The sequence below is a fragment of the Capra hircus genome, chromosome 10 (genome assembly GCF_001704415.2).
Source record: "Capra hircus breed San Clemente chromosome 10, ASM170441v1, whole genome shotgun sequence".
NCBI classification, from domain to species: Eukaryota; Metazoa; Chordata; class Mammalia; order Artiodactyla; family Bovidae; genus Capra; species Capra hircus.
The window spans coordinates 46,411,814-46,700,171 of NC_030817.1; the positions used below are offsets into that span (position 1 = coordinate 46,411,814).

Below are 288,358 nucleotides of genomic sequence, written 5' to 3' on the forward strand. Positions count from 1 at the left end.
CTTAAGGAATAGAGTCGAAGACTAGAAGACAGCAAAAAATCCAGTAATCAAGATAAATGTATTTCAATAGAATATTTATAAAAATCAAAATAATGCAAAAAGCTTGACACTGAACTCTTCAATAAAGTTGGGGTCTGCAAAGGTCTGATGAGGGTGAGAGAAGTGAAAGAGGGGTGCCAGGACAGAGCTCACTATAGTCCCTGCCCTGCCAATGACATGAAATGACACATGCTGTCTTCAAGGGTCACAGCTGAATAAGAGTTTCCAGTGGCATGCTCTTACTGGAATATCTGTTAATTTCCAGTTTACAGTTTTACCATACATGCTATCTGTAGGGTCTTTGTTGATGAAATCAGTGTGAAGTGTTCTGGGGACCACTGAACATGAAGCCATGTAATTTCATCAGAAATATATCCACTTAACAAAGTTTTAACTTGGCAATTTTTTCTAATTAATTCAAATTAATTTTGAATTAATTTTCACAATTAATTTTGAAAGTATTTTACATTGTTAACTAGGTACATGTTTACAAAGCAATGACTTCCATGTGAGATTAGATGCAACTGAGCATTTTACATGTAAAAGGGCATTTTGTAGAGAACCAAAGGATATATAGTATTACATTTAAATAACTGTGTAATAAAAATGTATGCAATATAAAAATTTTAAAATTACATGAATGAGTCCAGTCTATGAAAATAAGACTTTAAAGTCGATTGGAATTAATATATTCTGAGCCTTCATTTAAAACATCTGGTATAAAACTTAAATTTTAAAAGTTCAGTTATTATAATGTGCCCTCTAAAGATTGAAGAGAAAGTATATCTTTTCTAAAATGTTCATATGAATAATTATAAAAGGCTTTTAAATACATAACACTGGAAGAAAATGTACAAGGAAGGAAGTAAAAAATACCTCAAATACTATCTTGAGATAGGATGTTAATACTTAGTAAAATATTCCCTAGCATTTTTCTAATAGTGAGATGTTCAAAGTAGTCTTAACTTAGTTTCTAAAATAGCAACAGAATATTTCAGGCCTGAGGCCACCATTCTATGTTTATAATGCTATAAATTTTACCATATATTTGAGCTGTTTTACAGTGTTCAGATTGCTTTCCATAAACCACCTCATAGAGGGCCTCTGGACGAGCCCTGTGAGGGAGTTCTCCACATGAATGGGGAAGCGAGGCTCTGAGATGCAGAGCAGGGACACACTGCCTGGACACATGGCAGTGAAATCATGACTCTTAAACCTAGATTCTTCCCTTATGCAGTATAGCCAGTGTGTAACTGCACAATGAATAACAGAACCCGGCTTGCAAATGTAAAAATATGAATTCCATGGAGGAAAATATATAATCATAAGCATCATCAACATTCTTACCAGAAAAGAAACTCAATGTAATTTTCAAATGATTTATTTATTACAGTAACAAGGAAGACTCTGAATACAAACAGGTTCTTTTGCTAATATAATAACTGCATTGTTACCTAAGATTGGACATACTAAAGGATAAACACCTAGATAAGAGGCAGTCAGTTTTGAGTTTCTAGCTGTGGTACTCTAAGAGTGTTCTATTTAATTGTGTGTCAATTTACTATTTCAAATTCTCTTTGCAACAGAAATTCCTGAAACATGTTGAACATGAGTCAATATCATTATTTTTAAACAGACTAGTGGATCTGTATCATAGATACACTTGCACATGGATATTAGGGAATGTTATTTAAGTGTCTATCTCTAAAATTCTCATTTTTAGGAATTAAAAGTTTTTATATTTAATGGTGGTGTTTTCCAGAATTCATATTAATAAAAGGAAATTTTAATGAGTCATTTGATAGGAATTTTTAAATTGTAGCAACTATAAAATGTGATACCAACAAAATCTTAAAAATCTCTTTAGTGATGCCAGGGTTATGCTACTTTTAATTTCCTATAGCTAGTGACATAATAAAACATTCATCAAGGATTCAATATTGATTTCTTTGGACCTGAAAAAATGCTTAATATGGCAACTATTTAAACTTATTTTTATTCTTCTTTGAAAAAATAATAATAGAACATAGCTATAAAAACAAAGAAGTTTATTTTTAATCAACATATTTAATGGTTACAACTATTAAAATTGCCCTTTTGAGAAGATATATCTTTATTTGACATTAATATCATTAAAAATATTTTGAGAAGTACTCCTTGTAATGGCTTTCAGCACCAGTATACAGCATGCAAGAAACTGTGTTCTATTGCTTAGCTTACTACCTTCCTTTTATTTTGAAATTTGATCTAAGTGGCTTTTGACAATCCTCAGAGGGTAAGGAAAGTACATACATATATATAATTTTTTCAAAGGATGATAGTTTTCCATCATTATTCATTTAACAATATGTTGCTGAAATAAAACTCAAAAGTAAATCCAAGTAATATCATCTTTTAGGGCAAAAAAACCACACAACACATATTTTTATCTATTTTTTAAAAGTCACAGTCACCTGATGTCTACTTATGGTATATTCACTTAGGTCAATAATTGTAAGGTCCTTAAGGGCAGAGACCACACTATTTCAATTTTATAGTTCTATTCTTTAATCTCCCCCTATACCTTGCCCTTTGCATCCTCCCTTGCACAGAATCTGATGCTGGTGCCCCAAAAAATGTTTGTTGAAGTGACTAGAATTTTCCTATTAGATGGATATATAAAGATATGTATCATATATTTAACATATTAATTCTATTTTTCTATGGATTAGTCAATATTTGTACTCATGTGCACACTAATAGTCTTCTTTGTGATTTTCTATAAATTCAGGAATTATACAGTATAAATCACAGCAGATAAATCAGATCACTGAAGGCCTAAATAGATCAGCACTTTATGTCTGTTCCTGTTTATATTGCTTCACATATTTTAGTTTGAGAATTCCTGCTTCTTTCTGGGAATAGAAAGTCAAGCTTCTTTCTGGGAATAGAACTACAAGAGTTTATACTTAATAAGGATCAATTGTGATGTGCTATCAGTAGTTTCCTCTTCCCTGGTTCACATCCATATGGCCAACAAAATCAGCCTTTAGCTAAAGACATTAGCCTCTATGTCATTAGAAGTCTAAATTAACTTGACTGCACAAGATTGGTCTCTGTTATACTGTGTATCACTTATTTGGGCTAATTGATGACTAAATGGAATTGGCTACTTTGTTGACAACATTTCATGCTTAAAGATGAGATTTACTGTAGGATGATTGATTCAAATTAAAGCATCTACTAAAACATAAATGCCCTCACCTAACAAATCAAACAAATTTGGTAAAGTTTTAGAGTAAGTACATTTAAGCAACATTAAATTTAAAAGAATTGTTTGTTATATTGTTTAAAAGCAAACGGGGTTATATAATTCAGGAACTGTAAACTGGAAGAAAAATCTAAAATGGTATTAAATTTGTGTCTGTGGGCTGCTCTACTTGTTGGAATCACAAAATGATTTAGACAATGATTTCCTAAAACTAGAGGAATTTGACTATTTTTGATCAGTGAGGACTCTGAACAAAGTACTGGCAAATCTATCACAAATTAATAATTAGACTAGTAATAACATAGCTTATACATACAATGATAAACAAATGGCATGTTTGAGTTTTCTTAATTTGTCCAAGTCCAGTTCCTACGGTTGAGGTTACAATTAGCACAGCTTGCAGGAGCACACCTTTTCTATCCATAAATGATGCTTTCGTTTACCTGGAAAGAAAACAGATTATCTTGGGTTATATGGTGAAATGAAGAAAGGGAAGGAGGAAAGACGGGTAAGAGGAAGGGTGGAAGAGAGAGGAGGATGAAAGGAGGGAGGAAATGAAGAAAAATAAAAGGCAAGAAAGGGAAGAAGGAAAGAAGAAAGCAGTTACTCATAATTTCTACATTTCTTTCTCTATACAAAATAAAATGTTAATATAATAAAGAAATTCTTATAAGCCAAGCCTCAGGTAACTGTATTTTAATTGCACATATTATTAATATGGTTTTTTTTAAATCACTGAGAAAGATCAGAAGTTGTCAACAAGATTAATTGAGTTTGAAATAAATAAATTTCCATAAATTTCAAGCAGTTGAATTGTTCTGGGAGAAGCTCACCATGGCAGTGTTAGGACAAAATAGTATAAATATCAGTTGAAATATGGTTTGAGCTATAGAATTCTTTCTGAGAATGTATTTCTCAGACTGCAGGCTTAAAAAAAAATCACTTGATTAAATTAATTTGATTAATTAGAGCATTGTGCCTCAGTTAACTACTTCTAAACACACTTATATTAATAATGTGACCAATCATAGTAACTCCCGTTCCTACTGGCAAAAACTCAAAAAGCTGATTATTTATGTTAGCTAAAGCAATATTCAATATTGTATTATATATGTATTAGTTATATATGCCCAGAATTTTATATCTTTTAAAAATTATTAGATTAATGCTTTTTCCCTTTTGGTAAATTATTTAAAATATTGAAGTTGTTAAACACAACTAGAAGATAGAGCTTGCATTTTTTTACTACTGGAATTGTTCTTACTTCTTCTAGAACATTTTTTTTTAGCACTAGTCATAAGAAGTGTGTTCTTGATGGCTATGACTGATGGGCTGCTCACACATGCTACATTTTTTCTGCTTCATGCATCATCATCAGCCATCTCCAACACTCCACTCCTGAATCTGTCCTACTTTCTGTTACCTGATTTTTGCTGGTGATTCATGAGCCAGAATAGTATAAAGAAAAAAAAAAAAAAGCTTCGCTTTTCACAATGCAGTATCTTCTACGAAACAGTAAGAAACCTAGTTTTATTCATCAGATTTGTGCAAATATAATATTGATTAACAGTGATGTATGTAGATCTACACACATAATGTGCCATATAAAAACCACTAAAATGTTCTGTTAATGGCAGAATGCATGCTGATTATAAACTACTTCAGAATGACATAAAAATGCTTATCTGAAAATGCATTTTTTTGTGTGTACTTCCAAACCCTCTTTTGTCACTATTATTTTCAGCTGAAGCCGTATTTAAGTGCACTATCCCTGGTGCACTAGTAACTAAAATTCTTAGTTTTCCAAGCCAATAAGGTGATAAAAGCTCAAGGTTTCTCATTAACACTTGGATAAAATTTGTGAACGTCACACTAAATTTTTATCATCATGAGTACAAAAATAAGGGGCCAAGAACATTTTTTTTAATATTCTGGAGATCAGGGATTGGGCTATATACAATCACTGTGCATTAAACAGTTAATAAGAAGTTAGCCAACAAAATACTAAACTGAACTATTTTTGTGATAACATCTTTCAGATTCAGAAGTGACCAGGCCTTAAAGAGCCAAAGAAAGAAAGCCTAATGGCCCTAAAAACACAAAAAAGGGAGCTGTAAGTTCACATGTTGTCTCAGTGCTTCTATTACTAGACATCAAAGTTATTCCCACAGGTTCCATGAATGTATATATGCTGGTGAAGAAGCCAGTAGACTTCACAGAGTCTAAGCCAGAAACTTCAATCTGGGATTCACCTGTGAGTCAAAAGTCTTTGCTAATGAATTATTCCAAAGAAAAGACACTGCTGAGGGAGACTTTAACCTATCAGACAAGACCTCCAGGTTCACTGGCAGGGTCAGAGTAACAAGAATGCTGTGGTCTAAAGCTGCTTTGCCCAACCTTAATGGACTGCAGGCACTCACCTGGGTATTCAACTTGAACCAATAAAGAGATCACAATGGCATGATGAATAAGGTAGAGCCCTCTAGAAGAGGTGAATGACCACTCCATCAGGCATCTAAACTGTGAACTATATGCAAGCTCCAGCCCATTTACAAATGGCTCATCCCAGCTGGTGAAGCAGTGATGTCAACGAAAAAATAATCTACATACTGAGTTAAAACCCATTTTGTTCAAAGATAATTCACAAAGTCAATCTTACTGTTTTATATACATTCTAAAAATTTGATTTTATTACTGGCATTTTTAAATGCTCCATCAACAGTTTACAAATTTCAACTTCATTAAAAAAAAAATTAGTTTCTCTGCACTGGAAGTTTCTTACTCCCTGCAGATGCAAACTAGTTGATAGGAGCAATATAAAGCTATGTAAGTTTCAGTAAAATGATGTTTTAGAGGATTTGCCAAGAAAAGACTTTACCTGGAGAGAACAATATATAATGCAATACTCTTGAACTGTGCTTGAGTAGAAAAATGATTTTGTTTTCACTTTCTGGGTGCTGTTTGAACAACTGACATATTCATTAAAAATGATCTAATAAATATATTTGTTATTTAGAACTGCATAAATAAAGCCATGTAAGGTCAATATCCATTAAAGGCAAAAGACTGATCACATCCACCTTTGTAACTAGGGGATTTGCATATATATGAAAGCACTAAAAATAATTTAAAGTGAAATATTCCAGGTGAAAATGGTAAGATTAGCTCATTCAGATTTAAATATGCTTCTTTCCATACAAGAAATAATGAATATAATAATGCATTTATAAGCTTAGCTACTGAAGCACTTTTACTGTTTTGAGGACATCTTCTCAAACCTTACCACTTAAAGATCCCAAATTTTATTTTTTTCTTCTAACAAAGGTGGTTTAACATGCTTTCCAGAGCAACACCACCTATACATGGTAAATAGAGGTCACTAGACCACCAAAGTAATGTTTATACTTTTGGAGCTCTACATTTGAATGACTTGATATTTTGAAGTTGATTTTTGGACGTTGAGAAGCGGCCAGTCATATTTTCATGGTTCAAGGGAAGTCCTACCCTGCCACCAATTTCACAAATCTTCCTTCATGTTCAGTTTTAAGAATTTTGTTTCTCAAATGCTCATACTTCAAGGAAATGCACTCTATCATCAAAATCTTTCTTACTAAACAAGCATCTCTGTCAGAAGTGTCTTAATTTCTTATCACAGAATTTTATCCACACAAGGAGCAATAAATAATTCATGCCACTGCCTCTTTGTTGTGTGTCCCTGAACTGCACAGAGCTGCAAGGCTGACAGCTGTGTCAGGACAAGCACCAAGGATCTGACATGACAAGTGACTAACAAGTTTCTTTCAGTTCATAGAGAAGGAAGACAATGGCCCAAAGTGCAGAAAGAAACCTTGAAACAAAATAAAACTGCTTCTTTCTTTTTACCTAAGTGTTTGCTATGAGCTTATTTCCACCCCACAAGCCCTGGTCATTTTATAGGACTGCCCAGCCCCCTTTATTCCTCACACTCGCTTGGCCATTTACGCCCGGCCACGGATCAATATGAGCAATTCTTGGAGAAATACGATGTCTCCATGACAACCAAGCCACAAATTCTCAGTGGAAGGCAGTGAGACCAGTAGTGAACTCTCCAGAGGTTTCTAGGCCTATAAGGCTAGATGTCTTAAAATGCAGGAATGGACAGAAGAAAAAGCCAGAGTAATTCATTCTTTATTACCAGTTTAATGATGTCCAATGTATAGAATGGTACTCACTTTTTAAGTTAAGATTCTTTATCAACACTTCTGTTTTCTAATTGATCTTTCTTTTTTGATATATCTTTTTGTTTATGCCAATCAGATAGACTGTGCTATATTTTAATGTCACCACAATTACATTCATACTGAGGGATGACCAAAATTTATTCTAGTTTTAAAACAGCATAAAGCTGATCTATTCTTGCAAAAACAACAACAACAACAACAACAATGAACACTTCAGTAAAAACTTCACTCATGGATTTAACTGCCTGCTAAGGTGATTGATAGAAAACTGTTGATTATCACAGTTTAAAAACCTAGTCAAAATCAGACAATTGTAGTCAGAACTAAATTTAAAAATGCTACCACTACTCTCTCCCTTTTCATGTGGGACACATCTGTAAGGCAGCGGGTGGGGCTGTTGTGCTGATGAAAATTTTCTGTCATTGCTAAAGACGCCGTTTCTCAGCCCCATGGATGCTGAGGCAGAAGTGTGGCTGAGAACAGACACACAGCAGCAGTTCGTCTTTTGAGGAATCTTGGTGTAGTGGAGGGGACTGAAATACAAGCCATTGCCACTGGGCCAACTGGGGTTCCAAGATGACTTAGGGGACCTGACATAGATTGCAGGCTGCACCTTTCACTGAAAATTAAATCTCAGTAGCTCTCCTCGGGGAAGGATCAGGGGACTGTTTGCAGCTGCCCCCTGTCAGCGAAGGCTACAAGATTTGGAAATCTCTTAACTAAGCTGACAGACCACAGAGAGGATGAATCAAAAATCTGATACATGGATCAGCACACAAAGATGCGAGAGGGTAGAGGGTACACAGCAGCCAGAGAAAACAGCAAAGAAAAACGTTCAAGGAGGGAAGATAGTTAACTCACTCATACTAATAAGGCATCTTCTAGCATTTAATGGTTTTGTAGTGAGCCAGGAATTGTCTTTCAACTCTTGTAACTTTTTTTTTCCCCCCTCTTAATTAGTTCATTGTTAAGACCAGGCAGGCTTCAAAACAAAACAGGAAGAACAACTCATGCTTAAGTTTTCTTGGACATATCCTTCCAGTACATTTCTGTCTATTCTTTCTACAAAGAAAATACAAGCATCAGTAACCTGGACAGAGGGTAAATTTTATTGAATGCTTTCTCTTTTCTCCCTAATTCTCCACTTCCTCTTGATTCCATCTTTTGAAATATTTTAAAATGTTGCTATTTCTCAAGTTTCCAACCTCTGCCTCTATTAACCAGTTTAGCCTAAAATTGATGATAATGAACTAATAGTGTCAGCTTCCCTTCTCAGTCATAAAGCCTTTGTACTTCCTCCAACTGAATTCTTGATGAAAGAGGAAAAGATAACAGCTCCACACTGTGACCCCTGGAGGTGACCATTAATTTGACAGTGCAGCTGCTAAAAGAAAACAGCATTACAATGTCCTCTCCCCCCACCCCCTTCCAAGGACCCCAAAGCTGTGTCAAATTTATCATTTATACTTGACTATTTTTAAATGGCTTTCACCTGGACTCTCAGACTCTTCCAAGACACATCTGTCAGGCATGTCCTCGGTGTCTTGGAAGTTTGCCGAGTTTGAGTTGCTGTCATGCTTGACCGAACTGACTGGAGCTATTAAAAAAGAGAGTGAGCAAAGAAAGAGAAAAGGGTGATGAGAAAGTAGTAATAAACACCATTAAACATTTCCTTTCATTTCCACAGATATTTCCAGGGACACACTACATAAACACAAATAATAAATTGAAATAAAATGTATCCTCTAAGTATGTATTGGCAGACATGTAATTAGTTGAAAAATCTATAGATGAGACTTTATCTAGAAGAAAAATAAGTGTGTAGCATCAGCTTAAAAGCTACAAAGTAACCAAGCGATCCCTTCGAAACAGAAAGCATATTTTTAATGCATAAATCTAAAAGAGTATGGTCAATTAACAGCAACGGGACCAGCTCTGTCCTGATGCAGCGGTTCTTTTTGTCACACAGATCACAGTGGATGAACACTTTTCATGCATTTTGGTTTTCTTTCATCAAATTAAAACTGATGGTTCCAAACACAAATAAAAAAATCCCTATAAAAATAAATTTTAAAAGATAGGATAAATACATTGCAAATGATAATAAGGATAGGTGATCTTTTGAATGGCAGGTCTTCACACAACTACAGTGAGATATTTTCTGAGTAGGAATTATGCACAGAAATGAAAGCAAAAATAGGAATATAAAATGTCCTATAAACACATTACAACTACTAGCTCTGTTAGAGAAGCACAGGCTTAAGTTTCTAATTTTTCTACAAGTAACATATTTCCCTATTATATTTGTTCAAGGAATCACTTAATCAGGAAAAGCAGATGTGGTCTTCATCTGCTGAATAACACTCTGAATAACAAATGACACTCTGAATAACAAAACAAAGCAAGCCTTAAATAATATAAATTATGTCATACTCATCTAAAGCCAAGCAGTACGGACGTTTGTCTATCACAGATTTCTTTGGTGAAAATTACCACTGTCTCCTCAGGTCCTGATAACACACACAACATATTATTTATAAGCCATAAATGCAATAGAGGAAATATATATTTATGTCATAATATGTTTATATATATATTTAGCATAGATATTTAATAAGAAATAATCTGTTGGCCCAGGGCAGTGGGCTGGCTGCTGTTTGTAAGCCTCCCTTAGGAGATGAGGGAGCAAATGCAGAGGCTAGAGCTTGTGTTACTTCACACATTCAATAAGTGATGCAGAGGGCTGCCTGAGGGACAAAGTAGCCTTAGGAGAGCTCACACCTCCCAGACTGCTGTCTTGCTTTCATGGACTGTGCACAGCAGTGGTGCCCATAACCTGAAACCCATATACACACATTTAAAGGAGACCAGTGACATGTTTCTGTTCTAAATATCCTCTCTAGTTTCACCCACCCTTTCAGAATACCAATAATGCTGCTTTGTTGTGTGGAAGGGCAAGCACAGAATTAGAATTCACTTTTTATTTGGGAATAAAATACGAGAAAAACTATTCAAAATTCTGCTTTTGAATAAATAAGCACAACTTTTCATTTTGAGTTCTCTGAAAACAAACATGGAAGTAGGTACCATGTCTGTTTTATTCACCTGTGTATACCCTAGGCTATGGAAAGTATTCTTAAGGATTTGTGTGATGAGTAAATAGATAAACAAATGAATGAAGCAGAGGTACCATACTGGATGTCCTTCTGATTCAAGAGTATTTATGCTTTATCTTCAGCTTGACCTGTTCAGCTTCTTGTTTAGGCCCACTTGAGATGAAAGATGTATATTTACAAAGTGGTGGTGTTCCATGACTTGGAAGGAGAGCTAAGTAGTATGTATGGCCTATTTTCCTCAGTTTACATCATACTTAATTTTACTTTTGAATCCATAGATTTTTTTGAAATGTTTAAGTGGAATAATTAAATGCATCAAAGTTGCAGAATACTATTACATTGGTCAAAATTTTCTGGCCTACTTTCTTGATTTTCATTCCTCCAAAACGCTCTTCTAGATACAGGGGCCTCAAGGAGCTGGAGAGAGCATGGTATTAGAACAACAAAGTCCATGTCTACCACCAGATTTAGTGGCAATAAAGTAGTTCCAGAATGAACTGACATTCCAGATCTTTCAAGAAAACAGGAAAGTAAGATGTATCAATAGTTTTAGCTGCATGAGCTTTATTAAACTCACACTATAAGGTACCTTTGCAGGTATTTTTGTCTCCAGAAAGATTTTGGAGGGTGTTGTTTGTGGTGGGGGGAGTAGACTAGAGTAGTAGAATACAGTAGTAAAGTAGAAAGGGTTGTTCATTAGATCTTTGGCTTAATTTCACTTTTGCTTCCAAATTTGAGAGATGGTACAAGATTTGCCTTTTAGTTTTTACTGGGTAGCTTATAGACTATCCGATTAAATTCACTGTGGAAGGAGTTCTTACATTCTGTCAATTGGGAACAATAGACATTGAAGAGGTTAATTACTGCCATTCCACTTATTTTTTTTGATAGGCCAGTGTTTGCAATTATTCTTTTGGGTATTTCTTGTGATGTGTGACGTTTCATCATTTAACTCTGACATGATGTGCGGCCGAGGCTTCTCTAATGAATAATTTCAAAAATGATGAAATAAAAAAAAAATTGATCAGGTGATTATCAAGCCCAGGGTAGAGCTCTGTGCTAGAACATGTGAGGGGATTAAAAAAATGAGGCATTTCTAAGGTGCCCACATACAACTTGTGATATAGTTGAGTTATAATAGAAACTAATAGGAGCATTAGAGAGAATATTCCAAGAGTAACATGGTTTTTAAGGAATGCAGAGGTAATTCTCCTGCAATAGGGTGTGTTAGGAAGTAAAATTTGAATTAAATCTCGTTGAGAAGTAATATGAATAGCCCAAAAGGAGCTTGTTCTCTGCAAAAGGAAAAAATGTGAACTCAAGCCTGGCCAAAGAAATACAGTAGCCTGGTGTCACAGATTTATTTAACAGAGTATTGCTGCCTATTTTTATATGTATTTTTAATGAATTCTCCTTACATGTTGCTTTGAGCGTTCCCTGAATTGCTGTTGTGGCGAATTCCTCTCACCTGTAGAAGTTAGCTATAGACAGGTTTTCCCTTGCCGTAGATAGTCGATAATTTGATCTTTACAATGGTGGGCCCATTTATCACAGTAAGTTGTCCTTTCACTATACATATTGACTTTTGTTTATCAATACTAAAGTCCATTTGTAGCTCATCACTAAAGTTCTTGGATATTTTCAGTAGTTTTTGAAGATGCATTTTAGAGCTTGGCAGAGAGGTACTTTTGACATCAATATAGTGCAAATGGTTGCTAGGCTCATCCTTAACTTAAAATCAACTGTTTATTTCCTCTGTAATGCATTCTGAAATAGTCTACATTTGGGGGGTGAGAGACAAAAAAGATAAACACTCCTTGACAGTTCTACCACTGAAAGATGTAAGGTGTTCCATTTACTCATCACACACCTCAAAATATTGCAACGACAAGACTGGTGTTCTAAATATCTTTGTAGTACCTTTGGAAGCTAGATAGAGGAGAAAGTCCATGTACTTGGTAAAGATGCCTTTGACTATGGTGTGCTTAATTATTAGTGTTACAGAAATTCCCAAAGAAATAAATGGTTCAATTGTAGACAATACAAAATAAGTAGTTTTTAAATTACACTTAAGAACATATACTCAACATTTAGAAAATGAAGATCATGGCATCTGGTCCCATCACTTCATGGGAAATAGATGGGGAAACAGTGGAAACAGTGTCAGACTTTATTTGGGGGGGCTCCAAAATCACTGCAGATGGTGACTGCAGCCATGAAATTTAAAAAGACACTTACTCCTTGGAAGAAAAGTTATGACCAATCTAGACAGCATATTGAAAAGCAGAGACATTACTTTGCCAACAAAGGTCTGTCTAGTCAAGGCTATGGTTTTTCCTGTGGTCACGTATGGATGTGAGAGTTGGACTGTGAAGAAAGCTGAGCGCCGAAGAATTGATGCTTTTGAACTGTGGTGTTGGAGAAGACTCTTGAGAGTCCCTTGGATTGCAAGGAGATCCAACCAGTCCATTCTGAAGGAGATCAGCCCTGGGTGTTCCTTGGAAGGAATGATGCTAAAGCTGAAACTCCAGTACTTTGGCCACCTCATGTGAAGAGTTGACTCATTGGAAAAGACTCTGATGCTGGGAGGGATTGGGGGCAGGAGGAGAAGGGGACGACAGAGGATGAGATGGCTGGATGGCATTACTGACTCGATGGACATTCTGAGTGAGCTCCGGGAGTTGGTGATGGACAGGGAGGCCTGACGTGCTGCGATTCAAGGGGTCGCAAAGAGTCGGACATGACTGAGCGACTGAACTGAACTGAACTGAAGAACATATAATGAAAAAGCATGGAAAATTTTGTGACGAAGACTCTATAGAAGAATTTACTGAAACAAATATGGTGACAGGGTAGTCACTCAGTCATATACAACTCTTTTTGACTCCATAGACTGTAACTCCACTGTCCATGGATTCTTCCGGCAAGAATACTAGAGTGGGTTGCCATTTCCTTCTCCAGGGTATCTTTCCAACCCAGGAATCGAACCTAGGGATCAAACCCAGTTCTCCTGCATTGCAGGCAAATTCTTCACTGTCTGAGCCACTATGGTATGCTCCTTTACCTCTCTCTATTCTCTATTGTGGTTTCGGTTAATGTGTTAAAATTCCTTCCTGCCTTTTCTCATCATTTGCAGAAATGCAAATATTCATTAAAATTTGAAGATGGCTAGGTCAAGGCAACAAACAACTTCAAGAAAAATCCTCCCCATTCATAGTGAGAGAATGACCACTGGGAAAAATCTCCATCATCTCAACAAACAGTAGTTGATTCTTGCATGCTGGGCCAGGACTGTAGTATATACAGAGCCTTTGTTAAAAATCCATATCAATCACAGTGTGAATAAAATTTGTAATGCAAATAATGTTTTCAATATGATGACTTATAAGTGATTGAAAAATAAATCCCATCTGGCATATGTATGGAGTTTGGGGAAGTACTGGAGATAGTGATAGGAAATCATTAACAAAAAGATATACCAGTTTGAAATGCTAGTCAATGGAGTAGAATAAACCATCGTAGTAGCAGATAAAACTTAGACAAAAATCTTATTTGCATCTTATTCAAAGGCATAAAAATAATGCGCAAGTTGCAGAAGTCACAAAAGACTAAAACTCTGCTCAATTATGAATGAGTAGTGGAGAAGAAGTCAAAGACCTGAGTTACAGTCTACCAGCTAAATGTGGTGGCCAAGAATTCGTCACTTCCTTTGCTGATAATTTAGATCTCTTCCCAATAATAAGGAATCAGTGTGAATAAATTTTAAAAATCTTTCTGTAGGCTTAGAAGAAAGAAAAACTACAATAAGTTCAACAAGAATTAAACACTAGTGCAACCCTGACTGATCACAAGAAAACTGCAATATGTTTTAAATTAAATAATCAGTGAAAAGACTTTAAGTGATAACACTAAAGTTGGAAACAAAGAATATCATTTGAACAGACCACAGATTCAGTTCACAGAGTGATTCTCTCTGGACAGATGTCTTATCAGAAGAGCATATGTAGCTAAAGAGCTGTGTACATATTACCCCTACTTAAAGAGTATCTACTGAGATAAACAAGTGATAGGACCTCCTGATTATATTTAAATAGCAATAGCTACATCCTGCATCAGACTTTAGGCTTACTTTGTGTTCAGTGTAGACTGGAGACTGGAAAAATATATATATATACGAATGCCTAGAAATAAATAAAATATCTAGTGCTGCTTTATAACTAAGCAATAACTGTTTTATGGACAAGTTCAGCAAAATGAGTTAAGATTAGATTTATGTGTTTTATTATCTTTCTGCAAGTATAATCTGACACAGAATATTATTTTCTGGGTGATATTTTCTAGTGTGAATTGCTTTAAGCATGAGATATTTTGGGATACATATAATATATAAACACAGAAGATCAAATTATTTACTATCTAAGGGGAAAATTTTTTCTCTATAGCTAGGCTCTACAGTGAGGTGTACAACTAGATGTCTAATTTGAGGGACGATAAATGGGAATGAGAAAGTAGTATTAATTGGTTACTTCATCTTTTAAAATAATGTTTATTCCTCTAAGATATAAAAGTTTTCCTGTTATCCAGGAAGTTTGAGCAATAGGCTGCTTTGGTAAGGCTGATAAATAAGAAAGTACATTTAGCCTAATGCCAGATACAAGGCAGATACTTGAACTATTTATGAAATTACTGAGTAAAACTGCTAACAGGAATTTCTAAGAATTAAAAAAGCAATAACTAATTTCACCTGTAGTTGAAGGGAAAACTCTTAAGATCAGGCATTGGGTAAAATAAAATTCCTCATTTCTTTATTACCCAAATATAAGAAATTGGTGATGGACAGGGAAGCCTGGTGTGCTGCAGTCCATGGGGTCACAAAGAGCTGGACACGACTAAGCCACTGAACTGAACTAAAATATATGTCTTAATTGAAGCAAAGATGAATACCAATGACTTCCTAACAGAGATGAACTTCTTAGTTCCCCAGGGTGGGGGTGGGGGAGGATGTTGTACTGGCAAAAAGCTTAATTAAAAAGAAAATATATTTTTCATTCCACTCTATTCCTAATAGTATGACCTTGATCTTGTCATTTCACTTACCTGGACTCTGGTGCTTTCACTAAGAAAGTGAGAGAATTGGACTGGACAACTTCCTTGACATCTTCATGTCCTGAGACCTGAATATTTTGCCAGTTAAGACTCCAAGACCAGCTGACCACTGAGTATATCACTGAACAGGATACAAAGAGTATAAGTGACTACTAGAGTAATCTTAGAAATAATGAAGGCTTTTGAGGCCCTTTCTGAGTTAAAATTGCTATTTTCCTATAAGTAATTTCATCTGACTGAGGGACAGAGGAAATCAGGGCAACTTCAGAGAGATGCTTGGATGACTGTAATGCCAGGGTGAGAGGGCCCTAATTGAAAGATGACGAAGCCAGAACTGAGCCTGGTGGTGGTAGTGGTTTAGTTGCTAAGTCATGTCCAACTCTTGCAACTCCATGGACTATAGCCTGCCAGGTTCTTCCGTCCATGTGATTCTCCAGGCAAGAATACTGGAATGGGTTGTCATTTCCTTCTCCAAGAACTGAGGCTGCAGTATGGCTATTCCTGAGAACAAGCAAGGTGACACCTTGGCATAGAAGCATCCATCAGATGTTTGCCAATGGTGTAAAACAAATCTTTAAAACCAAACTTTAAAACAATAAGTTATATCTCTCAAACAATTTGGCAAATATGAACTTCAGTACAAGATGAATCATCCTAGACTAAATTAATTGGATCCATCAAATAATTGCAAGAAGCAAAACTGCAGTGGAAAAACCCTGGTCTGGAAGTTAGGTCTGGACTGGGTTAGGCTGCAAGGGCATTAGATTCCTCTGAAGACTTCGATTCAGGACCCCAAACATGAAGAGGTTCTCATTAGTTGTTTGAATGGATATGGTTATAGAGATGTGATGCTCCTGTGGAAATCTTCTCTTCCTGTCAAATCTCTCACAGGGAGAATCAAGAGAACCTAATTTTTTTAAATTATTTTTTTATGTAAAACTGAAGCCCATGAAGTTATTTGTCTTAGTCCAGCCTAGCATGAAAACTAACTCTAATCAAATTATTTAAACTCTCAGCTGAAACAGACTGTAGAGACATTTGGATGCAGGATAGGGGAAGTACGAAGAAGGAAATGTGTAATTTGGGAAATAGAAAAGGAAAGAACCAGGAACAATGCAAACTTCTCTCCTATTTATGTTGCATTTCCTCACCCTCTAAGGCAGTTCCCAGAGCTACCTATGAGAAGTTTGCCTGGAGTTCTTTATCTGTCCTTTAGGGTACATTCTCCTTGGCAAGGAGTGTTCCAGGGAGAAAAGTGGTGAGTAGATGAGTAAGCACTTTTTTCTTTTTTATCATCGAATCAAGATAATTTCTACAGCTTTTTTCCCTGGTCAAATTCAGAGTGGAAATAATAAAGGGAAATATTCAGTTCAGTTCAGTTCACTCGCTCAGTCGTGTCCAACTCTCTGCAACCTCATGAATTGCAGCACATCAGGCCTCCCTGTCCATCACCAACTCCCAGAGTTCACCAAGACTCACATCCATCAAGTCAGTGATGCCATCCAGCCATCTCATCCTCGGTCGTCCCCTTCTCCTCCTGCCCCCAATCCCTCCCAGCATCAGAGTCTTTTCCAATGAGTCAACTCTTCGCATGAGGTGGCCAAAGTACTGGAGTTTCAGCTTTAGCATCATTCCTTCCAAAGAAATCCCAGGGCTGATCTCCTTCAGAATGGACTGGTTGGATCTCCTTGCAGTCCAAGGGACTCTCAAGAGTCTTCTCCAACACCACAGTTCAAAAGCATCAATTCTTCAGTGCTCAGCTTTCTTCACAGTCCAACTCTCACATCCATACATGACACTGGAAAAACCATAGCCTTGACTAGATGGAATTTTGTTGGCAAAGTAATGTCTCTGCTTTTCAATATGCTGCCTAGATTGGTCATAACTTTTCTTCCAAGGAGTAAGTGTCTTTTAATTTCATGGCTGCAGTCACCATCTGCAGTGATTTTGGAGCCCCCCAAAATAAAGTGTGACACTGTTTCCCCATCTATTTCCCATGAAGTGATGGGACCAGATGCCATGATCTTAGTTTTCTGAATGTTGAGCTTTAAGCCAGCTTTTTCACTCTCCACTTTCACTTTCATCAAGAGGCTTTTTAGTTCCTCTTCACTTTCTGCCATAAGGGTGGTATCATCTGCATATCTGAGGTTATTGATATTTCTCCCGGCAATCTTGATTCTAGCTTGTGTTTCTTCCAGCCCAGTGTTTCTCATGATGTACTCTGCATAGAAGTTAAATAAGCAGGGGCGGTGGTGGTGGCTGGGGGGAGGGAAATATTACTTATTATTATTTCTGTATTTATCTAAAATTTGGTAAGGATAATTTCTTAATACAGGAAATAAACTGTATAAACTTTATACATTAAACCATAGAGATAATTATTTAAGACAAAGGGACTCAGCAACATTTTATTTGAAAGGACCCCTTCATCACTGAAAGGATGTAGAGGTAATGGAATAGCTCTAAGAAAGTCTAGAAATTAACTCTTGCACTATTCATGCAGTTTAGATTTTGTAAAAGTCATTTGACCTTTCTTATAAGGACAAAACCCTGTGCATTTTTACTGTTCAGAAATTTTACTGTTCAGAATTTCAAGAAATTGAAAGCAGGAATAGATTCCAAAGAAGAAAACAAATGGATTCCCTCCCCTATATTGATAAATTGAAGAACAGTCAGTAAAGGGAGAATTCTAAGAGGAATTTGTAGTATACTTCCTAGCTTGCATTTGAAAATTTGGAAGTTCAGGAAAACAAAAGAGACTCTTCAATCAAAAGAGCTTCATGCTAGCATTTGAGACTAGAGATAAACATGATTTATATATGAACTTCAGATAAGGATTCACAGCGTAGGGCAATTTAAACCAGAACAAAGTCTACAGTTATCCATAAGGAAAAATACCAAAATATTTTTCTCTAGAATCAGTGGGAGAAGAAACTGTCAAACGGCACTACCACTGGAATTTGTAAGAGCAGCAACCTTTCTATAGGCTGAACCTAAAAAGACACCATCAGCATGGAGAAAACGATTGGCAAGCAGTCTCAAATTCCCAGCTGATAGCTGTCTCTGTCTCAAGGGAAAATGCTTGTCTCAGATGGTTAGTCAAGTGTCAGAGCTCTTTCATCTCCTAGGTAGGAAATGGAAAATAAGGAAATCAAATTATCTAGACTATGCCTTCATTTTCTGATTCTTTGTCAACATTAAGAAGGATGCAAGGAAGAAAAGGTCTGAGTTACCATATTTTGTATCATTAGGCTTGGGTACTCTGAATGTGATTTATTTTTATTTGAATGACATCAAAATGGCATGTTAGTGTATGTACTAGAGAATTTATTGAAATTGAATTGAAGTCATGTATGGATGATAATAATGTGCTTTACCACTGTATTATAATAATCAGTAGCAACCATTACTCTTCTCTCACATCTACTCACACCAGACATAGAAAATATAGGGATCCATTGGCACTGACTGCCTCTTATATCAGGCATATAAACTGGAGCCATGCATTTAAAAATATTAATTTTGCTGGGGGATAAATAATGGAAAGTTGCCTTTTCAAATCCTCAGGCTGTGTCACTGCATAACACTCAGTATTTGTACTAGTATCTCTAAAAGATGGTTATAATACAATAGAATACAAATATAGCCTTGGTAAGTAGTAGAGTTTGGAGAAGGCAATGGCATCCCACTCAAGTACTGTTGCCTGGAAAATCCCATGGACGGAGGAGCCTGGTATGCTGCAGTCCATGGGGTCGCTAAGAGTCAGACAGGACTTCACTTTCACTTTTCACTTTCATTTGAGAAGGAAATGGCAACCCACTCCAGTGTTCTTGCCTGGAGAATCCCAGGGACAGGGGAGCCTGATGGGCTGCCGTCTATGGGGTTGCACAGAGTTGGACACGACTGAAGCGACTTAGCAGCAGCAGCAGCAGCAAGTAGTAGAGAGTCTCATTTTGATACTAGACAGGCTATTGCCATCTATAAATAAAGGATAAAGGAAACACACCTAAAGAAGCAAAGTTTTAAATAGCAAACATGCAGTGGATAAAGGGAAATCAGCAAATATAATCTAATGAGACTTTTGGAAAACTAGGTTCGATATAAAAGAGATGCTAAAATTACAGAACTAGGAAATACGAAACAAAAGCTTAGAGACAAGCAGATATTTCTAGATAAGAAAGTATAAAAGAGTGTCCTGATTAGTGTAAAACACTTCTCTTAACAGGTTGTTACAAATTATTTTGAAGAATATGTGGTAAAACCTCCAGAACTACAGGTAAAACTAAAGATTCCTGAATTGTAAAATGTTAGGTTGATTAGATTAATTATAGATAACAATGGTAAGGCTGAATCAGTGGTAATACATGCTATATACACATTTCAGTATAAAATTCTGGAAAACATTCAAAATAAAAACATGGTCCAAAATATATGGAACAAGAACATGACTGAGCTATCATATTTTATGACTAAGGACATTGTTGTTGTTATTCAGTTGCTCAGTTGCTCAGTCGTGTCCAACTCTTTGGGACCCTATGGACTGTAGCCAGCCAGGCTCCTCTGTCCATGGGATTTCCCAGGCAAGAATACTGGAGTGGGTTGCCATTTCCTCCTCTAGGGGATCTTCCTGATCCAGGGATCAAACCTGTGTCTTCTGCATTGGCAGGTGGATTCTTTGACACTGAGCCACCAGGGAAACCCCTAAGGACATTAGGTCAAAATAAAAATGTAAACAAATAGCTAACGTAAGCCTGACATTTTAGGAAGGGAATGATCAACATGATAAACTAACCACAAGAAAACCAACAAACCCAGGGGGCTTCTGCACCTGGAACCCTGTGCGTATCTCTAGTGACTATAGCCACTATAGGACACAGTGGAATTTAAGAGGCCAACCAAAGGTCCAGGAGCAAGTTGAGGGCAGGAGAATGTATGTCCTATCAAAATATCTCAAGAAGAAATTAGGAAGACTGAGACTCCAAGAGGAGAAGGGAGTGATGTAGGATGAGATGGTTTGATGGCATCACCAACTCAAGGAACATGAGTTTGAGCAAACTCCAGGAGATAGTGAAGGATAGGGAAGCCTGGCATGCTGCAGTCCATGGGGGTCAAAAAAAATCAGATGTGACTTAGCAACTGAACAACAACAAAGACTCCAGAAAGGACATAAATCTGAAGAAGAAAGTGACCAATATTTGTAAAATTGCCAAGAAACTCTATATATCGACCACCACTGTTACTCACCTCTAGTTCCTCCAACTCTTCAAGAAGCTTATACTCCCCACCCTATTCTCCATCACGCCTGTATTTTTATAGCCTGATAAGAAGTGTCTCTCCCTGCAGTAAATCTTTAAACTGAAACAAGTCATGTCCCTAAAGCCATGGTCTGGTCATGTAGCTTCTATGTAAAAACTCTGTAATCGCCTCTATTCAGTCAGCAATGAGAAATTCTGGAGCCATGGATTGCAAGGCCTTTTAGGACACAGTCTCAACTCATGTTTAGAGGCTTCTCACTAGATTCTGCCCCCACCTTAGACTTTGATATTATACACTACAGCTGGACAGGGCTCATTGTCTCCTGGATGTGCTAATGATTTTCTACACTGGTGCTTTGTTTAGGTTCCCACCTTGAGATAGCCTCTCTCACACCAAGCTCTAGTTCTCTGCTTGCCCAAAACTCCCCCTTATTAAAAACTCAGCTCAAATTCTGTCTCTCATTTAGTCTTCAACAACCTAAAATTAACATCCATTTTTCTCCCATCTTCTGTGTTTCCTAGCATTTTATTGGCCTGTGTTAGTCTTCTTGTCCCATTCTTTTGTTCTCTCATCTGACTACCTCACTGGTCTACATTAATAGTGAAGCCAGCTATTTCAGACACATCCTGATATTTTGAGGCTGTTCCCAGGGATGGGGGAGCCTGGTGGGCTGCCATCTATGGGGTCACACAGAGTCGGACACGACTGAAGCGACTTAGCAGCAGCAGCAGCAGCCATCAGAGCAACTTTGCTTCTCCACAACAGAACCTCTGGTGCTGTAATTGGAAGACTGGGCTAGAAGAACCATAGGGCCGACCTAGTGCATCCACTTCTGTAATTCTTAGCTTATCTCAGGCTGTTGGAAATTTATAGTTAGTATGCTTCCCAGGTGGCTCTAGTGGTAAAGAACCCACCTGCCAATGCAGGAGGCATAAAGAGATGTAAGTTCAATCCCTAGGTTGGGAAGATCCCCTGGAAAAGGGAATGGCAACACACTCAAGGTACTCTTGCCTGGAGAATCACATGGACAGAGGAGCCTGGCGGGTTACAGTCCACAGAGTCGCAAAGAATCGGACATGACTGAAGCAACTTAGCACACATGCACATGCTTGCTTCACAGACATGATGATCATGGGACAGCTTACTTATGGACAGCAATGGCTATGAAGTCTACTTTCTCAGCAGTGATGAGGTTATGTAGACAATGGTGGGCCATGGTAAGCAAGATCTCTAGGCCATAGCATCATTTATACAACACTCACTTTCATTCCCTTCAAGGAACTTCATAAAATAAGAATCATACATTGCAAAATACTATACCTACCCGACAACAGAAAATGCACTGATTTCCACTTTCTTTTCCTTACCCTCATAAATCATAAAGTTAAATTTCCCCTAGGGACTTCATTCCTCTGAACTCAATGTACAGGCATAAAACAAATTTTGTTCTCACAGGACATCCCATTTTTGTTTCATTAGTTCAAGGAAAGGGTCACTCAATTTTTAAAGCATTTGGTTTGATCTTTACTATGATTCATGCCATCTAACATCCACAGACACACTCTATATACTGAAATGTTTCTTATATATAAAATGTGTCTCCACGGACACCATAATGGTGGTGCCTTCACATAAAATACGCAAAAACTGCCTTTCAAGTGCATTAGTTCAGAAAAGGTGATCAGAAATAGAAAATAAACTTATTATTGAATAGTTAAACAATTATTATTTTGCCCAAGTTCCTATTCCAGGGTAGATTTTTTTTTTCTTTTTACCACCTGCTTTCCTGGAGATGAGGGTAGAAATACTCTTAACCACTTCCCCCAAATATGAGATCTAAAATTATTTTCATTCTATTTTACACATTTTTATTCCATGTTTAACCATCTCATTGATATTTCATTCTACAGAGAGGGAAGTGATAAAAATTTTTATTAATGTAATAAAGGACAAAAGAAATAAAGATGATTTGTCATAATTTAACTAGATAAAATGAATTCTTATGATCTTAATGTAAGAACAGACTATGATCTCTAAAGAAATACTGAATTATGGAAACATGATTTTTACATAATAGAACCGTTTACACTTACCATTAAATCATATTACATAATTCTTACTGTTCTATTGCTTCACATGCTTTTTCATCTCTAAATTATTTCCATGGAATGTTTAAGTATTTTAAATGGCTTTCTCATTCTATTGCTATTGAGGGGCTTCCCCTACCTCCCCTGATGGCCAAAATTTGATTTTCCACACTGGGTATCTACAGGGAACCACAGTCATCAGGCTTTGCATAGAATTTCCCCTTCTTCATGAATTAAAGATCACACAGATTTATTCTTCAAAAAACAAAAAGGGAGAGATTTGTATTAAAAACATTGCCAAATGATGGTTATTACTTTGTTTTAAAACCCTAAAGATTTTAGGAGGCTCAGACCAACCGTAGCATGGTTGGGTGAAAATGGCAGCTTAAGCAAGGAGGAAGCGGTTCTTTCCAGGGCATTTCTCTCATATTTCCTACAGGAAAGGAGTTGTCCAACTTGGAGATATTCAATACAGCCAGAGTAGGGAGCTGAACAAAAATACTTTACAAGTCCTTTTCATTGACAAATCTAAAACACTGATCAAGCTGACCTTCTTCCAAGAATAAGCAGTCCCCCAATGTCCCCACATCCTGTGGAACAGAGTCTTAGAGATCCCAACCTACTTATGGCAGAAGACCCTGGACTGCAGTCAGCCAGCTAGTTATCCATGGAAGTGGCTCAAGGCTGACACTCAGATTGACTGGTTCACACTAATTTACTTCACACAGATTCCATTTATCTCTTAGAAGATCCCCTGGCAGCAGCTTATAATGGCATATCCTAGGATGCCTGCCTGCATGCGTTTTTAAAGCAGCAGCGCTTGATGAATCTGAGTCCAGAAAACAGTTCACAGATTGAGGAGTAGGTGCAATCAGAAAACATCAAGAGGCACAGCTGGGACTTGGTAGTTTGCTTGACTGGTCTGAGCAGCTGAGCATTAACTGTATCTGCTTTTCTGCTAGCTGCTCACTGCCACTGGGACACATCAGAGAGCCACTCCCTCTTTGCTTTACAACTCATCCTCCAAAGGAAAAGAGAAAAGAACGTGCATCACCATCCAAATAGCCTGTAGCTGTAGGGAAAGCTAATTTGACCATTTAACCTTTACTCTTTAAATACTGTGATATTGCTGATCTAGGTAAAACTACAGCTGATAGTCCTAAGGTTAAAGATGCTGGATATTTGGACTAGGCAAAATTCAGCTAGAGAAAAAAAAGTAAAAAAGAGTCTCTAAATTATTTTAGTTACTTCCAACAATGAGGTCCAAAGATCTGGCTGAGATGTTATGATTGTGAAACTAGTTAGTTACCATCTTGATGCTTGCTCCCATATCTACTGTAGAACTTGGGGAAAGACATGAAAGGGCTTGATATTTGTCAAATTAATAAATGACTGGATAAATGTACAAAGGAACAAGTCAATATTCTCTATTATATGTATTTGTGTGTATTTTTTTTACAAGCAGAATGTAAAGTGACTAATGGTATGGGTTATCTCAGAATTCACACTGCCATTTTTCTTTTAATGAATCAAAACAAAGGTTTTTTTTTTAAAGCATATATATAAATATATCTATGTTTATATATATAATTCAATATAATTCAAGGTTTTTATGTTTGTTTTACATCCACGGCATTTACATCAACTGCATACTGAGACTTCTAATGATAACATGGTCAATATCCAAAGGCAGAGGGAAATGAGAAGATCTTTTAATGGCAGGCAAGCTAACATCATTAAACAATAACAATTCAGTGACAAATCTACCAAAGCAGTGACAAAGCATATTTAATACTTAAAAGGTTAAACACTGGGCTGCAGTAGCTAGTTGATGAAAAAAAAGTAGGATTAAGGCTTTTGCATGAGCCTTGACATGATCATGTTGTCCGCCTGCTGCCTTAAGCTTTGAAAAACAGCTGGGATCATCTTCTTATAAGCTCCAATTCAAAGATGTTTAAGCAGCCCCCAATCCAATTAAACAGAAGTAAATAGAAGGAAGAATTTTATAGAACACCATTATCACATTTTTTCTTAATGAAAAGCAGCATAATTGTGGTTTACACAGCTCCTTAATCTCACATTAAACTAACAGATTGCTGACTTATACAGAGCATGGCAGTCCAAGCTTTCTATATTGCTGTGCTTAATTTTAGGTCATTATCCTTTATTATGTGACTTGTAATCCTTAAAGCCCATGATTGTGTCTGGATATTTGGCAAGGATTGTACTTGGCAATACAGGGATTCTACTTCTAAGAGTGATGATTTAATTGAAAAATATAGTATGATTAGATGTCGACAGAATTATATATATTGCTTTTATTTGTAATTGGCTACAAAGACAATTGTAATTTCTTATCAGTGTTTTCTTCAACCTTTAAGATCACTATTTAGTTTTAGGATTTTGCTTTAAAAAAGAAAAAGCTTTCACAACTGAAATACAAGTAGTTTATTATTACAGGAATTTATCCATATGCTATTAAAGTAGACAATTTAAATAAAATTCTGGCTCGTTCACAAACTGGATAACTGAAGTCAAGTTACTTAATCTTTCTGTGTCTCAGTTTCCTCATCTACAAAATAGTAATAATAGTAATAATGATTAATAGTGATAATTCTACCAAATGCATGGAATTGTTGTTAAAATTAAATGAGCTAAATCTTGCAGTGTAGACTATAGACTAATGGCTAGAAAGCAAAGGTAAATAAATCCAGTATTATTACTATTATTATATATGTCCTTGCCTAGAACTGTGTATAAATGGCAATAAGATGCTTAGCCTTCAATTCAAGGTACTTTATTTTACTATCTATATGGGCTTCCCTGGTGGCTCAGATTGTAAAGAATCTACCTGCAGTGCAGAAGAACCAGATTTGATTCCTGGATAGGGAGATCCCCTGGAAAAGGGAATGGCTACCCACTCCAGTATTCTTACCTGGAGAATCCCATGGACAAAGGAGCCTGTCAGGCTACAGTCCATGGGGTTGCAAAGAGTTGGACATGACTGAGCGACTAACACACATACATATCTAGTAATACCTAAGATTTCTCAGATCTAATAAAAGAAATATTTTAAATAGCTATATAATCTTGCACTTCACTTAAAATTTCAGAACTCTAGAAGACAATATTAGTGGCCCATCTAAAAATATAGTGTAAGTGAACACGTGGGTTTGGTACCCATTTGATGTTGTCTATAACCAAATAAAACTCCACACAAAGTCATCTGTGATTCTAAGGAAAGAAGTAAAATTGGTTTCTCATAACTCAGGGAAACCATTCACAGATCTTTCAGTATTACTTATCCATAATCCTTGATTGCCAGGTTTCTTACTGGTTCCCACTTATATATGTTTTATTAAAAATGCCAGTATTGAAATTAAAAGTCTAATCTAGCTTAGTTCCATCTAAGGCAAAAACATTACTGGAGGATGGTCACGATGGAGTACAAAACTAAAACATAGAAACAGTGACTTACTTGCTACAATCCTCCTCTTCTCTCTCATTTCTAGGATGGATAGCACCATAAAATATCATATCAAATAATAAAAATAAAATGACTCTTTCCCTTGAAAATTAGGTTAAACCATTAAAAAGAGCATGCACCTATCCATCTTAATCACAAGAGAATTTAGTAAAGTAGTATGAAAGTTACTCAGTTGTGTCCGACTCTTTGTGACCCCATGGACTACACAGTCCTTGGAACTGTCCAGGCTAGAATACTGGAGGGGGTAGCCGTTCCCTTCTCCAGGGGATCTTCCCAACCCAGGGATTGAACCCAGGTCTCTCACACTGCAGGTGGATTCTTTACCAGCTGAGCTACAGATACATATATAAATTGTTTTACAATATACAAATAAAAACCAGTTAGAAGATATAATTAAAAAGAAAGTTTTGTTTACAATAATTTTTTTTTAAAATCTTCAAAATTTATATGGGGGAAAACTCTAAAGCACTCTTAAAAGATACAAAGGCAGATTTGGACAAACAGCAAGATGTATTTTATTCTTATAAAGAAAAAGTTTAAATAATCGAATGATTTAATTCTCTGAATCTAGTCCTATCATATAATGATATTTTTTTAAACAATTCTGGATATTAAGTCATAGAGATTCTTTTTTAGAGGGAGAACATGGCCTGAGATCTGCTCTTAGGAGTTAACATTCAGTATAGCCTCAGCCTCTTGAGGATTATAATATTCATCATATGAGTAACTAAACAATTATATATATATATATATATATATATATATATATATATATATACACAGCTTTTAAACATAAAATTGAAACAGAGTGGGTATTTTCATTAAAATGTCTACAAATGATTTCTGCTAGAATGGAGTTGCATGAATAGATCATGCTCTAATATTGCAGAATAACTGAAGCATTACTATTATCATACTATTCATTCCATATAGAATGGGTGCCAAGTCCTGTATGAGGTGTTGGGTACATAGTGGTGATTAGTCTCTGCATTTCAATGGTAATCTCTGTACTCAGGTTTCAGTGGTCTAAGCACTAAACATTGATTATTTCCTAGGATACTAACCATAGGGTAAAGGGGTAGGCTGGAAACCCAGACCCAGAGCAGACAGAACAAAGACTGTCCAAAATTTCTTTGCAGCAAGAACTGCATTGGTCTCTATTGAATTCTGCTCTTAGAATGAATGGATTTAGCCCACTTCTTCTGCCTGTGCCCCACTCAGCTTATAGTTCTGAGACTCAGAAGATTAATTGATTGGTTGAGTTAATGGCACTTGCCCACCTCTTGGCCACTCTGTGGGAATGATAGAGGAATTGATCTAGTGGTAGGTGCTCCAGGCATACCTATGGCATCTGAAATGGGAGGACAAATGAATTTATTGTCTTTGCAAAAATGCACAAAAGAAAATGGGGTCCTTTCATGGCAACAGTGAATGTTGGGCTGCAAAAAAAGACAATGTCACTGATTTCACAAGGTTGACATGGTAAACTGTATGACTTTTTGTAATTGACCATTTGGATTTGTCTGCTATATGAATCTATACTTAATCTGAGGCCACCTTACCCAGTGAAAACTGACAAGTATAAAACTGATCACAGGGTATTCATCAACTCATTCATTAATGTCTTGCTTTTTCTTTTTGGTGACTAACTCTCTCTCCTCAAAAATCACTTTCCTTGAAGTCAGCTGAAATTCTGCACATGGTCCAGATGCACATCAGGAATTCTAAGCCTGGTGTGTGATGGAAACTAAGGACCCGGCACCGTAGAGCTCAAGTCCTCACATAAGGCTTTCTCTGCTTATCCCATGGGAAGAAGGTGGCGTTGGCCATTTCTCTTCTATTTGGGAAGCCTAACATAAGAGAAATACCTTATCATATGACATTTGGAAGAAAGCTCAGGAATATGATGGTGGTTTAATTGCAAGTGTTGGACACGACTTAGAAGAGAAATGGCCAGTGCCACCTTCTTGCCGTGGGATAAGCAGAGAAGGCTTTATGTGAGGACTTGAGCTCTACCGTGCCGTGTGCTTTGTTTCCATCACACACCAGGCTTAGAATTCCTGATGTGCATCCGGACCATGTGCAGAATTTCAGCTGACTTCAAGGAAAGCGATTTTGAGGAGAGAGAGTCACCAAAAAGAGAAAGCAAGACATTAAACTTTGATAAGCTCCGTTTACTAATTTATAAAGGCAATGGGAATTGGGGTGAGGTAAAAAAGTACACACTGAGGGAACTATCTGTACCGAAAGCTAATCATCTTATGACCATGTCACACACTGTGCTTTTTTGGGGGGAAATGTATAGTTTGATTGTAAAATGTTACATACTGTTCAGTAGTTTATAACTGGTTCTAAGATTTTTTTTTAAAAGCCAGTTCTGGATACTTAAAAATGGAAGAGCCATTTGGTAGAAGGGATTTGTAAGTCATAGGTAATTACTGAAGACATTTTTAGAATTCAAAATCAACACAGAGAGATTAGCATATGGAGAGCAACGCAAATAGTGCTTACATTTGTGTGTTCATCTTCTTACTACCAACACAGGGAAGGTTCAGAATGACAGGCAAGAAGCTCTAAAAAGAATCTGCGTAAACTTAGGGAAGAAAGAGAACCAACAGCTGTGCCTTGAGTATATAGAACACACACATCTAGGGACAAGCTGTTTATGTGGAAGTTAGGTATGGGCAATATTATTTTTAGGAATTTTATTTCACTTAACATTTTATTTACTCAATATATTATTCATTGAACAGTTGATACATTTGTGGGACCTTAGTAAATCAGATACTATTCAAGGTTCTGGGCGGAGAAAACAGTAAAAAGATAGGCATGGTTGATGTCCTCATAGATCTACAGTTTAACAGGGAAGAGAGTGAACAAGGAATTATCACTGCATGGGATAAACATCATGTTGGGTGACTACAGACTGCTTTTGGAAAATGTGGCAAGGGGAATGGCAAGACCGTTTTGTTTCTTGATTGAACTAGAATGCAGTAGATAGATTCTGCTGAAAAATTAAGATGTCAAAAATTATTAAGTCAATTCTCAGAAGGTTTGCTTTTGCCATATATATATATATATATATATATATATATATATATATATATATGTAGTCGTTGTTTAGCTGTGTCCAAATCTTTGTGACCCCATGGACTGTAGCCTGCCAGGCTCCTCTGTCCGTGGAATTTCCCCTGCAAGAATACTGAATTGGGTTGCCATTTCCTTCTTATTTGAAGGGATTTTTAAAAAGATGGAGCACACAGACTGAAAAAGGAAGGAGAGGTCGTTTTTGACAAGAGCACATTCCTGGTGATGTGTAAAGCTAAGAATCTTACTAGCAGACACACAATAGCTATATAAACATAAAAACATAGTTACTAATTACATGTGAAAGTAATTACTAGTTACACATGAAAATAAGTGATTGGAAAGAAAATCACAGGTTGCTATGAGAATGGAAATGAAGTGTACATAAAGAAGGTTGGAGCCAGAGAAAAACTGTTTAAGGAGGCAAACTATAAAGTAAGATCTGAATAAGTGCAGAATTTAGGTGAAGACTGGGTGATGGAAAACAGTGTAGGTTAAATGAGCATCTTGCAAAAGTTTCTGAAGGTCCTGAGGCAGGAAGCAGCTCAGCCCAGTCTGGGGACTGGCAGAAGTCCAGCATGCTTGAAACACAGAAAATGGGAAAGTAACTGGCAAGGACTGAAACTGGAGAGACAGAGGGAGCAAACCATAAGCCTAATAGAACTCATTAAGGATTTTGTGTCATATTCTAAATGCAATGAGAAGACATCAAAATAATTTATGCAGGGAGTGGTAGGATTAGATTTACCTTTGAAAGATCATTTTGACTGCTGTGTTAGAAAAATAGCTTAGAAGGGAGATCAGATCAAAACCACTCTCCCTCTTCCTCTTTCCAGCATCTTCTCTGGGGAAAGTAAGTGCCTTTAAGCAACTATGTACAAAGTACAGAGACAAGTATAGGCAGAAAGTCCTATCTATCCCTTCCAAGGGTATAACTGGACATCAATTTACCATAAATTTTGTTTCCTTGTACAAATGCACAATTATGATGCTATATACAAATCAAACCAAGAAATCAGAATCCCATTTATGAGTCATAGAGTTATCATATAAAACCATTACTTTAAGATTCAAACAGTAGATATCTGGTCAGAGAAAGGAAACCAGAGGTGGCAACTCCCTTGAAGAGGATTCTGCTAATGAAAGGCACCAGTGAACAGAGTGGTAAAAAAATAAATAAGGGGTGTTAATTCAGATATGGAAGAAGACAGACTAGAAACACACACACAGACATACACACACATACAATCTGCTGGGCAGGAAGCTTCTGACCTGTCAGTTACTCTCCATTTAATGTCACAGTCTTGTGAGGTCAGGGTGGGGAAGGGAGGAAGTGAAGTGACCTCTTGGCCATCTGCTGCTGAGTATATTGAGAGAAAGGACAGAGTGTGGTTGCTTGGAATGCCCCATAGCTGTCACCTGACATTTTTAGACTATCCCCAAATGAATTGTTCCACATCTATCTCTATGTTTGTGTGTATGCACACTATGTGTAAATACACAAAGGCAGAGTCATAGCAAGTAATTTCATAATGATGCCAAAGTTAGAGTTGTAACTTTATCTGTATAGTATATTACATGAGCCCTCACTGGGCTCATGAATGCCACGCATTCTCCAATATTTGTTTACTAGCTTGTCAGCGTTATTCATCATACACTGTGTCACAAAGCACATGGTCACATCTCATATGTCTGCTCCAAGGGCAGCACCAATGTGACCTTTGGCTTTTTGTTTTACAAAAGATAAAATCACTCTTTAGGAACATTGTCTATCTGCACAACTAAACAATCTATTAAAGGAGTCTCAGTTTTCTGCAAAATTGCTTGCTAAATGTTTAATTTTATAGTATAGAACTAGATGTTCAAATATTTTCAAATCTATTCTCTGAGTGGGTTTTAAGCTGCTTCTCTTTCCTGTGCATTATGAAACATAGAAAGTAATGAACTGGTTTAGAAAACTCTTCTTGTTGAATGTTAAAGAACCAGTGCAATATAAAATGCTCCCAAACATCCTCTGAGTTGGAAGACATGCTGCACATCTGTCTGCCACTTATTTCTCTTCCCGAAACAAATGTTAACCAGTAAAAATCTAATGACATTTGATTTCACCCTCTTTTGTTTTGGAAATATATAGTATGATTACTCAAACTCAGGGAGGGTCAGCATGGTGCATATTACTGTCTGGAGTACAGGAGCGCCACAGGAAGTGGTGGAATTCCAAACGCAGAATGAGAGGTTCAAATCACACCCAAGAAAATGACTACAACCACTGTCAACAGTCAATATCATTAAAATCTCTAGATATCTTATAAAAAAAAGAAAAATAGAAACTAATGACTTCCTTTTGAGGATATTTCCACAGCCAATGATTCAGAATATTACATTTTCAGATAGGTGAAGAGAATATCATAACCCCATAGAAGGGAGAAATAATTTTATTATCTGGCAGGATAGTGGCTTCATCATTAAAAAATTCAACCAACTAGAATACAACATCCTTTGACCTAGTAGATAAAAGGTCAGAAAGCAATTTTGAATAATAAATGAGACCTGTTGACCTCATGACCCAAATCTGGCAGGGTCAGTGTTTCCCCTTTCACCAGATGCTGATGGCAGACAGACACACACAGACAGCTCAGCTAATGAGCTGCCTCAGCCCAGGCTGTCGGTGCTGCAGTATTTTCATATTATGTAGCATGAGAGAGAGAACAGGTTTTTAAAGCTGTTGTGTTATGGAAAGAGATATTTATAGAAATATTTCTATTGTCTTTCTTGGTTTTTATGGCTTTTATGTAGGTGTAAAATTTAGTAGAAACCTAAGCAATGGCTAATTTTTTTCTCCTAATTCTGATTTTCTTTATTATTTTAGTACTAGAAAAAAAAAAGTTGCTTTTGCTCTATTTATTTGTATTATCAGTAAGGTGATTTCAGAAGAAGTTTCTGAATATGAGTGAGCCTACTCATCTCTAAGGATGTGACTTTTGTCCTTCATTTTACTGCAAATAGTCCTCATTTTTGGATAAAGAATTGAGATGTACACAGTATTAAGCTATATAGATATTTCTGATATAGTAATTAGTTAAAATGTTTAAGCTTTCTTGAATGACAGTGATCTAATCTAGAAAGTTTAAAGTTTCAACAAAAATAAAAACAGAAATATGGTTTTAAACTAAACTATCTGTCCTATGACTTTAATGTTTAAATTGTTTCAGCACTGCTTTTGGGAAAAATCAGTTCTTATAAAGTCAGCTTTGTAAATACTTGCATTATTCTAATAAATATCCTTTAATATGTCCTTGTTTTGACTTCTTTAAGGATATTCATAGTGCATTTAATTTGTGTTTACTTCATATTCTTTTAAATAAAAAAATGTCAGGGGTCTGGTCAGGTTCCAGTTTAGCTAATTACATTTCTCTTACTAGCTCCCCTTTCAGCTTTCAACTGAAAATGATATTCTTCTTCACTCTTCATATTAAACTCTTGCCAATTTGTGAATTGCAGAAGGGCCACTTAGTAAAATAACATTATCTCCCCTCACAGTAACACAACACCAGTGAGTAGGAAGTGTTTAAGCCATTTTTTGTTATTTACTATAAATTAGGGAGAAATAAATTATTATTGGAGGATTTGAAGAAGATCTTACTATAAATTCATCACAATTCCCAATATGTGCTGAAAATTAAAAGACAAATGGTAGCCAAAGCTAGTTATTATTCAATTGATATCAAGCTTATTCAACTTGATTCAATTGAATAAATACATATTGAACACTTTTGGTATGCAAGGTCTTCACAGGCATCCTTGTTATGTGAAAATATTTTCTTGTGCATATTGAACTTTTCTACAAAGCTGCAAATTTTCTAAAGTAGAAGCACATGATCTAGATTTATGGTGAGGACATATTCTGTTTAATAATATGAAACACTGCTTCTATGTAGGCATATACCAGCTGGATTGTTATACAGAAAGGAAAGGAAACGAGTTGATAGGCTTGAGAAGAGTAAAATGACACCTGGTGAATATTGGGAAGCACTTCTTTGTCTCATTAAAGCACTTCACATTTCTTTTCATTTTAGCCTCACTACACCCTCATGTGAAATATTTGCAGTTTTGTGCTGATAAATGGTTAACAATCTGGTCTTGAAAACAAATAAACAAAACACCAATTTGAACCATTTGCTCATTTTCATGGTGTGATACTCCCACCATAACCAACTTCAAGGTTCCAAGTGATGTCTTCATGGAATCAAGAAGAGATGTACATAGTTGACTCTCATGACCTGGTGGTAGCTCTTTCCATCATACCACTGGATATAGGGCAGATATTAGATTTTTGTTTGGGAGTTTAGAAAACTGATGTGAAGATACTAAGGGACTGGTTTGAGACGAAGTTATAAAGAATAGCAGGGTTAATACTAGATGACTTTTACTACCAAGTCCTGAGGTTTTCTCCTTTTTCCATACTGTGAAGCCAATTATGACAGAAAAGAAAAATGCCAGAAAAGTAAGGAAACTGCATATTGACACAGAGGTCTGAGTGCAGACACAGACAGAGGGGAAAGCAATGTGTGAGAGAAAGATAGAGACACAGAGGAGAGAACAGTAGAGAGGGCTGGGGAAAGATGGGAAAGGTCGGTGGGGGTGGGGCAGAAACAGAAAAATAGGTATCTGAGGTTATACACCAAAGGAACCATTAGGGGTAGGGGTGCAGGGTGAGAAGGAGGCAAATGGTCCAATCCACCTACTCAAAAACAAAGCAAAGTAAAGCCAGGTTAACAAGATGATAATTAAATTTGTTTTCATCTGGCAAAACTGTAAAACAAATCTGGTCCAAAATGGGTTCGTTAGTAGATTTTGAACTACTAAACAGAGCTTAGTAGTTTCTTTTCACTGGTGAAAGTGAAAAGAATTCCATGTTAAATGTCAAAAGCAGGGGTGAGGAACCTCTGGCCATAGACTTAATTTTACTTGGGCAATGGTGGTGGTTTAGTCACTAAGTCATGTCCGACTCTTGCAACCCCATGGACTATAGCCTGCCAGGCTCCTCTGTCCATGGGATTTCCCAGGCAAGAATACTGGAGTGGACTGCCATTTCCTTCTCCAGGGGATCTTCCCTACCCAGGGGATCTTCCCTACCTTCCCTTCCCTTCCAAACCCACGTCTCCAGCACCGCAGGTGTATTCTTTACCACTGGGCCACCAGGGATTCCTATCAGGGCAATAAAGCAAATTAAAGATAATATCCTGATTTATTCCTGTAATTAATAAAAGGCAAGATATAGTTGGAGGTTTTAGCTCTAATACATTAAAATATCACAAGTAGAGGCTATGATTCTATTACATTTTAATCACTGTCTTTTTGGATGTGTATTTGTTCTTTCATTTTTGGCTCATTTACTACTTTCCACTTTTATTCTCTCTCTAATTCACAGTTCAGTAAATACATTTCTCATTTGTGGTATTCTGTGTAGTTTCTAATCCATGTTAATGTAAGTAAAAACCATCTAATATTTCATATTCTTCTCAACCTTCTCACACTCCCACCCTATCACCCACAAAGAAATAAGTTAAAACGAGGCTTAGTTTATTTGTTTTACATTCAGACCACTTATTTGATAATTTTGCTGGATCCATAGTTTGCAATTTAAAAAACTGTTTTCCATCCCTTTGTGATAGTATTACTTTGCAAAAAATACAAAGGGTTTTACATCCATTACCTAAAAGTCTTGCAGTACTCCTTCAGAAAAAGGGCGATTATTTTAAGCTTACAAAAAAAGGAAGACAAAATGAATGAGGTAATTATCTTTAACAAATAGAGAAAAGAACTGAAGCTTCAATCGGTTTCTCTATTGTTACTCTGATATCTTTCACTATAATACACATTTTGATTTCAAAATAAAAATGTACCCTACATTTTTAAACACTTTTTCCTTACAGATAAATGGATCAGAATATATTCTAGCATCTCTCTATGGAGGAAACAAATAATAATGCTTTCCTTTACTTGCCAGTGTAGATGTTTAACAAAGGCATAATGAAGAGGCAGTGTATAAGTGAGGCTCATACAATATCCATCTCTTGAAAAAAACATTTTACTAGTAGTTAATTAATAACAGTGACTAGACTAACATTTGTATGAGAATATGGGTTATGCTGATAAAACCGTTTAAACTTTTCAGCATAGGAAAAAACTATAAGATAGAAAACTGCTTTAGAACTAAGGATTCAGACTCCTATTGCATTTTTTGTTATTCATTATTTTTATACAAAGAAGTCACTTTTTTTCCTAATCCGTTGCTTCATAGAATTCACATGTGTTTCTAGAAGCATTAGGGTCTGGAAATCAGCAAGGGTGACATTCAGCAGTGTTCCTGTACATGGATGGATGGAACTGACTTATCAACTGTCACCTATATCACCCAAATCACCCATGTGAAGAAGCCTGTCTTGGCACCTAGCTGGCAATTATCTGATGAACCCAGTCCAGTAAACTGTCTATCCTGATAAAAGTTCAAAGAATAAGTATAATTGCTTTGGGAAATCATAGAGAATATTTCCTGATGATTCAAAATGCAATATCTTGACTGGATTTGATTCACAATAGCAGGCCAAACAAGTCATCTAAAATAAGACAAAAAAGATAGATTGTTATTATCGATATTCTACAACATGGTTCAAAACATACATAAATCAGGTCTTTGGAAAAAATAAGTTATTGGTGTGAAATATACTAGGCACATGTAGAAAAGTTACTAATGTCGTATAATATATGACAATACAATATATATAATAAAAACATACATGTATACTAAACCCACACAATAACCTGAAGAAATTGAGGTTATTAGAGCAACAAGGAAAAGAAGTTTCACTCTCGACAGGTCAAAAAGAAAACAGGAACAAAAGATTTATTAACAGTAGAAATCCAACTCCAACAGTTAACCAATGGATAATGCCAAGGCTGCCTCAGCCAGAATAAAAAACTACCGTTTAAAAGGTAATTTGCTTCTTTAACTTTTAGATTATCAGGCTATGCAGAGAGCTTAGATGCCACGAGGGACTGCCACGCATGAGTCAGAGCAAGATGAACACTTACAGTGCAGTAGACTTGGTTTGCTAACCGGTTTACCCTGGTTCCATGGAAGAAGCCACATTGTTTCATCATTCACTGAATTTTTCTGACCTATCAGATAATCTTGGAGAAACAAGTTGACTGATGCCTTTAATAAGAGTGTCTCAAGTAGGAAGCACTATATGTAAACTTATTTTGCATGAACTTCAAAGTCTTTGGTGAGACTGACTTAAACAAAATAGACATCCCTGGTATATAAACCTGAAGAAAGAAAATGCTTCCAGAATCATCCCTATTGTATCTGGATTATATAGAATCGTGAGTAAAACTGACATCTTCCCTTAATGATGATGAAATAGTAGCAGTGGTGGAACTATGAAGAAGCGGATAGAGCTCAGGCCAAGAGCCCAATCCATTATCTTTCCAGAGATACTGATTGACACTGCTCCACTTCTACCATAGATGTGTTCTGAAATCTACCCCTCAGTCTATATTAGCAATTTATCACAGACATCAATTTTAATTTTAATGTTTTACCAACTATTAATAGCAAACAATTATCCTATAATGTTATACCCTTAATTATCCATATTTTGAACATTATCCATGACATATTTAACTCCAGATTCTCTCTTCCTATCACCTAGCAATTTTTTGTAATTGCTCCAGCATACACCAACTATTCAAGCCAAACCAAGTTAGAAGAATAGAATAAGATATCCCTGAATTTAAAAAAAAAAAAAGCAAAAACAAATTCTGAAAAAGAATGGCTATAAAGCAAATTCTGTGTATCAAATTTCATTAGACAATTGAAACCTCAATAAGTATTATTCCATAGATACTACCGTCTATCTTTGATCCTTAGGGAAATGACTTTAGGGGTGAAGTGAAGGAAGAACAGGATTATTTCATTACTTCTCAAAATGATGATTTAGCAATTCAACATTCCATTAAAGTATGTTTAAACATACTTTAATGGAATGTTGAATTGATTTCCTAATTTATAAATTCAGAAAAGTTAAAGTCTACCCACTATGTTCCTGTATAAGAGAGGATCTTGTAATGCATTCCAAAACCTTATGTAGATGGTTTCTTGATTTTATATGCAGCTTCTTCCTTCAACTGAGCCAGTGTATAAAGCTAGCATATTCTGATTCATAGTAGTAAATGACACGTGCCTTTTGATATCATTTCTATGATAGGATTTTTTTTTAAATGTGAGGCAAGAAAATGACTTCAGAATAAAAGTCTCTTAATGAGACTTTTTTCTTGCCTTTTAAAAATTGGGCATTCTACTTTTTTTACATTACTGTATTTTTCTACTTAAAACATGTATAATTTTTATTAAATCCACTTTCTTGGAGAGTTAGAATCTCTCTGCAGGCATGCAGATAAGCAGTTACCACTTCCATTTATCAATGTCTGAATAAAATCAAACATTTAGCCAACATAAATATAGCCAAAAAGCTATAGCAACCTTAAATAGATATTTACTTATAATTTAGTATATTTTTTCTTCTTGAATGTTAGCACATTTTAAGGATTGAAGGACATGAAAAATATGTCATGCTATTTCCTTTTTCTTTTAGCCAAGGAATAGAAAAGGAAATACTTTTCACTCTGAATATGAATGATCTTTAATGATGACAAATGCATGGATTTTTAAAACTACAGTGAAAATTTAAGAAGAAACACAGGTTTTCCTTTCTTTTTAAAATATGCTTTTAGAGATTAGGTAAAGATCAACCTCCCCAATAGGCTCTTATTTTTCCTTACAGTATCTGTAGGAAAAGCTCATTTGCAGACAGCTGCAATATGAGCTTCCTTTCCTTGCCCTGTCACTGACCTCCAACCTGATCTGAAAAAACCACCTTCTTTCAAAGTGAGAAGTTATTCATTTACCATAATAGCTCTATTCTGGGCCTCCTTAGCAGAAACTGGCAATTGTGCCCAAATAAGAAGGTTTTGTGATCCTGACTACTGTTCTTACACAAGAGGACAAAACTACCAGGAAATTTTTGTTCCGACAACCACAGTAGGCGGCCATAAAGTTGGTGTTTAAAACTATAACTGATATACAGCATCGCAAAAAGAGAAGAAAAATCATTAGGAGTTTGTACTTGTTCTGGTTATATATTGTTGCTGCTGCTGCTGCTAAGTCGCTTCAGTCATGTCCAACTCTGTGCGACCCCACAGACGGCAACCCACCAGGGTCCCCTGTCCCTGGGATTCTCCAGGCAAGACCACTGGAGTGGGTTGCCATTTCCTTCTCCAATGCATAAAAGTGAAAAGTCAAAGTGAAGTTGCTCAGTCGTGTCTGACTCTTAGCGACCTCATGGACTGCAGCCAACCAGGCTCCTCCATCCATGGGATTTTCCAGGCAAGAATACTGGAGTGGGGTGCCATTGCCTTCTCCAGGTTATATACTAGCATTTGCCAATTACATTCTCTTAACTTGACAGCTTATTCATTGAGCAAGAGCTGCTACTTTAGAAGTTAGCTGACAGTTGGCTGTGTGCAACTTTAAAATAAAACCACTTCGTAAAGAAAAGTGAGAAACATAAATGATAAGCCTATTGGATAATCATTACAAATAAATAAAAAGGCTTTGATACAAGCAATTAGTCACAAGCATTACAAGTTGAAATGCAGTCCAGTGTTAAAGAGACAGTTTAGAAGCACATGGCACATTTATCACAGCTCCACAGACAAGTTATTGAGCTGTCTGTGAAAAAACAGAGCCAAACAGGAAAGCTTTCAGCAGCAAGCAGCGGTTGAGGTCCTTGATTGATAGAGCTAGATGATGCAAAGCTGTCCGATGGCTTTCTGCAAAATAAAGTGAAGGAACTCAAGGTCTTTCATGGTGCTCTCCGACCACAGATGAACAGCTACTTTATTATGGCTCAGATTGAGGTTGCACCTTGCTCCATATTCTGCCACTTTCTGATGCACACGGTTGACTTGGCCAACCAGCCATTGCATTTAACATACAGTCTGCCATTTTTACTTTTTTAAAAAGGCTTACTATAAAGTACAAAAGACCGCACTGATTAAAAGCTCCGATACTTTACTTGTCCTTACCAGCAACTCTTTTAGCCAAAGTTAATAAATGAAGAATGTTAAGGTAGGCTCCCCATGCTGACCCACTGCCTTCTTCATGCACATGCTCTAACTCCAGAGTTGCAATCAAGGATGTTCAGTACCGTGACCCTAATTTACAAGGTGATAGTTTCCCCAAACAATCAAGATGTTGTTATTTATTATTTTCACCTTGTGCTTTCTTTATCTCTAGCTTTCTTCATCTCTTGTCAGCTAAACTTCTTAATGTCAAAATAGTCATTCTACATTCTTTTATAATTATTCTTATGTATATGTCCTCGAGAGAGACAGAAAAAAAGAGAGAGAGGGACGGAGAGAGAGAGAAATTGAATGAGTGAGGAGAGACTTGCTCTAGAATCATTTTAAACGGTAATATTCTTCCACACTATTTCTTTATACATCATTCTCAAATAGAGTTCCCTCTCTAAAGATGTTATTACCATATTCCTTCATGTGAGATTAAAACATTATAAATCTTCTATCCCTTTACTGACATTTTATATTATTTGATTTTGAGTATCATAAATGGCATTGTTCAGAGCACCTGGACTTCTTTCTTTAATAAATGCATAAAATGATATAACACATTAAACAAAAAAGACTTCATCTGAAATTAATTCTGATAAGGGCATATTATTTCTAAAACTTAAGTGTGTAACCAAAACCTAATATTAGATCTCTTCCCTTCCAGAAAATTAGGAATTTTGTAAAAATTGTAAAAAAAAAAAAGATGTATCCTATCTTTAAATTTCCTGAGAAGCTTTCCTGAAGATACTGAAAGCTATTACTCTTTCCAGAACCAAATTCATATCCTAAATATAAAAACATAAATCAAACTAAGTATAAAGCATAATCAAAGTATAAACTAGCTTTACTTTGTGTAAGGCTATCAGCAATGAGAGTATTTCTCCATGTAAAATAAGTACATGTTTTGCTGCATTCTGGCTCTAGTATTTTCTGTTAATGCTGAATGGGAAAAAATGGTTGGTTCTACGTAGGTATCTGCATATTTCCCAATACCTGAATTCCTTATTAATCAGAGTACCTGTCACCTGCTGAATTCTCAGATTATTTTGGCCATTAACCCACAAAAGTAAGAACTATGCATTTTAACAAGTTCCTTGGGTGATTTGAATGCACAATCATGCTTGAAAAAGTGCTGCTTTAATACAGTAGTTCTCAATCCTGTCTGCATTTTAGGTTTACCTGAGGATATCTTAAAAAAAACAGAGATGCCAGAGTTCCACTATAGACCAATTATTAATCAGCATTTCTGACAGGAGGATCTAAGAACTGGTATTTTTTTCAAAGTTCCACCATTCCAGTCAAAAGCTATATATCCTGTTATGTTCATTGTTTTTTCAGTAGCTACCAGGAAGCTCAAGTAATCACATGCATCTTCTCAAGTAAATTATGTTTTCTTTTCATTTCAGCCTTATTGAGGTATAATTGACAAAAATGAAGGATATTTAAAGCGTACATTGTGGTGATTTGATATTCCTATCCACTGTGAAAAGATTTCCACCATATGGTTCATTAACTCATCCATCACCTCACATATTTTTCTTTTTTCTTTTTTTTTTTTTTTTTAGTGAGAACATTTAAGTTCTACGGCCTTAGCAAATTTCAATTATGCAATGCAGTTATCACTATCGTCACCATACTCTGGAGCTCTTCAGACCGTACTCATCTTATAACTGAAAGCTTTTACCTTCTACCAAGTTCTCCCTGTCCCCTCAACATGCCCCAGACCCTGGCAACCACTTTTCTACTCTGAGTCTGACTTTCTTTTACAAATCTGCATATAATCAATATTAAACAGTATTTGTCTTTCTCTTTCTATCTTATTTCACTTGGCATAATACTCTCAAGGTCCACTCGTTGTTGCAGATAGTGTATATTATAGTATTTATTATCATTTTTTAGGGCTGCTGTTGCTGCTGCTGCTGCTAAGTCGCTTCAGTCGTGTCTGACTCTGTGCGACCCCATAGATGGCAGCCCACGAGGCTCCCCCGGCCCTGGGATTCTCCAGGCAAGAACACTGGAGTAGGTTGCCATTTCCTTCTCCATTTTTTAGGGCAACAAACAGTAAATTAAAAAGTAATATACACATATCTCATGCTAGTCACTGCAGTAAGCTTTTCTTATACATTGTTTTTACTTAGCTCTGAAAGCAACAAGGCTATTTGCCCGTTTTACATGTAAGGAAACGAAGAGTAGGAGTTGAACAAATGGGTCAAGGTCACACAGCTCATTAGTAGCAGAACACTCAGGAATCCAAATACCTGTCTCTGACTACAAAGCTTACATTCTTAAACCTCTTTGTGTATTTAACTCTTGCAGCTTTTCTCAACCTATAAAATAGTTTTCTCTTAATTGTCACCTCTCTTCCTGAGACACACACGCACACACCCTGCAATTTTTGATTCTTACCTTTAACAGACCCTAGAACTATGAGTGGGGCTCAGATTTTAGCAAGAGTTAGAATCATTTGGTGAGACTTAGAACACAGGCTGCTGATTCAGTAAGCTTTGTTTGGGAGCACCAATATTTTTATTTCTAGGGAAATCCCAAGTGACGCTGATGCTGCTGGACAGTGCTTTAAGGATCACTAGGCTGCATTAATTGTAATGGATCTTATTATGTTACTTGTCTTCATTATGAGCTTCCTCAAATTATTTATGTAAATAGAAAAAGGTACATATAAATAAAAATAGGTAAGAAAAGACAGAGGGTAATGATGTATAAACTATGTTAATTAGAATTGACAATAAAATAAAACATCAAGCAAGAAGTGATTTCCTAAACCCTACTGCAAGCCCTTCCCAAGAGATAAATGGACCTCAGCATTCTTTTCTCTACAAAGCTGAAATTAGACTTGGTCTGTGATGGCAGGCAATGCAAGTATTCTAAATGTCAAAGAAACTTACATCATGACATTGCTTAGTAAGTAAATGAGCAATTATGAACAATTTTAAGGTCTTCTATGCTTTGTGTTCTCTAAGTTACTTAAATCATAGCAAAATACATTTAATTAATCCATGAGATGTTTTGCTTGAAGTTATAAATTATAGTGCCTGAAACAATAAAAAGCAAAGGAATACTGTTAAATTTATCTCAGTGATTTATGCCCTTAGTGCAAAATTGACAATTTAAGATATACATTTGGTTTTTTTTCATCACTTTCAAAAAACATTTTCCACACAAGAGGGGTTTCAGAAAACTGTATTTATGTAGATTCATTCCAGCAAAGACAAATCTTTAGAACTTTAAAGTTAACAAGCAGTCTAATTTATTAAATTGGAAATTAGGCATAAAAAATATGAAATTATCTTAACAGCCTCTTTTTTTCTGACCTGAGTAAAGTTGAAAGAAAACAAATTGGCATCTTTCACTTATAACTTCAATGACATGTATATGTTATTTGAGCTATTAAAATAAAGAAAAGCAAGATCTGCCTCTTATAACAAAGTATTAATAAAATATTCATTAACACTCAGGTATGAGGTGGAGCTGTTTGATCTAGTAATGGGAGTGTCATCTGGATACAATTCTTAAGTTTTTTTTTTTAATGTGAAATAATGTTCCTGCATAAAGTTGGTTGGATGATATAAAAAACACAGGCTTGCCTATCACACTGATTACTTGATGTAATAGTAAGCAAGCTGAAGTGAACTGTGTGTCTTCAATCTTTCCAATCACTTAGGGATGGGCATCAGAGCTAGCCATCCATCATCCCTGGCCTGAAACATACGGTGCATCAGCAGTCTTGGGCTGACCTAAATGACAGTAAAAGCTGCTATGATGTTCACAATAAGAAATTGTTGTCCACTGAATTACAGGTTTGTGATTAGATTGCTAACACGGCCAACTTGATGTATAAGTGAAGTGTCCAGGGAAGATATTCTTTAGGATCTTCTGAAGATTAATTTATATCCTTGAAATGTAGACCAATCACAGAGTCAAAAAATATGTCAAGGTATTTTTCTTGTAAGCAAGAAAGCTCAGCTGTTATAACAGTCATTAATTTATTTCTGGCACCTTTATCTGCAACAGAGTTTAATAAACCAGGTGTCTAATGGCTATCATTGTGGCATGGCTACGATTGTCTAATACAATAATTATTTTGGGGGAAGTAAAATTCATATGGGGAGTAGTTATATATTATTATGAAAATAAACCTGAAATGTCAACTTTTTCATAATTTAAATTTTTACATTAAAAAATTAAATCTGTGAAAATGTTTATCTAAATTTCTTAGCTGTATACTATGCTCTCACATCTAGAATTATCTAAAGATATCTTGCAAATTACCTGGTAGACATGCTGTATATTATGTATTTCTTATGCACTCTTTACTAAAATTTAAATAACTAGAATTTAAAATTTAACTTAAAAAAAAAAATTATTCCCAGCTCAACTACACAGCCCAAAAGAAGATTGACAAAGGAAATAGGAGGCCTGGTTTTGACTCCAGGTTCTGTGTCTGAGATTGTATGCCTTAAGATAAGCTTACCATCAGTATCTGTATTTGATATTATAAGAATGATATTTGCTGGTCTAGACAAAGACCTATTCAGGAGGATGGCATTCATTCTTTCAATATTTACTGAACACCCCTGCTTTCAAACCTCTCTGCTAGGTGCACAAAATCATGAAGACACAAGTCCTGCTGACAACCTAGTGGAAGGAGACAGCCTAGAGAGCAGGTTGAGTACAATAGAAAACTTACTGCCCTGAAAAACAAAGAAGGCACTTATGAAAAATGAAAGTTCCAGGGGTCCACAAGTCTAGATTCTGAACCAACAGATCTAGCACTGGGCTCAAGTACACACCTTTTTAACGTTTACTCAGATAGTCAACAGTCTCACAGAATTTTCCAAGTGTTAGACGTAACTGCTGAGTGCTTTGAGGTATGTAGGAAAAACATTTAAGTCAGTCTTAACAGCCCAGAAAAGGTTTTGGGAAATGAGGTGGAGAAATCAAAACTTGATTGGCATAGTTAGGCACAATGGAAGGATGAGAGGGGAAGATGTTCCCAGCAAGGAAACTGCATGAGAAAGAGAGCATGTGGGGAGCTTAGGCAGCTTTTGAAGAAGTTGGAAGGAATCTGTCATGAAGGATGTATGTTTCTAGTTTTAATCATTCATTTTTTTGAATACATGTACACAGAACAAAGTGTGTTCAAGGATATACAATGAAAAGTTTTCCTTCTGTCTTTTTCCCTACTACTCATTTCTACTCATTTCTCTACTGGAGAAACTACTCATTTCTCTTTTTGGAAAGAAAATTTTATGAATGGTTTCTTGTCTGTCTTTCCATAGTTACTCAATACATATACAATATTGTATTGGTATCAATATATATTCCTAACACTCTGTTCCAGTAAAATTAAAGAATAAGGTGTATTATGCATAGTTCTGAACCTTGCTTTTTGACATAACATAATTTGGAGATTTGGCCACATCTTATCAGTTGTAAACACTGCATATAGTATTCCAATTAATACCTACACCACAATTTATTTGACCATTCACTTGCTGATTAACAATTAGCTTGTTTCTAACCTTCTACCCTTACAAATAATGCTGTAAAGAATAAACTTGTACCTAAGTAATTTCTAATATATTTATCTATGCTAAATTCCAAGAAGACAGAGTTGTGGAATCAAGGGGCATTTGCATTAACATGTTGGCTGCTGCTGCTGCTAAGTACCTTCAGTCATGTCCAACTCTGTGCGACCCCATAGATGGCAGCCCATCAGGCTCCCCCATCCCTGGGATTCTCCAGGCAAGAACACTGGAGTGGGTTGCCATTTCCTTCTCCAATGCATGAAAGTGAAAAGTGAAAGTGAAGTCGCTCAGTCGTGTCTGACTCTTAGCAACCCCATGGACTGGAGCCTACCAGGCTCTTCCACCAATGGGATTTTCCAGGCAAGAGTACTAGAGTGGGGTGCCATTGCCTTCTCCATAACATGTTGGCAGACTGTGCCAAATTGTTCTCCATGGGGCTGTACTAATGAGCAGTCTCATTTGCAAAGTAAGAGAGGACTGTTTTCCTTCTCTTCAAGAAGAAATTTGACCATTATTTTAAAAATTCTATGAAGTAAATCAAGGGGCTTAAGAGGAGAAACGACTTGATTCAGCTTATATTTTGAAAAATACACCACCACTGCAATGTGGAAGATGAACGTATTAAAATGGGTAAGACCTGAAGCAAGAAGGTTATAGAAAGCTTTGCAGCAGTTAGCCTAGAACAGATAACCCAGTATCTATCATGTGGAAAGATAAAGACATTTATTGAGCATTAATTATATGCCAGACTGTGCTGAGCAAGTAAACTGCATTATCTGATTTATTACTTATGTCAACACCGTTGGATAGGTATTGTTATTTTGGATTTCAAATGAAAAACAAAACAAAGCTGAGGCTCATAAGTCTGTGTTTATGCAAGTAGTACAAAACAAAAATCCAGGCAAGTGTTAGTTCAAAGCAAGTGCTTTTAACAATGATAATATTCTGTTTGGAATGGAGAATATCAGATGCATTTGGGATTTATCGTAGAGGTAGAACTGACAAAATGTGGCAAGTGCATGCAGAACATAAAGGAAAATAAGAGATCAGCACTGTTTGCAAAGACTTGGAAAGCAAGGGATGGGGAAGGGAGTAAATTTGATTTTTGCTTTGAGGTGCTAGTGGGAGGTCAGGTCATGAATGTCTCTACCATCTCAGAAGCAGGACTTGGTCTGGTCTGGAGATGCAGATGGGGACATTGTCAGCATACAGTCACTGTGCTTGGAAGTCACCAGAAAGGATGAGCTCACCCCAGAAGCAACATTAACAAACAGGCCAAAGATAAGGACAACTTGAAAGAGACTAAGAATGAACCAAGAGATAAGAAGAAAGGAAGGAAAAAAAATCAAAAGAAAATATTAGCCCCAAGTCAAAAAAAAAAAAAAAAAAAACAAAACCAAACACTAATAAAACCACTTGGAATTATTTTACAAATAAATTACTGATACTCTTTTTGCCCTTTATTTATAAACTGTCTCACATATTAAGAAAATAATGTTCATGAAATATTTCCTAAATACAGGTGAAGAATAGGTTACTAACACACCCCACCACTACCATCTTATGGAGGTGATAGTCCAGAGGAAAATTGCTTTCTCTAAGCTGGCTGAGAGTCCAGATACATTTCTTTAAAGCTCTAATAACCATGCAGAAAAGTGTCAAATTGAGGATTTAAAGCCAAAGGCTATAGTCCTGGGAGAGTGTCTGGGAGTGATTCCTATGCACCTGACATAACTCAGAAGCAGGAGAGTCACTCTCAATGGCTGGGAGAATTCTCCTGTACCACCTCGTATAAATCTGCAGAGGACTACCGAAGGTTTATGTGAGCTGTGTGTCCAACACGTGTTAGAAAATCAGTCTCGTTATATTTCCCCTGTAAATCCTTCCAGGAGTCCTCTAGGTTTAAGGGGGACCTTCACATTTGGAATCGAGAAATGAGTATAGATTTTCTGAGACTGCCTGGATTGTGTAATAAGCAGTTCATACGATATATTTGAAGGGAAGAATATGTAGGCACTGTCACTCAATTGATGGATTTAGTCTCAAGAAGTTCCAATCTACCCGCTGTCCCTAACTCTCTCCTAAGTAAAAAAAAAACAGAGCTCTTTTCAAAAGGGGTATATTCTCTGAAAGTAGCTGAACAGTCTATGTAGCATATCTAGTGGGTGGCATGAACTGGAGAGATGGAACTGATTTCTTGTTTCAGTTCAGTTCAGTTCAGTTACTCAGTCACGTCCAACTCTTTGTGACCCCATGAACTGCAGCACGCCAGGCCTCCCTGTCCATCACCAACTCCCAGTGTTCACTCAAACTCATGTCCATCGAGTCGGTGATGCCATCCAGCCATCTCATCCTCTGTCGTCCCCTTCTCCTCCTGCCCTCTATCCCTCCCAACATCAGAGTCTTTTCCAATGAGTCAACTCTTTGCCTGAGATGGCCAGAGTACTGGAGTTTCAGCTTTAGCATCATTCCTTCCAAAGAACACCCAGGACTGATCTCATTAGAATGGACTGGTTGGATCTCCTTGCAGTCCAAGGGACTCTCAAGAGTCTTCCCCAACACCACAGTTCAAAAGCATCAATTCTTCAGTGCTCAGCTTTCTTGTTTAACAGGTTATAAAACCCATTTTGTAAATTACAAACACCATCTCCTATATTAGCAAATCACATTTCACTTCTGAACATACCAAAGCTGAAAATTTATGATTGGACTGAAAGACAGAAATTAAAAACATTTGCAGGTGTTTAGGTTGATCTTTATAGGAAGAGAACTCCCCAAAATCACGTAAACAAAATTGTAATATCATTTAAATATTCTGCAAAAAACAATTCTATGTTTAATGCATACTATTAATACTCAGGTCAAACTATAGCTAAATTTTTAATAAATATCTTAAGATATTAGACCAGATTTTCTACTTTACTAATGGAAAAAACACTGAAATAATTATTTATGTGCTTTATTGGGAAACTTGTAAATTCAGTATTCCTCCATTCTATTAAGTTTTATCTTCAACATCAATTGCTCACTATCCTGAACATAACAAACTCAGTCACCTTAAATAAAAAAAAAAAAATTATTGATCAGTTAAGATGTTTGAAATCAAGCTTTGGTTTTAGGCATTTTTTCTCCTAAGTTTATCTTCTTTCAACTTAATTTCTAAATATTAGTCAACTGATACCTAATTTTTGTAACTAGATGGGGTTATTTATAGCAAATGCAAAATAATTCTTTATCATTTGACATGTGAATCACGCATATGTGTATGCATGTGGAAGTCTCAGCTTATTTGTTATTCATTTACACATTCATTCATTCATTCATTTTGGTGCTGAAACCCTAGAACAAAGAATAGCATCTTAAAAGAGCAGCTCATAAGCATTATAGCTTTTTGTTTTTTTTGTACACATCCTTAAGATGTTCAAGTAGTGAAATCAGTTTTTGTGAAATGGAAAATAGAACTTTCCTAACCAATTTCATACTCAAAACAGTGACTCTGACTTGATCACCATTATTTAAACAACAGCAAAATTTTCAGGGAACTCACTACCTGATGAGGCAGCTTATTATATCATTCAACAGATTTAAGAATTTGAATATTTTTCTTTAAATGTTGTACACAAATCTCTTTATATGTCTAGCAATAGCCTTTGCTCTGGCTTCTGGAAAAATCCCAACAGTCTTCCCCCTTTTCACTAAGGTAGTCACTAATCATAGCTCCCATAAGGGCATTGCCAAAGAATGTTCAAACTACCGCACAATTGCACTCATCTCAGATGCTAGCACGGAGAAGGCAATGGCACCCCACTCCAGTACTCTTGCCTGGAAAATCCCATGGACGGAGGAACCTGGTGGGCTGCAGTCCACGCGGTGGCGAAGAGTTGAACATGACTGAGCGACTTCACTTTCACTTTTCACTTTCATGCATTGGAGAAGGAAATGGCAACCCACTCCAGTGTTCTTGCCTGGAGAAACCCAAGGACGGGGAGCCTGGTAGGCTGCCATCTATGGGGTCACACAGAGTTGGACACAACTGAAGTGGCTTAGCTTAGCAGCAGATGCTAGCAAAGTAATGCTCAAAATTCTCCAAGCCAGGCTTCAATAGTACGTGAACCGTGAACTTCCAGATGTTCAAGCTGGATTTAGAAAAGGCAGAGGAACCAAAGATGAAATTGCCAACATCCATTGGATCATACAAAAAGAAAAGAATTCCAGAAAACATCTACTTCTGCTTAATTGACTACGACAAAGCCTTTGACTGTGTGGATCACAGCAAACTATGGAAAATTCTTCAGGAGATGGGAATACCAGACCACTTGACCTGCCTCCTGAGAAATCTGTGCAGGTCAAGAAGCAACAGTTAGAACTTGACATGGAACAATAGACTGGTTCCAAATTGGGAAAGGGGTATGTCAAGGCTGTATATTGTCACCCTGCTTATTTAACTTATATGCAGAGTACATCATGCAAAATTCCAGACTGAATGAAGCACAAGCTGGAATCAAGATTGCTGGGAGAAATATCAGTTACCTCAGATATGCAGATGACACCACCCTTATGGCAGAAAGTGAAGAGGAACTGAAGAGCCTCTTGATGAAAGTGAAAGATGAGAGTGAAAAAGTTGGTTTAAAACTCAACATTCAAAACACTAAGATCATGGCATCTGGTCCCATCACTTCATGGCAAATAGATGGGAAACCAATGGAAACAGTGACAGACTTTATTTTCCTGGGTTCCAAAGTCACTGCAGATGATGACTGCAGCCATGAAATTAAAAGATGCTTGCTCCTTGGGGGAAAAAAAAGCTATGACCAACCTAGACAGCATATTAAAAAACAGAGACATTACTTTGCTGACAACCATCTATCTAGTTAGTCAGAGCTATGGTTTTTCCAGTAGTCATGTATAGATGTGAGACTTGAACTATAAAGAAAGTTGAGTGCCAAAGAATGAATGCTTTTGAACTGTGCTGTTGGAGAAGACTCTTGAGAGCCCCTTGTACTGTGAGGAGATCAAACCAGTCAATCCTAAAGGAAATCAGTCCTGAATATTTATTGGAAGGACTGATGCTGAAGCTGAAACTCCAATACTTTGGCCACCTGATGCAAAGAGCTGGCTCATTGGAAAAGACTCTGATCCTGGGAAAGGATGAAGGCAGGAGGAGAAGGGAATGACAGAGGATGAGATGGTTGGATGGCATCACTGACTCAATGGACATGAGTTAGAGCAAGCTCTGGGAGTTGGTGATAGTGAAGGCTGGTGTGCTGCAGTCCATGGGATTGCAAGGAGTCGGACACAACTGAGCAACTGAACTGAACTGATGCTAACATTTTATTTTTTGAGGCAAAAAATTTCTTTACTCATTCTTCCACCTCATGTTTTTTAAAGTCCTTCATCAGTTGCTGCTCTAAAATCACTACTAAACATCTCTAGCAGGGACTGTACATCATCTCACTCAAATATCACAAAATTCCATGTGAGGGTTAATATTTCCCAGGAGCTGGGATACAATCTTTATTATAAGCATATATAACTCAAAATATACTACTGGCACATGCACATATCCAATGTCTTTCAGAGTTTATTAGAAAAATGTATAGGGGAAATTTTAATTATGATATGCTTAAATTTGTAAAATAATATTTAACTTACCAATGTATCTTAGGGTAATTAAGAAAATTGGAAGAATTCATAGTTATTTAATCAAAGTAGTTAGTTTATTGAAACATACAAGGCCAAAGCTTTCTTTCCTCTTTTCAGGCATTATGGTCTATTCCTTTCTGCATATGTGATCATCCTTCTTTGTCTTTCTCTGCATACAGGCTTTCTATTCTTTGAATTACTGTAGCCAGCTCATCTGTGTCTTCATATGATCATTCCGACTGGCATCAAACAGAAACTGCATTGGGCCACAACATTCCCAGTTTCCAGTTTCTGGGATAGAAATCGTATTTTGTCCGAGGTCTCTACTCATTGGTCCGGTAGAGATGACCAGGGTCACAGAGTTACATTGTATGTACAGGTTTTCTGAAAGGTCATGGGTGAGGCTGTGAGAGGAAGCATCAACTAAACAGGCACCCTGAGAGATGTCTACTGTAATACTATTGAAGAGTGTGTCTATTGGCTAAAACACATATTAAATATCATCATATTACTTACACTCTGAATCACCCCTTCAAGTCAAGAGAATTCTATATATCAGGAATTGCATTAGGTTATGAGGCATTTATTTCCATCCACATGATCAAATATAGATTGTGAGTACCACAAGACCTGAGCCTCCTTCTTTAAATAGTTATAGTTGCTGTAGCCTTAATTAAGCCTCTCCTCTCACAGTACTCAGATTTGCTCTCACAAGAATAACGACCTCATTCATCATGCCCGCCTAGGATGTCTATGTGAGTGAAGGGATATAATTTGCATTGTGTTGTATGCTTTTTGATTTTTATTTCTGTTATCTTTGCATTAGTGGTGAAAAAATGATTGTAAAAACAATAACATTTAAAGTACATGTCTTTGTGATCTTCAATGAAAGGTATATAAATGTGATTCATGCTTAAACACTCAGTAGAAGTGAGCTGGTTTTTCACCCAGAACAATATGCTTTTGGAGGTACATACCCCTTTTTTCTTTCTTCTTATGATCTTGTAAACTCACACGGAGAGCTTAAGATTTAGAAAAAAACTTATTACTTTGAAAATATGAGAGAATTCGCAGGATTATATCTAGGTAAAGAATTGTTAGATTTGACTCCAAAAGCACAATCCATGAAAGAAAAACTATCGATACATTGAACTTCCTCAAATGTTTGCAGTAGACCTAGGGCTACTGCATTGGAGGCAGATTCTTTACCATATGAGCTACCAGGGAAATCCAAATAAAGGAAAGTACCTTATGTTGCTATATTGAATACCAATGCTTTTAAAGTTAAGGTTTAGAGGAGATGGAGGTGATACATTTTCTCTCACATTGGAGAGATGCTCTGATGGTCATAGATTCCAAACAGTGCCAACCAACTCTGACAGCTAGTATCGCCTAAGAAACTCTATTGTTTTCCTGTGACATTCAAACATCAATTGACTTAACATCATCCTTCTTCTGCTCAGTTCAGTCAGTCAGTCAGTTCAGTCACTCAGTCATGGCTGACTCCTTGCATCTCCATGACTGCAGCACACCAGGCTTCCCTGTCCATCACCAACTCCCAGAGCTTGATCTAACTCATGTCCATCAAGTCGGTGATGCCATCCAACCATCTCATCCTCTGTCATTCCCTTCTCCTCCTGTCTTCATCCTTTCCCAGGATCAGAGTCTTTTCCACTGAGTCAGCTCTTTGTATCAGGTGGCCAAAGTACTGGAGTTTCAGCTTCAGCATCAGTCCTTCCAATGATATTCAGGACTGATTTCCTTTAAGATTGACTAGTTTGATTTCCTCGCAGTCCAAGGGACTCTCAAAAGTCTTCTCCAACACCACAGTTCAAAAGCATTCATTCTTTGGCGCTCAGCTTTCTTTACAGTTCAAGTGTCACATCCATACATGACCACTGGAAAAACCACAGCTCTGACTAGATGGACGTTTGTCAGCAAAAAAGTAATGTCTCTGTTTTTTAATATGCTGTCTTGGTTGGTCATAGTTATTTTTCCAAGGAGCAAGCGTTTTTTAATTTCATGGCTGCAGTCACCATCTGCAGTGACTTTGAAGCCCAGGAAAATAAAGTCTGTCACTGTTTCCATTGGTTCCCCATCTATTTGCCATGAAGTGATGAGACCAGATGCCATGATCTTAGTGTTTTGAATGTTGAGTTTTAAGCCAACTTTTTCACTCTCATCTTTCACTTTCATCAAGAGGCTCTTCAGTTCCTCTTCACTTTCTGCCATAAGGGTGGTGTCATCTGCATATCTGAGGTAACTGATATTTCTCCCAGCAATCTTGATTCCAGCTTCATTCAGTCCGGAATTTTGCATGATGTACTCTGCATATAAGTTAAATAAGCAGGGTGACAATATACAGCCTTGACATACCCCTTTCCCAATTTGGAACCAGTCTATTGTTCCATGTCAAGTTCTAACTGTTGCTTCTTGACCTGCGTACAAATTTCCCAGGAGGCAGGTCAAGTGGTCTGGTATTCCCATCTCCTGAAGAATTTTCCATAGTTTGCTGTGATCCACACAGTCAAAAGCTTTGGCATAGTCAATTAAGCAGAACTAGATGTTTTTCTGGAATTCTTTTGCTTTTTCTATGATCCAGTGGATATTGGCAATTTGATCTCTGGTTCCTTTGCCTTTTTTGCTGAGTACGTCATTTGGTCCAAGACATTCTCCAAAATGTGTATGTATGTATGTATGTATGTATGTATGTGTGTTTGTATTTTATTCATTCCAAGACATCACCAATTTAAAATGTGTTATACATTTTGTAAGTTTTTAGACCAAATTAATTCCACATTAATATTCAACATTTTGTATCAATTCACAATTGTATTCACCTACTCATACAATACATAACCCTTTCTTTTCCAATATCCTAATGATGTTGGAGTCTAATACCATGTGTATTCAAAGGCTAGAATTTTTCTGATCACTTTAGTCACTGCCTTTCTGAACAATGTCATTTGATGAACTACTTTTCATGATTCTTTTTTTGTAATTTTAACTCCTTTATTAATTTTGACATCAGCTGTTTAATTTGCATTTTCCGTCCATTAATATCTTAGTTTTGTATTTTCTATTTATTTAATTGAATGATGTATCCCAGGATAGTTAGTAGATCCTCTTACACATCAGCTAGAAACCCCTTAGTCCTTTATAATCCATGACTCAGTTGCAAGAATATCCCCTGATTGAAAATATAATGATCTCTTATGAAAGATTATGCATTTATTCTGTCTTAGTCATATATCCATATATCAGTTGATGTGACACGCAGTCTTCTGCATCTAAGGCAGTATTTTGTTTTACTTCCATATCACAGTGCAATGATTCTAAAGATATATTAAGTCACAGTTAAAATCCAAACAGTTTGGATTCACTGTGATATTTAGCTATAGATTTAGCTAGAGATATTTCTTCTATAAAACATGTAATATGTAGCTGCAAGTAATGCTGCTACTGCAAATAATTCAGTGAAGGTGAGAACTGAAAGAAGGGATGCCTTCTACACCTGGCTAAGCTCATGCATAAGCAATGACACTCATTATTTGTACAACTGATAACTGTCTTTAACTTAGATTCACATTTGTTCAATAAATACTTATAGTATCATACTGGCAAGCATTAACTTAGGTACTAAGGAAACAGGGCAAATAATACAGAAAAAATCTTTACTCTCATTAAGCTTATGTTCTTCAACTATAAGAGGTACCACATTTCAGAAATAATATAGAGAATTATGTAAGATAAATAGCTCACAAGAGAAAAAATGATATACTTTTAAAGTCTTTTAGATATTCTAAATTGACTGTTTTTAATGCATTTAATTTTATTTAAATTTCTATCAAACAGACTGCATTAGTATTCATATATTTTCCTTGAAAAGATGTTTCATTATATTGATATAATTTCTACTGTAAAATATTGGTTTCATATAAGAAATGATGTAAAACCCAGACTTTCTTTTCTTCCTATTATTTCTTCTGTAAAACATGAACACAGAATTTCCAAGGGATGCATTCTGTTTATTTCCTCTGTGCTCAGACATAGAAAGGAATGGGGTATAGGAAAGGGAAAGGGTATATAGGTGTTCATAATGGTAGAGATGGTAGAATTAAAATAATTCACACATCAATCCCTCACTTCAAAGTCAGATACAATATATACACACACATGCATTTTTTAAATAATTTATATGTGCATATATAATTTATATGTTATGCTTTGATACATATTTCAAAAAGCAATATAGGAAAATTAGTAGTGGATTTTTTTCAAGTGAGTGCTAACATATCATACGTTCCAAATTCAACAGGAGAATCATTGCTAATTGTATTTGAAAACTGCCAAGTGAGCATGTACTTTTATGTGTAAATGTGTACTTAATCTTTGATATTCATGGGAAGTGATTCATGGCCAGTTTCCACAATATGCCAAGGAGATGCTTTATATCTGGGTACTGGCACTTTATGTATTAGTCTATAATCAATACTATTTGCTGTGTGCTCTGTCACTGAAATAAAACCATGATTGTTCTGCAAATAAAGTTTTAATTACTAATACAAACATCCTCGTTTTGAAATGTAGTAACCCTGTATATCCCCTAACACAACTTTATTACCAGGTATAAAAATCAACCTAGGTTTTAAAAGTCTTAAAACGATATTTGAAAGGAACAATCTGAACTTGTGTGTTGTTTTTCAGTGCAAACAGGTCATATATCTTGGGAGAGAGTCTGAACTCAGTTTTCTCTCCTGTAAAATGAAGATAATAATTCCTAGCTCACAAAACTCTTGCCAAAATTAAATTAGACATATGTGCAAACCACACAGAATTTGGGAGCTGCTATTAAAATGGCAAAATGTTAAAAATTTGAACTTGAATATTAGTGCCTGTAAGTGGATTACTATTAACCTGTACATTTCAATAACTGCTGTCAATATTCATATACACAGATATTTATTTAAATGCTGATGTTAAGCCTATGCAATCACTTAACTCATTCGGCTATCTCAGAGGGAAGAACTGACAGCCAACAACTTCTGCAAAATTGTTAAGAAGATGTCTCTGAAGCCTATTGAGACAACTGGTCTCACAGCTTTAGCCCCTTCCATCTTTAAACCATCTACCATAGTAAGAAATATCTAAATTATAAACTTAAAAACTTCCTAGCATCTAGCACAATTCACAAACTGGTCTCACCCCGACTGAACCTGTTCCACTTAGCCATGAGATTGTACTACAATCAAACTCCTTAAGACATTGCTCTCTTTCTAGCTCACCAGAGGTCTAACTTTCTCTAGACTGTGTACCAAGGACTATACCTCAAAGAATAAGGGTTCTATAAGTGAAAGTGTTAGTCACTCAGTCGTGTGCAACTCTTTGCAAACCTGTGGACCGTAGCTCACCAGGCTCCCCTGTCCATAGGATCCCAGGCAAGAATACTGGAATGAATGGCCATTTCCTTCACCAGGGGACCTTCCTCACCCAGGGACTGAACTTGGGTCTTCTGCATTGCAGGCAGATTCTTTACCATCCGAGTTACCAGAGAAGACCCTGAATAAGAATACCTTGGTACACGTGGGGAGACATTTTGATTGGGGTCAAATCAGTCAGTGCATGCCTCCCCACATATCCCAAGATAAACACACTTGAAAGGAATCCCCCTTGTTAGCAGAATTTTTTTCTCTTTCACAGATCCCTTGAGATGATAGAAAGATGAACATTTTGAAATTAAATTTTAAGAATGTTCAGAAAAGAGAAGTATAGTGCCTCCAGTTCCTTAGCTTCTTCTTAGCTCTCCATAAGCAGGTGGCTTCAAAGCTGCCACTACCATGGCCCTAAGCAAAGGACTCACCATAAGGTATTCCTTTTTGTGTATAACATGTGCAGTGCTTATTACTTATTAGGTAAATGTTTGATACCTGTTAAATGATAATTCCTGTCCTCTTTCCTTCCTTTCTCAGCCTTACAAATAAACACACAGAGAATTTTTCAAGCTAAAGTTACCTTCTCATGGTGTTGAGCAAGTTAAAACCTTGGTGCCTGTAAGAACCTAATGAAAATTAAATAAAGCAAGTTTGGTGGGCACTTCAATGACCTGGAGAGTAAATACTCACTCTGAAAAGGTGGTCTGATATAACCACTGCTACTCTTGTTGCACTGAAATGACAACTCAGTGTGACATCTCTTTCTATTTTTCATGAGAAGCCAGAAATTCAGAATATTTTTGAAAGCTCCTGGTTTATAAACGGTGGCAATTAAGTTTTTTCCCCATGAACTACTATGTAAATCAAACAGAAAGCACCCACAGGGGACCAGTATGAACCTTTGCTGTAAAACTTTAAAACTGGACTATCTCTGGATGTAACTACTATGCATCTGAGCTTGAAAAGATCCCTTGCTCCTTCAAATACACTCGCATGCTACTTGTAAGCACCCAGGCTGTTCATGACTCGGTTCCAGCGTGCTGTCTCTCCTTATGTAAGAAGTTTGGTCAGTACCTGACTCAAAATTATGACTCTCACTTTAATCCGCAAGAAAGAATTTCTGCACTGTAAAATCTTATTAAGGGAATTTGATTGCAAATTGAATGTGATCCAGAACCTTTCCAAAGCTCATTTAAGATATTTGAGAGAAAAAGCCTAAATGGGTATGTTAATTATCCATTTACCTACACTATTCCAAATTCTATCCCTGTGCTCTCAGACCATGAGAAAATGTCTTAGACCACATTATCTCAGTCAATCAAAGACATGGCTCCTGAGATATGGCTCAGTGTCATGTTCTTTGATTTTCTAGATGGCTGACACAAAAAAGTGTCATATTTAAGAGCATTTTTTGTATCTTTTGAAACACTGGTTGGAGGTATATTCTACTGTGTGACTTAGTACTGCTTTATATTGGCACTCATGTGATAAATCCTAGGAAAAATGGTTCCAGGAAAGTATATTTAGCCTCACAGATGCATCTGTATATGATATCTTAATGGGAACCGATTTCTTTACATTAGTTCCAGGCCAAACTTCAAAAGCTACGTTAAGTGAGAATAAGAATCCTCGATTTGTTTCTGAGTTTTTGAAGCCCTTACTGACTCTTCTCCCTACCCCCTTTATTTATTCGCTAATGTCAGCATTGGTTTTAGGTTTCAGGTAACTGGGAATATCCCAGTTATGACCATTTGTTTTTATTAAAGTGATTTGATTCTTGGTCATCAATATTTTAAAATTAATTCACTCCAGTTTTATAATATTGCTTTGTTCTTTTATTTATTAGTATAATTAAAAAACAATTCCACTTATATCATAGATTCTGGTGGGTATATACTTCCAAATATCTTCTTTATTACCTATAACAGGGCCTGAAAATTTCTCTTTAGAAATAAATTATCTGTGGTTTTAAGAATATTGTAGTTCTAAACTTCTTGGAATTCCTAGAACTATCTGTCTACCAAATATTTATTGAGAATCCTCAGGGTACCTGGCAGTGACCTAAGCATTGAAGATATAACTGTGAGCAAGTTAGACATATTCCTTTCCCATCATGGAGCTCACAGTCTCATGGGAGAGTAGACAAGAAACCAGGCAATGACAATACAGGGTGATCAGTACTGTCACGGAAGTATAGAGTAGGACACCTAACCTGTTTGTGGGGAGCAGAGAGGGAATCCTCGAAGATGTAACATTCAATTTGGGACATGAACATTAAGCAGTGGTGGGAATGGGGAAGGGTTTTCAGGCGGGGGCTGCAGATTCTACAAGAATGCTTTTTCCTTGTTGTATCTTCAGAGGATTTGCCCAAAGCTTGGCTCACAGAAGGCACTAAAAATTTTTAAATAAATAAATGGGTGATAAAATAGCATGCTATATGGTTAAAGGTGGGTAGCAGGGGTCAAGATGAGACTAGAGAGGAATCTAGTGGCCAGCTGAAAATGATTGTTGTGAATCATTCAAATAATATGTACTTTATCCTAAGAGAAAAGGGCAGTCATGTGTGCTTAAAGAAAACAAGCTAGCAAAAACAAACCAAAAATACCTTTTCTCTATAAGAATCTGATTTTTGGCTAACTTTAGTTGGATTCTTAGTAACTTGATAAAAGCAGAATGTCAACTGTATCTCAAGGTGACATTACTGATAGTAAAAGTGACTTCTCATTGGTAAATCATTTGTGGACTAGGAAAAATTATAAAGGAACTATAAAAAACTCATTATCATAGCTTTGGGTATCCTTGTGATTGGACCTGGCAAACCAGTGCCTATGGACTTGCTGTAGGACATACAAGGCTGTTAAGAACTGAGCTACTGGACTGCTGCTGTCAGTAAGCAAGCAAGCTGTGGTTCCTGATCTCTGTCCTTCTGAGTAGAGAGGTGCCAGGTAGGGTGCATGATCATCTTATGATTCTAATTGTTCAGTTGATCCTAAAAAAAAAACAAAAAACTAGAGAATATTGCACTTCTGAAAGGTCTTAGTGGGAGAGTTGATTTGAACAAATCTGTTTTTATAAATCACTTTAGCTATGAAAGGCAAGTAAGTCTAGGACTGATTACTCTAATAAAATATTGAACTGAGTTAGTTAGTAGTCTTGCTAGAATATGATGGAAGCCTAAAGGGGGAAAGTGGAGAAAAGCACCCTGCTTTTAAGTTTCATCAAGACCTAGAGGCTCTAATCACATCAAGTGGGACTTATAGGTATGCAAACTGATTTCCATATCTTTTTGTACATGGTTGATCTGTCACTTACAGGAGAAAGCATTAAGCTTACTGGCAAGTAAGAACAACCAGAGAAAAAGAGAGAGATCCTTCCTAAATGGGGACCGTCAGGCAATTAAAAAAAAAATCAGCAAATATTTAAAAGAAATTTGAATACAGTCTCAATCCTTAACTAGCTCTTATATCTGAGTTTCTCTGAGCTTCAGGTTCTTAGGCAGAAAAACAAAGGGCTTAGACTCAATGGCCTCAAAATGATCTTGACTCAAAGGTCCTATGAGTCCTACTATCTGTATCACTTATATGCCAAGTACTATGGATGAAGCACAAGTTGTAATCAAGATTGCTGAGAGAAATATCAATAACCTCAGATATGCAGATGACACCACCCTTATGGCAGAAAGTGAAGAGGAACTAAAAAGCCTCTTGATGAAAGTGAAAGAGGAGAGTGAAAAACCTGGCTTAAAACTCAACATTCAAAAAACTAAGATTATGGCATCCAGCCCATCACTTCATGGCAAATAGATGGGGAAAGAATGGAAACAATGACAGACTATTTTCTTGGGCTCCAAAATCACTGCCGATTGTGACTATAACCATGAAATTAAGAGATACCTGCTCCTTTAGAAGGAAAGCTACTTCAAACCTAGACAGCATATTAGAAAGCAGAGACATTACTATGCTGACAAACGTCCCTATAGTCAAGCTATGGTTTTTCTAGTGATCATGTATGGATGTGAGAGTTGGACCATAAAGAATGCTAAGGTGATGAAGAATTGATGCTTTTGAACTGTGGTGTTGGAGAAGACTCTTGAGAGTCCCTTGGACAGTAAGGAGATCAAACTAGTCAATACTAAAGGAAATCAATCCTGAATATTCATTGGAAAAACTGATGCTGATACTGAAACTCTAATACTTTGGCCACCTGATGCCAAGAGCTGATTCATTAGAAAAGGCCCTGATGATGGGAAAGATTGAAGGCAGGAGGAGAAGGGGATGACAGAGGATGAGATGGTTGGATGGAATCACTGACTCAATAGACATGAGTTTGAGCAGACTCTGGGAGATGGTGAAGGACAGGAAGGCCTGACGTGCTGTAGTCCAAGGAGTCACAAAGAGTTGGACACGACTGAAAAACTTAACAACAAATACTGGTCTCTAACATCTCTGTGTTTATTACCCATTGTTGTTGTGCTTGGTTGCTCAGTCGTGTCACGACCCCATAGAGTGTAGCCTGCCAGGCTCTTCTGTCCATGAGATTCTCCAGGCAAGAATACTGGAGTGGGCTGCCATTTCCTACTCCAGAAGATCTTCCCAACCCAGGAATCAAACCCGAGTCTCCTCCATTGCAGGCAGACTCTTTATCAACTGAGCTATGAAGGAAACAGCTTTATCCCTGATAAGGCTATTCAAAAATCAGGATATGCCTATAGCAGAAAGATCAAGGAATGGGAGCCAACAGCTAGAGTCAGTCTATATTCAAGGTAGAACTGAGGACTCCCTGATTTCGCTTCATCCAGATTTCACCCTGTTAACATGGTGATCACATGTATCACCGAAGAACTTTATTATGTGCTTTCTATTCTTCAAGTGGCAGGTCCTATGGCAGACTCTGATAGGTCCATCTAATCTGAGATTGCTCAAGACAGCTGCCCACATGTCTAGAGTACTTACTGCAACATTTGCCAACCATAAGCTCTCAGTGACTGTTGATGATTGACAGAATTAATAGAGATCAGCAATACTTTAGTACTCCTATGCTATTCAATATCTTGAAAAAAGACAGAGAAATTCAATGTAATTTAAGCCAAATATCTAAAGTAAAATGATGTGAAGTGAAAATAATTTAATTTTTAAAAACCTGTCTCTAAGAGATCTAAGCACTTTCATATCTTAAAGGCACACTCAAATGTACTGACATATGGTTATATGACATTAAGAATTCAGGGGAAAATCTTTGTTTTCACAAAAAGTTTTGAATTAGTAAATTTCAGTGAAAAGCATTGCATGTACTTCTAGGAAATCTCATCATGATCTCAGTGTAATAGCCATTTGTAAAAGAGCTCTAAACTGAGTCCATGCCAGGGAGCATTATTGGAAAATGGCCCGCTCCGATGACTTCCTGGAATTCCTCTCTGTGCAAGTCAGCAGCTTGTTTGGCACCAGCTGGCACTAAACTGAGGCACTGGGAAGTATAAGGTGCATTCTTTGGTGACATGGTATGCAGTTTTATAGCTTCAGTTTTATAAAGGAATCAGCCAGACAATAGCTCATCTTATTCAAATTATAAGATTGGTCTCTTTTTAAAAAATAAAGCATACAACTAAAAAGTCCATTGAAAAAAATGAAATTGGGGTAGTTAGGGTTTTTGTTATAGTACTACAGTTTTTTAGTAGGCACAGGGATGGACAGGAGGAATGATATAGCTCTTCTCCACATGACCCAGTCCAGTGGTTTCTACTTTGCCTTCCATGGAACTTCAGCCTTTTTTGAGAAGGAATTCATAACTGTCTGATTCAATTTTTCTCTTTAAAATATACGTCATAGCTATTGGTAAAGAACTGTAATTTTAAAAGGCAAAATTTTGTACTAATTTTTAATAAACTTGGAAACAATAAACATTGATTTATGCTGCCAAATAGCTATTTCTATACAGATCTAAGATTAATTTCTGATTTATATTTAAATTTATGAATGTATCATTGATCAAAGAAGTTGCATGTATGTGTTTTACTGTTAGTAGCAGACAGTTTCACTCATGTAAAATTATACAAACAAGTGCTATTGAAGTGCTATTCTGCTTACTAACATGAATCATAATTTTTTCACTACAGTATATACAAACTGATATACTAAAGTATGAGACCAAAGGTTTATATGACTGTCACCCATCTGTCTTAATTTCATATCTCACAGTTCATAGAATTTGACAGATTGTTTCAGTTTTACAAAAGATTCAGATACTTATGAAACTTTTTAAAACACCAGTTTAGATCATTTCTTAAATAACAAAAAGAAGCTAGTCATTGGTAAAAAATCTTTAGAGATGTTTATGCTTTATACACGAGATGGAAGTTATTGGTGAAACTTGGCTTTGTTTTTCTAATATTTTGTAAATTCTCAATTATGACTATATAGAACATCCCATGGGCTTCCCAGGTGGCTCAGTGGGTAAAGAATCTGCCTGCAATGCAGGAGATGCAAGAGTTGTGGGTTCCATCCCTGGGTCAGGGAGATTTCCTGGAGGATGGCATGGCAACCCACTCCAGTATTCTTGCCTAGAGAATCCCATGAACAAAGGAGCTTGGCGGGCTACAATCTATGGGGATGCAAAGAGTCGGACAGGACTGAAGCTACTGAGCACACACACAGAAGATCCCATGTGACAGAGAAAACAACCTACCTCACTTTATAGCATAGAAAGCATTTTGTAGTAACGGTCTGATATTTAAGCAACTATGTATACAGTGACAAATCACAGCTCTTTCTTCTAGCAATCAGAAATGGAAAATTTCAGAACCTGTGTTCTAAAAAAGCCTATGAAGGTTTACTTGACTTTTCATTTCTGATTTGATAAAAGGAATTAATAATTTTGGATTACTGATACCCATTAAAAGAATAGATTAAGAATATTAAAATTTATAATCATGGCTTGTGAATTTGGGAAATTGAGGATTGGGCAAGGAGCAGACAGGGAATGTGAGACTATATTTGATACAACTAAGGAGGGAAACCTGCCAATTGTAATAAATAAAATGACTTATGATGCCTTCACCCTCTTCATGTAGTTGTTATAACTGAAGCATCTAAGTGCTTTATATCATTAGTCACTACTATATTGCAGTTTCATTCTTACATTTTTCAGTACCTTTTATATGTATGATTTATATCTGTAGAACACAACTAAAAACAGCATATATGCCTTACATACAGATTCCAGAAAAAGATATAATTCAGCCAAGTAAACTTATTTTTTAAAATCCAGTTCTGTAATGGTGTTTGTTGTAAGACATGAGGTTTTTCCAGTAAAACATATCTTCCTGTAGCTTTACTTTCCACGTATGGACTTCTTCCAGGGTCGTACTTGTTTCTTAAGCTATATCATGGTGGAATTTTATCCTTTCTAATGTTTTGGAAAAAGCTGAGGGTGGCGCCTGTACAATTTGATTTGGTGTAAAAATATACACCAAATCTGATTTCTGTTACATTAAGGCATTCTCTGACAAAATATACAGAACAAGAAATGAAGTGAATTGTGTTTTAGAAATATCTTGCAAGCTTGTTTCCCCGAATACCTGACCACTAATTTTAAAAAATGGATCAAAACCCACTTTAATTGAATATTTAATAGATGATTTAATGTTCGAGTTAAGATACATTTTAAATGCTAAATATAAAAATGATTTGTGTTTGCTTACTGGAAATATTTGTAATACAAGTGAATATATATAATAAACCAATATTTAAAGCAAATTTACTATGGAAGAAATGAAATCACTATCTTCAATTTATAAAGATGCTACATTCATCAAACTGTATTTTTGACTGAGTTGGTTTTTATAATATGAATACCATAACAGTGGATTTCCATTAACAGTAGAAAAATTTAACTCATTTTTTAAAATATGTAAAGTATTTTCCTTTAAAATGAGCCACTGGAAATATAAAAATGGGAATATCCTCCTAGGGATATAGCTAGAGGGAAACACATCAATTTGCATAAATAAATGAGCTTACTCTTTAGTAAATTCCTTCCTGTACATGATGCCCCATCAGTGTGACTTACAGAAAAGAATCTGAGATTAACAAACAGGAACATGCAATTTAGTCTAAGACCATTTTCTAACAAGTCATATAAACATAGCAAAATATTTAAGTTTTTCATGCCCTAATTTTCCTTCCATTGAAATGGGCAAAAGCTCACTTTATTTGAAAGTAATCCACTTTTTCTTCTTTTAGTTTCTGAAAATAGGGGTCAAATACATATTTTGGCATTCCTGAAACAAACATTTCTTCACAGTACATTATGAATAGACTTTAGCTAATCTGGAGAACTTAAAATAGGAGAGCCCTGAGAAAATTCTATAAACTCTTTTGCGTTTCTCAAAATTAAACACAAACACATTATGATATCTGAATACTATTCTTACCTGGAAATTGCCCTGACTTATTTGCTACAAAAAAAGACTGATTAAAACCTTTCATTCTCTTTCAGTATTATGAGAACCCCAGACAAGTGTTAATGGATATGTTACTGAATCACTCAGGTGAGTAGGCAATTATATACTGTATTACAGGTATTTGTACCATTACCTTCTGAAACTCTGTTTCATAGTGCAGAGTATGTCATATAAAAATAAATGATACTGCCCAGTCTCAGCAGTTTGAAAGAAACATAAATCAATGGCATAAGGGAAGCAGGTGATGTAATGACTCTAGACTTAAGTAGATAGCCTGAAGAGATGGATCATCAAGTTTAACCTTTGAAATTATTCATTGGATATTAATATAAATACACAAAAAAGCACATTTCAAAGTTACCTTGCTTTGCTAAATTCTATTCTTTAAATCAATTTTTTTTAATGTGGTAAAGAGAAATAATATACCCCGTTCCTAGAAAATATCTAATAGCAAACACTTAATAAGCGTGATCATAATGTTTCAGTTAAGAATGTTGGTAAAGGAAGTCAATAATGTCTACATAAATCCATACACAGAAAAAGGGAAAAAAAAATCAATGGTGAAACCCAAACTTGTCTATAAATGGTAAATGATCCAAATGCATCCCCAAAAAGATGAGAAATCAGACCAAGTATTTTACAAAGACAAGTTGGAAAACATTTAAGAACTGACTCAGAAAGGGTAGGGGATTCAGATAGTGAGCAAATATAAAGGAAGAGAAATAACTTCAAATTAGCCCCAAGAACAGCAACATTGAAGGTGTCACAAATATGACCTGGATTCTGATGATCCTGAAGGACATTCACTGTTATCTGGTCTAAAAGCAGGGAGATAAAATTTCTCTCCTCTATGTAATGTAGGCATACTTTCTTTCTTTATGTGAGACATGAAGCACGAATGTTCCATCTAAATAACCTAGTTTTATGAAGAAGTGATTTGAAAAAGTAAGAAAAAGAAGTATTGCTTTGCAAATAAATACTGAACAGAGAGGCTGACAAAATTTGGACACAAAGATTCTTTGCATCCCCTGCTCTATTCACTATCTACTTTGCACTGGAAATGCCTCACTTCTCTTAAAATAGTTTATAATGGCTCCCTTTTTCTTTCAAGAATAAGTCCATTGCCAGATCCTTTACATTCTAGGTGTCTCACCTTCTGCATCTAGACTGAAGCATCCTCATTTCCTATTCCCTACCCACATCAAATTTATCCCTATTTACTGACCAGGCCACATTGTATACCTCTGTGTCTGTCCTCAGGTTACTCCTTTTGCCTGAAATAACCTTCTTACACCAAACTCTTTCCCATGGGAGGCAGTTGGGTCCTCCCAAAAGCACATGTAAGGATGGCGTTAGAAATGCAAAAGGCTTACTAGAGAGTAACATGCGTGAAAGAAAAAGGGCAAGGAGAGAGTTGGGTAAGGAGCTCTCTGGTTACTACATAAATGCTTCAGCCTTCATCAACCCAGTGGAAACTCCAGGACAAAACTGGTCACCAGAGGAGGTCTGTCTGAATGGGAAACAGCTAGCCCATTGTACCACCACCTTGCTCAGTCATTGTCTCAGGAAGAGTATGACCTTTGCTCCAATTCTGGGATGAATCCTGGATGTACCAACAGCTGTCAGTTGGCCATACTCCTCACATCTGGGCAAATCGTCCTCTCATGTAGAGTGATCTAAAAAGTGCATCTTTCCATGTCTGCCACACCATTACCTCCAAAGCAAACATGAATATTTACTGCTGTGTGAAGCCTCTAAAAATCAGCCCAAGGCAAATGGGCAAATGGCTCTCCATGCTTCCACAGCAGTGTGAGCTTTCTATCTTATACCACACTGTGGCCTTGTTATGTTTATAGGACTCTGCCTTTTGGAAATAGAAATCACATCATATTCTTCTCAGATTCCTGGTAGATAGCTTGGAAAACAGAGTATCTAACCTATAAAATATTCAAAGAAGTAGAGTGAATAGATGGATGTATGGACCTACCAGATGGATGACTGATCAGATTGGTTATTTCCTATTCTTGTGCAGATGCCAAGGGATATACCTTGTCTATTTTCATGGTGTTATAAACTTCTCAGAAAATTCTTTAATATACTTTAAGTACCAGTGGGATATTGGATTTTAAAGATAAGATGTATCAATATCACTTATATGTGGAATCTAAAAAAAATGATGCAGATGTACTTATTTGCCAAAGAGAAATGTAGACACAGATGTAGAGGATGGATGTATGGATACTGGGGGAATGTAGGGTAGGATGAATTGGGATATTGGGATGGACATATATACACTACTATGTATAAAATAGACAACTAGTGAGAACCTACTGTATAGCCCAGAAAACTCTACTCATTGCTCTGTTGTGACCTAAATAAATGGGAAGGAAATCCAAAAAAGAGGGGATATATGTATACATATAGCTGATTCACTTTGATTCACTCTGCTATACAGCAGAAACTAACACAACATCATAAAACAGCTATATGCCAATAAAAATTAATATAAAAAAGATATATCAAAAATTAGTGTGTTCTAAGCCAAACTTTTGGAATTATGTTCCCAGCATTTAAATGAACCTGTGTATCACTTTCCATCCATTATTCTCATTTCCAGCTTTGCTCAATTGACATATTAGGAGATAGGTTACCTAATCTTTAATTTTAAGATGTGCTATGTTTATTCTCTACTGTAAAATAATCATTTAATTTCAATTATAAATTTTGGACTTTTTAAAAATGACTTCCTTGGAGAATGCTTAGTGGTCAGTAGCATGCCTTCTTCATTTAATCATCCAACAACATTGATTCTATGCCAGATCCACTGCCAGGCTTTGAGGACACAAAGACGAAAGTGAAAGGACAGAGTAAGAAGTTCTTTATCTAATGAAGGAGACGGAACTGCAGTCTGATGATTTGTTACATGTCCTTGGAAGAACTATGACCAATGAAGAAACAACATGGGTAAAGTGCAAAGAAAGGAGCAAACACAGAGGAGCTAAGGAAAGAACTTCTTGAGTTAGTTGGGGGTTCTTAATTCCATTATCTCCCTTTGCATTTTCAAAAGAGCAAAGGACAGAAACAAAGAAAGGCCTCAGAATGTATAGAATCCCTGTCTGAAGGCTTTGGTTGTCAGCAGGGTTGGTACTGCCCCCTGGAGGAAGACTTTGGAAACTGCTGAGGCAAGGGACCTTTGCTTTCCCCAGTGATTTTGGAAAAGGTGAAAATACTCACTGGCATTTAGTGGGCAGGAATAAGAAAGGGCAGATGTCCTGCAGTGCTCAGGATGGTCCTTCACAATGAAAAAATTATCCTGGTGTTTCACATGGCTTTCAAGTTTTCCGCTGGACGTTCACGGAAGGGAAAGCCCTGCTTATAATTTCTTGAGTCCAGTAACTAACTTTCTTTTACACATAGGGATCTCTCAAAGCTTTGACTGTCCCTTCAGTTTTCTAGGAAGGATACTAACCCAAATCCATCTGGACATCAGTGTCGCTGACAGCACCACCATGCCTGTGCAGGCCTGCATCTGCAGCTGTCATTTCAGCAAGGAAATGTTTCCCAGTCAGCATTTTACTGTATCTTTTAGTACGGTCATGCCCAAGCTTTTACCTATTGACATATTTTTATTATGAACCCTTTAAATTGTGTATAAATTATTTGTGAGGTAGGTTTTATTGCTTATGAACTTCATTTTAGAATTAGAAAGGGAATATTAGAAATTGTTAACAATATTTCAGTCCATTCTAGGGCTGAAAAGAGTTGAGAAAGACCAACTTAATTCTGACCAAAAGGCTGGAAGCTTGTTCACAGTTACTGTATTCTTATGTATATTCAGTTACTAAGGGGAACTTTTATATTGGCCCAGATTAGCAGGGCTCCCTGGCTGGATGACAGGTACTCCTGCATAGATATGAATAAAGGGCCCATGATCATCTGTATCAGGTAAAAGGGAAAAAAAGTAACAACTCTTCTTTGAATTAGCTGTCTTCATTTCCTGTGGCTTATTTTCCTGGGTTGCCTTGTTTTTTGCCTTCAGACATCTATTGGCATTAATTTTTCCTGGTAACTCTCTAGACAGATATTTAGTTTGCCCCTGAACTAAGAAAAATAAACTTTAAAAAAATGCCTCCAGATTAACATTTTAGAAGAAAACCATCACTGTCCCTATAATGACCTTTTCTATTCCCTTCCCACCTATAGACGATTAGCATATTATTTAGCATTTCTTCCATTCTTATACCACAGTTCTTTGATACATGTCTGTCGCTGTCATTTATCATTCCTCCACTTATGTAGGCAACACACTTTAATGAGCACCCATCAGGAGGCACACAGTACATTACCTGCTAGAAGCACAAGATGAATCAATTCCAAACTTTGCCCTCAAGGAGTTCAGAGAGGTGGGAAAGAAAGGCGAATAAACAAGAAATTAGAGTGCCAGATGATATAAACTATTTAGAAGCATATGCAAGAAATGTATGAAATCATCTAATAAAAGATTTGTAGTACGTTACATTCAACCTTAGAAATAGTAAACGGTTAATAAGAAATGTTTCAGTTCAGTTCAGTTCAGTCACTTAGTTGTGTCTGACTCTTTGCGGCCCCATGAATTGCAGCACGCCAGGCCTCCCTGTCCATCACCAACTCCCGGAGTTCACTCAGACTCACGTCCATCAAGTCCGTGATGCCATCCAGCCATCTCATCCTCTGTCATCCCCTTCTCCTCCTGCCCCCAATCCCTCCCAGCATCACAGTCTTTTCCAATGAGTCAACTCTTCACATGAGATGGCCAAAGTACTGGAGTTTCAGCTTCACCATCATTCCTTCCAAAGAAATCCCAGGGCTGATCTCCTTCAGAATGGACTGGTTGGATCTCCTTGCAATCCAAGGGATTCTCAAGAGTCTTCTCCAACACCACAGTTCAAAAGCATCAATTCTTCAGTGCTCAGCTTTCTTCACAATCCAACTCTCACATCCATACATGACTACTGGAAAAACCATAGCCTTGACTAGACGGACCTTAGTCAGCAAAGTAATGTCTCTGCTTTTGAATATGCTATCTAGGTTAGTCATAACTTTTCTTCCAAGGAGTAAGCGTCTTTTAATTTCATGGCTGCAATCACCATCTGCAGTGATTTTGGAGCCCCCCAAAAATAAAGTCTGACACTGTTTCCACTGTTTCCTCATCTATTTCCCATGAAGTGATGGGACCAGATGTCATGATCGTTTTCTGAATGTTGAGCTTTAAGCCAACTTTTTCACTCTCCTCTTTCACTTTCATCATGAAGCTTTTGAGTTCCTCTTCACTTTCTGCCATAAGGGTGGTGTCATCTGCATATCTGATGTTACTGATATTTCTCCTGGCCAACAAGTTATTAAAATTGTTCTAAGGCTGAAAATTGGACAGATATATTGACAAGTTAAAATGGTAAAATAAGGGTGCTGTCAGCAAGGTGAATGATATTCTGATGGAATGGGATACTCCAATGACATGAGACAGACTTTATTTTCTTGGGCTCTGAAATCACTGCAGATGATGACTACAGCAACGAAATTAAAAGACACTTACTCCTTGGAAGAAAAGCTATGACCAACCTAGACAGCATATTCAAAAGCAGAGACATTACTTTGCCAACAAAGGTCCATCTAATCAAGGCTATTGTTTTTCTAATAGTCATGTATGGATGCGAGAATTGGACTATAAAGAAAGCAAATAACTGACTCATTGGAAAAGACCCTGATGCTGGGAAAGATTGAATACAGGAGGAGAAAGGGACAACAGAGGATTAGATGGTTGGATGGCATAACCGACATGATGGAAAGCAAGCTCTGGGAGTTGGTGATGGACAAGGACGTCTGGTGTGCGGCAGTCCATGGGGTCTCAAAGAGCTGCACAGAACTGAGCAACTGAACTGAATGACATGAGAACATATGGATAATTCTTCCTTGAACCACCATGTCTCTAACAGTTGGCTTGCCGTGTGCTAGACACTGTACTCTCTGTTGAGAATACAAAACTGACTAAATCCCTGCTTTTTCTCTCAGGGAATTTAGTTGTATCAAAACTGTTTCCAGAACTAGGAATGCATATGCATATTGACTAATGGCATTGCATTTAAGGTAGAAACTAATATCACACAAGGTGCCAGGCTCAGAGGTAGAAATGGAGTCAACAGGGAGGAGGCTGACCCAAATGAGTCAGGTTGTAAGCAGAACTCTAGCTTAGCAGTATTGGAGCTGTTGGCTACAAGAGATCACAAATGAACCAGAAATTCAAGAAGAGATAGATGAGTCAGAACCCAGGACATGAATCCAAACACTGAAGAAATAGTGTTTGACACAGCAGCTCCTTAAATACTTTCACAGAGAAGCTGTAGCTGAATGAAGAATAAGAAGACGAGTTTCAAGCAAGTCTCCAGGCTCTCTAAAAACATCAGATTGAAACCAGGTCATGACAAAATGAGTAATGAAGAGCTAAATAATCAACCATTAGGAAAGAAGATTTGGAATTGTTACAAGTGAGATTCATTCATGTGTCTTATTTTTAATTTTTTGTGAGCTTTCTGTGTGCACACACATGATCCTGGGGTGATGATGCTTAGAAAATGATTTCATGTGTGTATTCAGGCTATATCTGGCCGCTACAGGAAAGCAATCAGCTGACTTTTCTTGTCTTCTTCTTCTATTACTAATTAGAAATTGGCTGAATCTTTAGTAGGAGCTAAAGATTCTGTGGTCCATCCATTCATCCATCCTCTCAATAATCACTTATTATCAGCAACTAGGTGAAGGACCCTCCCAGGTGATGGGAGGAAAAAAGATAAATAGACCCGACCTCGTCCTTGAGAGGACAGTGTTGGGAGGCCAGTCTCAGTTTGGAGAACAATAGTGTAAAATACATTGATTTCAGGGACAGAATCTAGATCACTTTTCCTTTGTCAATAAATTTAAATGGTCATGCAGACAATAATCGATAAATTGGTGCCCGCACAACTGTCACCAAGGAAATATTTAACTCAATTCCTTGATGCTACTGTCTGGGCCAGGTTGGCATTCTGATTGCTCATGAGGAAAAAGGATGATGCAACACTCTAGTTCTTCATATGCCAAGATGAAAATCATCAATCTCAATCTCTGTGAAAGATGAAACTACTTTGGTAAAAAGAGCAGTGAACTCTATCAGTCTTTCTGAGGCGATGCAATCTTAAAGATGATTCAGAGAGGAAAGAAACAGTGGAGAAGTTCAGGATTTATATAGGGAGAAAGGGAAATGATAAAAATTCCCAATCTATTTTGCAAGAAGCAAAAAATAAGACAGAACATATGTTAAACCCAAATGACAACAGTGTTTTTTGAAAGGTATGTAATGTACCCTAGCTAAATTATTTGCTTATCATATGCAAACTCCTCATCATTCAACATGAATATCTTGATATTTAAATACAATTGTCTATTATATAATTTGAATTAATCTATAAAAATGAAAATTTATATTTCTTTCTCTCATACTGCCAACCTTTTGACTAATATGTATATGCCAAATCTTTTTCATATCTACTATTTACCAGTTGGCATTTCCAGTTCCCAAGCATAAAACCTTCTAATTTGTAACCACTGCTGCTGCTGCTAAGTCACTTCAGTCGTGTCCAACTCTGTGCAACCGAATAGACAGCAGCCTACCAGGGTTCCCTGTCCCTGGGATTCTCCAGGCAAGAACACTGGAGTGGGTTGCCATTTCCTTCTCCAATGCATGAAAGTGAAAAGTGAAAGGGAAGTCGCTCAGTCGCGTCCGACTCTTTGCGACCCCATGGACTGCAGCCCACCAGGCTCCTCTGCCCATGGGATTTTCCAGGCAGGAGTACTGGAGTGGGGTGCCATTGCTGTCTCCGTTGTAACCACTAAAACTTATGTAAATGTATATTCCAAACAAAGCTATTTAATGTTAAGTGCATCTTTTGTGAAATAGCTTATAGTATCTCATCCAAAGGTTAATAGAAATTAGTTATTTGATATTTTCTCATTAGTTGATTCAAGAGAGCATTTCCTCTGTTGTTATACCAAATGTTTATGGTTCTGCAGCCTTGTGATCCTTGACCTGGGCAACACCTATCTCTGTAACTGTCATATAGGAGACACATGGTAAATATTAATGAATTAAGATATAGTAAAAGACTCTGATGCTGGGAGGGATTGGGGGCAGGAGGAGAAGGAGACGACAGAGGATAAGATGGCTGGATGGCATCACTGACTCGATGGACATGAGTCTGAGTGAACTCCGAGAGTTGGTAATGGACAGGGAGGCCTGGCATGCTGCGATTCATGGGGTCGCAAAGAGTTGGACACGATTGAGCGACTGAACTGAACTGAAAGGAAAATAGTGTTTAACTGGAAAGCAATGCCAGAGAGTAATGAAGAACCCAGATTCTGATGCCTGGGTTTAACTCTTTGTTCTATTGCTTGTTCAGATAGACTTTGGGAAAGTTACCTCTCTGTATCTAGTTTTTCATCAATAAAGTAATAACAATACTACCTATCCCCATAGAACTGTTGCCTGAATCAAATGATTTAAGGTACATGAGGCACTTAGAACATACTAAGCCATATCGGTGTTAGATGTTATTATTATCATCACTATCACTATCATTGCTATTCTAGAGGACTGAGAATTCCCTGGTGGCTCAGATGGTAAAGCGTCTGCCTAAAATGCAGGAGACCTGGGTTCATTCCCTGGGTCAGGAAGATCTTCTGGAGAAGGAAATGGCAACCCACTCCAGTATTCTTGCCTGGAAAATCCCATCGATGGAGGAGCCTGGTAGGCTACAGTCCATGGAGTCACAAAGAGTCGGACATAACTGAATGAGTTCACTTTCACTTTATTTAGGAGAGGAAGGCATTGGCACAATGAGGTTCAAAAAGGGCACATGCTCTCCAGAGAAGAAATTAAGGATGTATTGGTTTCTCTTTAATGTTCAGGTTCCACATTTATGCATGTATGGATCAGATAATTCTTGGGAGAAAGAAAAGGGTATAAGTGTCTTCAGTGGTCTTTGAAACAGCTGCCTTCTCCTACTCCAGCTTTTTTTGCTTGGCTAAATTATGTTCATCTTTCAAGTCTTGCATTAGGCATCTCTTCTTCAAAGAAGTCTTCTTGACCTCAAATCTGGGTTAGGTACTGCTTTGATGTGTTCCTGCAAACTCACCCATAGCATCTGATATACTATGGTCTTCAACTGGGGATTTCCAATTTGTTCTCTGTGTACCACCAATTCATGGATCAGTACACAGAGGCATAGAGGAGTGATGCATAAAGATGTATTCAAAGTTTTGGAGCTAGCACAGTATGCAGTACAGAATATCAAGTTACCATCCCTTCATAACCAAAAGCTTGTCATAGCTGCCTTCTGAGTCCACCCAGTGCATTTTCTTGGTAAAACTCTATTAGTCTTTGCCCTGCTTCATTCTGCATTCCAAGGCCAAATTTGCCTGTTACTCCAGGTGTTTCTTGACTTCCTACTTTTGCATTCCAGTCCCCTATAATGAAAAGGACATCTTTTTTGGGTGTTAGTTCTAAAAGGTCTTGTAGTTCTTCATAAAACTGTTCAACTTCAGCTTTTTCAGCATTACTGGTTGGGGCATAGACTTGGATAACTGTGATATTGAATGGTTTGCCTTGGAGACGAACAGAGATCATTCTGTCATTTATGAGACTGCATCCAAGTACTGCATTTCGGACTCTTTTGTTGACCATGATGGCGACTCCATTTCTTCTGAGGGATTCCTGCCCACAGTAGTAGATATAACGGTCATCTGAGTTAAATTTACCCATTCCAGTCCATTTTAGTTTGCTGAATACCAGACCACCTGACCTGCCTCTTGAGAAATCTGTATGCAGGTCAGGAAGCAACAGTTAGAACTGGACATGGAACAACAGACTGGTTCCAAATAGGAAAAGGAGTACGTCAAGGCTGTATATTGTCACCCTGCTTATTTAACTTATATGCAGAGTACATCATGAGAAACGCTGGACTGGAAGAAACACAAACTGGAATCAAGATTGCCAGGAGAAATATCAGTAACCTCAGATATGCAGATGACACCACCCTTATGGCAGAAAGTGAAGAGGAGCTAAAAAGCCTCTTGATGAAAGTGAAAGAGGAGAGGGAAAAAGGTGGCCTAAAGCTCAACATTCAGAAAATGAAGATGATGGCATGTGGTCCCATCACTTCATGGGAAATAGATGGGGAAACAGTGAAAACAGTGTCAGACTTTATTGTTTTGGGCTCCAGAATCACTGCAGATGGTGATTGCAGCCATGAAATTAAAAGACGCGTACTCCTTGGAAGAAAAGTTATGACCAGCCTAGACAGTATATTCAAAAGCAGAGACATTACTTTGCCGACTAAGGTCTGTCTAGTCAAGGCTATGGTTTTTCCTGTGGTCACGTATGGATGTGAGAGTTGGACTGTGAAGAAGGCTGAGCACCAAAGAATTGATCCTTTAGAACTGTGGTGTTGGAGAAGCCTCTTGAGAGTCCCTTGGACTGCAAGGAGATCCAACCAGTCCATTCTGAAGGAGATGAGCCCTGGGTGTTCTTTGGAAGGAATGATGCTGAAGCTGAAACTCCAGTACTTTGGCCACCTGTGTGAAGAGTTGACTCATTGGAAAAGACTCTGATACTGGGAGAGATTGGGGGCAGGAGGAGCAGGGGACGACCGAGGATGAGATGGCTGGATGGCATCACGGACTCAATGGACGTGAATCTGAGTGAACTCCGGGAGATGGTGATGAGCAGGGAGGCCTGGCGTGCTGCGATTCATGGGGTCGCAAAGAGTCGGACATGACTGAGCAACTGAACTGAACTGAATTGAACTGAGTCCACCCAAAGGCTGTGGTTGGGATACTTTCTTGCAGAAAATACAAAGAACTCTGATGCATGCATCACCAGTACATGTATGTTTGTTTATAAATAATATACATCTTATTAGTATATCAACATTAAGTCCATTCTAAAATATACACGAAAATAAGAATTTCAAAAGCAGAATATTAACACACACATACACACAACAGTGCCATTTACACCTTTTTTGCTTAAGATTGCATTATTAGAATTATCTTCAATCATAGTTTCTTGGCTAGAAACTTTTGCTTATTATCTGAGAGTTACTTTAGTTAATGCTAGAAAATAAAATCAGTAGGTCATCTGAGCAGGGACACTTGAAACTGAAGATAGGAGAGGCAGCCTTCTGGGAAGTGAATCTTCCATTCTCTACCCAGAATATCCTATGAGATACTGCACTACCCAACATAGGAATCAAATCAGCTTACCAAGGTCAATCTATGGATCAAGGATATTTTTGTTGAAAAAAATGCAAGTATAGATTTTGATTATTTCACTCCTCCATATCCATTTCATCAGCAAATACTTTGGCAAGCCACTTCAGTATTCTTGCTTGGAAAATCCCATGGACAGAGGAGCCTGGCAGCCTGGCAGGCTACAGTCTATGAGGTTGCAAAGAGTCAGACATAACTGAGCAATTGAGCACAGCACCTGTATATACATTCAAAATCTGATCACTTCTCACCTTCTCCAACCAAGCCACCATATTTGTTCCAAGCTGCCATCATTTGGATTAGCATTATATGACCTCCCAACTGGTCTCCCAGCTTCTGCTCACGGCCCTGAACTTTAGGCAGTGAGATTCCATTAAAATATGTGCCTATTGTCTGTTCTCCCATCTCAGAGAGAAAGCTTAAGACCTCAGTCTGATACACAAAAGGCATTCTATGATGACCCCCCATTACTTCTCTGCTCCTTGCTCACTTGCCTTACACAGATTTTTTCTAAATTACTTCTGTGCCTTTAAGAATGCATTGGCCTTCTCAACCTGAAGGCCTCAAAGGAAAAGGAAGATGTATTTACCATAACTAACAATATCAGGTAAGAGTTTCCCTGTGAGGTAGTCAGACACTATATTTCAAAGCCTTTCTACAACTAGACAGATTTCCTTCTGAGATATTCAACAAGCAGATGAAAACTGTCCTATGCCAGTTCTTCTACTGATGGCCATCAGGATCACAAAACTTTTCTGTTAAATATACCTTGATTTACTATAAAATAATGGTTTTACTTAAAGAGCACATTTTCATTATTTAACTTTGCAGATAAGACTTTGAAAATAATGCAAATTATAAAGATTATTTGCAATACTCTTATTTGATGTATCATCTTCACAACCACACCGTTTAACATGAATTTAAATTCAGCCAGTAATTCTATGGTGACAGTTTTATCTACAAAGCCTCCATTTCTATTTCAACCAATTTATTTAATGAAACAATTCAGAGTACTTGCTTAAACTGATCCAAATAACATTTTTTAGAAAGTCAAGGGAAATAGCTTTCTAAGGCTTTTTAATAATAGAAACCATTGCTGTTTTTTAAAGTATTAAATCTTAACCTCAAATGTGAGTGCTAATTATACAATTTCTTATTAAAGAGATTCAAGTAGATCGCAGTGTGATCTCTATAAAACTGTAAACTCAGATAAAATTCACAGATCTCCTACAAAATACTGATTCACAAATATTAAGACCTCAAATAAAATACAAGCTGTGAAATGTAACAAGTGAAAACACTGAAAAATAAGATACAAAATAATAAAGTGCAAACACAAATTGTGCTTCAGTTCTCACTTTCCTGAGTTCCATCTCATGTACAAACCTTTCAAGAAACCTGGTGATTTTCTTTATGAGGGCTGCGATGGCAACGATTGAACATTCTGCATTTTCTTTGTTAATAGAAAGTATGATTTATGAGAGAGGAATAAAAATCTAAGAAAACCACTCAATAAATTATTCAATTTTCAGATCAAGCTGATTTAGAGCAAATTTCCTTCATGCTGCAAGTGTGGAAAATGCAGCTTACTGGATGAAATGAGTGCTTAAGAGAATATCTAGAATTGTTTCCTTATTTTTAGTAATTTGGTGACTGTGGACAAGTCATATACCTTAAGTCCAGTTTATTCATTTAAAAAATGAAATAATAATAGGAAGCATGTCTCAAAGTGCAAGAGATACACTACTAGAGGCATCCAAGATACCCAGTATGGTGATGAGCTTTTTTCCAAATACTATTTATTTCTATGTGTATGAGAAAGATACATAATTAGTATGTTAACCTAAATATTGATAGAGGCTTATGTCAGGAACAGCCTAGGTAGCGCCATGGAAATCTCTCTTCCTCAGATAGTCGTTCTTTTCAGCTGTTAGAACATAGTAAGAGTGCAATAACTGTTTCTGTTAATATTATTTTCCTTATGATCTATTAATATTATTGTCATATCACCACAGCACTAGTAAGCCAAACATAAAAGAAGTTTATGAGTACCTATACAAAAAATTCATGTTACTTTTGAAATGATTTACAAATAAAATGCAAGAAAGGAACCAAGGAAGAATAAACAAAAATAGAAAAACAAACAAAAACAAGTAGGGGGAATGGGAAACTCATAGAGGAAAAATGAGCAAGGACCTGATAAAATTAAATAATATAAACCATTTATCATAAGAATATTTGATAAAATGATATGTTGCAGTCACACTGAAGCTAAGTAAATCTGCCTATAAAATTTGAGGTATAATCATATTTGGTGAATACCACCTATATTATCCTCTTAACCTTTGAATCAGGATGTCTGAGATAAATAAAATAGCTTTTTAGTTATTTATTTTAAAAAATTCCATCAAGTAGTGTAGTGTATACCACTAGTAAAGATCTAAAGCTTTTCCTGTAATTATACTTAGCTCCTCTGAATAGTTTTAAAATTAGTTTTGTTTATTTTTTCCAAAAGGGGAAAAATGGCAATGTTAGTATCCAATATACTATTGCTTGCAAATTTTTCCCTTCAATGCTTGTTACTTGCTTTCTATATACTTGCAATTGGAGTTAATATTTTCATATAAGGACTATTTCCCAGGACAATATATACTTATTATTTGTGAAAATATTATACTTATTTTAAATAAAATATTCTAAATTTAATCCACCAACATATATCAAGTAGTTTTAATATTTTTGTGTTCCAATTCTTATCACAGCTAATCCTAAATTTTCTAAAGGATCACTCAATGATGATAAAGATAGACAATATTTATTAAGATCTAGATTCTTTAGTACAGTAAGATTCAGTTCCATAGAATTAATAATTCTCAATTATGAAGTTTCACCAGAGGCCCCAATCTGGTGAAACTTCAAATAATGAGTAAGCCATGTGATGGCAAAACTCATAAAAATTTCACCTTGATAGCCTGCCAAGAAATGAGGCTTATGGGCCAATGGATAAATTAGACACTAGGGATAAGTAACAGAAATACCACCAAGTGAGAATTATCACGTGATGAATGACACTAGCTACCTTTGGAGAGACACTACAGGTGTCTCTCCAAATGAATCAAGAACACAAATGTAGTCAGTGAAATTAATTTAAAAAGGAATTTTTCTGCTTCTTGTTTGAAAGGTGTAATACAAATACAATTATGTGACATGAACAAACAGGAAGGCCTTAAAGCGAGTAAATTTGCCAGATAATTAAAGCTAATTTCTTTACAACAAAAAAAAAAACAAGTGACTTGAAATCACCACTGAGTTTTAACAAATTACTATCTGAATTTACCAGCCTCAGTGACTTTCTTGGTACTAGGAAATAGTCCATCTATTTTGATCTTTGGTCTTCTTTGAAAAAGCCTTTTTCTGCTACATATCCTCTTTCACTGCATAGTGCTCTCTAATCAGTAATCTTATAAAAATAATAATAAGAAATAAATATAATGCATTTTTAAGAATAATATCTGTTTTAAGATTTAACATTTTAAATATAGCAACATTTCTGAGTCCCAAATAAAATCTCTTTTAAAGAGCTAAAAGAAGTATCTAAAATTTTTTAACAATCTGAAACATGTAAACTTGTAACATGTTTTCTTGAGAAATATATATAATAATATTATATGTTTATTTTTTCATCAAAAGCTTACTAACAAAGTTGAAAATCAAAGTTTTGCTTAATTTTACTATTGTTTAATTTTCATTTTTAAGTCACAGATAACAGGCTAAAAAGTCAGATAACATTATACAGCAGAAATTTAGACTCACTTTCTAGTCAAAACCATAAACACTGTGATTATAAAGTTACAGTGATAAAACTGGTTACAGAATGAATTAAGTGGTCCAACTATAGAACAGTTTACTTTTAATTTCTATTTCATTTCTTATTCCCCCCTTAAAAAAATAGCACATGGCTATTATCATGTTATCAAATGAACACAAATTTAGGACCCATTATTAGCAGAGTATTCTTATAATATATGTCCCATTAAGCTATCATTGTTACTTCTGTTTTCATTTTTACTGTCTTAACTTTAAAACATTTAAATAAAGAACATAAATTTTGTTTTGTAAAATATTTATTAATTATAATTTAGAATTAGAAACTTGACAATTATGAGGAAATTGATAGCAGAATAGGTCAGAAACAGGGCACTTAGCTTGGCTTTTGCAGAAATGATTTATTGTGAACTCATATTCTCAACATGCTCTGAGGAGTAGAAAAAGTTCTGATGAAAGAGCTTGCCAATAAATTTTGCACTTACTTTGCAGAGGAAAAGTGTCTGTAGTACGCTGTAACTCAGGCTCCTTGGCCCATTCGATCTTTGGCAGCATCTGCATCATCTCATAGTCACCATTCTTTGCCACAGACTCTAGTTCACTGTTGACTGGTGTCTTTCTTAAAGTCTTCATGTGCTTCTGAACTTCTGCCAAAAGAACAGCTTGTATTGCTTCAGTTACCTGTAAAATTTATTTTTTAAATTGAATTATTTTTAGTGTCCACAGATGCTCGGGGTCTTATATAAACCTCCAAGCCTGGAATTTTTATTTGAATGTCTCATATAAATTATAATGCTCCATTCCACCAGAATTACTATCTGAAACAACTGAAGTGTAGTTACTGGAAACTAGCATCCAAGTCATCATACTGTTCTTTAAAAAAAAAAAAAAAAAGCTCAAGAGATTATAAAAGGAAAATTTAAAGGCATTCTCCATTCTTTCTCATAAAATATTTTCATTTTCACCAGAAAACAAAATTTAAATATATCACATTGTTCTTAAAGACAAGTTTAGTTTTTGAATGCCAAGTACAATTTAACATACTTGATTTAAAAAATACAGAAAATTAAAGACAAAACTTTAATAATAAATCTCACTAAACTGTGTATATGTGTAAATAGTTTCATGTGGCTTAAAACACTGCAAAGCCTGCCTTCCAGTTATTGTACATAGCCAGTCAAGAACCACAGTTGAGGGGAGAGGGAAGGGGAATATTTATCATGAGGTATCCAGTGGTGGTAAAGTGGATTGGTATTGTAACTGTCTCCTGAGAACCCAGTGTGCAGGTCAAGAAGCAACAGTTAGAACTGGACATGGCACAACAGACTGGTTCAAAATTGGAAAAGGAATATATATGCCAACGCTGTATATTGTCATGCTGCTTATTTAACTTACATGCAGAGTACATCATGTGAAATGCCAGGCTGGATGAATCATAAGCTGGAATCAAGAAATATAAACAGTCTCAGATATGCAGATGATACCACTCTAATGGCAGAAAGCAAAGAGGAACTAAAGAATGTCTTAATGAGGGTCAAAGAGAAGAGTGAAAAAGCGGGCTTAAGACTCAACATTCAAAAAACTAAGATCGTGCCATTCGGTCTCATCACTCATGGCAAATAGAGGGGAACAAAGTGGAAAGAGTGACAGATTTTATCTTCTTGGGCTCCAAAATTACCGCAGACAGTGACTGCAGTCATGAAATTAAAAGACACTTGCTCTGTGGAAGGAAAACTATGACAAACCTAGGTAGCATATTTAAAAACAGACACATCACTCTGCTGACAAAGTCTGTAGAGTCAAAGCTATGGTGTTTCCAGTAGTTGCATACAGAAGGCTGAGTGCTGAAGAATTAATGCTTTCAAATTGTGGTGCTGGAGAAGACTCTTAAGAGTCCCTTGGACAGCAAGGATATCAATCTTAAAGGAAATCAACCCTGAATATTCATTGGAAGGAGTGATGCTGAACCAGAAATTCTAATACTTTGGCCACCTAATGCGAAGAGCTGACTCATTGGAAAAGACCCTGATGCTGGGAAAGATTGAAGGTGGGAGAAGGGGGAGACAGAGGATGGGATGGGTGGATAGCATCACTGACTCAATGGACATGAATTTGAGCAAGCTCCGGAAGATAGTGAAAGACAGGGAAGCCTGGAGTGGTACAGTTCATGGTGTCACAAAGAGTCAGACATGACTTAGCAACTAAACAATAACAGCAATCTTGTGAGACCTTTAGGCTCCAGGGACACCCAGAGAGTTTATGCTGATGGCAGATGCTCAGTAAACAGCAGGAGCAGAAGAAACTCTATTCTAAACTCTATTCTAGAGTTTTAAATATAGAGAACATCCAGAAAGTATCAGAGTAGTTTCCTGATCACTGATTATCCCCCTGTTCTTGGCCACGCAGATGCTTGTTTGGGTTGTGGCAAAAAGGCTCATGAATGATGTGAGTTTACTACTGCACACCAGACCCATTAACGTTGTAGTGCTGCCTGTTACAATAAAGGCACATAATCCTTACCCATGCATATTTGTGATGAGATACTCAACACTGGGAAAGCTGTTGCATACCATGAATACAACATAAAATTCTACACATTACGGTACTGATGACTTATTGACTACTATATGCTGAAACATATATTAACTGTTAGCTATGATATCTACTAACATAGTATTTTAGATCACAATAAGTAAACTACACTTATCATATAGATGTTATGAGGGGACAACCTGTATTAATTTTTCATGGATAATTTTACATCATTGAATTTATGTCATTTTAATTTTATCACACATTTTATTTGATAGCACTGCCTCCAAGATATGAGTGGTATGGTATAAAGAGAAAGAGATATCAATCTGAAATGAGAATGTCCAAGTTTATGTTCTGACGATGACAGTTATTACAAATGCGACTTTTGACAAGTTATGTACTTCTCTGGGACTTTAGGGGACATATGTATACCTATGGCTGACTCATGTTGCTATTTGGCAGAAAACAACAAAATTCTGTAAAGCAATTATCCTTCAATTAAAAAAAAAAAGCCAAAACCCCAAAACAACAGTATGTGATGCTGAGAGAGGCTAAGATGAGAGCTTTCAATCACAGAAAGCTGTATGGAACTTGCTTCTGTTTCTACATATAAAAGTCAGGAAGATATTGGAGGATACCCTTGGACCTGTAGTACATCTAGACTATGGTCTGTCCCTCGGAATGGGCAGATTGGCCATATGCTCCCATAGGATTATGGATGCCCTCTCACGACTGTGATTTACTGTGATTTAGCATGTCCTCTATCTATCAGATATAATATTCTATAACAACCTGGATCAATATTCTTTCTTAAAAATATACAGAGGTTTATGGAACTTCAGTCAATATGTCTAATTATTAGATTGACCATATTTTATAATTGTTAAATTTTGGAACTTAACATATATGTCACTATAAATATATACTGCAGGAATAATTAATACGAGTATCATTAAAAAACAAGATGAAGTAGAAACAGCAGGATAAAACATATTTACTGCAATGAGCAGGACAATCAGAGCCGCAGAACTTAAAAAGTGAATGCAGAATGGCACATAGCCAGTTGGAAGCAAATTCAAAATATACATTTTGTGCTCAGTGTGAGATCAATACTCAGAGACATGGTACAATTTATATAAGCATATAATAATGCTACAGTATCTGTTATACACTGAACACTGCTGCTGTTACTGCTGCTAAATCGCTTCAGTCGTGTCCAACTCTGTGTGACCCCATAGATGGCCTCCCACCAGGCTCCCCCGTCCCTGGGATTCTCCAGGCAAGAACATTGGAGTGGGTTGCCATTTCCTTCCCCAAACTAACACTGAACACTAAAATCATGCAAATAGAGTTGAAATAGATTTTGTGTACTTTAAAAATATACATGATGGAAGATAAAATTTAATGATAGTTTCTGACTATCAATATTTAAGTCTCTCTAGCATGTAAATACAGTAGATAAATTTTGTAGATAGGTAGTATACATAGAATTTTTCCCAACAAATATATAATCTATAGATATTATATAACTTTTTAATGAAAATAATGAACCGGAATTGAAAGCACAATGCAATAAAGCTGTCTCCTAAATGCATATATAGTTTTTCCTGAAAAGCCAGATACACGAAGCATTACAATTTATAAAGGAATGTGCAGATTTAAAATGAAGTTTGAAAATCCATTGACTGAGAAAAGAGAGCCACATCTGGACCATATACTTATTAGCTGGAAGTATTACTGTGCCATAGCAAGCTAAATTTTTTTAATGGTTTTCTGCTAATACCGTGAAATAGCAAAGTATTGTAAAATAGTACAGAGCATTATGAAGACTCATAAGAGCCCCTGTAGCCTGCGTGTGGTTTCAATGTCCAGACTTTCTGGTATAAAAGCATTTTCCCAACAGTCAGACTCACACTAGCCTTTCGTGTCTTTTTATCATTTCCTTGAAAAAACAATACTTCTCTCTGGTGGCCTGGATTTCATGGTTTCACCTAACAGTGTAAGATTATAAAATCCAAAGAACTTTAGTGTTGCTTCAGAAATGTGCAAGTTACCAACCCCAAAACTCACCGTTGCTTCTCCAGCATTTATTTCTATGTTGGGTATATTTCATGTGTGAGAAACAAAAGAGACGATCTGCAAACTCTTTCATCTGCAAAATAAACTCGTCCTTACTTATTTCCTTAAAAATACCCCCTTCAATTTCTGAAGTAGGATTTGCTCTGTTTTACAAAATCATTACCATTGCCAGTGTTCTTAAAATACATTAAAAAGCAGATTCAAATTAACATGTTTAATTGCTTAAATGAACACCTTTATAAGGAATTTGAGGATTGGTTATTGAAGCATTTATATGTATATTTGCAACAGCCTCTGTTTTTCCTGAAGGACCCAGGAATTCTCATTTCTATAGCATCTGTCCTGTGCTCAGATGGTCAGTCATGTCCAACTCTTTGCAACCCCATGGACTATAGCCTGCCAGGCACCTCTGTCCATGGGATTTCCCAGGCAAGAATACTGGAGTGGGTCACCATTTTCTTCTCCAGGGGATCTTCCCAACCCAGAGATCGAACCCGAATCTCTTACATTTCCTACATTGACAGGCAGATTCTTTACCACTAGTGTCACCTGGGAAGCCTCATTTCTGCTTTACACATGAGAAAAATAAATAATCAAGTTAAACCTATCTTCTAGAATCATTTATCAGGTTAGTGGCAGAAATGAGAGAACTTTGAAGCTTAAACTTCATACAGAGTGAGTAATAAATGCTCTGGTAATATTTGTCCTGCTGCCAGCATTTTAACAAGGTCATAGAATCATAGAACCTTAAGGTCCATTAGTCTAAATATGTCCAAACTACATTAAAATTTATTTGATGGTCAAACGGACAACTACAAAAGATCTTTAATTGGAGCAATTCAGAATAAATGTTCTGCTGAATTCTTTTTTCCCTAAGAATTTTTTTCTCCACTGAGAAATTCTTTGGCTACTGGGGAAAAAAAAAATTCCACCTTTAATAGAGACTCTTTTAGGGTGCTAGCAAATCTGTTGGTAAAGTCAACATATACTGATGTTTATTTGATTAACACAGAGGTTTTTTCATAGCTATTCAGATATTCACTAAATATGTATTGACTGGCTGCTGTCACTTCTGCTTTTCTGTGCATTAGTGAAAGCAGTGAGTGAGACAGGCAAAGTCCCTGCTCTCAGCAAGCTTCTGTAACAGTGAAAAGACAGAAAATAAGCAAGCAAAAAACAAATGGCAATTTCTCCATTGAAAGCAAGCCTAACAAAGAAAATAAAAACGGGTACTGTGACAGTGACTGGAGCATTGGGGAGGGACAGGGTACGGTGACAGTATTGATGGAATGACAAGGGAAGACTTCTCTGAGGAATCGGCTTCTAAGCAAAGATCCAAATGATGAATGGGAAAAATGAGAATTCCAGTCTGAGAGAACAGTAAGGTCCTGAGGTGGAAATGAGCTTCGTGAGTTCTGGATAGAATAAGCAGATCTGTGTGGCTAGTGAGAACCGGGGAGAATGATGAGGAAAGAGGTTAGGCTAGGGGCAAATCATGTAGGCCATGGTTTTAATGACCATCCCAACTGTGTTATTTGGTTGCATGGTATCAACCCCCACAGTCTGTTCTGACTCGACTTTCTTTGTTTTCTTGTCACCAAAAATAACCATTTGTAATTGGCGTTATTGCTATGCTTGTCTTGCAAATGTGACATTTATTTAGCCCATGAAGAATAAAGTTCCAGTTCATATTCATCTAATCAATGCACAGATATTTATTGTATAATGTACAAAGCTATCTACACATACACAAACAATCCTTGAAATAAGGAAAAGACTTAAATTGGACATTGAGTAAATGAGGTCTCTAAATCAGCTCACACATGAAAAGGATAAAAAATGATCTCCAATCATACCTATCAAATTCACAAGCCTAGGGACCTTTCCATCTAATATTGAAATCAAATAATAAACACTTGCCTCAGTGGGCCCTATGTTACCTATAACACCAGAAACACCTCTTCACCAGCCCCCTCTGTTCATGTCCCTGACTTGGTGCGTCCCTGCATGTTCTTTTCCACTTTTCCCTCATTGTTAGTCTCTGTATCAGTCCTAGTAAATGAAATACCCTGGAAGAAAACACAAGAGTACCTACTTACGTATATTCTCAGGTAGAGGGGAATATGAAGGAAATGTAGCAGCAAGGAACTCTTCCAATAACTTCTCGAAATAAACTGTTATCATACCTGAACAGACTGGTCTCTCCAACAGGAAATTAGCTTCAAAAATGAAACGTCAGCTTCAGGTAGATGAGATTCACTCTTACCTAAAAATATATAGAACACATTTGTATCTTGAGAGTATTAAACATGGAAGCAGCCCAATGATCTTCAACCCTGACTGCACACTGAAATCACTTGGGAGCCTTTTTTCCCCCCACAAAAATCAATTTTCCAGTGATTCTGGTCTAATAGGTCCCAGGGTGAGAATGGGGTAGGCCTTAATACTTCTTAAAAGTACCTTAGATGATTTTCATATATAGCCAGAGTCAAGAAACATTAATTAACATATATGTATTTCTAATAATTGTCCTAATACACATTCACATCAAATCAAACTCATCTTTATACCTTAAACCCATTTCTGTACCTTTTTGCCACCAAAATGCAATGACTAACATTTTCCTCAAAGCAGATTACTGAATTTCACAACTCCTTCCTCATACAAGTAGTTCCTGAAATTCTACCTTGCCGTGAATCAGTATCTATCACACAGAAAACCCTGTAGAAAACTCCCTTTGCTTTGTCCTTACCTAGCTATACTACTCTGATCAATAGGTATAGCACTTATGTTTTAATTTGACTCATTTTGTTATGTATCGTTTCTTTTAAATTTGCCCTCTCGAATGTCCTTTCTATCTATTTGCCCTAATGTTCAGTGCGAAATTTTAAGGGTGAGCTATGGCTTAGTTTATTTAAATTGATCCATAGAGTGTCCAACATTTCCCTACACAAAAAAGCACTTAATAAGTGCCTTTTCATTAATTGAAAATGGACATATTATCATCCAAATGAAAAAATCAATGAATTAAGGCTTTCTGATGGCTCAAGTATATTATCTAGGTGCCAGATCCAGGAGTGAGATAAGGAAGAGTGATGCAATCCTGCACTGGAGGGAAAATTGCTATAATTGTCTATTTAAATTAATGTATTAATGTATGTTTGAAATCCTGGATCAACTATTTAAATTAGTTTTAGTTTAAGATGCTTTTCATTGAATTACCATTTTATATATTAATAGACATGTATGTGTGTGTGTGTATATCACATTAGTGGGCAAGGGAGATTAATAGAAGGTATTGATATAATGTAAACTGGGAACATGAAATATATAAGAAACTTCTGACTCATTATTAATATCATTTTTTCCTATGGAACCTACGATATAAATTAGAAATGGCCAAGAACAGTATATAAAACATGTGAGTACTGCAGAGCACTATGAGTTTGAAGTTGTTACTTTCATTTCTTCATGAGCAGAGCACGTAAAGGAGCATTTTCTTTTTATCTATTTCCTTTCTCCCTCTTTCATTTAGTTGACCTTGTGATTGCACCATCAAAGCTAAGTATTGGTCTCAACTGTAACTACTTACTGGCATCATGGGGTACTTCATAGTGCACTTTAATGTGATGTTAAAACTTTAATATGAGATGGAAATGAGAGCCAACTTTTCTTGGCAATGTCAATGAGTTAAAGAATTAATTATAACTTCAGGGGAAAGATAAAAAGAAAACATCTCAGGCTTACCAATATTACTTAGCCATCATTTCTGATGATGGAAGTGGGTATTGGTTCCTGTCAGTCCTTCAGAACGAGCACCTCAGAGTACTATTTTATTCCTTAGGCTTGGACTTTATAGAATTAATAGCATGAAGTGAATCTCTCCTTTCTTTAACCTTCCATCTGCCAATTATTAAAACATAAAACCATGTTTCCTCTGTACCTAACTTAATTTTAAATGCTATAAATGCCACCTCTCAACATCAGGGAGATTGTTTGGTAATAACCCTAGTTGCTCAGGCTGCTTTGGTTCGGACAATCATAGGAAAAGTTGAGGCCTCCTCGGTTCTGGTTAGCAAATTACCTGGGTTTCTGCAGAAGCACTTACTGTTTTTGTTTTGTTGCTAAGCCATGTCTGACTCTTTTGCAACCCTATAGACTGTAGCCTACCAGGCTCACGTGTCCATGGGATTCTCCAGGAAAGAATACTGGAGTGGGTTGCCATTTCCTTCTCCAGAGGATCTTCCCAACCCAGGGATTGAACCCATATCTCTTGCATGGCAGATGAGTTGTTTACCACTGAGCCACTAGGGAAGCCCAGAAACCACTTATATTATACCTTAAATTCTAATCTTTTTCCCAGCGTTATAAAAAATAAAAATTAGCGTAAATAACCCTAATAATGACTACTACTTCAGGCAAAGGCAGGCAATCCAGACTAGGTCCTATAGAGGAAACATAATCATAAATGTGAGAAATGGCCTGACATAGAAAGAGCAAGGAAGTTGGAATTAGATGGAGATCGACTGGAATCCTAGTCCTTCAGCTTGTTAGCTGGTTGACTATGAATGAGTCATCTAACTTCTCTGATCCCCAATTTCCCTAAGAATTAAACAGAGATAGATCCTCCTATTGGAGAAGGAAATGGCAACCCACTCCAGTATTCTTGCCTGGAGAATCCCAGAGACAGAGAAGCCCAGTTGGACGTAAAATCACATGAAATCTGGAATCTTATTCCTATTTTCCAAATTCAGTAATTATGGCTTTTAAAGGAGTAGAAGATACACTTAAAGCTACATAAGTAGTAAGTGGCAGAACTGGATCTAGAACATCAGTAGTTTATCTCCAAAACCATTGTTCTATTCTTAATTCATCCTCAATCCAAAAGTATTTGCTTAATTGCTTCCAAGCATTGGTCTGAGAACTAGGAGTACAGCAGTGAATAAAGCTGATCAAAAAAAAAATTATTTAATATCCTCCCTGGAGCTTACATTTGAGTGGCAGGAGGTAGGTGGCAAATGAAAAAATGACATACAGTATGTCAAATGTTGAAAAAGATTATGATCAAACAGGGAAAGGGGTAGAGTATGCTAGGGAGAATGGAGGGTGCCTGCATTGATAAGATGGCGTTTGGGGATGAATTGAAGGCTAGAGGATAGAGGTGGGGAACAACAGGTTGACTTATATGGAATCTGGAGAAAGGGCCTTCCAGGCGGAGGGGACACTCAATGCAAAGCTCTTAAACCCTGCCTGACATGTTCTGGTAAGAGTTAAAAAGGCAGCCTAGCTGGAAGTAGTGAAGCTAGGGATGAATACAAAGAGATGAGGTCAGATGGAGGTGTGTGTGAAGATAAAGGTAGAGCAGCCAGGTTATACAGGGCCTCATGAGCTATCATAAGGACTGTAGCTTTTATTCAGAGTGAAACAGAAGCTGCTGAAAAGTGTTAAGTAGTAGCAGAGTGCTTCCCTAGTGGCTCAGACAGTGAAGAATCCACCTGCAGTGCAGATAGACCTGGGTTTGATCCCTGGTTCGGGAAGATCTCCTGGAAAAAGGAATGACCACCCATTCCAGTATTCTTGCCTGGAGAATCCAATGGACAGAGGAGCCTGGCAGGCTCAGTCCATGGGGTCACAAAGAGTCAGACATGACTGAGCAACTAACACACATGAGGTTCTGACTTAGTTTCAAATAGGTCATTCTGGATATTTGGTTGGGAATAGAGCGCAGGAGTCAAGAATAACAGCAGAGGGTAGTTAGGAGCCTTCTGTATCTCGGCAAGAGGGGATGAAGTCTCACACCAGGCATTTGGCAGAATAATAGAGAAGCAGTCAGAATCTGGGATATGTTCTGAAGATAGAACCAACATGATTACTAAAAGTTTGGATGTGGAGTATGAGGAAAAGGAGAAAGTCAAAATGGCATTAAAGTTCTTGGCCTGAATAACTGAAAAGATAGATTTGTCATTTACTGAGATGTCAAAGGAGACTTCCCTGGTAGCTCAGATGGTAAAAGCATCGCCTACAATGTGGGAGACCCAGTTTCGATCCTGGGTTGGGAAGATCCCCTGGAGAAGGAAATGGCAACCCACTCCAGTATTCTTGCCTGGAAAATCCCGTGGACAGAGGAGCCTGGCAGGCTACAGTCCATGGGGTCGCAAAGAGTCAGACACGACAGAGCGACTTCACTTGAGATGTCAAAAAATTGGATAAGGAGGTTTGGGAGATGAATTAGCCATTTGGCATCAAAATAAAATCTTAACACCAAGATTGTTACCCAGAAAAATTCAAAGACAAACTTCTGAAATAGCTGTAAAACTGTAAAGCTGTAAAACTACTTAATATAATACTTACATGGTAATAAAGATATTGATATAGGAAGCTTTCTCATAAAACATATGGGACTTTTATTTAATATTAAGTGTTTCCTTGCTGAAAAGTTTCAGACTTTAAGGCATTTTACAGATCATTTGAAAAATCATATTACATTACATCTTATAAGATACTTGTTCTAATAATGAAATTTCATGTATTTTAAACATAGACAGAATATAAAACTAAACTATGTGAAACATAGACTAAATCAAACAGTAAACATGCACCCTTCTCATTCTCAACTGTAGGATACTATCCAGTTATGGCACTTTAATTTCATAGAAAAAAAATTAGACTATATCTGTAACTACTTTACCATTTCGTAAATAACTGTAGAAGCTTGAAATATTCAGAATATCATTTCCAGGACTTTTCATCTTATTATGCACAGACTCAATTTTGAAAGCACTGTTGAGGAAAAATTTTAAACATATTGTTAAATATGTATAAACATATTTTGAGAAATGAAGATGTGACTGCATGACCACTTTAACAAATATGGGAATTGAACACATTATTTTTAGCAAAATGTATTTGACATTATTCTCTTTGGTGAATCTTATTTCCCCACTTTGACTTACCTAAAACCCTAATCTCAATTGAATTGTGAATCTTGGTTTATTCAGAATTATTTTGTGATCCACTTTTACTGGAAGGCCATTGCTACTTTAAGTCATGTGATTTTGGCTAATGCAATAAATTTTCAAATCCTAATATGTTCATATCTGCCAAAGAATTATCCCCAGATACCATCAGGACCTGATGAAGGCAGCCTTTATCCTAGTCCAGTGATTCAATGGGGAAAATTTCAGACACTATCCCGGGATATTCTCAAAGGCAAATAGCTCTTTGCTTCAAATTTAGTTAAATCATGCACTCAGTTGTTAAGCATGCAAAGATTTCTTCACCTTCCTGGCCACAGTGAAATGTGAGCAAAATGGCCACATTTATTGGAAAGATTTAGTGTAACAAATTCAATACACAGTATTTTGATTTCCTTAAATATGACACATAGTCTCCAAAAGCAGATCAAATCTGATGTGGCTTATTTAGGGAAGCAGTCTCTAATCCTGACACCTCCATTCAATAATTTATTTTAATGAAGAATTTTGTAAAGAATTAACTAACATGTGGCAATGATTTCAAGGCCTTTTAATGGATAGCATGCTGAAAGCTCTTAATCTCCCCTGAAGGGCTCCAGACACATCCTCCACATCCTGTATTCAGCATCAGGAACAAACTCAGAATGAAAACCTCTGGTGATAGTAACTAAGTCCCTCATCTGCTCTATCTGGTCATGATTAGGCTAACAAATAGAATTTGTTTTTAGAATTGAAGAAATCTTAACCATCACCTATTCTATTCACCTCATTACGTAAATGAGGAAAGCAAGGCCCAAAGGGGCTAAGTGACCAGTCCAAAGCCACACTACTTTAACGACAAAACTGGGATTTGTTCTCAGGTCTTTAGAATCAGCTGACTATAATTTTTTATCATACATTAGGTGTTATTTAATTTTCTTATTAATAGAAAAGTGAAAGAAGCCTAAATGAAATTAAAATACACATTATATATATATATATGTTATAAACATGAAGTTATATATTATGTATAAACATAATGAACAAAAGAAAAAAATAGAGGAAATTTAAGTATAGGAATCATGGAAATTTTCCAGTCTCTACTTTCTCATTATTATGTCCACCAAAGAGAAAACAGAAAAACCCTATAGCATAGAAGCATTGAAATGGAAGGAAGCTTAACACTGAATCTATATAATCCATATGGACTTGCTACCAGACTGTAGGTTCACTGAAGGTAGGAACTCTATTATATAGATGGCACAGATTTGTTGAACTGAGCTCTTACCAAAGAATAGAAATGTCAAGGACAATTTACTACCATGTAATGAGCAGTTCAAACAGTACATCTTCCCCAAAGGCTTTCAGATGGTTTCATCTCACACTAATTATTCTCTTTCCTCTGATCATCTAGAATACTTACCTGTAGTACAAATGTTTCTCCTTGTTCTTTTAAGTGTTTTCTACTTACTTCATATGCATTATCTTCATCATTTGAAAGAGTTCCTACCCAAGTAAAAAATTTACTTATGTTTCCTCTGTAAGCTAGTGCTAAGGACATATTCATTAAGCACTTGGTGAGTCAAATAAAATCTTCTAACATCAGACTATGAAAAACTATATTGAATTTTAGCATGGGAGAAGGTAAATACAGAGTCAAGGTTAGCAATCAGGCTCTGGAATTAGACTTTGTTTTCAGAATTTGTTTTTAGCTTGCAAGGCTCTGAATTAATCTTGGGGTTGGTACTTTATCTTCATAAGTCTCAATATCCTATCTACACATTAAGCAAAGTAATTGCACCTATACCCTATTTTTGCTGTGCACATGGAATGAAATCATGTGGCCAATGAAATCATGTGGCTTACATGGTGACTAGTAGATATTAAACACCCCCAAAAAACAGCTATTATTACTAAACCATACTTTCTATAAATGAATTGATGATAACCTCTTCTATACTAATATGCCAGAGTATAAATTAAATGGTGGGATTTGAGGTATGAAATTTTAAAATTTTTCCTTTCCTAATGATATATGAAATATATCATCAGAGGCATTTACTTTAATGCTTTTTGTTCATAGTTAATTCACAGCAAGTATAATGGATTTCAAGTGTGTGCGAATCTGTTTGTCTATCTACCTACCTATTGAACCATTCAGCATCCAGTACTGTGAATTTTCTAGAACATATTATGAGACCAATGGATACTTGCTGGATGAACCAATTTTAAAATATACAGATTTATTGTCCAATTTTTTTTTCCAATCTCAAAGAATTAAATGGAAGATTTTCTTAAATGTGTTTTGAGCTAAAGGAGATGTTGCTTATTTATTCTTTGTTTCCTTCTTTCCTTTAAAGGAAAGAAGGGAAGAAAGGAAAGGAGAAACAAGGGAGGCTAGAGAGCTAAATTTAACACTTAATAATAATTTTTTAATATCTTAAATAAGAAAAGTCAAAATCTCTAGGTATGTCTTACCTGTCCATTCCATATGCCAGTTCTAAGGGCATGCTAACTAACTGGTTAACTAAAAATAGTTTGCTCAATAAATAAACTATAGTGTTTGACTCTTGCAAAGAATCAGAATTATTTTCCAGTCCTTTTGGCATCCCAGAGTGATTTGGAAAAGTGGAAGTGTATTTATCTGACAAGTCCAAAACTTTTCTAGAAGATAAATTCACTTTTGAATAGTCTTTTTTCATTTCAGTATTGTATAAATCCCAACCTGGCAGCATCAATGAGAAGTGATCTTCATTTGCAGCAAGTCCTAAAGAAACAGGACCCTGAAGCTTTAAAATATTGAGATGCTTAATGCAGAGATTATCTAATTCTTTATCCACTCCCCATGGCAAAAGGCAAGATAGGAGCAATTTAGCTGTGTCTATTGTGAGGTTGGCATCGACTTTTCTTGATTGCTTAGGGTGCATCTTTTTGAAGCTCTTTATTTTCTTCTGCTTTTTAATGCCATCATTTTCTCCTGATAATTTGATGGCGTTATCTTCTTGGGCTGGGCTTTCACCAACAGGCTTGGCATGTGTCTCCATAGAGAGAGGACCACAGACAGTTTTATTTCTTTTCAGTGTCAGTGTTGTCTTCTCTACTGTACTTTTGGCTCTTCTCAGAATCTCACTGCAGTAGAATGAATTGGAAGGGTCAACATCACAGATTGGAGTCGGCAGCAAAAGTTCAAGAAGGCTTTCCAGATCAAAAAGAAGTATATGAAAGCCAATGTTACTCCATTTTGTCTTCACAAGCAAGACATTAAAAGGTCCCGAGAAAGACTTGGCATCAGCAACCTGAGGGAGATTTTTAAAATGTATGTCAAAGTTCTTATTTTTTAAGTGATTTTATTAAAGTTTCCATGATATTAAAAAGGCATAAAAAGAAATTATTAAGTAGCAGTACAACTAAAGGCAAGTCATTACAGTTTTCTGTCTTAGCTATAAATATTCCTCTCCAAATTAACATTCTATGTTCTAATTATTTTGAAAACTTTTGTTTCTCTAAAACTTATTTTTTCCCCTAAAGAAATATGAATTAAGCCTAAAGAGTAAGATGGTATTAGATTAACTTCCTTTCAGATACACTTTTGTATCTTCTTATCACTGTAGCCATGAAAACATACAACAGGGGAAAAGTGGGTATGAAAATTAAGGAGCAGAAACGTTAGAACACTTGCAAGAACTGAGGAAGTCTTTTAACAAAAATGGTTTCTCCAAATTTGTTTATAATATTTAATAATGATAAGTAATCTAAAATGTTAACTAGTATCAATTTTTAAAAAAAAATTTTAAATATTTGCTTTGTGGACTTGTAGTTGTACTTTCTCTGAGATAATTTTGCCCTTAATACTGGCACAGTGGGCTCCCACAATTCAGTTTTGTTCCAGCTCATTTAAGAGGTCTTCCTTGAGTACCCAATGTCTCTGTCCTCTTCCTTGCATTTTTTCCTTTATAGTACAAATTATTGCCTTATATGAAATACTTGTTTACCGTATATTTTCATTCAGCTTCCACCCCTGCAGGAGCTTTGTGCATCCCTTTGTTCCCGATGCCAATAAAATAATGCCATATACACTATTATTAAGGGCTTGATAAATGTTTGTTGAATAAACCATGAACAAAGAAATCAAATATTTTTAAATGATGATGTACAAATATATTTACTGGGGAAAATGTATTCTGTTAGGCAGAAAAAAATCCTTTTTGTTAAACCATGTGTGTATAGCTATATAGATAGTTTTAAAGACTGCTATAATACATAAATATATGTATATATTAACATAAACATATATGTGTATATAGTCACAAGGAACAGGGATAGTTACAATGTTGACAACAGTTAATTGGGAAAAGGGGGTTAAAATGATGTTTATTTATACTTTAGGGATTTTGTTTGTTTTTCTGGTTTAGTTTTTTGAAATTTTTGTTGTGACTATATATTTAATTTAAAAAAATAAAAAAAGAATATTTTGAAAACCATTAAAATTTTTTAAAGTAAAAAACCAAAATGGGGACAAACTTAAATAGCATTTTTTTTTCTTTGCAAATGCAAAAGAATAGTATACAGATTGAAAAATGGGCACATAACATCAATATCAATTGACAAATAATAACAGTCAAATTAAAATATAAAAAATGCTTACCACCAATGGTAATCAAAAAGTAAAATTAGAATAAAAATATTATTCACTACCTATTAATTTAGGAAAAAGTCTGTTTTACATTATTTTATTTTATAATGTTTAATACATACAAATAATATATAAACCATGCATTTAATTTTTTAAGATTATCAATGTCTTATACCAAGAAACATGGACAAACCTAATTAGCATCATTATTCATAATTGCCCCAAACTAGAAGCAACCTTCCCTGATGGCTCAGTGGGTAAAGAATCTGCCTGCTATGCAGAAGACAGGAGGCTTGGGTTTGATTCCTGGGTCAGCAAGATCCCCTGGAGAAGGAAATGGCAACCCACTCCAGCGTTCTTGCCTGGAGAATCCCATAGACAGAGGAGCCTGGCGGGATACAGTATATGGGGTCATACAGAGTCAGGCATGATTGAAGGAGACGAAGCAAGCAAGCAACAAACTACAGATCTATCAACAGTGGAATACAGACACTGTGATGTATTCATGCAATGGGAACATATACAATGAAAATGAAAGAACTACAGACATTCAATAACATGTATAAAATGTATGAATCCACCTATATAATGTTGACCAAAGATGCCAGACACAAAATATTTATCTGCTAAATTAAAAAAAAAATGAAGCAATAGGGTTTAAGGAAGCATCCATAGATAATAAATCTATAAGGATAGTGGTTACATTTGGAGAGTAGGGACGCCATAATTTCTGAGGTGCCAAGTATTTTATCACTTGATGTAGTGGTCATGCAGGTATGCACTTTGTGGCTATTGAGTTGTACACTTTTGCCCCATGTTCTCTTTATTTTTTCTATATGCATTATACATTTCTTTTCTTTTTCTTTTTTAGTTGCTCAGTCATGTCTGATTCTTTGCCATCTCATGGACTGTAGCTCACCAGGTTCCTCTGTCCATGGAATTCTCCAAGCAAGAATACTGGAGTGGGTAGCCATTCCCATCTCCAGATCTTCCCAACCCAGGGATCAAACCCAGGTCACCTGCATTGCAGGTAGATTCTTTACCATCTGAGCCACCTGGGAAGCCCATTATACATTTAATTTTTAAGCAAATAATGTAACTTAACTGTTACAATAATATCAACAATATGCCCCTATTTTGGTTAAAAAACTAGAACTTCCTGATTCTATACCCCTGCCTACTGTCAGAGGTAAACAGTATCTTCAATTTCATATTTATGATTTGCTTTAACTTAAATCCTAACCTTAAATATCTATTCCTAATTGACCTATTTGATTTTGCACATTCTTAATTTTCATAAAAATATGATTATGCTATTTAAAATTTACCACTATTTGCTTTCTTTAGGCTGAATTTTACAATTGTAAGATTCATATTTTATAATTACAGCTGTAGTTCTTTCATTTTTACTGCTGTAAAGTATTATACTATATGATAACTTCAGTTTATTCATTTAAATGGATATTTAAATTATCTTCACAATTTACTATTACAAAAAGAAAAAAGGCACAGTAAATATTCTTCTGGTAAAGACTGTCTTCTGGTGCATATCTGTAAAAGTTTCTCGAGTGATGTTAATCATTTATAGTATATGCATATCTTCAGTTCTATTAGATTTTTCCAAATTCTCCTCCCAAATAATTGTATCAATTTATAAGTCTCAGTAGCACTGTGTAAAGAGTTTCCATGTTCTACATCCTTATTAACACAAGATCTCATTTTTGTCAATATGGGGATATAAGTTGTTATTTCTTCTAGTTTTAATTTTTATTTTTAAATTATTACCATTAACTACCATTGCAATATTTCATTGGCCTTTCACACTTGGTCTACAACGTGTCTACCTATGGCTTCTATAAACTTTCTTTTGTCTTTTATTGACGTTCAGGTTTATATATTCATTCTGGTAGTAATCTGTTGGTTATTTGGTCCAAATCGGTCAGTCAGGCTGTTCAGTCACTCAGTCGTGTCTGACTCTTTGCAACTCCATGAACCGCAGCACACCAGGCCTCCCTGTCCATCACCAACTCCTGGAGTCCACCCAAATCCATGTCCATTGAGTCAGTGATGCTAGTCAACCATCTCATCCTCTGTCCTCCCCTTCTCCTCCTGCCCTCAATCTTTCCTAGCATCAGGGTCTTTTCAAATGAGTCAGCTCTTTGCATCAGGTGGCCAAAGTATTGGAGCTTCAGCATCAACATCTATCCTTCCAATGAACACCCAGGACTGATCTCCTTTAGGATGGACTAGTTGGATCTCCTTGCAGACCAAGGGACTCTCAAGAGTCTTCTCCAACACCACAGTTCAAAAGCATCAATTCTTCGGCTCTCAGCTTTCTTTATAGTCCAACTCTCATATCCATACATGACCACTGGAAAAACCATAGCCCCTTTTCTCTATTTGTGGCTTATCATTTCACTATTTTTAATGATGTTTTCAGATGAATATTGAATTCTTATTTTAATACTATCAAATTTGTGAAATACTTACTTTAAAATTTATATTTTGGGGGTGTTCTTTAAAAAAAAAAAGAAAACTTTCCCTATCCAGAGAATATAAAATTATTTACCTATTTTTCCCCAAATTTAAAGTTGCATAGAACTTTTAAATTCTTTAATGGTTTTCTCTTTCATATTTGTGTTTGATTTGAAATTGGAAATGATTTTCATGTTTTTAAAAATTTTGATATCCAATTATTTCAATATTATTTGTGAATTTGTCATTTTTTCACTGATCTCTATTTCATGGGACATTAAGCAATTTATCGATGACTGCACAATACTCCACTGTATAATAGCTTTACAAAAAGACTTTAAGAGCTGATTGGGTAGTTTCTTCTATCCTGTTCTTCCTATGGTCTTCTATTCTTTCAAACTCCAAATTATATCTCCCACTTATTTAGACAGTGCTTAATTTCCTTTGATAGTTTTATAACTGTTCCAAATGATGTTTATATTTTTCACTTACAATTTTTAAATGTTCCATAACACCCATAACTATGGGTCCCTTTTAATTTCTGATATTATTATTGTTGCTTTTGTTTCTTTCTCGCTAGGAGTTTGTCCATTTTAATTTTTATTTTCAGGGAATCAACTTTGAATTTGTTGATCCTCTCAGTGAAATAATGTTTTTCTCAGGAGACAGTTTCACGGAGTATACTATTTAAACTTATTTTCTCACGGCGTTTGAAGGCATTATTCTGCAGTCTTCTGTCTCCCTTTGATGCTGTTGAGATGTCACATAGGCAGTTGATATAGTCTGTCTCTCCATCTGGCCTTTCTCTGCTTTTCAGATCTCATTGTCTTTAATATTCTGTGTGGAAACACAGAATCACTGAGATTCTTCTGGTGTGGATGTTTTGCCCTAGTCTTACATTGTATCTGAATAGTCCTACCTTTTGTTAATTTTCTGAAGTTCTCAGATTTGTCTTTTTGAATATTTTCTCTGTCCCTTATGAAACTCTGATTAGTTATTAATATTTGTAACTCAATCCCCTTTCATGTTTTTCGTCTCTTTGTCTCTCTGCCACATGCTGGGCAGTGACTTAAGAACTTCCCTTCTGATCAGCTAGTTTTCTTCTCACCTGTCTGTACTGTGCCATTAATTTACCCATTTGAGTTTCTAATTTTGATTTTACCTTTTTCATTTCTACAAGTTCTATTCGACAAATTCGTCATTTTATAGTCTGTTAGTTCTTCCTTATGTTTCTAAACCTTTTATTTTTTAAAACATACTTATTTTGTTTGCATGCTATAATTACAATTTTTAAGATCTTTGTTAAATATGACTCTTATTTTGTTGATGCTTTCCTATTTCCTTATGTGTTTTGTAAGTATGTGTATGTGTGAAACATTATCAGTGATAATCATTTGAGATATGGGTAAAAGATGCATTCTTCTAGAGAGGAGTTGTGTTTTTGACTGCCAAGTATTCAGAGGTACCACCAGCAGGCCCCTATTTAAATAAAAATGTCAGTTTAAGATTTTTTTCATTCCTTGCAATATGAATCCTAACCCTGAACCTGTGTGAAGTTCAGGTTATGGTTAGTAATTCTCAGGCAAAACTCCTTTCCCCCATCCACCTTGGCTAAACCCAACAAAGAAATATATTGTCTTCTTTTGTGGAATAGATTTTTTTTTTTTTTTTTATTGCACATACAGCTCTAAGAGAATAATGAACTTGTGCAAAGGTCTCCAACCCAAATTCCCATCAATATACTGGACCTGGACACTCCCTTTAATTACCTATAGAGTGGTTAAAATCCAAGCTAAGAGACCCCAGAAATTAGCAAATGTCTTTCAGCTTTCTCTCTATCTGTCTAGATTTGTGATTTCACCTTGTTTTTTTACCTCGAAGAGTTTCCTTAAATTTCATTTTAACTAAGCTATGTATTATTTTTAAGGATTAATTGTAAAATGTTTTATCCACTATTTTTAGAGAATTAATCAATACTGATGTGCAGGCAATTTGCCCACAAATAGAAAAGGGGTTTGTAAAGAGTACTAAAAGTTAAAATATTCAGCTTCAATAATGAAACAAAAAAAGGGCACTCTCACACACTATATGATGTATGTAAGCTGGTATCTCTTTCATGGAAGACAGTGAGCAAAATCTATCAACAACCTTAGACTATTACACACTCTTGGATGCAGAATTTCTTTTAAAAATAATTTATCCTAAGGGGAAAAGCACAAAGATGTACAAAATTATATAAAAATGTTCATTGGAGAATTTTCTATATCAATAAGCTGAAAATAACTTAAACATACCATAATAGAGATTTGGCTAAAACATGATGGTATATGCACACATTAAAACATTACATAGATAATAAAAAGAGTTTGTTGTAAAATGTCACAGCAAGAAATTCACATATATTGTTGAGAGAAAATATCTATATCTACAAAGTACAATTTAATTTACCAAATTGCAGAGATTTCTTAGGTCTCCTGTTTTTAAAACTCCTACAAAAATGTATATTTTACTATAGTAAACAAAAGCTCTTTAAAAAAAAGCAATATAGATTGCCAAAGAAAATGTTAATAATAAATATGACATTCTAAAGGTTTTTAATATATGCTTTCCCAAAAAAAATTACATTAATCAAATTAAACTTTAAAGCTAAGAAAACCAACTCAACATAAATGATCAAAGGTTAATATTATAGATATATACAGAACTCACAAAAATTAATTAACAAAATATTCATCTCAGGAAAAAAAATGATAAAAGAAGATAAAAATATCACAGAGGGAAATACTTTTTAAACAACTTGTCTCAATAAAAAGCAAATAAGTGTCAAATTTCATATACTATACTGGTTTCAATCCCTTCAATTAAAGTTTTCACAAATTTGTAACAAACAGAAAGTAGAGTATCCCAAACTGTTGAGTGCTCAGTTCAAGCTGAACTTTGATAAGATCTAGATGTCTTAACCTTTTTAAAAAACATTGTGGTAATATGTATCAAGAATCTTAAAAATATTCAGTATCATCTCCCCTAATTGAGATACTGCTTCATGTTCCTGAAGGGTACTATTCCAGATTCCATCTTTTGGGCTTATCCCTGGTTTTCTTTCATTCAGCAGTAACTCAAGAGGTCCTTGGTGAATGCCTACTGAATAGAAATTGGTGTGAGGCGTTATCTACCCAATACAGAGCAAGACCCAGCATCTCCATGGATGCAGCTCACATTCTTTACCCCCAGAGGGGAGAGAGACACGTGCCAAGCAATAACCACGTGGCTTGGATAAGGGAAGAATAAGGAAAAAATATAGGACACTATAAAGGGCTGAAAAAGGCACCTCAGCCTGAAGAATACCAGTAGGAGTCTCAGCAGAAGCAACACCGAACTGAGACATGAAAGGTTAAGTAAGGAGCAATGAACTGAAGGAAAGTGGGAGGCCAGGTATTTCAGGCAAAAGGAAGGAAAGGAGAAACCCCCTAGAGCGTGGGCTGAAAGAGGAATGAGAAGGTGTGCAGGGAGTATGCACTGTGAAGGTTTCAGTTTGGCTCCAGAGTAGAATATGGGATAATTCCCATATATGTCTAAATGGCATATATCTAAATGTCTGTCCCTAAATATGATCACCTTAAGTCTCAAGAGCAACTGGATACTTTATAGTGTTTTAAAATCATAAATGTTATTCCAAATTCATTTAGCATACAAAAAAGTTGATTTCCATTTGAAAATAAGTCCATTGGATGATATATAAACCACTGCTATATTTGAATGTACTAAAATGATTAAATATTATAATTCTAGCCTGTCATCACTGTTTGAACATTTTAAAATCTTCAAAGAAATAGTGAGTATATTTTTAAAGTCATGTCACCAAAGGACTTAAAAAATAATATTTACTAAATTTTTGGGCATAAGTAACATAGAATGACAATGAATACCTATAACAGTAGTTCCTGAGTTTTAATATGTCATAAATTGGGCATATACAATATTTAGTAATGTGTAGTAAAGGTAATGATATTTCTTAAACTTTTTTATATTTATATGTTACCTATATAAAATATATTCCTCAGATAAGAATTCTATTAACAGTAACCTACAGTAACAGCAAATCATGACTGAATGATGTTGTGTAAAATATAAATATTTAGAATGATAAAGCATATGTAAACATCATTACAACAGGAGTGTTTAGAAACATTTACCCATCTTGTTATAATAAAAAGTCTAAAACAAGTAATCAAATACAAGAGTATTTCATTCAGTCTAAGTCACTGCAAGATGAGGGCTAAATACAAATTTTAAGTTATTAGTTCACATGTTATTTATAGAATGCTCTCTGATTGCTTGCCAGTAATTTCTCAAACTGTGCTGTCCAGGCTTTGCAAGCATAAGAAGGTGCTGGTATTTTCCCCAAGATCACATCACATTTAGTCTTACTCTCTGAAGTTCAGGTTGAAGCAAGAGAGGAGGTGTGGTTTGCAATCAGGACAGCAAGGGGGTGGCACTCAAGGACAATGGTCCATTCCAACCTCTGAACTTTGTGAGGCAGGGGAGTGAAATTCTGGTGGTACATCTACATGTGAATGCTCTAAACAGCAGGTGGGAAGAAGAAAGAGACACAGAGAGTTGAGCTCTTTGTCTGGAGTACACAGATTTGGGGAAAAGCTACTGAGTCAGAAAGTCTGCAAGTAGAATCCCAGATGGCCAGCGGGCAAAAATTATTCTTCTACAAGCAGCAAGAACTCAGAATAAATGACAACTAAAACTGAAGTCAACAACACAAAATTCAAACCCTTAACAACCCAGTGTACATAGAAAAAAGAAAACAAAAAGAAAAAAAAGAAAGAAAAAGAAAAAACCCAAAAGTTTGGAGGGAAAAGAAATGTAATAGATGTGAAGGTATAAATCTAACATCTTTATTAATAAAAGTCTATTTATTTTTTTCTTCATCCTACTGTGTTCAGCTGTGCCTTTTCCTTTTCTGAGTCAGAAAGACAAAACTGTTAAAGAAAGAAGGTTGTTTTTACACCCTGTCTTTGAAGGTAGAAATGCACTGTCTAACAACATGTTCTGATAAAACTTTTTCCTGAAAACATATTGGATCCCCCACTGAGTCTGTTATAAAAGGATCTGACCTGCCCAACCTACAACAACTGCAAATACATCTGGTAAAACTAATGCTTAAAACCATGCTCAAATGTTCACTCTTATGCTTTTGTGCAATAATATCTAATACAAATATTTAAATACTAAGTGAGAAAACATATTGTAAATACTTAGTTTCATTAGAGCAAGAAGAATTTAGAAATGATCTGATCTGATCTGACCCCTTCCCCTTAAACAAAGGAAAATGAGGGACAGAGAAGTAAAGTGACTTGTTCAAAGTTACCTATTTGGTAAACAGCCAAGTCAGGATTCTTGGCTTTTTTTCTGTTTTTTTCTTCAGATGATATTATCAACTTAATTTTTTTAAAAATGAAAGTCTTATTTATTATTTCTAAGATATACAAAGGGTCCAGATTAGTTAAGCATTCTTTTTATGAAACACCATATTCACTGAAATGTATAAGGAAATCATCATTATATGAAAATATTTACCAATGAGCTGATCACTTAGAAAATTAGAACCCAAACACTTCTCCATTTCTAATATCCTTTAGTCAGGCTCTGACTGATTTTCAAATAATACAATCCGATTGCAAAGTAAAAAGCAAATATTATTTAAAAATGGAGTATTATACTAAATCCAGACAGGGATATCAGAACTACCTGAGTCAGACCCAGTGTCATTGACTAATTAAGAATCCAGCAAAGACTAGTTAAGAACTGAAGAAGACAAAACTAATTTAGATGCTTCAAATGACAAATCTTGTAACATATGATAGGCCTGTGAAACACCTGATTATCTTTTAAACACTTTTTAAATAACTATTATTCAATGTGAAATTCAAACATGAAGTAAAAGGTAACATATTATATAACACGCAATTTATTTAAAATATGCAAAACAAATTTTGATTTAAATAATTAGTATATAATTGTAATCATAATATGAATTTAAAGAATTAGTATAGAATACAATTATACTCTAAACTTTATTAAATATAATATAAATCACATTTTAATAATTTTATTTTTTAGTTAAAATTCTGTTTTCACTCCTGTTAATAGCTAACTCAGCAGATCAACCCATGCTCTACAGTCTGCCTGACCACTGGTAAGCTACATTCTACTTTATGCATTCCAATCACAGGAACTGTGGTATTTGCCTATCCTTTTTTTCTTCAATTCTTTCCTAAGCTTATCATTTTCATTTTATAATTTAATAAGTTTTATAAAAAATGAGGAACTGTGCATGTAAAATAGATTCTGTAAGAAAAGAAACTTCAGTAATTTGTATTCTTGGGCTTCCCTGGTGGCTCAGAAACAGAATCCGCCTGCAGTGCAGGAAACTCAGGTTTGATCCCTGGGTCAGGAAGATCCCCTGGAGGAGGGTATAGCATCTCACTCCAATATTCTTGCCTGGAGAATCCCATGGACAGAGGAGCCTGGCGGGCTATGGTCCATGGGGTCACAAAGAGTGGGACACGACTGAGCGACCAAACACAGCACAGCATAAGGGTTCAGAATGAGTATCCGCAAAATGTATCACTTTTGCGGGAGGATTATTTTGAGGTAAAGGTTATCCAGACCTTGAGGATTCAAGAGAAACATTTTTCTCTTTCTTAACTAGAAGAATTTAAATTGGGGATTTTCCCAGAAAAAAAAAGTTATTACCAGAGATAGATTTTATCTAAGTGGCCCCATCTCTATGGCAGGGCAAACATCTAATTACCACTCATGTGCTCTTCTTATCATCCTGTGAATGACCTTCCTGTCCTTGTAAGCGCCAGACTCCTATCCTCCGCCTTAACTCAGGATGGCATATGTACCTCATTTTCCCTTCCTGTCTCTGACCCTCTCGTGTCTGGGATTCCTGTAATTACAAAATTAAATTTTATTTTCTCCTGTTAATCTGTCTCATGTCAATTTAATTCTTAGGCCAGCCAGAAGAATCTAGAAGGGTAAGGGAAATGACCCTATAGTGATGAGTCACTCTAACAACTCCTGGGTAACTAGGTATGGATGAAGCCATGTAGCAGATCTGGGTTGGGGGGGGGGTGCGGGGGGGGCGGGGAGGGCAACTCATAAAAATATACAAGGATTCTATACTCCGGTTACTCTGTAAGTTTCTAAATTTTTCCTATTCTTTAAATAAACAAAAGAGAGAAATCCCAGTTGATGCATTTCTAGTTAATTCTGGGACGAACTATATTAGCAATTCTAGAAAATGTATCTATCAGTTCAGTTCAGTAGCTCAGTCATGTCCGACTCTTTGAGACCCCATGAAATGCAGCAGACCAGGCCTCCCTGTCCATCACCAACTCCTGGAGTTCACTCAAACTCACGTCCATCGAGTCCGTGATGCCATCCAGCCATCTCATCCTCTGTCGTCCCCTTCTCCTTCTGCCCTCAATCCCTTCCAGCATCAGAGTCTTTTCCAATGAGTCAACTCTTCGCATGAGGTGGCCAAAGTATTGGAGTTTCAGCTTTAGCATCAGTCCTTCCAATGGACACCCAGGACTGATGTCCTTTAGAATGGACTAGTTGAATCTCCTTGCAGTCCAAGGGACTCTTAAGAGTCTTCTCCAACACCACAGTTCAAAAGCATCAATTCTTCGGCGCTCAGCCTTCTTCACAGTCCAACTCTCACATCCATACATGACTACTAGAGAAATCATAGCCTTGACTAGACAGACCTTTGTTTCCAAAGTAATGTCTCTGCTTTTTAATATGCTATCTAGGTTGGTCATAACTTTCCTTCCAAGGAGTAAGCGACTCAAGGGAAAACATCCACATCAAAAGATTTGTGATAATGGGAGTTTTTTCAAATAAGGATGGTACAGATGATGGGGGGAAATGTAGTATCTGTGCATTGAACACTACCACTGAGAAATTACATGATTAACCAATGTGATAAATTTTACAGAAAAAGTAACATAATTTCTTGAAATAGCAAATTTTCTGAGAAACAAGTCTAAAATGTAGATGAATTTATGACCTAAAACTCATGCCACAAAAGCAGAGAATATGATGAATGGATTCAAAAGAAAATACTAGCTGCCTACCTCTTTGCTACTAAAAATTTCAGATAGCCACTTTCATTTTGTGACAAACTAACAAATCCTAGAGGTTTTGGATAAGTTGACATCTAGTCAAGATGGTGAAGTTTAGACTTAGGACAGAGTTATTTCTTCCAAATAGATAACAATAATGAATGACATATTTTTTAAAAAGAAATTCTAAAAGGTTTAGACAAGCTCAAAAACAAAATAAACATCTTTGATGACCAAAACGGGACAGAAAGACAAAGTGCTTAGTGGAGGTAAAGTTGCTTAGTGGAGGTAAAGTTACATGCCTTTTAAGCAACAGATCTTTAAGCAGATTGCAGGGCTTCAGAGTTCAACCCCTGAGTTTAACATCAATGGAAGATAACTAGCCTAGAACAATTTTAACTTGTAACTAAATCAAGGCACAAGACTGCTCTCTAATTAGATAGAAATATACTTAGTATCCAGCAGATGTTGGCAATTTGATCTCTGGTTCCTCTGCCTTTTCTAAAACCAGCTTGAACATCAGGGAGTTCACGGTTCACATATTTCTGAAGCTTGGCTTGGAGAATTTTGAGCATTACTTTACTAGCATGTGAGATGAGTGCAATTGTGTGGTAGTTTGAGCATTCTTTTGCATTGCCTTTCTTTGGGATTGGAATGAAAACTGACCTTTTCCAGTCCTGTGGCCACTGCTGAGTTTCCAAATTTGCTGGCATATTGAGTGCAGCACTTTCACAGCATCATATTTCAGGATTTGAAACAGCTCAACTGGAATTCAGTCACCTCCACTAGCTTTGTTCGTAGTGATGCTTTCTAAGGCCCACTTGACTTCACATTCCAAGATGTCTGGCTCTAGATTAGTGATCACATCATCATGATTATCTGGGTCATTAAGATCTTTTTTGTACAGTTCTTTCGTGTATTCTTGCCACCTCTTCTTAATATCTTCTATTAAGAAAACATCTATTTCTGCTTTATTGACTATGCCAAAGCCTTACTGTGTGGATCACAATAAACTGTGGAAAATTCTGAAAGAGATGGGAATACCAGACCACCTAACCTGCCTCTTGAGAAATCTGTATGCAGGTCAGGAAGCAACAGTTAGAACTGGACATGGAAAAACAGACTGGTTCCAAATAGGAAAAGGAGTACGTCAAGGCTGTATATTGTCCCCCTGCTTATTTAACTTATATGCAGAGTACATCATGAGAAACACTGGGCTGGAAGAAGCACAAGCTGGAATCAAGATTGCTGGGAGAAATATCAATAACCTCAGATAATCAGATGACACCACCCTTATGGCTGAAATTGAAGAGGAGCTAAAAAGCCTCTTGATGAAAGTGAAAGTGGATAGTGAAAAAGTTGGCTTAAAGCTCAACATTCAGAAAACGAAGATGATGGCATCCAGTCCCATCCCTTCATGGCAAATAGATGGGGAAACTGTGGAAACAGTGTCAGACTTTATTTTCGGGGGCTCCAAAATCACTGCAGATGGTGACTGCAGCCATGAAATTAAAAGATGCTTACTCCTTGGAAGAAAAGTAATGACCAACCTAGATTATATATTCAAAAGCAGAGACATTACTTTGCTGACTAAGGTCCGTCTAGTCAAGGCTATGGTTTTTCCTGTGGTCATGTATGGATGTGAGAGTTGGGCTGTGAAGAAGGCTGAGCGCTGAAGAATTCATGCTTTTGAACTGCGGTGTTGGAGAAGACTCTTGAGAGTCCCTTGGACTGCAAGGAGATCCAACCAGTCCATTCTGAAGGAGATCAACCCTGGGATTTCTTTGGAAGGAATGATGTAAAGCTGAAACTCCAGTACTTTGGCCACCTCATGTGAAGAGCTGACTCATTGGAAAAGACTCTGATGCTGGGAGGGGCTGGGGACAGAAGGAGAAGGGGACGGCAGAGGATGAGATGGCTGGATGGCATTATGGACTCGATGGATGTGAGTCTGAGTGAACTCCGGGAGATGGTAATGGACAGGGAGGGCTGGTGTGCTGCGATTCATGGGGTCGCAAAGAGTCGGACACGACTGAGCGACTGAACTGCACTGAATATGGTATTTGTCTTTCTCTGTGTGATTTATTTCCTTAGCATAATACTCTCTAGGTCCATTCATGTTGTTAAAAATGGCAAGATTCATTTTTCTCTGTGGCTAATATTTTGTTTCTTTTCCTTCTTTTCCACTCATCTATCCATCCTAAAGGAGATCAGTCCTGGGTGTCCATTGGAAGGACTGATGCTGAAGCTGAAACTCCAGTACTTTGACCACCTCATGCGAAGAGTTGACTCATTGGAAAAGACCCTGATGCTGGGAGGGATTGGGGGCATGAGGAGAAGGGGACGACAGAGGATGAGATGGCTGGATGGCATCACGGACTCGATGGACGTGAGTCTGAGTGAACTCCGGGAGTTGGTGATGGACAGGGAGGCCTGGCATGCTGTGATTCATGGGGTCGCAAAGAGTTGGACATGACTGAGCGACTGAACTGAACTGAACTGAACTGAATACTTAGTATAGTTCAGACTTCATTCTGGACTGAGGTAGACAGAGATAACAGTGAAACTAATAGGGAATATTAGCTACATGTATATATAGAGAGAGGAAAATAAAATACACCGAAAAGAAAAAAAAAAGACAAAGGAGAAAAGTCCTCTAGAAATGAGGCTATAAACCAAAATTCTAAGACATTGGAAATCTATTAGAAAGACAGCTAAAAAATAAGCACCGATGCATATATTTACTCCAGATGAAATCAATACTTTAGAATGGACTGAAAAAAGAAATCAGAGAAATTGAGAGAATAGTATTCACAAGAATGAGCAAGGAAATATGAAAGGAAGAAAGTAAAATAAATAAAATGAATAAATGAGAAAGAATTTGTTAGAAATATTAAGAAAATGCAATAATTGTATTTAAAATACAGTAGAGACATATTAGAAAACTATCATGAAAAAGTCTTGGGAACAGCCTGTGAAATATATCATAAGAGTATATTTCAACTCAGAGAAACTCACCTTACACAGCAAACCTAGGTAGACCCCTCATTTATGAAAACAATAATTTAATAGTGCCCAGGAACCATTTTACCTAATCGTCTATAACCCTACATTCATGCATATAGGAAAGCATTGGAATTCCTGTTTTCCTTGGGTAAGAATTTGAAATACATTGTCTTACAAAATCACTAAAAAGATCAATGTGGTAGAGCTTGGAATGCTGCTATTAATAATATACATCCTTAACACCATGAGCTAAAAGAGCTTTAGAGAGCTGGCCTGGAAACCAAGTAACTTTAAAGTCCTTGTCTTCAATGTTTCTCCAGGAAAATGCAATAAAATCTTTGAGCAAACCAATTTATAAACTTTGGGAATACAATTCATCCTTATCTTTGGGCTGCTTGCTTGTTTTTCTTGTAGTGCTTCAGTGCATCCACTGATGTGGCCTGGCTTTAAGTTATACTCTACTATTAGTCTGTATAAAACTTATTAAAGCCTTGAGCAAAGTGGTATATTATTCAACTTCTAATCATACTTTTTGTCAATAAAGGTGAAAATTTTCTATGTCAACATCTCAGTTAAAGCATTTCACCATCCATGTGGAATTATAGAAATTAAGTTAAAAATGTTAGTAAAATTCAATCATAACCTGATCTACCATACCAAAACACAATTAGTTACAATATAAGTGATTGTAATAGCAAATGTAAGATCATCTTTTAAATTAAAAAGATATATAGTTAAACTGAATGTCCAAACTAATTACACTGAAACTTTTAAAACATAAAATTAAAACTGGAGGAATAGATTCTAGTAATTGGATCTGTTACCACATTTTCTATAATTTCCCTGGTGGCTCAGATGGTAAAGTGTCTGCCTGCAAATGCGGGAGACCCGAGTTTGATCCCTGGATTGGGACGATCCCCTGGAGAAGGAAATGGCAACCCACTCCAGTACTGTTGCCTGGAAAATTCCATGGATGAAGGAGCCTGGTAGGCTACAGCCCATGGGGTCGCAAAGAGTGGGACACGACTGAGCAACTTCACTTTCACTTTCACCACATTTTCTATAACTTACAAATCACAAACGTTATCAATAAGATTATACATTTTATAGAAAATGCATCTTTGAGATCAAATAATTTTAAGTGAACAGTATAATAGTCTTCATTTGATAATTATAAATTAGAGTCTACCATGTGAGCTTACTATGCCCAGGACTAAATTTAAGACAAACTTAGTCATAAACCCTTAAAAAACAGTAATGGCACAGGTTTTTGTAACCTCTGACAGATGAAGCTATTGAGAAGTGGATTTCTGTTTTCGTCCAAAATGAATACAGGTAACAACTGGTAGAGCCTATACTCAAACTCAAATCATTTTAACTTCAAGCTCATGCTTTAACAATCACTTTTGATTTTTTTCTTAACACCTTTATTGAAGTGCCATTTGCATGCAATACCATAAAATTCATCTGCCATAAGTGTTCAATTCAGAGGTTTTAGTAAATTTAGAGTTGTGCAGTCATCAATACAACTCAGTTTTGAGTCATTTTAATCACTTCCTTTGTGATCATTTGCTGCCACTCCCATTCCTATCCACTCTCCCAGGCAACCATTAATACACTTTCTGTCAGCAACAGTTTCCTTTTCTGGATATTTTATAGAAATGAAATCATTCAGTATGTGGACTTTTGCATCTGGCTTCTTTCACTTGAGCTTGATGCTTTTGAGATTCACTTATGTTGTAGTACTCTTGCCTGGAAAATCCCATGGGCAGAGGAGCCTGGTGGGCTGCAGTCCATGGGATCGCTAAGAGTCAGGCACGACTGAGCAACTTCATTTTGACTTTTCACTTTCATGCATTGGAGAAGGAAATGGCAACCCACTCCAGTATTCTTGCCTAGAGAATACCAGGGATGGGGGAGCCTGGTGGGCTGCCGTCTATGGGGTTGCACAGAGTCAGACACGACTGAAGCAACTCAGCAGCAGGCTTAGCAGCGTGTTGTAGTATGTATCAATATTATATTCTTTCATTTTGCTGCATCCATATTGGCTTCATACTGGATAAATGATCTTATAGTTGAAGAGAAATTAAAATCTTCTAACATGTACATTTGAGATGGATCTGCATAACATTTTTTTCCTTCCACCTATTCACCATTTGTGTCTAGAGACCTTTATTTTCATATTGCCTTTCATAGAACATCTTTACTAGTTGCCTAACTCAAACTCATCCTGCACAGCACTGTCAGAATAATCTAGGTTTTAAAAAAATGTGCTTTGAACATATTACTTTTAAAAAAGTAATTCTCACAAGTTCCAGTATGCTGGTACAATAAAGTCCAACTCTACTAGGTTGGCATGCAGAGACTCCCAGTCAAGCCTTTTTCTCCCTTTCTTTTGTTAACGACTAATCCTCCTCCTTTGTTCTGCTTTCTGTGATTCTTCTACATAATAGCAGAAAGTGAAGAGGAACTAAAGAGCCTCACCCTTTCACCCCAGGGTGAAATGCTAGTTTAAAACTCCACATTCAAAAAACTAAGATTATGGCATCTGGTCTCATCACTTTATGGCAAATAGAAGGGGGAAAAGTGGAAGCAGTGACAGATTTTACTTCCTTGGGCTCCAAAATCACTGCAGATGGTGACTGCAGCCATAAATTAAAAAACGCTTGCTCCTTGAAAGGAAAGCTATGACAAAGCTAGACAGTATATTAAAAGCAGAGACATCACTTTGCCAACAAAAGTACAAATAGTCAAAGCAATGATAGTCATGTTCGGATGTGAGTAAAAATGAAACTCACTCCGTGGTGCCTGACTCTTGTGACCCCACGGACTACACAGTCCATGGAATTCTCCAGGCTAGAATACTGGAGTGGGTAGCCTTTCCCTTCTCCAAGGGATCATCCCAAACCAGGGATTGAACCCAGGTCTTCTGCATTGCAGGCAGATTCTTTACCAGCTGAGCCACAAGGAAAGCCCAAGAACACTGGAGTGGATAGCCCAACTCTTCTCCAGTGGATCTTCCTAACCCAGGAATCGAACCGGGATCTCCTGCATTGCAGGCGGATTCTTTACCAACTGAGCTATCAGGGAAGCCCCAACCTCTCAGATGTGAGAGTTGGAGCATAAAGAAAGCTAAGCACAGAAGATGCTTTCGAACTGCGGTGCTGGAGAAGACTCTTGCGAGTCCTTTGGACCGCAATAAGACCAAATCAGTTAATCTTAAAGGAAATCAACCCTGAATATTTATTGGAAGTGCTGATGGTGAAACTGAAGTTTCAATACTTTGGCCACCTGATCTGAAGTCCAGCTCATTGGAAAGACCTTGATGCTAGGGAAAGAGTGAAGACAATAGGAGGAGTGGGTGGCAGAGGATGTAATGATCAGATAGCATCTCTGACTCAATGGATATAAATCTGAGCAAACTCTGGGAGATAGTGAAGGACAGGGGTGCCTGCAGTCCATAATGTCACAAAGAGTCGGACACAACTTAGCAACTGAACAACAACTTAAATAGATAAAATATCCTTCTAGTTTTGTAACAAGGATTTTATGTTGTTGCTAAGTCTTGTCCAACTATTTTGTGACCCCATGGACTGTAGCCTGCCAGGCTCCTCTCTCTATGGAATTTCTCAGGCAAGAATCCTGGAGTGGGTTGTCATTCCCCTCTCCAGGAGATGTTAGCGACTCATGGATCAAACCCAGGTCTCCTACATTGGCAGGCAGATTCTTTACTGCTGAGCCACCAGGGAAACTCAAGAATTTTATACTTCTTCCCAATCACATTTTTTCTTTGGTACACATGTTTCACGAAGTTATAGTGAAACATACTGAAAATTCAGAATTATTTTTAGCTTTCAAGTAACAGGAAGGTCTCATCCGTGCTCTACAACAGGCATATGAAACCATGGCTGCTGCAGTACTGGCCTCCTCACTAAGGACTCTTTGTTTCTTGACAATCCTGGGAGCAACATTCTCCCAATAAATCAGGCTTAAATCTGGTTATTTTGTTTGCCTTCTGAAGTCCTCTCTTTAATGTTTCTTATACCATGTTCCCTTCTTCACATTTTATTAATGATTCATTCATTTATTCATCTATCGGATGTTTACTAAGCAACTACTCCATGCCAGGTGCTGTGCCATATGTGGAAGACTCAGTGGTGAGCAAGACCCGTGGTCCTTGAAGCACGCACCTCGCAGTCTCATCATCTCAAGTTCTTTCCCAACTTCCTCTCCTAGTTCCAGGCTGTGCTTGGCTGCCTGATTCTTCTGCTGTAAGTAAATAGCCTTCCCATTTTATTTATTTTTCCCCCCTCTGCTTTTGTGTCTCTTCTCAAGCTGAGAATGTCCTAACACTCATCTACAGAAATTCTACTGCTTTTGAAATCTCATTTTCCCAATGAGATTTTCCTACACAAATCTTTTCTAATCTCTTCCAGTTGTAATCTTGCCTTTTTTGGATTTCTCTTATTACATTTTTATTTCTTTTTCAACATTTACCTTTTGTCATCATCATATGTATAAGTACCATTATTTTTACCCACTCCAATCTCTAAAAGACTAAGTGTCCCTCAACCTCGGTGCATTATACCACCAGGAATTTGTTCTGTTATGAGTTCATAGTGGGGAAGGGATAGTTAGGGAGTTTAGAATGGACATGTACACATTGCTATATTTAAAATGGATAACCAACAAGGACCTACAAGTACCTACTTATAGCACATGGAACTCTGCTCGACATTATGTGGCAGTCAGGATGGGAGGGAAGTTTGGAGGGAGAAGGGATAGATGTATATGTATAGCTAAGTCCCTACACTATTCACCTGAAACTGTCACAACATTGTTAATCGACTAAGCCCCAATACAAAATAAAAGTTAAAAAAAAATTTAAAGTGCTCATAAAACATGAGATCTTTTACAGAAGACTTCATTGGGCCAGGTCAGCTGAGTCATGTATATGCTTATTTCAAGATATTCTCCCTCTAGTAACCAAAATGTAATGATTAATATGTTATTCCAGGTCTTTTTGAAAATTAACAAAATAAAAACCAGCACATTAAAAAAAATTATTAGGTGTGCCTTTGTTTCTGTTAACTTGGGATTCAGCTCTCAGGTGTTAGTCCTGCACGTTTCCAAAAGCCCATCTCTAACCTCTTTGTGACCAGAAGAATTCATTTAAGGAACTGTCGCCTAAGTGAAAAATAAGTGCCTCACAACATTCGCCATTTAAGCACCTAATTACAGGGTCAGTCAAGAGTCAACCTGCTTCCTAACAGATTGCTTCCAGTGTGTGGGTTCCTGTCTACCCAGAGTTCAGTTAGGGTGCCCCCACTCTTGGGTCCTGGCATGCTTGGATGACATTACCCTGACTTTGAACTCTGACTCCACAAAATCTTACTGATGCAGAAATCTGGGGTTTTTGAAAAAGGACAAAATGTTCCCTAAGTCATTTCTCCATAGGTTACAAATGAAAACCACCATTTTCTCTTCCTTCTCTGAACATAACTGTGTCTAAAATCATGGAACACTTTTTAGGTTCTTATAAAAATTGTTTGAAATAGAATTTCAGGGTGAAAAAATATATGCCTTTAAAATGTTGATTAAATTGTCAGACAGTGCTCGAGCAAGGTTGTTTCAAAACACACTTCAACAGAAAATGAGTATGTATAAATTATTGTCATGTCATTAAAGAGTTCATCACTTTTTGTAGAAATTGCTAATCTGAATATAAAAATATACATTTATAATTTTTAGTGAGAAAAGTTTAATGGCTATTTGTACATTTTTCTGTGATTTAAGTGTTAATATTTGCCCCATTTCCTATTTTACTCTTTATCTTTTCCTTATCAACTGGTACGAGCTCCTTTGTATGTAATGATATTAATCCTCTGTTGAATATATTACAAATATTTTTCAAGTATCATTAGACTTTAAATGTATAGCTCTTTGGAGTTTTTGAAATATGGTTTTTAATATTTAAATAGTAAAACTGCAATTATTTCACATATCTTTTGGGAATTATCCCACTCTTAGACCCTTCACAATTACTAAAAATATATTTCCTTCCAGTAACCTAGCTTCCTATGTTTAAAACTTTTATTCATCTGAAGTTTATATTTGTTAAAGGTAGAGAGTAGGATATAATTTTATATTTTTCCCAGAAATTACTCTAAATTATACAAAAAAAACCTTACTAAATTTCCTCTATGATTTTAAAGTGCCATATTTTACAAAGAGTAAATTATGATTTATATAGTCCTCATTCCTGAACCCTTTTTTCTTTTCCATTTACCTGTCTGTCTGTTCTTGAACTACTCTAATGTTAAACTACAGATAGATGGATAGATAGATGATAATGTTTAACATTTGATAAAAAAGAGTCTTCTTTATTTTTTTTAACTTTCTTTAGCTCATTTTATATGTAATATTTTTACAGATGAATTTTGTAATTAAATCATGAAGTTCCCAAAAACCTACCAGGGAGATTTTGCAAGTTATTGTTATTAAACATACAGATTTGCAACTACTGAAATCTTTAAAATACGGTGCTTTCCATCTGGGATTATATTACGTTAAGAATGTGGTCCACTGGAGAAGGGAATGGCAAACCACTTCAGTATACTTGCTTTGAGAACCCTGTGAACAGTATGAAAAGGCAAAATGATAGGATACTGAAAGAGGAACTCCCCAGATCAGTAGGTGCCCAACACGCTACTGGAGATCAGTGGAGAAAAAACTCCAGAAAGAACAAAGGGATGGAGCCAAAGCAAAAACAATACCCAGTTGTGGATGTGACTGGTGATAGAAGCAAGGTCCGATGCTGTAAAGAGCAATATTGCATAGGAACCTGGAATATCAGGTCCATGAATCAAGGTAAATTGGAAGTGGTCAAACAAGAGAAGGCAAGAGTGAACGTTGACATTCTAGGAATCAGCGAACTAAAATGGACTGGAATGGGTGAATTAAACTCAGATGAACATTATATCTACCACTGCGGGCAGGAATCCCTTAGAAGAAATGGAGTAGCCATCATGGTCAAAAAAAGAGTCCGAAATGCAGTACTTGGATGCAATCTCAAAAACGACAGAGTGATCTCTGTTCATTTCCAAGGCAAACCATTCAATATCACGGTAATCCAAGTCTATGCCCCAACCAGTAACGCTGAAGAAGCTGAAGTTGAACAGTTCTATGAAGACCTACAAGACCTTTTAGAACTAACACACAAAAGATGTCCTTTTCATTATAGGGGACTGGAATGCAAAAGTAGGAAGTCAAGAAACACCTGGAGTAATAGGCAAATTTGGCCTTGGAATGAGGAATGAAGCAGGGCAAAGACTAATAGAGTTTTGCCATGAAAATGCACTGGTCATAGCAAACACCCTCTTACAACAACACAAGAGAAGACTCTACACATGGACATCACCAGATGGTCAACACCGAAATCAGATTGATTATATTCTTTGCAGCCAAAGATGGAGAAGCTCTATACAGTTAACAAAAACAAGACCAAGAGCTGACTGTGGCTCAGATCATGAACTCCTTGTTGCCAAATTCAAACTTAAATTGAAGAAAGTAGGGAAAACCACTAGACCATTCAGGTATGACCTAAATCAAATCCCTTATGATTAAACAGTGAAAGTGAGAAATAGATTTAAGGGCCTAGATCTTATAGATAGAGTCCCTGATGAACTATGGACGGAGGTTTGTGACATTGTACAGGAGACAGGGATCAAGACCATCCTCACGGAAAAGAAATGCAAGAAAGCAAAATGGCTGTCCGGGGAGGCCTTACAAATAGCTGTGAAAAGAAGAGAAGTGAAAAGCAAAGGAGAAAAGGAAAGATATAAGCATGTGAATGCAAATTTCCAAAGAACAGCAAGAAGAGATAAGAAAGCCTTCCTCAGTGACCAATGCAAAGAAATAGAGGAAAACAACAGAATGGGAAAGACTAGAGATCTCTTCAAGAAAATTACAGATACCAAGGGAACATTTCATGCAAAGATGGGCTCGATAAAGAACAAAATGGTGTGGACCTAACAGAAGCAGAAGATATTCAGAAGAGGTGGCAAGAATACACGAAAGAACTGTACAAAAAATATCTTCAAGACCAAGATAATCACGATGGTGTGATCACTCATCTAGAGACAGTAATCCTGGAATGGGAAGTCAAGTGGGCCTTAGAAAGCATCACTATGAACAAAGCTAGTGGAGGTAATGGAATTCCAGTTGAGCTATTTCAAATCCTGAAAGATGATGCTGTGAAAGTGCTGCACTCAATATGCCAGCAAATTTGGAAAACTCAGCAGGGGCCACAGGACTGGAAAAGGTCAGTTTTCATTCCAATCCCAAAGAAAGGCAATGCCAAAGAATGCTCAAACTACCGCACAATTGCACTCATCTCACATGCTAGTAAAGTAATGCTCAAAATTCTCCAAGCCAGGCTTCAGCAATACGTGAACCATGAACTTCTAGATGTTCAAGCTGGTTTTGGAAAAGGCAGAGGAACCAGAGATCAAATTGCCAACATCCGCTGGATCATGGAAAAAGCAAGAGAGTTCCAGAAAAACATCTACTTCTGCTTTATTGACTAGGCCAAAGCCCTTGACTGTGTGGATCACAATCAACTGTGGAAAATTCTGAAAGAGATGGGAATACCAGACCACCTGACCTGCCTCTTGAGAAACCTATATGCAGGTCAGGAAGCAACAGTTAGCACTGGACATGGAACAACAGACTGGTTCCAAATAGGAAAAGGAGTACGTCAAGGCTTTGTATTGTCACCCTGCTTATTTAACTTATATGCAGAGTACATCATGAGAAACGCTGGGCTGGAAGAAGCACAAGCTGGAATCAAGATTGCCGGGAGAAATATCAATAACCTCAGATATGCAGATGACACCACCCTTATGGCAGGAAGTTAAGAAGAACTAAAGAGCCTCTTGATGAAAGTGAAAGAGGAGAGTGACAAAGTTGGCTTAAAGCTCAACATTCAGAAAACGAAGATCATGGCATCCAGCCGATCATTTCATGGCAAATAGATGGGGAAACAGTGGAAACAGTGTCAGACTTTATTTTGGGGGGGCTCCAAAATCACTGCAGATGGTGACTGCAGCCATGAATTTAAAAGACGCTTATTCCTTGGAAGAAAAGCTATAACCAACCTGGATAACATATTGAAAAGCAGAGACATTACTTTGCCAACAAAGGTCCATCTAGTCAAGGCTATGGTTTTTCCAGTGGTTATGTATGAATGTGAGAGTTGGACTGTGAAGAAAGCTGAGCGCCGAAGAATTGATGCTTTAGAACTGTGGTGTTGGAGAAGACTCTTGAGAGTCCCTTGGACTGCAAGGAGATCCAACCAGTCCATTCTGAAGGAGATCAGCCCTGGGATTTCTTTGGAAGGAATGATGCTAAAGCTGAAACTCCAGTACTTTGGCCACCTCATGCGAAGAGTTGACTCATTGGAAAAGACTCTGATGCTGGGAGGGGCTGGGGACAGAAGGAGAAGGGGACGGCAGAGGATGAGATGGCTGGATGGCATCACTGACTTGATGGACGTGAGTCTAAGTGAACTCCGGGAGTTGGTGATGGACAGGGAAGCCTGGCGTGCTGTGATTCATGGGGTCGCATAGAGTTGGACATGACTGAGCGACTGAACTGAACTGAACTGAAATAAAGATATTTTTCATGTCTTTTAGTAATTTTTGGAATGTGTCTTCATATGGGTCTTGCATATTTATTATTAAATATATCCCTTTTTTCTATTGTTTATTGCTATTGTGAATGAAAATTTTTATATTCATTTTATTTTCCAACTAAAGTTTTTTGTGTTAGAATATAAGTTTTGTTTTTGACTCTGCTATGCTTAATTTTATTTTGTGTTTTATTAGGTTTCTGTTCTGTTCATTTTTTCAAATATAGCATATTCATTATTGCTATATTTGAATAAGGGTAATTTTTTCTATTCTAATCCCTTTAAATTTCTTTTTATTATTTGTCATTTGCTAAAACTGCCAGGAAAAAAAGCTAAATAATATTAGGGATTGTAGATTATTGAAAATTAAATTAGCATTATTACTGCTTTTTTATTTAAAAATCGTTTGATCCATGATTTTTTACTATTGGATAAATTAGAATGATTTTCCTAAGTCAATTTATATGAATAATCACCTCTCTGATATCTGTCATTTAAATTTGATTTATGCATTAATTTCAAGTATACAAAATAATAGTGAACCCAGTAACTATTGCATATTAACATACAGTCCCAAAGAGCTTTCCCCATGAAGGTTTTCTGAAAGAGAAAACTAAAATAGTATTTATTGGAAACTTGGTTAAAAGATCTAATCAGGGTAGATGTGTATATACTGATATTGAATAATGTTCACCAAATATTTTTTACTTAACAAAAACAACTTGTGGAATGAGAATCTAGAATATTATCTCATTTCTGTGTGACAAAGAAATTTATACACATTCATACAAGCTTACATGTCTTTATTTTAAGTCTAGAGAGAAACACATGAAAAGTATCATTGTAATAGATGCTAACACAGGGCTGTGGTTTGAAGAATGAGGGAAGTTTCTTTACTATTCATAAATGTCAGGGTCCTCTCTGTACTGTCAAGAACTCATTTCCTAAAATTCACCCTGGATCCATTAGTGATACATGAAAACCAATACTGCTACATTGTATTTTCAAAAGCCTTAAATTACAACATACACCATACCTGAAAAGTCAAGTTACTGTATATATTACTGACATGATATCCAGGAAAAGAAAATGCTTTTACATTTTCCCCCTCAAATACATCAAGGCATGCCATCTCCTTTAACTGATTTAATACACATAACCACATAAAAATTTCATGGAAAGCACAATTTAAATGCTATTTTACCTATCTACATTCTTGTCTCTGAAGGCTGCTTACCATTGAGATTCAGCTTATTCTGGGAACTGTGCTACCTTTCTTAAACTATAGGTTTCCATTAGTCAATGGAGAGTCCCACATTGGTTCACTCTTTCCTAAGACACCAGTCATTTTCCTAACACGACACACATGCCTGATGAGTGAGCTCCTCTTCTGCCTGCCACCTTACCCTTTGGATGTTTCTAAGAAAATACAGTAAGAGAAAAAAGTGAAAGAATAGCTAATAAATGTAACCGTAAATTATCATTTATTCAGTGCTAAAACACTTTCACATCATTTTCACTTTAGAATTATTCGGTCTAAAAAATAGACTAAGAGCCAAGGCAGATATTTATTGACTTACGGATTCTTTGTTTTATGCATATTTATGACATGGGGTATAATGAGTTGCCTGGTCTCTATACCAGAAACAGATTAATTAACCAATTAATTAATTGTAATAATAACTCAAATTTATTGAGTAGAAGGCTTTTATTCTGCAAGTCAAACAATCCCTTGCAGTGCAGAAATTCGTTACTAGGAACATTTTTTTCTCTTTCTGAAATGCCTTTCTCTATTTGTCCTTGAAAGCATAATAAACTCCACAGATGTTTTGAAGCACAAAGTGCTGTGGTTTCTAAAATAGATGGGAGCTGGCTTGGGATGTGCTTCCAACCAAACTGCCTTTGCAGTAATCAAATATAGGGCTGAAAACCTGGTCAAAATAAAAGCACTGGGGGAGTAGAGGCTGTATCTGGTCTGGAGCTTTCTAGCTCCTCACATATCTAGTTTTAGTCTAGAATAATCCTCAATAATGTTTGTAAAATTAAAAGCTGAAACGTGTCTGTGTGTAGAAAAAGAAAATTGTACCCTTTTCAACAATTTACCAATTTCCATAACTGAACCTAAAATGTTTAGATTTTAATTTAAAAAAAAGCATTTCCACAGACAATTATAATAACATGTCATTTAATTTTATCTATAAAACCAAATGTATGAAGGACTACTTTATCCATTAAAACCACACCCAGTAACAGGCTTTTAATATTAATACACTACCCAGATCCTTAGTTATAAAAATAAAATCAGGTTTATGTTTTGTGTTTAATTGTAAATGCTAATACTGCTTTCTGTATCATTATTTCAGGAATGAATTTCTATTATGATTTGAGGAAAATGGGGTATCTGTCAGTTACAAAATAACACTTTGAAGAAACTCCAGTATTTGATGAAGGTAAGAGAATCCATATGCTTACTGATTTTTACTCATTCTCAAAGTTTGTGCTATTTTAAAGCAAACACACACAAAAATTTTAAAAAATGCCATCTGCATCTCCCATATACAATTAGAAATATGAAGGAAAACTAATTTTACCATCTCTGTGCTTGCAATTAGCAAAATCTGTTCTTTAATTTATCCTTTTTCAGTGTTCTGCTGTTGATCTTAAGATATTTTTACAGATAAAAACCCTGATTTTCAAAAGAGCTCATTTATACTTTTCCATGGGAATTTTTCCTTCATTGACAGAAACCAATAACTATTTTTAAAAGGATTTTTTTATTGATTGATTAAATGAAAAAGATCTACAAAGACTTTGCTCATATTGTACCAAATACATTTCAACATTTTAAACAAATGACTTAATTTCATAGAAAACTACAAACAGGTAGGGATATACTAGTTACAAAAAATATGTATCTTATAAAGATATGAAAAACCATTGGTGAAACAATAGGAATGAACAAATAGTACAATAATGCATAAATCAAACAAGGTGTAAATGAAAGTGCCAGCCATTCATTTTTAGATCCATTGAGCTCTAGGTTGCTGGAGATAGTTGTTACTAGTAAAAACGGTCTCCCTCCAAAGGGTTGGTAGAGAGCAGCGTGATTGGCAGCACAAATAGAAAACAAAGGAGAAAGCTTCAATCTGCAGCTGATGCACAGAAAGAACATGGGGAGCTGAGTTTACAATAGAGATGACATTACCAAGCTAATGGCACGGGCAATCATGGGGCCACCACACATCCTGGGTATCAGCAGGGCATCCATTTTCAGCTAAGTGTTAGAGTACCTTTTTGCTTTCTCTCACCACTGCAGGGGTAAAACAACCTGGTGCAGGAAACCCACCAACTGGTAATAAATTACTATATTGGATACTTTTTATTTTGTTTCAGCAATGACTTTACTGTGTATTCTTGCTATCATTACCAATTAAAGTAGAGCCTGCTTTAGCAAACTGTATCTAACGGTGTATCAGTCCCAGTGCTCCAATTGCTTTGGCAAGTATCACAGGGTCAAGAGGCTCCTTTGACCTTTATCATCTAAGTCTTTCTGACCACTCACTATTTGAAGCAATCTGAGCTGACCAGATGGACACTTTCTGTGACACTATAAAGCTTAGAATATAAAGATAAATGAAATTGTGTTTCAGGCTTCAGACCGGTTTATGAGTGTAAAATATTGTTAGTATATCCAACAAAATCTCCAGTTTTAAAGAACATACTCTAACTCTGGCTAATCAACATGCTTGCTTCTTTTTTAATTGTAGGTTTTGTTTTTTAGCGTGAGGAATAGAATTTTGTAAAGCATGGCTGAGGCTTACTTGGTTACATGATTACTATAACAGACCATTTAAAAATGCAGGGTTTACTTTTCATTACTGTTCAATGACATTATTGCATTTTTTTTAAAAAATTAATGATGCAAAAGGAAGTTATATACTAAAAAATAAGATTTTAAGTGTTGAATAAAATAAAAGTAAAGACTTTAATTGCTCTTAAACTATGTTATTCACCTACTAGCAGAGTATAATATTTTTACATATCTGAATTTAAAAGGAAAATGATTAAGCATCAGTTTTATATTTTATTAACTTGTTTATGTTAGTATATCATTATGGTTATTTGAATATTTTGAAAATTTTAACCTAAAGAAGATGTATTTTTTATTCCCTTGAACTAAAGGCTAGTCTCCTTTAAGTAAAGTGACCATATAATTTATTGTTCAAACCAGGCAACTTTTGAGAGTGAAATAGTGCACTGTTAATTACTACATTGGAACAATAGGCCTATACCAGGATTGTCACAGTGATCCTGGCTGTAAGGTCACCTGATCTTTAAGGAATATGACAACAAGTATGCTTTTTATTTTTTTTGATCTATATTTCTTATTACTCTTGAAATATGACTGTTCTACAAATCACAATTATAACTATTTTTAAATAACTTTAAAAAAGATACCTTTTTTTAAACCTGCAGGTTAAATTTATTTAGTTCCGATTCTTGAAAACTTCTGATTTGTAGTAAACAAAGAAAAACTAACCAAAGTCTCAATTATAAGAATACTACTCAATTTTTCAAAATTTTTTATTTCTATATTTTGTTCTTATAAGATTTATGCTACTAGAATCTTATATGGTGTATCCAAAATAATCTCTCAGCAGTCCACTTAATTTCTGTAAGGCGAACAGATTTGCTTGTAGGCAAGAGCAAAACAAGAGACATAACTGAGTTAGAGTTAAACAAACTACGCACCACTTTTAGAGAATTAAGTAGTTTAGTGAGAGGAGAGATAGAGAAAAGGAAAGAAGAAAGTAAACAAAATTTCCAAAGGGTTAGAAGGAATATTTCAGGGCATCTAGGACTGGGAATTGGCTAACATACTAGAAACGAAGTTTAGGGGCAAATGCATCCTTCTCAACAAAAAAGAACCACAACCAGAGGTGTGTCTCAGTTTCTAAAAAGGGGCAAAAATCAATAGCAGCTTTAAAGTTTTAGGGTTTTATAAATAATTCTGAGAACAAATGTATAATACAATCTGCTTTCTAGGCAATGAAATACCCATGTGACAGAAATCAACTAGGGGCAAAAGCTCTGAGAGAGTTAAGGAAAAAATGGCAAGTTGAAGGGTGGACAAATAGGAATTGTGGAAAATAATTCACATAACCAAATGCTGTGGACTGAAAGTGTGTCAGGACCCCACCCCCAACCCCAATCCATAGGTTGAAATTGTAATCTCCATGATGGTATTTGGAGATGAGGACTTTGAGACTTTGGAGGTGTAAATGGGGACTATGGGACATGATGAGGTTTGGGAGATGATGAGGCTATGAGATTATAAGAAAAGTTCAATGATCTAGCTTGCTTTCTTTCCACCATATGAGAGTTCAATGAAAACACAGCCATATGCAACCAGGAAGAGGGCCTTTACCACTCCAGTTTGGGAGTACCTTAATCTTTCCAGCCTCTAAAACAATGAGAAATAAATTTCTGTTATTTACAAGCCACAGCATCTATGATATTTTTCTAGAAGAGCCCAAGCTAAGTATATATATTTTTTAAATTCAGGAATAATTAAGAATTTTTGCTGATAAACTTATCTGACTTTCTACTGAAGCCAAAATATTCCTCTTAAATGTAGGGTTTCATCAATATTAGAGAATCTATAGAAAAGAGTATCTTATCTTGGTACAAGGCAATGGTAAGGATGCCATCACAATGCTGGATAAATTTGGCTAGATCTCAGGAAAAGAAATGTTTCACTATTGTAAAAGTCATAATAACGCAGAATATGAAATGTTAACTCCGACCCCAAATTCTGAATTACAGATGAAACTAAAGATATTGATATACATTTTGAGATTTTTTGTTTAATCAGTAAGAAAAACAAGAGACATTTGAAAACCATCCTTACCTTTATAAAAGCAGAATTTACTATATTGCTTTTGCTTTTCACATGTAGTCTACTCAACATCCTATAAACAATTCAATGAAACTAATAGAAGAAAAGTAGTAATATCAAACTCAAAATAATTTCATTTAAAAGCTATTTTATACATAGCACAGAAGATAAATCCCATATGCTCTCTTTGAATAGTAACTGTTTCCTTTAATTTTTAAATCTCTTTCTATATATAATTATCAACTAAGATAACAAGCATATGTTGCTAAATTACTCTTCAGTCATACCCCTAAGAGATGAAAACTAACTAAAGAGATGGGTTGTAGATATACTAATTTGACTTACTCCAAACACTTTTGGTTCCCAACTATGACTTTTAAATCATTGGTATCATACTGATGCTTTCCAAACATCATACTAACAAGCTTATAATTGCCCAAAATGTCAGAAAGGATGTCAGCTGAAAATAACTTAGAATGGGTTTACTACTAAATAGATAAAAGGGGGACTGGAATGATTCTTATATATATTTATATAAAGAATAATCAGCCAAACACGTATTTTGGATATATGTCTCTCTATGGCCACCAAATATTTACGTCAATTCATTTTAAGGCATACCTATTAAATTGAAACCAATACGTAGAGAATACCCTCACATAAGTGTAAAATGTAAAGTTAATGAAATGCCTAAGCAAGGACATGCATTATTTCAATTGACCACACACAATAAATTACCACATAGCTGGTAATTGACAAATTCAAGTTTGGAGACTACCTTCAAGAAGTAAGAAGTTGGAGAATAAGACAAAAATGTCCAAAAAGCCAAAATAGACTTCACAAATCAGAGCTCCAAAATTGAGTGCAAACAGTTATAAATTTTAGTGAAGAGGAGAGATTACAAGATTATGTTAATGATGACCAAAAACAATACTTTCCAGTGGAAAGCTTCCACTTCTTGTGGCTTATTACACTCAGTTATAATAGAATCTAATCACAGTATTGCCTACTGCAGAGGTTAGAAAACAGATGACCAAATATTGCCATTTTTATGAATAAAATATCACTAAACCATACAAAAGCCCACTTTTTTATGTATTGCCAATGGATGTTTTGGCATTACAAAGACAAAGTTGAGTAGTTGTAATAGAGACTATATGGCCCATAAACCTAAAAATACTTACTATCTGAACCTTGACAGAAAATGCTGAAAATTCCTAGCCTATTCTAAATGAACAAGAATTTTCAATGTATACAAAATTTTTTTTTAGACAAAACCACAGTATAAAGATAAAACAGACAATTTAAAGCGTTCAGTTCAGTTCAGTCGCTCAGTCATGTCCGACTCTTTGCGACCCCATGAATCACAGCACGCCAGGCCTCCCTGTCCATCACCAACACCTGGAGTTCTCTCAAACTCCCATCAAGTTGGTGATGCCATCCAGCCATCTCATCCTGTGTTGTCCCCTTCTCCTCCTGCCCCCAATCCCCCCCAGCATCAGGGTCTTTCCAAATTTAAGGTGTTAAGTCTCCTTGATTGAGGTAAGTTATATTCTAAGAAAGGACCCTTTATTAAGATTGCATTGGATGTTCTTATGCCATCCAGGTATATCAACTTCCCATCATTCCCCTACTACCATTCATCTTTGCATTCTGAGCCTTTGGACTTACTGTTTTCCTCAGCAAAATATGACTCATGCATCAAGATTTAGAACCATCATGACCTTCTATGTTCGTTCTGTGAACAGTATGGGTCTCACCATTGTAGGGTTCTAGTAGTACTTTGGGATGTAGGTCTATTAAAGCACATGTATTGCATAATAGCTTTTATTAATTTGATGTTAAAAAACTCAGCACCAACTAACAGTTTTCTTGTAGCAGCTATGCAATAGCATCTTCTTTCTGATACTCCCTTTCCTCTAATCCATTTATCCACATAGCAACCATAGTGATCTTTTCAAAACATAAATCAGACTACATCATTCCCTTTGAAGATAAACCATGAAAAAACTCCCCCCTTACTAAAGTAGAACTCAAACTCTGTACTTGGGATTACCACATACAGCAGAAACTCAAACTCTGTACTTTGGATTAGTGCATCCAACAGCATCTGCCCCTACCTTACTCTCTAACACTAACTTCTAATTCTCTGATCCACCTCTCCAGTCACACTTGTTTTCTTGACTTCATTTCCTACATCAAGCTCATTCCTAATTAGATCTTTTGCAATAGCTGTTTGCTTTGCCTAGAAAACTGCCCCCTCTGCTAGCCACATGGCTGGCCTCATCTTGCCATTCAGACAATATAAATGCAATATAAATACTACTTCCTCCTGTGACCTTCCCTAATCACTCAGCCTGGAATAAATCCCCAGGCACTGTCTATCACACTGTCTGATGTTAATTCTCCACAAACCCTTCATCACTATCTAATATCCTTGTTCTTCTTTTAAAAATTATAGTCTAACTCCTACTAAAAATATGTCTAGTATTTCAATGAAGTTGAAATCACTAGTATCAAGAAGAATGTCTGACAAGGAGAAGGAGTGGACTCTGAAGAGCCATGGGGGAAATTCTGAGTGTGATGGGAGGGGTCTATATTGTGACTGTGATGACAGGAAAAATTTGTCCAAACCCACACAACTATGAAATAAAAAAATATTTAAAAGAAGAGTATCTGGCACATAGTAGGTGTTCATTGTATATTTGCTGAATGAACAAAAATGACTCTGTTCTGCATTCCACACTATAAAACTTACATAACATACAAACATGGCTTTTCTTTCAAGTAGCTTAAGATCTAGTTGGATATTCCCCGGTGGCTCAGCGGTAAAGAATCCACCTCCGGTGCAGGAGATGCAGGTTCAATCCCTAGGTCAGAAAGATCCCCTGGAGGAGAGTACGGCAACCCACTGCAGTATTGTCTCCCAGAGAACCCCATGGACAGAGGAGCCTGGGGAACTATAGTCTATTGGTTCACAAAGAATCAGACACAATGAAGTGACTTAGCACACATGCACAAGATCTAGTTGAGAAGATGAATTGTATGTATGCTTGTAAAATAGCTAGGCAATCCATAATTAACTTTCAAGTGTTTAATTAGCCAATGCATGTTTAATAGCATGCATATATTGTAGTATGGGCAGGATTTAACAAGGCGGCGAGAGAAGGTGGGATTAGGCAGGGAGAGATACATGCGGAGTGGAATCAGTAGGACAGCCATGCGGAGGGACACTGGCCTTCCTGCCATTACCAAGACATCTCCCTGGATGAGGAAAAAATCTTACAAAAAAGAAGAGCAAATTCCATGAGGGTTGGTATCTCCGGGAGCTTTAACACAGCACACTACCGTACATTCCCACAGTAAGGAGTTACCCAAAGCATTTACTGTCATACAGCCCTCTCTTCACCAACCTCTGATGAGAGGTTCAGCACATTCCAAATGATCTATGAAAGAAGGAAGTGATATTTGCCACTTGAGGGATGGAGGATTGTGCCAGAGACTTTGCATCTGGGAAATGAAACATAAATCAGGCCTCTTCATATTTATTACACTTACATTTCTAAAAGTTATTACAAATCTGTTGATTAGATTGTTGCTGGCTTCAGGGGTTTTGTATCAAGGGGAGGGCTTAGTAAAGTAATTATGTGAGGGAAGCAGAGGGCTCATGATATACAGTACAATCCTCAGGCTATTTTTGAGTGCTTATTTTAGATAACTTTGTTACAAGAAAAAGGAGTCTGAATTTAAGGCAATAATAGAAACTTTTCTAGGGTAAGAAATCACATTGTCTTTTAATCTTCCTTTTCTGAGTCTATATCAGTTTACCTATATTACCTATGTGGACCATTCCTCCCTAGTATGCTAAATATCCTAAATTTCATCACCAGTTTTAAAAATTTTTTCTTATTAAGTTTTGAATTGATTTGGACTGGTCTCAATATCAGTATGCCTTTCAAACTTTTGAATTGATTGAAAACTTGTGTCTAAATATTGGTGGGGTAGAAGTAGTATTTCACCAACCTCTTTGATATCACTTTTTTTTTTTTTTAACTAGGTCACTTCCCTCTGTAAGATCAAGTCACACGTAAAAACCCAATTTGGACTTCGAGCAATCGGCTGACAAAGTTAATACGCAGGGTGAAGAGGGGGCGGATCACTATCCCCTTTGAGATTATACTGTTGGGAAAGTGGGGAAGATAAAAAAATGAAATAAAAAGGATGTTGAGACAGAGAATAAGGGGAAGTGGGATGCTACTTATTTTATGAGAAAGTGACACTGAAGCTTAGACTTCAAGGTAAAGAATCAGAGGGAAAATATTCTGGCAGATGATAAGCAGTAGGGGAATATGAGTTACTTTAATGAGACCAAGTAGCTAGAGATGAAATATCTAGGTTATGGTCCCAGATCTATAGTTGATGTTTTTCAATATATTTTTCTTTACGACTTTGGATTTTATTCCCAGGATGATTGCAAGTCAGATGAATAATAATGGAAGGTCCACTTCTGAGGCTCTTTTCTTCCCATCTAAGGTCATGCTGGTGGAGTGACTAAAGATCAGCTCATAAACTGTACTGTGTATCCGACAGATTGGGAAGTCATTCAGCTGAAGAATATGTGCAATCTCCAGCCCAAGATAAGTGTCAAAATCAAATTTAAAACTCAGAAAATATGCTAAGAGTAGATATTGTCCCCAGTTTAGGAGCTACAATATAAATTACATAATAATAGTAAAAATTAGCAATTTTAATTTTATGAACATCCTGAAATTCTAAAGGAGATATTTTCCAGTGTTGATTACTCATCCAGGTATCCAGCATGTGAAACTCCCTGAAGGAACAGACAGGGTGAAGAGGTCCAAAAGAGAAACAAGAGTTTGATTCAAATTTCAGAAATGATTAGTACCAGTATAGCTAATCAGGACAGCTAACAGCTTAATCAGATGTGGAATGTTCCAGAACTGGAAGAAGAGAGAAGTGATTCAGCAGTCACTCTGAGTTAGAATGATTCCATCTATAGGTAAAATTGTAAGATTGCCCTCAATATTCTTAGACCATAGTGAAGCATATCTTCTTCCATTTACCCAACCAAATGGTAATCTAGGTACCGCCATGAAGGAATTGTGCTGATATAACTAGGGTTCCAAATCAGCTGACCTTAAGATAAGAAAATTATCTGAGTTATCCTGACTTAATCACATTGAATTTTTGAAAGCAGAGACTTTTTTTATGGCTGTTGGCTGAGGGAGAAATCAGAGACTTAAGAGTACTAAATGAATTCCATTCATAAGAAGTTTTCCATTGCTGTCCTGAAGATGAAAAGGACTATACGGCAAGGAATGTGTACCCCCTCCCAGGCTGACAGCCAACAAGAGAACAGGGACCCTGGTCCTATAACCACAAAGAACTAATTTCTGCCAATAATCTGATTAAGAGTGCAAGAGGACCTCAGCCTCAGATGACATAGTAATTGAAGCCGACATCTGGATTTTAGTCATGTAAGACCCTGAACAAAGAAGCCAATGTCATACAGATTTCTGGCATAGAAATGTAACACTGTAAAGCAATTATATTCCAATAAACAAAACTAAGATCATGGCATCGGGTCCCATCACTTCATGGGAAATAGATGGGGAAACAGTGGAAACAGTGGCTGACTTTATTTTTCTGGGCTCCAAAATCACTGCAGATGGTGACTGCAGCCATGAAATTAAAAGATGCTTACTCCTTGGAAGGAAAGTTGTGACCAACCTAGACAGCATATTAAAAAGCAGAGGCATCACTTTATCAACAAAGGTCCATCTAGTCAAGGCTATGGTTTTTCCAGTGGTCATGTATGGATGTGAGAGTTGGACTCTAAAGAAAGCTGGGAGCGCCAAAGAATTGATGCTTTTGAACTGTGGTGTTGGAGAAGATGCTTGAGAGTCCCTTGGACTGTAAGGAGATCCAACCAGTCCATTCTAAAGGAGATCAGTCCTGGGTGTTCATTGGAAGGACTGACATTGAAGCTGAAACTCCAATACTTTGGCCACCTGATGCGATGAGCTGACTCATTTGAAAAGACCCTGATGCTGGGAAAGATTGAGGGCAAGAGGAGAAGGGGACGGCAGAGGATGAGACGGTTGGATTGCATCACCGACTCAATGGACATGGGTTTGGGTGGACTCCAGGAGTTGGTGATGAACAGGGAGGCCTGGTGTGCTGCGGCTCATGGGATTGCAAAGCGTTGGACATGACTGAGTGACTGAACTGAACTGAAACAATTGTTATAAAAAATAAAATAAAAACCATCATGTCCCAGACATTATGTGAAAACAAAAAATAATAAAATTTTAGTTTTATTTGGATGTGCATGAAGTTAAACGTGTATAAGAAAGGCCTTGTTACCTAGCAGCCTCTTATGACCATTTAAAAAATATCTGGTAGAGATAATCATACATGGACTGAAAGCTTAGGCAGGATATTTCAACTATTTCCAGAGTATTATGAGCTTCATAATATGTAAAAAATTACAAATATGTAATTTATGTCATTACTTGTATTTATTGCCATGAATATCATATGAAGATACAGAGAACTAGTTGTACCTTCAGGATGTCACTGTTAAAACTCAGTTCAGAAAAATGGATGAGAATATTAACCGGATATACTTTTTAATAATTTCATGCTTTTAGGTCAAATGAATAAAGCTAGTCTTAATACATTTTGTTTTTAGCAACTTACGGGAAATATTCTGTGAGAATAGATGCTTTCTTTTATGGAAATTGCTTCATATTACATTTTTGCATTTGTTGCTCTCTTAGGGCCAGTTTCAATATAAGTCATTGGCACAGAAGTAGTGCTCCTGTTGGGATTCCTTTAAATGGGTCCAATTGGTACTCCTAGTAAGTGATATGATCACAACTTTCAAAAAGAAAGTTTTTATTATCTTTGTTTTCTTTCTTTTATAAGCCATTAACCCTTTTAGTTAACTCAAAATCTGAATTTCTACAAACTTCATTTTTTCACCCTTCAGAGTATCATCAAAAATGGGATATAAACAGAGAATATTCCTGATGTCAGACAGTGACTGAGTTACCAAGCTTCTGTAAAGGGGTAACATTTACCATCACATTTTAACCAGCAAACATGCTCAATAACAGAACATCCAAATCTACTAAAGTGACTTTTCATCCCAGAAGATTCAGGCCTCTTTCAGTAAGTTGACTAGGTCTATCTTTAGATCCTACAAGAAGCTGGCCTTAACAACTTTGGAAAGCCACAAGGTTTTGTTTTTGTTTTTCAACTGCAAGTGAAGAAAGAAAAGTAGGAAAGAACAGAAGAAATGAGAGAGAAACAAAAAGTCTCTAAATGGTTATGGGTGTGTAATATGGTGTGTACATTATTACATAATTCATGCTTTCTAAAATATGTCCATAAAACTACTGATGATAATGGAGACAAATTAAAGACATGCTTTAATAAATTATGTCACTCTGTCCCTAGATTAATCCAAATGCAAAATAAAAATGCCTGCTATGTTTAACTTTTATTCAAGTTTCTAAGCTAGAATCCTCACCCACAAGTTAATTGATGACTAAAATTGGAATATTTAATTCAAGAAGAAAGTTATAATCCTAGATTTCCATGTTTCTAACAGGGTTGATTAATATTGTGGGGTGTGGGGAAAGCTACTGAGGTATATCTAGGCTAAATCCAGTACTAGAGAATAACATAAACATTTATTCAGTGAAAAGGTTAACTTTAGAATTAACAGAAGAGATAACAATTTGTAAAATCAAGTAAACTCAAAGCAGAACCAACCCTTCCTCTTGAAGAAGTGAGAACTGCCTATCAGCAATTACAAAAACAGTAACATTGACCTTGAATCAGCCTTAAAGGTCTTAGTACACAATTATATTATCAGCTTTATGAATTCTGAGTTGCTATCTCAGTCACAAATTGAATAAATGCAGAGCTCGTTAGTAATAGGAAGACAACTATTTTAACAGCTTTCACTGAAAGAGGTAATTGAAAAAGTACTCATTATACCAGCTTTTTTCATGTTAAAAATGATAGCTCTTTCAAATCCTGCTTAGCACACCTTAGATGAAAACTTAATGACATCTCAAGTAAACAACAAAAATTCAAAATCAAATTCAGTCAAAATTGGTAATTAGCTAAATAAATTATATTTGCAATTTAAGTAAACTCTATCTGCATCAGTCAGCTGAAAGGTTTTTATACCAGGACATTTTTTAAACTAAATATCAAGATCAAAGTAAACTCTTGAAATATATTCTCATCTTGAGTATATAATTTCACTTCCTCTTCTGTATCTTAAATATAACAGCTAGCAACAGCAGAAAAACCGAAAGAAAAAAGTCCTTGTGTGTGGTTACTGTAATTAACAGATTCAATATCTATTACTGCCAGTCAGGTATCATAGCAACCCTGTATTGCTGAAAACCGCTAGAAAAATCTTCAAAACCAGCAAGACTCTGCTTTAGGGAAATCTTCAACAGCACAGGGGACATTACTGCTGTCAACATCTGTGGGTGTTGCTATGGGCACAGCCACAAAGAACCTTGCCATCTATACAAAAAGGTACACACACAGAGAAGATGGGAGGACACTGAAGATAAATTGATAAGAAAATAAAAAAGAAGAAATAATTGCACTGGCAATATACAATAAGCACACAATTTTGAGCCCATGTTTTACACTAATTCTTTTCTACTGTAGCTGGAGAATCCAAATTCAACTTAACTGTAATTGTGACTAAACATGAACCAGAGGGTGGAAATAATATCCTAAAACTCTGCACTTGTAACCATTTATCACACCTTAATTTGAAACTCAAAGAGAATTGCATTTAAAATAATATTTAAACTTCCACTTATAAACCCTTGATAGTCGTTTATAAATCTACAGAAGAGAAAAGAACAGGTTACCATGAACAAGAACCCAATATTGATTTTTCGGCAGTGCAGTAAGGCATCTCCATTCTATTTGGCTGCTGTCAAAGCCACTCTTTAACAGCTGGAGTCAAATTGCACTATTTACAGCAAGAGCCCTTGTCAAGTGGACCATAAGTAGCCTAACAATACACTATTCAAATGGCACTTTGCCACACAAATTGCTGACTTGATGAATAACCTATGTCAATGACTATGGCTAATATAAAAGTTTCATTTTTATGAGAGGTTTTACATTCACACATTAAGTAAGCTTTCTTTGAAGAACTATTAGGCTATATATTTCAGGCCTTTGGACGCTGAAAATAATTAAAGTCTGTTTAAATACATCAAGGGAACTTGACAACATTAATATGGATCTGGTGTTAACTACATTTGTCACACAGTCAGAACAGTGCCCTTCTGTTCCTGGCACTCCCCACCGGCACGTGCAGCACAATGCCGGACTCAGACCAGCCGCGCACCGTGAAATAGCAGCGTTTTCCTTTTGTGCCTTGATTTACATGGCCAACAAATGTTTAGATACAAGCAAGCCTTTGAAGTCCTGTGAGGAAATGCAGGGTTGCTTCTGTGTGCGAGGCAGACAGCTGGACTCATTTTAATAGTGCCGCTCCGACTTTTCATAGAGACTCCGAGCCCTCCTGAATTAGTTTTGGAACAAAGCTGTGATATGCTTTTCAGAGTTTTCCTCAACATTGAGGGAACTTTCTATCAAAAGTGCTTAAACTCACGCCACAAAGTGAGAAAGGAGATATTCTTCATAAAACAAGTGTAAAAACTTACATATTACAGAAATGTTTTGACTTGATAGTTAAAATTATTATATAAAATGCTTATGAGAAATGGCTATACTCTGTTAAGGACTTGCGTCACCTCACATGTGTTCAAAAAGCAAATGGCCTTTATTTCTCCTCAACTGTATTTCTTTATTCTAGCTCACCAGGAATGGTGATACCATTTAGGCACTAAGTTTTAAGTTGGGATTCACTAAACCAAAGTCTTCAAAACAAAAATCTTAATTCAATGTTTATAGATAGATTCCTATATTTTCATGAAGGACTTATATGTCTAGTAATAAAAATCTGTTTCCTTTTAAAATTATATAAAATTGATGCAAAATATTATCTACATTACAAAAAAATAGTCATATGCTGCTTATATTAAAGAGAATATACTAAAAATTAGTAATCAAAAATGTGAAGATTATCATTCTATACTGAGGATTTGTCCTTATATAACACACTTATTTTCAAATAAATATTTTTTCTTTTTTGTAATAATAATTTTGATAGTATATTGTAGATAGTTTAGTGAAAATAGAATTAATCTGCAACATGTAATGTTGCCACAATGAATTATTATTTCATATTGATACACATAAATTTTCAGGAGAAAATTTCAAATTCCACCATCAAGAAACAACTCTAGTTTCATTTTGATTATGTTTCTGTGTCATAAAATGTAGAAGAACTAATGTTCCATTCTACTAAAATAATAAGTAGTACTGGGATCCAGTTCTCTATTGGGGGCCTAGCAGTACAGCATCTGTGTTCTACAGGAGGTAGCAAGATAAAGCTCTAAGATTTTTCAGCAAATGTCACCAAACAGACATCACTCTAAAGTCAACTAAAGATTAAAAAAATCCAAACATATTTCTCGAAAGCTTATTTGGAGTATATGTAAGTGGATTATTTATAACCAATATTATATATTTAGATAATGATGCATATTTAAGTGCATTATTTAAAGAAAATTTTATTTTAAAAAAATCTCACTTGGATTAGAGAGTATGATGCACACATTTGTGTTCTACAAAGGGCAGACTTCCAAACATATGAATTCCATTACTGCTGTCAGGGAACAGAGTGATACAAGGCCTTTTGGATTATATTCCTCATAGTGGAGAAGAAGCTGGGATAAGTTGCTTCATTAAAAATTTAGATATCTAAGGAGATGGTAGGTATTGGCTGTTTTGCCAGTACTCCTCCAAATACCTCACGATTTCCAAGTCTAGAGAGGGCTGACTAGATCAGAAGTTTCCAAATAATGGACAGTGAGTATCAAATCTGGTCCACTGCCTGTTTTTGTAAATAAAGTTTTATCTAAACACAGCCACATTCATTTGTGTAAGAATTGTCTATGGTGGCTTCTCTGCTGCAAGAACTGAGTTAAATAGTTCAAATAGCAAAATTATGGCCTATAAAGCCTAAAATATTTACCATCTGGTCCTTTACAAACAAGTTTGCTTATCCCTGGTCTAGTTCAAATATTTGTCCCTAAATATTTCAACATAAATAAAATGCAAATTACATGTGTAATTTTAAAATGCCTAGTAGCCATATTGAAAAAATAAAAGGAAACAGGTGAAATTGATTTTAATAACGTATTTTATTTAAGCCTACATATCCAAAATATCATTTTAACATATGGTGCTAGCCAAATTTCAAATGCTCAGTAGCTATGTATGGTTAATGACTGCCGTATTAAACCTTGTAACTTTAAGTAAGCAACCAGTTGGAGCTTTTGGGTACCCGTTCTACAGAAAATCAGTTTGTTTGTTTTTTAAAGACATTTCCAGGACATTACAATTGGTCTAAATTGTGGCAGTTCAAAAATCCTATTTATTTACTTTTTCATTCATTTTACAGACAAGAAGTGCAGAAAAAAAAAATTAAACCAACCAACCAACTAATAGACAAAAAAGGACTTCCCTCATTAAAATCTGATGAGGTAACAAAGAGTTCTACCATGTAGAGATGATTTTAGTAAGGTTGTTTATTTTCTACCTTAAAGCTAAATTCCTCCCACTGCAATTTAAACAGTTCCTATCTTATTTTATCCTCAGCTGAATCTGAGAAAAGCATTTCCCCATCACTAATATGATATTGTATTCCTTTAAATCCTTTAAGACTCTGGCCCGCTCCTACCCGCAAAGATTTTTCTTTATCTAGCTGCACATAATCGACTCCTCTAGCATGTCAAATTGGACCCATTTTTAAAATGTTTTATTGTATTTGTTGTTCTCTTTAAAACCTTTCCCTAAATCTATATGCACTCTACAAATGCAAGTGAATACAGAAAAGTGAATACAGAATCCTAATAAATGCCAAATGTTGCCAAACACAAAGAACTCACCACACATATTACATGTTGTTCTTCCACTTAAACAATTCATGATACCATTTGAAAATATTTCATTTGTTTCTCACTGAAGTCTACATCAAAAAATTCTGAAACACACTTACCCTACATATTTCTAAATTTCAGACTTATTGTCTTTTTCTCCAGCTCTGAAATAGTGTGATTTAATTCATATCTTTAAATCTGATGTTTTTTTCTTTTGAAAACTAATAAAGCATTTTATTATATTAATAAAAAGGAGGATGGGGAATTTATAAGCATTCTTGAAATTTTATGCTTATCAAATTTATCAATAAAAGATTAAGATAGGGACTTCCCTTGTGGCTCTGTGGCTAAGACTCCACACTCTCAAAGTAGGGGAATTTGATCCCTGGTCAGGGAACTAGATCCCATTTGCTGCAACTGAGTTCGCATGCTATAACTGAAGATCCTGCATGCCGCAACTAAGACTGATGCAGCCCCCCACCCCCGCACAAAAAATTAAGATAAAATAGTCTTAAAGGCTTAAATCTAAGAGGATGAGATGAAGATATGCAGTATATAATTGGAGAAGCTATAACTTAGGAGAAGCACAAATAAAAATAGCTCTATTTAACAGGAAGCCTAATAATAAGAGAAGTATAACATATAGAACAAAGGAGGTGATAGTCCTGTCTAATTCAATTCTCCAGCTCTGTAGAGAGTAAAAATTGGAGACTGTAGTCATCCAGGTAAAGGGTAGCAGCTAGGAAATAAAGTTGGAATCAACCTAAGAGTAGGAAAACAAGACCTCAGGATTTTATTACTTTTTGGAGTCAAAAGACAGAAACAAAATTACATAAAGAAATATATACTGTTATCACCACCTAAAAGGTAGCTCTGAAGTCCTTCAAGAAACTGAATGAAATAGCAATCAGCTTACCTTCTGGGAATTAAACTAGTAAAATAGGCACTTGATAAATGAGATGTGCTCCTGTAGACCCTAGGCACCTGACATGCATGAGTCAAGAGATATATCCAAGTTCTCATCTACTTTTCTGGCATATAATTTCCACTATAAGATACACATTCTATTGTGAACAAAAAGCAACAAAGTCACATTAAGATGGAATACATGGCAGTCTGATGGTCTTACTCACTGGGCTTTGAACACCTCCATCTTAAAATACGTAATAGAAGTGTGGTTCAGTCTCGCACTTAGGAGAGACTAAGACCCTATCACTTTCAACTTCAGTTATGAATGTTAAAAATTTTAGTATATTGATATAATTGTCCTTTTAAAACATGACCCCTTGCGAATTCCTTGGGAGTCTGGTGGTTAAGGCTTTGAGCCTTCCACTGCAGAGGGCACAGGCTGGATCTCTGGTCAGGGAAATAAGGTCCCACTTTCTCACAGGGCCAAAAAGCAAACAAAAACCCCATGATTTCTTTAAATAAGAACATGAAAAAGATTTGGAAAATCTGAAAATAATTATACTCAGGAAAAAAGAAATGAAAAAAAAAAAAGGTGCAGCCAAATCGCTGGTTTTAACATCTGCAGGAGAAAGCATAGAAGTAGGTGGTCTAAATGGAGTCTTAAAGAGGGAAACCAAAATGTAGAAAATTTTCAGTGTATACCAGGCTTGACCAATAGAGAAACTATCCTGATGGGGTGACAGCAACCATTGCATTAGCTTTTCAGAGCTCAGGGCTCTGACTTGAAGCCCATCAAGGAATCCTCTGTTAAAATTCCACCTCCCCATTCTCCCCCATGCTATGCAGCTTTGCTACAGTGAGACTATGCAGAGCAATGAACTGCAATCATATTTATCATTGTAAATTAAATAACTGTCATTCTAGTTTACGTATTCACTTCTTGGGTGTTTGGTTAGTATGATTCAGTTCTCAAAAGACTGACAAACACTGACCTCACTGATAAAAGCTGAATCTAGTCTTCAAACCTAAAAAGGTGATGCTCATATGCTGGTGCTTCCACCCCCACCCCTGCAGCTCTGAGGCACAGTTTAGCAGCCATCTTTGTTAAAGATGACACATCCTCTCACTACATATAGATACATATTTTTTTTTCCCACTTAGGTATTTGACTTCTTCTTAATTTGCTTATCACAAATAAAAACAAAAAAGCTTCAGAAAAATTAGATCATTGTTTGAATTATTTTGATACACTTAGCATCTCTAGGATCATTAGCATGTCAGAATTCTAAGCCTTACTTAATACACAATGATGGGATTTGTATGAAAAAAAAAAAGGAACCAGACCACAAAATATAGGTTCCCACCCCCCTTTCATTAAAAACCATCTAGAATTCAATAATTCATATAAAATTGGCTCAATATTGATAAGCCAGAACATGTCTTCATCAAAAAAAGAATGCTATATTCATTCAAAAATAATAATCACTCAAAAACTTATCCCAATTTACCCAAGATTGCTTGGAAGGCATGTCTGGTAGATACAATCATCTCTGAGTTGTTATCTTTGTGCTGATTTTTAATGGGCAGATATTGATGAAAGCGCATTACTTCTTACTTGGGGTGGATAATGTTTACTGTGAGCAGCAGCTTGATTTGAACTTACCTTACATGAAGACTCCATCTGCAGACCAGGGTAAGGTATTGGCCCAAACTGGGACAAGCTGGAGGACCTCTGTTCTACACTTTTGTGCTTATGTGTCTCTGAGGCCACTGGAAGTATAGATTCAGGCTTTGGAAGCTGTGAATCATCACAACAGTTAAGAATAATCTTCGCTCTTTCTCCTGTTTCATGTCTTTCCAAAGTGCCTGAAAAACAAGATTAGAAATAAAAATTTATGCAAAATATTTACCCCCAAAGAATAAAAAGAAGAAACCACTCAAAACAGAAAAATCACAATTTTTTCAGTTATCATGCCTTGCTATCTCCTTGCAACCAAAGGACAGCCTGGAGCTTCCTCTAAATTATCAAATCATCGTTTTATAAAGGCTAAAATTATAGACTTGAGACACTCATATTCCTCTTTGTGCTCTTTCGTCCACTGAAATCAACAGAGCATTCAATAGTCATTAACAGTAAACTCTCCTACTTATTATACAGTATACAAGTGATCAATAACAAACAACTATGGAATATTTTAGTGCTGTCCCCTAGTGTTCCAACTCACAAACAACAGAGAATCCACAGTGCTTTGCTTGGGTTCCCAGCCTTAAAATGTTTCTATTGGTAATACAGCATTTAAGTGAATAGAGGCAATAAGAATGCAGATGCCTGATGCCTTCATCTTCAGCAGTTCAGGCCTCTCTAGGGTTTTCTGGCTAGTGATGGTATTGCTGATACTGTTGCTGTTATGCATTTGGCTTTTATTTCTTATTCTATTAGGAGAGAAAAAAATTATTTGCCCTCTACTCTGCCATTCTTACAGTTTCAGAATTTCAAGGTACTGACAAGTGGAGTTTAAAGTTAAAAGAAACAAGTATAAAATGAGCAAAAGTGTCAAAAAAGAATTCACAGTGTTTTTTTTTTTTTCTTTTTTTTTTTTTCACAGTGTTTTTATAAAATACATTGTCATAACACTCAGTGAAATCTCGATAAATATCAATTAATCATGACCACTGTCTCATATCAGTTATGAGTTCATTTTATTACTCATACTATATTAAATATATGCTCTATATCCTATGAAGTAAACCGGTGAAGGAAAATGAACTTTACATAGACTCTAAACACAAAATTTTAATTATTATTCCTTTCCTACCAATGAAGAAAGAAGCAGTTGTACAATAATATTTGCTAAGAAGGGAAAAGATCATTCTTATTGATAGTATTAAGAAAAAATAAATTTAAAGTAATTCAAATAAGAAAATAGAAATAATGCTTCTATACCCCTGTGTCTTTAGAATACATAGGTAGAGTTGAAGATTATGACTATTCAAACCTTACTCATTTCTCTTTCTCTCCTCCGATATCTTTCCTTTTCAGCAAGAAACTACCTGAGTTAGTGCTTTGGATTCTGAGTCATTAATAGCTACTATGCTAAAATATTGGGCAGAAATTTAGTCTCTGGTCTTTTAACCATGATATCTTTTCATTACAACATTTCTTCATTAATAAATTAATGTCTTTAACATATACATCTTACAAATGTTATTTCTTGAAACTTTCCTTTTCCATCAAGATAGATACACCTTCAAGTAAAGCAGGCAGCAACACCAAGAAAATCATTTCTGTTAAGGATGACAATTAGAAGAGTTTCTCAAACCAAAGAGAACAGTTATTACTCCAACTATTATTCAGTTCGGTTCAGTTCAGTTCAGTCGCTCAGTCGTGTCCAACTCTGCGATCCCATGAATCGCAGCACACCAGGCCTCCCTTTCCATCACCAACTCCCGGAGTTCACCAAGACTCACGTCCATCGAGTCAGTGATGCCATCCAGCCATCTCATCCTCTGTTGTCCCCTTCTCCTCCTGCCCCCAATCCCTCCCAGCATCAGAGTCTTTTCCAATGAGTCAACTCTTTGCATGAGGTGGCCAAAGTATTGGAGTTTCAGCTTGAGCATCATTCCTTCCAAAGAAATCCCAGGGCTGATCTCCTTCAGAATGGACTGGTTGGATCTCCTTGCAGTCCAAGGGATTCTCAAGAGTCTTCTCCAACACCACAGTTCAAAAGCATCAGTTCTTCGGTGTTCAGCTTTCTTCACAGTCCAACTCTTACATCCATACATGACCACTGGAAAAACCATAGCCTTGACTAGATGGACTTTTGTTGGCAAAGTAATGTCTCTGCTTTTGAATGTGCTATCTAGGTTGGTCATAACTTTTCTTTCAAGGAGTAAGCATCTTTTAATTTCATGGCTGCAGTCACCATCCGCAGTGATTTTGGAGCCCCCCAAAATAAAATCTGACACTGTTTCCCCATGTATTTCCCATGAAGTGATGGGACCAGATGCCATGATCTTCATTTTCTGAATGTTGAGCTTTAAACCAATATTACTTTCTAAAAAATAAGTGCATTCCAGAATGTGTAGCTCAAACATTTAAAATACACTGTCTTTGTGGAGGAGTCTCTTCAAATGTGATGTCACCATGTATATTTTTTTCTCATAAGTTTTCTGTGACTACTCAAACTATAATACGGAGTAAAAAAGAATGACTCAAGCCTGCTCCCCCTGGAGTTACTGAGAATCTAATGGTAGTGTGGAGGCAAGGAACACCTGAAAATTAATTTGTTATAAAATGTAAAGTAACACATAAGTTCTTTCCACTCCAAACTAAAAACCGTCCACTCTGACAAATATGGAGCAATTAATTTTGTGAGCAATAGTTCCCACTTTGACTAATTATTAAATATTCAAGATGATTAGGAGCTTCCCAAGTGGCGCTAGTGGTAAAGAACCCACCTGCCAATGCAGGAGATGTTAATGTAAGAGACGCAGGTTCAATCCCTGGGTGGGGAAGATCACCTGGGGAAGGGTCTGCCAACCCACTCCAGTATTCTTGCCAGGAGAATCCCATGGATAGAGGAGCGTGGCAGGTTACAGTCCATAGGGTGACACAGAGTTGGACATGATTGAAGGGACTTAGCATGCAGGATGATTAGATTATTTTGTTTCAAAGAAGTAGTTGAAGCACAATTGTGATGAGGAGAGTGGTTAGAGTGAGCTGATTTCTTCAAAAGTTACCATAGACAAGTAATTGTCTTTTTATTCTCAAATGGCTGCAAAAAATGTATTTGCTTAATTAATGACATTCTTCAAAGCATATCTACTCTCTCTTTTTCCTTTTTAATTGAAGTACAGTTGGTATATGCTATAAGTTACAGGTATACAATACAGTGATTCACCATTTTTCAAGATTATACTCAATTTATAGTTATAAAATATTGGCATGTTCCCTGGGTTGTACAATATATACTTGTAACTTATTTTATACCTAATAGTTTGTACCTCTTGATCCCCTACACCTATATTGCCTCTTTCTCCTAACCTGTCCCCAGTGGTAACCACTAGTTTGTTCTCTATATCTGTGAGTTTGCTTCTTTTTTATTATATTTACTAGTTTGTCGTGTTTTTTAGATGCTACATAAGTGATATCATGCAGTATTTGTTTTTCTCTGTCTGACTTATTTCACCTAGCATAATACCCTCCAAGTCCATCTATGTTGTTGCAAATGGCAAAATCTCATTCTTTTTTATGGCTGGAGTAGTATTCCATTGTATGTATATGCCACATTTTTTTATCCTTTCATCTGTTAGGTTGCTTCCGTATATTGGCAGTTAATAAAGCTGTTATGGACCTTGAGGAGCATGTATCTTTTCAAATTAGTGATTTTGTTTTTCTCAGATATACGCCCAGGAGTGGAATTGTTGGGTCATATGGTAGTTCTGTGGAGAAGGCAATGGCACCCCACTCCAGTACTCTTGCCTGGAAAATCCCATGGGCAGAGGAGCCTGGTAGGCTGCAGTCCATGGGGTTGCAAAGAGTCAGAAACAACTGAGCGACTTCGCTTTCACTTTTCACTTTCATGCATTGGAGAAGGAAATGGCAACCCACACCAGTGTTCTTGCCTGGAGAATCCCAGGGACAATCCCAGGGACAGTGAGCCTGGTGGGCTGTCGTCTTTGGGGTCGAAAAGAGTCGGACACGACTGAAGCAACTTAGCAGCAGCAGCAGCATGGTAGTTCTGGGTTTCCCGGGTGGCTCAGTTGGTAAAGAATCCACCTGCAATGCAGGAGATGCAGGAGAAGTGGGTTCGATCCTTGGGTTGGGATGATCCCCTGGAGAAGGAAATGGCAACCCACCCCAGTATTCTTGCCTGGGAATCCCATGGACAGAGGAGCCTTGCAGGCTGCAATCCATGGGGTTGCAAAGAGTCAGACATGACTGAACTGATTGAGCACTCGTGCATGGTAGTTCTATTTTTAGCTTTTTAAGAGACTTCATACAGTTTTCTGCAGTGACTGCATCAATTTACATTTCCAACATCAGTTCACAAATGTTGCCTTTTCTCCAGATCCTTGCCAACATTTGTTATTTGTGGTCTTTTTTGATGACAGGCATTCTGACAAGTGTGAGGTTATATCTCACTGTGGTTTTGATTTACATTTCCCTGATGATTAGCAGTGTTGAAAAATCTCTTTGTGTGTATAGCCATCTACATATCCTCTTTGGGAAAATGTATTCTCTGTTTTTTGACTATTTTTTAACCCATTTTTAAATGTTGACTTGTATAAGCTGTTTATATATGTTGGATGTTAACCCCTTTTCAGTCATATTATTTGCAAATATTTTCTCCCATTCAGTAACTTGTCTTTTTGTCTGTTTATGGTCTCCTTTGCTGTAAAAGATTTTAAGTTTAATTAGGTTGCATTTGTTTATTTTTGCTTTTATTTTCCTTGCTTTAGGAGACAGATCCAAAAACAGTATTGCTACAATTTATGTCAGAGTCCTAGGCACAGCATAAAAGGAAAAAAATAGAAATCCTAAGGAAAGAAAGAATTAACTATCACTGTTTACAAATGATGTGATAGTATACATAAAAAATTTTAAAGATGCTGCCAGAAAACTACAAGAGTTCATCAATGAATTCAATAAACTTTCAGGATACAAAATGAATATACAGAAATCTGTTGCATTTCTATACAGTAACAATGAACTGCCAGAAAAAGAAATAAAGGAAACAATCTCATTTATCATCATATCAAAAATAATAATATAATTAGGAATAAACCTACCTCAAGAGGTAAAAGACCTATATTCATAAAACTGTAAGACACTGATAAAAATAATTGAAAATGACCTAAATACAAAGATATACCTTTTTCTTGGATTGAAAGAATATTGTTAAAATGACTATACTCCTAAATGCAATCTATAGATTCAATGTAATCCCTATCAAAATATGAATGACATTTTTCACAGAACTAGAACAAATAATCTTACAATTTGTATGGAAATACAGAAGAGTCTAAACACAGCCAAAACAATCTTGAGAAAGAAGAATAGAGCAGGAGGAATCATGCGCCCTAAATTCAGGCTATAGTATAAAACTACAGTAACCAAAACAGTATGTTACTGGCGCAAAAACAGAAACAGATCAGTGGAGCATAACAGAGAATCCAGAAGTATACCCATGCACTTACAGTCAGTTAATCTATGACAAAGGAGACAAGAATATACAATGGGAAAAAGACAGTCTCTTCAGTAAGCAGTGCTGGGAAAACTGGACAGCTACACATTAAAGAATGAAATTAGAATACTACTTAACACCATACACAAAAATAAACTCAAAATGGATTAAAGACCTTAATATATCAGAACTCATAAATTGCATTCTGAAAATTATAAGCTGATTTTCTAATAAGTTCAGAACAATAATTTTCATCAAAACCCTGACAGTGGAAAGACAAGGATTCCCATGTATTTCAGTTACCAATTTATTGACTCTTAGTTCTAAATTCATACTTTATTGTCTGCTCTGAAAATGGATATGGGTTTTTAAAATATTTTTCCTTTAATAGCTGGTGCAGTGTTAACCTTTGTAGATAAAAGGGTGCTGTAAGGACCTAGTAGAAGAAAGAGTTTTTCTTCTCTGATCTGGGGCAGCCTGGCTGGCTTCTTCCCCAGACCCAGGCTCCTGCAGTGCATGTCAGCCAGCTGATAGCAGCTTCACTTGGCACAGTCTCTGCCTGGTTTTATAACAGAGTGCCTCCAGCGAGGCATCTGCCTGTGAACTGCTTTCCCTAGTCTCATAGTGGGCATATTTCTGGCAAGTTACACCACCACAGCAGCTCCTCTACCATCCAGTGACCTCAGCTGTGACCTCCTCCAGCAAGGTCAGGATCATAGCCTTGGGGGTGGGGCTTCCTTGGGCAGTTATATCATCTGCAGAGTAATGACGGCTCCTTAAATCTGCTATTCCTATATCCGTTAGAGTTTTCTTTAGTTCTTATTAACCTATTTCTCCCACTGAAATTCTTTATGGTGGTTACTAATTTTTTATGTTAAATGATCTCTGTTCAAATTACTATGTCATTTCTCTCTCCTGATTAGATCTTGATTAATGTATCATGATGGCGAAAGAGGACAGTGAAAAAAGCTGGCTTGAAACTCAACTTTAAAAACTAAGATCAGGGCGTCTGGCCTCACCACTTCATGGGAAATAGAAGGGGAAAAAGTAGAAGCAGTGACAGATTTTATTTTCTTGGGCTCCAAAATCACTGTGGACGGTGACTGCAGCCATGAAATAAAAAGATGCTTGCTCCTTGGAAGGAAAGCTATGATAAACCTAGACAGTGTATTAAAAACAGAGACATCATTTTTTCCCAAAAAGGTGTGTATAGTCAAAGTCAAAGTTATGATTTTTACAGCAGTCATATATAGATGTGAGAGCTGGATCATAAAGAAATCTGAGCACTGAAGAATTGATGCTTTTGAACTGTGGTATTGGGTAAGACTCTTGAGAGTCCCTTGGGCTGCAAGGAGATCAAACCAGCAATCTTAAAGGAAATCAAGCCTGAATATTCATTGGAAGGACTGATGCTGAAGCTGAAGCTCTGATACTTTGGCCACTTGAGGCCAAGAGTTGACTCACTGGAAAAGACCCTGATTCTGGAAAAGACTGAAGGCAAAAGGAGAAGAGGACAACAGAGAATGAGATGGTTAGACAGCATTACCAACTCAATAGACATGAATATGACCAAACTCCAGAGGATAGTGGAGGACAGGGAAGTCTGACCTGCTACAGTCTGTGGGATCTCAAAGAGTCGGACACTACTTAGCAACTGAAAAATAACAGCAGTATATCATGGTTAAATCATGTCTGATGCAGAATGTTCCTTTCAATATATTCCTGAAATTTGGGGATTTACATAACTTCAGGGATATACTTAAATTGTTAAAGTATAGGAGGGAGGGCATGACCCAAAGGAAGTTGAACACAGGATGGCTTTTCAACTCAAATAAGCTGCCTTTGGGAAGAACAGAATAGTCGCTACTGCCTAGAATAGTCACTACTGGCTGAAGTATCAGAAACTGAAGGCTTATGAAACTGCTTAATTCAACTTCCAATTTCAGAGGAACTTTTCTTTTTCAAAGTGGAAAAAAAAAAGTGAAAAGTGAAAGGGTTAGTTTCTGAGTCATGTCCAACTCTTTGACCCATCAGGCTCCTCTGTCCATGAAATTCGCTAGGCAAGACGGCTAGAGTGGGTAGCCATTCCTTTCTCCAAAGTGAACTCAATGATAATTAGGATTTTTTTCCTTTTGCACTGTACCACTGGAGAAGACAATGGCACCCCACTCCAGTACTCTTACCTGGAAAATCCCATGGACGGAGGAGCCTGGTAGGCTGCAGTCCATGGGATCGCTAAGAGCCGGACACGACTGAGGGACTTCACTTTCACTTTTCACTTTCCTGCACTGGAGAAGGAAATGGCAACCCACTCCAGTGTTCAGGGACGGGGGAGCCTGGTGGGCTGCCATCTATGGGGTCACACAGAGTCAGACACGACTGAAGTGATTTAGCAGCAGTCGCAGCTTAGCAGATATGTAGAACGTCTTAGGACAGGTTCTGGCACACAGTGGGTGCTGTGCTATCTGAAAATCCTCCTCTGATGTCAGTGGGTTCTTACCCAGCCCCTTGCAAGTAGTTTAACAAACCTATTCAGCTCTGTGGCTCTAGAATCTGCCTGACTCCAGGCCTGAGCTCACTGGGCCTTAAAAGCAGTGTGGTCTCCTCTGCCTCCTACCTGAAATTCAAAACTCCTCCTTGCCTCTCAGGGTAGATTATAATCAAAATCAGAGTAGGATTATACATTTGCCTTACTTTTTAATCCTCCTCAGTAAACCAGGCTGGAGTCTGGCCTAAATTAAAGGCTAGATAAATACTTCTTAGTGGATTATATGACATCAGCAATGTGGCTAATGATTTTTCACGGTGGCTACACTTGGGATTAAATCCAAACTCCTTGACCCACAAGTCATATTCTCATCCCAGCTTCCTCCCATGTCATCCTCCCCTTGTTCACAAATTAGATCTGTTTTGTTTGTTTAAAAAAAAAAAGTTCTTTTTTTAAAACTTTTTATTTTGTATTGTGGTATAGCCAATTAAAAACGTTGTGATAGTTTCAGGTGAACAGCAAAGGGACTCAGCCATACGTACATATATCCATTCTCCAAACTCCCCTCCCATCCAGGCTGCCACATAGCATTGACTGGAGTTCCATGTGCTGTAAAAGGTCCTTGCTGGTTATCTGCTTTAAATATAGCAGTGTGGATGTGTCTATCCCAAACTTGCTAACTATCCCTCCTCCACAACAGACTCACAGACTTAAGAGAATGAATTTATGATTGCCAATGTGGGGTGGGAGATCTTTGAAAATAAATTCTTTCCTGCTAGCTCCATCTTTCTCCTTAAGTAGTAGCTTAAAGCTTCACCTCCTCAGAGAGGCTCTTCTAAAGTAAATTCTCCACTGGTGCATTGTTTTTTCTATCTCAGCTTCTTTATTTTGTAGATCTTAACACATTTGTAATTAGTATATTTTATTTGCTAGTTAAATTCAGGGTTGTCTCCCTACTAAGTGCTAAATTCTTTTTGGAAAGCAGAGTTCAACATGTGCTTACTGAATGAATAAACCAAATTTTACTGCTTTTTTGTAGCAGTGGAAGGAGGTGGCTACGAAAGCATCAGAACATGCCATGGTCTCAGTGTGACAGAAAAAAAAAAAAAAAAAACACCAAGTTATACCCACTATAAACATCAGCCCTGGAGTCCACGAGGAACTAACACTGGGAAAAGCAGCATTTACATGTCTGACGCCTGACCCATGTCTCAGCAATATGGCCAAGTCTTTCCTGATTCCCAAGAATCTGGAACTGGAAACACAAGTAAGTCTCTGAATGACATATTTTAACTTGACCTGTGGAGTAGCCCATTGCTTGCTGCCTAAATGGCCTTGATAAAGAGGGTGTAGCACAGTTGTTTCTGCTTCCATTCAAGCAGACATGCAGAGTTAACATATGCAGTTCCAGATAGTGATCAGAGCAGAGAGACAAAGGCTTAAGCATTATCAGCAGATGAGTGAGGATAAATCCCAATGAAATAATGTCATCTTCATCTTCAAGAGAGTATGGAGTGAGATTTGTCAAGAGACCAGTATAAAACCTTTAGCAGCTTTCTACACACAGAAAGGAAAGGAAAGAGAGAAAATTCAGAAATTGTAAATCAGTATATTGTAAAAATACAGTCATATTTTAAGTGCATTGGGATTGTCAATATTCATAGGGCATTATAGTTTTTTTGTTTAGTTTTGTTTTTAAATAAGGCAAATAATACCTTTATAATATGCCTGTTATGAAATCTGATTCTGAAGTATCAATCTATTTTAAATCAAGACATGTGTACCAGGAAGGCTGCTGCCTTCAATAGTGACAGAACACAGCAGAGGATAAAGAGAATAAATTCAGATGATAAATTATCCCTTATATGTCATAGACTTGAATATCTACATAAAGAAAAGGAAGGAGAAGTAATATTCTACACTTTGATTCCCTTCCAAAGAAGCAGAGATTGTTCCCTTAATTTTATTTCTCTTATAATCTTCCCATATTTTAAATATTTGTTATCTTCTATTTAAACATTTTTCAACTCCCACTAATATGTGTTTTCTAAAATCAACAAAATTATCATAGCCTGCTACCAATTAATGAATAGCTTTAAATTACATATTTAAAAATCCCAGCCAGATAAGCTTTGTTCTACAACTTAACAACTAGGTCAGCTAAGTCTATAAGAAAACCAATACCTATAATCTCAAAATGGACAGAAATGGTTACAAAACAAAACATAGTTACTTAATGAATACATCTGCAAATAGTGAGGAAATTAAGATTCAAAAACAATACTCAGATGGGTTAGCTTTTAAACCACATTTTACATAAATATTTTGCTTACTCAAAAATTTATGTAAATAAAACTGAGATAGTAGATAATTTATTATAACTCATGGTGTTTTTCCTCACAAGAACAGTGTAAATATAGCATTATTATAGAAACATAAAATCCTCCCAGTACACTAATATCACATATATTGTAAACCAACAAATTTTAAACAATTTGTTTAATCAAACATTTTATCAATTAAATATTGTGCTTATTGTGGGATTGTGAAAAATCAGAATTTGGTAAATAATTCCTATCTTGTGATTAGCAATTAATATAAATTATACTTACATGGACTAAAGCTTAATAGTGAGAACATGTGAGTGGACACATTATAGACTTAGGTCCTTTTTCTACATCAGGTAGACATTTTCTAACTGAATACACCACAATATCAGGCAGTAATTAAGAGGGCAGTTATAGTTCAAATTGACTGTCTCCAGAAGAGAATAGGCTGGAATAATAGTCTCGCTACCAAATTTAGTAGTCAAATTAATAAAATCAGATTTCAACAAAACAGCTTACTGACAGCTATAATCAAATTCCATGTATCAAGGCATTTGACCACTGAATCTGTTGTGAGATTTACCATTTATCTTCAGTTACATGTGAAGTTCATTGCTTTGTTCACAGAAGTGCATGGAGATCGACCTGGTGCCCTCTTCCTAACAAAACCATTTCACAGTTACTGCATCTTACTCCAGAAAATGTATAACTGATGGGGGTTCTGACCAGGGACAGGGGACCCTGGAGGTATCAAACTTAGCTAACTAGAAAATAAGGGAAGGGTGGGGATAAGAAATGGATCTGAAAACATTAAATTAGGCATAAAGGCATGCACCTCCACTCCTAAATGTACATGAATAAATTCAGCTATAAAATAGATTGCCAAGGATGGGATTCATTTTGCTCCATACAGAAGTCTTAATATGATAGACTCATGACTGGCTTCACATCAACCTTCTGTACCTTAAGGGTATACAGAATACATTTTCACAAAGTCTCTGACCACCACGACCTTAACCCCAGCTCTGCCACTGCCTCTAGCACATTCAGAGCAACACTGGGATTTATCAGCTGGGCCACCTCAACCCTCACATCTAATTCTGACCGTTGACCTCTAGAAAAACAGAATAAAGGGGTGAGAGTGGGGGTAGGGTGAAAGAAAAAAAGAATAAAAATACATTGAGGTTTGAAGTTGCTGAGATATATAAGGATTACAAATAATACCTTAATTTTAAACAAATTTGAAGGTAGAGTTTTTTGGAAAAGGTATTTACTTATCAAATATTCCTTCTTTTTAAACATGTGCTAACATCATGGAAACTATGACTAAATTTTAATTTTTAACCTCATTCTAAGACTTCATATAATTTTAAAACCAATTTAAGAAGTGAATATTTATGGAAAAGTATTTCTATATAATGATACAAATAATATATTTAAGTTTAAAATTACCTGTTTTATACAAAACATTAAAATCGTACTGCTTCTAAGTATTGCAAAATGTCATTCAACCTGTATTTTTTAATCTTTTATACCAGGTATGCCTATTTTTTTACTTTTTAAATATTTCAAAAATAGTCTTTTTTCCCTCATTTTCTTGGTTGAAGATTATTTTACTTACAGAATACAATATTCCTAGAGATTTGACTCTATCATTTATCCACCTCTGTTGTCAATTAATTTAGTTAGGTAAATATCTTATTGAGTTGATCTGGGATTTTGCAGGGAAAAATACAGAGTATTGGATAGGAAAAATCAGGGAACAGTCTCTTGAATAAGATGTTGGTTGGGTGAGGGTGGAGTCACATGGAAAGTCACTTTTTTGTTTGAGGGACATGATGGTCATGGGAGGACAGAAACTTTTAAATTGTAATCAGTTTCTCCTTGGCATATGGCAATGGTTTCCTTCAGGCAAAGAATGGGTGACCAAACCTCCAGCAGGCATGTCTGCACCAATTCTCAGTGTACCTTCACTGTAGTTCTGGCACCCCATGCCTCCACTTATGCAATTTCATATCATGTTTTTGTGCCCAGCTACACAAAAAGCTTCTCCTATCTCTTCATTCTTCCATTCCAAACACTATCCTAACTGAACACCAATATGATAGGTAGAATTCTACTAATAATCCCCAATAACCTCATCCTTAACTGAATCTTTCCCTTGTGAATACAATTACAGCACTTCAGTGATTATGTTTTTACATGGCAAAAAGTAACAGTGCATATATAATTAAAGTTTCTAATTTGCAGACCTTAAAATAGGGCAATTATTCAAGTAGGCCAGGCCGAATAGCAATTTTTCTCCAGCTGATAGAAGAGGGGTACATCAGAGAGATTTAAAAGCATAAGAAGGAAGCAAAGTGTCACTGATGACTTTGAAGATAGAGGAAGCAAGGAGGAAGAATCAGGGAATGGCCTGGAGGAGTAACAGCACCTACAGCTAGCAAAGAACCTCAGACCTGTAACCACAAAGAACTAAATTTTGCCCAGGACTGAATGAGCATAGAACCAAATTCTTCCTAAAAGCCTCCAGTTCACAGTCCAGTTAGCTGAACCTTGAATTCACCCCTAAGCAGAGAACCTGGTTGAGCTCACCTGGACTTAGAGAACTGTGAGTGAAGGAATGGTGCTGCTTCAAGCTGCTAAATCCATGGTGATCTCTCACGCGGCAACAGGAAACTAACACAGCTAGTACTTGGGCCGGTACTTTTACCTCAGACAGATTTAGATTTCAAATTTTGTTGTTGTTGTTGTCTCCACTGTCTTACAAGTGAAAGTCTGCTTCTTAAGCAAAATAAATAACTAAATACATAATTGTGTAAAGTCATAAAAACAAACATGAAGCCTGGCTAGACATTTCATACTTTTTAGTAACTCCCTTCTACCCTCATTCTCTGAGTATTAGGAACCATAAAGCGATTCACTAAATAGCTGAGATTGAGCTTTAATATACACCTCAAAAATTGCCTGGGACTTTCCTGACGGTTCAGTGTTTGGGGCTTTGCCATCCAGGGCAGGGGGTGAGGGTCTGAACCTTGGTCAGAGAGCTGGGATCCCATATGCCTCGTGGCCCAAAAACCAAAATATAAAACAGAAACAATACTGTAACAAATTCAATAACACTTTTAAAATGGTTCATATTTTTAAAAAATCTTTTAAAACAATGCCTTTTAAAGCTCTCAATTATTTCAGAAGGAATTGTATGTAAAATATATTTTTTCTCCTCCTTATCATCTTCATCAAAATTGCCATTAGCTATCATTAATTGAGTATATTTTCAGCTTTGCTTAGCACTTAATACACATCTTATTTAATTCTTAATGCAGGAAGGTACACAAAACTGAGGTTGAAAAAGGATAAGTTTCAGGGTATTTGTGTGTCCTGTGGTTGAGGAAGTGGTTAGGGAAGGTATTTTGACTAAAAGCTAGGAAAGGCAAGAAGAATGCCAAGGAGTGGTGTTACATTTCCACCACAGACCATGAAGAACGGCATCTTCAGGGCTAAGTTTAAACTAAATAAGGTGGCAATAAGGAGAAGATAATTGAAGAAAGTGTTTGACTGGTGAGGTAGTCAGGAAATTTTTCAACAGGTCATGTAAAAGATGATGAAGATTCTAATCCATCTGGCCTTAAAGTATCTTATTTTTAAATATTTTTCTACTTCTGAAGTATACTATATAATTCCATGATTTACTGGAGATTTACAAAATAAATGTAAAATGTAGCTTATCTTTCAGATGATCCAAGTTCATCACTAGACACTGTTGACAGTATTGAGGTTAAGAAGCAGTAACGCCCTTTGGAATTACTGAGATAAGCTAATAGTGTTCTTCGGTGGGTTCTTAACTCTATAGAACCATTTCCTTTTCCTTATTCTTTAGCCAGAGCATTTTATCCTATTCTTCTCACCAGCATCGCTGTTTCTATAATTTATAATCTGCTGCCAGTTCCTCTAGGTGATTTGTATTTAGTTGGATACACCTTATACAGTGGAAGGAATCTTACTTCCTGGCATCAACCTTTTTCCTACCCAGTTCTGAATTCAAAAACATTAAGGAAGCATTATTCAGCCTTAAAAAGAGGATATTCCGATACATGCTACAACATGGATGAATCTTGGGGACATTATGCTAAGTGCAGTAAGCCAGTCATAAAAGGACAAATACTGTGCCGATTCCATTTATATAAGGTACCTAAAGTAGTCAAATTCAAATTCATAGTGACAGGAAGTACAAAGGTGTTTGCTAAGGGCTAAGGGGAGAGGAGAATGAGGACTTATTTTTTATGGGTTTCATTTGGGGAAGATGAAAATGTTCCCAAGATGGCAATGATGGCTGTACAACAATGTAAATGTACTTCAGAATAGTTCAAATGGTAAAATTTATGTTATGTATCTTACCGTACACAAAAAAGCATCTGCATTGGTGAGATTGCCCAAGGAAAATATAAACAAAAAGAGAAGGACACTGAGAACAAGTCCAGGAAACAATAGAGAGAGAGCATACAGAAATAGGACAACCTGGGAAGAAGGGGCTCTTGGCCATCAAGAGAAGGCAGGTTAATGTGAGGCTGAGGATGGAGAGAGAAAAGAGGACTCAAATGGCAGTGACTGCAGGCAAGTACCTGCCATTGGAGAATGACACCTGGATTTGGCATCGAGGTAACCTCAAGAAAAGTTACGTTAAAATAGTGGAGGCAGAGCCAGATTAAAATGTGTTAAATAAATAGGAGGGAACAAAACACAGAGTATACATGGCATTTTGTAGAAAACTTCTCAATTACTTTGTGGCTGGTAAAGAACCTGCCTGCCTATGCTGACAGATGTAAGAAATGTGGGTTTGATCCCTGAGTCAGGAAAATTTCCTGGAGGAGAGCATGGCAACCCACTCCAGTATTCTTGCCTGGAGAATCCCATGGACAGAGGATCCTGGCAGGCTATAGTCCGTGGAGTAGTTGGAAAGAGTCAGACACAACTGAAGTGACTTTGCATGCAAGCGTGCATCAATTACTTTGGGAAGAATGACAGAAAGAGATAATACAATTCCTTATTCAAAATGTTTAGACGATAGTGTTTTAGAATTCAGAATTTTTCAAATTTTGCAGAGAGAAGCTAATGCACAAATGTATATTGTATAACAGCTATAGCAGAATATGGAAGAGCAGACAGTAATAAAACATGCCATATATCTACCAAAAAAAAAAAAGAATATTTGCACTTTGTGAAATAAATAACATCATGTTAATTAAGGTTTGATTTTGTTGCCTTACCACAAACTAATCAAAAAATAAAAATTTTGTTTTCAGAGCTTTTAGATTTTAAACTGTGGCCAGAAGAATGTAGACCTCTATTCAAAATAATTGATAGCTAGTAGGCCAGAGGGACTTCCCAGGTAGTACTAAAGGAAACACAAGTGATAAGGGCTTGATCCCTAGGTCAGAAAGATCCCCTGGAGTAGGAAATGGGCAATCCACTCCAGTATTCTGGAAATGTAAAATACGATTGGACAAAAGAGCATGGCAGGCTACAGTCTAAGGGGCTGCAAAGAGTTGGACACGACTGAGCTACTGAACCCACACACAGGAGGCCAGAACTAATGAAAAAGATATTTTCCCAGATTAGTTGGTAGGGTGCTCAGTTTTCTATAGTATTAGATATCGGATCATACGTTTGACCTCTCCTTATATCTGTGCAAATAAACTAAGTCATCTAATTCCAAACTCCCAGTTTTGCTGTTTATTTATATATTATTAGATTATGACGTATTAAAGATTCTTTTAAACTGAGTATTTAAGAAAAGCACAACTTGCTTTGTAAAATCATTGATGAGGGATAGTTTCATTAACAGACCAAACGTAGAATGTGTTTTAAAGATAAGGGACATAAAATAAGAAACATGTGAAATGTGTTAATCCTAACTAGACTTACAGTTGACACTTCTGGAAGTAAGGAAAGTATGATAACCAAAGAAGGCTATTCAGTGCAAATCATGGATGAAAAGTAAATTGTTTTATCAAGCCTTCTTATTCCTGGTTCTCAGTGTTGATCTATCAGCATATAGTACAATTCCTTTAACTGAAGTTAGTGAAACAGTTTGCTATCCCCTCAAACAAAGGACAAACTGTAAGATGACATCCTGGGTTCCTCAGTGGCGTTCCTATTACTCTGACTCTTTGGCCTAGAGTGGATGGAATCCACCTGCAGTTGAATGTGAAAGGAAAAAAATAATAGGCAAAACCAATACAATATCATAAAGTAATTAACCTCCAATTAAAATAAATAAATTTATATTAAAAAAAAATAGGCCAAAAGTCCAATACTTTTGAAAAGGCTGAGATTAGCAGCCAACATTTTTTATATCACACAAGATAAAATCTGACAGCATTCCCATAGTCAGATTTCCTGCCCACCACCGAAGACAAGGACTTGACCTTTAGATTTGTTTTCACCAGATTCAACCCTGGAAACACAAAAGACCTTTCCTATCAAATCCTAACAAGTAAGTTAATGGTAGAAGTTGGATATTATTGATGCCCCAGATGAATCAAGTGCATTCAATATCCTTTATCTCTCAGCCAAATCAGAGAACCTACTTTCCCAGAGAATAACAATCATTACAGTCCACTGAGTCTTGTTTTTCCAATCGTTTCCGTGGCAGCTGGCTACTGAGAAGTTGTTAGGGAATTGAAAGAAGGCAGCATGGGGAGGGGCAGATGGCTCCTTTGGGTTTATTTCACCAAACATGGCAGCTGTGAAACCCACTGATGTTCCAAGCGTTCATATAAAATGCTTGCAAAAGGGGCCAAGTTAAGGAAGAGCCACAGAGCAACATTCCTGATGTGTTCCTCTTTCTCTTGCTATAGAATAGCCCCTGAGAACATTAAATGCAGACTTGGAACTAACATATCCAGCCTGCACTTGATCCAAAATGTAATCAGACTGCAGGAATAAGCTAAAATTGATTATTGCAAGTATTTTCTTTACTTAAAATAAAACCTTGAAAGATAGCAAGTAATATGGGAAACAATAAAGGCAATGAAGGTTCCTATGTCTCTGTACCCTTGGCAGATTTGTTATTTTCCATTTTTTGACTATAAATGTGAATGTAATGTGATATTGCATTGTGATTTTGATTTCTGTTTCCCTGATGGCTAACATATTGGTAATCTTTTCATGTGCTTTTTCACCATTTGCATATCTTATTTGAAGGAATACCTATTCAAGTCTTTGTCCTTTTAAAACTTGATCTTTTATCTTTTTGTTGTATTGTAAGAATTCTTTATACATTCTGGATATATTAAACATTTATGAGATATATGATTTGCAAATAAGTTGTAGGCGGTCTTTTCACATACTTCAAAATGTCCTTAGACACACAAAAGTTTTTAATTTTTATGAGTTCCCATTTAATTTTCTTTTGTTGCTCGGGTTTCTTTTTTATTAAAATGCAACCATGCGGTATGTGTGTATATATGTGTGTGCGTGGTGTGTGTAGATAAAGTGATAGGAATAGATATATAGATACATATGTAATATACAAATATATGTATGTGTAATATGCACATACATGTGTGGTTAATTAATAAAAATAAAGCCAGTATTCTCACATACATTAACTTATCACATGTCTTCTACAACATTGTATCATCATCCTCATCCTCATCATTACCATGAGGAAACTAAGACTTTGATCAATTTGTGATTTGCCAGAAAGTGCACAAATTTTAAGTGGCAGAATTTTCTGTCTCTAAATATAAGACAGTAATGTTAGTTTGATACATTAGGAGTGAATAACGAGTCATATGGAAAAATTATGCTTAAAGAAGCTACACTTTAAAATTTTTCCCAGAAGAGTTTTTAAATCTCTTATCCAAATTTCTTCAAAATTCTTTTTTACTAGCCATAGATTTTTTTTTTGCTTTTTTACTGAGGTATAGTTGATATACAATATTATCAATATATAAGTTACAGGTGTACAGTATAGTAACTCACAATATTTAAAGATTATACTTCATTTATATCAATAGTTATTATAAAATATTGGCTATAGGCCCTGTGTTAAGCACTAAATCCATTAGCTCATGTTATACATAATAGTTTGTATCTCACAATTCTTAATCCTTATGTTGCCCCTCAATCCTTCTCTCTCCCACTGGTAACTACTAGTTTGTTCACCATAGCTATGAGTCTGTTTCTTTTAGATTCCACATGTGTGGAATAATCATACAATATTTCTCTTTCTCTAACTTATTTCACTTGGTATAATATGCTCTAGGTTGATCCATGTCTACATGCTCAGTCACTAAGTTGTGTCCAGCTCTTTGCAACCACATGGACTGTAGCCCACCAGGCTCCTCTGTCCATGGGATTTTTCAGGCAAGGATACTGGGGTGGGTTGCCATTTCCTTCTCCATGGGATCTTCCCAAACCAGAAATCAAATCTGTGTCTCCTGCATTGGCAGGTGGATTCTTTATCACTGAGCCATTAGGGAAGCCCCTAATTCTATGAATGTTGTTGCAAATGGCAAAATTTCATTCTTTTTTATGGCCAAGTAGTATTCCATTTTGTGTATATATATATATACCACCTCTTATTTCTCCATTTATCTGTTAATGGACACTTAGGTTGCTTGGCACTTGTAAATAATGCTGCTATGAACATTGGTGGTTTATCATTTCAAAGAACCAGCTTTTAGATTCATTTATCTTTTCTATTTTTTTTTTTAGTCTCTTTTTTTTTTTTCTCTGATCTTTATGATTTCTTGCCTTCTAGAACTCTGAGCTGTTCTCTTCTGTCTCTGCTTCGTCTAGGTGTGAGTTTACGTGGTTCATTTGAGATTTTTTCTTTGCTGAGGTACACGTGCATGGCTGGGCTTCCCTCTTCCCGCTGCTTTTGCTGCACCCCATAGGTTTCTGGATCATCATGTTTTCATTTTCATTTGTCTCTAGGCATTGTTAAAATTTTCTCTCTGAAAATAAAACTGCTTATAATACCTTCAGGCACTTTTTATTCAGTGATCCCTTGGATGTTTAGCAGCATGTTGCTGTTGCTGTTGTTTACTCTCTAAGTCATATCCAACTCTTTGCAACCCCAGGGACTATAGTCTGCCAGGCTCCTCTGTCCGTGGGATTTGCCAGGAAAGAAATACTGGAGTGGGTTGCCATTTCTTTCTCCGGAGAACCTTCCTGACCCAGGGATCAAACTCAGATCTCCTGCTTGGCAGGCAGATTCTTTAGTACTGAGCCAGTTAGGAAGCCCACAGCATATTGTTTACAGAAGCTAAATATTTTTAAAAATTTTAATAAAACTTGACAAATATTTGTTAATTTTGTCCCATGTGTCAAGTGCTATGCTGTTCCCAGAACAGAACCGTGAACATTGACAGACACAGTTCTTGCCCTTTTTGGTGTTTCAGGCTATTGAAGAGGGCAAATATTAACCCTTAAATTTTAGATATAAAATTATATGTGCTATGAGAACAAATAGCAAAACTCTCCTCTACATTAACTTGCCTTTACCCCTGCCTTCAGTTAACAGCTTAGAATACTTGTAGTACCTTCAAGCCTTTAGTGTAATCCATAAACTCTGTGCTTGTATGTTGTCCTATATTTTTTCAAATTGTTTCAAAGGGATGAACTTTTCATGATTTTATTGGAAGGCCATATGTGAAAATTCTAGTATCCTTCAGAGTGGTATGCCCTTCATCAGAATAAGATATAACTGTTGAGCTTAACTAGAGTGGTGATAGGAATATAACGAGGGAGAAACAGAGAAACTTTCTGTATAAAATAGTACAGTAATACATGAAGGATTTATCATAAGTAATAGTTAATGTTTATTCAGTGCTAACTGCCATTAAGAGATGGTAAGTTTTTGAGGAGTTAAAAGTTGATTGGGATAATAAAAATTGGAAAGAGTAGAACAAGATTCAAACTAAGCAGTACGAATCTCAGGGCTCATAGACACTAATTTCTACTCAAGACGTTGAATTTTGACAAATGTGCAACTATTTAGTAGCTAAAGTCCTGACAAACTCCATATGCACAAGCGTGTACATAAGAAATTGCATGCACTTGCACACAATACTACCTGAATCAAAAGCTCAAATTATAGTGTAGCTGTGAACAATAGGACCAAGAAGGAAGAAAGAAAGATTGCCCCCAAAATAGGCAGTAAACTAAAAATACATGTTGAGTAATAACATCAGTAATTATTGTAATAAAGAAGAAAAGGGCTTGGAAAAGGTGATATAGGAAAAAAGCCCACCCTGTGCTTTAATGTATCCTATTTTTCTTTTCCAAAAACAATCATCCCAAGAGGGTTCCATCTGTAATACAGCACAACAAAATAACGTGGCTCTGAGAAAATGACATACTGGAGAGACTACTGCCTGCCGGATGCTGCATACCCAAAACCTACCCTTAAAATGCAATAATGAAAGTCACTCTGGTTGTGCTGACAAGGCAGTTGGCACAACATAACTTTACCTCATATCTACAAAGGGGTGACCTTGATGAAAAAACAAAGCAACACTGCCCCTCAGAATGCTATAGTTGGTAACTAGTGGAATTATAAATTTTTAGAATCAAACCCAGGTCTCCCACATTGCAGGCAGATTCTTTATCAGCCGAGTCACATGGAAAGCTTTATTTTATATACTATATACTAAATATAGTACGGTTCCCCTGGTAGCTCAGTGGTAAAGAATCCACCTGCCAGTACTGGAGAGGCAGGTTTGATCCTTGGGTTGGGAAGATCCCCTGGAGACAGAAATGCCAACCCACTCCAGTATTTCTTGCCTGGGAAACCCCATGGACAGAAGAGACTGGTGGGCTATAGTCCATGGGGTAGCAAAAGATTTGGACACGACTTAGCAGCTAACATCAACTAAATATACTTTATACGACAAAAGAAGAAAACCAACTAAAACTTTCGGACTGGAAAATTACTTCTCCAGGTAGTGACCTTGTGTGATATTCTGGAGTGGCAAAGTAGGAATTTAGACACATGATTCTATTGTGTTAGGGAAAATATGACTACATATATCTGGGAAACTGTGTCTTGCATATATCTATAGAGCCTCATCCTAAACAACTAAAGCAAACTCAGATCTACAGTAGATTAAACATCGGATGTTTTCTAAAAATATGTCCTATTAACTATTACTTGACAAACCTCATCTTATCTTTCTTAAGAGTTTTAGTTTTTAAATTTTCTTTTCTTCTTGTACTTTGAAACCAGGGAAGAACAAATGTATCATTTATATGGCATCATAGTAGATGGATACTTTTATAGCTAGCTGTTACTAATTTCACTAAGAAATTAAGAGAGAGGAAATTTAACACCTGTGGTGAAAATAACTCTGAAATGTATTGTCTTCTTCCTTACTTCCTTAATTTCATATTCATAGGCTTTGTTCCCATTGTCTGTTTATAAGACGGTTTTGAAACTCAAAGTGTGTTTTCCCACAGAAACCATGTCATAACTAGAGGCTGGATCCTCAGGCCATGCTGTAAGAGTAAAGCTTCCTGCTCAAGGTCACACCGCTCACATTACTGAGAAGACATAAGAAGAAACTAACAGAAACAGATTCACAGGGACTCTCAGCTCTACCCACTCACTGGCCTTGAACCCCAGGCCCCAAACTATTCTTGAGATGTCCTTAGGTTTGGAATCCCCCTTGGATGTAATACCTTTAGATAGTCTTTCTGAAGCCAGTGCCTGGGAAAGAGAAAGCCTAGCTCCCAGCAGGAGTCACAGGAGGGGACTGGCAGTTGCCCATAAACTGTGCAAGCATATCTAAGAGCTTCCTGAACAAAGGAAACGATTTCAGCATTTTTTTTTTTTTGGATGACCGTCTTCCCAGGAGCACAAGAAAGACTGCCCTGAGCAGTGGCTCGCACATGTGCTTCTCCTGCCTTCCTGTCAGCTGTCGCTTCTGCTGTCAGAGTCCTGCCACTAACAGTCTCCCCACTTGCAATTTGCTATTTCTAATCTGTCATCTGAGAAATCAGATGACCAGGGCTGTTAGAACTGTGTGTAAATTGAGAGCCAGGCACTGAGAGATAGCCAGAGTTCCTCTCCTCCAGGAGATCATTGGTGGGTTTCCTGGTAGCCCTTTCTTTTCTTCTGAGTTTTTCTTACCTAATCCTCTGCTTGACAGTCTCAGAAGGCTGACCTCCATCTGCAGAAGGTGCTCCTGCTGTACAGTACAGTGAAGAACAGGCAAGAACAAAAGACAAACACACCACAGTGCAAGTGCTCAACACTCAGCCTGGGGATCTTCAGACTCAAAAGTTCTCTGTGTTCCGTTTCCCCCTTAGCAAAATGGGTTTAACCATACAGAGTTGGTGAAATATGATGAGTTAAAATTATAAACTGCTTCAGAATGAGTTGTAAAAATAATGATCTTTAAAAGAGCTACCATCATTCTTAGGGGGGGTGGGTCTATAAACTGCCACTGCAAGGCAAATTCAGCCTGCGTATATCTATATAGGCTTTTGTAAATAAAGGTTTATTGGAACACAGCCCCACCCACTCCTTTATGTATTATCAATGGCCTCTGTGCTACATATGAGGGCAGAGTTCAGTAGCTGCAACAGAGACCATATGAATCACAAAGCTTAGAATATTAACTGCCCAACCCTTTACAGATAAAGTTTTCTTGACCTATCTTATCAATAAATGTCTTACTTTCAAGCAAATATGACTTCATCTTTCCCACACACAAAAACATTCAATTGTTTAATATAGCATATTTCTTAACACAGGCCATAAGCTTAACAGAAGACCTTCGATAATAATCATAATATTTACATTTAATAACACAAATTCATTACACAAGTTTTCTATTATGTAAATCCATTGCTGTAAACAGAAAAGTCCTCAGAATTAATTTAAATTCAATTCTTAAAAGAAAAATTAACTTGGAGCTGAGATTTATTTCTGGCGTATATTTTAGGGGAAAAAAAATCAGTATTACATTGTCCCTATTGTGTCTCGTAGCAATGAGAGTGACAAAACTGCCCAGAGTTGTCAGTGCCAAATACAATGTGAGAGCACAAATATTAATCAAAATGACATCTCCAATTTTTCCCCTTCCTAATCAGGCCTAAACATCATGGGACATCCGGCAAATCAATAAGCAAAACTGGATGCGCTCATCACTCCCAACCTGGCAGCGCTGCACTTTTATCCAGAAGACTAGGGCCTCCACTGCCGCATAAACACTCTGCTCTGATTGTTTGCTTCTCCCATGAGACAAGCATGCCCACCTATGATTCCATACTTTTCCCTGTTACATATCTGACTATGCCATCTGTCACTGAAAAGATACACCTCTGACGATTTCAAGATGAGATAGGCATGGGTGGTACATGGCTCTAGAATATGCCTGTGCATTCTACCAGAGAGAATAAATCAGTGAATAAACACATCTCATGAATAAAATGAGATTAGGTTGTTATAAAGTACCTGTGAAGAACTAATCTCATATCCTGTCCTCCACAACTGGAGTAAGGTGACACAGGGCCTAATCTATACCCCAGCCCCTAACCTTCCACCAAGGTGGGCTTGTGGTGCAGCTGAGAATTAGTTATTTTTGGTTTTACTCCCTTTCCTCTGCCTTTTCTTTCTAAGTCTCTTTCCCCCAAATCCGTATCCCACTGACGCTGCCTATTTTTCTTTCTAGGGAGCTCTGGAGTTGCTCTAGTGCTGAAAGAGCTGATAAATGCCTGAGTGTCAATTTATTCCTTCTTCACGTATTCAGAGGAGGCAGAGTGCTGGAGGAATGGAGCGGAGAAAAGGTCTGTTCACACATAGAACAAAGTTTGAACGTTTTGGCAAAAATAAAAGGATAAAAATAGGAAAACTTGGCTGGTGTAGAAAATATACAGACTTCTACACAAGGAATTGAGGCATGTGCTGTGAGTTTCAAAAACCCTAGGGAAGACTTGGAGGAGAAAGCTAAGGATCTATCTACAGTTGGGGAGCCAGGATCTAAGAGCCACTACAACTGGCCAATAGTAAGCTGAACTCATTTGTACTCAATCTATTCAAGTCCAAGAAAACTTAGGTTGGTTCGTTCATTCATTCAAGTGCTAGGCATGTCAGTGAACAAGCATATTCTAGACCCTCATAGACCATTTCTCAGCCTAATTGTTTTGGTCCTAGCTGGTACTTTTCTCCTCTAACTTTATGAAACTGTAAATGGAAAGTCTTCCTGATCCTGGATTTTCCCATCTTTACAGGAAAAGGATAATGTAAGTATCAAGTAGAATAAACATATTGGAAGTATATTAGCTAAATGAAATGCAGTGTGAGAAACAAAAAGTAGTTCATTAAATTTTCAACAAAATTGGAATTGCTGAGGTTAAAGGCAGCTCCAAACAAAGCCAATACCAGACACAGACTAAAAGGAACAGCATAGACTTATTCATAAGGAATGAGTGTGGTAAGGAATTCAGCTGTCAGCTGTCTCCAGAGTGTTGTGGAGTTCAAATAAGATTATCAACCCGAGGAGGCTTTGAAAAAGTAAAAAGTCACATCACAAATATAAAGGCAATGATATAATTATTGGTGACAAATTTTCACCAGTTATAAGCTTAAGGTGAGTTATGATAGTTCATAAACTATTACTGCAGATTAGCAAGAAATAAATAGCCTCAAAATTTCATTTGGAACAAATATCCTATAAGCTAACCAAGCACTAAATGTGCACATATCAGTTTATATGGCCATTTTAAAACAAGCTTTTTTATAGGAAAAAAATATAAATAACCAACTGGAGGAGATTCCTGAGTTAAAATATGGCATATCCATAATGGCCACTATGTCAATTATTGTTCATTTGTCAACCCACTCCATCCTTCTGATACCCTTCTGTGTCTTGCTCTGTGCCCTTGGCCAATTTCTAAAACTGCCCTTCCTGTCTGACTTTCAGTTGTATTAAACTAATGAAGGTGACTGCAAAAGGAAAGAGAAGAGAATTTCCTCCAGCTCCCTTTGTTTCAGTACTAATTTCTGGTGGGAGCTCTATGCATGCAAGCTAAGTCACTTCTGGTGGGAGCTCTATGCATGCAAGCTAAGTCACTTCAGTCATGTCTGACTCTTTGCAACCCTGTGGACTGTAGCCTGCCAGGCTCCTCTATCCATGGGATTCTCCAGGGAAGAACACTGGAGGGGGCTGGCCTTCCCCTCTCCAGGGAATCTTCCCAATCCAAAGATCGAACCTGCATCTCTTACATCTCCTGCATTGTCTGGCAGTTCTTTGCCACCAGTGCCACCAGGAAAACCCAGGGAGCTCTGTGACCCCAGGGAGTAATCACGCCTCTTTGGCTTCGGCTTGAATTGGCTTCCAGTACTACTATTTTCTCATCGTTCACTTCAGCCCTAGAGATGGAGAGAGCTTCCTGAGACTGCTAGCATCCAGGTAATGGCCTCACTGTCCATTCCTTGTCTGATCCCTAATCCCTATCCACATCCCTCTAAAGAGTCCTTTCATTACAGTCTCTTCAGTTTACCCACCTGGGTTGAATTCAGTTTCTGGCCAGGACCATGACTGAAACACATCACAGACATCTGTTTATTGGCATAGAAAGATGTCTGACAGAAAGTAGATCAAAATATTAAGAGCAGCTATCTTTAGGGAGTGGGATAGGATTCCATTTTTTATGTTTCTCTCTATTCTTCAACTGTTCTACGTTTGATTATATATTTGGGGAACATAAAAAGAAATATTAAAATACAATGTTGGAATAAATATGGTTTCAAGAACTACTCATGGTTTTTCTTCCCTTCATTACTGCCTGTCCCATCAAAAAGAAAGAAATAAAAAGTTGCATAGCTTGAAAGGTATCCTGGTGGGGCAATGGAACCATAAACACTTATGAGAATTTGTAAAAGAATGGATACATGTATATATATATGAAAAGTCAGCTATTTTTGCCTCCAACTAGGCACAAAAAAGCTACTGTCTAGGCTTCAACTGCCAAAAGTCCATGAGGTAAATTTGGGGGTGGGAGAGAGAAGAAGTTGGCTTAAAGACCACGTGTCATTAGAGACAGAAATGATTGGGAGGTTCCTAGAGGGACTGGAATAATAGGAAATACATGTATCCATTCTTTTACAAATTCTTTTCCCAGTTAGGTTGTTACAGAATATTGAGCAGAGTTTCCTGTCCTATACAGTAGGTCCCTGTTGGTTATCCATTTTTTAAAAAGCACAACAGCATTGTTTTTAATTTTGAAATTTTAAATACTTGCTAATCAAACATATTTTCTCTTAGAAAACAGAGTCTAGGAAGAATAAAAAAAAAATCTGGGGACTCATAAGTGTTTATGGTTCCATTGCCCCACCAGGATACCTTTCAAGCTATGCAACTTTTTATTTATTTCTTTTTGATGGGACAGGCAGTAATGAAAGGAAGAAAAACCACTAGTAGTTCTTGAAACCATATTTATTACTCCAATATAAAAAAATTAAATAAATACTATTATAACCATTAAAAAACAATGTAGTTGCACACATTTGTCAGGGTATATATTTTACAGATTCAGATTTCACAAGCAAAAATCAAGATTTTGCCACATTTTTTTTGATAATATTTAAAATGGTTAATTCTTACTTGAGACTTGGCACCTATAGGCACTGTTTATAAGCATTTTAGGTATTTGTTAATGTAAGGGAAGACAAGTACTATTACTCCCATTTCATAGATGAGGAAATTGACATGCAGTGAAGCCAAGTTATTTGTCCAGGGTAATATAGTTCTTCATTAGCAGGTCCTGGAGGCAAGCCCAGGCATTAGAACCTATTTTATCCATTATACTCAAACATCACTTAGTTGATAGATTACCTAAGAATTCTAAAGCTCTTCTAGTTCTGTGAATATGTGCAAAGAACAATGGAGAGCCTCATGTTGGTTCACCACTTACTAGTGTGTAATCTCACACATTTACAAATCAGACCTACAGATTCTTCATGGACACAATGAGGAAAAATACCTCTTCTATCTACCCTAGAAACTGTGATAATCTAATGGGAAATGAGCATGAAAGCCCATCAAAGCTGCAAAGCAGGCACAAATGTAAGGTGATATTATGTTGCGTCCTCTGTGTGTCATCACCATTAGCACATGAACGTCAAATATAAAGAAAATAGCAATTATTTTGGTGAAGTATGGCTCTAAACCATAACATTATAAACTATCCAGTCTGTTAATAACACCCAACATAAAACCACCACGGATTAATCAATACGAATCATGCAATGGTTCCAGTGAAACGTACTCTCCAGTGCACTCCCTTGACTCACAGTCATTAATTACTTCACCGTATTTGATTTGTTCCCAGCATTTGCCTGAAACGTGTTGCTCTCAACTTAAGAGTTATAGAGTAAAACTTTAAAAAAAGAAACTTAAAACTTAAACCTATATATTCTCTATGCTATGACATCAAAAGTTCAATTGAACCACTCAGTTTTCAGTTTCCCTGACTCAACTTTTTGGAGTTTTGTAATTAATTATATTCCATTATTACTGATCATCAATTAGCTCAAAATGTTGCTGAGATGGTGAGTATGCTGAACAAGGCAGAATTCAATGATAATTTGAGACTAATAGTAGGACACTAAATTTCTCTCTTGTTAATAATTAAAGTAGATAACTTATGTTTTTATTTATAGCTTCCAGAAATATCCGGCTCAGTCCTGTGCACTGCTCTGTCAGCTAATCACCAGTGGGTCAGGGTCTGACTTGGGCCATGGTGTTTATTTTCCCTACATGCCTGCAAACGAAGCCTTTAAGTGTAGCTCAACCAAAGGTAAAAGGAAGTGAGAGATTTGTACGTATTTTCTGGAACTTTCCACCCAGCCAAATGCTTTGATGCATACATACGTAAAGGATAAGAGAAGGTAATTTCAATATACCTGTTTCAATTTCCCAGATGTAAACAGAGTCATCTGTACATCCAACAATCAGAAAATTCTCAATGGGATGCCACTTTATCATCCTCACAGGGAAAAGGTGCTTCCGGGCACTTAGGAGGCACCTCCGCCCCTCCAGGTGAAGAAGAGCCACAGAGTGGTCACTGCACACACAGCAGATTACCTGATAACTTCGTAGCTGTGGAAAAAAGAAAATCCAGCATTTTTTGTAAGTAAATAGTTAAATGCTTTCTTTAAAATTAAACCTGATTTCCCCCTTAGTAACATGAGTTTCTGTTAAAACCCCATTTACCAAATGATGGATCTGGTTTCTATAGCACCTCTCCATATAACACTGCACAGGGGAGCTTTGCACACCAAGTAGACTTTAAATTCAAAGACATATCAGGAAAGTCAAAAGGCACACGGCAAGAGGAGAATTCCAGGCCAGATCTACTCATAAGATAAATGAAGGACTTGACCGTCACTCAGCAGATTCAGGCAGTGAAGCAGACGTCGGAAATAATGCAGAATAAAATAAACCCCAGAACTAATTTGTTGCCACAAAAAGAAGCTATTTGTAGACACAAGCTTAGGCCCAAGGGTATCATGAGCTGGTATTTTCCACTTACAGTCTCAAAATGTGATTTGGTGCTGTTCCCAGAACTATACAAATTCTAATCCAAACAGGAAACTCAGTGTAGACACAATCTAAAAGAGGTAAGCATTAGATAGTTCCCGCTAAATGTACAGCTTCAGAGACACGAGGACCAAAAATAGTCTCACAGGACAAAAATTCTTAGGATACTTTTAAAAACATCAGCATGTGGTTACCTTGAGCATAGTTTAGGACAAACACCATCCTTGCTGGGTGCTGCCGAAGCTCAGCCAGAAGTTTGCAGGGCAGCTCTGGGCCTCACCACGAGGGCCATGCACTGATCAGCCCACAGTGGGGATGGCTGGAGTGTGGGAAGGAGGAGGAGTGGGCATTCTGTCTGCACTCTCTTTTATCTTTTCTAACCATTTTGCGATATGGATGCTCCTACTTTCCCGAAGGCACCTGGCCAGACTTCTGGCTGCTATGTTAAAAGCATCAGTTGACATCCCTTTGAGAATCTCCCAGTGCCAATCACTGACCTCTCTCAGTGGGGCACTGGGGGATGTGTTATTTTTCCTGATAATAAATTTCTCCTCTCCTTTTTAAAGGAGCCTGCAGAAATTCTGAGGTGAGGGGGAATCAAAAATGACAGGTGATATATGGGGAGGCTGGACTTGTAGAATGGGGCAGATGGCACTGTCGCCCAACTATTACCTCGTGGAGAACCTGCCCAACCCACAGCTTCTAGAACAGACAGCCCAATGTACTTCAGGAAATTCACACACACATATAACACAAGAAAATAACATGTGAACACAGATTCTATGGCTAGAGTAGACAGTAGACCCCTTCTAGACCAAGTGAATTATCATTTCCAGTCATTTGAAGCTGTAAAGCTAAAAGAAGTCATAGGAAGTGGCAAGATAAAGGAGTAATCATAGAAAAACAGACCATATTGGGGCAATGGATTCTAAGAATAACCTTTATTTCTGAATTTGAGTTCAAGTTCCACTGCAGATTCTGCTGTAGTGTTTTTGCTTTTAAACTTTTTATTCTGTATTGGAGTATAGCTGATTATGGAGGAGGACATGGCAACCCACTCCAGTATTCTTGCCTGGAGAATCCCCATAGACAGAGAAGCCTAGAGAGCTATAGTCCATGGGGTCATAAAGAGTCGGACACGACTGAGCATGCACCCAGGGGGAGGAGAAGTTTCTCCCTCAAACTCCCCTCCCATCCAGACTGCCACATGACATTGAGCAGAGTTCCATATGCTTTACAGGAGGTCCTTGTTGGTTCTGTAGTATTTTGTCTTGGATGCCTAAGGATTGCCTCTTATGTCCTTTCAATAAACTCCCCTTTTATTTGGCTTTGAATGTGTCCTGATCTTTGGAGCTCTGACTCCAAATCAGTTATGACTGAGGCAGAAGTAAAAGGGGTAAGGAGTGAAACTGATTTGGACTACTATCCTGGAGTCTAAAGGAAAATATATATATATTATATATTTTTTTTTTTATAAAAAAGGAAGAACTTCAGGAATAAAAGACATATCAAGGTATCTCAAACCACCAGATAGTTGTATTTTTTTGTTGGGGGGTCATTGTATGGCTCACTTAACTTTGTTTTACTATTTTGTTTAATCATTTCTGTTCCTGAAATACTGCTTTAATTTTTTCTTAACTACAAAAATACAGTGCAAGTTTTCTCTGGTTTTACTTTGGAGCTAATTTTTCATAATATTACTATGCAGAAATAATTTTTACAAGTCAGTCAACTAACAAACTCAGAGAACTCAAAACTTGTTTGTTCATATTTTATCAAAGATATCAGCTTTATGAAGGCTGAATTTAAGCTGACATTGCATGAGAAAATTATATCTGAAAATATTTCCTTTCCTCAGCATAAGGTAGATGCTCATAAATTTGAGAAAGTTCAATGTTGAAAATATTTGTTAAATAAAAGAGTAAAAAAAAATCTATTTAAGAAAAAGAAAATGTAATGATCATTATTATTATTAAAATGTTAAAGGCAAAAGTTAATTTTAATTTACGATTCCTATATATTTATTTTTCCATTGAGAGTCCATTGAGTGCATGTGTGCTAAGTCGCTTCAGTTGTGTCTGACTCTTTGTGACCCTATAGACTGTAACACACCATGTTCCTCTATCCATGGATCCTCCAAGCAAAAATACTGGAGTGGGTTGCCATGCTCTCCTCCAGGGAATGTTCCCGACTCATAGATCGAACCTGAGTCTCTTATATCTCCTGCACTGGGTGGTAGGTTCTTTACCACTAGCACCACCTGGGAAGCCCTCAGTGTCCATTACTTTTTATTTAAAAAGAAAAGATAATTTCATTAAAAGTTAAGATGTAGAACTAGGGGAAAGAATGTAAGTACGTGTAAGTTAAAGAGAGTTAACTGACTTTTGTAAAGGCAAGAATTGATGAGACTTTTGCTTTAGAGCCACATTATCTGTATAAGCTGTAAAAATAATAGAATTCATAACAAATAAGAAAAGGAATTCATAAAAATCACCCAGTTGTATTATGGGTATTTTTTCTTTTCCATGCAACTACGAGATATTTTTCCTTAGAGTTTTTAAATGTTCTGAAATGTTATATAACTTAAGTTTATGTGTTACGTTTCACTCTTCATCTTAACTTACTTTGAAATTCTCTGGGGACATCAAAAGACTTGTTACCAGGCCAGCTTGCAAAAAGAATTTATGCAAAATTTCTTCAGTAAAGATATTCCACAAGATGACCCATGAGTCCTGGTCCCCAGATACCAGCCAACTTTGGTCTAATTTTGAAGAGAGACCATGTGGGTAAAGCAAGGAAGTAACACTGTGGTGATGACCTTTGAGAACTTTCTGAGGAAGGGAACCTGGAAAACAACCAAACACCAAATAATAAAAGAAAGTTACTTTTGTTCAAGAAATAGTCCTGAGATTTTCTTTTATAAATTTTTAGTGTAAGAAAATCTGCATATAATTAAAAGTAGGCAGTTGACTAAGAAAATTAATAAATAACCCTTTGTTGTTGTTGTTCAATTGCTAAGTTGTGTCTGACTCTTTGCAACCCCATGGACTGCAGCACACCAGGCTTCCCTGTTCTTCACCATTTCCCAGAGTTTGCCCAAACTCACATCCATTGAGTCATGATGCTATCTAACCATCTCATCCTTTGTCACTTCCTTCTCCGCCTGCCCTCAATCTTTCCCAGCATCAGGGTCTTTTCCATTGGACCATAAAGAAGGCTGAACACTGAAGAATTGATGCTTTTGAACTGTGGTCCTGGAGAAGACTTTTGAGAGTCCCTTGGATAGCTAGGAGATCAACCAGTTAATCCTAAAGGAAATCAACCCTGAATATTCATTGGAAGGACTGATGCTGAAGCTGAAGCTCCAATACTTCGGCCACCTGATGAGAACAACCCTTGGATTATTTCAAAAGGCAAGTGCCTCACTACAAGCTAGGTCACGCTTTTGATAGAGCACTGAAGCTGGTTGTTCAGAGTCTACTAGTTCTTCAAAGATGTTAGCAAGTTACCAGTTCCAGTGCCAAGAAATAGCCAACTCTGTCATAAAAGAGTGCCAGCTCATACATTCTGTGTCTACAAAAGTAATCTCAGAACATTTCTGCTGTCCTTTCAAACAACACAATCACATCTAGTGTAAAAGAGAACCAAAGTTTCACAGAATGGTTTTGCTTCAGAAGATATTATTGATTACCTACTTCCACCACTTCATTTTACTGATAAAGCATCTGAGGCTCAGAAGGGTTAAGTGACTTGAATGCAAGTGTGAAGAAACACAGCATAATGTTTAAAAGCATAGCTTTTCTATTAAACACATCTGATTTTATTTTTCTGGGTCTGTCCATTACTAAATGTGTCACCATGGACAGCTTGCTTTTTCCCTCTGAGCCACAGGTACTGCATCTGAAACAGTGGGATAAAATAGCCCTTACTTCACACAAGACAACTATGTGAAATAAGATAATGTACATACTTTCTTAGCATTGGCACTTGGTAGGAAAACCTGGGTATGAAAACCTGGGTTTCATACCATATGAAACCTGGGTATTTCATACCATAGCTGTAGTAGATACTGATACTCAGTTTCCACACTTCTTCTTCCTTCATGATTGGCTAAACTCAAAAAAATTAGAGAGGACCACAGACCACAATCTCTTTTTATTTACACTGGGTCCCAAAGAATCATTATTACTTCTTCTATTCCATCAGACACCTCTTCATTTTATATCCACTAGCAAACCAAGATGAATGTTAATTCAGATGCTACCAGTCTAATGTAGGTGTCCGCTTTTTTTCTGGATAAGATAAATCAGCCGAGATAAAATATGCTAAGGTCTTAAGCTTTTTTACTAACTTTTAGCATCAGCCATTGAGACACAGAGCAGTACACTGTTGTCGTTGTTTAGTCACTAAGTTCTGTCTGACTCTTTTGTGACCCCATGGAAGCCCGCCAGGCTTCTCTGTCCTTGGGGATACTCCAGGCAAGAATACAGGAGTGGGTGGCCATGCCCTCCTCAAACAAATTTATCTACACAACTCCAAATCTCAGTCACCTCTATATTTCCTTCTTTTACACAAGACAACTTTCTGCATAATGGTCTTTACTTAATAGGTTTTTGCTGTTGTAATGCACAAAGGTATATAAAAACATATTTATATTTCATTGATACAAAAATGAAAAACTAAAATAGGAAGATAGCACTTTTTCCTGATTGGCAAATATTAAAAAGTTGAATAGAATAGAAGTTTGGCTAAGGTTTGAGGAAAAAGCATTTTTATACATGTGTGTTGGTGGATACACATGTATATTGATGTACTTTGGAAAAACATTTTAAGATATATTTTCAAATATTTAAAAATATATATTAAAAATGCATAAAACTACATATCAAATATTTAAAAATTTAAAAATATACATAAAGGTTGATCTAGTAATTCAACTGGAAAATAATTCTATACATATACCTACATATATGTGCAAAGAGAGTTAATTCTGCATTGTCTATAGTAGCCAAAGGCTAGAAAAATCTTAAACACACATCACAGAAGATTTTTTAAATTAAAATTCAATTATTATTAATCACTTAAAATGAAGTCATAAAGAATGTGCTCCAAAATATTTTACTAAGATTTAAGAATATTTTAGTAATATGTAGACTGTGGTTTCATTTTTATAATACAACTAAAAGAATGTATACTGCTATCTTGTTATATGCCTATATATGCATGGGAAATTTCAGAAAGGGTATAAAGAAACTTATTAGCACTTGCCTTTGGTGATCTTCCTGGAAGATCAAATAAGGAGAGAGATTTACTTCTCATCATATAGTCTTCTATTTGACTTTAAAAAAAATCTATATGTGTTTTACTTTAGCATTAAAACAGGCACAAATTTACCACCAAATGCCTACAATTTTTTAAGCTTCAGCAATCTTCTTAGTATAGCGTATTAGTTGAAGCTTAGATAAATTAAATAAATAGGGTCAAATAAAATTCAAGACCTTTTAGTAAAGAACCGCCTTCTAGAAGTCCTGCTTTGGCAGCACTCAAAGCCTGTGTAATGAAAATTGTCCCATCTTCACAGCCACATATTAGTTTATCAAGACTTGGAACATACTCTGATGAAGTGACAACCGCAGTTTCATTCTCATCTTTAAACCCAGAGAAGTAGTCACTAATACTTGGTGATGTGGTATAATGCTTATCAAAATTATCTTGAAGGGTCCAAGTGGTAGTTATTGGTATCTCTAAGAAGAAAACACACAAAAGGGAAAAATTTGGTTTATACATTCATCACAGATACAGAAAATATTATTAAGGCACCATCCCTTGGGGCGCATAGAGGCTCTTTGCCATCCTAACAGTGTGCTACAGGCAGGAAGTTCTCCTGCTATGCAGTGTTTTCACTGCAAATGCTATTTTATTGGTTCTCTCTCCCTTAAGGAGCCTCACAAGAATAGATGTGTATTAGTGGATTCATTTTTAGACTTAAGTCAACTGAAAAAGAGCTGAGAAACTCTTTTGAAGAGAGAAATTAGTTGAAAAGGAATACAGGATATGGAAATGACAAATTCAAAAATATGAATGTGATCTATCAGTCTACCCTGTATTCATATTGCCAACATTCATTTCAAGTCAATAAAACATCACTCACAATAAGCTGATGTTAATTTGAATTACAGTGGCCACACTACTGTAAAAGATCTATAAGCATCAGTGGCCACACTGCCGTATAAGATCTATAAGCATCATGTTTATACCTATATTTATGTTAGCATCTAATGCATAGTGGTACATGAGAACTTCTTCTTGTTTGTAGCCTCCTATTACTTAACTTTAAAAAAAAAACAGATTAATTATAAAGCATTTCTTAGAATGCAGGTGATTAGAAATAGAATTTCTCTTACCTCTAGGAGAACCATCAAATTTGGACATGGGAACATCAGGGATGTGCCACAAGGTAATTCTTCCAGAGACTTCTCCAGAGAAAAGTATCTTATAAAAAGGTTCTTTCCTTTCATTCATGTAGCCCATAACAAAAGGAAGGCTCTGGTCCAACTAAAAAAGTTAACATTTATGTAAAAAAAAATTTTTTTTCAAAAAAAAGTCTACATAATGGCAGCCACTTTTAAATGAAAGAACAAGGCTTCATGGATAAACTAAATTATTTCCATTTATTCCCACTGTTTCAAAGTTTCAAGTAAATTTAGGAAAATAGTCTCTTACTTAAGACAAAAATAAATTTTTATAAAATAAGAAGCAAAGTCATCAGCTAGATTTCAGAGCATTGATAAGAATAGCTAACATTTATTGAACATGTTCTGTGTGCATATTACACATTCTGTTAGGGGCTTTGCATGTATTCAAGTTAAATAATCTTGTGAAGGTGGTACTGTTATTGTCCCCATTTTACAGATGAATAATCAAAGAGGGAAGAGGTTAATTTATCTAAGGTGATATTGATAGCAGTGGGCTTTTCAGTCTAGTAATTATGACTCAAAAGCCCATGTGATAATGACAGTGCTCTCCTGTGTACTGAGGAGGTCTGATTTCTTTATGATCCTTCAGTTCCAACTGTCACTTAAAATAGCAACAACTAATATTTGTATGGTAATTTTGTGGTATTAATGTGCTTTCTAATTTTGTTGACTATTTTTCAGATATAACATACTTGATTTCAAATTTGGCCCCAACCTGCCCCAGAGAAAAATAAATCCATAACTTTTATATATATATGTATGTATGTATGTATGTATGTATGTATATAATATATACTATGATATTAGTATAAATACATGCTATAATTTATATAAATATATATGTTATATATTTATGTGTAGGAAGATAATTTTGTTGAGACATAGAATGAATATTGGGCTTCAGAACTCTGAGAGATATGATTTTACTAGTGAATGAGCCTTGAATCTTCTTAGTACCTCAGTGCAGTATAGATGTTCCTTGAGTAGACATGTATATAGAGATTATGCACAACGGGTCAAAATGATTAAGTGATTAGAAAAATGAAAACAAAACCCTCTTTTCATGTACAAATAAAAAGCACCCTGAAAAGAAAGCCAAGTGCTGGAGCTAGAAATAAGAAAGTCTAAGAAAGTGATAGTTTCTTGTCAGAAAACATGTTTGAAGGTTGAGATAGATATTTTAGTGAAAAAATTCTATAATGTATTTCTAGAGAATATTAAGGGCCAAAATATCACTACATTTAATCCTTACAGCAAAGCTACAGAGTAAATAAACATTATTATTATTTCTCTTATATAGAGATAAAGAAACTAAGATGGGAAGAGAATAAAAAAAGTAATTCAAGACCAAGATATGTAGTCCTCTAAAGTCTCAAGAAATAAGAGCACTGAAGAAAAACAGTTTCAATGAAGTAATTCCCTAAATCTTTCTTTTTTTTAAGATTCAGAAGGCACTTTGGGGTCTTATACTTCTCAAGGGCATAAATTTTGTGTTAGAAATGGTGTTGATACAATTTGATTATTGGCCTCTCAAACTCTCTCAACCTTTGAGAACCTTAAAATTGACTAGCTCAATTTTCTCATGATTTTGATATGAAAATGAAGCTCCAGAGAGGCTGAGTGGTTACTCAAATTGGTGATAGCACATCTCCTCCCTCAAAGCAAAATGTGCTGTCCCACTAGCCCATTCTCCCCAGACCGCTCTTATCCCCTCTACTCTCACTTCTGTACTACTGTTGCTCACTTGCTCACACCTCTCCTTGATGCCTCAATCCCCTCCTTTCCAGTAGTTACCTCTTGAGTTCAACTGAAAACTCCCTCGGAGCCCCTTACCATGTGATTCTCATTTTTCTTAACAGTACCCATCACCTATCACAAGAAGTGCCTATCCTCCAAGAGGTAATAAAATAGTCATTAACAGTGAATACTCTTGGGATAAATACCTGGATTCAAATCCTGGTTTTAGCTCATACAAAACTCTATTACAAGAGCCAATTACTTCATTTAGGCAATTTACTTAACCTCCCTGTATCTCTTTTTCCCCTAACTGTGAAAGAAGGCTAATAAATAAAAGCACCCACTACATAGATTACTGTCAGGATTAATACGTTGATAACGGTAAGTACTTAGAATGGTGGTGCTAGTGGTAAAGAACCCTCCTGCCAATGCAGGAGTCAGAAGAGACACAGGTTTGACCCCTGCGTCAGGAAGTTCCTATGGAGGAGGGTATGGCAACCCACTCCAGAATTCTTGCCTGGAGAATCCCACAGACAGAGGAGTCTAGTGGGCTATAGTCCATAGGGTCACAAAGAGTTGGACACAACTGAAACAACTTAGCACACATACACAATAAATAGAAACCATTCTTAATATCCATTCTCAGAACAAATGAGAAATTCACTCCAAAGTCCATTCCCAGACTCTGGAACCAAACTGCCTAGGTTCAAATCTTGGAAATTAACCTCTCTGAGCATCAGTTTCAAAATGGGGTCATGGTGGAAATTCATGTACATAAGACCATGTGTGTGTTTAACAATAATAAGGACTAAAAAAAAAAAGTTACCTATAATCATTGTCATTGTCATTACTCTTAGTTCATGCTCCCAAATTCCTTATCTGCAGTCTTCAGGCTGTTTCTATCCTATCTACTCCCACCTCAACACTCAAGTCTTACTCTAAAGCTAAGACCTTGGAAAGCCCAATTCCTCATCTCAGCAGTCAGGACCCCTGCTACAGGCTTTGATGATCATCAGCTATGATTTGAAGCTAAGGAGGCTCTCATAAAGCTGTCGGAGTGAAAGGTGAGTCCTTATTCTTGCTACTACAACTCCATCAGCAGATGAGCCCCTGGTATCCCATGAGAACATGTTATTGTCAAACAAGGGGATTCAATTCTATGGCATTAGTCCAAAAAACATGTTTATAGAGCATAATTCCATATTTTCATAGTATTCATTAACCTCAGCTCCCTATACCACAAAAATGCCTTATTACCTTCTAACTGTGGGAAGCACTAAGAAGTCTTATATTTAGTGAATATTGGTGATGTTTTGAATAGGGAGAAACTGAATTTAGTTTCATGGTTGGATAAAGGGCAATTACGGGTCTAAGTATAAGTTGACCAGCTTCTTTTAGTTTCAGATTATTCTATTCATTTTCACTAGCTTTCAGGTACTTTTAAGATACTGAAACAAGTACTTGTAAGATATTGAAACAGCTGTGGTTGTCTAAATAAGAATTATATGTCAATAGAAGACTCACAAATCCATGTCTTCACCTTTTGAGACGTAAAGAAAGGCAGCTTCCTCTAAAATTAGCATTTTTTAAAGTTAATTTGTAATTGTTTTTATTTTTATTCGTAGTTATGCATAGCATTGATACCTGCAGTAGAGGAGAAGCTCTTAAAGGACATTTCTCATATCTAGCTTTTAGGGCAAACTGTGCTATGTAAAAATGCATTCAGGAACTAAAAAGGAAGAAAGGGAAAGCCCTTTAAAAAATAACTTAAAGTGCCTTTTTAAGCAAGCCACAATACTACTTTTGTGATCAACAGCAAAACAAGGCTCTATTGCAACCCACCAATTCCTTTAGAAATTGGGCTCCACACCATAACTTTAAAGTTTGCCTGTGCCCTAATGGCACTTGGAGTTTTAATTTTCAGTTGATACTACTTAATTTTTTGCAACAAAACCTCACAGATATGTTAAAAAGACAATATTGAACTATAGGATTTGCAACAACTATGCTGCCTACTTAAGCAAACCGACACTGTAAAAAGTAACATACGTCCTTGGTTGACACATCAATAATTCAGAACTCCTCCATTCTCCATGAAATACCTTGTTGGAGAATTAACTGATGACCAAATCCAGTAGGATTATTTGGGGGGGCTCCAAAATCACTGCAGATGGTGACTGCAGCCATGAAATTAAAGGCACTTGCTCCTTGGAAGAAAAGTTATAACCAACCTAGACAGCATATTAAAAAGCAGAGACATCATTTTACCAACAGAGGTCTTTAGTCAAAGCTATGGTTTTTCACGTAGTCATGTATGGATGTGAGTTGGCCTGTGAAGAAAGCTGAGCACTGAAGAACCGATGCTTTGGAACTGTGGTGTTGGAAAAGACTCTTGAGAATCCCTTAGACGCAAGGAGATCCAACCAATCCATCTTAAAGGAAATTAGTCTTGAATATTCATTGGAAGACCTGACGCTGAAGCTGAAATTCCAATACTTTGGCAATTTGATGTGAAGAGCTGACTCATTTGAAAAGACCCTGATGCTGGGAAAGATAGAGGGCAGTAAGAGAAGGGGACGACAGAAGATGAGATGGTTGGATGGCATCACTGACACAATGGACATGAGTTTGAGTATACTCCAGGAGTCGGTGATGGACAGGGAGGCCTAGCATGCCGCAGTCCATGGGGTCACAAAAAGTCAGACACGACTGAGTGACTGAACTGAACTGAAATCCAGTAGGTTAAAAAAAAAAACAACTTTCGTTGACACTACTAAAGTAAAATAGCTGCTTAAATTTTCAGGCTTCATAGAGTGTCAAAGATATAATTTAGTCAAGTAAAAGCTCACAATCACATCCTCAACTGTCTGCCAAGAACCATAATTTTATTTGTTTTAACAAGAAACTTTATACAGAAGAATAGCTAAATGCATGTAAGAATGATCTCAATATACAGTTGAGTAAAAAAAAAAAAAGGCAGGATATGAGCCATTTGATAAACTTTAAAAATTGAAGTAGATGCATCAAACTGTTAATAACTTTATATCAAAATATCTATCAAAAGGGTTAGTGGAAAATGTGTGAGTATGTGTGTGTGTGTGTGTGCGTGTGTGTATATATGCAGACAGCAAGAGAAAGAAAAAGAATGAGAGAGAGAAGAAATAAATATGGCAAATGTTGATGACTGGTGAATCTAGGTAAAGGGTATGTGACAGATTATATACTATTCTTATAGCCTTTCAAATATCTGAACATTTTCCAATTAAAATAAGTAAATACATAAATAAAAAACTCATAGTGAATATTTATGGTAATAAAATTAGAACTTTTAATTTCTCCCTTTTCTATCATTTATCATTTTTCTATAATAAGTATGTATTGTTTAGTTACTCAGACTTAAAAATAGATTTCTTAAAGGCAAAGACTTTAGTAACCATTAACAGTTAGATTTAATTTTCTCATTAACAACTTGATGTGATGCTTCAATTCAATTTTTTCAAGCCAGACTCTGTTACAGACAAAGTAACACTTATCTGAAACAGCTTTGATGCAGTCACTCTGTTCTCGCATTACCTTATTTTCCTGCACAGAAGTAGAGCACAGTAAATGAGGATAAATGGTCTCTTTAAGCAGTGTTCCATCAGCAGGGTATATGCTTTTTGAAAGCCCACTGCATAGCAAAATATAAAAAGCAAAGTTTAGAACTTTGGGGTTCTTTATTCAGTATTTTCCCCTCCCACTTTCAAAAGCCGGATGGTACCATTCAGGTTTCTAAACTCTAGTTAGAAATTGTTGGGTTAATAATTACAAGTGACTTTTTGAAAACCCAGCACCAGCTGTACAAGTTATACATGGTTAATCTCATTCCTTCATCCCCTGCTGTTTTATACAAAGGCTAAAGCCTACCAAGCCCAGAGTAAATCTTCTAGTGCCAAAGTTGTTTTGTTCTGGTTTTTGATCATGGGCAGCATGCAGGGATTTTTCCATAATAAACCTCCCAAAGTTCATTTTCTACCTGAATGTTTTGTATGCCGTTTCCATCTGAGCCCACCTGTTCAGCAGCTGATAGATATAACTGTGACCATCTTCTGTCCAGATGATGACTCTGTGAGCAGCAAGCACTTCTCCACCAGCAAAGAACTGCCCACTCCCACTAACTTCAGTCCAAAGAAGGGAAAAATCACAATAATCATAAACCTAAAATACAGAATGAATGATGCTTGTTAACAAAAGCTTCCAATCTAATCTACCAAGGAGAAAGATAAAATATGCTTATTAAGACTATTTAGATGACAGTGTTACAACAACCAATTAAATATTAATAAAAGGCCACAATGCACTCATAGAGCAAGATAATAAATACTTCATTAGTACTTATTTTTTCACATGTACCCTAGGTAGGTTTCAGTGGATAAACTATCTGACAGAAACCTTCCAGAACGTGCTTAATAAGTACAGAGACCAAAAACATTAAGCATAGAGACTAAAACACCCCAAATTTCCTATATAATTTCATTCTTTCCATATGGATAGTCAAACATGAACATTTGAAAAATTTATTACACACAAAAAAGTTAATACAGTAGAAATCCTAAAGTACATGTTAGGCCATGTACTTTACATTTTAGTACAGAAATATATTATAGGCCTTTAAGGAAGACAATATAGTTTTGTTAACTGAGCCAAGTATATGAAATATCAGAGAAAAAGAGGATGCTATCAAATGATAGTAACTTAGTTTTCATCTCCTCTTGGAGATGTTGGTGAATATAGTCACAAGAAAGGAATCCCTAAAAACAAATTTAATGACAAAGCAGGAAAAGAAAAAAGATCTAAAAGTCAGACCAATGTATGTACAGAAAATATTAGCTTTCTTTTTAATTCTAAAGTGTAAGCATCAATTCTTTAATCTGAGATAAATGCTCATTATTATAATAGTTTGTCATTCATAAAATTAAGATGTACTTTATATATACAATATCCTGGAAAGCAAAACTACCCAATTCAGGGAAGAAAAATTGATAAAAGTTGTTCACAAAAGACAAGTAATTCACTGCTTTCATAACAATATTGTAAAATGTTTGTATCATATTTAAAATATATTCTTCTAACTTTTGTACTAAGCAAGATAAAAATCAAATTACATTTGTATTTATTATGTTATTTAATAATACCTTCCAACATTTAGAAAATACCACCAGTAGAAGTCTCTCTGTATATGTGCAAAATCGTATTGCTCGGCAGTTCAGGGAATTAAGACATTTGGATTCCTTTTCATAAACATCTTGCTTTTCCTTCAAAAGGAATAAAATTATATTAGTACTAGTTGTAGGTAATTTATATCAAATTACAGGAGAAGACTCCTCCCCTGTACACCTGAAGTAGATCACACTATTATTATAAAAAAGCAGCCAATTTTCCTTTTGAGTTTTCTGAACTAAGAAGCTACTTTGCAAAGGAAACCATAAAGAGGAAACCCAGTTGAATTCAGGAATTTATTATATACAATCATTCAAAAAACATGCTTTTGGGGAATATACGGTAAGATACTGAAAATGTAAAGATATGAATAACATTGACTTTTAGATGTAGCAGAAAGATAAAACCATGAAAAGTAAAAACAATTTGTTAAGAACCTTTGAAGTATCTTAACTGCTAAAATAGAAGAACAAAATATTTTGAAAAGACAAAAAGTGATCAGCACAGAATCCTCAGACACGTTCTCAATGTTTCTGATAATGCTGGGTATGTGTTGGTCTCAGGATGCCAACACAATTCCCACGCTATGGAATTTCCCAGCTAAGAAATTCTGAAGGATAGCCCAGAGCATGAGGCAGCTGAAAGAATTCTGTCAGCAGCACAGATACTGTGACTGTTCTTTCGTTCATCACCTCAACTCGTAGTCTGATGCCAAAGAGCAGGTGAATAGACTGGACTCCCGGTCTATGTTACCCTCAGTCATTCATAGTAATCGTGCTGCCACTGCCACGGCTCACACGCAGCCAGAAGCAAGGGAGCCTTCTGTTGTAAGGGACAGAGAAATATTCCTCTACGATGGATTTTTCCAATTAAAATCAATGTGTGTGTGTGTGTGTGTGTGTGCATGTGTGCATGTGTGTGTAGATAAAAACATGTGTAGACATATGGAAAAAAGGTTAGGAAAGATACCATCCAATTGTTACCAATGCCCACAACTTGGAAAAGAGATAGGGAAAAGTACACAGAAGTACTTTTAATTTTTAAAATTTCAATACATATGCTTGAATTGGAAGAATAAAGGATAAATTCACAAGCCAACCTGAATGCTGTTGATAGATGAAGAAAGTTCCCATACTTTGAGCTCACCAGCTACTGATACGGCCAAGAGAGAATCTTCTGTAAAAACAACAAACATCACTTGTAAACTGATCACTGTTATAACTGGTTACCCTGAAGATCATTTCATAGTCATTTAAGGATTATCCAAGGCTACATAGGTAGAAAATACTCAATTTAAAAAAAAAATTAAAGAATAACCATTTTAGGTCACATTCTAAGTTTGTCTTAAAATTTCAAAGTCATTCCATGTAAAAGGAGAGCACCACTGAAAGCCGATCCACGTTGCGAACCACCACGGCGGCAATACTGATTACACCTTCCTGTTTTGGAAATAAGTAAGGAGCTAGCCTTCCCTCCTTACAGGAACTGAATTCTCTTCTTGACTACATCGAGAGGATATAGCAGGGCAAGTCCAAGAGTCCGGTTAATCCACAACAAACCTCTGCTTGTCACTCTTACAATGCATCAAGCAAAACTGGGGCGTGGAAACACAGTGTCTCCTCTCCCCACTCCATCTTGACCTCTTGCTGACTTTCCAGTGATTTGAACCACTGGGATGGGTAGTTTTTCTCGATCTGGCTTAGGTAAACACAAACCCGCATTCTGAACTCTTGCCCAATAATTTAACAAATAATTCGAAGGCGATACTTTCCTATGCCATCTCTAGTGTTAGAGAACACCTAACTATTACCTTGAATTGTCATGGAGTGAACAATGCATATGCAGTTGATCCAATCAGGAGACTGAGTTGATACGAATGTGTGAATAATAACCAAGCTTTTGGCGTCAATGATAAGAACATCTTGATATTCTCCACAACACAGAAGCCAGCCTTCTCCTGTCATCCGGGATGAGCAGTGGTAATACTATGCAAATGGAATTCAAAACAAAAGTTTAATTATCACCTGCAATTAACAGAATTTTGGCTGTGGTGAAGACTTTTGTTAATTTTATCATCTATCAATTAAGGTATTAGGCTGAATAGCAACTAAAATTTATTTTAGTTCAATGATTGCACACTACTGAAGGGTTAATTTTGCACTTTATCTTGCTTATATTTCATCATTTTTTCTGGAGAAGGAGGAGGGGTCTTTTGAGAACAAGCAATTTTAGTCCAAATCATGGAAAGCTCATAATGATATTAATTCTGGAATGCTGTGTGGAACTAAACAACAAAAACAGATTTCCTATCCTAGGAATACTACTACATGTTAAGAAGAAATAAACATGAAGAACTTTTGAGGAATTCTTGTGCCAAATAAATTTTAAGAATGGCTCTTATATAAAAGTATATAATCTACCCTTGACAATCACAATGCAAAAGTTTTGATCCCAGAAAGGAGTTCATAAGTGATCCAATGCAAGTCATCAATGCTAAAAGCAATGTGTACAATGTAAAAAAAACAGCGTCAGTACCACTGGAATCATGTGGCTACCTTAAATATATGTTTGGAGTCCATCTACCAAAAGTCAAAACCTCTTTTCAATACTGGGAAGTGATTGTAAAGTGATTATTATTTCATAAATAAGAAATTCAGAACCTATGCACCCAAAAGAAGCTTAAATTAGAAAAAAATTTGCTTTATAAAACTGCCTGTTGATAAAATGGAAACAATTTTTGTGTGTGTCATTGTGAGTACATGTTTTGTAAATATAAGGAAAAATAAGGAAATTGTCTTTCAAATGTGTCTATGTTAGAAAGATACAGAAATATAAGAAATATTAATAAAAAATGGTTAAGTAGTTACTTTGGGGAAAGAAAAATGCCAAAATAACAGATGATAACTGATACTTCTAATGACAAAGTAAAATTCAAGAAAAGAATCCCTCTAAAGTCTTTAAACGCATGCTGAGCAAATGATCTGAAGGCGTTGTAGAATCTGGAGATGTTCTGAAGGAAATGATCATACTTACACAAATTGCAGTGTGTCTGTAAGGAAGTATGGCCTTCTCCACGCACTGTCCATTGGTGACATTCCAAACACACATCTCCCTAGCAGAGATAACTTTGTATTATTCTCTGTCATTTCCACTCAATTGGCTGGAATAATTTTTGTGCCACCAAGTTTTTCTTTAGTGCTGCACTTAAATGCAGCCTGATCGTTTATGTGGCTTTTCGTTACAGATTACTGGGCAAGAAAATGTTGTGGTCATTAGCAGGGATGACATACTGTATCTGTGTCTTTTTGTTTGGTAATTACACCCTGCCACCGCCTACAAGCCATATTTGAGTGCCAACCTGACCTCCAACCAATTGTGGGGATGCAGCTATCCAGCCTGGGAGAATGACAGGTCGGCAATCTTTCTATGGAAACTGCAAAGTATTGAAAATGGTTTATTTTACTGAGCTTAAAACTACATATTCTGAAAAGCATAATACATCAAGTGTTGCATCTGTGGAGCTCAGGTATCATTTTTGTAAATATAAACAGTGCCACCAAGAGGCCACATTTGGTCTGTCATTGATACGTTTAATTCCTTCTCTTCTGAAATCCTGAAATCACCCTTGTCACTAAATAGTAAGAAAATTATCATTTCAGAAAACTCTGACTTGATTACATATATGTTATGAAGATATAGTTTTGAAATTCAGTTACAAATATATCCAGTGTAAAGCAGTTTAAATCTGTATGATTTCAGTTCACAAAACCCACAATGGCTATTTTAGATTTGTTTGGTAATATTCTTCAGTTTTGACACTTTCAACACATAAGCAAAATTTTCCATGGAAGAAAAATGAAAGCTTTATTGGCTTTAATGGAGAGCTGCTATTAAGAAGCAAATGATATGGACCAAAAACAGTAAGGGCTGTATGCATTTGGTGTTTGCAGACTTTGGGTTTTTTTCTGGCCAAACACTGGGAATCAATCTTGAAATCAATGGTTCTCAACCTGAGCTGATTTTGCCCCACAAAGGACATTTGACAATGTTTAGAGACATTTTTGGTTGTCACAACTAGGAACACGATACTGGCATCTAGTGGGGAAGGCTAGGGATGCTGCGAAATGTGCTACAGTGCACAGACACGACAAAGAATTCTTCAGTGGTCCAGGTGTCATTAGTGTGGAAGGTGAAAAGTCATATCCTAGGTATAGAACTAGATATCCATAGTGGTTTTATTTGTTTATATCAAACTGTAGTCCAGAAAGAATTTGAGGTAATCTGAAAAGGCATGCAACTCAATAAAACAGGGGGAAAGTGAATATATGTGTGTGTGAAAAATAAGACTGGGGAAAAGGTAGAAACTGAAATAATATCTCAAAAGTTTTACATATATATAGATATAGATATATGTATATAAAGAAATAGAAACTTAAGCAGCCATCAATATAAAATTTTAGCTCTACAAAATAATTTAAGTTCATCAGTGTGGTTCTCAACTCTAGCTATTCATCAAGCATCACCTGTGAATATTTTTTAAAAGTTTCCTCAGAGATTGTAATCTCGTGGCTCTGTGTTGGAGTCCTGGCATGTGGGGTTTTGCAAAGTTTTTGGTCAGTTAACTTGTTTCTAGATAACTCTAAACCAGTGGCTCTAAACTCTGACTCTACTTTAGAATTATCAGGGAGCTTTTTAAAAATACCAATGTCTGGGACCCAACACAGACATCAAGCCAGGCTAATTAAATCACAGTTTCCAAGGTTGGAGCCTGGACATCAATAAAAGCTCTTTCAGTGATACTAATGTTTCTAAACTCTCTTGGATTCTAATGCTTTCCCTGTTTGTTTGCTTATCATGTCTACCTTAAATTGGAAAAAAAATACAAAAATATCTTATAGCAAAAATTAACTCTTTGCCAATCAATTCTATTAAAGAAAGAAAAGCAAATTTATTGTACATCGAAAGTAGCATTGGCATTGAGCTGGAACTGCTCAGTTACATATCTAATAAGACACGAAAATTAACTATTAGAATGGACCTTCTTTTTGTTTTCAAATACTGCTCCCAAACTTTATACATAGATTAAATCACCTTCGACTGTAAAAATGTAGTTTAACAATTTACAAAATTTTTAAAATTTCAGTGAAAAGAAAAACACACTGGAAAAAATTTATAGCATATAAAATTAGAATATTATTAAATTCCCACTAAAAATTCCTTTGCAAAGGGCCTTTTTTTCTTATTCAACTCCACATCCCCACCTGAGAGCCTCAATAAAAATTCACTCAATGGATACATAAACCAGTCACTACTCTTTCATTCCCTTTCTGTGTCTCAAAAATACACTGGTTTCTCTTGGCTCTGTTCCTATGTTCATATTTGTGTGCTTACAACACTGTTATCGTTGCTCACATTTTAATAAAACATCTAGAGGGAAAGGAGGTAAATATGAATGCTTGGTTTGCAATCTTGAATTAAAAATCCATTATATTCTTCAAATTCACGTTTGTTTCCAATAATACTTTTGGGTTTTCTTTGGCATTCTCAGGCTCCTATTTTCTTATGCCCACTTCTTCAATGTTGGTTTTCCTTTGATTTGTGTCTTAGGCTTTCTTATATTCTCATATTTCATATTCTCTCTAGATAAGTTATCTATTCCCATGACTTCAGGTACCATCAACATGACATTGGAAGCCAAGGTCTATTCACTGGGCTCTAGGTTTCCACATGCAACTAGCAATTGCCTGTTTCTACCTGGATGACTTGCAGGACTTCACACCCCTTGTATTTAGAATGAGGTCTACCATCTTCCCTCCTGTGTTTTCATTCTTAATGAATATCATCACCAGTGAGTTTTCCAAGTCATTCTTGACCTCACACTTTCTCTCACTGCCCCAGATGTGGGGTACCTACCATTCCAAATATATTACTCTGAAATAGCAGCATTAGCACTGTCCAGGAACATGTTAGAAATGCAAGTTCTTGAACCTCAGTCCAGACCTACCGAATCTGTACCTCTGAGAATGGGGCTCAGAAATCTGTAAGTGGTCCTGAGAAAGGCTCAGATTTGATGAACACTATCCTAGAGGATTGTCTGCATGCCTGTCTCTCTAGTATCATCTCTTGCTGATGGTTGGAAGTTTTATTAATAAGTAATAACTCTATCAATGTAAAGCCTTTTTGTTTTAAGGTTTTATTAACTAAATATATTTACAAATATAATATGCTGATATAGCTATATCAACATTATTTTCAGTAGTAAAGTGAGGTGAAGTCGCTCAGTCGTGTCCAACCCTTTGCGACCCCATGGACTGTAGCCTACCAGGCTCCTCCCTCCATGGGATTCTCCAGGCAAGAGTACTAGAGTGGGTTGCCATTTCCTTCTCCAGGGGATCTTCCCAACCCAGGGGTCGAACCCGGGTCTCCCGCATTCCAGGCAGACGCTTTAACCTCTGAGCCACCAGGGAAGTCCCATTTTCAGTAGTATTCCCCTGATAAATCTCTTTCAATCCATTTCTTTTTAACTTTTATATATCCATATGTTGTTTTTATCTTTAAAATTATTTTACAGTTTTTACTGATGGGCTTAGTCCCTTTGCTTAATTGAGTTACTGGTTTATTCAGATTTATTTCAATTATCTTATGCTGTGCTATTTGTCTCATTTATTGTTGTTGCCTTAGGATTAAAGAACATTTTTTTCTTTTTTTAAATTGGAAGTTATATATTCTATTCTTTTTAATTTTTCTTTCTTTTGTTTGTTCTTTCAGCAGCTACCCTGGAAATGTCAGCATGTATATCTAGTTTAAAGTCTAAGGTTAATCAACATCTTTACCCACCTTTGTAACACCAGAGCATGTGGGGTCTGATCATTACATTTATTAAATACAGCTGTTGATTAGGATTTTGTGTATGTATGGGGGAGATGGATAGGAGGTACATATAAACATTATTGTAATGTAATCTGTGTATATTTAAATTTTCTAAAACTTTGCTGTTTTGTTCAGTATTCTTTGTTCCATCAGATCTTCCTTCTGAAATCATTGTTCTTATTGGAAAATATAATTTAGATTTTCATTACATATAGAGGGTCGTTGGCAGTATTTGTCTTTAAGTGTTACTATTTTGCCCTAATTTTTTGAAGGTCTTTTTGCTAGAGATATAATTTCTAGTTGATAGATATTTTCTCTCCACTTTTTGAAGATATTTCACTGCTATCTAGTTCTCATCTTATTGTTAAGAAGTCAGCTCTCAGTTTAATTAACATTCCTTTATAAGCAATCTGCTTTTTCTCACTGTGTACTTCAGGATCTCTTTTTCTTTGGCATTCCATCATTTCAGCATAAGAGTCCAGGTATTTATTTCCTTTATCTTAGAATTTATTTATCATTGAATTCAATGAGATTCCTGAATATTAGGATTTATGTCTACAGATGAAGTAATACTAAGTGAAAAAAAAAGAAAAACTAAGTCGGGAAGCAGTCATGATCAGCATGAATCTGATCATTTTGGAGGCAGAAATGCTAAGCCCACAGTCACTTCCTGGGACTTTTAAAAGCTAAAAAAAAACAGGAAAAAAAATCATTGTTATTTGGAGAATGATTGGTCCAGCCTAGCAATTTTAATAAGTTTAAGTAAATTGAATTAGGATTTGCTAAATATGCAATGGCTGAAGTATAAATTGCCTTAGAAGAATCTCATAGGTGTAGGGTGTCAGACACCAAAGAAACAGAGTTTTAGAAAATTCAAATCATCTTAGAAAAGGAAGACCAACCAGATTCTCTAGTTCTTTAGCAATCATAGTTACAGGACTTATACAGCTGAATTAATCTATCATCAAGAATATGTCCATTAACCCCTAGTTTCTTTTCTGAAGCTAGGCTACCATGGACAAAAACCTCAAGGTGGAACACAGGTAGTTTTCAGATCCATTTCTCACTCAGCTATTAACTTTCTCAGTTCTGCAAGTAGTGTCAGAAAAATTCACCATCCCCAAATTCTCTAGATTGGGAATAAATATCTCAGCTTGTGTGGCAGCCCTAGTGTACAAAAGGAAGGTGATTGTTTAAAAAGAATGTACTAAGACATTTCATTTGAGCCTTATTCAAAGTCCAGTCTCTCTAAGAATAACAGTTATGGCTTTGCTATAAGCTATGAGAACACAGGTATCTCTTTGCTGTCTGTACCACTAGCCTTTTTGTTAAACTATTCCATTTCTAAAATTAGACACTTGATTCCTCACTATTCTTTTGTGCCTCAGAATTCAAAGCCATAGAATTTCTCCTTGGGTTAAAAATTTAAAAGGAGGGAATTATTTTCTTTCAAGCAGCAACCTAATCCCTCATTCACTAACTCATGCTGACTGGATTCTGCATTCCGGAGTATACTTTGCCAAATATCTCTCTGGCAGAGAAGTTCATAGTAGCTTTTCCATCAGTAGGGCTTTTTCCTACATCTAAGTCTTACTTCATTTGAATAAACCTCCTTCCATGAAACTGCACCCAATCACTAGGTTCCTTCTCCTTCTCACTCCCACACCCCCACTAACAAGTGAGTCCTCTTCTCTGCTTGTTTTAAAATAATATCAAGCAAGTGTACAATATAAAGACTGTAACTGTTGAATTATTTTACAAAACCATGAAAGCTTGCAATGGGTTTGCTTAATAGCTCAAAGGGACTTACTGCATAAAAAAAAGACAAAGTGCCCAGACTTTTCCATTTTGAATTCTATACTAAGCAGCATTTTCCAGCATCCTTTACACAGTGAAGCTGCCACAAGGTCTGATATGCATGTTGGGATGTTTAAAGATTGGGAGTTATAATACTGATTACATTCCTGGGGACTGTCACACAAGTCTTAATCAACCATTCAAGATCTAACTTTTCTTGTATGTAAAAGGAACATATTAATCACTAAAGTTTCCTTCAGCTCTAGATTTCTGTATCCCATCACAGTGCTTTTGTAATGGACAAGAAATGGGGAGGGGTACACAGTCTCACACAGCTTACCTACCCGTTTTCAGCAGCACTAACTACAAAGGGCTGTTTAGAGAAGTCTCTCGCTCTTGCCAAACACATCACTGAAGCTGAATGACCAAAAAGAAGTTCTTTGGCGGAAATCTGAAAATGATGAGAGTAAACTTTAAATAGCTGTAAACTTTTTAGTTGAAGAATATAATATGACATTATAAAATTATTCATAATTCTAATTAAGAAATGCTCTTTGTTTTTGTTTTATATAAGTTTCAGGAAACTGATATATGACATATCAAAATCCCCAGGATAATAACATTCTAGATAAAGGAACTATGTTATACACATTTTTCATTTGTTTTTTTGGTTTTGTATCCATCATGAAGCCTAGATGATGGCCAGACCTGTTTTACAAGATCTAGGTTTTGAATACAAATAAATCAGTGTTGATATTTATTATGCACAAAATGTACCTCAACCAATAGTAGCAGATTTATGTGCAGATTTCAGAATTCAGGAATGGGTTTACAAAATAATGCAGAGAAAATATTACCTTTCCTGTAAACCATTACAATGCTTTACTTGAAGGACTGCCTCAGAAATAATGAAAATGAACTTTCGACTTTAGAAATAAAATTTTAACTAAGCTAATTATTTAAAATGCCAATTTTTTCTCCTATATATGAATTTTAAAATGACACCAAAGACTAATTCTAACATTATCTCATATGTGAAAGAAGTCTGTCCCCCATAACACAACATATCAGAACAACAAATTATTTCATAACATAATTCTCTGCTTTCATCTTATTTCTATACTAATCAGAAATACTTCTTTAAAAGATCTGTTATCAGAATAAATTTCTAGTGCTGTAAAGAGCATTTTGTAGTTGGTTATAATCGCTTCCAATCCAAGTTCTCTATCTTCTTCCTGGGAATACTGGTTGCATCTCAGAACAGCATGCTGTGTTTTCCCATCATCACACTTGGGAACGCACACCTCTATGAATTTAATCCCTTTCCTCTACATTACAGGCCAAAATAAGCAAGATTCAGGGCAAATCAAGGATACTCCTCCTTCAGAGAAAAACCACTATGGACAAAATATCAGGACAGAACACCATTGCCCTTTATAAAAAGTCCTTGTTCTGCTACTAAATCTTCATGTGTAGTTGAATACACCATGACAATTCACTATAATCTACTCATTTTATCACACAGGCTGTGTGAAGAATAACAAAAAAATAATTCTACACTCACATAGAGTCAATTGTCATGATGAAATCTAGGGACCTTTACTTCTATTCTTGTGCTCCCCTTCTTTGAGGTGTTGGTCCCCCTCACTCCCAACTCAGGTACTTCTAATGGCACCAATAAGAAAGAGAAAAGAATACACAACATGATGAGCATATACCATATTCCAGGCACTCGTGCAGCCATCAACAGGGTTTAATCCCCATCTCACAGTTGAAGAAATTAGGGCTCAAAGAATAGAAATCAGTTGCCCAACACCACAGAGTTGGTAAATATCAGACCTAGGATTTGACCAAGACATCCATTCTTTGTCTCTACTCAACATTGCTATTCATTTTGTCATTGTTGTGTTTCCTTCTGATGAGAGTAAACTTTTAAATAGCTGTAAACTTTTTAGTTGAAAAATATAATATGATATTATAAAATTATTCATAATTCGAATTAGGAAATGCTCTTTGTTTTTGCTTTATATAAGTTTCAGGAAAACTTATATATGGCATATGAAAATCCCCAGGATAATAAACTTCTAGAGAAAGGAACTATGTTATACACATTTTTCATCTGTTTTTTGGTTTTGTATCCATCATGAAGCCTAGATGATGGCCAGACCTGTACCCCCACATCCAAGGAGCAGTGGGAGCGGGCACAGAAGGGCCAAGAGGAGCTACTCCATGTTCAAGGTCAGGAAGGGGCAAGGTAAGGCACAGCGACTGCACTTTGCTGTAGTAGCCGTGAAGAGATAACCCACATACAAGGTACGAGAAACCCAAGTAAGATGGTAGGTGTTGCGAGAGGGCATCAGAGGGCAGACACACTGAAACAGTAATCACAGAAAACTAGCCAATCTGATCACATGGACCACAGCCTTGTCTAACTCAATGGAACTAAGCCATACCATGTGGGGCCACCCAAGACAGTTGGGTGATGGTGGAGAGGTCTGACAGAATGTGGTCCACTGGAGAAGGGAATGGCAAACCACTTCAGTATTCTTGCCTTGAGAACCCTGTGAACAGTATGAAAAGGCAAAATAATAGGATAACGAAAGAGGAATTCCCCAGGTCGGTAGGTGCCCAATATGCTGCAGGAGATCAGCAGAGAAATAACTCCAGAAAGAATGAAGGGATGGAGCCAAAGCAAAAACAATACCCAGTTGTGGATGTGACTGGTGATAGAAGCAAGGTCTGATGCGGTAAAGAGCAATATTGCATAGGAACCTGGAATGTTAGGTCCATGAATCAAGGCAAATTGGAAGTGGTCAAACAGGAGATGGCTAGAGTGAACGTCGACATTCTAGGAATCAGCAAACTAAAATGGACAGGAATGGGTGAATTTAACTCCGATGACCATTGTATCTAGTACTGTGGGTAGGAATCCCTTAGAAGGAATGGAGTAGCCATCATGGTCAACAAAAGAGTCCAAAATGCAGTACTAGGATGCAGTCTCAAAAACAACAGAATGATCTCTGTTCGTTTCCAAGGCAAACCATTCAATATCACGGTGATCCAAGCCTATGCCCCAACCAGTAATGCTGAAGAAGCTGAAGTTGAAAGGTTCTATGAAGACCTACAAGACCTTCTAGAACTAACACTCAAAAAAGATGTCCTTTTCATTAAAGGGGGCTGGAATGCAAAAGTAGGAAGAAACACCTGGAGTAACAGGCAAATTTGGCCTTGGAGTATAGAATGAAGCAGGGCAAAAGCTAATAGAGTTTTGTTAAGAGAACGCACTGAACATAGCAAGCACCCTCTTACAACAACACAAGAGAAGACTCTACACATGGACATCACCAGATGGTCAACACCAAAATCAGATTGATTATATTCTTTGCAGCCAAAGATGGAGAAGCTCTATACAGTCAGCAAAAACAAGACTGGGAGCTGACTATGGGTCAGATCATGAACTCCTTATTACCAAATTTAGACTTAAATTGAAGAAAGTAGGGAAAACTACTAGACCATTCAGGTATGACCTAAATCAAATCCCATATGATTATACAGTGGAGGTGAGAAATAGATTTAAGGGACTATATCTGATAGATAGAATGCCTGATGAACTATGGATGGAGGTTTGTGACATTGTACAGGAGACAGGGATCAAGACCATCCCCATGGAAAAGAAATGCAAAAAAGAAAAATGGCTGTCTGGGGAGGCCTTACAAATAGCTGTGAAAAGAAGAGAAGTGAAAAGCAAAGGAGAAAAGGAAAGATCTAAGCATCTGAATGCAGAGTTCGAAAGAATACCAAGGAGAGATAAGAAAGCCTTCCTCAGCGATCAATGCAAAGAAATAAAACAACAGAATGGGAAAGACTAGAGATCTCTTCAAGAAAATTAGAGATACCAAGGGAACATTTCATGCAAAGATGGGCTCGATAAAGGACAGAAATGGTATGGACCTAACAGAAGCAGAAGATATTCAGAAGAGGTGGCAAGAATACACAGCAGAACTGTACAAAAAAGATCTTCTTGACCAGGATAATCACGATGGTGTGATCACTCACCTAGAGCCAGACATCCTGGAATGTGAAGTCAAGTGGGCCTTAGGAAGCATCACTACGAACAAAGCTAGTGGAGGTGATGGAATTCCATTTGAGCTGTTTCAAATCCTGAAAGATGATGCTGTGACAGTGCTGCACTCAATATGCCAGCAAATTTGGAAATGTCAGCAGTGGCCACAGGACTGGAAAAGTTGTTTTCATTCCAATTCCAAAGAAAAGCAATGCAAAAGAATGCTCAAACTACCGCACCATTGCACTCATCTCACACACTAGTAAAGTAATGCTCAAAATTCTCCAAGCCAGGCTTCAGCAATATGTGAACCGTGAACTTCCAGATGTTCAAGCTGGTTTTAGAACAGGCAGAGGAACCAGAGATCAAATCGCCAACATCCACTGGATCATGGAAAAAGCAAGAGAGTTCCAGAAAAATATCTACTTCTGCTTTATTGACTATGCCAAAGCCTTTGACTGTGTGGATCACAAAAAACTGTGGAAAATTCTTCAAGAGATGGGAATACCAGACCACCCGACCTGCCTCTTGAGAAACCTATGTGCAGGTCAGGAAGCAACAGTTAGAACTGGACATGGAACAACAGACTGGTTCCAAATAGAAAAAGGAGTACGTCGAGGCTGTATATTGTCATCCTGCTTATTTAACTTATATGCAGAGTACATCATGAGAAACGCTGGACTGGAGGAAGCACAAGCTGGAATCAAGATTGCCGGGAGAAATATCAATAGCCTGAGACATGCAGATGACACCACCCTTATGGCAGAAAGTGAAGAGGAGCTAAAAAGCCTCTTGATGAAAGTGAAAGAGGAGAGTGAAAAAGTTGGCTTCAAGCTCAACATTCAGAAAATGAAGATCATGGCATCCGGTCCCATTACTTCATGGGAAATAGATGGGGAAACAGTGGAAACAGTGTCAGACTTTATTTTTTTGGGCTCCAAAATCACTGCAGATGGTGATTGCAGCCATGAAATAAAAGACACTTACTCCTTGGAAGAAAAGTTATGACCAACCTAGATAGCATATTCAAAAGCAGAGACATTACTTTGCCAACAAAGGTCCGTCTATTCAAGGCTATGGTTTTTCCAGTGGTCATGTATGGAAGTGAGAGTTGGACTGTGAAGAAAGCTGAGCGCTGAAGAATTGATGCCTTTGAACTGTGGTGTTGGAGAAGACTCTTGAGAGTCCCTTGGACTGCAAGGAGATCCAACCAGTCCATCCTAAAGGAGACCAGTCCTGGGTGTTCATTGGAAGGACTGATGCTGAGGCTGAAACTTCAATACTTTGGCCACCTTTGCGAAGAGTTGACTCATTGACCCTGATGCTGGGAGAGATTTGGGGCAGGAGGAGAAGGGGACGACAGGATGAGATGGCTTGATGGCATAACCGACTTGATGCACATGAGTTTGGGTGGACTCCGGGAGTTGGTGATGGACAGGGAGGTCTGGTGTGCTGCAGTTCATGGTGTCACAAAGAGTTGGACACGACTGAGCGAGTGAACAGGTGACCCATTGTTGTGCAGGGGCAAGATTCAAGGGAAAAGAGAATATGCTCATTCCTTCTGGTCCTATGATTAGCCATAGCAAATATTAAGGAATGCTCTCATGTGGAAAATCTCACAGTCATACTAATCAATACCTTATTCATGTAACTAAATGTTCACAATATCCTCACAGTGATTTTCCAAAACATAATTCTGATCCAATTTTCTTCTTGTTTCCTCAATGATTCTCCTTGTTTCTTCCACCCCTGCCTGCCAATTTGATATCTATCCCCACTCCATATTTCTAACCATGAATGTCTCAATATCAGCACTTCTAGCATTTTGGGTGGAATAATATCTTTATTGTGAAGAGGCTGTTATTACACAAAGGAATGTTTACAACATCCTGGCCCCTGCCCACTAGATGCCAATAGCACCTCCCTTCCTATTGCTCTAACCCCAAGCAGAAGACTTGCTCCTAAGAAGAGCATGAAATAATTATTCCCACTAAAGATGAAGTATAGACTGGTCCCCACAAAGAGCACCCTGTATTATAACATAACTGCAATGGCAGTTACTAGCTATGCCCTTGCCCAATGACACTGCAACCTAATAGGCAGCCAGCACCAGTCCTTTTCATTCATGTTTGCACTTAGGTACCTACCATACTGCCTAAGTTACAATAGACACCCAGTAAATGTGCGGTGAGTAAATTCCAGGAACATATGTAAAAAGATACAGATGCTAGGATTCCAAATTTCTTAGACTTATAGCAACCAACATATTATAAAAACTACTACTTCACCCAGGAAACCCTACACTTCAACATTAATAAGAGTAGGAAGATAGTGTAAGTCACCTAGGAGTCTGAGTATAAATTGTAAGAGATAATAAATGCAAGGGCCAATTTCAAAGTCTAGCTGCTGTAATAACGCCCAGTCCTTCTTTCAGCAATGTTCATAAACATTGAGCTGAGCTGGTCTGCTTGCAGTTCTTCGCAGTCCTAGAGTGTAACTGCTCAGTGATGGGAGATGTTAATTAATTACACTATAAAATAGAATTACAATTAATTGTTAATTTAGGTTTTAAAGTGACAAACTTTAAAGGCTAAAAATAGTCTTTGATCTTTAAAAGGCTTCTTAATGAGGGCAGTATACTTTAAGTACATCATTAGTTTAAGTGTGCAAATTGGGTCTAGAGGCTACTAGAGCTAAGCAAATATCTATTCCAATATGTTAAATGTTTATGAGTTGGGACAGGGACAATTAATTGCTAATCAATGGGCCAAATCCTAGGTGAGGTCAGGTTCTGAAATAGGACGACAACAATAGTAAATTGGATTTAGAGCTTTCCAATGTGACCTATAAAAACACAGGCAAGCAGAGACTAAAAGAATAGCAAAAAGGCCAAACTGACAGAAACACCCAGATAATTAAGATATTACTCATTTAGTTAATAGTAATTTTCAAGGGTGCCATTTGTTTAGATTAATGAGCCATAATTTGTAGAATTATACTTACATGTCTGTAGTTACTTAAACATATAATTCAGGATATAAAATAGTAAAACTCAGCATAGCTTAAAGGATGATAACACTTAACTGGTAGCTAGGATTAGCAATATTCATAATATAATTTCCAATATGATCTCGACCCCCCCATATAATACTTCATTTTTCCAAATTCAGAAGTAAAACCCATGTATTACTTTGGCAAGCACCTTTTTAATAATCACGCAAAACTTCTACTGTCATTGCTAGTATAAGCAGCAAGCTATGTGTATAAGTCTATCTGCCTCAATATTAGTTGTTTTCACTTACCTTTAGTTCAGATGAGAGATTCCAGAGACAGAGTTGGCCCTCTTGACTTCCCGTCACAATCATCTGCTGGTCATCGGTGATCATGATGGCAGTGATGCTGTGTGGAGGGGCCTTCTTTCCCCAGAGTGCCACAGCCTGCAGGGAGGACCTCATGGTGAGGGAACCCTGGACACACAGAAATGGTAAAAAGTGTGCACAGTTATCATTCATTAATTTTGGAAAATGTGTTGTTGTGTTGTTTCACTCAGTCATGTCCGACTCTCTTGCAACCCCGTGGGCTGTAGTCCATGAGTTCCTTTATCCATGGGATTTCCGCGGCAAGAATACTGGAGTGGGTTAACATTTCCTTCTCCAGGAGACTTTCCAACTCAGGGATCGAGCCCGTGTCACCTTCATTGCACCTGTGATCCCGGAATCGCAGGTGGATTCTTCTATAGCTAAACCACTGGGGAAGTCATCTCATAAATGTGTTTGATAACATGGACTTGAACAATGCGTTCTCTCAGAGCTATGAAGAAGGGTGCCTTTCCATCAAATAGAGAAGAATGTAATCAGACATTGAAATTAGCCTGTCCACCACAGCTCTGACTGTGGGTGACCTTGACTGCTCCAGAGTCCCTCCAGGCCTCTCAAGAAGAATAGAGTTGTCTAGACACTGTAATTTGAAGACAACTTTGCAGACTCTCTCTCCCCAGAAATGTCACCTCATCTAAGTAACAAATATCTAAACTTCACTATTAAAAAGCAAATATTTTCTGTAAGAACACTGTTTCCTATGCTTCAATGCTTCTTGTATGGTTGTTAAAATTGCTGTAATATTCATGTTCCACCTACACAATTTTTAATAGTAATTTTTACTTGAACGATTTCTGTGTTTAATATTTTCCTAAATGATAATTTTCATGAAATCACTATCTCCATGTGTTAGTTACAGGGTTAAAGTATAATTATAAAAAAAATACCTTTCAAACACAAGTTTCCAAACCTATGGAACACAACAAAAGCAGTTCTAAGAGATAAGTTTATAGCAAGACGAGTCTACTTCAGGAAACAAGAAAAATCTCAATCTAATCTTACACCTCAAGGAACTAGGAAAAGAACAAATAACCCAGAGTTAGTTAAGGAAAGAAATCATAAAGATCAGAGCAGAAATAAATGAAACAGAGACTTAAAAACCATAGAAAAGATCAATCAAATTAAGAGCTAGTTCTTTGAAAAGGTAAAATTGATAAGCCTATAGTCAGACTCATCAAGAAAAAAGAGGGCCCAGATAAATAAAATTAGAAATGAAAAAGGAGATGTTGCCCTGCAGAAATACGTAGGATCATAAGAGACTACTACAAACAGTTACATGAAAATAAAAAGGACAACCTAGAAGGATAGGATAAATTCCTAGAAGTGAACAATCTCCCCAGACTGAATCTGAAAGAAATAGACAAAAGGAAGAGATTAATAACCAGTAATGAATTTGAATTAGTAATAAAATATCTTCCATCAAATAAAAGTTGAGGACCAAATGGGTTCACAGATGAAGAGGAAGGGAGTAAGAAGCTAAGAAAGTAAGAAGATAATTATTTCCAAGGAAAATAGGGAATCAGAGCAAAGAAAAAGATAACCCCTAACCTCCCACAACACTCTGCTATGAGAGCTGCAAACTTTGGCAGTGTAAGAGGAAGTCGGCCCCCAATCTCCGTCACTGCTGATGGCTCCAGGGTATTCCAGCCCAGAACAATCACTGCTTATTGTGGGTAAATAAAAGATGATGAGATGTCAAATGCACTCTGCTTAAGAAGACAGACGCAGAAAGTAGCAGCAGTTTTAACAAGTTCTAAGGATAGAGTTAAAAAGTAAGTTTCATTTATCAGGAAAATTCAATTTGGGGAAAAATCTCATTCCCAGAGACACCAGATAAATGTGATACAAATGAAGATTACAAAGATGGTAATGAGAAGGGCCCACATGGCTTTTAACATTCTGCTGCTATAAATACTACTCCTAGCTTTGTATTAGTCCTTCTAGTATTACAACTTTTTTTTTTTTAGCATTGATGCTTTTGAACTGTGGTGTTGGAGAAGACTCTTGAGAGTCCCTTGGACTACAAGGAGATCAAAGAAGTCAATCCTAAAAGAAATCAGTCCTGAATACTCGTTGGAAGGGCTGATGCTGAAACTGAAGCTCCGATACTTTGGCCACATGATGCAAAGAGCTAACTCATTAGAAAAGACCTTAATGCCAGGAAAGATTGAAGGCAGGAGGAGAGGGGGATAACAGAGGGCAAGATGGTTGGATGGCATCACTGACTCAATGGACATGAGTTGAGCATGCTCCAGGAGATGGTGAAGGACAGGGAAGCCTGGCATGCTGCAGTCCATGGGGTCGCAGAGAGTCAGACATGACTGAGCGACTGAACAATAACAACAGTATCACAACAAAAATCACTATTCGAAAACCATTTGCATTTGATCTCCATTTCTGGCTTGACTAATGTGTGCTTCTCAGAAGTAAGAAGTAGTGGAAAGGGAGTGCCTGTGGTCACACTGCTCCAGAGGAAACTGGGCATTTTAGTTTACAAGTAGTGTGCACTTGCTTCCTGCCCAAGGACTTGTCTTTCACACTTTAAACTTTACCTAGGATGCTGTAGTCACGGAAATTTGTCTAGACTGCTTAAGAAGAAATGTAGCAGAAACAAGTTTGGAGAACAGCTGCCAGGGAATTAATATATTTGTAATGATTAGCTAAAATTCTACTAAAGATAAATAATTTCTTTGGTGAGTTATTTATGTCCCTATTACTCTGGAAAATGATCTTCTCTCACTTGAATCACTACAACACTGTTTACCCAATAATTGGCAACTTTATATTACCCTGTTTTTTTTTTTTAATCTCTCTTAAAATTATCTGCTTTGCATTGATGTCTCCCTAATGAAGTGGTACAAATCCCCCAAGGACCAAGACCAGTCTCTGCTAAGTGTACCGCCTGGCCCATAGTGGGTTCTTGACAAATATTTTTTAACCACAGATTTTGGTGCTTTGATTCTTTGTGAAAGATAGGAATCATTTCTTAATCATTATCATATTCCCTACAGGTCTGAAGCACAGGGCCTTGATTACAGGAAAACAGTAAATACCGGTTGAGTAAATTATTTTCTTTATTTATAAATTCTGTATTCCAAAGGGGAGAGAGTTGCTTAAGGGTATGAAATTTAAGTTAGGTTAGAACTAAATGTGAGTCACTTAATCCCTCTGAGCTGCAGTTTTCTCATCTATAATCTGAGAATAATAATGATACCTAGATCAGGGTATTGTGAGGGTGGAATGACAGCAGGCTTATAATGCAGAGCACAATGTGCTAAGTAATTTATCTGTTATTTTTATTTATTTTAGCTCCTGTACTTCTAGACAGTAGTTACCCATATTTTAAATTGTTCCACCATCATACCTGTGTCTTATTCTTATTCCAATAAAATTCCTTTAAAATTCACTAGCTTTTAAATCCTTCCAAGGCAGAGACTTCTGTCTGATTTGTCCATTGCTATATTCTCAGTGTCCAGAAAAGAGTTTAAGACAGGCAGAGTAACTATTCCAGAATAAATGAAGAAGTGAATGGAAGTATACATTAGAGTCTAAACCTCACATCTAGTAAAGCAAAATCTTTACAAATGTAAGCACCTAACAAAATACAAGACACTTGGAGTTTAGAAAATGAAATAAGTCAAAGCATTTCATGTATTAAAATCCTTAAGAAGTCATAAGATTCCTAATACATCCAAATTAGAAAACAAAAACCACAAAGGCTAAAGCCACGAGAAATCAGATCTCAACCAGAGTTCATCCTGAACCATCTAGATTGCTAAATGTGGTGAAAAAAGACCTCTGTTCAGTGACCTAGATCTGGGGTTGCTTCACCACTTATTTATAACCTTTATTTCCAGATTATAAACGTTACGTGTAGTAAAATGAGGATAGTATCTCCTACATTGCCTACATCTCAGTATTCTTATGAGGAATAAATCCAGGGCTGCAAATAAAACTACATAGGTATAATTATATACACTACGCTATCACTACGGAGCTTCCCAGGTGGTGCAGTGGTAAACTCCACCTGCCAATGCAGGAGGTACAAGAGACTGGGGATTCAATCTCTAGGTCAGGAAGATCCCCTGGAGGAGGAAATGACAATCTGCTCCAGTATTCTTGCCTGGAAAATTCCATGGACAGGGGAGCCTGGCAGGCTACTGTCCATGGGGTCACAAAAAATAGAACTGAGCAAATGAGCACACATGGTATCATTATACCTTGTATACAATACTCATAAACTCCTATAATCTAGAATTTCAGACAAGAGGTAATTTTGGGGATCATTGATCTGATAGCACTCACTTATAAGAAAACTAACAGAGAGAAATGTGATCTAGATAACTCCAAATCGGTTCTAATTCTGAGATTCCGAGACACTAAGCAAATTGTACAGTAAGAATAAGTAACAGATTAAAAGGCTGCAAATCTCAGAAGTCACTTTTTTCCCCATACTTTTCCCTCTCTTTTTCTTTTGTGGCAAAATTATAAAAATAGCCCCAGAAACTTGGTGCCTTGCTATCAATAGGAGAGAGAGTAAATTTATGTTTCCTGAGACCCTGTACAATTCTCTAGAAATCTCTGATCAAAAATAAGCTTCAAAAAAAAAAAAAATCCCATTGTAGAATCTCAAAGTTAGAGGAAAAGTCTGTGATGTGGAGAAGAAAGTCATGCCCTTGACTGAAGTATACTGTCCTGTTTCAAATAATTATATGTCTAGACAAGTTGTAAAATCTTTGGCAAGGGATTACAAAGCTCTATCACAGCCCTCAATGTATAATTATTGTATCCCAAATTTGAATGACTGAATGATATTTTAGAATGTCTAAAGCAAGACTGTAGATAGATGTTTACAGGCCCTTGAATGATCTCTAAATGTGGTTTAATTAAAAACAGTTTAAAATAGACACTACCACTGGCTGGAATTTTGAAAAAAGAAACATTTCCACAGACTAGGATAAAATTACAGATTATATTATAAACGTTTAAATAAATTTCCCTCATTTGGATCTAGTCATGGTAATAGAACATTTTAGATTATGATAGTGTATTTTGTTACTTATATAAGGAATACAATTAATACTTTATTATGTAAGTATAGCTATCAAAATTATCATATAAACACACACATACATATAAATTTTACACTTAAACGACTTTCAGATAATTTCCAAATTTTTGACTGCAGCCTACCAAAATACCACAATGACATCTCAGAATGAGGTAATCAGCCTTCAAGAAGCTCACAGACCACAGGTAGAAAACTCTTGTAAATGAATTACTCACTTATATAGTAATATATATATATGTATCTGTTCAGTTCCATCACTCAGTTGTGTCCGAGTCTTTGCAACTCCATGGACTGCATCATTCCATGCTTCCCTGTCCATCACCAACTCCTGGACCTTGCTCAAAATCATGTCCATCGAGTCAGTGATGCCATCCAACCATCTCATCTTCTGTCATCCCCTTCTCCTCCTGCCTTTAGTCTTTCCCAACATCAGGGTCCCTTCTAATGAGTCAGTTCTTCGCATCAGGTGGCCAGAATACTGGAGCTTCAGCTTCAGCACCAGTCCTTCCAATGAATATTCAAGACTAATTTCCTTTAGGATTGACTGCTTTGATCTCTTTGCAGTCCAAGGGACTCTCAAGAGTCTTCCAACACCACAGTTCAAAAGCATCCATTCTTCAGCATTCAGCTTTATTTATGGTCCAACTCTATCATCCATACATGACTACTGGAAAAACCATAGCTTTGACTAGATGGCCCTGTGTTTGCAAAGTAATGTCTCTGCTTTTTACTATGCCGTCTAGGATGGTCGTAGCTTTTCTTCCAAGGAGCAAGCATCTTTTAATTTCATGGCTGCCGTCATCATCTGCAGTGATTTTGGAGCCCAAGAAAATAAAGTCTCTCACTGATTCCATTGTTTCACCCATCTATTCGCAATGAAGTGATGTGACTGGATGCCATGATCTTTGCTTTTTGATTGTTGAGTTTTAAGCCAGCTTTTTCACTTTCATCAAGAGGCACTTTAGTTCCTCTTCACTTTCTGTCCTAAGGGTGATGTCATCTGTGTATCTGAGGTTATTGATATTTCTCCCTGCAATCTTGATTCCAGCTTGTGCTTCATCCAGTCCAGCATTTTGCATGATGTACTCTGCATTATAAGTTAAATAAGCAGGGTGCCAAAATACAGCCTTGACTAACTTCTTTTCCTATTTGGAACCAGTCTGTTGTTCCATGTCCGGTTTTAACTGTTGCTTCTTGACCTGCATACAAATTTCTCAGAAAGGAGGTCAGGTGCTCTGATATTCCCATCTCTTGAAAAATTTTTCATGGTTTGTTGTGATCCACACAGTCAAAGACCTTGGCGTAGTCAATAAAGAAGAAGTAGATGTTTTTCTGGAACTCTCTTGCTTTTTCTATGGTCCAACGGATGTTGGCATTTGATCTCTGTTTTCTCTGCCTTTTCTAAATCCAGCTTGAACATCTGGAAGTTCTTGGTTCACGTACTGTTGAAGCCTTGCTTGGAGAATTTTGAGCATTACTTTGCTAGCATGTGAGATGAGTGTAATTGTGCAGTAGTCTGAACATTCTTTCTACATATATACATGATCTTCCTTGGTGGCTCAGACAGTAAAGAATCTGTCTGCATTGCAGGAGACCCAGGTTCAGTCCCTGGGTGGGGAACATCCCGTGGAGAAAGGAATGGTAACCCACTCCAGTATTCTTGCCTGGAGAATTCTATGGACAGAGAAGCCAGGCAGGCTACAGTCCATGGGGTCACAAAGAATCGGACACGACTGAGAGACTAACATTTTTGCTTTCTTTTATATTTCCCACTGAATTTCCCAGAGTGGCTTTACTACTAGGTAATATTATAGCACAATGCTCTGGACATGTGTTAGTGCTATGTAAATAAGAGTGAGCTATAACCTACAAAGAACACCTGGTGTTTCATTAGCTTCCCCATCCTTTTGATTTTTATCCCTTTCTACAATAATAGTATCTAAAAGTGCCTTTCATATACATATATACTATTTTATTATTTTAAATAATATAATGAAAAAATAATTTTAAGGAAAAAATTAGTTTAGATCTAGTAATTATTATAAAGCTGGCTTTGATACAATTTGATTTTATATATATGTATATATATATGTATGTATATATATATATACAAATTCAATTTATACCTAAGAATGAAAAACATAATACTAAATTTAGACTTTATTTCAATATTATGCATTTAAATATATACTGAAATTTAGGTACATATCAAATAAGACCAAAATTGCATTTGTGACATATTGCTTGGATTTTTTACCTTTTATTGGGCTTCCCTGGTGTCTCAGATGGTAAAAAATCTGCCTGCAATTCAAGAGACTCTGGTTTGATCCCTGGGTTGGGAAGTTCCCCTGGAGAAGGGAATGACAACCCACTCCAGTATTCTTGCCTGGGAAATCCCATGGACAGAGGACCCTTGTGGGCTATAGTCCGTGGGGCTGCAAAGAGTCAGATAAAACTAAACAACTAACAGTTTCTTCCTATGGTTAATAAAATCAAATGTTCATTTTTTAAAAATAATTTCCACATTTTGTTTTTCTAAATAAGAGAGGTTTCTGGCTGTTACTTCCAAATGGTTTTTAATCATTCAAATTCCATGAAATTTGTGAATATTTCTCCTTTCTTGAAAAAGCTATATTGGATAAAATGATTATGATTTCTCATTTTCAATAATGAATTTTAAAGTTCTAAGTGATAGCTTAATTTTCCATAAAGGAGTCTTTATCAAATAAATGCCCTTTACAGATTGAAGGAACGCCTTCTTATAGTGAATAGGCAGAATACTTACTGTTGCCATTTTCACTGACACAGAATTTCAGCAGAGTTCTGTGCTTCCTTTACTTGCCCAGTTGTTAACTATGTGTGTTTAGCCACTCGGTAGAGTCCATCTCTTTGTGACCCTTTGGATTGTAGCCCTCCAGGCTCCTCTGTCCATGAGTTCTTTTTCAGGCAAGGATACTGGGGTGGGTTGCCATTTTCTCCTCCAGGGGATCTTCCTGATCCAGGGATTGAACTAGTCTTTTGCGTCTCTTGCATTGTAGGCAGATTCTTTACCATTAAGCCATCAAGGAGGCCCCATATTCAGTAAGTAAATAGGAGTTTTCCAACTGTATGCTTTGCCACATCTGTGAATAACTTGACGCAAAGGGTGAGAGAAATTGAAACTCTCAAGCCAGTGTGTGTACAAAGATGATCATTTTCTATGCTTTGACGTGAAAGGCATGGCAAACACTGAATTAAGTGAAACTTGTCCAGGAATGTAAATAAGTTAAAGCTGTAGAAGGTCCAAACCATTACAGAATTAGGCAACCCATACTGAAAACTAAGAAATGAATCGTCTGATGATGCAGTCATGGTGACAGTCACTAACTGTTACACAAACGCTCATCATGGGCACATGGGAGCTCCCAAATTGTCCCATTTTAAAAGGAAATTTTTCTAAATAATATATAAGATCATGGCATCTGGTCCCATCACTTCAAGGCAAATAGGTGGGTAAATAGTGGAAACAGTGGCAGACTTTATTTTGGGGGGGCTCCAAAATCACTTCAGATGGTGATTGCAGCCATGAAATGAAAAGACATTTACTCCTTAGAAGGAAAGTTATGACCAACCTAGACAGCATATTGAAAAGCAGAGACATTACTTTGCCAACAAAGGTCCGTCTAGTCAAGGCTATGGTTTTTCCAGTAGTCATGTATGGATGTGAGAGTTGGACTGTGAAGAAAGCTGAATACTGAAGAATTGATGCTTTTGAACTGTGATGTTGGAGAAGACTTCTCTGGGACTGCAAGGAGATCCAACCAGTCCATCCTAAAGGAGATCAGTCCTGGGTGTTCTTTGGAAGGACTGATGCTGAAGCTGAAACTCCAGTACTTTGGCCACCTCATGCGAAGAGTTGACTCATTGGAAAAGACCCTGATGCTGGGAGGGATTGGGGGCAGGAGGAGAAGGGGACGACAGAGGATGAGATGGCTGGATGACATCACCGACTCGATGGACATGAGTTTGGGTAAATTCCAGGAGTTGGTGATAGACAGGGAGGCCTGGTGTATTGTGATTCATGGGGTCGTGAAGAGTTGGACACGACTGAGAGACTGAACTGAACTGAACTGAACTGAAGTAGAAATAACAAAGGGCTACCTGTTCTAACAACTTCCTGATCACCTCCCAAAGCCAGAGAGGCTCTTAATATCTGCCCCTCTTAACAAGTGAGACAACATCTACAAAGCTGTTAATTATAGCTGGTAAAGGATGGGTCTGTCTTTTCATTGTTTGAACCCTAGTCCCTAGCACAGGCCTACCACATTAGGGAACATTTAATAAACATTTCTTATGTGACTGTAGTCAACCTTGAAAAGGGAGCAAGAAGAATTCACTGGAAACTAGAAGAAACTTTAAGAATGAGGCATTAAACTCCTATTTTGCTGATGAGGAAGTGAAGGAAATGTGATGTGATTTTCCTAGAACGAGAGTCTTCTTGTTCCTGGAGTATTTATGTTCTGGGGAAAGTAATTCCTCCAGTTTCCCTATTTGTGTTCCACTCAAATATATGGGAATATATAGGGTTTCTGATTCTAGATTGATCATTAGGGGCTATCCAGCACACTACCATCTCCATTAAATTAAAAATGTACTTGATTGTGAAAGAGACAAGAAATATAATAGGAGTTATAAAAATCTTTTTCCTCTATTAACAGCTAGCAAATATTCTTTGAGCTCAGTTTTCTCAACTACACAATGGAAAAAAAAATTACCTTGGATAATTGATGTGAAAAGAGGTGATTCTATACAGAAAATGTTTATAATTATTTGTCCATAATTAGACTCAGTGAATATTTACTGAATGAATGAATGAGGAAAGAATCACTGCGATTTTACACTGCGGGCAGAGAATGTGACTGCCACTTTCTAGCAATGCCTTTCTTTCTTCTACAATACTGTAACTACAATTTCTTTTTTCAAAACTCATATGAATATATACCAGAGCCTTTGGCCATGAAAATGTACAGTTGGCTATCATTACCTCTAAAATATGTGATGACACTTTAATCAACAACTTCAGGTAAAATTAGGGTTCTCTGGTTTAGCAAATAAACATACAAGATGTCCAGTTAAATTTGGATTTCAGATAAATAACAAATAACTTTATTTTGTATTATTATTATTTTTTTAATTTAATTTTATTTTTTTACCTTACAATACTGTATTGGTTTTGCCATACATTGACATGAATCCACCACAGGTGTACACGAGTTCCCAACCCTGAACCCCCCTCCCACCACCCTCCCCATATCATCTCTCTGGGTCATCCCAGTGCACCAGCCCCAAGCATCCTGTATCCTGTATCAAACCTAGACTAGCGATTCATTTCTTACATGATAGTATACATGTTTCAATGCCATTCTCCCAAATCATCCCACCCTCTCCTTCTCCCACAGAGTCCAAAAGTCTGTTCTTTACATCTATGTCTCTTTTGCTGTCTCGCATACGGGATTATCATTACCATCTTTCTAAATTCCATATATATGTGTTAGTATACTGTATTGGTGTTTTTAAATTTGAATTTCAGATAAATACAAATAACTTTTTAAGTGTAGATATGTCCTAGACAACTTTTGAGACATGCTCATAATAGAAAAAGTTGGTTATTGTACAGGATATGCTTATAAAAATTACTGTTTATCCGAAATCCAAATTGAACTGGGTATCCTGTAGGCATTTTAGGGCCACTGTCAACCCTACGTTACAGCCAAAAGGGAGCCTTGAAGATAGCTATCATCCCCCTCTCTTCTCATACAGACAAGAGAATGAAGGTTTGGAGTACTTGTTTTCCTGGTCAGAGTAACCCAATCAGAAAGGAACTGAGCGAGACCTATAACCTGGTCTCTTAACACTGCTAGAAATCTCCTCCTGCACCATGATGAAAACGACCCAACCTTCCCCACCAAAGAGTCTTAGTGACCAGCTAAGCAAAATTATTTATGTTCATAGTTCTTCAAAAAAATGAAAGCAAAATGTCAAGTAAAACAACGACAATGAAACCTCTTATGCGTTCAGGCGCCAATGTGGCCTCCATTGTTTTTGAAAGCTGGCCTTAGGTCAAAGATCCCACATGCCACAACTAAGTCCTGGTGCAGCCAAATAAATAAATATTAAAAGAAGGAAAAAAAATGCTCCTTAGTCCTTTCTCCATGATTATGATACCAGGCAAGCACAAGAGAAGACAGCATGCCATTACAGCGCCCATCCTCTCCTCACCTTCGCCTTCTTCCTTGTAACAGGTTGCTTTTATCTCTCTGACATGTCTGATCTGAGGCCAGCAGAATAATAAATATGATGCAAATGTGGTTTTGTGGCTGGTGTCTACTGGACACTAGAATTGTTTAATCATCATAAACAGTGCTCTTCAGGGACACACCCTGACACTGAGTCTCTGCCTCACCAACCTCTCAGATAAAGACGAACCTCAAACTCCTTGACGAGGAGGAAATTAAGAATAGTGTAACAGTTAATAACACAAGTTTGGGATAGAACAGATCTGGGTCTGCATCTTACTCTGCCTCTTACAATTATGTGGCCTCTGAATCCGTCTCCTTTTTTTTTTTTAAGATTTTTTTGATATGGACTATTTTTAAAGTCTTTATTTGAATTTGTCACAATATTGCTTCTGTTTTATGTGTTGGTTTTCTTGGCCAAGAGGCACGTGGGATCTTAGCTGCCTGACCAGGCATCCAACCCTCACCACCTGCATTGGAAGGCAAATTTTAAGCACTGGGTCACCAGGAAAGTCCCTGAATCCCATCTCTTGAGCAAAAAAGAATTCTACTTACTTTCTTCAAAACTATACTCAGGTACTTTGAGGGCCACAGATAAATTACCTCATGTTGCTTTCCTTCAAAGAAGATAACTTGGTCATCTTGAGCCCAGACGAAGTTTTGTTACCAAGTTTTCAGTCTAGGTTAGAAAAGCTTGGGGTGTTAAAATTCATCAGGCTGTATGTACACTTTAAATGAGTATAGCTTATTGTATATAAATCATACCTTAATGAAGCTGAAAAAAACAGACTGGAGATAAGAATAAAATAGCTTTGTGGATGTCTCACAGATAGGAAGTCAATGGCAATAAACTAAGAGAAGATAGAGTGGGGCTTTATGAAGCAACAAGGAATAGATGTGAACTAAAGAGAAAGGTACCCAGGGTATGGGGGGGCCAGCATTAGAGCTATTTTAACCCTGGGAAATGAAGCAAAGTACCTCAGGACTAAGGTTCAGCAGAAGCCTATGCCCCCAAACATTTCTGTTTGCAGATGCTCCCAAAACAAAAGATCTTATTTTATCAACAGATTGTAATCAGGTCATTCCTTAGAAAAGGCAAAAAAAAAAAAAAAAAAAGAAAGTTTCTTCAAAGTCAAAAGCTGCCCAAGGTGTATTTGAATAACACATAAAAATCCACCTGGTTTACCCAGTGGAGCACGACAATTTCAGAATTAACCCCTAGCCAATCATCAAAGCCAAGCCCCACCCCCCCACCAAATGTTATTATTGACTGATTAACTGCGACTTAAGAAACTCTAGAAAGTAATGTGTTTTAGGTAGAGAATAACTTAGTAGATAAACTCAATGGTAAAATAACCCAGAGATCAAGGGATGAATTGGACAGACATGCAAAATAATCTCTGCACTTCACACACCCATGATCAGGAATAAACATAAAACCAAACAGCCAAGAAATCACGTCCCTACCTACCACTAAATGGATGAGGTTTCCATCACAGCTTGCAATTCTGCCAGTCTTGTGAGTCAAAGATTACAAAGTATTATCTTCAAACTTTATCTCCTTGCTTATTAAACTGCAGAACAACAGATTCAAAACAGCCCAATTAAATGCCAGCATGTCCATTTGAAGTCAGTGTCAAAGAGGTGTGTTTGGCCAGAAAAACAGAAATAGGGGAAAAATAACTCATTTACTTCAGGGTGGCTCCTTCACTTCTTTTTTCATTTTTTTTTAATTGAAGTATAGTTGATTTACAGTGTTGTGTTAGTTTCAGATGTACAGTATCAGCAAGTGATTCATTTGTGTGTGTGTGTGTATATAACTGAATTTATGTGTATACATATATATATATAATTTGACTATGGGACTTCCCAAGTGGTACAATGATAAAGAATCAACCTTCCAATGCAGAAGATGCAAGAGATGTGGGTTCTAGCCCTGCGTCAGGAAGATCCCCTAGAACAGGAAATGGCAACCCACTCCAATATTCCAGTATTCTTGCCTGAAAAATTCCATGAGCAAAGGAGCCTGGCAGGCTACAGTCCATGGGGGTGCAAAGAGCAGGAACACCACTAAGCATATGCAGCATGCAATCTGATTTTATATATATATATACACACACCTATATACATATATAAAAGAATATATGTATATGTGCTTTTTAGATTATTTTCCTGTATAGGTTGTTACAAAATATTGAGTATATTAATACTTTCCTGTGCTATACAGTGGGTCGTTGTTGATTATTCATTTTATACATAGTAGTATGCATGTGTTACTCCCAAATGCCTAATTTACCCCCATCTTTCCCATTTGATAACCATGAATTTGATACTTATGTCTGTGAGTCTGTTTCTGTTTTGTAAGTAAGTCCATCTGTATTAGATTCCACGTGTAAGTGATATCATATATTTGTCCTTTTCTGTCTGATCTTATCACTTAGTATGATAATCTCTAGGTCCCCATCTATGTTTATTTCATTCTTTCTAATGGCTGAATAAAAGTCCATTGTGTGAATGTACCACACCGCCTTTGTCCATTCACCTGTCGGTGGACATTTAGATTGCCTCCATGTGGTGGCACTAGTGGTAAAGAACCCGCCTGCCAATGCAGGAGACATAAGAGATGCACGTTTGATCCCTGGGTGGGGAAGATCCCCCTGGTATGGCAACCCACTCTAGTCTTCTTGCCTGGAGAATCCCCATGGACAGAGAAGCCTGGTGAGCTACAGTCACTGGGTCTCAAAGAGTCGGACATGACTAAAGCGACTTAGCACAGTCCTGGTTACTGTAAATAATGCTGTCATGAACATTGGGGTGTATGTATCTTTTAGAATTATGATTTTTCTCTCCATAAGGAAATAGAGCTCCTTTACTTTTATTTATATTCAGTCAGTGAAGAACTTCATGAAACTCAAATCCGCTTGTCCAAAACCTTATTTTTAGACTTTAAGAAGTGGATTTTTTTTCTTTTTAATTTTTGCCACATTTAACTCTGAGTATTTACAGTCCAAATTATTGTTTTGTTTTGTTTTAACCTAGAGATTGCTATGCTTTTGAACTGTGGTTCTGGATAAGACTCTTGAGAATCCATTGGACAACAAGGAGATTAAACCAGTCAATCCTAAAGGAAATCAACCCTGAATATTCATTGGAAGGACTGATGCTAAAGCTGAAGCACTGATAATTTGGCCACCTGATGTGAAGAGCTGACTCACTGGAAAAGACCCTGATGCCGGGAAAGACTGAGAGCATGAGGAAAAGGGAGCAGCAGAGGATGAGATGGTTAAATATCATCACCAACTCAATGGGCATGAATATAAGCATATTCTAGGAGATTGCGGAGGAGAGAGGAGCCTGGTGTGCTACAGTCCACAGGGACGCCAAGAGCCAGACACAACTTAGTGACTGAACAGCGACAAAGAGGTATCTAACATGAGCAAAAAGTATCACTGTTCTAGGCTACTATCTAATAAATTTTAAAAAATTTAATGAGAACTAAATGTATGCAAGGTGGTGGATTGATCTGTAGAGAATAAAAAAAAAAAAGAAAAACACAATCCTTAACCTCGAAGTATTTACAATCGAGTCATTTTATGATTAGGGCTTCCCAGGTGGCTCAGTGGTAAGGAACCTGCCTGCCAATGCAGGAAATGCAGGTTTCGATTCCTGGGTCAGAAAGATCTCCTGGAGAAGGAAATGACAACACACCCCAGTATTCTTGCCTGGGAAGTCCCATGGACAAAGGAGCCTGGCAGGCTATACAGTCTATGAGATTGCAAAGAGTCGGATATGACTGAGCACATCCATGTACACATTTTATGATTAGCTTTAACTAAGTATTCCTGTTATTAGACAAAATAATTGTTTTGATGTGTATAAACTCTGAAAACCTCTTTCCAATCTTGAGCCATATTTTTCTTTCCCATATCCAAGTGCAATCTAAAACTACCTATTTCTTTAATTTACTTATTTTTAAGTACTAAATTAACTTACTTAAGGATAAATTGTTGTATAACTATCTCCTTTAAAATTATCTTAATCATTAATAACTATATAAAATGATGGGATTTGACATGCTGCTTAGACTTTTTCCAAAATGCACATTAAAATAAATACTTGTCTATTAACATCAATGTTTACTGTGTACTACCTAAACTTATACTGGGAAACATGTCTCTAATCGAGTCCCAAGTAAAATCTCTTCCTCTGCCCACTCATAAACCTCACTGCAATGCAGGTAACTCCTTACATGCCAGTACTCTTAGTTGATGATCCCTCCTTCCAATAAGCAAAGAGCTTCCTCTCATCACTTCAACAAACCATATCTTTTCCTCATTTTTAGCTTATTTCTCTAGGATAACATCTTTATCATTACCCCAAATTTCATCTTCTGGCACCTCAGTTACTCCCTCTATTAACCCTTATTTCTTGTTTTCAGGCAGTCTCTCTTTTCTTTGGCTCTTTTGACTTTACTAATATGCATTTAGTTTAAAAATATTTATTGTCTATTGTGTGTTAGAGACTATGCAAGATTCTAGGAATGTAGACAAGAATCTACAAACCTCAAGGAATCACAAGAATCTGAGGAGACAAGGGCATCCTGTGTCACCAACCATGTCATGAGTGCCTTGTAAGGTAAACGCAAGAATGTTTGCAGAGGAAACACAAGTGGAACTTGAAATCAAAGGTAGAAAGGATTTCCCCATGGAGGTTAATATCTAAACTCAAATCCCAAATATTATATACTTATCAATATTGGTTTTGTGACCCAGGGACTTTAAGCTTTATTTTCCTCAACCATAAAATGATAATGTTGTCTACCTTACCTGGCTGTAATAAGATTAAGAGGACAGCATGTACTCAGTGGTAAGGCCCCAGAGTTAGTGAGCTTCGATTCCAATGTCAACTCTACTACTGCATGGCCTAGGGTGGGTTACTTTACAACTGTGTATTGGAGTCCCATCAATAAAATGTAGATAAATAATCATATCTAATAAATAATAATATCTAATATCTAATCTATAAATAATAATATTTATCTACTAATATCTAATAGATATGAAAGCTAAGTGGGAAAATCCATGAAAATCATTAGATAGTGAACATTCAATAAATGTTAGCCACTCTTATCAGAAGGCTTTTTAAATCTCAATATCTGTGTATAAATCCTGTTAAGTAAACAGCAAAACAAAACATGTCATCCTCATTTATAATCCTTCATTTTATTATTCATAATTTACAATAGATCTCATCTATTAAGGAAATGGCAACCCACTCCAGTGTTCTTGCTTGGAGAATCCCAGAGATGGGGGAGCCTGGTGGGCTGCCATCTATGGGGTCGCATAGAGTCAGACATGACTGAAGCGACTTAGCAGCAGCAACAGCATTAAGTGAATTAAGCAGAAGAGACTAAAATAAAACTTTAATGGTACCAAACTGGCAAAGAAGAAGAAAATCTACCCTCTTTCCATGTGTTAGGAATTAAGCCAAACTCACCCCAAACCTCAGAATGTGACATTACTTGGAACAGGGTCATTGCAGATATGATTAATTAAGTGATGATGAGGTCATACTGGATTAGGTTGGATCCCAAATCCAATATGACTGGCATCCCTATAAAACAGGGAAATTTGGAGAAAGATGCACACAGGAGAGAGACACGTGAAGATGAAGTCAGAGATGGGGTGACATTCCTTCAAGAGAAGAAATGCCAAAGACTGTCAGCAAACCACCAGAAGCTAGAGGAGCGGCATGGCACAGATTGCCGCTCACAGTCCACAGAAGGAACAACCCTGCTCACACCTCAATTTCAGACTCCGAACCTCTGGAACTGGAAGATGATATGGTTCTGCCATTTAGGCCACTTAGTTTGTACTGCTTGTTGCGGCAGCCCTAGCGAACTAATATACTATCTGACACATTTTGTTTCTTTCTAGTAAGAACATAAATCTTAATAATGTGTAGATCAATTCTGGAGATATATACTTAAATTTTAGTCTGAATCACATGATTGATCATCAAATTCTGTTCTCTACTTCTTTTCTGTAATACATCTCCTTTCTACCCACATTACAGGTTCCCTGAAGAAAGAATATATTCATTTATCAATTCAACAGGTGTCTATTAAAGTGAAAGTCTCTCAGTTGTGTCTAACTCTTTGCAACCCTATGGCCTATTCAGTCCATGGGATTCTCTAGCCCAGAATACCGGAGTGGGTGGCCTTTCCCTTCTCCAGGGGATCTTCCCAACCCAGGGATCAAACCCAGGTCTCCCACATTGCAGGCAGATTCTTTACCAGCTGAGCCACCAGGGAAGCCCAAGAATACTGGAGTGGGTAGTAGCCTATCCTTTTCCAGGGGAACTTTCCAACCCAGGAATTGAACCAGGGTCTCCTGCCATTGGAGGTGGATTCCTGAGCTATCAGGAAAGCCTTGATTAAAAGCTCTACTGACTGGAAAATGAAAAAAACACAGGTTCCTGATCTTTAGGAATTAACAACCTACAAGTCAAGCCACAGATAAACAATAATTGATGTAAAGTAGACTGGGATGAGTATTCCTGATGTACGAAAGCAAAGAACGCTTCACTCCCATGGTTTTGGATGGCTTATCCCTTACACCTAGACATCTCTTTTAGAAAAATTCTGTTTTCCCACAGGGCAGTTATCTCTTTTCCTAGGCCTAACGTCTATTTCCCTTCTCCCATCTTCAGCACACACTGACACTGAAGTCAGTCCACTGCCATTATGATAATCCTTTCCTCGCAGAGTAAACAGACAGAAGGCACTCCCATAAGCAGGCATACGAACCTATGCAGACAAGTCCTGTTTGGAGAAGGCTCCCTAATACCCATGACTGCAGTATTTTCCAACTCTGCCTACAAAACAGGGATGCTTCTGCCAGGAAAGACCACCCTCTGATATTCATGGGCTTCCTTGGTGGCTCAGACGGTGAAGAATCAGCTTGCAGTGTGGGGGACCTGGGTTCTATTCCTGGGTCAGGAAGATCTCCTGGAGAAGGGAATGGTTACCCACTCCAGTATTCTTGCCTGGAGAATTCCATGGATACCGAAACCTGGCAGGCTATAGTCCATGGGGTCACAAATAGTCAACAGGACTGAGCAACTTTCACTTTTCTGACATTCCAGAATCCTAGCAGAAGTGTAGCCTAAACAGACATATCCAGAGGCTTATATAGAGAGAATACCATAGTGGTCTATAGAGAGTGATAGAGGAGGGCCACTACTTGAGGGTCATAATCCAAAGGAACCTTAGCATTACTGGAATAGTCAGTTCTTTAAAAAGATATTTTCTGGGACTTCCAGCTCATTTCAGCATTAATTCAAGACACAAAGGTGAGTCATTTGAAACTATTCTTCTCACCTTTGTGGATTTTCTGTCAGAAGCAGACAAACCCTAATTCTTTTTTATATCCTCTTACCTCACCTCTTTTCACCATTTTCCTCTGTTCACCATTACCCTTTCCAGGACTGACTCATCCGTAAACAAGTTAGTGGTGTCATCACTGGGAATGCTTACTCTCAAGCAGTTTGAGAAGTGGGATGATCCTTGAAGTCAGACAGATCTAGGGATATAATCCTAGCCAAGGGAGTTAGACTTATTTACCGACTAATGGTGGGTGTGTAGATTAAAGGAGATAGTCCCCAGCACAATCCCACTTCTCAGAATACTTGAGAGTAAGAGTACCCAATGATGACACCACTGCCTTGTTTACAGATAAGTCAGCCCACCACTTAAACACTAAACAAATCAAAAACAACTTAGGTCCAACCACAAGGGTAATTAAGGTGCCATATCACTCTTTAATCTGAGGGTAAATGTGCAAATAGATTGTCTCTACTTAATCTACGAAAGCTATCCATTACATGTGTGAAAGGGGCATGCACGGACAAGAGTGTTTTCTAGGCATCAGGACTTAATACAAAGATAACAGCAAAAAGTCTAGTGTAACACTGGTGTCATGGAACAAGATTGCCAGTACAAAGTGAGATTTCGACACTGCAATGATTTCAAGGCAGTGGATGTCACGAGAGATGGCTGAGGGAGACAGGGAAGGGGTTGGCTGGCTACGGGTCAATAGAAACCAGGCAAATATAGCACTTTCTAACATATCCTGGCTTCTGTTTATTCTAAAAAAAATATGTCCCTGGCAAGGGGGATCCCTCTTGTCACTTCTCTGCTGGGTTTCTACTGACCAAAGACTGTCAGGTGATATCAAGAAATTCTGTCCCTGGGACATAAATAAATGCCCAACACCCATAGTTCACGGCAATATGAAAGCCTGAGAGGCCTGGAATCGATCCAACCCATTTTAACTAGCAAGAAACTACCTAGTAATACCTTGTTTGTATTTCTTGGAGGAGGGACACAAGAAACACTTATTTCATTCCACACAATAATTCACCACAATCAGAGGGAGCACAGCAAGGGCAACACCATCTCCCAGCTGCTGATTACATCAAAGGCTTGCAGCACAAATTCAATTTTATGATGTTAATCTTGGCCTGCCACTCAGAAATTTTCTCTGAGGGATATGATTTTTCTCTGGATTTCATTTTAAGAATGATTTTCTTCACCCACAATCAATAAAGATATGTTTTCATCAAAAGACTCTATCTTGGTAGAATTCAATTGGCTATTTCAATCCCTTTTGGTGACACAATATTAATTAAAATAGTTTATGTTGCACTTCAACTGGAAAAAGAGTCAGTGAAAATAGCAGCTACTCAGAACACATGTTCTATACGCATCAACATGGAGGGCAGAAAATAATTTTCTCTTTCTCCAGGCGGCAGACATTAGCTATTCAAGAGAGTTGCTCTGACTTAGTTTATCTCTGTGTTATCACTGAAATAATAATAATAATAAATCAGTTCTCCCTGTTTGTATAGTTTGCTCAATAGGAAATCAAAATACACATGAAGAAAATGCTTCTAATTCTCACCTCCTAGTGCCTCAGGAAGAGCAAAATAAATGTCTGTGCCCACGCAGCATAATGGGATATTAAGAATCACAGTCACTGTTTCTCTTAATTAAAAACAGTTATAATGTTATTAAAAATTCTTTTTATTTTCAATTTCTAAATAATGGTTGCAATTGAATACATTTTCTTTCTAACGAGGAAACATAGGACAAGTATGGACTTTTTCACAATTAAAAAAAAGGAGAAAATTAGTAAATGTATTACAGGAAGTGAATTCTCTTTTAACAGTGATGTTTAAAGTGGCAGTTAATTCACTTAACAAAAACATTTATCAAAGTACCTACTGTGTGCCTGACTCTGGTCACCACTTGAGGCTGAGAGAATCTGAACTTGAGGCTGAAAATCTAAATTTCAACCAGTTCTCCAAAGATATTCTTAAGCACATTTGAGGCAAAGGAACTTAAATCAATCTCAACATTGCCCCTGCACCACACAATTAATGGAATATACAAATTAACTGATAAAATTAAAGAAATATTCACTGAATAAAAGACCAAACAGAATAAATCCCTCAAAAATTCTTGCTTAGGGCCTGATCTGCATGACCACCTGAGAACATCAAGACTTAGCCAGCCTAATTTGGGCCTTCCACAGCAAAAAGTCCTCGTCTGGTCCCTAACCTACTATTTTTCTCTGCAATGACTATAGTTTAAAGTAGTTAAAGTCTTCTTCTATCTACTGCCATCTAAATGACACAGAGAAAGAAATCTTTCCTGTTCTGTAGGACTTTGTAAAAAAACTACCTGAGGTCTTTACTTGGAAATCCATGTGGGGAAAGGGCCTAAACAGGAAAACTGTAAGTATTCAATCATTGAGAAAATATGTACATTGTTTGCAAGAAGGAATAATTCAAGATGATTAAGTTAGAATTTTGAGGCAAAGTCTTCCACATTTCAAAGAATTTTAAGAGCTAATGCTACCAGAGAAAAATCATAAGAGGGTACAGTCCTTTAACAAATTCCTCCCATAACGTTCAAGTTGCATTTTGGTATTTCGGGAAGATGCCCTGGAGAAGGAAATGGCAACCCACTCCAGTATTCTTGCCTGGAAAATCCCATGGACAGAGGAGCCTAGTAGGCTACGGTCCATGGGGCCGTAAAGAGTCGGACACGACTGAGCGACTTCAATCAATTCAATCAATCAATCAAAAGAAGTAACAAATTATCCAGATCCCAACCCCTAAAAATGTTTTTCTAAGACTCACTTCAACTGCTCAGAATGAAAACAAGAACTGGAGCAGGAAGCAGGGCCTAAAATGGTCTGAGATCCTATCATGTAAACACAGGAATGCTAACCTTTGTCCATCAAAGAATTCTTGGTGTGGTGGAACTCCTTTAACAGAGCCTGGTCTTAAAACAGGTGGATGTTGAAAGTAAACATTTAGTGGTTGGGAAATAGGGATAATAGAGGTGAAACTATAAAAAACTTCATAAGTCATTCTGAACAAGACTGGTCTGTTTTTTATGATATAGTTGAAAACATGAAGTCCCATCTGTAGTCAAGGCTGGATTTCTGTTGTATTTTTCTCTCGTCAAAAGACTAAGATGTGTGAAGGGAATCAAATCAGTTGATTGTCATCTGTGCATCATACAGTCCTGTGTTTTCTAGGCAACTAAGTCTCCCAACAAAGTTGTGATGTAGACACTCTTATGGGACAGACTTGAAAATCAAATAAGGACCTAATAATGTAAAATAATGGGCTTCCCTTTTGGCTCAGTGGTAAAGAATCTGCCTGCTAATGCAGGGGACATGGGTTTGATCCCTGGGTTGGAAAGGTACTCTGGAGAAGGAAATGGCAACCCACTCCAATGTTCTTGCCTAGGAAATCCCATGGACAGAGGACCCTGGTGGGCTTTAGTCCATGGGGGTTACAAAATAGTCAGACATGACTTAGTGACTAAACAACAACAATGTAAAATAATATACAACACTCATTTCACGTTTGAGGAAACCAAAGCTCATAGAAGCAAAATAACTTGCCAACATCCTGTAGCCAGTAAAGGATGAAACAATATGTATGAAGATTTGTGTTTGTCATGTTCTTTCACCCTATGAGACCTTCACACAACAGTTTCTTTGGCCTGGAATGCTCTTCCTCAGAATTTCCTCCTGGCAAACTCCTGTAAAAATGGAGCCTTCAGAACTGAAACTGAATTGTAACTCCTTTGAGCCTCTACTGGGTGATATATTGCACTCCTCAACTCCCAGCACTTCCTTTTCTACCTTTAAGGAGCTCTGATCATTCTGCTCTAATTCTTCCTGTGTCAGTTACCTGAACCATACTATGAATGTTTAGAGGGCAGGAAACTGTTCTTTTTCCTTTGCATTTTGCTTACAGGTAGTTTTATACATAACAAAAAGTAAAAAAAAATGTTAAGGGGGATGTCAAAAAATTAATGTATTCATTATGAGTGAATGTGGAATGGCTCTAAAAATCACCTCTTTTTCTTCTCCCAGACAAGCCATCTTGAATGTTAACTCTGAGGTCTGCACAAGGAGAGAAAGGGAGATGTAGAAAGATATCTTTGGCTATGGACTTATCTGTAATTACTATTGAAGCAACCTAAAATCTTATCAGCTTTCTGGGCCCTGAACTCACACCTCACTAGGAGGAAACACAGTCAATTCACCATGAGATTGAATGACTCAATTAATGACAATTCCCTCATCCTGTACTTGCTTAGTTTTTATACACTCATACATAGGATTTTACTTTTTCCAGAAGAAATTTCATTTTGTTAAAAGTGAAAAAAGGAAGGGCTAGGAAACCAAGATAGATTCAGGAGTCTCCAAAACTCACACCCTTAGCCACTGCACTGTATTGCTTAGGTGGGGCAGGGGCATTGCCCAACATGTTAGGAAGCCCTTTGGAAATGAGAGCAAACTCTAGATGAGATGTTGGTCTAGAACAGTGATATCTAGCTCTAGAAGCTCTAGAAATGAGACACTACCTTTTATAGAATAATTCAAAGAGATCCAAATGTCCTTTAAGATCAACACAGTTTCCTTATTTTGAAGACAAAAATGAATTAAAGTAAGTTAAAGGACTTGTTGGTACCCCAGAGTAAAGCTAGGGGCTTGCCAGGTGTTCAGAGACGGTCTGGTAAGAGAACTTACACATATTCTTTCAGTCTTTATCCCTACCTCATTGCCTTGGCTCTAACTCAGAACATAATTTAATCTAACAGTGTTAGACTAGGGGAAAAATAACTATACATTCAGAACAGAGCTTCCAGAGAAATGTCTGACACAATTCTTAATAAGAGATGTTGCATATTGTACCACTATTAAATAACAGAAAAAATAATTGTCAAGTCACAGATATATTTGAATGAAGCAATCTTTAAACTTTGAAATATTCCTAATACCACTATTCTCAAGGTTACATAGTTATTTAATAACTTATATATACTTCTATTCCAGTTGGCCTCTATAAACTAGAACCTTAGATTTCTAAAGCATTCACTTCATTGGATAGACTGTTAATGCAAGATATCACACACAGGGAGAGGCTTAAAGTTGATATTTTATTGATAAAATAATTATAATTTACAAATATCTTCCCCCAAAGTGGTGAAGATATTAGAACTCAATAGAGCCCCAATTTTTGTGGTTTAAAAAATAATAATCATAAGTTTACTAGAGTATTTCATGGACAAAGTTTCCCTTCTCCTCTCATCCTTTGCATTCTTTACAGAAAACACTACCGGTACACTGTAATATTGAAGGAGTTAAAGGAGAGCTAAGGAACAAAAGTCACAAGACCGGATTAACCACAAATAATTGCATTCCAAAAGAAGCTGCTTTCTTCTTCCCTGATCTTTAAAAGGTGAGAATTCAGGAGAGAGAAGACTAACCCACTGTTTGCTGGGGGGCGGGAGAAGTAGGGGTGAGGGTAGGAGAGGGGATGAAAGAGACAAAGTTTCCAAATCATTTCTTCAGATAAAACTATTCAAAACAAGTGACCTAGTTTTCAAAGATAACCTTGAACTCCTTTAGCATAAAACTACAAGGGGGAGGAACAGAAAGTTAACGTGGTTGCACAGCAACCTTCTGATCGCGTCTTCCTAACAGTTTCGAAATGAACACAAAAACGTTCTAATGGATGAGGACGGCGTTAGGGAAGCACCTGTCCGCAAGGTAGTACTGCTAGTACTTCACCTTGGCCAGATTTTTCGTCAATGCAGACATCACTCCCTGGATTTTCCTCTCCCTCGTCCACCTTTACAAGTGATAAAAGTGTTGTGTCCGCAACCTTTATTGCTGGCTCAGCGCGAGAAGTATTCACCAGATTCCCTGCCCCGACAGGTCCCAAGCTGTCACACCCTCTCCTGCCGGCGTCCACCGGATCTTTTCCCCAGCTACTCGACTCAGCTTAATGAATTCAAGAACTCCAGTCCCGGAGACGTCCGATTTCCGAGTCCCAAGAGACTCTCTCAATAGTGAATGGCGTGTCTAGGAGACCTCACCTACCCCAAGCCATCCAGCCCCCGCTACCACACTCGAAAGGACCGATTTGACGGGTGCCTGTCTTCGGTCACTACGGATGCTACATCAGGACGAGGGAGTAGAAGAGGGAGTTTTCCACGTGCAAGAACTTGGAGCAGAAAAAGAGATTATAACTACTGCAACACGCGCTCACCTTCCTTCCTCGCCCCTCGGTATCCAAACCCTCGACTTGAGAGCGGGAAGCCAAGGGCAGCACGAGTCCGGGGCCGTCCGGGGTCACCGCCTGGGACAGAGGAGCCCGAGCCGAGCCCGGGGCGGCTGCTTTAACCCAGACTGGGCGAAGCTGCAGCGGCCCCGCAGCTTGACAGAGGGGCAGCAGGACACAGGGGCGGTCTTTCAGGAGCGGCCACACCCTCAAACCTAACACCTCGCCCCACCCGAGACCACGCCCTCCCCCGAAACCACGCCCTCTCCCCTTCCCCGACTTGAGCCGGAACTCTGGCTACCTCTAGCCACAGGCGCTGCGTGGTCCAGCCACTCCCTCCATCTCTCACGGGCGGTGGTGGCTGGAACAGGCCGGTCCCCGGGCGTCGAAGTGTTCTGTCCTTCCAGGGCTGGAGAGAGTCAGAGTTAGGTCAGGAAACTCAAGGTAGGCCAGGTGATATGGACCCTAGCCGGCAATGATAGAGACTGGGAGCCCCAGGACCTTTGTTAATGGAAGGGAGGAAGTTCCCCTCCACCTAGCAGAAAAGAGTGAGAGTCCAGGGAGCTAGGAAGGGTGGAAAAATTCACCCTTGAAACGGGAGTCCTGACCTGCTCTGGAGTGTGCCAAGTCACACTACTGACTGGGTAATTTAGAAAAATGGGAGGGACAGTTTGTTTTTCTCAGGTTTCTTGGTTATTCTACTTTTTCCTCCAAACCTGTGGGCAATGTAGTCCTGGATTCTAACACTCCCAGAAGTAGGTGGGGAGATATATTTTTATTTATTTATTTGATGTAGATCATTAAAAAAATAAACCTTATTATATTGCTTCTGTTTTAGATTTTGGATTTATGGCAGGAAGCATATGGGATTTTAGCTCCCCACCCAGGGATAGAGCCCAAACCACCAGCATTGGAAGCTTGGAGTCTTAACCTCTAGACCAGGAGGGAAATCCCTAATGGGGTGAGATTTTTAGTCACTCCCTTTCACTTGGGCTTCCCTGGTAGCTCAGAGGTTAAAGCGTTTGCCCACAATGAGGGAGACCCGGGGTCGATTCCTGGGTTGGGAAGATCCTCTAAAGAAGGAAATGGCAACCCACTCCAGTATTCTTGCCTGGAGAATCCCATGGATGGAGGAGCCTGGTCAGCTACAGTCCATGGGGTCGCAAAGAGTGGGACAGGACTGAGCGACTTCACTTTCACTTTCACTTGTACCTACCTGACTTCCCAAATACTAAGGATATTTGGCCAGGCCCAAGTCAGAGCATAAGTTCTAGGTCCTCTGAGACCTAGAGATCTGAGGTCAGAATTCTCATACCCTGGATGTTCCTGTGTGAAACCCTGCAGAGGAGGATATGCCTCTCATCTTCATCCTCTGCACCAGGTTAGTTCCAAGTCTTGGTTCATCTGGAAGCTCACTTACCCCAGCAGGTTGGTGTTCCTGCTATTCACTCCCAAGTTGCCTCACTTCCTATTATAGCACTTGTCACAACTTACTGCAATTACTTGTTGCATTGGCCTCCCTGCTTCACTGTAAGGTCTGTGAAGGAAGGGACACCAAGCATGCAGTGGATACATATAAAACACTGTTGATCCATGACATGTATCTAACAATTGCCTGTTATTAAAGTGACCCCAGCCTCCAGTTCCTTATGAACTTCCATCACCTATCCTTAACTTTTAAGTCTGCGGAATTTTATTTCAAAATTAACATTCCCACTCCTACTGCCATTCCGGGTCTCACATCAGAGCCTTGGATACTTTTAAAGCCAATGAAAATTGGGGGAAGAGGAAAAATGAAAAAAAAAAAAAGTTTTTAGAAAAAAATGACCTCAGTAAAATTAAAAATGAAATAAAAAAATGAAAAAATGTTGATAATATATAATATCAATTTAATGGTCTTTATTGCCAGTGTAGTCATTGACAGCATTGAACTTTTCAAGCCTTATAATCATGGAAACCAGTAAGAGTTAAAGAAATCTTCCCACTCTTTCATGTTCTGGAAATGGTAACTGGTTTATTGCAAGGAATCACCCTTTCCCAAATGACTTAAATAAGACTTACTTTGTTTATCTATGACACAGATCCTCCAAATTTCCATTCTTTGCATCATAAATGATTAGCTGAACCCTGAACCATTTGTGCTAACTAACCAATAATCTGAACAAAATATCTGCTACCTTGACTTGACCAAACTTTAGTCCCATAAAAATTTCTTTTCAATAATGTCTCTCTTTATCTTGTTTTTTATACGACCTTGTAAAATATAATTTTTAATACAGGTATGCCTAAGGAATATTGTTGGTTCCATCCCAGACCACCGCAGTAGAGGGAATCACACATTTTTCAGTTTCCCAGTGAGTATAAAATTTATGTTCACAACATACTATTGTCTGTTAAGTATGCAATAGCATTATGTCCAAAAAAAAATGTATGTACTTTAATTAAAAAATAACACTCTTGGAAAAATGGTACTGATAGACTTGCTCAAGGCAGGGTTGTCTCAAACCTTCAATTTGTAAAAAATGCAATATCTGTGAATTGCGGTAAAGCAAAACAGTCTAAAATGAGTTGTACCTGTATAGTTTATAAGGAAAGGGCCCTATCAAGAGCAAAAGGGCCCTGTGTCAGTTTCCTAGTTGCAAAACAGAGGGCAAGATCTTTTTTGACCCCAAAACTAGTGAATTCAGAAGCTGAATTTCCAAAGAAAAGCAAGTCAGATCTTGACCTCAAGTCTAGACCTCAGGAGGAAGAGCAAGCCAGCATCTGAGAACCAACCTGGGCACTAGAGGTGACTTGTTTGGCTAACCTGGCTATTGTTGTTGCTATTATTTTTTAATTTGAATTTGAATGTACACCAACTCTGTAGTCTTCATCATTTATATTACCTATTTGATCATTGAAAGCATTCAAGTTTGTGTCTCTAGAATGCTTTTGTGCTCTCAGAAAAGTGCCCTGAATTACAAAAATATCTCCTTCCTTCCCTCTACCATGTCTATAGGGATAGCCAGGCAATGATGTCTGTTAATCTCTCTACTGGATGATTCAAGTGTTTAAATGAAAGGACAAATATTTCATTTATAGTTGAAATGTGTTTCTTTGGTGATAAGATACTAACCAGGGCAACAGTCTCTCCTTTTGAAGCACTGAAAGATTTTTACCAGATAAAATAAATATCCCTGGAGGTAATTTAACTTCAAATCAGAATAGATTCTTTGACATGTTTTAAAAAATGAGTAGAAATAATACATAAGGGAATTAGTTTGGCCAATTCTATGAAATAATAAAAAATAACTTGTGATGGTTGGAATATATGTCCAAAACTTCTGTATTACTCCTCCCTCTCTGGTGGAGCCTATTTCCCTTTCTCCTAAGTGTGGGCTACATTTAGTGATTGGCTTCTAACAAACAGAATGTGGTAGGAATGGTAGAGCAAAACTAGCAAATATACATTGTAAAATGACACTGGAACTTCCACCTTGTTTTCCCTCTCTCGTATCTCTCTCTGGAGAAAGCCTGTGAACGTGTTGTTAGGACATTCAAGGGACTTTATAGAGAGATCCATGAGGTTAGGAACTAAGATCTCCTGCTAATAGCCATCAAGAAGCTGAGGCTGCCTCGTGTGAAAATGCTGTTTTAGACGTGGATCCTCCAGTCAGTTGACATCTTAACTGCAACCTCTCTGCAACCTGCAGAGAGACCCTGCAACAGACCCACAGAGTTCAACCATCCCTGAATTGCTGACCCACAAATACTCTGCAGTGGTGGTTGTTGTTTTTAAGTCACTATCCTATCGTAATTTTCTATAAAGCAATAGAAAACTAATACAGAATTGATTCAACAATCTCCCTGACATTGATGTCCTAAAGATAATACTAATAATACCAAGCATTATTTGAGTTTTCTGCTTTATAGTGGCTTATATATTTTCCAAAATCCTTTTGGTAAGCTGAACCATATGGACATTAATCATTCTTCTCAACTAGCTAGTATTCATCCCTGTTTTCTATGTTTGGAGAACTCTAACCCTCCTTGTGAAGCAGAACCTATGTCTTCATGGAGAATCTGGAAAACAGTGCCTTGCTTACTCTGTCACTCCATTACACACAGGTCATGGAATTATGCCAATCAGATTCACAGCCCCAGACAAATACCTCCACAGCCACATCTAGTTCCCAGAGGCAGCAGTGAAGTGCTTCTAGCAGCTGCATCCAACACACAGCAGCAGAGACACCAGTGTCTGTGCCTAATACAGGTGGCTGCAAGTGCTCTTCTCTGTCCATCCCTACCACCTCCGTGGTACCAGGGCTGTGGAAGGATTTTGGACTTTGTCATCATTGCATAATATCCAAACTTAGTTTTCCACTTTCAGAAACATTTCCAATATCCTTTACTCAAACTCTTTTCTGCTTAGAATAGCAAGTATTGCTTTCTCTTGCACAAAACTAGAAATCCTGACTGATACAAGCAGATTTTATAGAGGACCAAAGTTCTTAAGTTATGTGTCACTAGATACAAGTAGCAAATGATAGAATTGAGACACAATGATTAGTCCAGATTAGGGTAAGCAAACAGATAATTAAACTTTACATTTAAAAGATAAAGGGCTTGTGTATACTTTAAAAGAAACAAATTAATTATGTTCATCTTTAAATCAGATGAAATGCTACTTCTCTGCCCTGTCCCTAATATTAAGTGCCGACATTATGGCATCAAACGCCTTCTTGCTTCAGGAATGGACTGTTTTCTTCCAGACTTCCTTGATATTGTACAGATACTTCTTCCTGCAAGTGCTCTTCTCTGTCCATCCCTGCCACCCACACGTTTTAGTCAGTTTGCATCTTCCTACTTCAAAACCCAGATTTAGTGATGATTCGTCTTTGCAGCCTCTCCTGAGCCCTGCAGAAGAGGTAATTATTCTCACCCACTTCTCATGCACTCTCAGTTCTGTTTCTATACATGATAAAATGTTTGCTAAGCTTGTTTATCTGTGTTAACAACCCTAACGTATTCCAACAAAAGAAACAGAAAGACTCCCAGCTCTGCCCAGACAGTGAAGAGAGTCTTGAAAAAAAAAGCGGGGGTGCTTAGAACAAAGTCTACTTATTGAACATGGACGCTAGGGCTTTAATGCCATCAGCTGTAAGAATGCTGACAACTAGGTGTACAATCCCATATAAGACACTGGGGATGTTTTCATAGATAAAAATGAATGATTCTAGAAAAGTCTTTAAGAAAATGACATTTGAAAGTTTCTCAAGTAAAAGAATACCCATCTGATGATGAAGGTCACTTCTTGACAAGTCCAACCCTTATACAAAGAGTGTCCCTTTGGATTTTAGTACCTTACTTTTACATTTTAACTTAAAAAATGGAATTATATAGAATCATGTAGAAACATCCAATACAAAGTAATAGTAAAAACATTTCAAGTCACATTAATAATGACATTACCCAATACCAAGGATAATAGGCAGATTCTAAAGTCTTCCAGAGAGACTTCCCTGGTGGTCCAGTGGTTAAGAATCCACCTGCCAATGCAGGGAACACGGGTTTGATCTCTGATCTGGGAAAATCCCACGTGTTGCAGGGCTAAGCCCATGCGCCACAACTACTAAGCCCGGGTGCTGCAACTGCCGAAGCCCACGTGCCTAGAGCCCATTCTTTGCAATAAAACAAGCCACCGCAATAAGCCCATGCATCTCAGCAAAGAGTAGCCCCTACTTGCAGCAACTAAAGAAAGCCCACACATAGCGACAAAAACCCAGTGCAGCCAAAAATAAATAGATAAATAAAATTTTAAAATAGTAATAAAAAAAATTTTCCAGAGAGAAAAATAAAGGTCATTTGCAAAGGAAGAAGAATAATTGTCCTAGTGCTTCCCTGGTGGCTCAGAGGTAAAGAATCTGCCTGCCAATGCAGGAGACATGGGTTCCATTCCCAGTCAGGGAGAATCCCACATGCCCTGGAGCAAAGCCTGAGTGCCACGAATACTGAGCCTGTGCCCTAGAGCTCAGGAACTCCTGAGCGCTCGCACCGCAGCTTCTGAAGCCCCCACACCTAGAGCCTGTGCTCCGCAGCAAGAGAACCCACCATAATGAGAAGCCTGTGCACCACACCTAGAGGGCAGCCCCTGCTACTACACCTGGAGAAAAGCCCATGCGGCAACTAAGACCCAATGCAGCCACTATTAAGTTAATTAGTTAGAAAAAGAATAATTGTCTTAGACTTCCCTGGAGCAACGCAGGATATTAGAAGACAGTGCATCAAAGTGGATAGTAAAAATTTAGCATTTACTGTTGACGTTTCACATACATTCTTTCCTTGCATTATAATACCCTAAACCAAGATGGTATAATGAAAACTATGATAATACTTGGCAGTGGCAAAGACTAGAAACTTAAAATTTGTCCTTCTGATCAGTTATTGGGGAGGAAAGTTGGAATAGTTTTATGCTGTTCAACTAAAGCCCTAACTATAAAAATTATAGAATTTTTAACATTATCAAGTGCAATGTGACATTTTAACTAGGAGAATGGAAGTGTATGTCTCTCTGTGTGTATTCTTTTCTGAACTGGCAGTGAGATTGAAGATCCTTGGGTGACTTTTAAAGAAGTTATAAGCCTGTGAAACAAGGAGCTTAAAAAATGATGGCAGATTCTTGATTGTAGCAGTGCCATTGAGCAACCCTATAATAAAATATTTTAGGTGAACAGTAACATTTAGACAGGCTATTTTTTCTAGCACTTGCTTTCAAGGTCAGATATATTTCTTCTTCCTGTTTTGGAAGTGCTGCATTGAAAGTAAAATGAGAAAAGACAAGTAAATGTATTTTTTATGATAGAATTCTGAATCTTAAAAAAAAGCTAGCTATTGAAGCAATTTGAAGTTGTTACTACAACAGTGACAAAATCTAGTTATTTTCCATGCTGTAAATGCTTCATACGAAAGCAGAATAATTACCCGAGACAGTGTTATAGAATGAATGACCCAGATGCACTTTGGATTTTGCAGTGTCCTTGTAAATTCTGCTCAATTGTCTATATAATTGATTGCAGTTGGAAGCTTCCAGAAAAAAAGCTGTCCCATAGAGTTTAGCATACTCTGACATGAAGGGAAAGTTAATTCCCAGAACTTGATTATATTAACATATCAGTAAGAGTCAAGGAACAGAATGGTCTGTCCTAGTATTATATATATTATTCTGGGAGAAGCAGTTCACAAACAAGAACTGAGCTCCAATTTGTAATAGCAACAATCCCTTACATTTCGGCTGGTACTTCTTCAGTAAGCTTTCATACATATTATCTTAACTGATACAGTGAAAGAACAACATAGCAGAAATGGAATACACAAATAATGGAGAAAGGACATGACATAGCAGTCATTTGTTTTTGACTTTGTGTAACTTTTGGCAATTCTGCATGATGTCATTTTGAGGTGAAACTTTGTTGTTATCCTAAGCAGTCATTACCTTTGAATTACCTTTTATGACTTCAGTTCAGTTCAGTTCTGTCGCTCAGTCGTGTCTGACTCTTTGTGACCCCATGGCAGCACGCCAGGCCTCCCTGTCCATCACCAACTCCTGGAGTTCACTCAGATTCACATCCATCGAGTCAGTGATGCCATCCAGCCATCTCATCCTCGGTCGTCCCCTTCTCCTCCTGCCCCCAATCCCTCCCAGCATCAGAGTTTTGTCCAATGAGTCAACTCTTCACATGAGGTGGCCAAAGTACTGGAGTTTCAGCTTTAACATCTTTCCTTCCAAAGAAATCCCAGGGCTGATCTCCTTCAGAATGGACTGGTTGGATCTCCTTGCAGTCCAAGGGACTCTCAAGAGTCTTCTCCAACACCACAGTTCAAAAGCATCAATTCTTTGGTGCTCAGCCTTCTTCACAGTCCAACTCTCACATCCATACATGACCACTGGAAAAACCATAGCCTTGACTAGACGGACCTTTGTGACTTAGTCCCTTTGATTTAACCCAGTTCCTTCCACAGATATTATTAACTTCCCTCAGTTTTAATCCATTATTAAAAAATTATTAAGATTACTTCTTTTTGCTCATGTGTTCCATCCTTTCATGCTTCCTAGTTCTTCAGTTTACACTGCTCCCACCCATGCCCTGTTTTTTTTCTAAGTTTCTACTCCCATTATTTACCTCTCTGTTTTGTGGTTACAACCCCCATTCTCTCCCTTTATTGCACATGTCAAAATTATGATTATATATCCATTTGCTTATTGATTCCCCTACTGCACTATCAGAAGCTCCATCAGGTCAGTTCAGTCGCTCAGTCATGTCCGACTCTGTGACCCCGTGGACTGCAGCATGCCAAGCTTCCCTGTCCATCACCGACTCCCAGAGCTTGCTCACACTCATGTCCATCAAGTCAGTGATGCCATCCAACCATCTCCTCCTCTGTCATCCCTTTCTCCTCCTGCTTTCAATCTTTCCCAGCAGGGTCTTTTCCAAGGAGTCAGTTCCTAATGGAGTCAATTCTTTATGGAGCACAGAAGCTCCATAGCTGTACTTAACCAGTCAGTTTCTTTCACCTCTATACATTCATTTATAACGAGTGCTTAGCTTAGTGTATAGAAGGTTCTTAATTAAATGTGTTGAATAATAAAATGAATAACTAAATTTATGTTTCCAGTTACCCAATTGTAAAAAAGAAAAAAATTAGAGATGCTAACTCGTATCTTACCAAAGAAAATGAATTAAATATTTAGCAATGAAAAAAAGGAATTTCAAAAATTTTCTAGGTTAGGTTTTTATAAATATTTTTAAACTTTGGTGTGATCAAACTTTGGTGTAGCTTTTCTTTGTCGTATTTCATCCTCTGCCGCCTCTTCTGCCATTTAACCTCCTCCTCCCCTTTTTCTACACCTCTGCCTTCTTTTTGTTCTGCTTTTAGAATGAAAATATAAAAATCATATACATTTATTATCTTTAAAAAATACAAAAAGGCTATTAAGACAATGAAAGTCTATTCATATTCCATATTCCCATATACCCTTTTCCCATACACCATCCCAGACAAACCAAGATAATTGTTTTGTCTGTTTTTCTTATGATAAAAACATTTTGTATATGTGCCAGAAGCTGGAATTATCTAGGAGAATTATCTAGGAGAATACTAATAAATTTTATGTGTATAATTAAAAATCACCTACACATCAAATCCATTGTAAACAGTTATAATAATAAATATGGAAAAATACTTTCAAGTCATGTTGAAACCTTTAGGATTTATGGTAGATTAAAGATGGAAGATATTCTGTGTCACTCTTTCATTGAGAGATAGAATTTATTTCCCATCCTCTTGTATCTGAGCTAGCTCTGTGACTGCTTAAATTAAAGAGCATGGCAAAACTAACACTGTGCCAGTTTGGGCCTAAACTTTAATAAGGCCCAATGAGAGCCCCTTGTGGGCTTTGGGGAGTACTGAACTTCTATGCAAGAAATCTGACAACTTTGCTGGAGTGAGTATGTGAAGAGACCACATGGAGAAGCCACATGGAAAGGAAAGGCCCTGAGACTAATTCCAGACTCTAAATGAGAGGGATCAAAACCAACTGGAGAATTATCTTGGTGAGCCTAATCATGAATCAGGGCACATAATAAAATGATTTCAGGCAGCAGTCAACAACTGAAATGGGTTAAAGGGGCGGTCTTAGTCCATCTGAGCTCCTATAAAAAATGCTGAAGACTGGGTGGCTTATAAACAGAAAGCCATGTGCCTCCCAGTTCTGGAGGTACAAGATACGAAGCAGCGGATTTGCTGTCAGGGGAGGGCCCACCTCCTGGTCCGTGAACCATGCCTTCTAGCTGTAACTTCAGTTTGTGGGAATGGTTAGGGAGCTCTGTGCTCTATTTTGTAGAAACACTAATCCCATTCTTCAATCCATCTTTAAGACCTAATCATCTCCCAAAGGCCGTCAATTTGGGCAGTAGGTTTCTAGGTAGGAATTTGGAGCAGAGGGCACAAACATTCAGTCTGCTGTAATGAAAAACCTAAAATATGTGTCATTGGCCTTGGGACTGAATTAAGAGCCAAAGCTGAAAGGACCTCAAGGAGGTTGTAAAAGTTGGTTTGATCATCAACTGAATTGTATTTCCAACACAGTGCTCAGAAAACGGTATGGATGCTAAATAAATAGGTGATGAATAGACATATGAGGTCTTATAAACAACCAAAATACCTCAATTTAAAAATGGGCATTTCACCCAGAACACAAAAATCCAGTAGGTATATAAAAACTTGCTTAGTCTCAATAACATTCAAAGAAGTGCAAATTATAACAGTATCCTGGTTCGGTATTTGTTTTACCTTCCAAACTGACCACAATAAAATAGAATGATCCTAGGAAGGTATGCACTCTTACTAGTGTGAATAGACATCAGTAAAAGGTTTTTGGAGGGCAGTGGAAATGGCAACCCACTCCAATATTCTTGCCTGGAAAATTCTTGGATGGAGGAGCCTGGTACACTACAGTCCATGGGGTTGCAAAGAGTCGAACACAACTGAGCAACTTCACTTTAGCAGTACACACTAAATGCCTCAAAAACACATATGCTCTTGAACCCAATAATTTAAATTTTAGAAAAATTTCCTGAGAGAATAATTAAGAATTACACTAAACTTTTAGCCATAAAGGTGATCTCAGTGTAGCATTTTTTAAATAATAAAGTTTGTTTATGATTGTCTGACTCTAGCAGTTCAACTGCTGTATAGCAAAAGTGATGTTGCAAAATTGTATTAATGAATTTGAAAAGATGTTCATATCATTAAGTTTAAAAAAACAAGTGATGTAATGATGGGTTTGGTATGATCGCATTTTTTAAGAAAAATTATATAACAAAAATATACTATAATATAAATATATAACCTTAAAATTCTTCTTATATATATGAAGTATATGTCATGTATAAGACATATTATATACACAATGTATGTTATACTCCATATATCATGCATATACCAGATCATTCAGGGTCTTTAGTTCCTAATAGAAACTTGGTCATTTCCCTGAGAGCAGCATGGAGCTATTATAAAATTGTAAAGCAGTGTAACAATAAGATCTGCTTGTAATGATTGCTGTTTAGAATATTTCAGAGTTGAGCAAGAGAAGCAGCTATAGCACAGTGACTAAAAACTTGAACTCCAGAGCCAGACAGTCTATAGATAAATGCAAGCAACACCATTTAAAAGCTGTATAACCTTAGACAAGGTATTTAATCTTTCTGGACTCCAGACTGACTCTTCTATAAAATGGTGATGACAATAGTACTTACCTCCCAGGAAAGTTATGAGGATTAAATAATGCAATATAAAGTATTCAGAGGAGGACCTAACACAGTCTGAACTCTGTATGTTATTATAATTCCCTTTTGAAAAATAAGGAGGCTTACTGAGGTTAAGTAACTTGCTTGAGGCCATCCATACAACTACAGTCTTACAGTTGTGGTGTAGCTTCAGTTGATGATGGACTGGAATGACCACACATTCCCTATCTTATAGTATGGAGCACCATATTACCAATTAATATCCCCAAAAGACAACAGCTCTACTGAAGATACAATAATAAATCATGATGGTACTTGTATATACGTACTTGATTCCAAGTACAGTAAAACATGAGTGGAGTTCTATTAGTTTTTTTGGACAACTGCACATTTTATGCATTTTTCATCAAGATAAAAACTAAGTACAAACATTCTTATACCCTAGAGGGTTTTACCTAATCTGTCTGATTCAGTTCAGTCGCTCATTCGTGTCCGACTCTTTGTGACCCCATGAATTGCAGCACACCAGGCCTCCCTGTCCATCACCATCTCCCGGAGTTCACTCAGACTCATGTCCATTGAGTCAGTGATGCCATCCAGCCATCTCATCCTCGGTCGTCCCCTTTTCCTCCTGCCCCAAATCCCTCCCAGCATCAGGGTCTTTTCCAATGAGTCAACTCTTCGCATGAGGTGGCCAGAGTACTGGAGTTTCAGCTTCAGCATCATTCCCTCCAAAGAAACCCCAGGGCTGATCTCCTTCAGAATGGACTGATTGGATCTCCTTGCAGTCCAAGGGACTCTCAAGAGTCTTCTCCAACACCACAGTTCAAAGGCATCAATTCTTTGGCGCTCAGCTTCTTCACAGTCCAGCTCTCACATCCATACATGACCACTGGAGAAACCATAGCCTTGACTAGATGAACCTTTGTTGGCAAGGTAATGTCTCTGCTTTTCAGTATGCTATCTAGGGTGGTGATAACTTTTCTTCCAAGGAGTAAGCATCTTTTAATTTCATGGCTGCAGTCACCATCTACAGTGATTTTGGAGCCCAAAAAGTAAAGTCTGACACTGTTTCCACTGTTTCCCCATCTATTTCCCATGAAGTGATGGGACCAGATGCCATGATCTTCATTTTCTGAATGTTGAGCTTGAAGCCAACTTTTTCACTATCCTCTTTCACTTTCATCAAGAGGCTTTTTAGTTCTTCTTAACTTCCTGCCATAAGGGTGGTGTTATCTGCATATCTGAGGTTATTGATATTTCTCCTGGCAATCTTGATTCCAGCTTGTGCTTCTTCCAGCCCAGCGTTTCTCATGATGTACTCTGCATAGAAGTTAAATAAGCAGGGTGACAATATACAGCCTTGATGTACTCCTTTTCCTGTTTGGAACCAGTCTGTTGTTCCATATCCAGTTCTAACTGTTGCTTCCTGACCTGCATACAGGTTTCTCAAGAGGCAGGTCAGGTGTTCTGGTATTCCCATCTCTTGAAGAATTTTCCACAGTTGATTGTGATCCACACAGTCAAAGGCTTTGGCCTAGTCAATAAAGCAGAAATAGATGTTTTTCTGGAACTCTCTTGCTTTTTCCATGATTTAGCAGATGTTGGCAATTTGATCTCTGGTTCCTCTGCCTTTTCTAAAACCAGCTTGAACCTCTGGAAGTTCACGGTTCACATATTGCTGAAGCCTGGCTTGGAGAATTTTGAGCATTACTTTACTAGCGTGTGAGATGAGTGCAATTGTTCAGTAGTTTGAGCATTCTTTGGCATTGCCTTTCTTTGGGATTGGAATGAAAACTGACCTTTTCCAGTCCTGTGGCCACTGCTGAGTTTTACACATGAACATCACCAGATGGTCAACACTGAAATCAGATGATTATATTCTTTACAGCCAAAGATGGAGAAGCTCTATACTGTCAGCATAAACAAGACTGGGAGCTGACTGTGGCTCAGATCATGAGCTCCTTATTGCCAAATTCAGACTTAAATGGAAGGAAGTAGGGAAAACCACTAGACCATTCAGGTATGACCTAAATCAAATCCCTTATGATTATACAGTAGAAGTGAGAACTAGATTCAAGGGACTAGATCTGATAAATAGAGTGCCTGCTGAACTATGGACTCAGGTTCGTGACATTGTACAGGAGACAGGGATCAAGACCAACCCCATGGAAAAGAAATGCAAAAGAGCAAAATGGCTGTCTGGGGAGGCCTTACAAATAGCTGTGAAAGAAGAGAAGTGAAAAGCAAAGGAGAAAAAGAAAGATATAAGCATCTGAATGCAGAGTTCCAAAGAATAGCAAGAAGAGATAAGAAAGCCTTCCTCAGCGATCAATGCAAAGAAATAAAACAACAGAATGGGAAAGACTAGAGAGCTCCTCAAGAAAATTAGAGATACCAAGGGAGCATTTCATGCAAAGACGGGCTCGATAAAGGACAGAAATGGTATGGACCTAACAGAAGCAGAAGATATTCAGAAGAGGTGGCAAGAATACACAGAAGAACTATACAAAAAAGATCTTCGCGACAAAGATAATCACGATGGTATGATCACTGATCTAGAGCCAGATATCCTGAAATGTGAAGTCAAGTGGGCCTTAGAAAGCATTACTACAAACAAAGCTAGTGGAGGTGATGGAATTCCAGTTGAGCTATTTCAGATATCCTAACAGGGCCCAAATAATGAGAAAGAGTCACATCAGAAAAGCCCTTTAATTGACTGAATCACCTAAGACCACTGTTGGAAGCAAATAAAAGTGATGATTGTTAAAAAAAAAAACAACGAACTAGTCAAGTTCAGAAGTCTCTGGTTCTTTTGTAGGATTATAGATGTATGATCAGGCCATTCAAGCTGGCTCTTCTCTTGCTTCACTAACATGACTAGCCGATCCTCTTAATTATAGGGCTTAATGAGTCCCTCATAACCGATGAGCCCACTTCATGTTAGTTTCACCCTATAAGTGGTAGTCTCCTTCTCCCATGAGTAGCTGAGGCTGATGCCATGTCCTGCTTGTTCACCCTGAGCTGCACACTGTGGGGTGTCACTCTGGGACCCTTGTGTAAGATCTCCCTGTCCAATAAATTACTGATGTCTCTGTTGCTATCTCTGGGCAAGTACAAGACTTGCAGGCCTGTGGAGCGCAGCCCAGCAATAGAGCTTTAAAGGGCTGGAAAGACTGTCAGGTGGTAGTTCTCCATGGGAGCAGTGCCGCCCCTTGGGGACATTATGGTTGTGACAGTACCTGGAGTTGCTCCTGGCATTTAGTTCCCCAGGCCCCAGAATGCTCACAGTGTAACAGAACCTGGATAAACAACACTATTAATCCTTTCTCTTTCCAAGGGGAAGGAAACACAGAGTGAAAGCTTTCCCCCGAGGTCATATGCCTAGTCAACACCAGACCTAGAAACAGAATTTGTGTTACCGACCTGGGTCCTTGGACTCTTTAATCAATAGAAATTGAGAGGAAGCCTGATGAGAACTTTAGGCAAGGCTTTTATGGGACTCCTGTTGAAGCACAAGGGAGCAAAAACAAGTACTTTGTTCCCACTGCTCAAAAGGGGTAACACAGAAGCAGGTAGACAAGTTGGGCAGGAGGTGTGGCTTAGGTGGCCTGCTCAGCCCCTTGGTGGTGCTGTGGCAGGGATATGCGCAGGACCTGCTTTTGCTCCCTGCACCTCAGCAGTGGCAGTTGGTTTGTGGCCTTTTTGTGTCCTGTTGTTGATAACTGCACCGGACGCACCTGTGTGCAGCTGTATTTAGCCCCTATAGACTCTTGCATTCTGTTGCTCCAGGATCATTCATCCCTGTGTGAGCACTCTGGTAAAGAGTCCCAGGTCCCAGCCTACCTCACTGGGAGCTCCACTGCAGGACTTTTTCCACTGGAACCACTGTCTACATAATTGCTGCTCATACAGCCAAAGCAAAATTGTCCCACTGAGAAGATTTTCTTTAAGGTGTGATATTTTGGTTTTCCTCAGATGTTATTTCTCACAATCTAAATCCTTCTTTGGGGGTGGTTTTCAGTGACATTTCAAAAGAAGCCTCATTATTCTGCAGCTATATGAGTTTTTTTTTAGAGAGGGATAGTAATTATGTTGCTTATCCTCTCAAAAATCTTCTATTAAAATTTGATCTTTGTTTTATTTCCCTACTTAATCCTAATAACTTTTGATTATATTAGAAAACCAAACCTACCTCCAAATGTATAAAATGTGCTGTTTTTAATCATTGAAGAGAAGGAAGGTGCAGGTTTCATTCATTGCAAATATATCATATTCCAGTGTTATGTTAGATTCTATAAGAACAGGAGCTATAATGTTAAAGTAAAACAACTGATCCCCCCCAACCCTCAGACACATGAGAAGGTGAATCCCGTATAGTGGTTGTAGTGACATGATGGGATTCATATGAACATCAAGAAAGGGCACATTACCCAACCGTGGGTAGTCAGGCCTTCTATGGGGTTGATAACTCCAGTCGAGATTTGAGAGATAGCAGGTAATAATCAGAAGTATAGGAGTAAGGTGGGATTTGAAGAATAGGAGATAGAAATCTTGTCAAAGAGACGAGTGTCTGGAAATCTTGGGTTAACAAAATGTGTCACAACTGTGGTGAAACAAATAGTGTAATTTTGTAGAAACACAGATAAGCATTTTTGCCAGTCGTGAAACAGAAATGGAAGGGAAGGGATAAAGAGGCAAGGGTGAGACTGGATGATGCCGATCTTATGAGCCAAGCCAAAGAATGCGAGAACCATTGAATGGTTTTCAGAAGAGAATTGGTAATTCCCAAAGTAGATTTTTGTAATAAATAATTGTTTTTATTTCCTTATTTAATATTTATTATTTTAATTAATAACCAGCTTCTAAAAATTAGAACCTCATAGACCAACACTCATTAAATGCAAAGAATATGATCTGGCACTTTTATTGAAATTCATCACATCCACTCCCAGCAATGTTGTAAATGTATTTCTGATCCTGGACCAATTTTGGCCCACATCCTCTTACCCCCATTTTGTACTCAGTGACAAGCCACTCTCCCCAACCAGTACTTCTAATGAGTGCTTAACAAAGCTGGGGACAGATGTTGTCATAGTAAAGAATGAGGAGACATTAGTTCACAGTGCAGGAAGGCAGCATCAAAGAGGGGGGATTTATTGCATTATCACATGCATGACACAATTAAATATTAGTAAAAAATGTCACTTTTCCTGCCATTGGACCAAATGATGAGAGATATAGTGCTACTTCTGAGTGAATGTTGGGGATATAATTAACAATGTTTGGGAGGGTGGAGCAGAAATGTGCGTCCACAAATTGCTAAAGAATAGAGGATAGATGACCAAAATTTGTCCACTGGAGATATATGCAGTAACTGAAGAGGTGTTTTTCAGTGCTGCCAGAGGAATGTTTTGTGTGTAACAACAATAGCACTGTATTGACATTCTTCTGTGTTAAATTAAAGCACCAGCCTTATTCACATGCTTAATTTGGAGAAGCTGTTATATTTCACATACTGACATAGAAGTGAAAACTCAGTTTGAGCTTGAGTAAAATAGCAGTGACACATTCATCAGACTGACTATAAAGATAGTAATAAGCACAGCAGTAGTCAAAGAGTAAATGTTTTCTCAAGATAGAAAAATTTTGTCCTTATTTAAAATCACATGGCAGGGAGACAGGCAGCGGAAGATTAAAGATACTGGAGGAGGGAAAAGAAATAGGATTTTTTTTTTCTGAGATAATATGAAAGTGAAAAAAAATACACATTGAGACATGAAATTGTAAAGGTAAGTGGGAGAGAAACCAATCATTGTTTGTTTGTGCCGCCTCTATTTTCTAAAATAATTTGAAGTAGCCTACCAAAAAAGAAAAAAAAGGACAGAGGAATAATGAAGCTAATAAACAGGGAAAAATAAGGACTCAGAAAAGAGGAAGAAGCGAATATGATAACCATGAGAGCTAATGTAGTTGGAGTGATCCGGTATCAAATTGGACTCTGAAATTTTTGGCAGTCTGGGCCAAGGAGAAATGTGATATGTTTCTAATTATCTCTTGCTAAATAAAAAGACACCTCAAACAGACTTAGAGCATTAAAAATTGTTTATTATTAGCTCATGGTTCTGTGCGTTTCCCGTAGTTCAGCAGGGGAGCTCTGGCTCTTGGTGTCTCCTGCTGTTGTTGCAGTCAGTGCCTGGGGCTTGAATCACGTGAAACCCAGTTCCTTCACGTGCCTGGTCCCTGTGCTGGGAAGACTCAAACAGCTGGGCTGGAATAGTGAGGGCTCCTCAGGCTTCTCTTATCTCTGCCTGGTCTCTCTAACAAACAGCCTCAGGGTAGTTTCCAAGGTACATGGGTCAAAGAGTGGGGAGCAGAAGCTGTATTTTCTTTATGACCTAGCCTTGGAAGTCGCTCAGCCTTACTTCCTCTGCAGTTCTTTAGAAACAAGTCTCCAAGGCTGGCTTGTGTTCTTGGGGAGGAACATCAGACTTCTCTTTTTGAAGACAGGAAATAACAAATAATCTGAAGCATGTTTTTAAAATACCACAGGCTGTAACAGGTTCTTCATTGCCGAAAAGGTAGTGGTGGTCTTTCTTTCTGTCAGAAAGGTAGCAGTATATCAATTGTTCAAGCTCCCACTTGATGTCAGTCTTTTGTTTTAGCTGAAGCAAGGGTGGAGACCATCAAGCATGAGAGCAGAGATGAACAGAGGATGAGTTTAAAGAGAAAGGTATGAAATACCTCCTCATAGGAGCATAAGCAGCAGCACAGTAGAGCCTTGCTTCTCAGAGTGTGATCTAGGACAGTGTCATTTGCCTAAGGGAGCCTGTTAGAAATGCAGAACTTGGTCTCTACTTCAGACCTGCTGAATCAGAATGGCATCTTAGCGAATTCACAGGGACTTCCTCTGCAGAAAATGACTGCTCAAGAGGTGAGAAAGAATGGCTGAGTAGTGAGGAGGGACAAAGTATTGCTGTGTACACACCTAGAGCAGGCCATGCGTCCTCTTTATAGGCCTATGACAGAATACGAGTGAGAAAAGAAAATGACTAAATTCATCCGAGCTTGAGAATTCCACACATTCACTGACCAGGATGTCTTGGAAGAGTGTTGCATACTTAGGCAGAATTGAAGTGGGAATAAGAGCTAAATGGGTTGGGGAGAGCTTGGGTGCCATTGGAAGATGAAGGTTGGAATAAGACTGGAGAGCTGTTCCTGCAGAAGTATGAACAGAGTATCCAAAGAAGCCATAGCTAGAAAGGAAAAATACCAAGTTAGTTTTCAGAAATAGATAAATATTATTTTGGTGCACTGGAATTGTATGACCTGAAGCAAGTAGACTTTTGACTGAGACGTTCACTCACTTTGTTTTACAGAAATATCTACAGCAATGACATTTACTATTTTGATAAACATCCTATATGCAGTTAGGGGCAGACAGCTGACAGATTGGCATCAAATATCAGTAAATTGCAGCGCATCATCACTGATACTTCCTATTGTCTTATATGTGTGGTTTATATCAAAAGTATAGGGCTTGTAGAGTGTTGAGTTCCTTGGAGAAGTGGCTGATACCAATTCTAGGCCAGAAAGTACATAAAATGTGTCTGGCATATCTTATCCTACTGAAAGACAAGGAAGCTATTAGAGACTGGGTTCATATCAAATGGACATGAGAGCCAATTTGAAGGGGGTTGAACTTGCCAAAGATGGGGTAATATTAGCAACAAAAAAGAATGATAATGAGTTGAGATACATCAAATATGTTAAAATCCGTTAGTTCTTAATGATACTCACACACATAAACTCTCATTAGTCATCTTTGGAAGATGCTATGAAACCAACACTATGCTGAAAACTGGTAAATGAAGTAAAGCAACTGAACTTTTATATTACATTTCTTATAAAATTAGTTTCTTAAGGGTGCAAAATAGTTAATTTGGAAAAGACTTTTAAAAAGAATTTCAGTTAATGCATATGGAAGCAATGGTAGAAATAGAATATCACCATTGAACTTCTAATGTAATAATGGATTTAGGCCATGATCATTAATGGCTCTTAAAACCATTCTGTGAGTTGCTGATGGGAATCTTTATAAAGGTGGATCAGGCTGACAACAGCAAACCTACTGCCCAGTCTTAATGTCACAAAAAAGAGAAAGCAGCAGACATGATGCTTCTCCTAGCGGAATTACACAGTACTCCTATGAAATAGTCATGCTATAAACCTGGGCTGATTCTGGTCATAATTTTAGCTTTCTAGAAAATAGCTTTCCAGAACGAGACAGATGTGGAAAGTCCTCATAGGAAGGCAAGGAGCAAAGTTTAGCTTATTTCTTCAAGAAATAAATTGTGAAGGAAGAAAGACCGTGAGGGAAAATTATAGATTTAAAAGATAAGCTGGTTTTAGAAAAGGCAGAGGAACCAGAGATCAAATTGCCAACATCTGCTAAATCATGGAAAAAGCAAGAGAGTTCCAGAAAAACATCTATTTCTGCTTTATTGACTAGGCCAAAGCCTTTGACTGTGTGGATCACAATCAACTGTGGAAAATTCTTCAAGAGATGGGAATACCAGAACACCTGACCTGCCTCTTGAGAAACCTGTATGCAAGTCAGGAAGCAACAGTTAGAACTGGACATGGAACAACAGACTGGTTGCAAATAGAAAAAGGAGTACGTCAAGGCTGTATATTGTCCCCCTGCTTATTTAACTTCTATGCAGAGTACATCATGAGACACACTGGGCTGGAGGAAGCACAAGCTGGAATCAAGATTGCCGGGAGAAATATCAATAACCTCAGATATGCAGATGACACCACCCTTATGGCAGAAAGTGAAGAGGAACTAAAAAGCCTCTTGATGAAAGTGAAAGTGGAGAGTGAAAAAGTTGGCTTAAAGCTCAACATTCAGGAAACGAAGATCATGGCATCTGGTCCCATTACTTCATGGGAAATAGATGGGGAAACAGTGGAAACAGTGTCAGACTTTATTTTCTGGGGCTCCAAAAATCACTGCAGATGGTGACTGCAGCCATGAAATTAAAAGAAACTTACTCCTTGGAAGAAAAGTTATGACCAACCTAGATAGCATAGTCAGAAGCAGTGACATTATTTTGCCAACAAAGGTCGGTCTAGTCAAGGCTATGGTTTTTCCAGTGGTCATGTATGGATGTGAGAGTTGAATTGTGAAGAAAGCTGAGCGCCGAAGAATTGATGCTTTTGAACAGTGGTGTTGGAGAAGACTCTTGAGTCCCTTGGACTGCAAGGAGATCCAACCAGTCCATTCTGAAGGAGATCAGCCCTGGGGTTTCTTTGGAGGGAATGATGCTGAAGCTGAAACTCCAGTACTTTGGCCACCTCATGTGAAGAATTGACTCTTTGGAAAAGACTCTGATGCTGGGAGGGATTGGGGGCATGAGGAGAAGGGGACGGCAGAGGATGAGATGACTGGATGGCATCACTGACTCGATGGACATGAGTCTGAGTGAACTCTGGGAGTTGGTGATGGACAAGGAGGCCTGGCGTGCTGCGATTCATGGGGTCACAAAGAGTCAGACACGACTGAGCGACTGAACTGAACTGAACTGAAGAGACTTTGGATTTCAGTTTTGAAACTGAAACTTTTTATCTCAGATTGGTACTTGGCCCACGTGCTGGGACTTGAAGCCAGCCCAAACCCTGCTTGGGACTTGAACCCACATGATCAGGACTTGGATCTGGCCAAAACCCTGCTTGAAACTTGAACCCATGTGGTTGGGACATGAACCCAGCCAAAATCCACAGTACCTGGTTTTAGGACCTAAAGAAACTCACGTTCTTGATGTTCCATCACGGTAAAGAATTCAGTGAGAGACAAAGTGATAGGTAAGGAACAGATTTATTCAGATTCAGAAAGGAGCACATTCCACAGAGTGTGGGCCAATGCAGAGGGTGAGTAGAGGAATGTGGCCTGGTTAATGTGGCCTGGTTAGGCTGGGTGATTTCATATGCTAATGAGTGGGAGGATTATTCCAACTATTTTGGGAAGTTCAGTTCAGTCACTCAATGTGTCTGACTGTTAGTGACCCCATGGACCGCAGCATGCCAGGCCTCCCTATCCATCACCAACTCCCAGGGTTTACTCAAACTCATGTCCATTGCATTGGTGATGCCATCCAATCATCTCATCCTCTGTCGACCCTTTCTTCTCTTGCCTTCAATCTTTCCAGTGTCAGGGTCTTTTCAAATGAGTCAGTTCTTCACATCAGGTGGCCAAAGTATTGGAGTTTCAGCTCCAGCATCAGTCCTTCCAAAAAATATTCAGGGCTGATTTCCTTCAAGATGGACTGGTTGGATCTCCTTGAAGTCCAAGGGACTCTCAAGAGTCTTCTCCAACAGCAGAGTTCAAAAGCATCAATTATTCAGTGCTTAGCTTTCTTTATAGTTCAACTTTCACATCCATACATGACTACTGGAGAAACCATAGCTTTGACTAGACGTACCTTTGTTAGCAAAGTAATGTTTCTGCTTTTTAATATGATAGGATACTAATATTCTAGGATGGTCGTAGCTTTTCTTCCAAGGAGCTTTTAATTTCATGACTGCAGTCACCATCTGAAGTGATTTTGGAGCCCCCCAAAATGAAGTCTGTCACTGTTTCCACTGTTTCCCTTCCATCTATTTGCCATGAAGTGATGGGACCAGATGCCATGATCTTCGTTTTCTGAATGTTGAGTTTTAAGCCAACTTTTTCACTCTCCTCTTTCATTTTCATCAAGAGGCTCTTTAGTTCTTCTTTACTTTCTGCCATTAGGGTGGTGTCATCTGTATATGTAAGATTATTGATATTTCTCCCAGCAATCTTGATTCCAGCTTCTGCTTCATCCAGTCCAGCATTTCTCATGATGTGCCCTGCATATAAGTTAAACAAGGTGACAGTATATAGCCTTGACATACTCCTTTCCCTATTCGGAACCAGTCTGTTGTTCCATGTCTGGTTCTAACTGTTGCTTCTTGACCTGCATACAGATTTCTCAGGAGGCAGGTCAGGTGGTCTGGTATGGCCATCTCCCTAAGGATTTTCCACTGTTGTGATCCACACAGTCAAAGGCTTTGGCCTAGTCAATAAAGCAGAAATAGATGTTTTTCTGGAACTCTCTTGCTTTTTCAATGATCCAGCAGATTTTAGCAGTTTGATTTCTGGATCCTCTGCTTTTTCTAAAACCAGCTTGAACATCTTCAAGTCCAAGGTTCACATACTGTTGAAGCCTGGCTTGGAGAATTTTGAGCATTACTTTACTAGTGTGTGAGATGAGCGCAATTTTGCAGTAGTTTGAGCATTCTTTGGCATTGCCTTTCTTTGTGATCAGAATGAAAACTGACCTCTTCCAGTCCTGTGGCCACCACTGAGTCTTTCAAATTTGCTGGCATATTAAGTGCAGCACTTTCATAGCATCATCCTTTAGGGCTTTAAATAGCTCAACTGGAATTTCATCACCTCCACTAGCTTTGTTTGCAGTGATGCTTCCTAAGGCCCACTTGACTTCACATTCCAGGATGTCTGACTCTAGATGAGTGATCATGCCATCATGATTGTATGGGTCATGAAGATCTTTTTGTACAGTTCTACTGTGTATTCTTGCCACCTCTTCTTAATACTTCTGTTCTTTTAGGTCCATATCATTTCTGACCTTTATTGTGCTAATCTTTGCATGAAGTGTTCCCTTGGTATCTCTAATTTTCTTGAAGAGATCTCTAGTCTTTCCCATTCTATTGTTTTCCTCTATTTCTTTGCATTGATCGCTGAGGAAGGCTTTCTTATCTCTCCTTGCTATTCTTTGGAAGTCTGCATTCGAATGGGTATATCTTTCCTTTTCTCCTTTGCTTTTCACTTCTCTTCTTTTCACAGCTATTTGTAAGCCCTCCTCGAACAGCTGTTTTGACTTTTTGCATTTTTTTTTTCTTGGGGATGGTCTTGATCCTGGTCTCCTGTACAATGTCACAAACCTTTGTCCATAATTCTTTAGGCACTCTGTCTGTCAGATCTAATGCCTTGAATCTTTTTGTTACTTCCACTGTATAATTATAAAGAATTTGATTTAGGTCATACCTGAATGGTCTAGTGGTTTTCCCTACTTTCTTCAATTTAAGTCTGAATTTGGCAATAAAGAATTCATGATCTGAGTCACAGACAAAATGTGGTCCACTGGAGAAGGAAATGGCAAACCACTTCAGTATTCTTGCTTTGAGAATCCCATGAATAGTATGAAAAGGCAAAAAGATAGGACACTGAAAGACGAACTCCCCGGGTCAGTAGGTGCCCAATATGCTACTGGAGATCCGTGGATAAATAACTCCAGAAAGAATGAAGAGACGAAGCCAAAGCAAAAGCAACACCCAATTGTGGATGTAACTGGTGATGGAGGCAAGGTCTGATGCTGTAAAGAAGAGTATTGCCTAGGAACCTGGAATGTTAGGTCCATAAATCAAGGCAAATTGGAAGTGGTCAAACAGGAGATGGCAAGTGTGAACATTGACATTTTAGAAATCAGCGAACTAAAATGAACTGGAATGGGTGAATTTAACTCAGATGACCATTATATCTACTACTGTGGGCAAGAGTTACTTAGAAGAAATGGAGTAGCCCTCATAGTCAACAAAAGAGTCCAAAATGCAGTACTTGGATTTAGTCTCAAAAATGACAGAATGGTCTCTGTTTGTTTTCACGGCAAACCATTCAATATCACAGTAATCCAAGTCTGTGCGCTGACCAGTAATGCTACAGAAGCTGAAGTTGAATGGTTCTATGAAGACCTACAATACCTTCTAGAACTAACACCCAAAAAAGATGCCCTTTTCATTATAAAGGACTGGAATGCAAAAGTAGGAAGTCAAGAAACACCTGGAGTAACAGGTAAATTTGGCCTTGGAGTACAGAATGAAGCAGGGCAAAAGCTAATAGAGTTTTGCCAAGAGAACGCACTGGTCATAGCAAACACCCTCTTCCAACAACACAAGAGAAGACGCTACACATGGACATCACCGGATGGTCAATGCCAAAATCAGATTGATTATATTCTTTGCAGTCAAAGATGGAGAAGCTAGATACACTCAGCAAAAACAAGACCGGGAGCTGACTGTGGCTCAGATCATGAACTCTGCCCTGTTATTTACCTGTGTATAATAAACTATGGTGGAGGTAATGAAGATCATGGTGACCTCTTTTAGAAGGTCCCATGCATCTACTGCTACACTCAGTGCCCCCAACCCTGCAGCAGGCCACCACCAACCCATGCCTCCGCCGGAGACTCGTGGACACTCCTGGGCAAGTCTGGGTCAGTCTCTTGTGGGGTCACTGCTCCTTTCTCCTGGATCCTGGTGTGCACAAGGTTCTGTTTGTGCCCTTCAAGAGTCTATTTCCCCAGTTCTGTGTAAGTTCTGGCAGGCCCTATGGTGGGGTTATTGGCCACCTCCTCCAAGAGGGCTTATGCCATACCCAAGTCTGCTGCACCCAGCCATACCCAGGTCTGCTGCAGCTAGAGCCCCTGCCCCTGTGGCAGTCCACTGCTGACCCATACCTCCACAGGATACACTCAAACACAGTTCTGTCTGTCTCTGTGGTGTCTCTGGGTCCTGGTGTGTACAAGGTTTGTTTGATCCCGCTGAGCATTTCTGGCAGGAATGAGGCTTTACTGTAAATGTGAATTCACCCCTCTTGCCATCTTGCTGGGGCTTCTTTGCCCTTGGATGTGGGGTATCTCCTCACAGCTGCTCCAGCGTTGTACAGCCGCCACTCCAACACCTACCGCCTTGCTGGGGCTTCTTTGCCCTTGGACGTGGGGTCAGCTTACATGAGCAGAAACCACTAGTTCAGTTCAGTCACTCAGTAGTGCCTGGTTCTTTGCGACCCCGTGGACTGTAACCTGTCAGGCTTCCCTGTCTATCACCAACTCCCTGAGCTTGCTCTAACTCATGTCCATTGAGTCAGTTATGCCATCCAGCCATCTCATCCTCTGTCATCTCCTTCTCCTCCTGCCTTCAATCTTTCCCAGCATCAGGGTCTTTTCCAATGAATCAGTTCTTTGCATTAGGTGGCCAGAGTATTGGAGCTTCAGCTTCAACATCAGTCCTTCCAATGAATATTCAGGACTAATTTTCTTTAGGATTGACTGTTTTGATATCCTTGTTGTCCAAGGGACTCTAGAGAGTCTTCTCCAATTCCACAGTTCAAAATCATGAATACTTCAGTGCTCAGCTTTCTCTATGGTCCAACTCTCTCACATACATAGATAAATTTCCATATAAATTATGGAAAAAACATATTTTTTGACTATATGGATCTTTGTCAGTAAAGTAATGTCTCTGCTTTTTAATATACTGTCTAGGTTTGTCATAGCTTTTCTTCCAAGGAGCAAGTGTCTTTTAATTTCATGGCTGCAGTCACCATCCACAGTGATTTTGGAGCCCAAGAAAATTAAGTCAGTCACTGTTTCCATTGTTTCCCCATCTATTTGCCATGAAGTGATGGGACCAGATGCCATGATCTTCATTTTTTGAATGTAGAGTCTTAAGCCAGCTTTTTCACTCTCCTCTTTCACTTTTATCAAGAAGCCCTTTACTTTCTTCTTGCTTTCTGCCATAAGGGGGGTGTCATCTGCATATCTGAGGTTATTGATATTTCTCCCTGCAATCTTTATTCCAGCTTGTGCTTCATCCAGCCCAGCATTTCACGTGATGTACTCTGCATAGAAGTTAAATAAGCAGGGTGACAATATAGAGCCTTGATGTATATTCTTTTCCGATTTTGAACTTCCTTTCCCTATTTTGAACCAATTTGTTGTTCCATGTCCAGTTCTAACAGTTGCTTCTTGATTTACATACGGATTTCTCAGGAGGCAGGTATGGTGGTCTGGTATTCCCATGTCTTTAAGAATTTTCCACAGTTTGCTGTGATCCACACAGTCAAAGGCTTTTGCATAGTCAATGAAGCAGAAGTAGGTATTTTCTGGAATTCTCTTGCTTTATCTGTGATCCAGTGTTGGCAATTTGATCTCTGGTTCCTCTGCCTTTTCTAAATCCAGCTTGAACATCTTGAAGTTCACAGTTCACATACTGTTGAAGCCTCACTTGTAGAATTTTGAGCATTATTTTGATAGCATGTGAGATGAGTGCAATTGTGCAGTAGTTCAGACATCCTTTGGCATTGCCTTTCATAAGGATTGTAATGAAAATTGCCTTTTTCCTGTCCTGTGGCCACTGCTAAATTTTCCAAATTTGCTGTCATATTGAGTGCAGCACTTTCACAGCAGCATCTTTTAAGACTTGAAATAGCTCAGCTGGAATTCCATCACCTCCACTAGCTTTATTTGTAGTGATGCTTCGTAAGGCCCACTTGACTTCACACTCAAGGATGTCTGGCTCTAGGTGAGTGATCACACCATCATGGTTATCTGGGTCATGCAGATCGTTTTTATATAGTTATTCTGTGTATTCTTGCCACCTCTTCTTAATACTGCTGTTCTGTTATTGTGCTCGTGCCCATCGTTGTGTGAAATGTTCCTTGGTATCTCTAATTTTCTTAAAGTGATCTCTAGTCTTTCCCGTTCTATTCTTTTTCCTCTACTTCTTGCACGTTTTACTTAGGAAGGCTTTCTTATCTCTTCTTGCTATTCTTTGGACCTTTGCATTCAGACGGATATATCTTTCCTTTTCTCCCTTGCCTTTTACTTCTATTCTTTTCACAGTTCTTTGTTAGACCTACTCAGACAACCATTTTGCCTTATTGCAATTCTTTTTCTTGGGGATGGTTTTGATCACTGCCTCCTGTCCAGTGCTACAAACCTCCGTTCATAGGTTTTCAGTCACTCTATCTATCAGATCTAATCCCTTGAATCTATTTGCCACTTCCACTGTATAATTGTAAGGGGGTTGATTTAGGTCATACCTGAACGGCCTAGTGATTTTCCTTACTTTCTTCAATTTAAGTCTGAATTTTGCAATTAGGAGTTCATGATCTGAGCCACACTCAGCTCCTGGTCTTGTTTCTGCTGACTGTATAGAGCTTCTCCATTTTTGGCTGAAATAATTATAATCCATCTGATTTTGGTATTGACCATCTGGTGATGTCCATGTGTACCGTTGTCTCGTGTTGTTGGAAGAGGGTGTTTGCTATGTTTGTGTTCTCTTGGCACTACAAATCACTAGAACTAGAGGTAAAAATGCTTCCCTGGTAGTCCAGTGGTTAAGAATCCACCTGCCAATGCAGGGGACACAAGTTTGATTTCTGGTTTAGTAAGATTCCACATGCCTCAGGGCAACTGAGCCCATGCACCACAACTGCTGAGCCTGCCACGAGCCACAGCTACTGAAGCCTGCACAGGCTAGAGCCCTTACTCTCAAACAAGAGAAGCCACCACACTGAGAAGCCTGCACTCTGCAATGAAGGGTAGCCCCTGCTCACCAAAGCTAGGGAAAGTCCTTGTGCAGCAACAAAGACCCAGTACAGCCAAAAATAAACAGATAAAATAAAAACTCTTAAATGGCAGTTTTGATGAATTCCTAAAGGCTAGGCACTGACTGAGAGTAATAAACTACTATTCCCAGGCTTAGAGATTCCTTATATTAGGGAAGAGGGGTTTACCTCCAGAAACCTACTAGTTTTCAAGGTCTATAGATCTGAGAAAAATTTCACTTTGGTCAGGGAGAGGGAAAACCATTTGAAATACCCAGAGAATGGGCTCCATGACAAAGATCTACCTGCCTTAATTTAAACAAGGGAAAATCCTTTTATCTGAGCCTTATCTGAGCCAGGGGCAAGGTGGTAAAGCAACTCTAGCCCCTCTAGCTTTTCTCTCTCATCTAAAAGAAGAAAAAAAAAAAAAAGGCAAAGAAGTTTTCGTGAAGGTCACAACCAAGGTTTGTAGGCCCACTAAAACCCTAAGATATAATTATAAGGTTACAGCACACTTCACCCTCCACACCTTACCACTGCATCAACAGGGCTTCAGTATAATAACGGTGGGTTGTAATTGAGAGCTGCAAGATACAGACTAAATTTTAGAAGCTGTACTTAAACTGAAAAAACAAGAGAAGTGGGGGTGGGGGTGGTGGAAACCAAGAACACTAGAGGAAACCCTTGGACTGCAAGAAGATCAGATTAGTCAATCCTGAAGAAAATAAACCCTGAATATACATTGGAAGAACTGATGCTGAAAATGAAGCTCCAATACTTTGGCCACCTGATGCAAAGAGCTGACTTATTGGAAAAAATCCTGATGCTGGGAAAGATTGAGGACAGGAGAAGAGGATGACAGAGGACGAGATGGTTGGATGGCATCACTGACTCAAAGGACATGGGTTTGAGCAAGCTTTGGGAGATGGTGAAGGACAGGGCAGCCTGGCAGTCCATGGGGTTGCCAAGAGTTGGACATGACTGAGTGGCTGAACAACAGAGGAAACCAAAGCCTTTGACATCTATGGCTACCACAGCTCTTTAAAAAGAGCTCAACTCCTCACTAAGTCAACGTCAAATCTCATACTAAAGCCTATTTATTTTCATTCCCATTACTCAATATATCCTGTTTTACTTTCAGTAAGAAGCTGCAAGGTATGCTTACAAGACCAAAAAAAGAACAATCTGAAGAAACAGCAAACATCAGAACAGGCTCATACATGACATAATATAGGGAATTTCAAATAATAATGATCAATTGATTAATATGTGAAGAGCTCCAGTGGAAAGAGAAGACAACATGCATGAAAACATGCAATGTGTAATGTTAGAGATGTGGGGACTCTAGGTAAAAATCAAAAAAGAATGCTGGAAATCAAAATTACTGTAACAGAAATGAAGAGTACCTTTCATGGAATCATCAGACTAGACATGGCCAAGGAGAGAATACATGAGCTTCAAGATAAATCAATAAAATTTCTCAAACTTAAATTCAAAGAAAAGAAGAAGAATTAGATAGATAGTTAGAGATATATTGATAGAGATATGGGTTTCCCTGGTGACCTAGATGGTAAAGAATCTGCCTGCAATGTGGGAGACGTGCGTTCCATCCCTGGGTCAGGAAGATCCTCTGCAGAAGGGAATGATACCCACTGCGGTATTCTTGCCTGAACAATTCTGTAGACAGAGGAGCCTGGCGGGCTCAAAAAGTCACAGAGTCAGACATGACTGAATGATTAACATACAACATTGCACAACACGTAGATATATTTATATATGTCTCCAAGAACTATGACACAGTTGCAAAACATATGTGCATAATTGGGAATATTAGAAACACTAGAAAGAGAAGAAAGAGAGAAAAGGACATAAAATGGTTGAGAGTTGTCCAAAATTAATGACGGAAAACAAGCCACCACAGATTCAGTAAATATAGACAATGCTGAATAGGATAAATATAAAAAAATAAACATATTCAAATGGTATAAAATTAAAGACAAGTTTTTGAAAGAAGTCAAAGCATAAAACACCTTACCACTAAAGATACAATAAGAATTACAGTGACATCTTGCCAGAGAGTGTGCAAACAGAAACTGGAATAAAATACTCAAAGTGTCATCGTTGTTTAGTTGCTCACTCGTCTCTAACTCTTGTGACCCCATGGACTGTAGCCCGCCAGGCTCCTTCTGTCCATGGAATTTTCCAGGCAAGAATACTGGAGTGGGTTGCTGTTTCCTTCTCCAAGGGATCTTCCTGATCCAGGAATCGAACAAGCTCTTCCTGTATGGTAGGCGAATTCTTTACCACTGAGCCACCTGGGAAGTCATGAAAAGTGTTAACTGAGCAAAGAACCACTAACCTAAAATTCTATATTCAGTAAATAGATCCTTCCAAAGTGAAGAAGAAATACTTTCTCAGAACAATGAAAACTAAAGGAATTTATCACTAGTAGACCTGCCCTGCAAAAACTGTTAAGAATGTGGATCAAGGAGAGCTCTCATTCATTGTTTGCGACAGTGCAAAAAAGAGAAACTTTGGAAATACTTTGGCTGTTTGCTCTAGACCTTAACAGTCTTCTGACAAGATTGAGAAATTTTAATTATAGGTCCTAGGTGTTTACCCAATTGAGTTAAAAATGTGTATTCATGCAGAAACCTATGTGTACATGTTTTTAGCAGCGTATTAATAACTAAAACTGTGGGAATGTAAATTGGTGTAGCTAAAATTCTATATTCAGTAAATATATCCTTCCAAAGTGAAGAAGAAATACTTTCTCAGAACAATGAAAAATAAAGAGATTTATCACTAGTAGACCTGCCCTGCAAAAACTGTTAAGAATGTGGATCAAGGAGAGCTCTCATTCATTGTTTGCGACAGTGCAAAAAAGAGAAACTTTAGAAATACTTTGGCTGCTCTAGCCCTTAACAGTCTTCTGAAAGATTGAGAAATTTTAATTATAGGTCCTAGGTGTTTACCCAATTGAGTTAAAAATGTGTATTCATGCAGAAACCTACGTGTACATGTTTTTAGCAGCCGTATTAATAACTAAAACTGTGGGAATGTAAATTGGTGTAGCTAATATGGAAAACAGTGTGGAGGTTCCTTCAGTTCCGTTCAGTCACTCAGTCGTGTCCGACTCTTTGTGACCCCATGAACCACAGCACGCCGGGCCTCCCTGTCCATCACCAACTCCCGGAGTCCACGCAAATCCACGTCCATTGAGTCGGTGATGCCATCCAACCATCTCATCCTCTGTCATCCCCTTCTCCTTCTGCCCTCAATCTTTCCCAGTATCAGGGTCTTTTCAAAACAGTCAGCTCTTCACGTCAGGTGGCCAAAGTACTGGAGTTTCAGCTTCAGCATCAGTATTTCCAATGAACACCCAGGACTGATCTCCTTTAGAATGGACTGGTTGGATCTCCTTACAGTCCAAGGTACTCTCAAGAGTCTTCTCCAACACCACAGTTCAAAAGCATCAATTCAACGGTGCTCAGCTTTCTTTATAGTCCAACTCTCAAATCCATACATGATTACTGGAAAAACCATAGCCTTAACTAGACAGACCTTTGTTGGCAAAGTAATGTCTCTGCTTTTTAATATGCTCTCTAGGTTGGTCATAAGTTTCCCTCCAAGGAGTAAACATCTTTTAATTTCATGGCTGCAGTCACCATCTGCAGTGATTTTGGAGCACAGAAAAATAAAGTCTGACACTGCTTCCACTGTTTCCTCATCTATCTGCCGTGAAGTGATGGGACCAGATGCCATGATCTTAGTTTTCTGAATGTTGAGCTTTAAGCCATCTTTTTCACTCTCCTCTTTCACCTTCATCAAGAGGCTCTTTAGTTCTTCACTTTCTGCCATAAGGGTGGTGTCATCTGCATATCTGAGATTATTGATATTTCTCCCAGCAATCTTGATTCCAGTTTGTGCTTCCTCCAGCCCAGTGTTTCTCATGATGTACTCTGCATATAAGTTAAATAAGCAGGGTGACAGTATACAGCCTTGATGTACTCCTTTTCCTATTTGGAACCAGTCTGTTGTTCCATGTCCAGTTGTAACTGTTGCTTCCTGACCTGCATATAGGTTTCTCAAAAGGCAGGTGAGGTGGTCTGGTATGACCATCTCTTTCAGAATTTTCCACAGTTTATTGTGATCCACACAGTCAAAGGCTTTGGCATAGTCAATAAAGCAGAAATAGATGTTTTTCTGGAACTCTCTTGCTTTTTCAATGATCCAGCAGATATTGGCAATTTGACTCCTTAGAGGACTAAAAATAGGCTACCATATGATTTAACAGTCCCACTCTTGGGTATATATTTGGAAAAGATAAAAACTGTAATTTCAAAAGACTGATTCACCCCTTTGTTCATGGCAGAACTATTTGAAATAATCAAGACATGAAACAACCTAAGTAGCCACCCACAAAAGATTGGCTTAAGAAGATGGGGTATATATATACCATGGAATATTACTCGGCCATAGAAAGGAACAAAATATTACCATTTGCAGCAACACCTGAAGAATATCTATTTAGTGAAGCAAGTCAGACAGAGAAAGAAAATCATTATATGATATCACTTATATGTGGGGTCTAAAAAATAATACAAATGAATCTGTATACAAAGCAGAAATAGAACCATGGACATGCAAAACAAGTTTATGGTTAACAAAGGGGGAAAGGAAGGGGGAAGGGAGAAATTAGGACTATGGGATTAACAATATAAATTACTACATATAAAATAGGCAACAAGGATGTACTGTCTAGCACAGGTATTTGTATTCAATATCTTATAATAACTTGGGAAATAGATGGGGAAATAGTGGAAACAGTGTCAGACTTTATTTTTTTGGGCTGCAGATGGTGACTGCAGCCATGAAATTAAAAGACGCTTACTCCTTGAAAGAAAAGTTATGACCAACCTAGATAGCATATTGAAAAGTAGAGACATTACTTTGCCAACAAAGGTCCATCTAGTCAAGGCTATGGTTTTTCCAGTGGTCATGTATGGATGTGAGAGTTGGACTGTGAAGAAAGCTGAGCACTGAAGAATTGATGCTTTTGAACTGTGGTGTTGGAGAAGACTCTTGAGAATCCCTTGGACTGCAAGGAGATCCAACCAGTCCATTCTGAAGGAGATCAGCCCTGGGTGTTCTTTGGAAGGAATGATGCTAAAGCTGAAACTCCAGTACTTTGGCCACCTCATGCGAAGAGTTGACTCATTGGAAAAGACTCTGATGCTGGGAGGGATTGGGGGCAGGAGGAGAAGGGGACGACAGAGGATGAGATGGCTGGATGGCATCACTGACTCGATGGATGTGAGTCTGAGTGAACTCCGGGAGTGGATGATGGACAGGGAGGCCTGGCGTGCTTTGATTCATGGGGTCGCAAAGAGTCGGACACGACTGAGCGACTGAACTGAACTGAACTGAATGGAAAATAATCTGAAATATGTGTACACACACACACACATATATATATGCACACGCGCGCGCACACACACACGGCTTCCCTGGTGGCTCAGATGATAAAGAATATGCCTACAATGCAGGAGTCCTGGGTTCGATCTCTGGATCGGGATGATCCCCTGGAGAAAAGCATGACTACCCACTCCAGTATTCTTGCCTGGAGAATCCCATGAACAGAGGAGCCTGGCAGGCTGCAGTCCTGGGCCACACAGAATTAGACACAACTGAAGCGAGCTGGCACAGACTGGTTGCATATTTTAGGACTTGGGCCCTAGATGGCTCTTTCCTTCCAAGCTCTTCTCAGAAGTTTTCTCTTTACTCTCCAAACCCTGAACACTGGCCTCCTAGGCTTCAGAGCAGTAGGCATTTGTATTCTGCTGTCCCAAGCTACTATGCAGATTGGGGTTGTCCTCAGGCAAGAAGTTAGAAATTCCTTAATCTCACCAGCTGCAATTTCTGTTTTTCCAGAGAAGATGTCCTTCCAATTTCTTCCTGTTTTTGGTTTTCCTCCAGTGTCTCCAGAAGGGTTTTCTTCTTTTAAATAATTCTGCTCAAAATTTAAAACTTTGATCTTTGGGTTGTTGGTCTGTTCAAGGTACTTACTCTACCATTATCAGATGGAGCTCTTTTTGGAGGGCCAGCAAAGTCTGACCCAGTTTAAAATCAGAAGTCTGTCCTGTTTCTTGCTCATTCTATTGCACACATATTCATTTTGTGCTTATGAAGTGCCGTGAACTTTTCTAAGTTCTTTGTGAATGCTAACTCATTTATTCCGTGGAAACAGCCCCTGTGAGAACTGTTGTTATTACTCCTATTTGCCAACAGACAAATTGAGTTCAAGAGAGGTTAAGTTCCTTGCCAAAGTTCACACAACCAGGCAATAGGGTAAATGCTGAACCCAGCTTAGTATGTAGCCCATGCATCTTCTTTTATTAAAAAAAAAAATAGCAAGATTTGATGCAGGAATTCTATCCCTCAGATCATACCATAATGCTGCCCTTTATAGTCTATGGGAGTAACAAAAGGCAAGACAACATCAAGATATCCTGATTAATTTTACACGTGGTTTTGGTATATCATGTTTCTTATCTCTCAGCCCCAGTTTACTCACCTGTGAAATGAGTGGAAGAATTACACTTAACAGTATAGTCCAGAAAGATCAGGAGTCTCATCCACCTGTGTATTTCCTCTTTGTGTCCACTAGAGGGGGAAGTGATGCCAGACAGTCCTGGTTAAAAGACCTGAAAAAGAAACTCCAGTGTAAAAAGTTGATTAAAAAAAAAAAATATATATATATATATAATATATATCATGTAATACTAGTTATTATATAAAGTAGGGTTTGTGGAACAGCATAAATAAGAAGAGAAATATCACTGTTGTAAGAGAAATATCACTGTTGTTAATATTTTCATTCCTTTTAGCTGCCTAACTTGTGACCCTCCTTCGCTGTATATGTAGAAATGTTGGTTTCCCAACATTCCTTTCAGCTGGGGTGTGGGCAGAGGGTGGAAGCTTTTCTCCTGACTGGGATCTGAAGGCAAAGAAAAGCATGTGCAGAAATATTTTAGAGAGATTGTACGGAGAAAGGAAGATCCTGTTAAGCAGGGGAGGCATGGAGCTAGCAAGATTAGAGTACCAGTGTGTATGACTCACAGGCTTGTGAGGCTTCGACTTATCTGTCTTCCTAGATGCCGCTCAGATTTGTCTCCTTCTGTTTCCTCCCCATGCCACTGCTGACTTCCTTTCTCACTTGCACTACTGTGCCAGCTTCTTAATCTGCATCAACTTAAAAACTAGTCACAACCTAAAAATTGAGAGTTATGTTTTATTTGGTGGAAATTTTTAGGACCTCAAGCGCAGGAGACAGCATCTCGAGTGACCCTGAGAGAGCTGCTCCAAGGAAGTGGGGGCAGGAGTCAGGTTATATAGAAGTTTGCAACAAGGGGCGGATAGTCTGAACACCAAAGATTATTGTTAATTTAGGAAAACCAGATATCTCAAGTTAAGGAATTTAGTGCTTTTCTATGTATGGAAGATGCAAGAGTCTGGGCTTACTGAGATCATTCCTTTCATATGCTTCTTGGTTATCTGGGGTCAGTATCCTGCATTTTATTATATCCCTGGCCCCCTCCCCGGCTCCTCAGTGCTTACAGGAGGGAGTGGCTGCAGCTTGATGGCTGCTGTATAATAGACATTGTTCTTCCTGGCTGCCTGCCTGGCTCAGAAATTCACATTTGGAGGGCCAGAATCACTGATGACTGTGACATCCTTGTTTATTGATATGTCAGGAAATACTCCATTTCTCTCTGAATCTAGTCTTCTTTCTCCAAGTTTCTATGAATGCCAGACTGATTTTCCGTGGCACAGATTAGATTATCTCACTCTTGTGCTTAAAAATCTCAATGATTCCTGATTTTCTTTGGAAAAATGCCCCATCTTCAGTGTGATTTGGAAAATGTTTTCATGATTTGATTCAGCCAAACTAAATAGACCTTTCTTTTTTTTCACTTGAATTAATTTATTTAATTGTAGGCTAATTGCTTTACAGTGTTGTGGTGGTTTTTGCGATACATCAACATGAATCAACCACAGGTGCTCATGTGTCCCACCATCCTGAATCCCCTCCCACCAACCTCCCCTGCCCATCCTTCTGGGTTGTACCAGAGCATTGGCTTTGTGTGCCCTGCTTCAGGCCTTGAAGTTGCCCTGGTCATGGGGTCGCAAGGAGTCAGACGCGACTGAACTGAACTGAACTGAACTGAACTGAATATACGCGTTTCAGTGCTATTCTCTCAGATCATCCCACCCTCACCTTCTCCCGCATAGTCCAAAAGTCTGTTCTTTACATCTGTCTCTTTGCTGGCTCTGCATAGACCTTTCGTTCAGCCTTCCCGTCTTGCACTTTATGCTCTAATCACATTTAACACAAACTGATCATGCATTTTATTATTGTGCTTTTAAACATCTCCCTTATCTTTAGATCCACAGTGTCATGTACATTCATTTACAAATATTTATTGAATAAGTGAACAGTACATGTTTACATGTTCTCTGATATTGAATCAAGATGAAAAGAATTTGCAAGACTCAAGCATATCCAAGAAGTGATGAAATCCAAGGTTATAATAATACTGATAATGATAGTAACATTATTACTGACAATTAGTAACAATAGCTAGCATGTATTGAACACTGTCTAGTAATCAGACACTCTTGCCATAAGATACATTGTAATATCCCTTTAGTCCTAACTACAGTCCTGTGAAGTAACTACTACAATATCCATTAAACAGGAAAAAAAAGAATTTGTGTAGTTAAGTGTAGTTAAGTAACTTGCTTAAATTTATCTGGCCTGCCAAAGATGGAGACAAAATTTGAATACAATCAAACTAACACCAGAACCTGCACGTTATACTACTTTGGAGCATACTTTCAATTCTGTGACATAAAAGAAATTCTGGATAACTTCTGTGACATAAAAGAAAAGGTCATTTGTTTTGAAATTTTTGAGGAATTGTAATGTCAAGGTTTAAATACTAATCTGGATTTTTAAAAAATTACTTGTTAATTGTCTACTCTCCCTTACTAGAAAGAAAACGCCTTAGGGGGAAAGGAACTTGTCTCTCTTTCACATTGAATACCAAGTCTCTAGAAAGTGTTTAGTATGTATAGTAGGCATTTCATAAATATTTAAGGAAGGAAGTAAGGAAGAAAAGGATTACAAATGATCTGTTAAAATTACAAAAGATCTGTTTGAGGCACTACCCTTGTTTTACCAAATGTATTTTAAGTTCCTTAAGTGTATGTAATATTTTTTGCTTTTCCCGTCAGTTAGCCTGGCATTATGCATAGTAGTTGTTTAATAAGTAATTATTGATTGAGTGAAGAGTGGCAGAAAAATTAATGAGACACTTAATGAAAGACTTGGAAGTGAGAACCTTTTCAGGTTATCTCTGCTTTTCAGCATTTTGGGCAACTTTACAACTCAATTAGTTTAATAAAATTAATAATAGTACAAACTATTTTGGCCATAGAAGTGCAAATTAGTTGTGTCTGGTGGAATGTAACTGATTATTAATCAACTCTATTTTAGCATTCCTTATCTGACTATATATATGTGTTCTTTGAATTCTGTTTTGAACAGGTTATGAAAACATACTGGTTCCCACATTAATTGAAATACTATTCAGCCATGTAAAAGAATGAAATTTTCCATTTGCAATATGAGTAGACTTGGGAGGTGTTATGGTAAGTGGAATAAATGAGAGAGAGAGAGAGAAACAAATACTGCATGGTATCACTTATACATGGAATCTAGAAAGTAAATAAACTAGTGAATAAAACAAAGCAGAAAACGATTCACGATGTCGATGTAGAAAACAAACTGGTGGTTACCAGTGGGGAGAGAAGAGAGGAGGGCCGAGACAGGGATAGGGAATGAAGAGTTACAGACTACTACATGCAAAATAAATTAGCTACATGGATGTATTATACAGCCCAGGGAATATAGCCAATATTTTATAATGAATAAGTGGAGTATAACCTTTAAAAACTGTGAATCACTATGTTGTACACCTGAAACTATGTATATAGTTGTTGTTTAGTTGCTAGGCCCTGTCCATCTCTTTTTGCAACCCCATGGATTGTGGCCCACCAGGCTCATCTGTCCATAGGATTTCCCAGGCAAGAATACTGGAGTGGGTTGCTATTTCTTCTTCCACAGGATCTTCCCAACGCAGGAACTGAACTTACATCTTCATTGCAGGTGAGTTCTTTACTGCTAAGCTGCCAAGGAAACTTCATGTATATGAATTGTACATCAACTATACCTCAATTTTAAAATTTTTAAAAATTGAGCTTAATAAAATATTTGATAAAGGATATTTTTATATGAGAGTCATGAATATACCCTCTTTTGAAAACTGTCCTTTGACAAGATGAAAAATATATATTTCTTTTCATTCATAATCATGTTGCTTCTTAGAAATGAACATTAGTGGAATTTGTGGTATCTCTAGATCCAGTTATTCAATTATGAGGATCCACTGTGAACAGTTGTGTTTGGGTTTAAGCATTGTGTTGTCTTCCCAGTTGAGGCCCAACCTCTTTAAAGTTTCTACTCTTACGCAACTTTTAAATAAGTGAGAGTTAGGTAATTACTCGGAGAAGGCAGTGGCACCCCACTCCAGTACTCTTGCCTGAAAACTCCCATGGACAGAGGAGCCTGATGCGCTGCAGTCCATGGGGTGGCTAAGAGTCGGACACAACTGAGCGACTTCACTTTCAATTTTCACTTTCATACGTTGGAGGAGGAAATGGCAACCTACTCCAGTGTTCTTGCCTGGAGAATCCCAGGGACAGAGGAGCCTGGTGTGCTGCCGTCTGTGGGGTCGCACAGAGTCGGACACGACTGAAGCGACTTAGCAGCAGCAGCAGGTAATTACTATCTTGCTAGATGTATTGGGCCTGTCTGTCCACAAGGTGTCACCCTAACACCTTAGAATGCAAAGAAAAGAGTAATCTTTCTTTTCTAAGTAGGTTATGTTTGGTAGTGGATATATAAACGGTCCCATCACTTCTTGGCAAATAGATGAGTAAACAGTGGAAACAGTGGCAGACTTTATGTTTTGGGGCTCCAAAATCACTGCAGATGGTGATTGCAGCCATGAAATTAAAAGACGCTTACTCCTTGGAAGGAAAGTTATGACCAACCTAGAGAGCATATTAAAAAATCAGAGACATTACTTTGCCAACAAAGGTCCGTCTAGTCAAAGCTATGGTTTTTCCAGTAGTCATATATGGATATGAGAGTTGGACTGTGAAAAAAGCTGAGTGCCAACAAATTGATGCCTTTGAACTGTGGTGTTGGGAGAAGACTCTTGAGAGTTCCCCTTGGACTGCAAGGAGATCCAACCAGTCCATCCTAAACGAGGTCAATCCTGTGTGTTCATTGGAAGGACTGATGTTGAAGCTGAAACTCCAATACTTTGGGCACCTGATGTGAAGAACTGACTCATTTGAAAAGACCCCAATGCTGGGAAAGATTGAAGGAGGGAGGAGAAGGGGACGACAGAGGATGAGATGGTTGGATGACATCACCGACTCGATGGACATGAGTTTGCGTGAACTCCGGGAGTTTGTGATGGACAGGGAGGCCTGGCATGCTGCAGTCCCTGGGTCACAGAGTTGGACATGACTGAGCGACTGAACTGAACTGATACAAATGGTTGATATTTTATGCCTTAATATAGGGGCTGAGGCAGGCAAGATTCAAAACAACACTCAAGACTTGATGTTTGTCCACGTTCCTGCTTAAGGCTCTTTTCCACACAACACTGAATATTTCTCCTTCCTAGAGTTAAAGTATGCCTTTTTTTAAAGAAAATATTCTTTAAATTAAAATTAAAAAGATGTTAATTCACAAGCCTAAATATTTGTCACATGCTGGATCATGTAAGGGTCCTCGTAATTCTGGAGCAGCATCTCTTTGACATCCATGGTGACAGTCACTGATTGCAGACAAAGACTTTCTCCTGGATCAAGTCTTAGTCCCTCTCTTCTGGTTTGACTAGAGGAGCAAGCTAGGCCTTTTCCTTGGGCCTTGTCTCTGGCCTGTTTAGTTCAGTTGTAGCAAGGAACCTACTAACTCAGTTTAGAGGGAATCTCACTCCCTTGATATCTGATACCCTAACTTTCCTTCAGCAAGAATCCTATTAAATTGATTTTGCAAGAGTTCCCCTACACTTTATTCCTTTGGTTACTTTTCCATCCACTGACCCTTTCATTGTGCTCCTTGGCTACAAATTTTCAGTTCTTTTGGTATATTTGGAGTTGAGCCCAACCTGTCTCCCGTTTTGTGATAGTCTTGACAGCTATTGTAGTAGTCCTCAACCATTCTAATAAATGGTTCAGGACTTCCTTACCATTCTAAGAAGTGTCAGACTAACACTTTAACACTTTTTTCTTTAACAATTATAGATAGAATTTCACATCAAATCCCAGTACAGGGTCATCTCACAAATAAAACAATAGGTACTTTGCATTCACTAGTCTATGTTAATACTGGCAGTGTTTTCTGTTGTCAAAAATTAACAACCTTTCCTTATGCTCCAGTTTCCTCTTCTCTTAAGGATTCATTTGTCTTAAGCTTTAACTGGGGTGTGTGTGTGTGTGTGTGTGTGTGTATGTGTGTTTGTGTACATCCTCTATAATGAGAAATTAGGATGGGCTTCCTCATCAGAGGTTTTCACCACATTCCAAAATTGGTACTTTGAGGCAGATGATACCAAAGATAACATGTAATTCATTTGTTTATTGCAGTTCATTCATTTAAAAAAAAGGAAGTAAAAAACAAAAAAGAAAAGAAGGAAGTACATATGGATAGAGAACTACAATGTCTATAACATCTACTGTATCAGGTAATTTAGATGCCTGATTTAGATGTTGGTTAAATTCTGTTGAGTTTTTTGACATTTGCTTCAGGTCCATAGAAACCCCAATCCATCAAAGTTTAAGAAAGTTTAGGTAATTTGATGAAGTAGGAACTTCGTTTGTCTCTCTCCAAAACCTGAGCTGTAATATTCACTTTTCTTTTTGCCAGCTACACACAGTGGGCAGGGAACTAAAGTAAACTGACTTTGACTTATTGTGATTTAGTAAAACATCTGAAATGGAAAATTTACAAATCTTTATTTTAGAGGGAAAACTTGTATTGTTTGGTGGCTCAGATAGTAAAGAATCTGCCTGCAATGTGGGAGACCCAGGTTTGATGCCTCGGTCAGGAAGATCCCCTGGAGAAGGGGATGGCTACCCACTCCAGTATTCTTGCCTGGAAAATTTCATGGACAGAGAAGACTGGAGGGCTACAGTCCATGGGGTCGCACAGAGTCAGACATGACTGAGGGACTAACATTTTCACTTGTATTATTTGGGCTTCCCTGGTGGCTCAGATGGTAAAGAATCTGCCTGCAGTGCGGGAAACCTGGGTTCAGTCCCTGGGTTGGGAAGATTCTCTGGAGAAGGGAATGGCTACCCACTCCAGTGTTCTTGCTTGGAGAATTCCATGGACAGAGAAGCCTGGCAGGCTCCAGTCCATGGGGTTGCAAAGCGTTTGATATGACTAAGTGGCTAACACTTTCACTTTCACTTTGTATTGTGTAGAGCAATGATTCTTAAATTGATATCCATTAATTGGGGTTGGGCTGCCGTCTATGGGGTCGCACAGAGTCGGACACGACTGAAGTGACTTAGCAGCAGTAGCAGTAGCAGTTCTTACCATAGATTATACAACAGTTAATTATATATAAAATTATCTAACAAAGCTGGACAAAGTAACTATGCAGTCCGTAATTCTCTAACAGAATTTATTACCTCTCTTTAGATTACAGTACCAGAGTGGGCCACTAGGTGTCAATCTGACACAGAAATTATCTAAAAAGGCCCTCAGAAAATAAGTGAGCTAACTGTCAAGGTAGAAACATGCTCTCTTTTGCCTTCTCCAGTATGTAGGTGAATCTTATGTTTACCCAGCTCTTTGTTATCCATCTGCCTGGGGAAATACTACAATTATCTTACTGAAGTAAAATTATTTTACCACCAAGAGAAATGTAATGAATGTCTTGATATCCAAAGTAGGGTTATTTTACTTCTTACAGATTTAATACAAAAATCAATTTTTTAGAACAGCGATAAAAAGAAAATCCTTAGGTGTAACAAAACTATGCAGAACACATATGAAGGAAACTTTATAATAGTCTTGAAAGATATAGCAATAAACTTCAGCAAGTTAAAAGCCCTTTTTGGATGTGATGTATCAGTGAAATGTGGATGTCAACACATGCATTTAATATCATACCAGCTGAAATACTACAAGTATTTTTAGAGCAAGATAGATGAATTCTAAGATTCATATAAAAAATAAATTTACAAGAAAAAAACATGAAAATTCTTTTGTTTGTTTATTTTATAGAAGGAAAGAATAATGAGGTGGCCTAATGCTGTGCTTAGTCACTCAGTCATGTCCAACTCTGTGACCCCTGGCCAGGCTCCTCTGTCCATGGGAATTTAGACAAGAATACTAGAGTGTGTTGCCATTTCCTCCTCCAGGGCATCTTCTGACCCAGGGATCAAACTCGAGTCTCCTGTGTCTCCTGCCTTGCAACGGATTCTTTACCTGGTGAGCCATTAAGGAAACCCCATCAGATATTAAAGCATACTATAAAGCCTTTTTCTCATGGGTTAGGAAGATGCCCTGAAGGAGAGCATGGCAACCTACTCCAATATTCTTGCCTGGAGAATCCCCTTGGACAGAGGAGCCTGGCAGACTACAGTCCATGGTGCTGCAAAGAGCTGGACATGACTGAGTCACTAGCACACATAAAGGCTCTATACTTAAAACGTCATGGTGTTGCGGATGGTAAATAGACTGATGGGGAGAATATCAGATATCAAATCCGGAAAAAGACCAAAGTTTGTACATTATATATGTGATCACTCAAACTCGGAGAAAAAGTTGGGCTTTTAAATAAATGGCATTGTGACAACATGATGGTCATTGGATCATGCCTTATTTCATGAACAAGAATAAACTCCAGTGGATCAAATGTATCAGTGAAAAAATATCATAGAAATCAAGAACACCCTAGTGATTCTTCTTAAACTTTATAATTAAGATAAACTCCTAAATATGAATTCTTGCCTATGATTATAGATGAGTGTGATCCCAAAGTATGTCTTTCATGTCAAAAAGAAATCATAGGTAAAACCAAGTGGCAGATAACACACTGGGACATAATAATTGTAAAAGGATAATTATATATATTTTTAAGGTATAAATTCTATTTAGAAAAATTTTAAAGACCAAAAAAGAAGAAAATAGACCAAACTTTCCTGTGGAATGCTGGACAAAAAATATAGCACAAAATTCATTTAAAAATATTAACAAATAGTCCTTAAATACATAAAATATTTTAAATTTCATAACAAAGGAGAGGCAAATTAAAACAACACCAATGTATTATTTTCAAATATCAAGAAGTAAAAAATTCGTGCACTTTGCTAGCAAGGGTGTAGAGAAACACTCATATTGCTGGTATTAATGGTGGAACTGTATAAAAGTAGTGGAACCCTTATAAAGAGAAACTTGGCAATGTTTGGATGCAGTCTCAAAAACGACAGAATGATCTCTGTTCGTTTCCAAGGCAAACCATTCAATATCACTGTAATCCAAGTCTATGCCCCAACCAGTAATGCTGAAGAAGCTGAAGTTGAATGGTTCTATCAAGACCTACAAGATCTAGAATTAACACCTCCAAAAGATCTCCTTTTCATTATAGGGGACTGGAATGCAAAAGTAGGAAGTCAAGAAACACCTGGAGTAACAGGCAAATTTGGCCTTGGAGTACAGAATGAAGCAGGGCAAAGGCTAATAGAGTTCTGCCAAGAGAATGCACTGGTAATAGCAAACACCCTCTTCCAACAACACAAGAGAAGACGCTATACATGGGCATCACGAGATGGCCAACACCAAAATCAGATTGAATATATTCTTTGCAGCCAAAAATAGAGAAGCTCTACACAGTCAGCAAAAACAAGACTGGGAGCTGACTGTGGCTCAGCTCATGAACTCCTTATTGCTAAATTCAGACTTAAAATGAAGAAGTAGGGAAAACCACTAGACCATTCAGGTATGACCTAAATCAAATCCTTAACAATTAAACAATGGAAGTGAGAAATAGATTTAAGGGACTAGATCTGATAGACAGAGTGCCTGATGAACTATAGACAGAGGTTCATGACATTGTACAGGAGACAGGGATCAAGACCATCCCCAAGAAAAAGGAAAGCAAAAAAGCAAAATGGCTGTCTGAGGAGGCCTTACAAATAGATGTGAAAAGAAAAGAAGCCAAAAGCAAAGGAGAAAAGGAAAGATATACTCATTTGAATGCAGAGTTCCAAAAAATAGCAAGGAGAGATAAGAAAGCCTTCCTCAGTGATCAGTGCAAAGAAATAGAGGAAAACAATGGAATGGGAAAGACTAGCGATCTCTTCAAGAAAATTAGAGATACCAAGGGAATATTTCAGGTAAAGATTGGCTCAATAAAGGACAGAAATGGTATGGACCTAACAGAAGCAGAAGATATTAAGAAGAGATGGCAAGAATACATAGAACAACTGTACAAAAAAGATCTTCATGACCCAGATAATCACAATGGTGTGATCACTCACCTAGAGCCAGACATCCTGGAATGTGAAGTCAAGTGGGTCTTAGGAATCATCACTAGGAACAAAGCTAGTGGAGATGATGGGAATTCCAGTTGAGCTATTTCAAATCCTGAAAGATGATGCTGTGAAAGTGCTGCACTCAATATGCCAGCAAATTTGGAAAACTCAGCAGTGGCCACAGGACTGGAAAAGGGCAGTTTTCATTCCAGTCCCTATGAAAGGCAATGCCCTTCATAGACTGAGCAAAGAATGCTCAAACTACCACACAATTGCACTTATCTCACATGCTAGTAAAGTAATGTTCCAAATTCTCCAAACCAGGCTTCAATAATACATGAACTGTGAACTTCCAGCTGTTCAAGCTGGATTTAAAAAAGGCAGAAGAAGCAGAGATCAAATTGCCAACATCTGCTGGATCATCGGAAAAGCAAGAGAGTTCCAGGAAAGACATCTATTTCTCCTTTATTGACAATGCCAAAGCCTTTGACTGTGTGGATCACAATAAACTGGAAAATTCTGAAAGAGATGGGCATACCAGACCACCTGACCTGCCTTCTGAAAAATCTATATGCAGGTCAAGAAGCAACAGTTAGAACTGAACATGGAACAACAGACTGGTTCCAAATAGGAAAAGGAGTACGTCAAGGCTGTATGTTGTCCCCCTGCTTATTTAACTTATATGCAGAGTACATCATGAGAAACGCTGGGCTGGAGGAAGCACAAGCTGGAATCAAGATTGCTGGGAGAAATATCAATAACCTCAGATATGCAGGTGACACCACCGTTATGGCAGAAAGTGAAGAGCTAAAGAGCCTCTTGATGAAAGAGGAGAGTGAGAAAGTTGGCTTAAAGCTCAGTATTCAGAAAACAAAGATCATGGCATCGAGTCCTGTCACCTCATGGAAAATAGATGGGGAAACAGTGTCAGACTTTATTTTGGGGGGCTCCAAAATCACTGCAGATGATGACTGCAGCCATGAAATTAAAAGACATTTACTCCTTGGAAGAAAAGTTATGACCAACCTAGATAGTATATTCAAAAGCAGAGACATTACTTTGCTGACTAAGGTCCGTCTAGTCAAGGCTATGGTTTTTCCAGTAGTCATGTATGGATGTGAAAGTTGGACTATAAAGAAAGCTGAGCACCAAAGAATTAATGCTTTTGGACTGTGGTGTTGGAGAAGACTCTTGAGAGTCCCTTGGACTGCAAGGAGATCCAACCAGTCCATCCTAAAGAAAATCACCCCTAAATATTCACTGGGAGGGCTGATGCTGAAGTTGAAACTCCAATACTTTGGCCACCTAATGCAAAGAGCTGACTCATTTGAAAAGATCCTGATTATGGGAAAGATTGAAGGCAGTAGGAGAAGGGGACGACAGAGGATGAGATGGTTGGATGGCATCACTGACTCAGTGGACATGAGTTTGCATAAACTTGGGAGTTGATGATGGACAGGGAGTCCTGGCATGCTGCAGTCCATGGGGTTCCAAAGAGTTGTACACAACTGAGCAATTGAACTGAACTGGCAATGTTTAATAGATACATAAATGTATCCTTTGACCCAGCAATTCTGCTTCTTGGAATCTACACTGAAGACATACCTCTGTTAATATGAAACAAATGTGCATGTTACTAATTTCAGTATTTTTTATAAACACAAAAGATGGTAAATAACCTTGATGCCCATTCATAGCAAGTAATTGAAAAAACTGTGGCACATTTACACAGCGGAGTTATTAGTTCAGTTCAGTTCAGCTCAGTTCAGTCTCTCAGTCATGTCTGACTCTTTGTGATCCCCTGGATTGCAGCATGGTAGGCCTCCCTGCCCATCACTAATTCCTGGAGTTTACTCAAACTCATGTTCATTGAGCTGGTGATGCTATCCAACCATCTCACCGTTTGTCATCCCCTTCTCCTCCTGCCCTCAATCTTTCTCAGAATCAGGGTCATTTCAAATGAGTCAGCTCTTTGCATCAGCTGGCCACAAGTATTGGAGTTTCAACTCAGCATCAGCCCTTCCAATGAAAATTCAGGGGTGATCTCCTTTAGGATGGACTGGTGGGTTCTCCTTGCTATCCAGGGGACTCTCAAGCGTCTTCTCCAACACCACAGTTCAAAAACATCAGAATTTCGGTGCTCAGCTTTCTTTATAGTCCAACTCTCACATCCATACATGACTACTGGAAAAACCATAGCTTTGACTAGATGGACATTTGTTGGCAAAGTAATGTCTCTGCTTTTTAATATGCTATCTAGGTTGGTCATAACTTTCCTTCCAAGGAGTAAGCGTCTTTTAATTTCATGGCTGCAGTCACCATCTGCAGTGATTTTGGAGCCCCAAAATAGTCTGTCACTGTTCCCATTGTTTCCCCATCTATTTTCCATGAAGTGATGGAACTGGATGCCATGATCTTCATATTCTGAATGTTGAGTTTTAAGCCAACTTTTTCACTCTCCTCTTTCACTTTCATCAAGAGGCTCTTTACCTCCTTCACTTTTTGCCATAAGGGTGGTGTCATCTGCATATCTGAGGTTATTGATATTGCTCCTGGCAATCTTAATTCCAGCTTGTGCTTCCTCCAGCCCAGCATTCCTCATGATGTACTCTGCATAGAAGTTAAATAAGCAGGGTGACAATACAGCCTCGACGTACTCCTTTTTCTATTTGGAACCAGTCTGTTGTTCCATGTTCAGTTCTAACTGTTACTTCTTGACCTGCCTACAGATTTCTCAGGAGGCAGGTCAGGTGGTTTGGTATTCCCATCTCTTTAGGAATTTTCCAGAGTTTGTGATCCACACAGTTAAAGGCTTTGACATAATCAATAAAATAGAAATATATATTTTTCTGGAACTCTCTTGCTTTTTCAATAATCCAACGGATATTGGCACTTCAAGGATTATTTGTAGCCAAAAAGGAAAAGGAAAAAGAGTTCAAGAATCTGTTATGAAATGGCTCCAGATGTAAATAAAAAAAAAAAACTAAATATTGAGGAGTAGATATAGAATGTTAATCTTTATATAAGAAAGAATAGAAAATAAAGATAAATATACTTACTTTTGTAAAATTAAAAAGAAATACAGGAATTATAGAAACTAAGAATGATTACATAAATGGAAACAGTGGGAACGTGATGAAAAGGAAACTTCTCTTGTTTCTGTTTTCATTTTGTTTTAGCCTTTTGACCAAAGTTTTGCAAAACAACTGATCTTGATTCTAAAAATATTAATGTTATGAAAGATGAACATGCTGGCAAATTATTCCAGCTTAAGGGAGACAAAAGAGCATTTTTTAAAAAACAAGAGTGCATAAATTATAAAGAAGAGCTCTTCAATTTTGTTTGATGCACTTCAGTGAAACTTGAACTTTAAAAGGTATAAAAGTATAAGCTCTTTACAATGCCTCCAGAGAACATGTTTAAAGAGCATCAGTAACCTTTCTCTATCCCACTTCATTTTACTGATCCTCTTGAGTAGTTATCAATTCTATATTAATGTTAGAAGGCATGGGGAATAGTCTTCCAATAAGACAAAAATAGAAGCTTTGCTGTTTTGTCAGTGAGATGTCCTCTTTTCAAGTTTGCTCTCAAGTATTTGAAATTCAGGATAGTAGTCCCCCCTTACCCATGGGATTCTGTTCCAAGACCAGCTGATGCCTGAAACTGTTGATAGTGCCAAACCCTATATAACACTGTGTTGTTCCTATATAAACATACCTATGATAAAGAGTAATTTATAAATCACACACAGTCATATATTAACAACTCTAACTAATAATAGAACCATTAAAACAATATATTGTAGTAAAAAGTTATATGAAGATGGTATCTCTCAACTTCAACTCTGCCAGAAATGTGACAGCAGCTTCTTCACGAGGTTTCACTACTACCCAGAGGGACACACAATTTAAAGCTTACAAATGGCTGCTTTCTGGCATTTTTCATTTAACATTTTCAGGCTGCCTTGGGTCTGAAGCCATGGAAAGCAAATCTCAAATAAAAGAGGTACTGTTGTAGATAAATTAACCCATTTTTAAAAAGGCAAATGACTTCATTTGTACGTAGTAACCATGTTGAAATTATTGCTTAAATTGAGAACAGAAGTGGTGTTTGAGTTGTAGGAAAGAACACATTAGTTCAATGAAAGGGCTTGAGAAAATGTCTGACTTTCCTCAAGTGAAAAAAATATACATTTTATATAAAGTTTGATATTGAATCCATTGCTGGAAAAAATTTGAGTGTATGAGAGTTTGATAAACTACAGTACTATTGCCTGATTCCTCCCCCATGTCTGAGCTCTGGCTTAAGGTAAAGACAAAGCTTATTTGGGGATATTTGCAAAATAAATTTTCTACTTGACAAATAAACGTGTCAAGACCCAGAACAATTCATAACAACTCTAAGATAAATCTTCTTTTTAGTTTTCAGTTGTCTAATCCATCAGATTAAAGAAAATTTTTGCTCTTAATTATGTCTCAAAAGAAAAACCATAACTCCATTGAAGAATTTAAACTATATATTAATATTTATCATGGTAACTTTCAAATATGTACACAAAGTAAATAATACAAGTAGAGATTAATATAATTAACCTATAAGAACCACTCACCCAGTGATAATAATTTTCACCTTACATGAATAATCTTGTTTTGTCCATCAGTTCAGTTCAGTCGCTCAGTCGTGTCCGACTCTTTGCGACCCCATGAATCGCAGCATGCCAGGCCTCCCTGTCCATCACCAACTCCCGGAGTTCACTCAGACTCATGTCCATCGAATCAGTGATGCCATCCAGCCATCTCATCCTCTGTTGTCCCCTTCTCCTCCTGCCCTCAATCCCTCCCAACATCAAAGTCTTTTCCAATGAATCAACTCTTTGCATGAGGTGGCCAAAGTACTGGAGTTTCAGCTTTAGCATCATTCCTTCCAAAGAAATCCCAGGGTTGATCTCCTTCAGAATGGACTGGTTGGATCTCCTTGAAGTCCAAGGGACTCTCAAGAGTCTTCTCCAACACCACAGTTCAAAAGCAGCAATTCTTCGGCGCTCAGCCTTCTTCACAATCCAACTCTCGCATCCATATATGACTACTGGAAAAACCATAGCCTTGACTAGACGGACCTTTGTTGGCAATGTAATGTCTCTGCTTTTGAATATGCTATCTAGGTTGGTCATAACTTTTCTTCCAAGGAGCATGTGTCTTTTAATTTCATGGCTGCAGTCACCATCTGCAGTGATTTTGGAGCCCCAAAAAATAGTCTGACACTGTTTCCCCTGTTTCCCCATCCATTTCCCATGGAGTGATGGGACCGGATGCCATGATCTTCGTTTTTTGTTTTGTCTGTGCTGTTTGTTTTTGTTTTCTGTTTTGTCTATGCTGACCACTGTATCCCCTCCACTGGATTATAATAATGCAAAACACAGACATTTGCTGATTCAAGATTAGGTTATACATTATTAGGATCCTTAAACTTATTCCTTGTTGCAACATGGGCTGTGTGCTAAGTTGCTTGTCATGTCTGACTCTTTGCAACTCTATGGACTGTAGCCAATGGACTTGTAATCCACCAGGCTCCTCTGTCTATGGGATTCTCCAGGCAAGAATACTGGAGTGGGTTGCCGTGCCCTCCTCCAGGGGATCTTCCCGACCCAGGGATCAAATTTGTGTCTCTTATATCTCCTCCATTCGGAAGCAGGTTCTTTACCACTAGTGCCACCTTGGAAGCCCTTATAACCTGGGTGTACCTTAACATATTAGCATTAGTAGATCTCAGCACAGTGAGATAATGTTTTGCATTTGAACAGGTCTTCAGTTGATCTTTAGTCTTTCCCTCCCGCGTGCGTGCGCTCTTTCTCTCTGTCTCCCTCTCTCCCTGCCCCACACGCTCCTCCACTCTTCTCTTCAAGTCTTTGGGTTGGCATGCCCTCATGCTTTAAGGACTGAGCGAGTGAACTGAACTAAATCAAGATTGTGAAAAGATGTTTATCAGTTTTCACAATCAATAGCCAGACAGTGGGGTCAACCAGAATGATGTGGTAAGTGGAAGTGCATACATGCACATGTTGTCATCCACTTAGCCAGTCTGTGTCTTTGGTTGGTGCGTTTAATCCATTTACATTTAAGGTAATGATTGATATGTATGATCCTATGATGTTTTCTTGTTTTGGGTTTATTTTCTGTAGGTCTTTTCTTTGTCTTATGTTTCCAGCATAGGGACATTTCTTTAGCATTTGTTGTAAAGCTGGTTTGGTGGTGCTGAATTCTCTTAACTTTTGTCTGTCTGGAAAGCTTTTGATTTTTCCATCAAATCTAAGAGAGTCTAGCTGGGTAGAGTATTCTTGGTTTTAAGTTCTTTCCTTTCATCACTTTAAATATGTCATGCCATTCCCTTCTGGCTTGTAGAGTTTCTGTTGAGAAATCAGCTGATAGCCTGATGGGAGTTCCCTTGTATGTTATTTGTCATTTTTTCCTTGTTGCTTTTAGTATTTTATCTCTGTCTTTAATTTTTGTCAGTTTGATTACTATGTGTCTTGGTGTGTTCCTCCTTGGGTTTATCCTGCCTGGGACACTCTGTGCTTCCTGGACTTGGTTGACTTCATGGACTTGACTTTCCCATGTTAAGGAAGTTTTCAGCTATTACCTCTTCAAATATTTTCTCAGGTCCTTTCTCTCTCTCTTCTCCTTCCAGGACCCCTATACTGCAAATGGTGTGTTTAATGTGGAGAGGTCTCTTAGGCTGACTTCATTTCTTTTCATTCTTTTTTCTGTATTCTGATCTTTGGCAATGATTTCCACCATTCTGTCTTCCAGGTTATTTATCTGTTCTTCTGCCTCAGTTACTCTGCTATTGATTCCTTCTAGTGTATTATTCATCTCTGTCTGTTTGTTCTTTAGTTCCTGTAGGTCTTTTGTAAACATTTCTTGCATCTTCTCAGTTTTTACCTCCATTCTTTTCCCAAGATTCTATCATCTTCACTATCATTATCCTGAACTCTCTTTCTGGAAGGTTGCCTGTCTCCATTTAGTTTTTTTTTCTGAGGTTTTATCATGTCCCTTCATCTGGGACATAACTCTGCTTTTTCATCACGATTAACTTTCTGAAATAGGATTTTTGCGTTAGCCACTGTGAGACTGTTCTTCTCTCTGCCTTCTGATGGCTGAGGCTAAGAGGCTTGTGTAAGCTTCTTGATGGGAGGGACTGGCTATGAGAAAAACTGGGTCTTGCTTTGGTGGGCAGGGCCTTGTTCAGTAAGGCTTTAATCCAATTATCTGCTGATGGCTGGGATTGCACTCCCTCCCTGGTAGTTGTTTGGCCTGAGGGGACCCAGCCCTGGGGTCTAAGGGCTCTATGTTAGGATTAATAGTGAACTCCAGGAGGGTTTATGCCAAAGGGGAGCTTCCAGTGCCCCTGCCCCTGTGGTGAGCCCCTGCCAACCCTCACCTCCACAGGTGACCCTCCAGAACTAGCATGTAGTTTTGAGTCCATCTCCTGTGGGGTCACTGCTCCTCTCCTTTGGGTCTTGGTGCATGCTAAATTTTGTTTGTGCACTCTGAGACTGGAGTATCTGTTTCTCCCAGTCCTCTGGAAGTCCTTTAATCAAATCCCACAGGCCCTCAAGGCCAAATTCCCGCGGAATTCCTTGTCCGTTGGTCAGATCCCCAGACTGGGAAGCACAGCAGTGTGGGAACTTCTTTTGTAATACTGTTGTCCAGGCTGTGGGTCACCCACCTGGTGGATATGGGATTTGATTTTACTGTGAATGTGCCCCTCCTGCCATCCTGCTGTGGCTTCTTCTTTCTTTGGATGTGGATTATCTTTTTTTTGGTGGGTTCCAGTGTCTTCCTGTTGATGGTTGTTCAGCAGCTAGGTGTAGTCTTGGTGCTCCCGAAGGATGAGATTCCTCTGCCTTTTCCAAACCCAGCTTGTACATCTGGAAGTTCTCAGTTCACGTACTGCTGAAGGCTGTCTTGAAGGATTTTGAGCATAACCTTGCTAGCATGTGAAATGAGCGCAGTTGTATGGTAGTTTCAGCATTCTTTGGCATTGCCCTTCTTTGGGATTGGAATGAAAACTGACGTGAGTTTTCCAAATTTGCTGACATACTGAGTGCAGCACTTTAACAGCATCATCTTTTAGGATATTAAATATCAACTGGAATTCCATCACCTCCGCTAGCTTTGTCTGTAGTAATCCTTCCTAAGGCCCGCTTCAGGTCACACTGCAGGATGTCAGCTCTAGGTTAGTGAGCACACCATTGTGGCTAAATTCTTAGAATGATACCTAGCATGAAGTCAATTCTTTATATATGGCAACTGTTGTATTTTCAACGAGTCCTAGAATTTCTTGTTGTTTTCTGTGTTTAGATAGTATGGATAGATAAATAGATGTATGTGCTTGTGCGTGCTAAGTCACTTCAGTCGTGTCCCACTCTCTGTGACCCTGTGGACTGCAGCCTGCCAGGCTGCTCTATCCATGGGATTCTCCATGCAAGAATACTGGAGTGGGTTGTCGTGCCTTCCTCAAATAGATGTCTACTTGTGTGTGTGTGTGTGTGTATTTATATACATGTGCCACTCCAGTACTCTTGCCTGGAAAATCCCATGGGCAGAGGAGCCTGGTAGGCAGCAGTCCATGGGGTCGCAAAGAGTCAGACATGACTGAGCGCCTTCACTTTCACTTTTCACTTTCATGCTTTGGAGAAGGAAATGGCAACCCACTCCAGTGTTCTGCCTGGAGAATCCCAGGGATGGTGGAGCCTGGTGGGCTGCCGTCTATGGGGTCGCACAGAGTCGAACACGACTGAAGCAACTTAGCAGCAGCATGCTTTGAGGATGGACTCTCCTGCTATCTTCTAAATAAAATAGAGCTGTAACACTGATTTGCCTAAGAGCTATAACACGGTTTGTCCAAGACCCGAGAGCTGTGACGCACTGAGGGCTTTAATGTCCGTCGCTCCAAATCTTTGTTGTGACGAGACAAAGAACCGAGAAACATACACTCGTGTGACATCTATGGTGCCGTGACTCAGATTTAACCTGGCTGAAACAACTTCCACGTGGAAGAGGCCTAGCACAGCAGAAGCCAACTCAGCAAAGCTCCCACGCTAGAAGCAGAAGGTGAAGAAACCCAGCGCAGGGGAAGGCCCATCATGCTGGAAACTGGGACAGGGAAAAACAAACTCAACAGAAAGGTCACACAGCCCAGTCTCAGATCCCAGAAGACCTCTGGTTAAGGGAAGAGGTCCTCGCTCCTATGGCTGGAGGAACATGCCTAATGAAATCTTAATTCCTTTACAATATCTTGGTTCTTGTTCCCTCAAACCTCCCGGAAACAGGCGGGTGGCAGGGGGCACAACTGAAGGACTCTGGAGAGGCTACTCCTCAGCATGTCCCAAAGGTGCTATCTGCTGAGCCCCAGTAGCTGTTACACAAGCTGGTGGGGGTTCTTCTGTCCTTTCTCGTCTCTGTGCCAAGGATCAGACCAATGAAATTGTGAGCACCAGTCAGATATTTAGCAAATTTTCCGGCGGGCTATGAAGGGGATTCCTTGGCATGTTTTTCCCGCTGCTTTTTCCTCCTGTCCTTCAGCTCTCTCCCAGGACGCAAGCTCGGCCAAAACTAATGAAACTCAGGCCCTGATGTCTCATTGCAAAAATTCACTGAGAGACAAAGTGATAAGAGGTGGATGTGTAAGGATCCAGAGAGAAGCCACTCTTCAGGGTGTGAACCATTGCCGAAGGCAAGCGCTGGGGCCACAGAATTAGGCCTGGCTAGGTTTTGTGGTTCTGAATTATCAGTTCTAGGGGAGCAGAGACCTGTGTTTTTATAAACATCCTGGCTGTTCTGATCAGCCAGATCTGGGGAACACCGGCATAGATGACAGGAAGTTGCCATGGGAAGAAATAATTTGAAATTAGGAAGAGATCAATTATGTAAGAAGCCTACTATTTAAATCTTTGGCTTTGGATCAGCGACATTTAATGCCATATATCTAGTAACTGGAGAAGGCAATGGCACCCCGCTCCAGTACTCTTGCCTGGAGAATCCCATGGACGGAGGAGCCTGGTAGGCTGCAGTCCATGGGATCACTAAGAGTAGGACACAACTGAGCGAGTTCACTTTCACTTAGTTAATCAAACCTTACTAGTACCTTGTGGCATATCATCACATGAATTTGGCAGCTATCCAAAACCTGTTTTCCTGATGAAACCCTTGGCTATAATAACTAATATGATTTTTTAATTGTATAATAAAATGTGTCAATTTGGAATATTTGCATAGCTTCATGAACCAATATTTTACAAATGACATGCATTGGAGAAGGAAATGGCAACCCACTCCAGTGTTCTTGCCTAGAGAATCCCAGAGATGTGGGAGCCTGGTGGGCTGCCGTCTATGTAGTCACACAGAGTTGGACACGACTGAAGTGACTTAGCAACAGCAATAGTATGACATTACAGAATCATGCATGAGTAAAGGACCTGTTTAAAATGTAAGCAAGACCAGTGGATTTTAACACAATAGAGTATGAAAGTTCAATGATACAGCTTCATGTTTCTCATTGCAACTAGTCTAAAAATCTCCTATCTCTGAGTTTTGGTAAAGTGTCAAAGAAGACTATCCATAATTATCTGAAAGGCTATCAACGTGCTATTCTCTTTTCCAACTACATTTCTGTGTGAGGCTAGGTATTTTTTTATATACTTCAACAAAAACTGTATTAAAGCAGATTGGATGCAGAAGCAGAAATCAGAGTGTAGGTGTATTCTATTAAGCCTGACACTAAGGGATTTTTCAAAATTGTAAAACAATGTCACAGTTTTCTACAAGTTATTGAAAATATTCTGAGTTTAATGTTAAAACATTGATTTATTATCATTATTTTAAAGTAAATAATAAATGTTTTAAAATCCTGTTTATTGCCTAATATGGTTAACTATTAATAAATATAACTCATATAAACAAAGATTCTATGTTGTCCTCAAATCCACTGAGAGATTGCAAAGATGAAAGAAATCTCCCCCTTTACATACAACTTAAGCCTCAAGTAAAAGGAGTTGACAGCATCGTTTTTCACACACTGTTTATCCTAACTTTATGTGGTAATTGAGGTGACCGTTTGTGCTATTGAATTAGCTTTATCCAGGGGAAAACCAAATGTCCTCTCGTTATGACAGGAGGTAATTTTGCAAGTTGAGGCAGGTGCATAAAGAAGTTGGGCTCCTAATCTCTCCCAGAAGGGGGAGATCAAGGGGGCTATCTCCCTTGATGTTAATATCTCAGAAGATGGCTTGAGGTCCTTGAGAAAGACATTCCTAGATCGTAAAGCTGACAGAATGTCAGTCTAGTCTTCAAAGACTTATGTACATTTCAAAGAGAGGAGAAAATACTTAGGTTTATAAAGTAAATCAAAGAAAAAGGAGAAATGGGAAATTTTCAACAGGGGGAAATAAGCCTCTTTTACTTAATTTCTGTTTGTCCTTACAGTGTTTACAGTCTGGTTACTTCATGCAGCTGTTCACGCAGGGGTCGTGAAGAGAGAGGGGACATTCCTCTCTACTCCTGTCTCCCAACCCTTGCCTCTTTCTTCTCCCCAGTTTGCCATTTTCTCAAGTGTCTGAATGTTTCACTTGGCACTCAGTGGCCAAGCCATGACCTGAAGTGACTACTACTCTGCAAGATTCTCTTCTTCAGGATCCTGACTTGCTCAGAGATCCAGGAACAGCTTTCTCAGCTTCCTCTTCCTTGATCCCAAGTTTACAAGCTCCAGGTTAACTTCTGGTTAATAAATATCAGGTTAATAAAGGAATAGAATGTTCCTCTAATAATTATCTAAATTATTTCTTTTTTGTCCTCCCTTTACAAAATTATTCTGTTATAGGTTTTATTTAAAACTGTTTTGCTATACAGAGCTCATTTCAGGTATGGGCCAAAACAAGGCATGGTTTGGATAATCACATTAGTGAATGTTTCTGGAAAAGCGTTCTTCTCTTGCTCCCTTGGGTGCTTGCACTTTCCTGATTTTCCTCCTGCTTCACTGGCTACCAATTCTTGGTCTCCTTACAGGCTGATCCTCTTCTACCTGACTGTCACATTAAGGAGAGTATCTCTGTGGAGTTAAAAGTTTTCTCTTTATTCATTATCACTTCATAGATGGTTTCTTCTAATTCCATGCATTTAATCAGTATTAATCACTACTGATATTGATGTATCTAAATTTATATTTCAGGTCTGATCTCTCCTATGAGTTCCAAATTTTATATCCAATAGCTTACTTGAAGCTCAGCTAAACAGTTCATAAGCAACTCACACAATATGTAGAAATAGAATTCTTGATGTCTCTCAGTTCTGCCCTCTTACCAGACTTCTTAATTTAACAACACCATTGTGCATTCAATGGTCCAATCAAAACACAAAAGAATATAAAATCTATGAGTATATTCAAAAGCAGAGACATTACTTTGCCGACTAAGGTCCGTCTAGTCAAGGCTATGGTTTTTCCTGTGGTCATGTATGGAGGTGAGAGTTGGGCTGTGAAGAAGGCTGAGCACCGAAGAATTGATGCGTTTGACCTGTGGTGTTGGAGAAGACTCTTGAGGGTCCCTTGGACTGCAAGGAGATCCAACCAATCCATTCTGAAGGAGATCAACCCTGGGATTTCTTTGGAATGAATGATTCTAAAGCTGAAACTCCAGTACTTTGGCCACCTCATGCGAAGAGTTGACTCACTGGAAAAGACTCTGATGCTGCGAGGGATTGGGGGCAGGAGGAGAAGGGGACGACCGAGGATGAGATGGCTGGATGGCATCACGGACTTGATGGACGTGAGTCTGGGTGAACTCCAGGAGATGGTGATGGACAGGGAGGCCTGGCGTGCTGCAATTCATGGGGTCGCAAAGAGTCGGGTCGGACACGACTGAGTGACTGAACTGAGCTGAACTGAACTGAAGAGTCATTCAACTGATGTGCATGGTCCACATCAAGCCCATTAGCAATTACTTCTAAAATGTGTTTTTTATCCACTTCCTCTTTCAATTCTTATAGTCACCACCCCAGGCTTGTCCATACCACCATCCTTTCTCAGGAAAGGATGAGAAACTGCCTTTCAACCAGTCTCCCTGCTTTCATCCTTTAACCTCTTCCACTGTATGTTAACTACCATAATTTTTTAAGAATGGGAATCTTATTCTATAATTTCTTGATTAATCTTTAAGAATTATAAATTGCATTTAAAATTAAATTAAAAATCTCTATAGGAATGTTTTTCATACTTTTGGTTCCAGTGCCCCTAGGTATTTAAAAACGGACAACTTAAATTTTGGAGAAAAATCCTTTTCATTTAAAAATATCACTATTTTAAAATAAAAAGATCACAAAATTATCTTAAATATATTAACTAACTATTAAATATAACCAAAAAAATCACTTTGTAAAATCATCCCTTAGTGAAATGCACAGGACTTTTTTTATTCAATTAAATATTTCTGTAGAATAACACTTTTTATAGCTAGAGTAAGACGCAGGTCACAGTTTAACATTAAGTCCATTCCTAATGTGGATTTTTTTTTTGCATAGCCAAATTTCACAGGTTATTCAGATATGCCTTGATAAGCATAATAGAGAGATGAACCCTTAAGAATTATCATCTGTGGCTGTATTTGTACTTTCATTTCATGATTAAAAGTATTAACTTATCATTATGCATTTGATGGAAGAAGCATATCCTATCAACAACTAAGAGAGAGGAATCCATCCTAATAGACCAAAGTTGATTTTCTATAGTTCAGAACATGTAATTTGGGAACGTTTTGTTTCACACTCATAATTAAGTAGATGCTAGGAATGCAATTTAATCAACCTGTAGAAATTAACAGCAAAAATAATAATAATAATAATTATTAAGTACAGTATGTGCTTATAAAAGGTATACTAGTTACAGGAGACTCTATAACATATTCTTGTTAATTTAAATCTTATAGATGAATCATGAAAATATATAAAATAGTGAATATGCAGTTGTATAACAATAAGCAGGACGTTTGCCTGGTAAAGAATCCACATGGCAATGGAGGCGATGTGGGTTTGATCCCTGGACCTGGAAGATCCCCTGGAGGAGGAAATAACTACCCACACCAGTATTCTTGCCTGGAAAATCCCATGGACAGAGGGACCTGGTGAGCTACAGTCCGTGGGGTGTCAAAGAATCGAACGTGACTGAGTGACTAAATAACAATAGCAACAATATTAAGCAGGAGACTTCCTCCAAGTAAAGTATTAAATGTGGCTTTACATACTCAGTGATGTTGCAGCAGCAGTCCATCAGATATTATATTTTCCAACTCTGAATAAATAGTTAAGAATTTTAAAAGTTTGTATCTTATTTCCAATATATGAATATTTTTCTTTATAAAGCAATGTTGATCAGAAGCAAATTTTTTAAGAAAATCATTGACCTTTTCCTTAAGACCATGCACAACACGCCACGGAGACACAGACTGCCTCATGGACAGGCAGCTGTGTGTATCACTTTGGCTGTATGACCGGTGCTTAGCCAAAATACGGCCCTCCTTAGATATTTATCCAAACCGGGTCTTCTGTAAAATGGAACATACACTGATTCTTTGAGTATACTTCATATACAGATTTCAGTGTATATGAAATTTATTTTCTTGATTCATCTATAAGATTTAAATTAACAAGAATATGTTATAGAGTCTCCTGTAAGTAGTATACCTTTTACAAACACATACTGTACTTGATAACGATCAATATTTTCTTTTTTTGCTGTTAATTTCTACAGGTTGATTAAATTGCGTTCCTAGTATCCACTTAATTATGAGTATGAAACAAAATGTTCCCAAACTAAGTGTTCTGAACTATAGAAAATCAACTTTGGTCAATTAGGATGTATTCCTCTCTCTTATTTCTCTGCAGGTTTCTTCCTAGAAGGGCTGATAGTTATTTTCAATTGATACCAAGTTATCTTGTATAATTTTCCCTACTTAAAAGTCAATATCTCTTTTAGAAAATTTTAACAATTAAAAATACATATTTTTTAAATAATGTATTTTTCCCAGAAGAAGTTAAATAGAATTGGATAATGATTCTGAAAAGCTAAAATGGTTTCAACAATTTTTTTTTTTTTCAAATCATATATCATGCCAGTGTAGTTTTCTTTTTCTGGTTTAATTCTTTTGAAAATCGTGATCCAAACTGCAGATGCAGTCACAGCAGGCTCTCTTTCCAAGGTATGGGTCAATCCACCAGGACATATGCAGTTGTCTGTTTTCAGAAAAAGTCTCAGCAAGAAATGGCCAATGGAGTTTTATTCATTCAAGGCAGAATTCAGTACAACAGCTTGTTTTAGGTTATACTTAGTATATCATCACCCAGAATTTAGTGTATTGATCCTAAGTATACTAAAACATAAATAATACTATTTATATTTATATATGTTTATAATACTAAAAAGATACTATTTTATTTTTCTACATGACAAACAAGAAGTGCGGAAACTCTTGTTTATTTTTCCGTTAGTCATTGCCATAGCAAAATACTACACGCTGGGTGGCTTAAGCAACACACACTTATTTCTTACAGTTTTGGAGGCTGAGAAATCCAAGATCAATGTGCTATTGATCAATTTAGTTTCTGGTGAGAGCTCTCTTCCTGGTGGCAAATGGCCACCTTGCTGTGTCCTCACAAGGTAAAGAGAGCAGGCAGGACTGGGAAAAGGGAAGAGGGGGGAGGGTAATGGGTGGCGGTAAGGAGCAGAGGATGGAGGGGAAGAGGAAGAAGGAGGAGAGGGAGAGGGCGGGAAAGAGAAGGGGAGAAGAGGGAGAAGGGCACAGAGGGAGGGGAAGGAGAGAGAGAGAAAGATTTTTCTTGTCTTATAAGACTATGTTGCTATTGGATTAAGGCTCCACCCTTATGGTCTCATTTAACCTTAATTATCTCCTAAAGACCATATCTCCAGATATTAAATTGAGGTTAGGAATACCAACATATGAAGGGCCTCAACATACCATATGTTGGGATTGCTGTAGGCATTGTGGATTCAGAGGCAACCTAAACAGTCCATGCTTTCATGCATTTTAAAGCGATTATGGGCTCAGACAATAAACAAACAGAACAACGTGGTATCATTAGCAACCCTGGCTGTGGAGGAATAATAAGGGTAGGAGGAAAGAGAGCAATTTAGATGAATATACATGCCATTTAGGATAGAGAGGTTAAGGACATTTTCCCTGGATGGAGGAGACATTTGAATAGGGACTTGAATCTGAGGGAGGGAATTGTGTAACTGTATAGGGAAAGGGCATTCTAGGCAAGTGGTAGAGTGACGGTGGGGTTCTTGAAGTGGGAGTATGCTTCAAGTATTTGTGGAATATTTGTGGGATAGCAAGCTGGTCAAACTGGGTGATTGGATAAACTAGGGAAAGAATGATGGAAAATGTAATTGAAGAGAGAGCCAGAGGCCAGATCATACAAGGTTGTAGGGCGTGCTATCTTAGAGTTCCCTTTCAGTAGGTAGGAAAAAGCCCTTAGGGGTGGGGGTTGATGACTGGCTTGAGAGTAGGAGGTAGCCGGCAGCTGGGGAGACAAGAGGCTATATAGCACTGTTGGCTATAGCAGTCATCCATCCGGTCTAGAAGATTCATCTCTGCCTCACTCTTACTCATCACTCACATCCCCCCTGCCTCCTGACCTTTGCTCTGATGTCTTGCTAGACATTGTACCATTCCTCTCTCCACTCATTTAATCTTTTGTGATCCAGCTTCTGTCATTGACTGATTTCATCCAGCATATTTTATACTCAGAAAAACATTACAGGTGACCTCTCTTTACATCTTTCATATAGTTTTAACACTCCTGGATTCTTCCAACTAAATAAGTTATTCTAAGTCTAATTTGCTAGATGTGTATGATTCAACCTTACTAAAGTAACACTTTTCTTACCTGGAGATTCTGACTCCAAAGCCGCCTATAAATGGAATGCAGAAGAGAATCCAGAAAAAATAAAAATGCCTGTGGGCTGCCAGAAAAGGAACTGCAATTCATGCCCTAAAGTCCACATTTTTTCTTCTTACCATCTCATCTTCACAAATGACCATTAAAAGAGATAGGTGATATATGTCCATGTGTCACTGAACCAAACTTGGGTCCCCTTGGACATGCACAGTAAAATCTATCTACAGAAACCAGATTGTGATGAAGAAAAGGGCAGCATTTGTCGCAAGGTGCAAGACAAAGATTATGAGTGGCTAATGCTCAAAAGACCTGAATTTGCTTATGATTTTCCAGGGAAAAGTGTTTACAGCATGAGGGTAAGGGAAAGGGTTGTGGGTCATATAATCAGTTCATGGACACTTTTCTGATTGGTTGGTGATAAGGTAATCAGGAGTCAACATCATCAACCTTCTAGTTCCAGCTGGTCTGGGTCTGCATGCTGTGCTTGTGGGCAGCATACAGTTAACTTCCTCTGCCTGGTGGAGGTTTTAGGATCTGCAAAACAACTCAAATGATATGACTCAGAATGTTATCTGAAGCCCTTCTGTGCGTGCATGCTCAGCTGCTTCAGTCGTGTCTGACTCTTTGCAATGCCGTGGACTGTATGTAGCATGCTAGGCTCCTCTGTCCATAGAATACTCTGGGCAAGAATACTAGAGTAGGTTGCCATGCCTTCCTCCTTGGAGAGGAACTTAAAGTTTTTGATGTTGTTTAATGGCTAAACTAAATAATAATAAAAATTATTATTTTTTCTTGTTTCATTGTTTTCATTTCTGCATTTTCTCACTTCCCTGATTAAATTTGTTCTTTGCAACCCAGGGAAGGCTTTAGGAGGCTAAAGTTGCTCGACAAACAAGAGGCAGGTGGAGGACATGGGGAGGTGCAGGGGCGGGGGTCTGTCCCAGGAAGGCTCCATAGGGTACTGCTCAGTCAAACATGGTGCTCCGTGGCAGGGAGTTCCCCCCGCCTTTTTTGTTTCTGGAGGTCTCCCTTATTTTGCCTCTGAGCTAGAAGAAGATTTTATCTTTCCCTATCTGGTAGAATGGGCCTCTCATCTCACTCAATTTGATGTAGGGTGAAGTCAGTCTCACAATGTGAAAACTGCTTTATCAGCAGGAAATATTGAGGCCACCTGAGGGAGTAAGGGTATCTCTGACATTTTTTAAAGTATAAAGAGGTCCTGGAATGGCTGGGGTTGACAAATTAGAAAGCACCTCAAGCTCTTAAGCTTGCTGTTATTTTTCTCTACTCCTCTTTCTTTCCACTGGCCACCTTCCTCTGTGTCCCTTTTCTGTCTGGCTATGTGGGGAAAGGAGGACATGTGTTTTGTATCATCCTGTTTATTCTTTAGGAATTAGAGACGAATTTGTGGAAATAATAAAAAAAAAGAGAGAAAGCTGCTTCAAAGTGTCTTACAAATGCCTGCTAAAGCCTTAGTCTTTATATTGGTGACAGCATGACACTTATTTAAGTCTAGCGCCTATTTTTAATGTTGCAGCCTTGGCACCTTGAATTAATCAAGATTAATGAACTGGCCCTGTGAATAGTGACAGCATCTGAAGGACTATGGTGTAGGCTCTCAATGAATGCCAGTTGAATTCAATTTCAATAACTGTCCCATTAATTGAATGACACAAGTCCTGAGAAAGGCAGCTTATATGTCTGGCTCATGACTACAACAGCTGTGAAAGGATAGGAAGGCCCTTGGTGGATGCCTGAAAGACAGTAAAATGGACGTCACACTCAGATTTTCAACAAGTCTCTGGAGTCCGACAAATCTAGCTGGCAACCGGCTGAGAAAGCGTCAGTTTTCAGCTGCAAGAGGCATAATTCCTGTAAGTCTCAATTTTCTTATTTATAAATGGTAATAATGACTAGCATGTGCTTAAACTTTGACGAGAGGCCGATGCCCTGGGAGCAGCCCCCTGCCCTTTCTGACTATGCTTCTTGGCAAGGTGTGAAAAGTTGGTAGGGCCAAGGAGATGTCTCCATGTAGAACCTGCAGCACCCCTGCTCCACCCCAAAGACGAGCTCTGAACATGTAGAACCCCAGAATTTCCCATTCATAGGACTCCGAGCCTGCTTTCAGAGCCTGGCTGAGGTGGCCAAGAGGTCCTGCTTGAGGAGGGGTGTGTAAACAGATAACGTGATCCTCTAGAAGGCTGGCCACAAATGTGCGTTTCAGACCTGTTGTGCAGTACTGGTCAGAAGGTAGAGAAGGGGTGACCTGGAATGGGGACCCCGGGGATCCGTGGGGATCCTGGGGCAGCCACACACCTGTGTAAAAGTCCAAGAATGAGAGGACTTGAAATTTGAACCTGGAATTCTGGTAGTTATGTACATTTTTTCAAAGTCAGGTTGGAGTGATGGAATATGTTTTATTTAGCAGATTGTTTGCTTGATTTACTTTTATTTTTAAAGCTTATTTGTAATGTGAGGTAACTGCAGATTCACATACACTTTTCAGAAATAATGTAAAGGTATGTCTTGTACATTTTGCCTTGTTTCTCCCAATGATAACATTTTGCAAAACTACAGCATAGTATCACTACCAGGATATTGACGTATATACAGTCCAAAGATATTCTGATTGCCCCAATTTTACTTGGAATTGTTGGTATGTAAGTGTGTATTAAGTTCTATACATTTTATCATCTGTGTCAGTTCATGTCTTTGCTATTACAGTCATGTATTTGCTATTACAAGCCTTGTAATATCCCAAGAATTCCTTGTGGACTTCTTACTTTTAAATACATAGAACATTTCCAGCAAGTGAGGGGGAGTAATATTAAATGTTTGGCCTAGGTTAAATTTAGAGTAAAGTAATATTGATACATCAAAATGGAGGATACTTCTGAAAGGGAAAACTCTTCTTGAAACAAAACGCTTATATTAACCCAGTAATTCTGCTGGGAAAGGTTTTCTTCCCTCTTGCGCTTACAGATGGGGGTTGTGAGGAGGCTGTACCTGAAACCACAGCCTCCAATTCCTGGGACAGGCTGGTTTTCTGTCCTTTATTGCTCAATACTCCATATCTATATGGGGCTTTCCTGGTGGCTCAGTGAAGAACCTGCCTGCCAAGGCAGGAAACATGGGTTCAGTTCCTGGGTCAGGAAGATCCCCTGGAGAAGGAAACAGCAACCCACTCCAGTATTCCTGCCTGAAAATTCCATGGACAGAAGAGCCTGGCAGGCCACAGTCCATGGGGTCACCAAAGAATCTGACATTACTTGGTGACTAAATGACAACTACATCTATATGTTATTTGCCCAACACGCCTCTTATTCTTTTATTGCTTAATACTCTGCATTTGTGAACATAAGAAAGCTGACCCTGGGGCAACCCTCTTAGTTTAGTAAAGCTC

At 37.6% G+C, this 288,358-nt stretch overlaps 1 protein-coding gene across 1 annotated transcript; it reads right to left on the bottom strand.

Moving 5' to 3' along the window:
• WDR72 (WD repeat domain 72) lies at positions 2,247 to 223,796 on the bottom strand. Its single transcript, XM_005685754.3, has 20 exons — positions 223,571 to 223,796; positions 198,506 to 198,670; positions 191,485 to 191,591; positions 185,507 to 185,585; positions 184,284 to 184,458; positions 183,573 to 183,649; positions 182,449 to 182,568; positions 181,326 to 181,471; positions 180,848 to 180,944; positions 175,466 to 175,616; positions 174,560 to 174,805; positions 171,686 to 171,906; positions 168,425 to 168,620; positions 140,163 to 140,365; positions 94,135 to 94,952; positions 91,392 to 91,483; positions 86,890 to 86,969; positions 80,575 to 80,770; positions 9,002 to 9,106; positions 2,247 to 3,732 (listed from the first exon to the last, which is right to left on the bottom strand). The coding sequence occupies exons 2-20, from the start codon at positions 198,656 to 198,658 to the stop codon at positions 3,677 to 3,679; spliced, it is 3,318 nt and encodes a 1,105-aa protein (XP_005685811.2). The 5' UTR covers positions 198,659 to 198,670; positions 223,571 to 223,796; the 3' UTR covers positions 2,247 to 3,676.

Coding starts and splice junctions, on each gene's coding strand:
- WDR72 (XM_005685754.3), bottom strand. CDS start 198,658: ATGAGGTCCTCCCTGCAGGCTGTGGCACTCTGGGGAAAGAAGGCCCCT. Junction 184,459..185,506: donor ACAGACACACTGCAATTTGT/GTAAGTATGATC, acceptor CCATTTGCATAG/TATTACCACTGCTCATCCCG. Junction 80,771..86,889: donor GGAGAGACCAGTCTGTTCAG/GTATGATAACAG, acceptor TAAATTTTACAG/GTAACTGAAGCAATACAAGC.